Source organism: Crassostrea angulata, chromosome 4, assembly GCF_025612915.1.
Source record: "Crassostrea angulata isolate pt1a10 chromosome 4, ASM2561291v2, whole genome shotgun sequence".
Lineage (NCBI taxonomy): Eukaryota > Metazoa > Mollusca > Bivalvia > Ostreida > Ostreidae > Magallana > Magallana angulata.
The window spans coordinates 49,261,074-49,475,629 of NC_069114.1; the positions used below are offsets into that span (position 1 = coordinate 49,261,074).

The 214,556-nt window shown below is 34.1% G+C and overlaps 17 protein-coding genes across 22 annotated transcripts; 9 read left to right on the top strand and 8 right to left on the bottom strand.

Moving 5' to 3' along the window:
- The first annotated feature begins 17,312 nt into the window (after nucleotides 1–17,312).
- LOC128181456 (von Willebrand factor D and EGF domain-containing protein-like) lies at nucleotides 17,313–38,920 on the top strand. Its single transcript, XM_052849857.1, has 19 exons — nucleotides 17,313–17,460; nucleotides 18,628–18,831; nucleotides 21,543–21,707; nucleotides 22,209–22,223; nucleotides 22,445–22,713; nucleotides 22,914–23,003; nucleotides 23,121–23,525; nucleotides 23,731–23,813; nucleotides 24,681–24,747; nucleotides 25,140–25,337; nucleotides 25,941–26,149; nucleotides 26,320–26,608; nucleotides 28,036–28,209; nucleotides 28,899–29,082; nucleotides 35,523–35,713; nucleotides 35,938–36,195; nucleotides 36,562–36,676; nucleotides 36,786–36,948; nucleotides 37,255–38,920. The coding sequence occupies exons 1-19, from the start codon at nucleotides 17,400–17,402 to the stop codon at nucleotides 37,316–37,318; spliced, it is 3,204 nt and encodes a 1,067-aa protein (XP_052705817.1). The 5' UTR covers nucleotides 17,313–17,399; the 3' UTR covers nucleotides 37,319–38,920.
- A 1,724-nt stretch (nucleotides 38,921–40,644) lies between these two features.
- Nucleotides 40,645–52,200, bottom strand: LOC128181251 (ras-related protein Rab6). Of its 5 annotated transcripts, none has more exons than XM_052849585.1 (8): nucleotides 51,605–51,760; nucleotides 51,163–51,221; nucleotides 50,675–50,728; nucleotides 49,487–49,592; nucleotides 47,948–48,059; nucleotides 47,239–47,332; nucleotides 46,825–46,888; nucleotides 40,645–40,975 (listed from the first exon to the last, which is right to left on the bottom strand). In XM_052849585.1, the coding sequence occupies exons 1-8, from the start codon at nucleotides 51,660–51,662 to the stop codon at nucleotides 40,899–40,901; spliced, it is 624 nt and encodes a 207-aa protein (XP_052705545.1). In that variant the 5' UTR covers nucleotides 51,663–51,760; the 3' UTR covers nucleotides 40,645–40,898. The 5 variants fall into 5 exon arrangements, with proteins under 5 accessions (XP_052705545.1, XP_052705541.1, XP_052705544.1 ...); XM_052849581.1 differs by lacking the exon at nucleotides 51,605–51,760 and adding an exon at nucleotides 51,989–52,200 and having other exon boundaries at nucleotides 40,648–40,975; XM_052849584.1 differs by lacking the exons at nucleotides 40,645–40,975; nucleotides 51,605–51,760 and adding exons at nucleotides 41,011–41,354; nucleotides 51,989–52,200.
- Nucleotides 52,201–56,867: 4,667 nt separating this feature from the next.
- LOC128180992 (proteoglycan 4-like) lies at nucleotides 56,868–59,612 on the top strand. Its single transcript, XM_052849224.1, has 5 exons — nucleotides 56,868–57,000; nucleotides 57,231–57,336; nucleotides 57,646–57,951; nucleotides 58,921–59,292; nucleotides 59,445–59,612. Exons 2-5 carry the CDS (start codon nucleotides 57,231–57,233, stop codon nucleotides 59,603–59,605), a joined length of 945 nt encoding a protein of 314 aa, XP_052705184.1. The 5' UTR covers nucleotides 56,868–57,000; the 3' UTR covers nucleotides 59,606–59,612.
- Nucleotides 59,613–60,075: 463 nt separating this feature from the next.
- LOC128180991 (putative nuclease HARBI1) lies at nucleotides 60,076–61,720 on the bottom strand. Its single transcript, XM_052849223.1, has 2 exons — nucleotides 61,493–61,720; nucleotides 60,076–61,127 (listed from the first exon to the last, which is right to left on the bottom strand). The coding sequence occupies exons 1-2, from the start codon at nucleotides 61,606–61,608 to the stop codon at nucleotides 60,092–60,094; spliced, it is 1,152 nt and encodes a 383-aa protein (XP_052705183.1). The 5' UTR covers nucleotides 61,609–61,720; the 3' UTR covers nucleotides 60,076–60,091.
- Nucleotides 61,718–69,085, top strand: LOC128180989 (DDB1- and CUL4-associated factor 10-like). The gene is made up of 6 exons (XM_052849222.1): nucleotides 61,718–62,012; nucleotides 63,691–63,804; nucleotides 65,620–65,817; nucleotides 66,723–67,008; nucleotides 67,530–67,589; nucleotides 67,694–69,085. The coding sequence occupies exons 1-6, from the start codon at nucleotides 61,810–61,812 to the stop codon at nucleotides 68,780–68,782; spliced, it is 1,950 nt and encodes a 649-aa protein (XP_052705182.1). The 5' UTR covers nucleotides 61,718–61,809; the 3' UTR covers nucleotides 68,783–69,085.
- Nucleotides 69,086–71,757: 2,672 nt separating this feature from the next.
- On the top strand, nucleotides 71,758–79,045 carry LOC128181230 (tetraspanin-33-like). Its single transcript, XM_052849541.1, has 7 exons — nucleotides 71,758–71,958; nucleotides 75,665–75,853; nucleotides 76,021–76,215; nucleotides 77,681–77,815; nucleotides 77,934–77,987; nucleotides 78,106–78,234; nucleotides 78,625–79,045. The coding sequence occupies exons 1-7, from the start codon at nucleotides 71,854–71,856 to the stop codon at nucleotides 78,733–78,735; spliced, it is 918 nt and encodes a 305-aa protein (XP_052705501.1). The 5' UTR covers nucleotides 71,758–71,853; the 3' UTR covers nucleotides 78,736–79,045.
- Nucleotides 78,951–83,905, bottom strand: LOC128181229 (E3 ubiquitin-protein ligase RNF103-like). Its single transcript, XM_052849540.1, has 3 exons — nucleotides 83,453–83,905; nucleotides 82,592–82,838; nucleotides 78,951–81,680 (listed from the first exon to the last, which is right to left on the bottom strand). The coding sequence occupies exons 1-3, from the start codon at nucleotides 83,676–83,678 to the stop codon at nucleotides 80,264–80,266; spliced, it is 1,890 nt and encodes a 629-aa protein (XP_052705500.1). The 5' UTR covers nucleotides 83,679–83,905; the 3' UTR covers nucleotides 78,951–80,263.
- A 1,232-nt stretch (nucleotides 83,906–85,137) lies between these two features.
- Nucleotides 85,138–90,525, top strand: LOC128182312 (succinate--CoA ligase [ADP-forming] subunit beta, mitochondrial-like). The gene is made up of 10 exons (XM_052850894.1): nucleotides 85,138–85,206; nucleotides 85,533–85,689; nucleotides 85,873–85,984; nucleotides 86,172–86,331; nucleotides 87,258–87,428; nucleotides 87,658–87,757; nucleotides 88,321–88,625; nucleotides 89,194–89,314; nucleotides 89,534–89,622; nucleotides 89,973–90,525. Exons 1-10 carry the CDS (start codon nucleotides 85,138–85,140, stop codon nucleotides 90,045–90,047), a joined length of 1,359 nt encoding a protein of 452 aa, XP_052706854.1. The 3' UTR covers nucleotides 90,048–90,525.
- An 886-nt stretch (nucleotides 90,526–91,411) lies between these two features.
- Nucleotides 91,412–108,133, bottom strand: LOC128180891 (uncharacterized). Its single transcript, XM_052849074.1, has 28 exons — nucleotides 108,001–108,133; nucleotides 107,441–107,643; nucleotides 107,082–107,174; nucleotides 106,638–106,761; nucleotides 106,201–106,318; nucleotides 105,890–105,980; nucleotides 104,098–104,175; nucleotides 103,807–103,961; nucleotides 101,660–101,712; nucleotides 101,274–101,379; nucleotides 100,996–101,145; nucleotides 100,137–100,281; nucleotides 99,146–99,277; nucleotides 97,283–97,334; nucleotides 96,929–97,123; nucleotides 96,010–96,098; nucleotides 95,389–95,511; nucleotides 95,144–95,195; nucleotides 94,960–95,030; nucleotides 94,647–94,769; nucleotides 94,458–94,509; nucleotides 94,003–94,143; nucleotides 93,626–93,775; nucleotides 93,456–93,526; nucleotides 93,173–93,295; nucleotides 92,949–93,000; nucleotides 91,791–91,934; nucleotides 91,412–91,569 (listed from the first exon to the last, which is right to left on the bottom strand). Exons 1-28 carry the CDS (start codon nucleotides 108,098–108,100, stop codon nucleotides 91,469–91,471), a joined length of 3,087 nt encoding a protein of 1,028 aa, XP_052705034.1. The 5' UTR covers nucleotides 108,101–108,133; the 3' UTR covers nucleotides 91,412–91,468.
- A 1,864-nt stretch (nucleotides 108,134–109,997) lies between these two features.
- On the top strand, nucleotides 109,998–118,340 carry LOC128181336 (uncharacterized). Its single transcript, XM_052849701.1, has 3 exons — nucleotides 109,998–110,348; nucleotides 115,783–115,831; nucleotides 116,063–118,340. The coding sequence occupies exons 2-3, from the start codon at nucleotides 115,794–115,796 to the stop codon at nucleotides 116,712–116,714; spliced, it is 690 nt and encodes a 229-aa protein (XP_052705661.1). The 5' UTR covers nucleotides 109,998–110,348; nucleotides 115,783–115,793; the 3' UTR covers nucleotides 116,715–118,340.
- A 136-nt stretch (nucleotides 118,341–118,476) lies between these two features.
- LOC128181335 (uncharacterized) lies at nucleotides 118,477–128,690 on the bottom strand. The gene is made up of 10 exons (XM_052849700.1): nucleotides 128,410–128,690; nucleotides 127,738–127,953; nucleotides 127,179–127,291; nucleotides 126,888–127,065; nucleotides 125,549–125,674; nucleotides 123,480–123,647; nucleotides 120,918–121,024; nucleotides 120,732–120,822; nucleotides 119,910–120,024; nucleotides 118,477–119,083 (listed from the first exon to the last, which is right to left on the bottom strand). The coding sequence occupies exons 1-10, from the start codon at nucleotides 128,462–128,464 to the stop codon at nucleotides 118,606–118,608; spliced, it is 1,647 nt and encodes a 548-aa protein (XP_052705660.1). The 5' UTR covers nucleotides 128,465–128,690; the 3' UTR covers nucleotides 118,477–118,605.
- A 3,152-nt stretch (nucleotides 128,691–131,842) lies between these two features.
- Nucleotides 131,843–152,804, top strand: LOC128179684 (sodium/hydrogen exchanger 9-like). Its single transcript, XM_052847195.1, has 20 exons — nucleotides 131,843–132,147; nucleotides 132,624–132,841; nucleotides 132,956–133,033; nucleotides 133,563–133,639; nucleotides 133,975–134,072; nucleotides 134,446–134,551; nucleotides 134,749–134,896; nucleotides 135,279–135,384; nucleotides 135,774–135,862; nucleotides 136,437–136,550; nucleotides 137,618–137,729; nucleotides 137,998–138,151; nucleotides 138,470–138,521; nucleotides 138,693–138,707; nucleotides 139,145–139,210; nucleotides 140,180–140,221; nucleotides 142,761–142,837; nucleotides 143,419–143,527; nucleotides 144,106–144,258; nucleotides 150,486–152,804. Exons 1-20 carry the CDS (start codon nucleotides 131,883–131,885, stop codon nucleotides 150,579–150,581), a joined length of 2,175 nt encoding a protein of 724 aa, XP_052703155.1. The 5' UTR covers nucleotides 131,843–131,882; the 3' UTR covers nucleotides 150,582–152,804.
- Nucleotides 152,805–153,454: 650 nt separating this feature from the next.
- Nucleotides 153,455–157,153, top strand: LOC128179682 (neuronal acetylcholine receptor subunit alpha-6-like). The gene is made up of 2 exons (XM_052847194.1): nucleotides 153,455–154,158; nucleotides 156,138–157,153. Exons 1-2 carry the CDS (start codon nucleotides 153,826–153,828, stop codon nucleotides 157,047–157,049), a joined length of 1,245 nt encoding a protein of 414 aa, XP_052703154.1. The 5' UTR covers nucleotides 153,455–153,825; the 3' UTR covers nucleotides 157,050–157,153.
- Nucleotides 157,154–157,888: 735 nt separating this feature from the next.
- Nucleotides 157,889–162,976, top strand: LOC128179685 (neuronal acetylcholine receptor subunit alpha-3-like). The gene is made up of 2 exons (XM_052847196.1): nucleotides 157,889–159,672; nucleotides 161,842–162,976. Exons 1-2 carry the CDS (start codon nucleotides 159,340–159,342, stop codon nucleotides 162,748–162,750), a joined length of 1,242 nt encoding a protein of 413 aa, XP_052703156.1. The 5' UTR covers nucleotides 157,889–159,339; the 3' UTR covers nucleotides 162,751–162,976.
- A 6,406-nt stretch (nucleotides 162,977–169,382) lies between these two features.
- Nucleotides 169,383–170,507, bottom strand: LOC128182444 (uncharacterized). The gene has a single exon (XM_052851071.1). The coding sequence runs from the start codon at nucleotides 170,448–170,450 to the stop codon at nucleotides 169,869–169,871; it is 582 nt and encodes a 193-aa protein (XP_052707031.1). The 5' UTR covers nucleotides 170,451–170,507; the 3' UTR covers nucleotides 169,383–169,868.
- Nucleotides 170,508–175,240: 4,733 nt separating this feature from the next.
- LOC128181112 (uncharacterized) lies at nucleotides 175,241–184,477 on the bottom strand. Of its 2 annotated transcripts, XM_052849381.1 has the most exons (7): nucleotides 184,133–184,477; nucleotides 181,589–181,673; nucleotides 180,780–180,932; nucleotides 180,280–180,491; nucleotides 179,359–179,531; nucleotides 178,151–178,326; nucleotides 175,243–177,985 (listed from the first exon to the last, which is right to left on the bottom strand). In XM_052849381.1, exons 1-7 carry the CDS (start codon nucleotides 184,412–184,414, stop codon nucleotides 177,942–177,944), a joined length of 1,125 nt encoding a protein of 374 aa, XP_052705341.1. In that variant the 5' UTR covers nucleotides 184,415–184,477; the 3' UTR covers nucleotides 175,243–177,941. The 2 variants fall into 2 exon arrangements, with proteins under 2 accessions (XP_052705342.1, XP_052705341.1); XM_052849382.1 differs by lacking the exon at nucleotides 180,780–180,932 and having other exon boundaries at nucleotides 175,241–177,985.
- An 8,385-nt stretch (nucleotides 184,478–192,862) lies between these two features.
- Nucleotides 192,863–199,934, bottom strand: LOC128179571 (uncharacterized). The gene is made up of 5 exons (XM_052847012.1): nucleotides 199,760–199,934; nucleotides 198,306–198,478; nucleotides 197,616–197,803; nucleotides 197,347–197,382; nucleotides 192,863–194,867 (listed from the first exon to the last, which is right to left on the bottom strand). Exons 1-5 carry the CDS (start codon nucleotides 199,790–199,792, stop codon nucleotides 194,554–194,556), a joined length of 744 nt encoding a protein of 247 aa, XP_052702972.1. The 5' UTR covers nucleotides 199,793–199,934; the 3' UTR covers nucleotides 192,863–194,553.
- Between the last annotated feature and the right edge of the window lie 14,622 nt (nucleotides 199,935–214,556).

Genomic DNA, 214,556 nt, shown 5'->3' on the forward strand with positions numbered 1-214,556 from the left:
ATGAGTTGTACAAGATTATATTAAAAAACAAATTTCCATATATGATTCTAAGTGGGTTTTATATGAAAACTGACAATAACAAACTGTCAACCATCTTAAAAATCAATAAAACGAAAAACAATATCAAAGCAGAGCTACACGGACCTCTAAAAAGATAGGGGGTAGGATGAGGTGCTTAGGAGGAGTGAGCATCCTCTGCTGATCGGTCACACCCGCCTTATTCTCTTTGTCGTAATCGGAGGGGGGGGGTGTCTGCAGCCAATTAGGTGATTAATTATAGTCTAACAATTGTATGAAAAACGTCAGTCAGCATGCGACCCAGTGCAAGTTTTAATTGCTGAAAAGGTCGTTGTATCGACCATAGAACTGACGAAAAGATGACTTTAAACGAGACTGTTGATAGTCCTGTTTTATCAACTTGTTTGTCAGTAGCTTGTCTGACCTTAGACACTGTTCATACGAAGAGCACGCCCTTGCGTATCGAATTAAGAGGCAAAAACACCATATGCAGGTGATGAAGGTATATTGCTACATAAGTAAGCAAAGTTGACTATAGAACAATTGAAGTCATCGCGTTTATCATAAAGTTTAGTTAATTGGTTACCATCAATGTCCATTTCCAGTAAAATATCCAAATATGAAACAGATGACGCTGACTCTGTGGTATCTTTTATTTCATGTTCACTGGAATGAATGGAGTTGACGTAAGTATTGAAATAACAATTGTTGATTGATAATACGTCATCGATATACCTGAATGTTGAGTAGAAGGCTACAGCGAGTGATTTATTTTTTTCACGTACAAGTTTAGTTCTGCTTCATAAGAATACAAAAATATATCTGCCAACAATGGGGCACAATTGGTACCCATGGGAATTCCAACAGACTGTTGGAAGACATAATTTCCAAAAACTACATAGACGTTGTCTATCAGAAACTCAAGAATCTTTTTAATGTCAGCTTCAGAGTACTTGTGTGTGTAATCGGAATGGTTTTTAACAAAATAATTCTTTAGATTTCCAATGACAAGGTAAGCATTTTTACGACTTCCATTTTTAGCTCACCTGAACCGAAGGTTCAAGTGAGCTTTTCTGATCACCCGTTGTCCGTCGTCCGTCCGTCCGTCCGTCCGTCTGTCCGTCCGTCTGTAAACTTTTCACATTTTCAACTTCTTCTCAAAAACCATTGGGCCAAATTTAACCAAATTTGGTACAAAGAATCCTTATGGAAAGGGGGTTATAAATTGTTAAAATAAAGGGCACAGCCCATTTCAAAAGGGAGATAATTGCGAAACAGTAAGTTTAGGGTGCATGTCTTTAAAATTCTTCTTCTCAAGAACCACGGCACCAGAAATGCCAATATTTACACAAAAGCTTGTATATATAGTGAAGATTCTAAATTGTAAAAATGGTGACCCTCGGACCAAAACTGGGGCCCCAGGCGGGGTTCAAAGTTTAACATAGAAATACATAGGAAAATGTTTAAAAAATGTTCTTCTCAAGAACCACTGCACCAGAAATGCCAATATTTACACGAAAGCTTTTATATATAGTGAAGATTCTAAATTGTAAAAATGGTGACCCTCGGACCAAAACTGGGGCCCCAGGCGGGGTTCAAAGTTTAACATAGAACAACATATGGAAAATGTTTAAAAAATGTTCTTCTCAAGAACCACTGCACCAGAAATGCCAATATTTACACAAAAACTTGTATATATAGTGAAGATTCTAAATTGTAAAAATGGTGACCCTCGGACCAAAACTGGGGCCCCAGGCGGGGTTCAAAGTTTAACATAGAAATACATAGGAATTTTTTTTTAAAATCTTCTTCTCAAGAACCACTGCACCTGAAATGCCAATATTTACACAAAAGCTTGTATACATAGTGAAGATTCTAAATTGTAAAATTGGTGACCCTCGGACCAAGACTGGGGCCCCAGGCGGGGTTCAAAGTTTAACATAGAAATACATAGGAAAATGTTTAAAAATCTTCTTCTCAAGAACCACTGCACCAGAAATGCCAATATTTACACAAAAGCTTGTATATTTAGTGAAAATTTTAAATTGTAAAAATCGTGCCCCTCGGACCAAGACTGGGGCCCCAGGTGGGGTTCAAAGTTTAACATAGAAATACCTTAGGAAAATGTTTAAAAAATCTTCTTCCCAAGAACCACTGCACCAGAAATGCCAATATTTACACAAAAGCTTGTATGTATAATGAAGATTCTAAATTGTAGAAATCGTGACCCTCGGACCAAGACTGGGGCCCCAGGCGGGGTTCAAAGTTTAACATAGAACTACATATGAAAAATGTTTAAAAATTTTCTTCTCAAGAACCACTTCACCAAAAATGCCAATACATACACAAAAGGTTGTATACATAGTGAATATTGTAAAAATCGTGACCCCCGAACAAAAAGTGGGGCCCCAGTAGGGGTTTAGATTTTAACATATGTAGGAAAATGTTTTAAAATCTTCTTCTCAAGAACTATAGTGCAACTGTTTGGGATATTACTATGCATACATGTACATCCTTAAATAATGTAGATTCAAAAAATTGTAACTCCCGGACAATTGATGGGCACCAAGAGGGGTTCAAAATTTAAACATTTTAAAAAACATAAAGGAAAAGTATAAAAAAAATTTTCTCAAGAACTACAATGTTTTAGTTTGTGGAATTTCTATGCATGCATTCTTCGATTATGTAGATTCCTAATTGGTAAAATCGTGACCCCCGGACCAATACTGGGGCCCCAAGATGGGGTCAAAATTTATTAAAGAAATATAAAGGTAACATGTTAAAAAATCTTCTTCTCGAGAACTACAATGCTTCAATTTGTGAGATTACTATCATGCATACAACCTTGGATAATGAAGGTTTGACAGTTTTAAAATAGTGACCCCTGGACTAATACTAGAGACCCAAGATGGGTTTAAAGTTAAATGTAGAAGTACCGGTATATATGGAAAATGTTTAAAAATCTTCTTTTCGAGAACTACAATGCATCAATTTGTCAGATAACTACGTCAGCACCCTCAAATAGTGTAGATTCGAAATTATAAAAGCCGTGATCTCAATCTAATACTGGGGCCCCAAGAGGTGTTCAAAGTTTAGCATAGAAATATAGAGGGAAAATGTTGAAAAATCTTTTTCTAGGGAACTATAATGCTTCAGCTTGTGAGATAACTAGGCAAGCATCCTTAAATAATGTAGATTCCAAATAATTAAATCTTTAGCACTGGACTAATACTGTGGCCCCAAGAGGGGTTCAAAGTTTAACATAGAAAGATATATTGAAAATGTTTTTAAAAAGTTTTTCTCGAGAACTATAATGCTACAGTTTGTGAGATTACTATGCAAGGATCCTCAAATTGTGTAAACTCTAATGTAGTGGAACCAAGAGTTATCTTTCTTGTGTTCTGTACAGTCTGAGAGTTATTCCTCTTGAAGTGGAACTCTGCTATGTTCAGTTTTTCAGGTTGTGTACGTGCGGTCCCACCGCAGTGCTTCACATTTTCATTCCTATGTTACTATTTATGTTGTTCAAGCCAACCATAAACCTCGGACCATAACTGGGTCCCCAGAAAGGGGTTCAATGTTTAAAATAGAAAAAGCATATGCTACGAAATGTAATGTTACAAGGAACTGCTGTTCAGGTGAGCGATGTGGCCCATGGGCCTCTTGTTATTGAAGAAACAACTGTCGATGGTAGCGAAAAGCCGCGATTTTAATTTGTTATGAGGAATGGTTGTACACAGCGTTGAAAAATCGTACGTTTTGATGTTATTAATTTTGTTACGATTTTGTGACCTCAAAGTTTCCAATAATTCTTTAGAATTTTTAACTATCCACATCTAATTCACACCACTTCTGGGGTATATTGTTGTACAGTACTCTTGAAGTTTCTCTTTCACTACTGTAAGATTTTTAGTAAGGAGTAAAGAGAGAGATTTGGTAGAACATTACTGGAACCTGCTATATATCTTTGTTTGTAAGGACTTTTGTGATATATTCTGTGCAAGAATACCTATGATAAATGAAATGTTATATTTTTTGCTTGATTTATAAAACTAAAAAGTCTCTCTACTGCAGTAACGATATTGAGCATAAACAATATAATTAGATGTTTAATCAATCTTGTTGGAATAAGCTTCATGAAGCTTACTAAGCGGTTAGCGGTTTGTCTAATTGTGACTACAGATCACAGAAAACGGTGACTAGGGTGTACAAGTGATCAAGCGTATTTGCAAATCTGTCACTTAAGATCCATTCTTATTACTGACAAATTAAAATTTTGTGTAGACTTAGATGATGGAAGACGTCGAGTATAAAGACAAAAGAATAAACGATTCAGTGACTGCTTTGTTGCTCTATTTGATCACTTAGGTGGAATTTGTTATGGTGTGGGAGGCCATTTCTATTAAGGGTCTACTCAGTTGTACATCATCGGGAATGATTCATTTTCAGGTATCAGATGCAGAGATGAGATTTTGTTTTACCTAATCGTGAGACTATTTTGAATAGAATACATTCTAATGAATAATTAGGCCATGCCAAACAGAACAAACATTGCAAACCAGTCCTTTGAATCGGAGACTCTCAGCAAATTGGAACAGCCTTTAAAGACACCAGACATTTATCTTACTAAACATGTCTGGGATGTTTTTTCACATGTCGATGCAGCAATGGAATCTTACTACATTCAATACTCAAAAGACAATTTGTTATTCAAGATAAGGGGAGCAACACAACTATTGACATTTGTTAGATCAATTATCCTTCTTTAATTAAACAACTTGCGGAAATACTGAATATGGAAATTCACTCCAATTAAGATGGTGTCTATTATTTTCAGTCTTGTTCTTCCATTCAAGTGATCATTTATAATTCATTTTTTTACTTCACAGTAGAAACTTCAATTCCCTATAACATAACCATGATGCTCTGCAACACATCTTTTCCTCGGCATTATGGGTACGCCAGGAAAACAGGCAACCATTGAACGGTAGATGCCTGTCCTACATTTTCTGAGCATTATGGTTAGACTATAGAAACAGGCTAATCATTTACCTTAAGTTTGGGATTCGACTTTTTTAAAGGATTAAAATTCTTTCTTTGGAACAAAGCAGATTATTATCTTAACATTTAATAAAGGATTTCTATCGAAGAAAATTTAAATTTTGCTTTTCAGTTGTATACTGAAATTATTTTGATGCTCAAATCGTATTTTTTCAATGCGGTCAATAACTGTCTTTATGATTACTGAAGCAATCTCACCACATCCGGCGCCATGATCCGGTAGTGATGCGCCACCTACGGAGTGCCAATATAATTTAAAAGTTCACAGGATAAGGATTCAGTTGAAGTCTACAATACAGTATAATTTAAATCACTGCAGATAGGTAAGTTGTCAAGGTTCATTGATTTTTTGAATTAGTGGGATTTGATTGTATAACGTGTACATAATTTTTTTCAATATAAACATAATGCTTATTGAAGCTTTCCTTACGAATGAAGTTGAATTTGAAAGTAAACATTTTATTTTCATTCAATCAGCTGCAGTAGCTGTTATGTCTTGGAATGCTATGTTTGTAAACAAAACCCTCTTGTGATAACCTGCTTCCCTAACACAGCCACAATCAATACAAATTCTCAGTGAATCTTTAATGTCATTATTATTGAACAGTGACCAGTGGCTTTACTCTGTGGATTTCCGAGCGACCATCCTCCCTTTCCCTACTACCTGTATATGTACATTTATTTTTTATATCGATATTGATTACATAGTTAACACAGAATGCAGGTGGTAGAGGGAGGGAATATATGTAAGGAGAAGAGAGTCATTCTATACATCTAGTTATAAAATCATTATTATACGTGTAGTAACATACACCATACTAGTGGACATTACTACATGTAATGTTATTAGTACTGGGTAAATGGAATAAAATAAAAGCCCGGGTTTTCTTATTACACTGTGATAATTGAACAAAATCAGCTTGCTCTGTTCAGAATGATATTGTCGAAGAATTAGATAAACAAGTAAGTTCAGAATTATTGGAGATATTAAAGTAATAAGTTGGTCAAAGTAAATGGAATAAAATAAAAGCCCGGGTTTTCTTAATACACTCTAATAATTAAACAAAATCAGCTTGCTCTGTTCAGAATGATATTGTCGAAGAATTAGATAAACAAGTAAGTTCAGAATTATTGCAGATATTAAAGTAATAATTTGGTCAAAGTAAATGGAATAAAATAAAAGCCCGGGTTTTCTTATTACACTCTGATAATTGAACAAAATCAGCTTGCTCTGTTCAGAATGATATTGTCGAAGAATTAGATAAACAAGTAAGTTCAGAATTATTGCAGATATTAGAGTTATAAGTTGGTCAAAGTAAAGGAAAGATGAAGACTCAGGAGTGGACTAGATTCTGTACCTGAAAAGGTAATATGCTATTTTGTACCTGTTTCCTGGAGCAAAGATAAAGTCTCTTATAATAAAGAGCTTTGTGACATGTGGTGATAACGAACAGTGTTCAAATTCAAACGTACGATGGCTCATAATTCAATGTACTACTTAAATTCAAATTGAGTACATTTTTATGTTTGTAAATGTTGCAGTTTAAGAAATGATAGTTTTTGGTTGCTATTTAAGTGTGAAAGATGAGGTCTCCAAAGATATTTTTTACACATAAGGATTAATTCCTATATCTTTATGTATATGAAACAGCACGTGTATTTGCGAAATATAAGACTTTGTAAGTCATGAACCAATTTATAATCTTTGGTTAAGAAGTGTTGAAATATCTTTGTCAGGAAGGAAAAAAGAATGATGCTTTCATACACGTGACACCTATGTCAATGTCTTATCATTTTCTACCATAGTCCTTACATGTTTGGAGGATAATTGTGAAAGGTGTTATAAAAATCACTTTCAGGAGAACCACGAGCTTCTGAAGTGACATGAGGAAGATAAGAATATTTAGGAAGACGCGAGAATGACTTCTAAAGCTTTTGATGTATTGATTTTTGATGTTAGTTTATAAGTTATTGGGATTAACAATGACTAAAAGAACAATATTTGTGCGTAGGTTACAATGTTTCTGATTTCTGACCAGGCGGTTTGGACTTTTTAATTTGAACACTGTTCGATATCACCACATGTCGCCTTACAGGAATGGATTGGAGGTGAAGCGTTGATACAAAGCAGTTCATCATTACTACTAGAGATCAGCTTTATTTTGTTTGAACATTTCCTTCATTGAATGTATGCTAATCCATCTTTCTCAGTTTCTGTCTTAATTTGCCGATCCGAATATTCATAACATTTTGTAGAGTGAATTCAGTTCAACAAGTGCGATGTTTTTGCTGGTGAAATAAAAACTTTTTCCTTTAGCCATCTTGTCCCCTGTAATCAATACGCGATTGTTAAGATACACATTTGGTAAGATTTTGTTATGAATTCACGATTGAATGAAAATTCTGTATTGAATAATCATTTGGTAGGATTTGTTAAGAACACATTTGGTAAAATTTTGTTATGAATTCACGATTGAATGAAAATTCTGTATTGAATAATTATTTGGTAAGATTTGAATTGGAATTCTTGTTTGGTAAGATGTTTTATTGAATGTTCGATCGCTAAGTTTATATTCAGAATAAGTCTGCGAAATTAATTTTCAATTGGAAAATTGCATTTGAAAAGAAAATGATTCCTAATTGTATTAGATGGTTAAAATGTTCTTTTACAAAGATTTAAAATGTCATATTTGAAAATATCTCCGGTAATATATATTTTTTTTTAATTTTTGCATGGTTTTCTCGTAGACTCCCCCTTAATAAGAAAATGATTTTGTAAATGTTGAAACAATGATTAACGGTAATGCGTCGATTACTTTACATATATGCAACATTTACTGATGCTAGACATTCCATTCTATTTACTCAAAATTTGAGGTAAAACACATTATTATTGATAAATGATGATATATACTAAATACTTAAACTAACTTGATTTTTTTTTATCAAGTTTGTATCAGAACCACTTAATGAAATATTTGACATCACTAAAAAATAACAAAGTTTGTCAAAGTCATCTCCTTGAATATTTCTAAAATGGTTCATCTGTCATGATATTTTGTCTATAGCTCCTAGGAAATTCATGATTATAAATATCTCTGTTTACGATTTACTCCATGTACTATTATTTAAATATATGTGAATCTTTCATTTGTACACAGTAAGGAACTATTCTTCTTATTAAAATAATCCAAATTAGTCTACTTCAAATTAAAAGATATACCAGGGAAATACTGTTTACATTAAAGTTTTCGGCCCTACTCTCTTATTGACAGTCGGCAAATTTAAATTATGGTTGATTGAAAACTGCAGATCATTTCTATTTTTCTAAAGTTGTGATAGGGCAAATTGAAAACTATATGGAATATTTAAATATTGTGTATTGACAAAATCTATATGGGGTAAAATAACCTTGGATTCTTTATTTTAACATTAATGTAATTACCTTTTGTTAGTCGTTCACTGGCTGTTCTGGCTACATGGTTTGGTTCTGTTTCAATCTCAGTGGTTTTGCTCTGTGTTTTGTAGGTTCCTACACTGCTGAACCGATTGACGACTTCAGCTGGGTTCTAGTGTCTATGGGAGCTCAGTACATTACATGTATATACTTTATACCCGTACAGATTCTAGCATATGTGGGTGTTTAGAAATACTCAAGCATTCCACATAAAAGTTATTTTGTCATCTACTATACCTTTTAAGAACAAATCTATACACACAATTAAATAAATAAAAGATATAAATTGTGAACAAATAAAGCTTCAATTTCAGTTTTACAGTTTCCAAAAAAATATCAAAATTGGTTTCAGATAGCAAGTTTTTGTTTAATGCTAGACGATATGTTTACCGATGTTGCTAAGAGTGCATTCGCTTGTATTCAATGTAGATGTAAATAAGATGAAATACCTTGATTATCAGTATTTTTAAAGAAATGTTTGCCACTGATTAGGGCAACTCATATTCCCTGTTTAAACTTAACAGATCTCATTAGTGAACCTAAATACCATGCTTTGTCCCTGGGTGTCGGACCCGTTCTACGGGCCGTACTACAGAAGGTCACATACCACTATTTTTACCCCGTGCTCATTGACCACGCAAGTAGTTCCATTCTAAAAGTGTATATATTATTTCAAAAATTCCTAGGGGTACTAAATTGTCGAATTTGGTTCCTTTTATGGCATGGATGGAAAGAAGAAGGTTTGAAAAAAAATACAGACAGGAAAAAATTTAGAAAAATTATCTTTACAGGCGCAATAGAAAGGGTGTAAAGAGGCCAATGTTTACACAAATTCCAAAGTGGAAGTGAATTTTTCATGGTAGGGGTTATTTTAGGGGCCATATCTCAGTCCCCTCTCGATTGATTTTCCTGTAGTTTGGATATGTTGTTGGACTAGTGTCATTCTATAGGTATGCTGAATTTGAACTCATTTGAGCCGGTGGAATTTTTTATATGATTTATTTTTGTATAAAGGAATAAGAGGGAAAAATAATTGTGGTCTGTGTCCTATCAGGTCAAAGGTCAAAATCCACGTTTATCAACTTAAGTCTAATTTTTCGTTATTTTTCAAAGAATTAGGATGAATAATGACATTTTGTGGGGTTCTTTTTCAATTTTGGCAGAAAATATGAAAAAATAACGGTAAAAATTGTGTGGAATGGATTTGAACGGAATGTGAACAGCATGGTGTCATCAAGGAGTCAAACAGGGGACGTAAGTACTTGCAAAATGTCTAAAAACACTTTCTAATGTTAACTTTACTTATCACCCAAATCATAAAAGAATTGGTCGATTTGTCATTAAGTTATAAAGCCTTAAATATACCCCCCTCTATCTCTCTCTCTCTCTCTCTCTCTCTCTCTCTCTCTCTCTCATATTAATCATAGTACATGTAAAAGTATATGTATATTGCCTTTAATATTATTTTGATTAAATTATAAGGAGGAAAGTAGGGCTTATGTTACTTTATGATTCCTATGAATGATGACATATTTCACTGCCTAGCAGATTGCATGACAGGACATACAAGGTGGTAAAGGGGCACCTGCTGCCCCCCCCCCCCAATTAACACCATTTTGACAGAGAAATAATGTAGAAAACAACAAATGGTAAGTTGATTTTATTCATTTATTCATATTTTTCTTACAATTTAACACTTGGAATCTGATGGTGAGTATAGGCATCACACCATTTTCCTCAGTACTTTAGAATATGTAAACCTTCATGTATACATATTTATATGAGACATATACATTTTACTGGTTAGAAATAGGCATTTTAGCATCTAAATTATCAATGCTTTGCAAACTTTTATTTAAATTACTGCTTTAAAGTCTTATTATGTCAGTTTTTTCCCCTCTTTGTGTCCTAGAAATGTAACTACCAACAAATGTAGCATGTGTATGAGTTTGGTTGCTGGCATTGAACAGTGATTGCCCAAGACATATGAGGTCTGCTAGAAGCTTTACTATTTGTAATACTGTAGTAATATCTTTTTGGCACTCTCATCATTAATTTGAGTCTTGGTCATCATTGTTCATGGTAACATACCAGACATTTTCACCTCTAAATGCACAATGTATGTAGAAACCCTTGACTTTGAATGGTGAATCCTCGCTACAAAAGGTATGATCTCCTCAAGATTAATCACACCAGATAATGCTGAAAGAAGGTGATGGACTTGTAATTTCTAAAATAGTTTCTCGTTAATGTTTGTAAAAAATCCCTACTTTGGATTTTAATGTGTAGAGTTATCTCCCTGTTTTAAGAGTAGTCAGTTTTCATGAACCAAGGCTCCTTATGAATTAGGGTACATTTAAGTAATTTATTCAGTGTATATGTAATGAATGGACAAATAGAATTCATTCTAAATTCTTCTAAATTGTTAGTTTTGTTTCAAAAGGCATTTTATGCCTATCCATATCAGCCCTGTGTACTCTGAGTTAATCTACTTTGGTCAGCAAGTGCCATTTCCTGAAAATGTGTGAATGGTTCTATGTGATTATCTGCTTAATGTAAACGGATTAGCCACTGTATATTTATCAAAATACCTGATTTCTATAGCAAACTTAATGCAGAATTTTTAAAATATTTTTTCAAGCTCATAGCATGTGATTAAATGTTTCATTTTTGGCATTTTCTGAAAAATTTAGCCATATTTGGGGTATTTTTTTCAAAAATTTCCAAAAAATAGTTCCAGGTGTAAAAGAATTAAATCATCATTAGCATCATCATGTAGACATGTTAGGTTAATGAATGTAATAGATTAATGAAACTTTTGACAAGTAATTAATGTTAAATGTAGCTCTTGAAATTTGAATATTGTGTGTAACGTGCTAGATTTTGCATGTTATTTCAGCCTTCCTGGACCATATTTCAAAGGCCTATAACTCTGATGCAGAAAACACAATTCCCGCCAAATTTCACAGGGAGGTGTATTATCGGTATAAGTGTCTACCTACCAAGTTTCATCAAAATCAACGAAGAATTGTGTAATTATTAGGTCACATACCACTATTTTTACCCCGTGCTCATTGACCACGCAAGTAGTTCCATTCTAAAAGTGTATATATTATTTCAAAAATTCCTAGGGGTACTAAATTGTCGAATTTGGTTCCTTTTATGGCATGGATGGAAAGAAGAAGGTTTGAAAAAAAATACAGACAGGAAAAAATTTAGAAAAATTATCTTTACAGGCGCAATAGAAAGGGTGTAAAGAGGCCAATGTTTACACAAATTCCAAAGTGGAAGTGAATTTTTCATGGTAGGGGTTATTTTAGGGGCCATATCTCAGTCCCCTCTCGATTGATTTTCCTGTAGTTTGGATATGTTGTTGGACTAGTGTCATTCTATAGGTATGCTGAATTTGAACTCATTTGAGCCGGTGGAATTTTTTATATGATTTATTTTTGTATAAAGGAATAAGAGGGAAAAATAATTGTGGTCTGTGTCCAGAATCTGTGCAATGACTCACCAGGCACTACTTATACCAACCGTGGGCAAGTTCTACACGTGGCTGTCACAACAATTCCTCGCCCCCTCCGCACGGGACGAAGAGGTGTCTGTGTTTAGTATAGATTGGAGTGCGGAGACCCCCGCACCGGACAATCTCAGAGGGAAGAATGGAGTGATTAGTCATGGGGATCGCCCGCCCAATAACGGACACCTCAAGTCCTCCTGAAGAAACCTAGCTTTAACTGTAATTGTTGACTTGAAGTATCAAAAGTTTCAAAATATTGTTTTTTATTTAGTTAACTATTTTGTGCACAAATACAACTAAGTTTGCCTGTTTATGGACAACTCGTCACCAAAGCATAGGTTTGCTCAATCAACGATATGTTGAATCGCGGGATGACCACAATCATAGAAATTGTGTTAAAATTCACCGAATTAAAGTTTATGGTTTACATTTTTGAAGACAGTGCCAGGTTAGAATTTAATTTACAATATAAACTTTCTGACTTTGTTGCAATAAAAATCAGAAAGCACACTAAAAACAACAATTTCAAATATAATATGAAAAAATATATGTAAAATATGCAATTGTATAAATTTTGAGAATTTTATACATTACGTGAAAAGCATTAAAAGTGATCTTTTGCCGATAAATAAACGTGATAATTGCCGTTGGTTTAGTAGAGCATTATTAATTCGGCAGATTACCGTGGTGTGAGTTTGTTTATATATATATATATATATATATATATATATATATATATATATATATATATATATATATATATATATATATATATATATATATATAAATCATGATTTCGAGCTGTCAATATTATTTTAAAATTACCCATCAAAAATATTTGCATGATGGAATAAAAAACAATTTTCTTAATTTAATAATAATAGTTAAGATTATTCATACAGAAACGTTTAACACGTATAACACGTAATGCCTCAAAGACCGACATAGGGATGCTGCAAACTTGATTGTTACTAGTGAAAGAGTAATGAACAAATCATTGCGATGTACGAGGCCCGGCAGGACCGCCAACTCTACCAAAGGAAAACTGAATCAATTCGACTGTTGCTTTAAACAGGGACTTTCGTGGAATCAGACAGGAACAGTCTGAAGACAGATTACTAATTAATATTGCTGAAATAAGCTCCATGAAGCTAACTTGAAGGCAAGGCGGCTATCCGTACGTCTTATTTTTACTGCAGGTTACAGAAAACGGGAAATAGATTGTGCAAGTGAACATGCAAATTTACAAATCTGTCACTTGAGATTTATACTTATTACAGACGAATTAAAATTATGTGTAGACTTTAACAATGTCTAGATTTTGTGTTTAAAATAACAGAATGTACAATTCAGTGGCTGCTTTGTGGCTCAATGTGATCACTTGGGTAGAGGTTGTTATTGTGCGAGGAAACATTTCAATCAAGGGTGTACTGAGTTGTATGTCAAAGAATAAACCATTGATAGTTATTGGGTGAAGAAATCATAATTTTCACCCAATCGTGAGTTCATTTGCTGGGTCCATACATAAGTACAGAATACGTTCTACTGTGTGGTAAGGCCATATTACACGTACAGAGCTAACATCGTGAACCAGTGTCTTAAGGCAAAGGCTCCAAAGAAAATGTAATGCTACGTAGTCATCGAACCTTACCTATACTGAACATGTTTGGGATGTTCTACAGAGGCAGATTCAGCAACGGAATCATATTCCATTTTAGTACCCAAAATACAATCCGATCACTCAGTCAGCTTTCACGACTGATGTAGGGCTGTTATTCATATGGGGGGGGGGGGAGGGGGCACCAAGGTATTGATATTTGTTTTATCAATAATCATATTTTAGTTTAACAACTTATGCAGATACTGGATATAGTACTTCCCTCTGATAAGGAAGGTGTTCATTATTGTTAATCATGTTTTTCTATCAAAGAAATTAATTACCATTAGTCTTTTCATCGAATGTTTTGTTTCTTTCAAGAAGAAACTTTCAGATATATTTTGATAGGACACCTTTTCCAAAAAAAATTCATAAATAAAGATTTTCTCAACTCTTAATGGGGCATGGTCCCGATTTTGGTCAAATTCTATTTTTATGTTATAAATGCTTTAGAAATGCATTTCTGATGATCAAATAAAATTTGAGAGTCATTCGTAGAGTTATATAAGCAAGATACAGGGGCTGAGGGCTCACAATTCTTTGTCATGTAAACGAGGCTCGTGCCCTGTTTTTGTTTACATAGGTTTAATAAACCAGTAAAAAAATCTTTTTCCAGCTTTTTTGTCCATTTTTTAAAAATTTAATTTAAGCACAGATAAACAGTTTCTAACGTTAAACACATTTGTTTTAGGTTTAAAACTGAAATTTTTACTTCAGTGTTCAAAATGTGAACAAACATTTGTTAACATAGCGAAAAATTTGAAGCTCTGTAACTCGCTAATAACTCAACAAATGACACTCAAATTTCGGTTGCCTATTTAAAGTGCCTTTGTAAAGCATTGTATATATTAAAATCGGAAAAATAATTTTGACCAAAATCGTGACCATGCCACTTTAACTTTGTTGGTTATTTTTTTCTCTGAATCATAACTATGTAAAATATGTTTTCAAATTGATTTGAGAGAATACTGAAAACCTGCAAGGATGAAATGAAAGTCAATATCAGTTCTCCGAAAGGTTGCATTTAAAAATGGATGAATGAGACCCGCAAAATTTGCTTGTAAGCTACTTGGACAATTAGAAACACATTTCGTTGGTTAGAGTTTAAATATTACACAGTCGTTTTACTGTTTGGATGAAAGTTGATTTGAATTTTTTTTTATTTTTATTGTTTATTGACATTTGTTCTTAATACAATAGCAAAAGTACTTACTGCATAATTTTTCAACATAGATGTATAGGATCTTTAAATATAAGTAGAGAAATGCACATTTTCATACAAAGTATTCGACATAAGTCTTATAAGTAAAAAAAAAAGATATTTGAAAAAAATAAATAAAAAAATGATTCACAAAAAGGTAATGAAAAAAGGCTACAGAAATGTTAAAACATACATGTATATTTCACTTTTAGTACAGCAAGATAATGCCTATGCTAACATGAAGGGCCACAATCTACTAACTATAAGTCTCTAATGCCCCATGTTAGCAAGACAGCTACCACACCTGGTATGTTGACCTGTTGGCACCTATTTGTATAACAAAACATATATAGAAAAGATATATGAATATATATAAAATAAAAATAAATTATGTATCAATTTACCTATTATATGAATTATAAACTGCTTCTAATACGTTTTAAAAGGATTGCAAAACTCCTTTGTGACAACGATTTGTATACCTCAGAGAAAAAAATTAGTACATATTTTATATTATTACATATTTCTTGAGGTTTTTCCTCTTTGTTTTCAATTCTACAATACATTTTATACTTATATATCTTACAAGCAATCAAAGAAATCAAACTGTTAAGAAATAGTGTTTTCTCATTCTTTTCAAAATAAAAACCTATTAATACTGTTTTCCATGATACATCAAAATTTAAACATTTTTGAACAGTGTCCCATATTTGACTTACATTCTTACATCTCAGAATGAGATGCTCGTTGTTTTCCTTTACATCTTTACAAAAGACACACATATCATTTTCAACAATTTGCCATCTTTTCATCATTTCTCTATTACATAATAAATTGTTTAGTAGTCTGAAAGTTGATTTGAATTTGATACAAGGGTACAATGTGTCTGGACTTAAACTGTTCGCCTTGTATCATAAGATGATTTTTTTTACATTTAGGCTGAAATAAAAGGGTGAACCTTAATTTCGGCATTGCATTGCATCCGGGAATTAATTCTACCGGGTATGTACATGTTAATATGAAACGTTGTTTCTGTAGTTCATTTCCTACAAGATAAATAGCTCGCACCCTCTGACGTCATGAGGGTACGTTACCCTACGAATCTTGGAATACAAATCACAAATGACGAAAGTAAAAATGTTAAACAAACATTGAACGAAATATGAATCAACAATTTACCGAAACACGATGCCTTACAGATTACAATTTACAAATGGCTATGTATAATGTTCAAAGACTCAATAACAGAGTTAAACATTCAACATTACTCTATTCACATTTAACAAATAAATCATTTAGAATAGACAAATACAAATACATAGATAAAATATTGAATCATTTGGCATTTCATAGAATTTGGCATGAAGAGCATTTTTGATTAATATTAAACACTGTGCCTGATAATTATGCCAGTGCCAAGGAGGTTTTTCGCACTCACTGAGATGCAGTTTCGTAAAACTCCGTATTAACTAAATGATAGACCATTGGCTTGAAAGTATGTTGTTTTTTAGTGTGTCTCACCTGATCTGTGATATATTCACTTAAACAATATCCCATAGGAAAACAAAAAAAACCAAAGAAACAAAAAAACTTTTTTACAGGAAATATTAAAAAATACTATAGGATTTTCTAAAACATAAAACATTTATCAAAATTTCAAGCATCTGCAATGAATAGTTGCTGAGAAATCTTTGAATGAAATATAAGGCTAAAAATCAACAAAATCGTCACTCACAAGGAAATTGACGTCCCATTGATACCAATAAAAAAAAAAGGTCTCAACATATGGCATGCCTAAACAAAGAGTGTGTTTAATTTTCAAGCTCCTGCAATGAACAGTTGCTGAGAAAATGCGACAAACATTTTTATTATGGACAGACAGACAGAAGGACAGACGGACAGACAGACGGACGGACAGACAGACAGACGCAGCTAAACAGTATACATGAACCCCCTCTCCTTCGTAGCGGGGTATAATAATAAAAGTGTTTATAAACCCCTTAATTAATGTTTTAACATATAGCATGTTTGAAATTTTGATAAATGCAGCTAAGACGGGTGCAAAAATGCCACCTTGGCACAAGCATTATTATTCGTAAGAGGTATATTTAATTTTTAAACTAGGAACATGCTAAAAAGTAAAATGTATTCGAAGCTGCATTTTAACACTGCGCACCAACGATTTCATTTGAAACAAACATTTTAGAATTGCTACTTGTCATTTTGTCGAAACATTAGAACATTTAGATATCATTCTTCAATTTGTAAGAATCACGCCTAAATACGTGGTACATCTTATAAGTTTATATAAACTTATTAAATATAACTAAAGTAAAATCTGTTTGTCGGTTTCTGTTTCTTTCTGTGAGTATGTGGAACAATATTATATAATTAGTTATTTTCACGCTGCACATGCGCACGACAAGCCTGGTTTGAAGTCAGACAAACGCGGTAATGATGTCTAACAAGTTGCAGTGAAAGAAACATGGATCGTGTTTGGTGTTTGTTTTTCCTTTTTACGTGTGTAATTGTACAAAATGCACAAGGTAGGATTTCTGTTATCAATTTAGATCAACGCATTCTACCTGTTTAAGTTGTACATAATGTTTGAATCATATGCAGATTACTCCTAAAACGACGTAAAACCAGACGCATGCACTTTAAGTTTTTATGGTGTCTTCAATTTTTATGCAATGGCTGCATGTTAGTATGACTCATCGAGATCAATTATTAAAGCAGGACGATGCTCTAACATTAACATGTCCTTGACTTCAATTCGTTTATTGAAGTACCTTAAAAACAACGATTTGTAAAAATGAAAGTAGCTAACCTGATTAAAGTCAAGAGTGGATAACAGAAACTTATGATCAGAACAACGAAACAAAATACATATGTATATATGGTATCGCAAAATCACTGTCAATTAAATCAATAAATTGATCAATCAAAAAATCATAAAAAATATTAAGTTATAAAGTAAACGTTGTCGGTATGAAAACCATTAACCCCTTAGATCTAGTCCTAATTTTCATGATGTTTATAAATTACATTATCTTGCAAAGACAAGAACATGCTGTAAGTTCCGCTCCATTTAACACATCTCTGCTCGCTTTAAATCGGTGTGCAGTAACGGTGTGTTATATCAGTTTTACTCTGCGTCTTAGTTATATTCAGCTGATAGTAATGTTATACTTTTTAAAAAGTATTGCTGTTTCTGATAACAAATATTTTATTAAATATGAAAAAATGTATTGAGTATCAAAAAAGACCTTGTTAAGCAAAAAAATAATGGTTTGCAGAATCATATCTTCCAAGGTTAGGTATTGAATATTTTATTGAAAAATATTTTTAAAAAAGTCATTATCATATTGTAGGTATGTATTAATTTTAGAATTAAAACATGCTGATTGACGTTTTTCATACTAATTGTTAGACCATAAGTAATCACCTAATTGTCTACGGACTTATCCGGGGTTTTTTTCGATTACGACGAAGAGCACACGGCGAGTGTGACCGGTCAGCGGAGGATGCTTACTCCTCCTAGGCACCTGATCCTACCTCTATCTATTTGGAGGTCCGTGTTTCTCTGCTTTGAATTAGTATTTCGTTTTATGGATTTTTGATATGGTTCACAGTTTGTTATTGTCATTTTTCATGAAATCAATATCATGGTATCACATCGGTTAAAACGTGTATCTAATTATTCCAAATAGACGTGGAAGATCCCTGCAAAACGGCATACGTTTTGGAAAAAATGGATCAACGATATAAGGAGAACATCGCCACAGGTTCGATGCTGTGTGATCGTTTCCGGTTAGGGAATGGACGCTGGGTCAGGGCAGACGGACAAGACTTGTTACAGACAGAGCCCCAACCACACGAGTTATGTGGAACCCGCTACCCTATATGGATGAAAGGTAGGTCGTTCACAAAGAATTTATACATTAAGTTTATTATGATAAACAATTGGAAAGTTTTACAATGATCCATTTTCATAGTTTTAGTAATGTGTAAGATGCAGCAGTTTTCTGAACAAATTTCACATAAAACACTGCTTGGAAACTTTTTCAACATTAACTAATATTTTGCTTTGTTATTCCGGCAAATGAATTTGATAAAAACAAAGTTAAAGAATAGCTGATGTTTTTTTTTAAAAATTGGCTATTCTTAAACTTTTTTTTATCAATTACTTCGTTGCTGTAAATTTGCAAAGACCTGTAAAAAATGTAAAACATGTTACATGTAATCATTTGTTTTGGTTTTTTGTGTTTTCTTTGATTCGACTCTTGTATTGTATTTTAGTATAATAAGCAAACTGTTACTACATAGAATAATCCCAACAAATCATGGTGTTTTTAAAATTTAGCTTACGTATCACCCCTTTTCAATGGTGTTAAAGCTTATAAGATCCATCTGTATTCAAAACGTCAAAAGTTTACATTTCTTATGTATGTTGAGAATAACTTGTACAAATCATTTAAAAAGTATAATATAAAATTTAGAAACTGTCAGAATTCTTGATGACTATTAATAAAAACCCTTAGTAAGGTTTACATGCATGCGTTTAAAAATAGATACAAATATATTGAATGATATAAGAAAAATATCTGTGAGTCAGTACAGGGTAACCCGTGATATACGACAACATGTTTTAAATCTCTAATCCTTTTCGTATATCTCTCTTTTTTATCTCACTGTAGTGTAAATTGGTTCTTATATATGAAAGCTTCAATTCAAAAAAGTAGCAGTAGGATAAATAAAACCTAAAACTACTTGCACATAACAAAACAAAAGAGAAATCATAGGGATACCTGTATAACGGTCGATTTTTTTCTCCAGGTGTACTTGCAGTAAAGATAAAACTTCGTTTTCAGCAGTTTAAATCTTATTCAGTGTGAACTTCTTCTCTTTTTGACAATCGCATTTATGTTGATTTGATGTTTGTGTTTTAAGATAAAAGTAAAAATATAAAGTAAGCAATCGAACGTTTTGTCGTTACAATGGACATATTGATAGTCAGTTTTTCCCCATTATTTGTGAAATTGAAGAAAAATGATAAATGACAATCGCATCAATTACCAGCTTTTGTCTTTTACTTTACCGCTCTCTTTATTGTAAAATATACATGTATTTGTAAATTTAAAGGGGCATGGTCAAGATTTTGCTCAAAAATTATTTTTCTGATTTTAATGTTTACAATACTTCAGTAGAACATTTTCAATAGGCAACTAAAATTTGTGTGTCATTCGTTGAGTTTTTAGCGAGTTTCAGAGCTTACAATTCTTTGGTATCTTGAAGTGAAATATCTAGTTTTAGACCTAAAATGAATATGTTAAACGTTAGGAATTGTTTATATATGCTTAAAATGAATAAGAAGATAAACAAATCAGCTTGAATTTTTTTACAGGTATATCAAACCTATGTAAACAAAAGCAGGGCACGGGTCTTGTTTACATGACAAAGGATTTTGAGCTCTGTATCTTGCTTATAGCTCTACGATTAACTCTCAAATTTTATTTGATCATTAGAAATGCATTTCTAATACTTTGTAAATAATAAAAATAGAAGAAGAAAAATGACCAAAATCGTGACCATGCCCCTTTAAACATTTGAAATATTTTCGTTACAAAGGAAATATAAATACCAAGTTTGTTTTATTTCTTATTTATGAAATTAAAGGAAAATAATAAGTGATAATCCCATGACTTATAGACTTTTGTACCTTACCTTACTGTTGAAAACGTATTTAACCTCCAACTGATAAGCTCACCTGAGCCAATGACTCAAATCAACTCTTTATCCATTAAAATGTCTGTCGTCGTCGTAAACATTTCATCTTCTTCTCAAAGACCACTGGGCCTATTTCAATAAACTTGGGGCAAGCATCCTTGAGGAAAAGGTTTTTAAGTTAATTAAAAGAGAGGGCCAGTCCCCTTAAAAACAAGATAATAAGGAGAAAGTGAAAATAGACTGGGTGTTTAAAAATCTTCTCCGGAACCATTGGGCCAATTTCAACTAAACTTGGCACAACGCATCCATGTTTATAGCGTTTTCATGTTTGTTCAAATGAAGTGCAACATTTTCTTCGAAAAGGAGATAACTAGGAAAGAATGAAAAAAAGGTTTGAGGTTTTGAATATTTTTCTCCTGAACGGGGCAAATTAAAAAAAAAACTTGCCATAAAGCATCCTCTTGGAAAGGGCTTTCAATGTTTGTTGTTTTTTTCAAATGAGGGACCAGTTTTCTTTCAAATGCGCGATAATTAAGAAAAAGTGAAGATACGATGAGGAAGTATAACCATGTTCCTCTGTAGAACCAAATATCTCGTATAATTCAACTTTAACATTAATTATCTGATACATTATAGAAATCAAAATTTGTTTTAATCATTACCCCAGGGGGTCAGGAAGGGACCCTAATAGATTCAAAGTTCACAAAAGAAGTGGTAAAAAACAATCATGCTTAATCGCAAAAATCAAAAGGATATTATTAGTGAAAAAGAAAAACATATTTACACTAAATTTTAACTCCTTGAGGAATAAGTGGGAAAATGCCAGAGACTATAGGAAAAAAAATAAAAATTACAGTTAATCATTGAATTTTCAAACACTTTAGGATTTCTTTTGCAGAGCCTCCTCCAGAAACTGTTGGTGAGGAGGTTGAAAAAGAGGCGTGTGTAGTTGGATTGATGGGCACATGCGAAAAAAAGCTGCCGATCAAGATCAAGAAATGTGTCGGTTACAACGTTTATTTCCTGACTCCCCCAACAAACTGCTACAAGGCGTACTGTTTCCGTAAGCTAAAGTAGAACTTTAACCGCATTTTAAAATGTAAATGAGTTTTGACAGCTCTTTAGTTATCATATTGGTATACGTTTAGCGACAAGAGTTGGAAAAAATATGGGTAGATGTAAATTAAGGCTGCTGTAGCAATTTTAATTTGGTAATTTACCAAAATAAATAACTAATATTGATTGTCATATACGTTTCCTTTTTTTTTTTTTTGGAATCCATATATTTATTAGCAAATAATTCCAATGTATAAGATGTAGATAATTGGGAGTCATCAAATTTTAATTTAATCTCATTTCACAAGTTGCAGTATGAATTTATGAACTGTTTATAGAAAAATATTCAATGTTTAAAATCGTTGAACTGTTATGAATTTTTTATGTATAGTATTGAAGAAATGTTTGTTATGTTTTCAAAAATGATTGTTTTTTTTATAAAGTACACCCATTTATAAGAATTCAACTGACCTATTATTAATGTAATAAACGTATCCTTACATTTTAGAATATTCTACTGAAGGTAAGTGATATGAAACTTTATTTAACAAAAGCAAATAAAAATTAAGAATTCGCTTACATATATAACATACAAGCATTGAATGTTGGTCATTTCTGCAAGGATAGGCAGATAAAGTATTAATTGTAAAATGCACATAAGTCTTAATCTAAGAGAACATAACCTTTAAAATGCATATATCTGTTCAATAATCGTCATCAATTCCACTTCTATGCTGTATTTAGATGCTCCACCGACTGAGGTGATACCACAGCCAGTAGTACGTCATGATTTGGTCAGGAAAGAGGGTAGGATAGCCTATCAAGAACTACAATTCATCTGTTCCTTTCCTCCTGCACATGAGGACACCAATTTCTACTATCAGGTGGTGTGGTATATTGAAGATAAACCTGTGGTGGTGACAGAGCCTGTCAAAAAAGATTCCATAACCAAAACAAATCTAGGCCGAAGCCTTGTAGATCCAACGAAAGGATATCTGAAACTTGGAATAAATGTAACATATTTTTGTTATGCAGAATAACATCTATTCATGAATACATCAGTTCATTTAATTTTTTGCCCCTGTGTTTAACTTTACTACAAAAATGGTTATAATTGTAGGATCAACAATTTTATTTTTATAAATGGCCATTGCATTTTGAATAAAAAAATCATTAAGGGTTAAAATATATACTTAAATTTAATTGATTTTAGATAAAGTGCGCTGTGCGATTAAAACAAAAACCTGAAGGTGCTCCAGGACCTCTCTCCACGCTCAGTGAAAACTTCTTTGCTGGTATTGAAGTACGCAAAGACGTTCAGAACGAGATTTCTCTCCTATTTGAATTTGAACGTAATAAATAAAATTAGATTTTTATAATTCTTTACTGATTGTATAGATGAAACATTTTTCAATCGCAGGTCAAATCAACGAAGGTTAAAATCAAAAGAGATGAACCACGTGGTCAGATTGACGTCAAGTTAACGGTTCCGTTTGGTTGTCCCTTTATGCCAGACGGCAGTGTAGAAAACTGTGGATTGGACATCGAGATGAACGTGCCAAGAGATCCAACAAAATGTACTTCTGATGTAAAAGCCGCCAAAGCAATGGATTTGATTGGTCAAGGGAAGAACTGTGGGTTTAGAATTCTCAACATGGAATGGCAAGAGACAGTTGCTCTTCCCATTTCATTTATTGACACACCAGAATACAATTTAGTACTTCCGGATTCACCAGATGGCGCTTTTAGGATCGGAATGATAACTGGACAGAAGGAGGGAAGTCCGGAGTGGAGTGGGATCGAACTCCAGGATGTTTTTGTCCATGTATGCCATTTAAACTTTCAGCAACAGATAGCGAAAATGTTTAACTCCTGTCAAAAGTTAATTTCGCTCAAATCTACAACTTATGCATCGAATCGATCAGCTATCTATTCATCAAATTAAAATAATTGAAATGTATGATTTTATTTTGTTGTAAATAAGTGGAAAAAAACCTGATAATTAAAAAAGAATTCCTCGTTATTTTAAGATTGCTGACAGCTCCGACATCTGGCAGGGCAAAAAATGTGCCGCCGTAAACGATCCCCATATGTACACGTTCGACGGAAGGGGGTGAGTCAATTGTATTAGCAAATTTGCAATTAATTTGCCCCTCAAGTAAAAAACAAAATAAAACACACAAAACACACACACACACACACACACACACACACACACACACAAACGCGATACTATTACAATAATCCCGAAACTGACATTTGTGATTTGGTGTCTTTATATGAATAAATGCTTCTGAAACGAACATTTGCATAATAACGCCTTTATCTGAATAAAGTAGTATCGTTTGGAATGTGATATAATTCTATATTCTTACTTAATTTGTAGTTCTGAGTATCAAATGTGTCAACCGAAGTACTTGTGATATACTCGGAAAAAGTCTAGCTTTCATTATATTATAAACAAAGAGAAGCATTTGAAAAATGCCATACTAAACATAAATAAGACTTCAAAAACAAAAGCAGAAATATAATTGGTGTAATTCTCAAGGCAAGGAGTAACCCTGGATTAAATTTATTTTTAATTGCTTTGTAATTAATCTTTAAATATAATAGTTATAGAATTCTTTCCTTGACAACGTAGAAAGTTCACTTAAATGGTTAAACAGTCAGTTATGATCAGTCTGCCTAATTGTAAACGCCTGCCATTTGTGTATGAAAATGAAAACAGCAGAAAAATATTATGAATTTGAAAATAAATATAGTACTGCTCAATCCTTTGATTAAAGTCGATTGAAAGTGTTTATACGTTATTTTGTCTAAATGTGCAGGCAGTCAATTCGAAATACCCGACAAAAGAATAGTGGTGATTCAAATCAAGCACATTGTCCATTCTGTCCACACATTGATCAAATTAATTGTGTTATGATTGACATTACATCGCTGTTTATAAGAGTTACATGTACTCTAATTATATCCAAAGGTACGAAAACCAAAACGAGGGGAGATTCGTTCTGTACTGGGGAAAGAGGAAGGATTTTCCAATGGAGGTAGATAAAATCATATTAGAGCTAATGGAAGTAATCAAACTCAAACAAAAGTCTTAAATCCTCATTTATATTTAGTGAAACGCACCTTGTTAAGTGGTAACTGTTTCTGAAAACACTTTAAATACTCATGGATTTCTAGTCTTTTTTCTCTGTAATTTGTTTTAAACACGCTTTCTATCTTTTCGGTTTGTCCATCCTCTTAGACAAGGTCTAGGGATGTTTAAATTCAGGTTAATATATTTGTTATCCTAGGTACAGATTGAGACAAGAGCATGCAACAGACATCCGGGAAACCCTAGATTAGATATAAAAAAAATTATTCCATCTTTATCGTTATAAAGATTTTTAACAATGAAAGACTATTGGAGGTACTATTCTTTGTTATTCTATAGGTTCAGATTGAGACAACAGCATGTAACTCAAACAGAGGAATTCGTCGACAGCCCTACTGTGTCTGCGCTGTCGCCGTACGGGCGGGGGCGGACGTGTTCGTCATTGATCGATGTCCAAATAAACCCATACGGATTAAATACCTGTCCTGTAAAGAGAACCTTTTGGACGCTCGTAAAGAAACGGAGATGGAATACAAAGTTTGTCCATAGAATTTCTCAGATGAACATCGCCAACGTTTTACCTTATGTTTTCAATCAGTTGATTTCTTTATCAAAATTTGAAAATCAGTCGTCAGTACAGAGCTCCCCATTCGTTGTTATTAATCTCGTACTTGTTAACTAAATAAATTCCACATTTTGATGCAATTTAGCAAATGATAGTCATGGAAACAGTGCCCATTATTAACTTGCAAAATGAAAAAAAAAATTAATTGATCCCCCCCACCCCCCAAAAAAAATTATTGACCTAAAAAAATTAAATATGACAAACTTTGTTTACACATCACAGAATCGAGAAATGCATTCAACGATTGATATAACATAAGAAATTACAAAGATGAAGCATTGTTTAGCTTTAAAAATTGAAGCTTTAATCTTGTTTTGTTTTTTTCTGAACAAATCATGACCATGCTACCTTACGACAAATTTGATTAAAATAGACTAATTTCACATTGTTTGAAAGATTTTAGTGCAAAACAGAGAAGTGGGAAAATAAGCCATGCTTGAAAGGGAAAGTTAATTCTTTGAATAAATAATGAACTCAAAAACTAACATTTGTTAAGGATCTCTTTTTGTTCCTAGATATATTTCCCGAGCGGTACATACGTTCACGCGCTGTTACAGGACTACACTGGAGTACGGACAATCAACGTACACGTGTATCCGTCCAAATCTGACCACGATCGGACGGGCGGACTGTGTGGAACTCTGAACGGAAATAGAAATGATGATTTCATGGACAAGGATGGTAATTTACTGAATGGTAACGAAGAATTTAATCGATATTGGAGGTATGTCCATCTGAATATCAATTTTTTGAAAGTAAAAACTGCTTTTGCTTTTTTTTTTGGTCGTTTCACAAAAATCTGGCTACTAAAATAACCAATTTTAAAATCATGTTGAGTCAATTATGCATTTATCATTATATGCATTAATTTTTATTTTGATTCTCTGACTGTAGTCTGAAGGAGGACGAGTTTCTTGGAAACATGAACGAGGACCAGTTAAATGCTTTGCCTCGCTGGCAGAACGCTGTAATGTACTGTACGTGTCCTCACAAGCAAGTCCAAGGCGACACACCGGAAGAAGTTGGCCAGTGTACCGAAGACGCTATTGTGAAATGTGCCAAGGAGGACAACCCAGCACTCAACAAGAACAACTGTCGAATCCGATCGAAACGATCTGCTGTTAAACCGTTCTCCTTCAAAATGTTCAAGAGACAAGACATTCAATTGACAGACTTTGACGAGGTATGTGTATATTATAAAGTAAAAAGTTCTTTAACCTTAAAGTAAAAAAGAAATGTTATAAAGATACGCAATAAATCATCAAGGGAACGGTGTTTTTGCAATTACCATTTAAGGAGGATGTGCGGTCATTTTGTAAATTTGGGAATAAAATGTGAACATTTCTTGAACTGGCTTGTTTCTGTCTAAAACCGGCCAAAAATGTCAGAAGATGAAAAAGTAATAAATATGATGTCCTACATGTTGTTTTGTTTGTAAATTACGCATACAAGAAAAGAGCAATGCCTTTTTAATTACTTAGAACAGCTGTAGAACTGTGCAGCTGCAGACTTATTTTGAAGGGTTTAAAACCTGAAAGAATATATGAAAAAACGGTTGATTGGTGTCTTCTCTACAATAATTTGTTGAGAAAAAGGTTTAATCTTGCACAGTGTTGGAGTAACCTTTACCTCAAAACAGGGTACCCTATTTTTGTCAGTCGGAGTGGAATCTGTTTTTAGAACAAGAAAAATCCAGTCTATACTTAGAACTCCCGTGTTTATAGAGGCATATTGACGTTATATTGTTTCTGTCTAAAACCGGCCAAAAATGTCAGAAGAAGAAAAAGTAATAAATATGATGTCCTACATGTTGTTTTGTTTGTAAATTACGCATACAAGAAAAGAGCAATGCCTTTTTAATTACTTAGAACAGCTGTAGAACTGTGCAGCTCAGACTTATTTTGAAGGGTTTAAAACCTGAAGGAATATATGAAAAAACGGTTGATTGGTGTCTTCTCTACAATAATTTGTTGAGAAAAAGGTTTAATCTTGCACAGTGTTGGAGTAACCTTTACCTCAAAACAGGGTACCCTTTTTTTGGCAGTCGGAATGGAATCTGTTTTTAGAACAAGAAAAATCCAGTCTATACTTAGAATTCCCGTGTTTATAGAGCCATATTGACGTTATATTTTCATAAAAAAAATAAATTTAATTCAAAACAATCTGTTTTGAATGTGATATGCATATCATACCTGTTCCAAAGTTTTTTTTTTCATTTCTATAAGTAAAAATTAATTGAAGTTCTTTTTAGAAGAACGGTAGAGATCTAATAACTTTAATTAAAAAAAGGCAATCATACATTTTTCACTGAAAATTGCTCCAGAAAAGGTTGCTTATGAACTGATTAAATTAGTGTTCGGACCAGAAGTTTCTAAGATAATCTCAATGTCTAATAAGCTTTTTTGTCTCTTTTTTATATTGGATTTTTAAATTTTCCTTACTTGTTTTTAATGTTCATGGTATAAATGCTGTGTGTATTAAATTTTTAAAAGTTATTTTTAAAGTTACAATAATTTGAGTGTTTCCAAATGCTACTAAGATGCACTCAATAAATCAATGCAAGTTACATCGTTACATGAATATTACATACGATATTGCCTTTCATACTAGGTTCCAGAATACCTTTCAAGGAATAAGCGAGAAACAGAAATTATTTGGACAAAGGAAAAAGCGACAGAATTTTGTAATAACTTCATCAAAAAGTCTCAGACCTACAATGCTTGTAATGAGGTTCCTAGTGTTTCTGCAGATTTCCCCATAGAATCCTGCATCCTGGATATAGAGGTGAGTCCAATTCTTCAAAGAAACCAGGCATGGGAGACACCAACGCTAGGACTTTTACATGTTTATGGTCCCGAGGCCTATGCGTAGGATAAGAAAGTAGGTTATTTTGCTCCTGGAAACCTATGCGTAGAATAAGAAGGTAAGTTTTATTACTCCAAGAAGCATGTTCGTAAGCTACGAAGGTAGATTATATTGCTCCTGGAAACCTATGCTTGGAATAAAAAGGTAAGTTATATTACTCCTAGAAACCTATGCATAGGATAAGGAGGTAAGCTGTATTACTCCCAAAATCATGATGGAAGGTTGGTTGTTTACTTGATACAGAAGAATGGTTGAATTCCTTTTTGAAATATTTGTAATTATTGTAATACCGGTACCAAGAGGAATACATTCCTCGAAGAATCACTGGGTTTGATATTGAGTAGGTATCAACAATTTGATGATGATTGTGGATAATATTACTGAAAATTGTAAAGTTTTTATAAAAATTAAGCTAATTTATGAAAATAATAAAGGTTTGAAGAAGAATCTTCTCTCCCCTTGCATTTAAATTAAAGCATATACATTGTATCATATGTTATACATGTTTTAAAGAACGCTCGCTCGCTACTTACATAAATGTTATAGAATGTATCCTCCGCTGTTGTCTATGCGTTTTATTTTCCTTTATTTTGTTTTGTTTTGACTAGTTGACCAATTCTACAGTTTGGGCTGCAGGTAGTCGAGAGGCTTTGAGAACAACTTGTATGAAGGAACTGTCACAGAATACCACACTGAAGGAAGTTACAGAGGAAGGAAAGCCATCTATAGCCGAACAAGTGAAAAAGATTGCCTGTGTAAATGAATGCAGTGGCAACGGTGTCTGCCTTAACGGTAAATTGAGAACTACAATGATAAAATACCCTTAATCCCTTTCAAAGACCAGTCTGTTTTCCATGTTTTGATAATTAGATAATAAAATTCGCCGTAAGATAAAAAAAAAACAGTTGTACACTTTTAAGTTGATCATATATAACAAATTTTATCTTTATGGTGTTATTTTCTTTAGTACTAATGTTATGGTCTTTTGAAGCCTCTATCTGGTAATCAAAACAACACTTCAACTAATCAATAACTTCAAAGCAAAATATTTTAATGGGATTCCTAAAATTATCATATCTTAAAAGTCCTGTAATATCAAATAAAAAATTAAGCCTTTCCTCTCTTCAGCAATAAACAAAATACAAATCTTCTAAAAAAAAAATAAATAAAACTAGACACGATCTCGTTGCGAGCAACGAGGAGGTCTTCCGTCCGCTGAAGACGGAAGACCCTAATAATAAAAGACTGTCTTTGTCTAAATCTTAATTAAAAGTGTTTTTCAACTTGTACTACAGTCCAACACCCTTTTATGTTGAATATTTTAGTTAGAAAATTAGATAAAAAGGAGAGAAAGAAATAGAGAGAAATAAAAAATCTTGGCTCCGGCGAGATTGGAACACACAGCCTTTGCAGGTGTCTCAAAACATGGCTGACCCGAAATAATTCCCGAATTTGTCTTTGAATTTTGGGAGTTTCCGCACGGGAGAGGAGCTGAGTTTTTGTATGAGATGAAAAACAACGTGTAAGATGTCTGACTATTCAGGTTTGGTAACAGTGCGAGGTCATTTGAAATATTGATGCGTGTTTGTGTCTGGAGGGGGGGGGGGGTGAAAAGACCTGAGCTTAAATTTCGTCTTAAATAAATCGAAAATAGAATTTTGAGGTGTGGATCTCGGATTCGGTTAACAACAATTAGGGGAAGTCCTAAAACAATGACTGATGCATTTTACCCATGTATTTCAGTGTTGAGAATGTTTTTTCGTGTCGTTTACTATTATGTTTGACTGTTTTATTTCAGCAGGATTGATAAAATCTTTATAAATGTAGAAATAACGAAATCAGTAACACGTAAATTTATTCGGTAAAAATTTGATGACAGTAATTTCCACAGTTCTAACATTCATAAGTAGTTCACACGCTATCGTGCATACAGACTAAACGGAAAACAAGACATATACATCAACAGAAATATTACGCGGCTGCTTACATCCCTTGTACTGTGTAAATTTTAAGTCCCCGTACAGGCTATACTCGCCGTTTGATCTCAGGAATTTCTTCTTAATTGTTCAATCCGCTGCATATTTCACAGACAATAAGAATGGGGTCCGAGGTACATTTACACAAAATTTCATTAGGATTGAGTGAAGGGCTCGGGAGTTAGAATTTTTTTCTACAGTACATGTCAAGCAACTCGAATGCCCAAAAATTCATATCTCTCTTAAAAATCAACGAACAGGTCTGGTCATTAGTACAGTAATCTAGACTTGAACTAGGTTGAAAATAAAGGTTCAAGATGACTGATCCAGTAAAATCAGGCCAGGAAAACTAAATGTTTTGTGAATAGGAAGAGGCGGGGGGGGGGGGGTCGGTGCGTGTACTGTGTAAATTTAATTTCCAGGTATAGGCAATAAGCGCCGTTTAATTTAAGGAATTATGTCTTAATTGTTCAATCCGCTGCATATTTCACAGACAATAAGAATGGGGTCCGAGTTTCATTTTCACAAATTTTCATTAGGATTGAGTGAAGGGCTTGGGAGTTAGAATTTTTTTTATAGTACATGTCAAACACGACAATTGAAACTCAAATGCCAAAAACTTCATAACTCTGTTATTAATGAACGAATCGGTCTGGTAATTAGTACAGTAATCTAGAATGGTAATTAGTTAAAATTAAAGGCCCAAGATCAAAGATCAAGTAAAATCGGGCCAGAAAAACTAAATGATTTATAAATTGGGAGGGGGGGGGGGTCGGTCGTTGACTGCTATATTAAACGTAGAATATTAAATTCTAAATATCACATATTACACAATTTCTAAATAAAATACATATGTTAGAACAATATATAAGCGTTGTTTGAAAGATGTAACTATTGATTTTTTTTTTACATCTATTTATTCTTAGGCTCACACACTCATAAACGGGTGGTCAGTTTTTAAACCTTGTCGCTGTCACCCGTTCGTTTGTATAGTTACGTGTATAAACTTCGGAGGCTTTTCTTAATCCCGACAGGCAACAGATTTGTATCAGTTTATAGACATGCACAAAAAAGGAAAAAGTACACCATCTTTAATAAAAATGACTTTTTAGCGTTGACTTCCAATCAGTAAGAAGACAATCATTTAACAATGAATTTCAAATTATTTGAATCCATAGACATTATCCCCTAACTTGATATAAAATATGTATAATTTTTGGACGCCAATGTACCTTTAGCTTCTATCCAATTTACTCCACGTTACCTGTACTAGTTCTTATTCAAATGCTAAAACATTTGTACTTGAGAGAGAGAGAGAGAGAGAGAGAGAGAGAGAGAGAGAGAGAGAGAGAGATTACATAGCGTTTTATAATGTTCAGGAAATCAGTTCAGTTCAGTTTATTTTCACTCAACACCATATAATGGTACAAGAGGTACATAAGAAGAACAAACATATTTACATATATACAATATAGTTGTAAAGTTCAAGAAAGTAAGTGGGGTGAACGAACAATATGATTAATTTTTGAAATAAAGAAACACAGTTTTCTTAATGTGACATAATCGACTGAAGACATGATTTCATAAAACTTTTTGGTGTTAGGAGAAGAACAGTAATATGTATCTAAAAACTGACTTCGTAATTTACTTAATGCCTTGCATTCTAATATAACATGAAATTCATCACCAATTTTGTTACAATTACACAAATTACAATAACGTTTACTTCTTTCAACAATACCCCACCTTCCTATTTCAACCGGAAGATGATGATTTGTAGTTCTAAACTTAACTAATATTTTTCTTAATTTACTGGGTAACAAGAGTAAGTAGCGTTCACATTCAAAATTTGTTTTATAAATTCTATATATAACACCCTTAGTCGATTCCTGAATATCGTTATGCCATTTTTGTAAAAATTGATCTCTTAACCTTTGGTTAATAGTTGTCTTAATCCAACTGGAGTTATAATGGTACGATTCATGATCACACCATAAATTTGAAAGCCCACATTTATCTAAAACATTTTTTATAGAGCATAGCCATGGATTTAATATTTGTCCCTTATCAAAAAGAATACGTACATACATATATATGATTTTGCTTAACTTGTTTTCACTGCTATTGATTATGTTGGCCCAGAATGAAATCATTCTAGTAAAAATGGTTATATACAGAGGAAATCGTCCAGTTTCGCCATATACCATATAACTAGGTGTACAACTTTTCAGATTAAGTATATGTTTCAAATATTTTAAATGGACACGTTCAATAATCTCAATATTTTCATAACCCCAGACTTCGCATGCATACAATAAAACTGGTACAACGATTTTATCAAATAAATCTAATTGACACTCAATAGGTAAATTAAAAGTTCTTATCTTCCTTATAACTCCATACATTGATTTCTGTGCTTGCTCACATAGCCGTTTTTTTGCTTTAAAAAATGAGCCTGTTCTTGAGAAAATTACACCGAGATAATTAAATTCCTTAACTATTTCAATAGGTAAACCATTATATGAAAAGACATATTTGGGTTGACGACCTTTAGAAAATACAACAATTTTTGTTTTACAAATAATATGTTTTACGGTGCGACCGTTGGGGCGAGCACAGCATGTGATCAAACAATGAATTATAATAAATTAATAAAATAAAATTAACAACGTGAAATTTGAATGCCAAAAAATAAAACATACCTATTTTTCAGTAAATTTTCATTATTCATCGTTTATAAGATTTGTTATAATTTATTTATTTATATGTAGAACAATAGTTTAATCTCAGATACAATGTTGTTAAATAATAAAGATTTTAATATATAAATATTCATTGCACTGCATCTCCTCTTTTAAAGTGATTGTGATTATGATTGATTGATTGATTTCCCCCTTTTTTTTTGCAGCAGACATTTTTTCTTAAACTTACATATAAAACTTGATTCATCATAGAGCTCCCCCCATGCTAATTTTTTTTTTATTTTTGTCAATTTATACATAGAAAATCGACTTACCATGGATTTGCCCCTCCACTTAAAAAAAATAATAAATGTTTAATTTTATTTTTAATTTACGCTTAAAAATATTTGCTTATCATGTTAAAAGAACATGGTGTTGTCCCCCCCCCCCCCCCTGCGGTGAAAATAAAGAAACCATTGAACTGCTAAAGAGCTGAAGGATTAGAATTTTCATGATTTATTTTTCTTTTTGCTTGCAAAGATTTTTTGGATGAGGCTGCCATCCACCCACCCACCCCCTTTAAAAAAGGCGCTGCTACGTATAACGTTACGTTTCAGGAAATTTTATAGTGAATAAAATATTTGTGAGCATTCATCCAAATTAGTGCAATTTACAACTGTTTCCTGTATCTGAAGAAATGTCCTTATTCGTCAGCTGTTCTTTATCTTAGCCTTTGCAAGATTTTAAGAGGATTTTGGTCATTTCAGCAGATTTACAATAACTTCAATTAGAGTAATTTCCCCTTATCAGTGCTTATTGTGACGTCAAAGCTGACGTTGGTTAAGTGTCGTCTTACTCTTTAAAACTCCCCTTAGGAATAAAAGTATGCGAAGTATACTGTTTTATTTACTTAAAAAGCATGATGTTCTTAAAATTACACATCTTATAAGCTTTTCAAAGGTTTTACTTTGATTCTCGGGAGAACGTGATGTTGGAACGTGAGGTTGGAAACCATTGGTACTATGAATTGTGGGTCAAAATTTACTGACTCCGAAAAAATATATCGGATCAATGTGTAAACATTTGTGACGTCACACGATTATTTTTGATTGAAAGTGTACTGAGGTGAACTTTAGAGGTAACATTGACTGTATGTCGCTTACATCGTTATTGTTTTTACTGTCTAAATTTGTCTTGCTGATTCTCGTGAGAGTGTGAAGTGATAAAATTGCCATGTTTACAGGGAACTACTGGGACGATTAAAACGATGCATTACTGGTCCGATTTACTGACGCCAAAAAAATCCGTTGAATGAATGTGCAACTATAGTCCGAATTTTCTATTCACACACGCCTTGCCGGTAGAGCTCGCTTCGCGCCGGCGCTGCGCGCCGGCGAGCTGCGCTCGCTATTAACAGTAAGTTTCCACGTATCACAGTATCTATAGAATTCATTAAGGGCAAACTGGAAATCAATATATAAGCAACCTAGGTCAATAAACGCATGTATACATGCATGTGTGTATCTATATATGGGATTAAATACTAAGCACTCCTTTTTAAGCCGAGTAGAATTAACGTGGGTGCATTCCTAAATGTTGTGTGCATACAGTCATTGAGATGGCGGCATTTCTTTGATGCCGGCAAAGCGACCCAGCGAACTCTAATGCGGTCGAACTGCAGGGGCACTTCGGCGGCATGTCTTTGATGTCGGCGATGCGACGAGCGTCGTAATTTAGAGAGCTGCTAACAGAAAAGAGCTCTATATTTGTACTAAAAAAAGCCGGTATCTTTTTTTATATATGACAAAAATAAAACGGAAAACATTCAAATTCATCATTTTAAAGATAAACCCATTAATCAAAACACAAATGAGAGAGAAAAAAGATTCGGCACTCAGGGACTGAACCCGGGTCGCCTGGGCACAAGTCCACCACTCTAACGACTGAGCTACGCGGACCCTCGCTTCAGAACTTTGGAGTCCAAAATCTCAAGAACTCGTGGATCGATTTTAACACGAATTTCATATTCTGAAGTTTTGAGAGCGTCTCTATCGAATGAAAAAATAAATAAAATTCAAATCCAAAAAATTAAAAAAGTAAGGTTTTTCATTTCCTTCCGGTGACGACCGGAAGTGACGGCGGATGTTCGGATATGCGAAGGGCACTGCGGCCGTTCACTCTCTACCTTCTCTGAAAATTTGAAAGTCCTATCTTGAATACTTTTTGAGAAAAATTATGAACAAGCAAAAACATAAAATCTTTAATATCTCGGTACCGGAAGTGACGATAAAAAAAATCTCGTGTAATTTTCTTACAAATTTTGTCATAAATAAGATCTGAAAGTTTCACGAAAATCGGCTGAAGCATTTTTGAGAAAACGTGACAGAAAAAAAAATTAATAATAATAATAATAGAGGAAAAGAAACAAAGCAAAAACAATAAGGTCTTCCGTTTCCAACGGAAGACCTTAAAAAGGCATTTAACAGCTTTGTTAGCGAAATCACAATCAGTAATGAGTCTCCTAAAGTAATATTCGTATTTAATCAAGACAAATTTCATATTGCTTTTGTTTCAGGTACATGTGAATGCGATGAAGGTTTTGGGGCCAAGGATTGTTCTATGGACCTAAACAAACCCCCAGTAGTGTATGGGGTGAACATTGAGGAGGGTGGTCTCTGTGATAAAAGAACCTGCCAGAGGGCTCTGGTGGAAGGCTACGGGTTTCTAAACATGGATACTCTCCAGTGTTCTCTGACAGTTTTTCAGGTAAAGCATACCTAGTACAGCTTTGAGCCTAAACAGAAATTCCATTTTGAAATATTTCCTAATAAAAAAAAGGAAAGTGGAACAAAACACAAACAAATTAGATCTAACTTTTCCATGTAAAGTGGAACAAAACACAAACAAATTAGATCTAACTTTTCCATGTAAAGGTTGTTATCGTGTTGAAAAACATTGTTGAAATCGGTTGACGAAGATAATGTATATAGGTTACAGAAAACAAGACATTAGTCGGTGACGTCATGGAGTACATGGTTCAAGCTGAACACGACAGTATAGCCGAAGTGTTCTGTCCCCTGGGACCGGCCAGGAGAAGACGCTCTGTCCCCCGGGGGTTCGTTCAGGGAATCACCCTCTCCGTGGCCAACAACGGCCGTAACTTCAGCACACATCACACCATCTATGTGTTGGACGGTGTCTGTCAGGACACGGTCAATGTTTCCGGGGATATCCAGTTCACTCTCAGGGTACGCTCAGATAAAGTTTATCCCAAAAGTATAATTAATTCTTAAACGCAGGAACAATTGCCTGTGGCTCAGGATTTGTCTTCAAAGTAATTATATATAGGTTTAATTTTTGGTTTCCCAATGTCGATTGACGAACGAAAAACTTTTCTTAAATTTTTAATATTATGGAAATACTTTGAATATTTCTTTCATTATTGAGGATAGTTTTCAATAAATCAGACAATGCTTAGGAATGTTAACTAACATCAATTTTTTGAACAATTGGGAACTGTCTATTATCAAGTTGTTCAGCGTACATGAAGTTCTGGATGTTTCTGATTTCTAACTTTCAATACCACCAGTGACAAAACCTCCTATCGTTTGTAGAGAGGGCATTGTTACATCAGTAGGAAATGTTACGGCGATGGCCACATCCATGAAACCGATGAATGCATGAACTGCAATGCTGAAAAAAGTACTAGTGAATGGAGCAAAGTGGAAGGTATGACTTGTCATTTAGTACTAGTAATTAAAACTTATCAATCGAACTAAATGTTAATGAATTAAGTTTCAGATAGTTGATAACAGTTTATGATATCGTGTGATCACAGGTTGTGGCTTAGTGGTAGAGGAGTCTGATGGCAAACCGGAAGTGGAACCGGAAGAGGATAGTTTTCCGACAACCGTGGTTGTTATAGTACTAGTGTGTGTTCTAGTTCTAGCGGCTTTGATAGTAGCTTTAATACTATACAGGAAGAAGAAACACTCGGCCAGGTATTCACCAATATATTATTGAAAATATATCATAGTTTTTTATGTAAGATTGTGCATAAGGGTTCTACAAGTATAAACTACCTTTTCTTCTTGTTTCGCTTTATAGAATTTTACAAACAAAGTTTAGAACAGCCACCTCGATAATTATGATTTTATAGGCATATGATTAAAACGTCCGATTGAAGCTTTGAAAAGTGTAAAATAAAGAAAACTGCAGTACTTCTTAATAATTTCATTGCATTTACAATCCATTGGATGTGTTTAAACTTTTAATTGTTTTATGATTGTGAAATTAATATTTTACAGCCATTCCATAAAATTAGAAGATAGGGTCGCCTACAGCGAGGTAGCTACACATGAAGAGACGTGAAAGTTGGGCTGTCTGTTTGCCTGTCTGTCTGTCAGTCCGCCAGTTTAGGTTGTTTGCATGCCGTTTGTCCTGCAAACAAAGTTGGTCGAAAATAAACTGAAGCATTTTAAACGAGAAGAAATCGTCTTTATTACAAGCGATCTCTGTCATTTATTCTTTGATGTCATTTTATTTACAAAGTGAAATTGCTTTGAGCTTGTGAACGACCATTGCATCTACACATTTTTTTTTAATTGTTAAAGGCCTAAACACTGTACATAAAGTGGTTCCCGGATTTTATGACAAATAGAGTTATGTGCAAAGATGCACTGAATAATGTTTTTTTTTTAAATTGGTTATTTTTGTAATATGTATAACGCAATGTTCAAAGAAAAGATGTATTATACATGTTAATTTATAGAGCATTTCATTCTTTTCTTCCAGAAAATTGACTATATTTTTTCAAATATACATGGAGAAAAAAAAATTACCATATGATAACATATGAAATATAAATCAGTAATTTTATTTCCAAAGTTAAAAAGTAATTGCGTTTCTAGCTTTTTTTTATTTGCATGTGTATGAAAGTTGTGTAAACATTTCAGACTTTACCGTGATGTCTGTGTAAATTGTGTAAATGCGATTGTATACACCAACGTGCAATAAGTACTAGGAACCCTGAGTGGTGCCTATTTGTAGGCTTGTAATTTTTATTTTACTGAGGGGCACTTGCAATAAAAGCTTTGTCATGTTATATAATATTAGTATTAGCTGCCTCCCGGTAGATTATGTGTACCTTACAGGCTCATTTGCCAGAGAAAGGTCTATTACAGATATTGTCAAACAAGTCAAGAGTAATCTCATGCAGATTTGGCCAATGAAATGGGTATATGCGCGCGTTCACCAAATCTTCTTGAAAATTTCAGCCCAAAATCTGGTGGTTTTCTGGAATGAAAATCGGATAAATATTACAGTTAGGGGGTACTATCCCGAGATTTGGTGAAGGTATGTGTCCAAATTATTCATTTCAAGCTTAATCATTCCGATATTAGATTGTTTTTTGTTCATAAATTAATATCGTTTAATAAATGGATATTTTTAAGGAAATAAATGTTACCCTTATTTTTTAAATTCATTTCATGTGTATGACTTTCATTGGGTGTTTACAGCATACAAATGTATTTTAAGGAATTTAATTTTTCTTTGTGTTTCATTATTGTGCGTCGTTCCATAATCTGCGTGCTTACGTATGTAACATAAGGTGCTTTAATTCAGTATTTACAATATATCTTATTTTTGCCTATTTATACAACCATTTTTAAACATAAGCATGATAAATATTTTAATTATTTTTCATTACTTGCAACTCTGTATGAATTTTTCATACCTATAATGTTTAATTATCCAGAAAAAAAATATTATTTTTGTTTATTGTAACGAACTTGTGTTTCTTAGAAGTAAATTCGATTGAGGATTGGATACACTTCATTGTATGTATGTCTCACTGTAATGACAAAGCATGTCTAATGATGTTTTAATCGTCTGTTTCACTTGACTTTCATTTCTCATTTGATGCTGAGATCAATTTTGTAATATAAGAAAAATTAAAACCAACTCACAAGTGTTGTTTCTTATTGTTTGGTAGTGTCCTTAAATGACACGGGACACCTTGAGATTTTATTATTGATAAAAGTACCCCACATTCAAAATACATGTATAATCATTGTCTTAAAATTTTAAAATTGTATGTGAACAAATATGTAAAAGTATCAGGTGGTTTCGAACTTATGACTTCAGTGAAGATCATTATCTTAATCTTACATCTATTAAAAGCTATATATTTTTAAAGGTATATGTGGCGTATTTGGAGAAAAAATATACATCATGCTTCTTATAATTAGACGTTTCACAAACTCTAGGCCCGTAAAACATATTTTTTCTTTAGTTATTTGTCTCTAAACTTTGCAACACGTCTGATGAATATTAATGTGATCGGCCATTTGTAATGCCATTGCGCATGAGTGCGGGAAAACCTAGTATTGAAAACACGATGGAAGAACAGTTTGTTTACAAATTAGAATCACGTTTATCATGTCTTAAATTAGATAATTCTTATATAGATGATACCCAAAGCATCATTATTCCGTTATTCAATAATGTAGAACGATATAAATTGCTAATTATGTGTAATAAAGATGAAACACTATTTTAGCATCAACGACACGGTAAAATGAGTGAATACCCCCTTTCCCTGAGGGATGTACTGAGAGTGTTTATTTTTTCTTTATTCAAAAATTTCTCTAAACGAAAATCCACTTGTGGTTCATAATTTATAAAGTAAAGACATGGAACACATGGAGCACTAGCAAAACCCCTACAACTTCTTAATTCTTTAATTCCTATTCCATCAATCTACATGGTCTCCGATGACAATCTTCCCTTTGTTCCTATCCTTGTCAGTCTATCTCTTTTTTCTTTCTTGGCTAAATCTGTCTCAAACTTAACGGTATTACGGGTATACCTATCTTTCTCGTCGTCGCCATTGTTGTTGTGAAAGACTGAGCGTGGTATCACGTGACCGATTTAAGGCGGGGTTTATATTCAAATGCTCTATTTACCGTGGACTTATTTATTAATTTATTTATTTATAAAAATGATTTATTAATTTCTATATCTTTTTAACCCGATTGATATAAACTGCGTAATTTATTGTGAAGATATATTTTCTTATAACATATTTAAATAAATCAATCAATCAAATAATTCTAAGCATGAAAATTAAGCTACATATACCTTTAATCAAAAAGAAAGTATGTCGTAAAATGGTGGTGCCCCATGCCTCCTTAAATTAGTCCGGTTACATACTAGTAATAGTCCTTTTTTACTGATCGTAAAACGTAGCTTGTTAAATTAAATTAATTTTAAATTTTAAATTAATTTTATTAATTTTTATCAATTATTAATTAAATTAATTTTAAATTACACGTCTCGGTATTCCGCAGTATAAATCAAGTCAAATTTATCAATTTTATGTTTTCGTTTTGTTGTTGTTGGTTTTTTTTTTAATTTGGTATTGGAGAACACCAAGACAATGTTGTTAAAAGAAGTCGCGTATTGCATAAGTATTTAAATCAAAACGAAATCCAATTTAGAATAACACCATCGTCTTCCTTCTTTTGTTTGTTTGGTTTGTTTGGGTTTTTTTGTTTGTTTTTTTGGTTATTTGGTTTTTATTTTACCGTCCCTCATCTCTATTTTGAAACAATTTACCAATTCTCGTCCTCCGTTTAATTCATAATTTGTAATCACAACTAAATTTGTTCAATAAGGCAAGTTTTTACTTTCAATGATGGTCCCAGTAAGCAAACAAAATGATAATGAGTTTTCGTTTAAAACTTCACGCCAGTTAACACCGGAGTACTTTATAATACGTCGCCAATATAAGTCTTGATCGTGGTTGTTACTTAAACACCAAAGTCCGAAAGACACAATGCCAAGGAAATGATAGTGGAGTTTGCCAAGCAAAAAGAACGACGAACAGAACTATGGCCTATGATGTTACGACGGACCATGAATGAAGCAATGGGACCGCGCAGAAGCTCTAGCCGCACGTACATCCCCCGGACACAAGCTCTGACGTCCCGACCGTCCGGAGAGGCACGGCCTGTAGCTCCACATCTGACTCAAGTCAAGGATCAGTACAACAAAATCAGTGCAAGTTATAACTCGTATATTTGTTTATATAAAATGGAGAAGTAATAAAGACATCACATGATACTCGGTGTGCATATAGAAAATCAAACACACTAGCAACAAAAACTAGACATTCTTCCACTCTGCTTATAACTTTTTCTTCCATCGTTCGTCAGTTCAACAGGACACACTTATTGAACCGAAAAAACTCATGCTTTTTAAGCCTTTGGCACAGAACACAAATAAAAATGTGACCAGCTCTTGTACATGAACAGTCTGCGCACGCACTGCTTTCAGCAGGAACAGCCACTCCCTTCCGGTTCCTGTCCCACGTGGTCTATGGACGACGGAAGTAGTTCTATATCTGAAGCTGTCGTCAAGGATATCATAATAAATTTATCAATTTGTAAAAATTATTATTTGCATGCTGTTATTTTCTTCTAATCTTAAACAAGGGATTTATAACTAAACTAAATCGGCATTAAATTTATTTATAAGTCTAGCACGTTTCTTTAACAGTCATGCATTCAGTTTCATGGAAGGAAAATACGTCTTCTCTTTCATTTCCAAGCACATGAAGATTGCAAAATAACATTTTAAACATAGTTTTAAACATAAACATAACCTGGACATTCTCGGCTATTATTTCATTCATTATTTGTTAAAATCATGATATTATTTCTTTTAATGTATATGCCCCTGAGGGCCCTTGATTGGTGAATAAATGAATAAACATAATCATTCATAAGATATATTTTATTATTCTTACTCCGTCTCAGGCTGTATAAAAGGGCTAAACTGAAAAAATGTCCTCGTATGTAGTCGTGCACACGAATATTATTTTTTTTTTCTCTTTTTTTTCAAAAATTGACTGCATTAGAAGGGCAACGATCTGATTTTTTGCACAGATTATTAAATTTGTGAGAAAATGGGATAAAGGACAGAAAGTTATATACTGGGAAATATTGAATTTACGGACCTAGATAGTTCTAAATTTGTAGTAAGACAACTAGTGGGCCTACTGCGTCTAAAGTATCACCTAGGTAATACAAACTTTAAATTACAGAAGACAACACTTTTAAAAATTTCTCTTGACCTCTTTTGACCTCTTAGTAAGACAGTCGCGCGGCAAATGCTGATTAGGTTAATTAATTGATTACAACAATCTGAAACTTATATACTGATCAATCACAAACCCAAGTCTTGCTTGTTTACATTATTTTATTCCATACCTGGGTCTAGTGGTCCAGATAGAAGGAAATACCAAATTATTATGATGGATATCTGACGTTAGTTATGTGTTTATTTAATTAGCACGCGGTTAAAAAAAAACCTCATTTAATTTTTTTAGGTTGCACATAAATGTATAATACAGTGTACAAATAATTGGTTTTAGAAGATTTGGCCCATGGATGTATAAAGTTTTATGTGATGTCCCTATAAGACCATTGCAAGACCGACGTTCAGAAACAAGAGAACCATGCGAGAGCCACATCCATCACATAAGAAACAATGGCAATCTAACATACCTCTCGCCAAAACAACGTAACTTAACACATTCAACAACACAAATATGGCACTGGTTTAAATATTATTTTCATACCTCAGTTTCATTTTTCAATCATGTTCCCTCGGAAGTATGCCTGACCATTTATATGAACCATTTAAAAGCTTTGTGCCAAGTTTGGTTGAAATTAGCCCAATAGTTGTAAAGAGGACGAAAATGTAACCACAGCATCTGGTTGACCATAAGGGTTAACGACATGACTTAAATGACTTAAATTCGTTTTAAAGTTGTTTATCTATTATTTATGGAGTACTGTAGACACCTATAGGGTCCCTTTTCAGACTCCTAATAGTCATGATATGAACAAAAGTAAATCAACTACAAATAAGGAAGCTCTTGTAAAAGTTTAGACATTACAAGTTCTTTAGGTATTGAGGAATAGATTCTGAAAAGCAACGTCATTTTCATTCTTTCATTCATCTATCCTTGGAAGTGGGTCTGGTTCTATATTTGCAACGGCTTAAAATTTGTTGCCTAAGAATGTTTTGTGTCAAGTATTTTTTTTTTAAATTAGCTCATTCGATCCTGAGAACACGAAAATGTGAAAAAATACTACGCCACAACAAACAATAAATTAAATTCTAGCATTGTTAAGAAAAGAGCGACGGCGTGATGGGTCTTTGAAGTTTTGCAAATGGCCCTATCCGGACATCATAGTTTTACAATAAAATCGAGATAATTATCACAAAAATTGCCGTGGAAGCAGATTTGTGTTACAGCATGTGTATAGTTTATATAATGCATTTCTTCCTTTAAAGCTGAACACCGCTCGTAAATGGGCACTGTCCGCCATATTTCTCTTTCATCACTGCTGTCCCTACAACCCCTATATAAAGCACAGACCTCTAAACAGTTCAAAGTACTTTGCTGTAGAGGTCTCACCTGTGTGGACGTACATCTCGCCTCGCTGTGTTATTTGGTCGCGATGAAATTATCAAATTTTACGCACTTTTTTAAAGCCAGGAGAATACTAATATCAAATAATTTGGTCAATGCATTATTTCCAAACAGAGTATGCACATAGAATAAGAAATAAATGCATAAAATCGAAAGACCACGAAAGGAATACTACACGTCGACCACGAGTTTCAGGTGTGCAATCGGGTGTATCGGAATCGAAGGGTTTATATACCAGAGGCGTGTTCAGCAGAGTGAGCGCCCGCGAGCGCTCGCCAAAATTTGTGTTGCAGGTATAGGGAATTTTGGCGAGCGCTCGCGAGCACCCGCTCTGTTGAACAGGCCTCAGGTATCTGTGTGACGGTGCCTATTTACGAGCAGTGTTCAGCTTTAACTTACCGGTATCCAGGTAATTACAGGCAAGCAACAATCTGCTTTATGCATTTTTTTCGGAACTCCACAGAAAAAAGATTGAAACACGTCCTAGAATTGGGTCGAACCTGACGCAGTGTAGGAGGCTATTGACATAAATCTGATCCAATCAGAAGTATCCATCTGACCCAATATTCTTAAACATGCAGTGGTTGTAGTTATGTCAGACACTAGTAATCCTATAATAATTCCCCCTTTTATCATACAGCTGCTCTCTGTATCCCTCAAAGTGTCTCCAAAGCCGAAAAAAAATAATAAATCATGGCATTAGGTCTATCCAAAAACTAATCATGCACCACATTGGAGTTCCTATCCAGCTAAAAGCAACACACTTATACTAGGTAAGCAATTTTTTTAGTCATCCTTTAAGGTTTGTCACTCTGCACACAGTGCAGCAAGTTTGATTTTTTCCCTTATCAGTAATCACTAGTACACAGATTGTGAACATCACCATTTCCGTACTAAGCATGATTAATGTTTCCAATAAACCTCCATAGGTTTGACCCTGGGACAATGACAGAGAATGTTAACCCTGGGACAATGACAGAGAATGAATCAGAATTCACAGTTTATTGGTACCAACAAGAACTTTGATGTTATCCATCGATCATCACAATTTTACATTCTTTTTCCCTGCTGGTCACAAGTATTTAATATACAATGTACATGCTAAAATGCAATCATAAATAGCCAGATATGTAATGAAATTCATAAACACACCTTTCATGAAATAAGACTCGATGCCTGGAGCATTAATGAAGAGTTCAATGCATAGATTTGGTACATCCTTTCTTGCAATAGTAAACCATTGTACATACAGATTCATTCTCCCATCAACAAAGGCAGGCTCTGATTAATTAGTTCTCAACAACATCCCGTTAACCAACAACTTATTAGGGTTCTTAAATTAAATCATGAATAAAAAATATACAAAATTCATAACTCAATATATTACATGCTCTGCTTGTTAAAACGTTTGGGCTGTTGTATCAAAAGTGACATGCAAACTTAATGAAGCAAAATGTAAATGAATTGGTGTTCATACTTCAGGATGATGAAAACTGAACACAGGTAAATTCTTACTCACAATGCAAGCAAACAAAACTACTCATCAGGCTAGCCCTATTTCAAAGTTCATTATTCAACAAACACAGTCAAATGAAATAGGTTAATGGAATTTGATCATAATCAAAAACATGCATAAAATAAGAAATGGTTACAAACAATAGACATCAATTTTGATACAGGTGATATCATAGAGAATGTGTAGTATGTCTCTCAATACAGCACCTAATGTCTCAGTACAGTAAGTTAGCAGAATTTCGGAGGGCGTATTTATAAATAGATATAGGTGGTGGTCCTGCCCAGGGGACCTCTCCTGGGGGTCTGCTGTTTGACCTGATTGACCGTCTTCCTGTGTAGCTGTCTCCGCCTGATGTTGCCCCGCCCAACCCACTCAACACGAACACCCTCCTTCCTTGTGTTCCGGTTCAATCGGCCCGGTGTCCTTCAGTTTAACCTCCGTCACTGCGGCAAAAGGTTAAGGAAACAAAAAATAAAATAATCACACGAAAATGAAAGCAGTAAGCTTTAAAACTAAAAAACTTGACAACATTAAAAACAAAAATCTTAAACAGCCACCTCTGCATCCCCTGGAAAGGATAGCTGAACGCTTAAAACTTGAAATTTATAATTAGCTGTCAACCTAAAACTTTATATATATATCTTGAACATTGGTTTGAATAGTTCATTTTTAAATTAACATGACTTTCTTTAATGTGTTAGAATCATCCTATTTCTATTCCCTCTTTTTTTGCCTGCTTTATTTGTTTGTTGTATTTTTTTTAATGAATGGTAATTTTGTTCTTTTTCTTTTTTTCTTTTTTTTTGGGGGGGGGGGGATTTTTCATTAAAAGCAGAACAAATAGCAAAGATGTTTTAATTCCAACTTAATCAGAGAGCCTGTTGAGACCACTTAACTTGAATATCATAAAATTTCTTCCATAAAAAATATCTTATTTCATATAACAACTTCTTTCTTAACCTGCAAACAGATTTTTAGGACAGTTGCTGAAAGAATGCCTAAGAGTAATTCTATTACTCCAAATCATCTTCACTGCACCTTGTTAGGTCGAGACATAGACAGCAGGGTGGGAAGAAACATTGTACTATCATAAGCGGCTATTAATATATGACTATTGGAGGCCATGCACACATAAGTAATGCAACATCATGCCATGCAAGCATACAAACCACTGGATCATTGTTATGTGTGTACAGTCAAGACACTGGTGTTGATCAGTGTGAAGCGCCAGATACAGAGCACTAGTTGAAAAAGCATCAGAGATAACTGACCGACCATGCCCCTACTGATCGAAACCAAGCCCCCTACTGACATAGGCCACGCCCCCTTACAGCTCCCTGCTAGTTGGCTGTGATACCTAATACAGTACCCACACCTTCTACTTGTACATAGCACAGGGTCTTTAAGCATTATGCTTCATCAGCTGTTTGACGACACGTTTTGTAGCACTAGACTGGGTCCCCAATCTTCACAGTGTAACAGTTTTCAATATGTACACCATATGCGCAGCCATATTTGGTTAGAGTTTTTTTTCATTTTCAGGGGATTTTTCATAAAACTAATCTTTATATATTTATGTCATTACAAAAGAGTTAAAAACTGAATTTTAATTTCAAGAAAGTTTTAAATTTTAAAAGTGTTGACTGCAACTGCTATTCGTTGTCTTCAAAGAATTTATTACCATCATGCCAGATGTAAAGATTGGAACACAGGCAACCAAATTACTACGACCGATTCCACAAGCAGCCAAGTCCTGTACCCCTCTCTTCCACCAAATACTCTACCTACCTACGTCACCTGCATAATGACTATTGAGCATAACGAGATACATGTAAATAAAACAACAAAGGATACTCTCTCCTTTCTTTGGCTCGGTTTGTTCCATTCCAGGCAGTGCTGCGGCTACCCTCCTAAACAACTGGAAGTGAGAAAAAGCAATCAGTATCTACTATAAAAGGTGTAATGTGAAAAACCTATATCTAAAAAAAAAAAATAGTGGAAATATGACTTGGGTGGATTATCTTCTTGTGAAGAAAAGTATAACAATCATAAAGAAGTTTTCTGAAGTTAAATATTTTTTTTAAAAAGTTCTTGAATTAAAAACACATCAGAAAAGATTTTAATACAAATACCAAGTAAGCGCCCCCTTTTCACCATTTCCAAGCACCATGGGTACTTTAATATTAGGGATAATACAGTGTAGATAATCCTTTAAAAGTTAAAACTATATCAGAGAAATGCTTGCTAGCCTGTCTGAATGTGTCCTACCTGCTTGACATTGTATCCAGCCTTTGCACTTGTCTCAATGAACATGACACTCAATTCTTTTGCCTTCCTCTCTCCTTCTTCTGTTGTTATTTGCCTGAAAGGTTTCATATGAAGATCATTATTGATATTCATGACTCAACTGAATTGGGACACACACAAAAATTAGTAGGATAATTAGGATAAAAAAATAGTAGGATTATACTCTGTCCCTAGATATTCGTGCAACATATTTTCCCTAGTTATTCAATATTCATAAATTACACAGAGTTCAAAACAACTATAATACATTCACTGGAATAAAAAATCCAGATTTCTCCTTTGAAATTTCTTCATCTGGTCAATGTGATAAAAATAAACGTCATAAGAAATTTTTGCATTGCAAACAAAATGAAACAACTAGCATGAAAACATTGAAAAATTGTGCAAGGTGTTCTAGAAACTTATGAATGGAAATAATATGTTTTCCATTATAAATCTCCCTAGTAGAAATATGGGGTTTTTTTCATTATTGTCAATTTCTCTAAGTTAGAGGAGATGACATGTTAATAAAGAAATCATAGATTTTTTCCTCCGATATCTGGTTCAATTTGCACTTCTTTGACAGGCATGTTTACTTTTGTTAAAAAGATCAAAAAGTGACGAAAATGCTAACCTGGAACAGAGTATAAAACAATATAAAACTCCTTCTTTCCAAGCTGTGCCAACCTACCTTTTGTCAGACAGATCTGTTTTGTTTCCCACTAACATAATTATGACATCACTTCCTCTTTCTGTCCGAACATCATCAATCCACTTTGATGTTTGTTGAAAGGAATTTGCATCTGCAAAAAAATGATAAATAAATATTGATATTGTTATAGCCTGAGAGAGTGGGCCCTTGGTCTTTTGACATGAAAATAATACAAGTTACATTGTTAATGGGACTTGTACCATAGCTTGGCAAGTTTTCTATTGTTAAAAGTGTGGGTTATATGTACATACTCCGCCCACTATCTCAAGTAAAAACAACATCAACAAAGTTGTTTTGAAACACGTCCATAATACTCCACAGTAAGAGATTCCTCCAGATTAAAATTACCAAAACTCAACACGGATAACTGACTCGACTAACTTAGTCCATCAAATATATAATCAAAAAAAGACTCTATTCTAATATTTTCTTCCATGTGTGGACAAGAAGAAAAACGCTTGTTAGATGAAATAGGGGTATCCTGTATAAAGGTTTCATTGAAAGTCAATCACGTGATAGGAGCGTGTTTGAATTGTAAACTTGTTTTGTGGACTGAGTGAATAGCGGAAGCCAATCAGATTTGACATTTACCATTTATGGTTTCACGACATGCATATCTCAGATAGTTTTTTTTTGGCTTATTGATTGATTTTGTTCAGTATATATATGTACATGCTTTAAAAAAACATACATGTATATTATTGATACAGAGTATAATGTGATGGAAAAAACTAATTACCTTCATCAATTTAAAATTTAGTTGTTTACACAGAAGCATTGCACAATATAGGTTTCGTAATATGAAATTGTGTTAATAAGTTTAATTCTTTGAAGCAAATATCGATACTTAAGTCGGAAAATGATTAAATATGAAATAAAAATATAACAATGCGAAGTCGATCTATTCATTAGGGCTAAGAATTTAAAAAAAAAATAAAGAATACTTAACGTTTGTTGGGGATAAAAGTCATTTTGGAAATTCACAGAGTACAATGTACATATATAAAGACAAACGCATTGGCACCCTATTGTTTAGAGGCAAGTGCACTCTTGATAACTATAATAAGATATAATGAATAATCGCAAACTATGGTACAAGTAACTTACCCCATATAATATTGTTGAGTATGTGCAGATACCTGATGGGCGTTGTCTTAACGACACTCTGGAGCTACGCTCCCTATGTCATTATGACCACTTCCATCACGTATCTGCACATAACCAACAATATTATATGGGGTAACTTCTACATGAATGAACATTTTATTCATGAAACAAGCTGAAAAGGAAAGATATTTACTATCAGCTGTTGATTACTCAAGAACCAAGGGAGAAAATACTTATACACCAAACAAATATTATTCCCACTTCTGTTGCATTAGGATGAGAATTCTCATATCAGAAAAATCCTCTACTTCTTAAAGACTGAAATTACTTGGTGGAAAAACATCACACTGCTACTTTAAATTCCCTAAATGAGTTACGACATGTACTAGTAGTAGACACAATGATACGTACTTGTAATATCGTACACTACTACTGCTACAGATGAGTCCCTTATATAACTGGGTATTAAGCTTCGAAATCGCTCCTGGCCAGCTGTGTCCCAAAGTTGTAGCCGTATCTGTAAATACACAGACATTTAAAAATGAATAACAAAGAAGTCACTGCTAACAAACTGTAGTGTTCAGATTATTGCGTTCATGAACTGGGATGCCCTTGAACATTAAGACATGGAAATAATATTTCAAACAACCAGAAAACGTCCATTGGAGAGCAAAATTTTAAGGGTCTAGTTTGTACTGATTAGTTTTTAGTGCTGAAACGAATACCATAAATCAGTATTCGAATATTAGTGAGTGCTATTCGATTCGTATTCGAATATTTCTAGATGTCATTGACAAGGTATTAAGCATGTTTGATAGTTTGTATTATTAAGTGGGTGTATGTGTAGACTGCTTAAACACGTCAGTTCGAAGTTGACACTTAATGCATGAGTATCCATTGAATTATGTGCACATTTATTTTTTATGCAAACAATATTAATATACTTAATTTTTTTAACTTCCATCAACTACAATCAAAAGATTTATGACTTCTTTAATAATATACTGCAGTCCTGACTCCTGTATGAGACTGATACGTAACTTCGTAAGTCATTCCAAATATTTCCGCCATGTTTGATATAGTATTAAAAAGAAAACTAACAACGCTCATTACTCCGGAAATGTTCCGTTTATTTAAAAAAAAAAAACAAATTACATTGAAGTATCTTTTTTTAAAAAAAAATTTCAATGTACCTTTCAATATTAACACTCGGTAGCTCACACTCGTTCAAACTTTTAAGCAAATTATTTCTCCATCGTCTGATATGAATTAAAAAATCCAGGATGTTTGTCTCCATTTGATGAAAACCCTGCTTTTACTTTCAATGTAAACAAGCGTGGCGGAAGAGTCTATTACTGGGTTAAGTAATGCATGGCAATAATAGATGGCTTTGTCTTTACTTTCGTTCAGAGTAAAGTTTTCCATAGTAACAAAATAACACGATACTGCATACTTTACAGCATTTTATATGCCATTGGGTGTTAAAAACACATGATCGAATATTCCAATGCTAAATATGCATTCGAATTTTAGAAATTTACTATTCATTGGCGAATATTCGAACATTCGTTTCAGCACTAGTAGTTTTATTACACTTACAGTTCTGTCCTCTAAATACATGGTCTTTGATAAAAAGTCAATTCCTATTGTGGCCTGGAAACATATAAAAAGAAAAAAAGTTATATTACATCAATATCATACAAGATATATAAATTTTAAAAAATTTCACACCTATTTTTCAAACACTATCAAATTTTTATTGATATAAAAGTACCCTTGTTGATGCCATTTTCATTTTGATTCTATCAAAAGACATGTCAAATACATGCATTGTCTTTGAACTAAATAATGAATCTTTTAATGATGTGTCTAGAACAGAGCAGAAAGCAGCCTGCCTTATCGACCAATTCATTGATTTTCTGAGAAGCATGCATTCAATTTTTCCATCCTTTGCATTGTAGATCTATATTATGCAGCAGCCTTTTACTTGATGAAGTTGATGTGTGTATTGCTGGATATTCCACAAAATATTTTATATTGTTCATAAATGCACCTGTTTTTGTAGAAATCAGTAATTGTTACAATACCTGATAGGTGTTGTCAAAACTGTCATACATGAACCTTGTAATTAGGGAAGTCTTTCCCACTGAAAAAAGATGAATGATCAATATCAAATTGGATGATATAAACTATACTTGCATGATTCAAAGACAAATAGGGCTTCCCAACTGACATTTCACTCAACCATAATTTTATTGATTTTATTTTCATCAATTCAAAGACCAATAACATGATTCAAGACACCCAGATACTTTTCTTAAATATGTGTGTGTAAGAATCAACAAGATCGACTTCCTTCTCTTTAATTATCTAGAACTATTCAGGTAACAGCAATTTTATAAATCAGGTATTATCAATATCAAACAGCTAATGATTTCACTAACAACCCATCATCCAGTAAAAATGTTGCCCTAAGTATGGTCACTAGTCACTAGAGATTACATTTGTAACAGAAATTTGATACCTTACCTCCCATTTCACCAAAAAGAGACAATTTAAATTTGTCAATGTGATTCCAATTATTCATTTTTGACACAATAATACGACTAAAAACACACGGGATATCACAAAAGCAGTTCACTTGTTTCCTCTTTTAAAGTTTACTCATGTCTCCACGCTGGAAGCAGGCAACGGAATACACACGCGCATGACTCATATGTCTAATCATGGGTTGTTTACAATATAAAGCCAAATTCTTTCAATAAAAAATTTGAGAGAAAATCTGCCAGTTGATGCATATATTCTCCAAAATCAAAATCTGCACATTATGCAATGGAACACCCAAAGCAAGCCCTGCCTCAATGTGAGACGTAGCAGGATGCGTTTGACAAGTATATTGACAGGTTAACTTACCACTTTGTTCCCCCAAAAACACAAGCTTGAATTTCCTCAACGGGTTCCCGAATTCACCCGAAGAACTCATTTTAAAATGTTGTAAAATATAATATCACAGTCTATAGCACAGAGTTTACAAATAAATAACAAATCTCATCTGTATTACATTAATTATAATCAGTCTTGACGTAGACACGTTATACGACTGGATATTCCTCAATGCGCTTGCGTGAAAATGACGGATGGTTGTCTTAGTCTTTTCAGCGCTTTGGTTTCGATAGCGCGAAATTTTGAAATCGCTAAATTTATGCCACTGAAGAAATGTCAATTTCCATATGTTGAAAAAGATATGTTAAATAAATAGTTTAAATATACCTTATCATAATATAATTTCGAATTCGCTAAGTTCACACCACTGAAAAAAATTGTTAATTGTCCATAATGTTAACGTTATCAGTATGGCACGCCAAATTCACAAAATTAAGTTAAACATAGTTTCACAGTCGATAAACTAGGTTTATCGACTGTTAACTATAGTTTACTAACCGTAAACTATAGTTACCGACGTTAATCTATATTTCACATCTGTAAACTATAGTTAACGCGATAATCTATGTTTCACATCTGTAAACTATAGTTATATAACACTGAAAACAATCATTTGCGGTTGTTAAACATAGTTTATCTGATAAATAGGGTTTTATGATCAGTAAACTACGGTTTACAAATCTAAAGCACGCCAAATTCACATAAATTAGCAAAACATAGTTTCACAGTCGATAAACTAGGTTTATCGGCTGTTAACTATAGTTTACAGATCCTAAACTATAGTTACCGACGTTAATCTATATTTCACATCTGTAAACTATAGTTTACGAATGTAAATCTATGTTTTTCTGTCTGGAAATACACGTTAACAATAGATTTTGCTGATAAATATAGATTCACATCTGTAAACTATAGTTTACATTCGTAAACTATAGTTAAGAGTTGATAAATATAATTTCACGATTGTGAAACTATATTTATCAGATACAATTTGCATTCGTGAACTATAGTTTAGAGTTGTTCATCATAGTTTCACAATGGTGAAACTATATATATTTATCAGATAAACTATGTTTAACAATCGCAAATGATTGTACATGTTTTCAGTGTTACATGTAACTATAGTTAACAGATGTGAAACATAGATTATCGTGTTAACTATAGTTTACAGATGTGAAATATAGATTAACGTCGTAAACTATAGTTTTCGATCCGTAAACTATAGTTAACAGTCGATAAACCTAGTTTATCGACTGTGAAACTATGTTTAGCTCATTTTTGTGAATTTGTCTGATAAATGTAGTTTCACGATTTGTGAATCTATAATTAACAACTCTTAACTATAGTTTGCGATTGTAAATTATAATTAACAAATGTGAATCTAAATTTATCAGCAAAATCTATTGTTAACGTTTTTTACAGATAGATAAACTTTGATTATCATTCGTAAACTATGGTTTACATTCGTGAAATATAGTTTCACAGATGTAAACTATAGTTAACGAATCGTTAACTATAGTTTAGGATCCGTAAACTATAGTTAACAGCTGATAAACCTAGTTTATCGACTGTGAAACTATGTTCAGCTCATTTTTGTTAATTTGGTGTGCCATATGTATGGTAAAACGGAAAAACTATGTTAAAGCTGCTTGGTCCGATTTTTTTAATAATTACAGTATCAAATTTTTTTCATACAAATCATTTATCTTAGAAAGTTATGGACTTTCTTCTATTTACACTAGCAGAATCAGTCTCCTTTCAAAGTCAGAAATATTCAAGTTAAATAAAAATAATTTCTCTTTGGGCAAACGAAAAAACAAACCAAAATGTATCACGGCAATGTTTAGAAAAGGAAACTGCTTGGTTTCGTCCCCCGAATGATTGGGGTTATTCAACCCGCTTGCTATATGTATGCATCGATTGTAAAGAAAGCAGACTTTAGAAATATTAGCGAACAAAACGTACACATGTTGATTTGTAATTTGTCTGATCATTTCGACTTTATTTAAAGCGATGTCAAATTCGTAATACAACCATACCCGTCTCGTCGCCAGTGGCGAAATTTATCATGAGGCGAAATAACGCGGTACCTTTTAATGTCGTTTGTTTTTGTTATCAAATCTTGTTCTTTTTTTTCTTCATTGAAATTTGGCATAATTGACGGGTAAAACTACTGCAATGTCTATTATTATAAATATACTAAGCATAGCAGTCGTTTTAAAGCGTGCATAAAATTTGATATAAAATCGGACCAAGCAGCTTTAAGGTTTATGTAATTATGAATTCTTTTAATGATCTATGTTTGATAGGGTGTGTCAGAACCTAAATACTTGGTAAACATAATATAAAATCTTGTTTTAACTTGTCAATTTCAATAAAATATCAAGGAAATAAGTATATATATATATATATATATATATATATATATATATATATATATATATATATATATATATATATATATATATATATATATATATATATATATATATATATATATATATATATATATATATATATATATATATATATATATATACACAAATATCAGTTTTGTTAATTTTTGATTAAACTCTGTTCCAAGATATTCTCGATTCACATTTTGCTTAGTAACTCGATATTTATAAACACCTCAGGGTTCATACGATGTTCATTTAAAAGTATGAAAAATTTCCAAGATTTCTTAGTTGAAATGCCCCTGTTAGCTTATCAGGTTTATCAGGGGCCGGACCCTCCCTGATGCTACGTGATTGAAAGTTATGTCTAACTTTGCCACACTCTGCAACTCTGCAGAAGTCACATCATTTACACTACAATTAGTTCATGTGCAGATATGTCTGGAATATAGAAAAACTGAAGTCTAAAAACAAAAAGTATTTGGTTGGGAGATAATCTATATATGAGGGTAATTTTTTTTACTGAATTCATACCTTGAGTTTTGATTTTTTTTTTTTAGTAAAGGTTACGATAAAAAAATTCCGTTACATGGAAAAATTATGAACTTAAAACGAGAAAGAAGGCAATACACCTTATACTTTTAGGGAAAATAACATAGGTCTATGCAGTTTTTAAAACATTTAGGTAGTAAAAAAAATGGACCATTTATGTTGAACTCTTCCAAACCATAGAGTGGAATTTGTTACAGGGTACATTGTATTTGGAATGCATTGCACAGTTCTAAGCGTATTAGTGCCACGCTGTAAAAAAAAAAAAAAAAATTAAAATTCCAACTTTTAGGCAAACGAATATTATTTTTTTTAAAAAGTAGTCAGCATGGGATTAAATTTGATCAGCTGTCGTCAAACGTAAATAAACAACATTGCTTTGTTTCTTGTATGAATAGTGCCATCTAATAAGTGACAATATCATGATTTTTAAATACATGTATAAGAATCATTGGACATATATGTATCAGGCATGTAGCATCGTTTTTGAAAGTGTGGGGGGGGGGGGGGGACAGACTCATCCCGAAAAAATCTTGACAAGCAAAAAAAAAAAAAGGGGAAAAAAAGGTTACTTTCCAAAATGCTGAAAATCCTAAACCGTGCTGGGGGGGGGGGGGGGGGGTAGTATATTTTAAACTTCAATTTCACTGATTATTTCCTTATTTTCAATGCAAATTTTTACACGATCCCATAAAAGTGGGGGGGGGCCCTCCTGCCCCCCCCCCCCCCCCATGCTACTAGCCTGTGTATCTTTCGTTCACCCAGCCAACCCCCAACCCCCCTTCCATCTACTCACCACCGTAAATATAAAGTACCTTCCGACGCCTCAGAATTTTTATATAGTGGTCAGCGCGGATCCAGAAAAAATTACATTGGGGGGGGGGGGTTCAGGGATAATTATGTTTGCCGCTCGGGAGGGGTACAATTTGTTTCCATATTGCTACTCCTCCACAACCTCATCGAATAACCTGAAAATTATAAGTGATGAGTAGTAATATTATTACTTCCCCGTTTCTCCTTTTTTCAAATGCTGAAATAATCGAGACAGATTTTCAGGTTATCCCCCTTTACAACAGTTTTTCTATAAAGGAGATAGAAAAGTTGTTGCAACGACATTTTCCTCTAGGCGCACTTGTTTCATTAGCCGGGTCAAGCCGGATGATACTTCCGGAAGCGGGTAAGTTACTTGTTTCAAATATTTCTAAGCCGCCGGGCGATCAGAAAGTAGCCCGGATTGCCCGAAAAAAATCGAGCGGGCACATGGAAAACAACATGGCGGAAAACTGAGGTAAACGTCTTCTTGCACGTACAATATCCGTTTTATAATTGACTAAAATAGTTTTATTTTATTAACATTAACAGCTGATTAGTTGTGATACAACGGGTAATCTTTTCGGGCATTTTTTGTTTACGTTTAAACTATTAACGTTGCTTTTCTCTCTATTTTTGTGGAAGCTACATCTCAGTCTGTGTATTTTATGAACAAATAATGCAAGAAAAGAAAACTTTGAGTGCAATTAATTAATGAAATGTTTTCTTGTAATATTATAAATAATTTTCGCCTTTACATTTTGATAGATGGATGTTGAAACACGATTAAATCGTTGGAGGTGCTATATCTGTCAACAAAGAGCTCCAGTCCACTCCTTAGCTTCATTGGAATCGCAAGAAATCTCGAAAGCAACAGAAATTTATATAGACGGAGATTATAGGTGAAAATAATTAATATAATATTTTCAAAAATTAAGGAAAACAATAATTATGTAAATTAGATACAAGGTTATTAAATTATTAAAGTTAACAATTTATCCTACCGTTGAATCTCATTGGGTGATGATGTGCAAATATTTATTATTGACTATGAACAGCCTAGAGTATGGTAAACTTTGGGATATTTGTGTTTCAGGGTCTACCTGCGTTGTCCTTTGTGTAGCTCTTGTTTCCATGCAAATTGTGCTGAATACGAAATAGAACTTTTCCTCACGAAGGAACTCTCAGGAACACTGTGTGAGAAGTGTGCTTGTGCAAAAAACTAAGGTATCTTAATTGAACAGCAAATATTAATTTACTTTTCACTTTAGTAGAATAAAAATTTGTTTTGAGGCAATATAACGTTATAAAATTTAGAGAACAACAGTATTTTGTTCTAAAAAGAAATAATTTAAAGATTGTTAATTTATCCTAAATGATTAGTTAATTCCAATCTAATTTGTTCAATAGTGATACATGGTATCAAAGACACATAAAAAATGTACATATTATTTTAGATGTCTACAAGGAAACTTGTATCTGTCTCTGTGACAAGAAATGGTGTCACTACTAAAATTCCCTGTACCCAAGAAGTTGCAGACATGCTGATGTCCAAGGAAATAGGTAATATAATGTGGATGTTATGTTTCTTTGACATCTTTATATTATAACAAGAATGCATATAAGCTGATATAGCTACTGATATCCAACTTCAGAATCTTTTGTTCATATTTATCTTTTGAATTTTGAATAAAATTGCAACATATATATATATATATATATATATATATATATATATATATATATTACCGGTAACTGGATGCATGTTCATATAAATTTGCAGTTAAGGAAAATGAAGTCACCCAGATGGTGAATAATCTTTTTCCATCTTATCTTCATTTATGGGGCTGTATAGACTTTCTTTTTCAACAGATTCAAAGGTGAAAGAAATAATTGTAAATGAACTGATGTTGTCTCCATCCACACCTCCATCTACTGGAGAGACATCAATGTTGCCTAGTCCTTCAACACCACCATTGCCTGGTCCTTCAACACCATCATTGCCTGGTCCTTCAAAACCATCATTGCCTGGTCCTTCAAAACCATCATTGCCTGGTCCCCAAACACCATCATTGCCTGGTCCTTCAACACCATCATTGCCTGGTCCTTCAAAACCATCATTGCCTGGTCCCCAAACACCATCATTGCCTGGTCCTTCAGCACAGGATGAAGATACAAGTATGTGCAATCTTATTCATGTATAAAGAAATAAATTAAATCTTGGTTTAAGGTACTTCAATACACATAGACTTATACTTTTTAAGACACTATGTCACAAGATGGCGATTTAAATGTTTTTTTAAACTGTTTGTATCAATCGATTTAGATGTATATCGTCATAGCTCAGTGGTTAAAGTATCAGGCTTGTGAACCGCAGATCATGAGTTCGAATCCGCCTGGGGCTTTTGTCATGTTTACTGAATGAAATTTTTGAAAATATAATTTTTTATCCAAATTTGCAATATTTTTCGCCTATTTGACATATATACTTCTTATCCATCATGCTCTCTATCATAATCAAGTAATTTTGTGCTGATTTGAGAAACTATTTGAAGGTGTAGTGAAGAACCTTAAGTTGGCTCACTACACCTTGAAATATTTTCTCAAAACAGCAAAAAATTACTTGATTGTGTTATAGATATCATAGTGAATAAGAAGTATTATTAAAGTCAAATAGGCAAAAAATGTGCTATTTTGGATGAAAAATTACATTTTCAAAAATTTAATTCAGTAAACATTAACAAAAGCTCCAGGTAGATTTGAACTCATGATCTGCGGTTTAAAAGCCCAATACTTCAACCACTGGGCTATGACGATATACAACCCAGTCGAACGATAAAAACAGTTTAACAAAACATTTAAATCGCCATCTTGTGACGATGAAGTGTCTTAAAAAGTATAAGTCTAGGTGTAGTGAGATACCTTAACTGCTGGGTTTTTTTTTTTATACAAGATCATGTTATATTCTATAGACTGCTGTCTTACATTCAAACTAAAAATCTTAAAATTTATGTACCCAGTGTCAGTTGGAATCTACATTTTTGGCTGATTTAATAATACCTGTACATGTATGAAGACTAATGACTACCAGTAATTATCAAATGTTTTCAAGTGCATTCCGAAACATATTTTCCTTAATATTTTTAGATGAAAAGTGGGATGTGCAAAGCATAAAGCTGTTGAAAAAGTCATTTCATGATATAGAAAGGACTTCAAAACCTCTCAAGAACAAGTGGCAGAAGGTGGCGTCTGAGGTCAATAGAGTCGGAGGGTACAGTTTTTCAGCAGAAAAATGCAGACTAAAAATAAAGGGTCTTAAATCAAAATATGAACGTCAGAAGAAAAAAAACAACACTTCTGGTGAATCACCAGCTTCGGATGAAGATGATGAGGATTTCGATGTTTTTGAGAAAATACCGGATATGAAACCAAAAGCAGTTCTAGAATCTGGAACTGGAACCTCAAAAAAAAGGCCAGCTGCTGATGATTCATCTTCTGAAGAAACAGAGCCTCTACCAGGTAAATTTCCAGATATTCTATACCATCTTTAGTAAAAACATACAGTATCATGTAGTTCTCCCATACTCAATGTGAAATATTGAACAGATGAAATTGCCTTTCTATCATATCATATACTGAAAAATTTAATGTAATTATTCATTTCTATTTAGTGAAAAAGAGAGTCCATCCGAAAAGATCTGCAGAGATTTTGCAAGTCATGTTAAAAGACCTGATGGAAAAACGAGAAGAAAAAGCAGAACAAAGACATCAGGAAAAACTTGCCACTGCAAACTCCCTCATAGAAGTCCTGAAAGAGTTGGCAAAAAAATAATTTTACAGGGTCAATAATTTAAGTTAATGTACTACAGACAGTAGAAAACTTTATACATGTACTTTCTTGCCTTATGGTTAAACAATGTAATAAGCTAAGTCTTATTATAATGGTTCCAGTTTAAAATAAGTACTGTTTTTTATGCTTTTTATGATGACTGCCATCCCACTTGTAGGTCATTTGTGTACTTGTTAGAAGCAGTATGTTGCATACATCTACGTCAATTTTTCATAGTTAATCTTCATGATAACCATATCAGAACAATATGAAATCGATTACTTTTGTTTATGTTGATTATTTTATTTCTTTTTTTTTGTTGAAAATTATTTTTTATTTATGTTGACAACTTTGTTTATGTTGGTAAAATACAATAAATGATTAAAAAACAATGAAGTAGCTTCTGAAGATTTTATATACACGTAAAAAAGAGTTGTATACAATGTATATAATCAAGGTAGTCATGATCTTTTGCACAAGGTACAGTATCTACATTCTGTTTGTAATTTGTATTCTTTTAAGGGTTCCCTGGGCATCATTCTGAAGCCATGGATAAACATTTACATGCCCTTGACCATCTTCATCATCAGAATCTACATTGATAATGTCATCCAATCTGTCATTCTGTAAAATACATATATTGTGAAGTATGCATGTACAAACTACAGTTTGACACATATCCATTTCTTTTTTAATATTGAGATACTTGAGTCTTCTAAAGCGTCCTTTTAGTAATGCAAATGCACGTTCGATAACTTGTCTTTTAGAGGACAACTGCAAGTTGTAGCGTCGTTGTTGTTGGTTCAAATGGCCATTATCGCGGTAAGGCGTAAGAAGCCACTGTTTGAGGGGGTATGCTGCATCTCCTAAAATATGGTAGCGTCCATGTGCACATTTTTCGAATCCAGCTTCCCAGAGATTAGAATTTCTTAGTACTTTAGCATCATGTACCCTTCCAGGCCAACCAACATTAATATCTGTAAACAGAAGATCATTTTTACAAACACCCTGAAGTATGATGGAATGGAACTTTTTTCTGTTATAATAAGAACTGGCATTCTGTAATGGTGCTTCGATTGGTATATGGCAACCATCGATGGCTCCAATCACACCTGGAAAATTATATGCCCCCATTTCATCAAATTCTCTTGCAATGTTGGGAAAATCTGCTACATCTGGCCATTTTATACATTTGTTGAAAAAAGTATCAATCACAGCCATTATAACCTGCTTTTTGCTCTTAAGAAAACAGTGTTCACTTACACCAAAGCGGTCACTTAGTTCGCAAATAGTTTCTTGAGATGCCAGGTACCTTAAGGTCATTAGAATTTTTTTCTCCAACAGAATTTGGGGTCTTCCACCAGAAACAATACGTGTACTTAATGTTGGATGAAGAGCAAGATTTTCACATAAAAGTTCAAGAGTTTCTCTATTTACTTTAAAAAACCGTTTAAAAGAGTCTGGCAGGTAGTTTCTAATTGTTGTCTCATAGTATCTCTGAGACTTTATTCTGTCATCTCTTACACTGAAAAAAAAAAATAAAAAAATTAAATATAATAGTTTTATTAAAATTAGAATAAGAATTGCAAGATGGAGTGGATCGAATGCCCCTCCTCCATAATACGATACTTTAGGAATGCATTTCTAATGAGAAAATGAAATTTGAGAGTCAGTCGTAGAGTTATAAACAATATACAAAGCTAAAAAATCTGTTACATGTATGTAAACAAGGCTTATTGTTTTTGTTAACATAAATTCAATATAGCAGTAAATAATCATTTCAAGCTGATTTTTCAATCTTTTAGTTCGCTTTAAGCATAAATAAACAGATCCTATCGTTCATATTATGTCTAAAACTGGAATTTTAGTGATTACATTAATCTTGCGTACATTAAACTTGCTCCTGAAATGGCAAAAATATCTTCCAAATCGTCGTCTTCCTCATCACTTTCGAGAACATCATTTATAATGTGTAGGCCTATCGCTCCTACTACAATGGCAGCCATTTTCCGGCTGAAATTTTACTCGTTTCAGAAATCTTGCCGCATCAATGTGATCATGTGATAAAAGTGAACCGGCTCGTCGCCCGGATGTCTGAAACAAGTGCGCCCTCTGTTAACCATTTGCCTCACATGATGTTTAATGTTATCCTCATCTTTTTTTCACATAGACGATAATCCCAGAAACACAAATGTAAACAGGATAGTATGACGTGTAAAGATGCCAAGTTTTCTCCTTTATTCTGGCTGAAGAAGAGAGAACTTGGACACAAATTTTCCAGCTTTGAAGCCAGAAGTTTCCGTGGAGGGCTATATTCCTCATTGAAAGCTGTCCATAAATGGGACCCGCAGAAGACTGTGGATTCTACACACCACGGTGGAATATTTAACTTTGACTTCTCTCCTGATGGGTAAGATTATTCAGTCATTATTTTATGGGGTGAGTAAAGAACATGAACAGATGAATAAGCGCTTATACCTGTATACAGCTATGTACATACGAATTACATGTACTATACTGCAGGAGGACTACATAAAACTTATTCTGTCTCTCTCTCTCTCTCTCTCTCTCTCTCTCTCTCATGTAACGGGGTTTTTTTGTGCCGAAGGATAATAAACAAATGCCTGTTTGGGTTTTACAGGTTAAGACAATCGCCCAAATCAACTATATAGCCTATTTGGGATATTATCCCAAATGAAATATAAATTAAGAGTGCAAAAATTGACAATTTTTGATTGGTTAATTTTTTTTATAATTGATAAATCGGCATTAAATCATTAATGTATATGAACTGAAACAACTTTTGGTAAGCAAAATTTTCCTGTAAGCCTACAGTTTGTATGATTGATCCCCAAGAAGTTTTGGATATACTGAGGGATTAATCTCCGTAAAGGTACAGTTTCAGAAAAAGTTGTTTACCATCATTACTATCATGCTAATTTATTCAAGAAGTTAATTATACAGCATGTATAATGTACATGTAACTTGGTCTGGAATCTTCGTCAATTTCTATGCCGTGCTTTCTCTTTATCAGTTAAAAGTCGTATTTTAATGTCAAGGTTATTATGGTACTCATATTTGGAATGTAAAGAAAATGATAAAAGTCTCCACAGTTCACTGATGTCTAGGACACTAATTATTTTTAATCAGAATTGAAAGGACTATGTGCGGTATAGTCAAATATCTGCCCCCGATTTTAACCAATTTTTAAATAGTATCCTATAAAAATAAAATCTTCACAAATTATTGTATAGAGGATGCCTATAACTATAATAATGATTTTAGTCATCATTGCTCTTTCGCTGTGTATCTATGACGTCACCTAAATGGCCCAATTCCCGCAAATTTGCAAACAAATGAAAATATTCTCATTTTTGCTCTATATTTTGCATTCGGAAGTATAGAGCGCAGGTCTGCTCAAGTGCGATTTTAACATATGTTTTTCTTCAGATAGTTATACACATTATACTAAAATATGGTACTTGAGCAAGCCTGCGCTCGATGTTTCCCAGTCGAAAAACCATCGGAAAACACCCATATTTTGCTACAAAACATCAATTTATCAAAATAATGCAATATTCATGACGTCATTTCTACATTATGATGTCACTGTGGTGATAACCTTTTACACCTTTATTTCCAATATGATTTTAACTATCTTTCACCTTATTTTCAAGCTCTTTCTAAAACTTTGATTTTGGGGGGCAAAAATTGCATAAAACCGCACTTAGTCCTTTAAAACTACTATGCCTTATTGATAATCCAATTTTAATTTTAATTCACACCAATATACATGATGTATTTTAAAAAATGATAATCTTTGGTACATGTACGTATACACTTTTAAGCTTTAATTTTTGTAAGAAAAAATACACATTTCTAATATCAGAGGGATGAAACTCAGTTTTTCTAATTTCAACATTAATTTAAATGCTTGTCAAGTTTGTTAAGTCCAAAATGGAATATGTAACAGTTTCTGGCTCCTAAAAATTTTTGATGAGTGTTGAATTAAAAAAAAACCTCAAATTTTCCTTGTTTGCATGAAAGAGATGACAATGGGTTTGTTTTGACTGTTTTGTATTTGGTAGATCTTTGTTGGCAGCAGCTTGTGAAGGACAGAGCATCTTGTTGTTTGATCCCTTCAATGGCCGTCTGATCGGAGAAAAAAGCAAAGCACACACTGACTGTGTCAACATTGTTAAGTAAGGATATCTGTATTTTAGAATTACTGTATACAGGGTTATTTTCACCCCATGTAATTTTTGCCCTTTTATACAGTGGTAGCAACGTTACTGTTTACAAACGACACGCACGATTCTGATACACGAACGATCACGCATGATACACGAACGATCACAAACAATACACAGACGATCACTAAATTACTGAATTTTCACGATACACGAACAATAGCGATAAAACACGCAAACAAATGATTCTACACCATTAAACACCCAAAATCAAAATCAATTTTTAAGATTAGAATTAAGGAAACATATTGCTTTAATTTGTACCACAATATACTTGTGTTTTGTTGAAAAGCAGCATATAAATTAGCCATGCCTTGGTTTTTTGTTTACGAGCAAACATTATTATATAGAATTCAAACAGATTATTTTTTTGACTCCATAATGAATATTTACTTCTATCATATAGAAAACTAAGAATAAAAGAAATTAAGATAATGCATAAACTACACAAAATTATTTATATTACAAGTTGATATTTATGTAATCCGATTCCCTTACCCACAATTTATTTATGCGAGATACAGGTAAATTTGTTACCTGAATTTCGATTTTACACATCCCATACTTTTATAATTTACAAAACAAAATTGATTTAATTTTATCTATTCTAAATTTTAAAGCGTCTAAATACATTGAATTTCTTCCGAATGTGTATACAATGTACCAGAGATGAATGCGTATCTCATTTGAAAGAAAACTTCTGGGATAATTGTTTAGTTTTAAACGAGGAATAGGTGAGCTTGACCGCTTGCATTCAATGTGTCTCTCCTGCTAATATGATCAAAATAATGTGTCAAGATACAATAGCTGCTTGATATATGCTGGTTACAAAAGTATGCAAAACTAATTCTAGTTCCTAAAACAAAGGATTGAATGAGTTGTTGAAATACTGACTAAATGTATTTAATGACGACAGAGAGAATAGTTTCAAAGGATCAGCAATCACATATTACATAAATGTTGACATTTGTCAATGTTCTTCTAAAAAAAAAGTTTTCAATTCACACTGTTGCATTGTTTAAATAAAAACTACTTGTCGTTGTCTTTAGAATAAACCCTGGCATTCCGTAAAAGAAGTTACAAAAAGAAAAAAAACGCACGATTACGCACGGTTAAAAAACGCAAACTAATTTTCCTGATACACGCACGATCCCGCACGTTACTCGAATGATCAACCACGTTACACAAACTATTCAACACAATAAGCTTGTCAACAATAACGTTGTAACCACTGTACTTGCAAACAGTTTCGCCCCATCTTAAATTAGCCCAGACACAGTTGTTATTAAAGAAGGATACTATGAGATCTTGGAAATTTGGAATTTGCCATCTTAGATTTGCCCACTGACAATGAGGAAGTAGAGGGTGGAAATAAAACAGGGGCATATATTTTCCTCTATACAGTAGGAAGACCATACATGCTTTATTCAGATGAAGTTTTATATAATTACCGGTATGTAATTTACTGTAACACTATCAGATATACAGAAAAATATGCATTCTACATGCTTTTGAATCATTAGAAATCATGGTGGCTCAATTTTTGTGGATTTTCACCCATTCATATTCAATGCATTTAAAATGCATTCTTTATTCATAAAATGTTCAACTGAATCAACAAAATTAAATCCATACTTACCTTTATATGTGTATGAAATTGACAATTTACAGAAATTGGCTTCAATGAAATGAACACACATTACATTCATTATGTTTATTCTGTTTTTAAAAGATAACGTATAAACAAAAAATTGTTTGTGTTTGTAGGTTTCTGGACTCTAGATTATTTGCTACTTGTTCAGATGACTCGACTGTTGCACTCTGGGATGTCCGGTTCTTGAAACATAAACTGCATGAGCTTAAAGGTCACACAAACTGGGTCAAGAACATTGAGTATGACCGCAACACTGGCCTCCTTCTCACCTCAGGTTTTGATGGCAACATTTTCACCTGGGATATTAATAGGTAAAGAAAAAGATGCTGCCTGTGCCAATTCATCTCAAGCTCATTAAGAAGTAGTTTGTTAGGGGTAACATAACTTCCCTGGCCGGTCCTGTTGATGCAAATACCTGTATACAAACAAACCTACAACCTGTGTAAGAGTAAATTATTCACACAAAATGTGGGATTCTTTAGAACAAATTTCCTATAGTCTGTTGCAAAAAGATGAAGGATGGTATACAAGTGTTGGAAGATAAAAAAAAAATAGTGCTGAATTGCTTTTACCTTGTTGACAAGGAAATATATTTCCTGAATTTTCTTTTTTGGGTGCATATCAGTTTTCAATATAAAATGAAATTTGTATCATATTAAATTTTTGGCCCTTGTTAGCATTTTTGTAGTACCACATTGCTACTGTTTGCCTGCATTGTCCCTATCATGCAATGGACTGATGTCCCAACCAGGGTGGGAGTCAGTGACTCTATTCTGCTTTAGCCTTAGCACCATATAGACAAAGTATAACCTCTAACCTTATTTGCTCTAATGGCTTAAGCTATAGCTGTTTTAGCAAGAGCTTTAGTTGGGATGTTACTATCTAGTTTGAGTATCGAAACAAGATTTTAATTATTGACCTCCTTTCATCTTTTATAAGCTCAGTAATATTCATAGACAGTTAAAATTGGGGAAATATTTTCCAAGATCTGTTCTGTTGTGTTAAATTGACTCTGTTTCAACTTTAATACACAGCCCTGGATAAAGCCGGACAAGTGTCATTGCGTTCAATGTATTCATATCTATTAGGCAATGACCATACAGTTTACTATAAATAGATCCTGTCTTCATCAAATTGGAGTTTGTGACACACTGCCCAAAGTCCAAGCTCTTGTTAAGACAGCTGTATTTAATTGTCCATTAACATTTTTGTGCAGGTACACAGATACTGAGACAAAGGGCACCAAGGTCTTCACCTACAAACTGTTGATGAGATCCAAGCTGTCTCCTGACTCCTCCAAGCTTGTTGTCTCCACCCAGAATGGTTACATCATAGTTATTCACGACCTTGACCTACTGACCCTGGCAGATGACCTGAAAAATTTTCCTCCCTATGGATCTCCATCTTCGTTCCCTTTCCAGAGAAATCAGCGCCGGAACCGAGTGGAGTTGATACGGGAGTGGCCGTCAGGGGACAATGCCAGCGACATCGCCTCCCTGCAGGTTGTCAGCTTATCCTTTACTGGGACGGAATCATTGCATATATCAATCTGTACTGGGACAAAGTCATAGCATTTCTACACACTGTCATAATAACTACATGTATTACTGGGACAAAGTCATAGCATTTCTACACACTGTCATAATAACTACATGTATTACTGGGACAAAGTCATAGCATTTCTACACATTGTCATAATAACTTTTACTAGGACTTAATTATGGCTTTTCTACACATTGTTATAATAACTATTTCTGGAACTGAATCATGGCATTTCTGCACATTGTCATTTTAACCTTTACTGTTAACGTAATGTTCACTGTGGGAGAATTATAGTACATGGTACATGTATTTCTACTGTAACACATCAGATAAATCAATGATTGCATATTTAAGTACCAGCTCTGTGTGCAAACTAAATATAACGTAGGGAAATGACGTAAATGTGAATTGACCAGAACTGATGAAATCTTGTGGGTCAAGTGTTTGTTCTGGATAATTCATGGTGTTGTTTTTTTTGTAGATCCATCCACAAGGCTGGTGTGTGATGTCTAGAAATGTCAGCAGGGACAAGAAATCAGAGGTAAACAAAATCAGTTGTAGAAAATTAACAATATTGTAAATTACAAAAATAGAAATTATTTATTAAAATGTGCACAGTTTATAGAGCAAGTCCATTATTTTCAGTGGACCTGCATTCATGACCTCCAGGAGCCAATCAGGAGACGGGAATCCCAGGAGTTTTCTGTGATGCCCCACACTTCCTGTAGCCAGTCCTCGTCCACCTACACTCCTGCCTCAGCCTCAACTGCCCCCACCACGCTAGTTACCACCTCACCCTGCACCTCAACCTCCCCAGGGGCGTCCATCAGGACCCAGACGCCTCGCTCCATCATCATCAACCGCAGCTTCTCTGATGACAGTGCAATGGGCACAGTCAGTGCCCCCTCTATAGTGATCAATCCACCGACCTTCAGTGTGGAAGGACGGCAGGTATCGGACAACTCTCCACAGACCGCTAGAAGCGGGCAGTCTGCGTTAGTGATCAATTCCAACCCCTCAAGCGGATCAGACGATTTCCAGTCTTCTGTCACAATCCACATCACAACTCAAGCGGGGCCGTCCACTTCTCAGGGTGGGTGGAGGAACCTATTGACCTCATCTGAAACTTCCCCCCCGAGCTCTGTAGACTCAGACACCCACCAGGAGTGGGGGCTGAACCACCCAAGCGACCGTGAGATTGAGTCTCTTCTCCAAGATGAGTTGAGTTCTGAGTCCAGTGCTGATGACAGTGATGGTGAGTTTGTGGCTCCAGAGGTGCAGCGGAGCGAGGATAATCCCTCTGACAGACCCCGCTACCAGGATCTTGTGGCATTGATCGTCAGGTACGACGTGACGAGGGGCATTATCGATGTCAATCATAGGGTAAGACTGGGCAGTGCCTACGAGAGCCCCACTGCACGGACAACGGACAGACTCATGTATTACACGGAGGAACCTAATGTGGCTAGGGGGTTCATCAAGGAGCTGTGCTTCAGTTCAGACGGCCGCTTGATCTGTTCACCGTTTGGATTTGGCGTGCGTCTGTTGGGATTTGACCCGCTGTGTAGCGAGCTTTGTGACGTGGTGCCCAGTCAGCCAGTTAGACTGTATGAAGTAGCTAACTGTCTCTCCCACAGTAACATCGTGGTCACCTGCAAGTTCTCACCCAGACACTGCATGTTTGTGTCGGGCTGTCTGAGTGGCAAGGTCATGTTTCACCAGCCTGTTCTCTGATTCCAGAAATCTCAGCGTACTCTTTTATTTGGTTTGTTATTTAATGACTTATGAGTCTTTTTCTGAAAGCTTTTGTTAATGACTTCACACTGTAGTAATGATCCTAACGGTGTGCTTGCGACATGCATTAAAAATATTGGACATGCGCACATTGATGGTAAGTTTTTGTTGTGTAATCTTGAAGCATAATATGAAATTGAATTATATATATATATGATAAACATGCCTGGTGCTTTGTTTAGATTGTAAATGAATGAATGTTTCCACATGTGAATGAATAATATTAATAAATCTGTCATATGATACTGAGTTTTGGCAATGGCAATATGATTTAGAATACGGGTCTCTTCATGCTAGGTTTCAACTGTTTTGAATATTTCATGAACACCACGATGGACAAATCGTAGTTGATCGTGGAATATCTCTGTAATTTCAGACTTAGATGGAGTCAATGCGTCTTTGTGTGATTCATTGAGTTTAAATATGTTAAAGTCACGATATATACGTATTTCAGGTGACACAATCTCTGACGATCTAAGTCCTTGTTTAGATACGATAACATACGTTCTAATTCGAATATCTGCGTAAGATTCTCGACTGGATCTCGATCCATTCCGAACATCGCAATAACTTCCCGATTTGGGACGCATGTGTACGTGCAAATACGTCTGTATACCAGTACTTTACGATGTACATTAACTGCGAACGGATGCGCTCTGTTGCGATAGGGCATGATAATAATGGCGCTTAAATGCAACACGTTGCGCTTGGTAACGACAGAGACATATTAAAAACACGTACGTCTATGGTAACCATAGTAACGATGGAATGAAATCTGACACGATGATAACAATTAATTTCGACTGAAAATTTATTGTGTTGATCGTAGAAAATTTTTGAGTCAAAAGTTTTTCTACGATCAACACGATTGCCGCGACAGACCTCAAGATGAAGTGAGATCTGCATGATACGATAACAACGACTGATCAACGATTAACTCCGCGATTTTAATCGCGCCGCCGCGAATCGTGATAGTGAAACGTAGCATCATAATCTATAAAACACATCCCATAGTAAAAGAAGATTCCTTCCGTAGGTTTCACTAAATAGATCTTTATAATAAAGCAGGGCTTTATTTTTATATTATCGATTTCACACATGCAGGACAACCAAACAGATTGTTTTCGCATCAAAATAAATTACACAGAAGTTGATGCAAGTCAACAAATGTAAATGTATAGTGACGATATATATTTATTCTTGAATGAAGAACACATGGGGTGCGTTCAGAGTACTGCCGTTGGCAAATATATACCACTGGTAATATTTTTTACCATTGGTATGCCAGCGGTACCAATGTTTGCCGATAAAATTTACCATAGGTAGACATTTCTGCAGACGATCTAGAGCTCTGTTAGCGATGGTAACTTTTTTATGACGTCACAAAAGTGGCGGATTTTGTGTATGCATTGAAGGCAACATATTAATTTCACAGTTAACAATTCGTTTTAAGCATTGTAACATGCCAGAAGTACAGCTAAATAAAATATCTTTCCGTATACTAGTATGTAGACATGTTGTAGGTGTTTAGGGACATTGGTTGGAATATGACTTTCATCTACATGTATTTAAAGCACCCTAAACATTTATAAATTGAAAGTTTTCTAATTTTTTTTGCTTCTGGTGTAAGCTATCTGTTCGGCCTTAATATTTTTCAAGGAGGAGAATATACTGTACTCTTTAAAATAAACTTCCCTTTATGGATGTTCTAAAACCGATTAGCTATATATCGAAAGCTCTCAAACGTAGTTACCAAAAAAAACAAACCAAAACCAACAGAGCCTTTACAAAATTAGGGGTAGGGCCCTATAGATTGATTTTGGCATGAACCATAGCATTTACTTTCAAATGTGTCCTTGGACAAACGGTATTAAAATCATCGGGTGTATAGTATAGTATAGTAATCTAGATCATTCTAGGCATGTTTTTTCAAAGATCAACTCACGTTTTACAGGAGAAAAAAAAATGATTTACTGTACACAAATTATATTTCTGAATGTATCCTTTTGGTGCAAAATGATCAACGAGGCAAAAATATTGCATCTTGGTTTGATATTTTCCGCTAAATAATCATCCAGTGTAAACAATGGTACACCAAAGGTACCATTGTTAACATTGGTAAATTTCCTACTATCTGTACCCTAAAACTCGTTCAGAGTACATATGGGTCCAATGGCACAAATTGTTACCATTGGCAAACAGGTATTGGTACCACTTGAAATACTCTGAACGCACCCATGAGCAGTTTGTTTGGTCGAACGATGAATGTGGTCAGGTTTAGGGCTATCGGCCGAGACTGAGAGTATGAGGGCCCTTCCCCTACACAGTTTAGGTATCAGTTACCAAAATATGTGTCTCCCGAATATGTTTAGATATATTTGGAGATCCGTTACGAGAAGGTTTAGATATATAGAGATAGTTGAGTTAGTTTATGAACCGTTCTAAAATGTTTTGATAGTTGGGATCCCCGGGCTCTGTAGACATGATGGCGTAATCTGAAAACCATAGCTTGGAAGGTGCAAGAACTTATGGTGAAATATTTCGTAAAGTTATACACCTGTATGTTCAGATTAGTAAAGACATCCTCTTTTCTTAGAAGATTTGATTATTTGTAGAGATCCTTCCCGAAAAGGCTCAGACAGGTTGAGGTCACCGCCGTAGGGTTTTAATATTTGTAGATACGAAAGAAATTTGATTAATGATTTAAAAGATCAACTCCTATAAATTCTTATATATTTGGAGAGCTGCTCTTATAAATTTTCATATCTTTGGAGATCCGCTCCTATAAATATTTAAACATTTCGAGATCCGCTCCTGTAAATTTTCATATGTTTGGAGATCCGCCCATGTTTGTGAGATAATGGTCTCTTATCTAACGCGACAAACACTTCCCTGGATAGAGAGAGAGAGCGAACTACGTCCTGGTCTGGATACTTCACACTTTACCGGAGTGCGCACCTGACTCGATCAGAGGAGTTCAAGTTGTTTTCCGGAGATTCTAAACTTCTAACATGGATACACTAAGAAGGACTTTCCGGAGACGACATCGAAAGGATTACTCGGAAATCAACCCGATGCTGAAGTATTTCTTGTTCTTTGAAAATTTTCTTATTTGGGTAAGTGAACAGGTGCCAGATTTATCTGTGAAATTGATTTATTATGACGCGATTGGCGGATTAAATTTGTGTTTCGGAGCATTGTTATTACAGATAAGATGACAATAAAGTAAATATAAATATACAGGTAGGAAACCCAGTATCGATATCACTGATTGTGTGCACATACCTGGGTCCGGTCTACAGGTGCTTGTCGTAGTCATGTTGAAGTTTGCGTTGTCTCTGAGTTCTGCTATGGATGTATTGTATTGTACTTATATACAGTACCTTTATTTGATCGACCACGACTTTTGATTTTACTTTTATAGATCTACGTGTAGTTGTATTGAATATATACTACAAGAAAGAATTTTTGAACTACCTGGGTCTTGTCATTGGTTCCTGACCTTAAGATAAATATTGGAGTTCGACGGCTTTAAAATCAGGCTACAAGTTCTTTAAAACCTATGCAGTATACAAGACATAGGAAACTTGGAAGTCTGATGTTTGGATTGTAGTTTGAGTTGGTATGGGAGTGGGGCAGTGAGAATTCAGGGATTTTTAATAGGAGTTCTATGTTTATTAATTTAATAAGTACCAGAACTACAGAGAGACAGTAGTAAATGTGAATAAAATGCAAATTCAAATATTTTGTTTGCAAAAATACATGTACATCTACAATACAACTGGCAAAGACCTATCTAACATCGTCGAGTATTGTTTACATAATATAAATATTTATATTGTATATTTAGACGTGACATTATCATAGTCTGATAAACATTCTATACAAAATATTATCAAAATAGTTGATGTTCAATAAAGAGGTATAGCGCACTTAATACCCCGGTATACGATTTGGCCTAAATATAATAGCCATTTGCAACCATCGGACATCTTCAATATTATACAATATTTAGTTTAATATAACCAAAAAAAATGCAAATTACACAATCACCATGCTCTAAGAGTCTTAATTATCTTACACGACATCATTAAAATATTCAGGTTTTGTTAGGGATATATAGGAAAGTAGTTAGTATACGATAAAAAATTGAATATTTGATTATTTGAACCACTCTAAACCAAAGACATCCGATTAAAATTATGTTCTACAGGTATTGTAGTACACGTTTACATTGAATTAGTTTTGGTTTAACGTGGCCTTCGTACTGAAAATTAGACAAATATTTCAATTAGTGTCTTTTCTATTAAAATCAGGTACATGGCCGTATATATTAAAAATGCATCTGATGAAATTGTTAGATGCGTGGCCTAGTGGTAACGTACGAAAGACGAATAGGGCCACTTAAAAAAATATTTTTATCTCGTAATTACGAGAAAAGATCTCGTTATTACGAGTTAATTATCTCCTTATTATGAGTTAATATCTCGTTATTACGAGAAAAGATCTCGTAATTACGAGAAAAGATCTCGTAATTACGAGTTAATTATCTCGTAATTACGAGTAACGAGAAAAGATCTCGTTATTACGAGTTAATTATCTCGTAATTACGAGAAAAGATCTCGTTATTACGAGTTAACTATCTCGTTATTACGAGAAAAGATCTATTTTTAAAATGGCGCGTTTTATTATTCTATTCTTTTTATGTAAAGTGTATGAATTACTGCAATGTCTATTAATATACACTTACATGTACTTTGCATAATCATCGTTTAAAACGCATAATTTGATATAAAATCGGACCAAGCAGTTTTAAAGAAATTTCGGAAAAATTAGCAAAGCAGATTGATTAATAAATTCATTGAACTATTTGTCAATAATTAAGAAAGATACGTGTAATTTGTTTTCAGACTCCAAAATGTTAATATACAAAATCAATTACATTCGGATAAATCCTGTATATCCATATCCATGACTGAAACTATATAGTCATTAAAGTTATCTGTAACTAATAAAATTGTGTTTTTACGACTATAGGACTACCTGGTATTTACTTCAGAGTGGGATTATAATATATATAAGTTGAATAGAAAAATTACATGAAGTTCTTTCCTTTTATTAATATCAGATAAAATGTCAAACCCAATCCTTTTGATATGTAGAAATTAATGAATAATGATCGTTGTTAATTTTAAATATTTATTCAAAATTTAATCAACGTTTCTGGCATGAAAAAGATAGACTGAAAGTGTGATCCAGTCGAATCCTTTTCAGAAACGCACCATTTTATATAGATTTTTTCTCGTAATAACGAGAAAATTAACTCGTAATAACGAGAAAATTATCTCGTAATAACGAGATCTTTTCTCGTAATAACGAGATAATTAACTCGTAATAACGAGATCTTTTCTCGTTATTAAGAGATCTTTTCTCGTAATAACGAAATAATTAACTCGTAATAACGAGATCTTTTCTCGTAATTACGAGATAAAAATATTTTTTTATGTGGCCCTATTCGGCTTTCGTAGTAACGCGGGGGTCCTTTTGATTTTGTTGTCGCTGGATCGAATCCACTAAGTAGTAATTTTTTTTCATTTAAATTGAAACATGAACAGAATAGAGAAGTCAAGTTACATGTATCTATTCTTCTGGTGTTTTTTTTTTAAATTATTTTGTTTAATTCAGACTGAGTATGAGCACACCTAATATATATATAGATCTCTTCATTAACACTATACATGCACTCTATTTACACTTAGATCCATTGCATTTTGCTTGATCTTATCACGGTTCAGAATATCAACTACTGTTTTACATAGAGTTTCCCGAATTTATGGCAAATCAGTTGTTACAGACACCATTATAAAATCAGTACAGTATATCCGCGTTTCGAAAATCATATTGCGACAGCTAGGTACCTGAAGCTATTTTTAGTAACAGGTACTTTCCGTCCAAACACATATGTAGGCGAAATAATGGGAAAAGGCGCTATACCTCTTTTACAGAACTTCTCAAAACATTGCAAAATCAGTAGAGATAATTAAGCTTTGGATGTTGACCTGTTATAAGTTTTGAAAAGATATATCTAAACTTAAAAACGCTTATTTCGATATTTCTTTTATCCGTCTATTGATTGATACTTATTTCACGTTTGACGGTAGTGATAGACTTCAGCTGTTTTATAATTTTAGTAGTACTATAGGATTTATAATGTTGTACTAACATGTAACAACCAAATACGTTACATTGTTCTTGCTGCAACAAAAACGTTTGATATGTTCACCTAGAAAAAATAAACAGCATGTTGAAAAGTTTACCAGGATATGAACTTGGTTGGTCACGTGATCAAAACCTGTGAAGTCAGAAGGGCTACTCAGAACATATTGGAGACGTCTTTCTTTGTTTAAGATCTTCAAAACATGTCTTGCTTTTTACACTTTTTAATTATCAATGTTATCCAAATGTCCACCATGTTGGCACACACCATCCTAAGCATTTTAATTAAAATGTCCCAAAGAAGGTCCACTAACGTCCAACGAATGGTGAATTTATGACAAATATTTTAAAACTCCCTTTGTTATTTTCATTCTGACAATACTTTCAGAATATATTGAACAAGTTTTGAATTAAGAACCACGCGTGTTTCTCGGACTCTCTCCTTGTTTATGATAGCATCCAACAGATCTTTGTGGTCAAGAGTGGGGGGAGGGGGAACCAACAACTTCACATCGAGATCATGATTTACGAATACAAATCCATCAGAAATAAATAAAATCTGTGATAAATTTGATTGCTGATGGCTACCGTGCCCTGTCTTTCTAGCTCGTTGGTCTTGCGATGACTGCTATAGGCGCCTATGTCCTGTATATCAAGAAGAAGGTGGTTAAGGATGCGTTCGATTTCTTCCTGGACCCGTCCACACTGATGACGACAGGGGGCGCTATCATCGTCTTCATCACATTCTTTGGATGTATGGGGGCCCTGAGGGAAAATGTGTGTTTTCTTAAAACAGTAAGTACAGCAGTTTTAAGTTTAAAGAAATGTTAAATTTTAAGTTGTTTAGTTGATGAAAGTAAAATATTGCATGCGTACAAACACCGTGTACTATAAGAAATGGTATAATCGTTCTAAGACTTACAAACGCTTTGTTTATATCAAATAACTATATCTGCTTTCAGTACAACTACATTTTGGGCTTCATCTTCTTGGGAGAGATGGCGCTGATCATTCTCATCTTTGTGTTTTATTACGTCCCCGAGTCACGTGATAAGCTTGGAATTTTCCCGGAAAAAAGTTTGAGTGAGGCGATAGTGAAATATGGCGTTGAGGATGACGATGATATGGTTAACTTGATAGACAACATTCAAAAAACGGTAGGTCCCTAAGTTCCTGATCTACAACTCTCTAACAGACGTCACAACACCCCCAAAACGGCAGGCCCATAAAATCCCTGAAATTAATATTTTGATGTGACGTCAGTGACGTTTACGTGTTAATTAAGTGACGTTTTTCTTACGCCTCAAATTCCAGACTACATGTAATAAATACACGTAGGCCCATAATATTCTGGAACTTTTAAAGCGCAACAAATTTATCACATTTTGAATTTTTTTTTAAAGTTTCAATTGCAAAAAGTTCATTTAATAGTCTACATATATATACTCCCGACTTGGTTGATGTCTGCCTCATAATGATTTTAAAAGAGATATTTAATGTAGTTAAGGTCAATCAAAATTGTTTAATTCACCTCTGTTATGGATGGACTACCTTAAATAAACAGTTCCACTTACCCCAAAGCTTTGCCGATAGAAAACAAGGAATTACTTCTTGATTAGCACAATTGCAAAAGCTTGTTTTGCAACTTTTGGGAACGTTTTTGAAATTTTATTGAGGATGGATGTTGTTTGATTTAGATGTTGCTCTTTTGATTCTTTTCCCTTTTACTTAAGTCATTTTTCATATACATGTATGTACTAGGGTCGCCTGTAAAATACCCACTTCTGTACTTTACTATGTTTAATTTGTATAATCTGATGAGCTGCAACGCTTAAAGAAACAAAGAATGAGTGAATGGATTAAGTAAAAAAGCATGACTTAATTAATTGAACAGATTTTACGTTGCTCCTTCATCACTGCGCAATACGATTGCCACGCCCCTCTACTTACTTGTTCTGTACAATAAATTCCTTACTGCATATCTGTGCAATGAATTATTAAATTACTAGATCTATGCATTTAATTACTTAAGTACTAAATCTGTGCAATCAATTCCTTACGAAATCTGTACAATAAATTCATCACCAGATCTGTGCAATAAATTCCTTACTAGATCGATATAATAATTTTCTTACTAAATCTGTGCAATAAATTCCTCATTGGATCGTTAACACTGTAATCAACTCCGTACTAGATCGGTACAGTTCAATAATTTTCTTAATAGATCTGTGTAATAAATTTCTTATTAGATCTGTGTAATAAATCCCTTACTAGATCTGTGTAACAAATTCCTTACTAGATCTGTGCTATAAATTCCTTACTAAATTTGTGCAATGAATTCCTTACTAGATCTGTGTAATAAATTCGTCACTAAATCTGTGCAATAATTTCATTACTAGATTGGTACGTTTCAATAAATTCCTTACTAGATAACAATAAATTCCTTACTTAATTTGTGCAATAAATTCCTTACTAGATCTGTGTAATAAATTCCTTACTAGATCTGAGCAATAATTTCATCAGTAGATTGGTACGATTTAATAAATTCCTTACTAGATCTGAGCAATAAATTTCTTACTAGATCTGAGCAATAAATTTCTTACAGTATAACTTACTCTACAGCTTCAGTGCTGCGGCATGGACAACACCGATGACGGATACAGGGGCTGGGCTAAAAACATCTACTACAACTGTTCAGAATCAAACAACAGTCCAGAGGCATGCTCCGTGCCCCACTCCTGCTGTAAGATCAAGCCGGTGGGTGGAGAGAGAGAGAGAGAGAGAGAGAGAGAGAGAGAGAGAGAGAGAGAGAGAGAGAGAGAGAGAGAGAGAGAGAGATTACAATAATCATTTCATGATGCGTCATTGTTTACAGGGAGAGGAAATAAACATTCTTTGTGGTAGAAAAGTCATGCAGTATGATAAAAACGTAAGTATATAATGATCTTAAAAACTAAATGATTCAATACCATTATTTACCAATAAAAAATTGACAACAGATATATAGGCATTGGTACCCATTCAGAACATTTATTTACTGATTGTAGGGTAATATTATGGATGGTCCGTACATCAGTCGTATTAACAAGGAGGGATGTGTGAAGTCTCTCGGGACGTGGATTCAGACCAATGCTATGGTTCTAGGGGGCATTCTGCTGGGGATACTCCTTCCACAGGTAAACACAATATAATATAATCATAAACATAACAATTTCATAATAAAAATATACACCCCTTATACCTAATAAAACAACGTGTTTTATTAGGTATAGGATATTCGTATTTAATTAAGAAATAAACAGAAAGTTTAAACGTTCGCCGGGATACGAACTTGGTTGGTCACGTGATCAAAACCTGTGAAGTCCCAAACGGATTTGATCGCGTGACCAACCAAGTTCATATCCCAGTGATCTTTGTAAATTGCTGTTTATTAAATATTTAACTATGAGAAAAAATTATAACGTTATAAATACATGCCTGTGCTTTTAGCTGCAATTCTCGATGTTTTTCCTTAATTACTGGGCATCTAAATAAAGTGTACTTTTTGTCTGAATTTTGCATTGCAGATGTTTGTGATGTGCATGTCAAGATCTCTGAGAGACCAAATCAAGATACAGAAATCAAAATGGAACCGACCGAAACGTTACCATGACAACCGAGCTTTTGAGCGGTACTAAATCTAATTGCAATGGAACCTTGACAAGATACTTTCATGACTATTTAGAGATTTTTTCATCTCAGAATTTCAAGTCAATACAGTTATCATAAAATTTAGTTTTGACTAATATAAATACAATATTTGATTTACATTGGTTATTAGCAATATACGAAGTGTTGTGATGTTTGTTATGAAGTTTTTAATTTTTACATTTTCTTTTAGAGAGAGAGAGAGAGAGAGAGAGAGAGAGAGAGAGAGAGAGAGAGAGAGAGATGTGATTCTTCAGAATGTTTCTTTTTTATAAAAAAAATAAATACTTGTTTAGTGATGTTACTTTTTTTTTTATTTTTGTATTCATTTGATTAAATTTGTCAACAAAATCAGCCATAAAACAAGGTACAACCATATTGTAAATACTGTAGAATAATCCCCTGATCCGGTGAATTCAAACATCAATTAGCAGGAGGACAATCTGATGTAACAAATTAGTAAAAAAAACAAAAGCAAAAATAATCCCCCTTCCCAACATCATTTTCTTTGGCTAATAAACTTTAATCAGTCTTAATAAACTGGTGTTGATAAGCTTAAAATATGAGATTTTTTTTCTTTAATATGTGGATTTTTGGTGATATAAATAAAATGAAGACGCAACATTAAAAAAAAAACAACTTTTGAATAAGATGTGTAAAACATAGGTATATACTGGTTCAGAACATCTTCAACTTTCTCCCATTGTTTGGATATTAAATTCACTGTTAAAGTTACTAAAAACATACAGTTCTATATATGAAACTTATGCAAAACCTAGAGAAGGCATTACTAAATATCATAAATATTTTCTAACAGTTAAAAAAACAAAATAAATAAAAACAGGAATAAAAGAGAACAATAACTGGAGATTGAGGCAATCCTGAGTCGCACTCTAGTACTGGTCACGGAATATGCCCTTAAACTTTACACTGAATTCAAAATCAAACCAAATCAAAACAATTAAATAAAACATTTAAATTCTGTCAACAAAAAATGTAAACATAATATTACTGTAAAGTGCTAAAAATAAGATGGTTCAAGATCAAAACAATGTAATAACCCCATTCCCCGACTCCATCCCGATATCATTTATCTAACCTGGATTTAACTCCCTTTGTTGCAATATTTGTGATGTACGATTCTATTTCCTGGTTATGAAAATCATACAATGTATGTTGCTAGCAGCATAAGTCAAAACTGCTCAAAACAATATATAAATATAGTATTAAAATATATTTAGAAATCCAGATGTCAGTGTTTATAACTGAGAAAATATGATTATAACTTTTAAAGAGATCAACCCAATACAAGTAGCAATTTTCTGTTAAATAATATTCAACCAAGAGATGTTTCTTATGTTTGGTCATTCAATCTTTCCAGAGTAAAGGCTAAACTGAGATTGATTGTTCTATACATAAGGAGGATTTAATATTCGACTTCGGTTTTGTCAAAATATATATATAAACTAGAGTTACAATGTATATTAAACAACTGCAAGCATCGTTTGGTCCCAGGATCTACTCCGAGTGAACATGAACCGGCATTGCCTTGTTGGAGGGCCATCGACACACCGGACAGTAATGGTTGTCTCTCTGTAACCAGACCACGATACAGCGCTGGTGAAAGCTGTGCTTACATGGAAGCCCACACAGTAAGACACCTTCCTCGTAGTCCTCCAGACATATCACACACTGGCTACACTCCACATAGTCCCACACACACAGAGGGCGCGTCTGGGCCGGGGGACATCTCTCTGTAGTAATGTAAGACTGAGAGGGTGTGACGTTATCAGATTGTATCGGGGGATGATCTTGCTCGGTTCTGTTATTAGTTGTACTGTATGCGGGCTGTGTATTGGATCCAGCACATTCTGTACTCTGGTCCCTGATAATGTATGACCAGGTGGGCAGCAGTTTAATGTAATCAGAAGACATGTGAGCGGCCATCCACAGCGACGGAATCTCCTGTTGGTTCCACTCCAGGAACGCATTACGATCCAGGTGACTCAGGCTCCGCGGATGTAGAGGGTAGAAGAGATGCTCTAAAGTACGAAACTGTGCGAAATTCCATTCCTGGTCAGCCTCTTCCTCAGATCTCTCTTTATAGAACCACAGCCCAAGGAATAGTAAATACAGGCCCAAGGATAACTCGACCAGTAACAAATGCTGACAATAAAACTTAACATCAGCCCTAATGAACGTCATGGTATCAGTACTACCAAACAAACGAATCAACCTAAGGCCGTAGGGAACAAGATTAGCTATAAATGGAATTTGGAAAAGTGTTAAAAGCCCCATCCAAAGGAGAATCAATACAATATTGTACTTAATAGCACAGTATAGTAACATTACAATTCTCTTAACAAATGAACCTTGAATTAAACAGATTTCAAAAATAGTAAGACTATTACAGATAAAAAGTGTCAATATAAATACATCATTAAGACTCGGATATAAACATTTTAAATATGTCTCCATGGATTGAAAGGTGATGGATTCAGACGGTCTCATTCCATATTGAAAAATTTTCTCTTTTGTGATAATAAAGTATGTCAAATTTTTCTTTTCCCGAAGTATCTTCCAAGCATTACTTCTTATCAAAACTTCTTTGGAAGTCACTCCAAAACGAATTCTTCCAGGAAAGCGTACACTCAGTGCAGAGTAAAACAGCGGAACTTGTGAATGTTTGGAGACCATGATGATTCGAATTTCGGGGTCCTCTGCCTGTGTGTAGGAGATCCAGTTCCTGTTGAGTTCGCCAGGGTCGGAGATGACCAGGACCTTCCTGTTCACGGTGTCTTTGATCCAATGACTGATGCTGGCCAGGCGGTGGTTGCCGCTGTAAGTGTAGAGCTGGACTTGTGACTTGGACTGGAACTTCTGGGGTAAGCCAAGGATCAAGCGAGTGGAGTCCCAGTTTTTCATATGGCAGAACCTGCACAAAAATTTAATTACTGTAATGTAGTTTTAATCAGTCTTTAGACTACCGGTACCTCTGAATTTGTACATAAATTCCTTGTTGCTAACCATTTCATTTATTTAATACTTAAATGATTTTTAATGTTTTTAACTGATAAATACCGTATATACGTACAGTAATAACATGAATAACTAATTATGAAGATATGGTGTTCCTAAATACTTTAACATCAATGATTCATAAAATAAAGTATATACTAAATGCAGTTGGTTAAGGTAAGGTTTACGGCTCGCATTTTTTAGAGGTTGTACCAAAGTTACATACCATTTTGTTCACTATGCTAAATCTTTTTTTGTCATGAAATTCAAATGAATTTTGCCCGTCCCGTTTTATAACTACAAAAGGTCAAAGTTCATGATTTCAAATTTTCATTTTGATGAAATGTAAACAATTTCGTGAAAATATGTACATTTTATATGTGACTATTATGGGGGTTATTTATGCTTAAAATGTTAGAAAATAATATCACTATTAACATCATGATTTACTTTTATTTATTTCTGATGAACTATCTAAAAATAGAATAAAATGCAACAAAAATCTTAATTTTGGACTACTATTATGTAAACAAAACATCTTATTTGAAACCTTTCCAAGTCCACCGATTTCAGGAAAAACGTATCTTAGAATATGTGTAATCTGATGTTTCTAAGACACTATTTAAAACCATATGATGCGGATTTCGTTTTCGTGGAAATTGATTAAATGCTTGTGTCCTCTTATTTTTTCATTGAAACTAAAAAAAAACGCGAAATACAAAAAAAAATTAAATCAATTATGACGTCATATAAATTTTGAGAATAAAACTGTTAATTTTGTATTTAAATGATAATCCCACTTATCATTCCAATGTTTCAATTATATACCTGTAATCAGTCTTGCAGTGAAAATTGCCGACTCTAACCCCAAACTTTGTGACCTTGTTGATAACAGACGTCCATGTTCTTTCAGAAGGAGGCTGGAAATTCCACTGCTTAGCAATGACTCTGACCAGCCAAACACTGTCCTTGGCATCCTCCACCTGCTCCAGGAAGTGGGACCCACCTGTGAAGTTGGTGGCGGTACAGGATTCCTCCGATCCAGCATCAATCACCTCCCCCTCCGTCACCAGGCCTACAACATTAATCCAGTTTCATAAAATAGTTGGTCCATGCAAACAAGCTCTAATTCATGCCATTCAATTCCTATTTTGACCCGATACTTACAATCTACACTGTCTTTTAATTCCAGTTTTTGTGAACAAGTATTTGCAAACTCCTTAGAAAATGAAATCTTCACAAAAATAGAGAGATTCTATTACTTTTGCTCTACCATATATGTACATGCATGTTTAAAATAGGTGTTTTGATATCTAATTCTCTCTCTCCTAGAATTATTTTAACCGCATTGTCTACAAACAGATCCATTGCAAAGTTGTTTTTTTTTTACAACAACATGCATGCATATACTCTCGGTGTACTAGGGTATAACAATTTGTCACATAGAACATTGCAATATCCCTCCTTGTCTCTCTTATGACCGTTTATATTTTTCCCTGTGGGGTCCCTTCCCTCCTCTCTCCTATGACTGTGTATATTTTTCCCTGTTGGGTCCCTTCCCTCCTCTCTCCTATGACTGTGTATATTTTTACTTGTGGTGTCCTCTCCCCCCTCTCTCCTATGACCGTTTATATTTTTCCCTGTGGTGTACCCCTTCCCCCTCTCTTGATTGACTGTGTTTATATTTACCTGTGGTATCCACAAGCTCACTGAGTTCTGGTTTCTCCACTACTCCTTCATAACTGACCCCCCTCTGCTCCAAGAGTGTCTTCAGCTTCAGCACGGATAGGGTCATAGGGTCAAGCAAGCGATGTGACAAAACACCCGTCTCTATCCAGCTCACCGCCTCCAGCACACGTGCCAAGACAAAAAGCACGGCTACGTAAATCAGCAGTAAAATTAACTTAAACCACATTATATTTTTTTTCAAGATTCAGAAGAGGGGACAGAAATATGACACGTCAACTATGTTTCCTAATCTTCGGATATGGAGACATGACATCCTTTCTGTGGGTTCGAATATAGTATTTAGTAGTTAAATACTAATACACCGATTGTTTTGCTCACCAGACATCAGTAATTAAAACAAAAATGGCCAAGGAGGGGGATGGCGAAAGCTGTCAAATTTACCGGAAGTAAACAAAAGCAGTATTGTATTTCCTGAGTTGATCGCGTTTCCTAATCCCGGGATACTTGACATAGTCGCAAACAATTTTATTGTGAAAACGAAAATGTATTTATTTTACGGGATTGAGAATTTTTGTAAAGTGCAGAAAATTTTATTACTGCCAATGATGTAGCAATATCAAGAAATGACACTATAACTTACTGACTGTAAAAAAAACCCAAAAAAAACCCAAAACGAACAATGTACACTAAGCCTTTAACTATTTTCTTTGGGTGCATAGTACAGGACTACATGTACAAAAACTAAATACTATATAGCACATAAATTTCAAACGATCAGTGTACATTTTATGTAAAAAAAAAAAAAAAAAAAAAAAAAAAAAAAAAAGTCACATCATATATTTTACAATGTGAGGTATTTACCACGTGTTACACGGTTGGTAAACATATATACATGTATATATATATACGGTAAACATGTTTTACTTGGAATTTTCTCTGAAAGGTATTTATTTATTTTAGATGTACATATATTCGAACCTTATAAATGATCACATTTAGAAGAAATACGATAAAACTTTCAGAGGCAGTGCCGACATAAAACATCAAGCATTGTACAATTACATGTATTATAATGCTGTGCAAATAATTTCTCAAATATCATATTTTTCTTTTTCTTTAAAACTTTGTATGAACGGGGACGTACATGTATAAAACTAAGTTGACAATTTAATTGCCGGTTAAACACTCTTAAGAAAATATTACAAATTAAAAGCAGTATCGTTGAAAGCAAACTGAGAGTGTGTGTAAAGGGGGGAGGGGGGGGGGCTAGGCTTATCAAAATCTTGAGACTAGCAAAACAAAGTTTTTGGTTATGGTTATGTATAACTTTGCACACAAGTGTGTGTGTGTGGGGGGGGGGGGTCCAATTTCTATGAATAGTGATTGTCTAACCAAATTACTTATAACAGTATAGTGTATCCCCCCCCCCCCCCCCCCCATTTTTAAAAAAATAAAAGCATTCTGAATTTTCATTTTAACTGTTTAATATTATCATTTTAATGCTAATCAATATACTTTTATCAACTATTTCATGTTTTCATTAAGCATGTCACCCTCCCCTTTTCATTTAGATAAAAAAGGGGTGGGGGTGGGGGGTACCCCTACCTTTTTGTGGAATAAGTCGATCCGCCACCTTTTACTAAAATCCGGAAGTTACGTTTTATTTAGGAGCAACAGCAAAAAACATGGCGGCTGTTCTCTTTCGGAAAAGCAGACGGGTAGCATCGAAGCTTAGTGTAGAAAATGTCACTAAGGTATGTTATATATTTGCATTGCCATCAATATTTTTAATGATATGGCGAATTTAATTACTTGTTATTTGTGTAACAGAAGCTGCTTTATGTTAAAAGGGTTATTATCGGAATGACTTTTTGTCCTTGTTGAGATCCCGATGCCGATCTTAATAAAAACAATCTTAGAATGGTTTAATAAAATTAAAATCAAATCCACCAATTTTCAACCTCTTGAAAATTAGCCGTAATACATTTTTTTTGTTGGAAGTTCTGTAATTCTTTTTGAATCTTAAAGTTACACCCAGCAGTTTCCATGTCAGATAACTTCTGATGCTGTCTTCTTCTAGGTGCTGGGCACAAGTGGTGTCAACCATCAGGACAGGCGTCACCTGTCTTTACATGAGTACCTGAGTTTTGGACTCCTTAAAGAAGCCAAAGTACCAATCCCACGATACAAGGTCTGTGACCACACAGAGGAAGTGGAGAAGGCCGCCAGAGATTTGTGTAAGTAGTGGCAACTTATTATCATTAGTATTCACGAAACATTGCTCTAAATTACATTTAAACCTCTTTTCAAAGTCTTCATTGAATTACTTGAATATCTCCCTCCTATATGATAGTATTATCTTGATATTAGCTAGACTTACACTGTAGTGCTGAGGTATGCTGTTTTATTTATTTTTGCAGTGGAGCAGACTGGCTCCCCAGATGTGGTGATAAAGGCACAGGTTCTAGCTGGAGGGCGTGGCAAAGGGCATTTTACTAGTGGTCTCAAGGGAGGTGTCAAAATATGTTTTTCGTAAGTCATGTATTATAAAATAAACTTTCAGTAACGATTTTAATGTCAGACATTAAAACAATTATATAAAATTTCAAGGAATTTCACGTCAGAGATGAAAAAAAAAAACAACAAATGAATATAATTAGTATTTGATTTGTGTCAAATGAGATATAACATTCTGGGATATGTGTTCTTGTCTTTACAGTCCAGATGAAGCATCAGATATTGCATCCCAGATGATTGGCTCTAGGCTGATCACTAAACAAGCCCCCATGGGTAGAATCTGTAACCAGGTTATGCTTTCAGAGAGATTGTATGCCAGGCGAGAATTCTACTTTGCCTTAGCCATGGAGAGGTCATTTATGGTATGAGAATCTGAATTGCAGTAACATTTTTATTGACATCCTGAACAGTTAAAATTGCATTTACATGCTTTATTGAAACAGAAAAAAATGCTATAGAATATTGTTTGTAAAGTGTTCTTTTCATAGGTTTAGCTTTATCTATGAACATGCTTTCAACCAACTCTGGTTTTAAAAAGTGTTAAGAGTTGGACCATAGGGCATTTTCTTATATACTAGGTAATGATATGTATATATTAGAGAGGTTAAGCATTTGAAAATAAATGTCTATACATGTAAGTATGTGAAGTTACAAGTACTCTTTACAGGGTATTTTTATCCCATGTATTTTTCACATTTTTACACTTGCAAAAGGTTTTGCCCTATCTTGAATTTGCACAGACACAGTTGTAATTGACACAGAAATAATTAAAGACATTGGAATTCACTCAGTCTTAAATTTGCTCACTGACAACAAGGGCAAAGGGGCAGTAATAAAAAGGGGGCAGATATTTCCCTGTATACAGAATGTTTACAAGTACCGGTACACGTAACAAAATTTGGGTTATATTCAATGAATTATACAACATTTCCAACATGTTTACTTTCTATCACTGTTTTTGAAATAATCATATAAAAGGCTTTAAAAAATCACTACAAGTTTTTACTTCTGTGTACTTTTGATTCTACACATTTTGTACAACTTGTAGAATTATGCAGTATTCAGAAATAATGATGTTATCTGCATAAAATTATGGGATTACCCTAGTTACACGTACTTGTATACATACATCAATGCTTAACCTCTCTAACCTTGGACACCCAGTACCCTTTACAGGAAGTATTAGACAATTCCAAAATTCCAGTTTTGTACCAGCTCATCGTACATTTAGTGAAACATCATTAAATAGATAACCAGTTTAGAAATCTTTGCATGTTTTGATCCACAGGGACCAGTGATGGTTGGAAGTTCCCAGGGAGGAATGAGCATTGAGGATGTGGCCCAAGAAAACCCAACGGCCATCTTAAAGGAACCAGTAGACATCTTTGCAGGACTGACGAGACAGCAGGCTGTGAGCATGGCCGGAGAGATGGGCTTCAGTCCCGCGTGTATTGACCAGGTTTGAACATCAAAGCTCATTATTTATTAAAAGAATAATATACAGTGTGCAATGCGTATGGACATATTTTTGACATTTATATTTGTCATGTACCGCTATGTATTACAGGTTGCTGGTTGTCCAATGAATGTGTAAAAATTTTAAAATTATAAACATTTAAAGTTAATAAATTAATTTTTATTGGATAATATAATAATTACAGTATATATACATATGGCTTGTGTTACAGGCAGCAGATATTTTCCTTAGACTCTACCATGATATTTTCCTCAAACATGATGCTACAATGATAGAAATAAATCCAATGTCAGAATCTAACGATGGAACAGGTACCTGTCTTCTTCTTCTGATTGTGTTATACGTTATCTTCTACACACATGTACCTAATATTTCAAAATGATATTATATTTTCTGATGTACATAAGTTTTATAAGTATATATTCACTTTACCATTCTAGTGATGTAAATTATGTTTTCACTCAGTCATTAACAGGTATAATCTTACCTCTGCCCTTAGGCAGATAAGGGGCTTCTTGGGCTGATACAGTGTATTAAATATGACATGAATGTTAATTTATAGTATTTTAACATAAAGTCAAACTTCGTTATCTTGAACTAGATGGGACTGTTTAAAAACTTAAAGATATCTGAGTATTCAAGATATCGAGGGTATAATACTTTAAAAATAAGTGGTAGGGACTTACAAATCACTTCAACATATCCATTGTTTTCAAGATATCAGTGTTTCACTTTGAAATATGGAAGTTCAACTATATTTAGGTGACGTAAATGAAATGATCCAAATTAAAGAAATAAATGATGACTCAATGCGTATCATGTTTATTTTAGTGTCTGATGTAATATGTACTAATTGCCAGAATGTATATTGCAGTATACTGCATGGACTGTAAGATCAACATTGACGACAATGCATCATTCAGGCAGAAACAGATCTTCCAGCTTCGTGATTGGTCACAAGAAGATCCTCGGGAAGAGAGGGCTGCAATGGCCGATCTGAATTATATCGGACTGGACGGGAACATCGGTTGTCTTGTTAACGGGGCTGGCTTAGCCATGGCCACTATGGACATTATTAAATTGCATGGAGGGAGCCCGGCCAATTTCTTAGATGTTGGAGGCGGAGCAACAGCCAAGCAAGTGATGGAGGCCTTCAGGCTCATCACCTCAGACCCTAATGTAACTCACAATTTACTTTCTTCTTTTCTTCAAATGTGAATTAGAATCAAAAGAAGTTTAACTACTATTTGTAGGGGTTTTACAAAGTCATTGTTGCACTACAAATTTGTAATGAAAAATACAGAAAAGATATAGAAGATTTGTGTTGAAGTAATTAGTTTGGAAAAGCAAACAGGAAGGTTGAACCTACAAACTTCTTACATGATGGAATATAATGTCTTTAATTATCTTCCTAATTAACCTCTTTCTGTAATAAAGTATCCAAATCGACAACTACACATATTCTAACATAAAAGGTAAATTTTAAGATAAATCAAAACTAAAGGTTTTCAGAGTTATTTAAGAGTTAACTTAATTTTGCAGAGGGATAGACAAATTTATTTATTTCATGTATATGAAATACAGATGTAACTGACAACATTTTCTTGTCAGTCATTTATTTCTAAATGTTAAATGCCTTCCTAACATAGTTTGGAAAATTCATTTCAAATGATTAATGAATAGAGGAACTTGATATTTTATGTGACAATTTTTTATACATCTCTATCAATTTGGGTATTTTTTTTAGGTGCAAGCAATTTTAGTAAATATTTTTGGAGGCATAATGAGGTGTGATGTTATTGCTCAAGGCATCATAGCTGCTGCAGAAGAACTGCACTTAAAAGTTCCCATAATGGTGCGACTTCAAGGTACAGTATCAAGTGCTCAAAATAGTATCTAAGTATACCTCTAGTTTCATTTAGATCAAGGTTTCTTTAATATGCCAACTGATTTTTGCCTAGTGATCCAGTAATTCAAACCATTAAAAGTGTATAGAGAGAAAGTTATGAAGTTATTTGTCAAAGAAACTCATTGATGTCTTACCCTATCAATAAGAATGTTTAATATGAAGCATGAAATATCTGCAGGAACAAAAGTAGAGGATGCCAAGGCTTTAATGGCTGCCAGTAGTCTCAAGATAATGGCTGATGATAACCTGGATGCAGCTGCTGCAACAGTAAGCTTGTTTATTCATCAGAATAGTGTAGTTTATATACACTGTTTTAGCCTTTATTGGAAGGTTTTTACCAAGATGGAAATATATTTTTTTATTATAATCAGCTGAATTGAGAAATTTTTCATTTTTGGAATATCAAATACTATGTCAACATGTTCTATAGTTGTCATTTATGCATTTGCATGTACACACTACATAAATGTAGTCATGTACTTTCATATGGGTACCGGTAGCTTAAGAATTTGATATTGATTCCATAGTCTTAAAAGTGTGTGAACTGTTTATTAAATAATTGTAAAAATGTTAGGTGTTTAAAAAAGTTTTTGCATGTCAATTCTTGATGATTGCAGGTGGTGCGACTCTCCAGGATTGTGGGCCTTGCCAAAGAAGCCAACATTGCTGTGAATTTTGAACTACCACTCTAGGATGTCTTTTATCAAAGTTGTTACAGTTAAATATCAAATGATTATATATACAAAATACAAAAGAAACAAACTGTGCAAGTGAACTGTCTTATTTAAACTTAAAAACTCTTGCTTGCATTTAATTGATCTATTCTACAGAATCTCCATTTCTTGAAGCATAAAATATGGGCAAAATATTGATATTGAGAAATTGCTTAGAATAACAATCTGCCAAATTCATTAATCTTTCCAGCTACATTTTAACATCCTCATTAAGTTATATTGTCCAAGTGCAGCATAATAATCCACCATAGCTTGGCTGTCCAGTCAGTCACCTAGGACTTCTTGCATGCTGCAGTGGTTAAAACCAAGTGCTTTTTTAGACTCAAAGGAACAATATTTTGTTATTTATTACTACTATATGCAGTCATTTGTATTGAAATGTTTTGCATATTTGATGTGTTAGGTTTATAAAATAATAAAAAAGTTAAAAATAAAAGTGCTTTTCTTTTAAAAAAGCGAAATGAATGTTATGCTCTTTTTGTACACACTGGTGTAAGAAGGAGCAATGCATCAGTAATTGGTTGCTATGGATACCAGCTGACATAAGTGTGACTGTGAAAAAAATTAACTATCATGGTCAACAGAAATATCATTTTGAAAAAGCCGATACCTATGGCTCTGGTAACAAAACTTTTATATGCAATTTTTACTGCTAAAATTCAGTTTTATTTGATATCAATTTGTACATATCTGGTCTTTCATAACAAGTAGTATTAAAAGTATCCTGCCAGTAACATGTACATATTTGAATGGGGGCATGAAAAATTCTTTAAAAAATTAAAATCTGGTTTTAAATATGAAAATGCCTATTATTGCATCATTTCCATTCGTCTGCACTCAAGCGTTTTGGAGGTGAACGGCTGGTGCGAACTTAAAAAGATTTCATAAAGTTATTGATCAACTTTTCTAAAACCACAAAACAATCTAAAAAGGTTGAAACGCTTTAAAAACTCGTTTTTGAGGGGCTAAATTTGATTGAAATTATCACCATGACCATCTATTACTCCTATTACCATAGCAACATGGCCGTTTTTTACACCTAACGTGTTACCAAAGGGATTATAAAACCACACTTTACTAGCATCAACATAATAACATTCATTATGATACTATGGAATTTTCAAAACAATTTTAGAAATATTCCCTTTTATACGATCTCTGTTGATCTTTGAACGTATTTTGTTGGTTTGCAGTAGCTTACTTGTGAATGAATTCAATTTTTTTGACGGAATTGTATGTATAAAATCATATTTGCACTCGTCACCGAAATACGGTTTGTCCCAGCTCATTTAAAAGCTGCTGACTAAATCAAACATTGTACATGCAATAGAAAATAAAGATATTTATTGAAACAAGTATTTGTAAAAAAAAACATGAGATTAAGCACAGGTTTTACAACACAGGACGTTTCTGGAATGATCGTCGTACGTAGAACATTTGGACCTCTCACAGGAACTCGTGTGGTCGCCATACTCACAACCTACCGACAACAATACACACAGATAAACATCTACTACTGACTGAGTAAACCAATAATTATGTACAAGTAAATTATGATTCAGCCATTTATTTTAAAAAGCATTTAATCATGTTAACAAAAAATAGAGAATTTCTGTGATGATCAGGCCTAAGTAAAGGTTTGATCTTAAGTTAACCAAACAGTTAAATTGGTTGACTATACAGGATGTAAGGAGTGATTACCCTTGTTGTTGGGGGCGTGGACTCTGTTACACATATCGCAGCACTCGTCCTTCTGACTGGTGTAACACACGTAGGAGTTCTTGTAGGAGCCGTCAGCCTTCTTGGTGGAGCACCAGCTATGTAGGTCTCCAGCAACACAGGAGTCTGAACGACATGACAAGTATTCTAATATAGGCCGCCATGGTCAACAACATGACCTATATACACGAATTTAGGTCGCCATTGTCAACAACATGACCTATATACACAAGTATAGGCTGCCAGTCAACAACATGACCTATATACACTAGTAAAGGCCGCCATAGTCAACAACATGACCTATATACACAAGTATAGGCCGCCATAGTCCACAACATGACCTTTATACACGAGTATAGACCGCAATTGTCAACAAAATGACCTATACACGAGTATAGGCCGCAATTGTCAACAACATGACCTATTTACGAGTATAGGCCGTCAATGTCAACAACATGACCTTTCTACGAGTATAAGCCGACATTGTCAACAACATGACCTATTTACGAATATAAGCCGTCATTGTCAAGAAAAGAACAATGCAGTATACGAGTATAGGCCGCCACTGTTAACAATATGACCGGTATACGAGTATAGGCAGCCATTTTGAACATTATGACCAGTAAATGAGTATAGTTTGTTGCCAACAATATGACCAGTATATGAGTATATACCGTCTTTGGCAATAACATGATCAGTATATACGAGCATAAGCCGCAATTGTCAACAACATTGCTTATATATGAGCATAAGCCGCCAATGTTAGCAACCTGACCAGTATACGAGTATATGCCGCCATTGTCAACAACCTGACCAGTTTATACGAGCATTAAGCCGCCATTGTCAACAACATGACCAGTATAAACGACTATAAGCCGCCATTGTCAACAAAATGAACAATATACGCGTATAAGCCGCCATTGTCAACAACCTGACCAGTTTATACGAGCATAAGCCGCCATTGTCAAGAACATGACTAGTATATACGAGTATAAGCCTCCAATGTCAACAACATGACCAGTATAAACGACTATAAGCCGCCATTGTCAACAACAAAGCCATTTTACGAGTATAACCTCCCTTTCCATTACTGGTCAGTATGAGTTGTAATTGTTCTATGTGAACTGGTCTAGTACTCACTTGGAATGTTTGGGGCGTTATCGTCATGGACACATGTTGCATTCAAACACCACTTTGTTGGAAAGAGAAAGAGATGCTGTTTTATAGTTAACATAAAACAATCTTATTTCATATTTCAAGGAGTTCTACATATTTAAAGATGCATTTATGGATACATCTTTTGATATTGATGTTGAATGTTGGGATAAAAATAAACCTCTGACTGTTCTGCGATCGCTACCCACCTTTTTGGGACCACAGGGCGTTCTGTCCGCTGCGATGACTCCGTGACACGTCTTCCCAGAAGCATCAGCACAATACATGGTTCCACAGAGAGGCTCAAAGGAAGCGGCGTAATCGTCTACTCTCTGCAGAAATACAGTTCTAAGTTATCGACCCTTATAAGCGGCAAAGCAGCTTAATTAATATACACAGCATGTACAGGTAGTTTACAGTTACTTGTTTACTCTGTCGTGTAAAATCAAACAGGCAAACAAAGTGAAGGTGATAATGTAAAGATCCCCTTACCTTACAGAAGGATGAGCTAGATCCAAATAGAACATGACACTGCTCATCTAATGATGGGGGTCTTGACTTTCCTTGAACACACAACGAAAGAAACAAAATAAAAACAGTTTAATCCTTTAGAAAATCACCCGTATAGATCTACCATTATAAGCTGTGGTGATGTACGATACCCGGAAGTGAGGAGGCGACGTTGTAGCAGGACTGACAACATCTCTCTCGGACGGACGGCTCGTAACACTGCTGGGGGGACGGGGTCACCAGCTGGTCACAGGACAGATGGTAGCGCGTGTACGAAAGTTCATCTCCATATCGACAATCCGCTGCAAAAAAAGATCAGTTTTAATTCTTGTGTTAGTTCAGCAGCGGTAGGTGTTTATTTAAACTTACGATCTGACAAAAATGAACCCATGGTATTGCTGCTGTAATTTTGGCGTCCTTCTTAAGATACAGTCTTAGGTATGCCAAGTAAGCAATTTGTACAGGAAAGTACCTACTATATATCCGGTACATACTTCTAGGAATTGTACCTGTGTAAAGTTGAACTAACCTGGCATGGACATGTTGGCGTACTTCTGACAGGTGTAACAACACACGTTCTCATTGTTACCGAATGTACATTTATAGGCGGTGTCCCGCCCAAGAATGTTAGCTGGGCACCAAGTACTTTTGTCAACAAAGAGGCAGTCGTCTAGAGAACGACAAGAAAAGAAAAGAATCAAAATGGTTCTAGAGAACGACAGGAAGAGAATTGAAATGATTTTTATAGCTTTCTGAACAGTAAAGGGCTTGGAACACATGTTACCGAAAGTTCAATATCATAAAGGCAAGATTAAGGTTATAAGTTAGTTTTGCAAATAAGAAACCGATCGCACGTACTAGTTGCATTTTCACTACGAGTGAAAGTAAAAGTACCTGTAATGTTCAATAAAATACATGACTTTGTTTTTATTTTGTGAGTACATTGTATTTTGCCCGCCTGATCTGGAATGTTGTCTGTCTTACCTGGCAGGTCCAGTCCGTGATCGCTATGGACACACTCCCCGCCCTGACAAACCTGTACCGTAAAACAATGTAAGTACATGCATATATTCTCCTGTACGCGCTGTATTTTATTATAATGATTATGCATGATCCAATACGTCGGGAAACTTAAAGCATTCTGTATATGATTTGATAATGAACACCACCCACCATTTTCGTACCACACGGCGTTCCATCTAACGCCATGATGGAATGACACAGTTTTTGTTCAGGTATTATGCAGTAAAGGGATTTACATATCTCGTGATAATTGGTAGAGTATGTATCTGTTCTCTGAAAAGTTATTTGAAGAAAAAAATTAAGGTCAAAACTCATATTAAATCTATTAAAACGTATAAAATAAAGAAGTTTTTCATATCATTATTCTTTTACTTGAACTTTCGGTCTTCAGGTTGGGACTTAATTAATTATATATTCTCTGCTTGTACGGCAGAAAAATGCTCAGTTTTTCGCTCGTACATACCCCGCAGAATTTGCCATGCGCGCCGTATGAATCTTGGCACTGCTGCTGAGGACTGGGAACATGCCTGTAATCTGGCGGGAAAAACAAATGTTCAACACCAGTAGGAATTTGTCATATTATTTACTCGAGTCTGATCAATGAATCTGGTTCTTCTTACAAAATTTTCGTATGTTTCAAATTTTACCTGTAGGAAGTAGAGCTCTTGGATCGTCCATGCATGCGCCATTTACACACCACTTTAACAGGAACAAGTGATATAAGTAATATAAAGTGATATCATGCTTTACTTTATTCATACTATCATATATTAGTAAAGTAATGTTTGATAAAGACGAACGAAGGGTTATAAAATTAAATGATCACTGCATTAATGTTTTCATTATACATGTATCTTCTATAAATACGGCACAGCCACTGTCTGTTACCTACCTTGTTATAAGAACACCTGGTACCGTCCTGGGGCACCAGGTAATGACAGAGATCATCTATCGGCAGGTAACATCGCAGCTGGGTACAGAAAAGGTCAGTCTCATTGTCACCGTACACCTTTCTCTATGAAACCAATAAAACGGACCAGTTGAAAAAAACAAACCATGGTTTGAAAGAATATTGCAGACTGTGTGATCGATTGACAATCGCTTTCTACAAGTTAGAGACATTTCAAACAAAATACTGTTAACCAACTTTTATTCGCGTGCAAGAAATTTTCGCGAGAGCCTCAATATCACGAATACTTCTCCCCGGGAACCAGTATTTACTAGTACCTTAAAGTTGTAATAAAAAGGGCAGGTATGGATAAGGCTTGTTTGCGAAAATAAGTCACCGCGAACCATTTCATCTCCAGTTAATCGCGAAATAAAGTCGTCGCGAATAATAGTTGGTTTACAGTATCCAAAACTAAAGAACTCCTTTTAGTCACTCGTGTTGTGTAAGTACGTGAATCTGTATCGGCTTTGTTTACTAACCAACAAACACTTTATTTCGGATTTCTTTAAAGGCCAAGCTACTTGAACCTTACTATATTGGTTTGCTAGTGACTGCCAGACCTACCCCACAGTAATAGGACGAGCTCCCGAGAGTCTGTTTACACTGAGCGTCCTCCGGAAGTACGGCATTGTATACAGATTCTGGCAGGACACCTGAAACCAACACAAATTCGGCCAAGTAATAGTATTGTACATCACTAGCAACAAAACTATGACAATTGCACTGATATTCCTATTACCAGTACATTAGTATGTCGTACACGGTCATTAATTTCCTCTATCAACTGATAAACGTGTTTTTATCAATATACAAATGTATATCTGAGTTAAAGTTACAGCAACATCAACACCATGATTCCAATGATTTGGACCTAATGTAAGCACACCCAAGGTCATAACACCAACTAACTTAACAATTTCAGTGAAACCAGAATTAAATTTGGTGTACCAATGAATAAAAAAACAGGAGTACACCAGAATGGTTCCAAACGTTAGGATACCAATATTTGAGGTAAGCCTTACCGTTATTGTACCAATATTTGAGGTAAGCCTTACCGTTAGTGTACCAATATTTGAGGTAAGCCTTACCGTTAGTGTACCAATATTTGAGGTAAGCCTTACCGTTATTGTACCAATATTTGAGGTGAGCCTTACCGTTAGGATACCAATACTTGAGGTAAGCCTTACCGTTAGTGTACCAATATTTGAGGTAAGCCTTACCGTTAGTGTACCAATATTTGAGGTAAGCCTTACCGTAAGTGTACCAATATTTGAGGTAAGCCTTATAGTTAGTTTACCAATATTTGAGGTAAGCCTTACCGTTAGTGTACCAATATTTGAGGTAAGCCTTACCGTTAGTGTACCAATATTTGAGGTAAGCCTTACCGTAAGTGTACCAATATTTGAGGTAAGCCTTATAATTAGTATGCCAATATTTGAGGTAAGCCTTACCGTTAGTGTACAATATTTGAGGTAAGCCTTACCGTTAGTGTACTCTGGTACATTGCTACAACTTTGGCAACATGAGTATCTTATTTCTGGAATGTAACACTGCTCGGGTCTGGCTTGTATGTAAGCCATACAGGATGACGTGAAGTGAAAGGAATGGAGTTCTGGAGAATCCTCGTAGTAATAAAGTCTTAGCCATTTATCGGGGACCTCGCCTTGGGGACAACTATCTGAAACGAAGACAATGCGCCATTTCTTCAGAAGCTGTTTGATTTTAACGTACATGTATAATGGCATTTGTTTCCCTTATTAACCCCCCCCCCCCCAAAAAAAAAAAAACAACAGCAAAAAATCCCCCCCAAAAACCCGAAGGATTCTAAAAACGTTACCAGAACTATGCGTCAAAGTCGGTTGATGAATACACGCCCCTGCCATGCACCACTACAAAAATAAAAAAAAAGTGGGTGAATGCACGCTTTTGCAGAATACTTGTTAAAAATATGAATCGACAATGAGAGAATACACCGCCCTGCCACACACCACTACAAAAATAAACAGAAAGTGGGTGAATGCACGCCCCCTGCAAGATGCCTGTTAAAAAAATAAATCGACAATGAGAGGATGGGCACGTCCCTTTCATACACCATGCACGACAAAGGTAAAAAGAAAGTGAACATTAAAAGCAAAGAAATTGTTGTTGTTGTTGCATATACATGTATGAACATTGTATGTATGTTCAGTTGTATTAAATCCTATCAGACATAGGTATATGATTGGTGATTCCTACAGGCGCGGATCTAAAAAGGGTGGGGGTAGGGGGTCCGGATGCCCCTGGGAAAATTCATATTTATCAAAATTGGCAAAAATAGGCCTCTGAACCCCTCCCCCCCCCCCCCCCCCCCCCGTCCTTGGAATACCCCTCCCCTGGAAAAAATTCTGAATGCGCAATTCTTTAAAACATACGTATAAGATATTGCTGTTAAAAAATGAAAAATTAAGATCTGAGGTAAGGGTATAAGTCAAGATTAGGTAATTTGGTCAAAACGTAGTGATGTCTAAAAGATATGAACGTCTTTGCAAGTTATGTCTAAATATAAGGAGGGTATGTCTGATAAGGTTTTGACGTCTACGTAAACCTTATGTAAAAACATCCAGGTAAGTTGATAAAATGTGGTCTATGGAAGCAATGATGATGAAGAAATAAATTAAATCGGATTCTGTCTTAAAAAAAATTCACTGAATTTTCCCTAGCTTAGCAAATAAAACTGTTTCCCGCTATGCCAAAAAACCCTCTAAAATACAAAAGGCTCCTTCGATATTCGAATCTCAAATGAGCCTTTTGTATTTAAGAGGGTTTTTTTGGGACAAAGCCCTACTGGGCTTTCCTAGATAGGAGTGATATCCGTGTAATTCAGTAATGCTTGGGTAAGGTAGGACTAAATATTTCGGTAAATAAGTAAGTATCAGAGTAGATATCAATCTCCAGAATATGAAGTAATGCCCTTATTAGGATGGTGTCACTATGTCTTTTATGGCATAAAAGAAATGTATTGATAAGCTACAGTTTAATAAAAAAAAAAGTGAAACCATGTTTGGTTAGTCAAAACACTGGACCAGGTGATATATGATTAATAAATTACGTCCCTTGACTGTCATGATGGATCGTTCTATCTGAAAAACGGATACTGTTATTATATTGGTATTGATTCCTATCTGAATTAAACATGATTTTATTCTCCGTCAACTCTAGCTGTTTAAAAAGCAACTCTTATCGACTAACAGAATATCTTAATTTCCTTGGATATCAAGTGCATTTGGAATTGATTACGAATTGATAAGAGCATTGATTCATCGGTTTTCTCCGCGTCAACATATAGGGCAAACAGACCCAGAGAGACCGCAGGCTATGTAACGGTGTTTGTATATCATAACTAACACTGGAGTCAAATATTGATGCTTGTCTTGAGTGTTCTATTAGGAAATATTTTTTTTACATATGTAAACAAGACATCTGAACTAATTGATTCTAAGGAAGATTAGGCAATGTAATATTGAAAAATAAAAAAAAAATAATTCAATTGATAGAATCGTTTACTATTTGTTGGAATACAGATTTAAATGCAGTAACCAAATTATATTTTTTTCGGTCAATTTCAGGTGCATGCAAAATGGCCTTTACTATTATGTATAGTTATTGCCATATAAAGAATTACTATTTTATTTACAGGAACCCCCACCATTTGGTTCGATACCTTTTGGTGCCCACATGTTGTTCCGTCCCCGGGCACGGCGTACCGATTGAACTCCTCATGGTTGACCGGATCGTAACAGACCATTTGTAGACAGAACGCCGTCTGGTAGGCCCCGGTGAAGTTAAAATCATCCTGCAATTGTTAGTTAAATGGAGAGAATTTATCATCAATTGTTGTCTATTAATAAGTTGACAGCAACGATACAGAATACAGTATTATACTCTTAACAAAAACTTCTTAAGAGACTGATAAATATGACAATTTGAAAGAAAACTGTGAAATAAAATTATATGAAATTTTCAACATTTCGTAACCGTCTTCTCAACAATATCACAGAAGAAATAAAACAACACAAATTGAAATCAGTTAACCGTGACAATACTTCAAAACAAGAAATCGGTGTTTTTCAACAAGTTTTTCATATAAATGGCAACTTTTTGCGATCGACATCACATTGTAGTCTTTAGTAAAAGTCTCAAAAGAAAAACACTTTTAAAAAGTGCAGAATGATCATTAGGAAAAAGAATGTTAGAGTCTGAGTTGTTCTAACGATAGCTTTTACTCACTCCTGATCTGCTGTTCGTTTTGACCTCGATTATTTTTTTTATATTTTTCAGACCGTATAAAAAATTATTTTAACATAGTTTTTCAATGCTATAAGTATATTATTATTTCAATCGACCAACAACAAAGCCTCGAAGAAAATTCAACCAATCCGGAAGTGTTCATGTTATCCAGTGAAGACCTAGGTCTTGGGTCGCAACCATACGTCAAGATTGTTACTTGAGAGTTAGATGGAAATGAGTCACCCCAATGGCAAGGGAAACAAACGCATTTATTTTATATTATAAGTTCTCTCATCGTCGGAAGTAAAAGATCACCCGTGGGTATCCGACGATGAAGTACTCTATAATGGGTGAACACTTCGAACTTTGATTCAGTATAAATGAACCAGTGGAGAGATAAGAGGAATCTGTTGAGAGAGTCTCACCCTTTCCATGAAAGAGTCGTGGCCGAGGTAGATCTGGCACTGCTGGTCGGCGGAGTAGATCTGTCCGTACAAATCGTGCTCGTGTACGGTCAGGGACGGGTCCACGGCGTGGTTCTCCTGGGTCAGCAGACAGTTCTTGTGGGTTCTGTCAGTATAATGTTGTAATGAATAGAAAGATCGGGGATACAAAACTTAAGACGAACTTACACTTGATCTCAATATCACTTTTCTACTTTTTTTACCTTTGTAAAAGTGACTTAAAGACCAAAATTTTAATAATCCCTTTGCCTGGTACCAAATAACCAAAAATTCAGTTACAGTTTGCAAGAGTAAAGGGGTGACAATTACACGGGGCAAAAATAACCCTGACACAGTATTTATATTCTCTTGTACACGATGTATTACATTCAAAAATTGATAATGATCCTGTATTTCCACTTAACAGTACTCTACCGCTGTAATATTTCTCAATTTTTTTTATCTGACAGAGTTTCTGATGCTTCTGTCAAACATTGACGGTACGTTCTATAATAATGTTCATTACTCACGTACGTCTTATAACGTTTGATAGTTGAAATACTTAATGAGTTTGAATATTTCCTTTATATATTTTACATCGTTGGTCGATAAGGATTAATTCGCTATGGTTAATGTTAACGTCTATACAGGTGTATAAAGATGTTAGCAATAGATTGCGTAGACTATGGTACCGATTTCTTACCGTGACACAATTGAAATTGACAGAGATATAATGAAGTAAAGCTAAGTAATTATAGTATTCTTTCTAGCTTCATAAGAAAGAGATGACATGAGATATAAGTGAAGGACTTAGGTCATAACCTGAGTTTCTGTATTCTACCTGTCTAGTTTGTGCAGCAAAGTTTTTATATAGGACTCGGAACAAGAGGAGAACTGCCAGATATTGGATGTATTTCTAGCGGAAGTGGAATTCATCACGTGACCATCCTCGGGACAAGTATTGTTTTCACCATCATGTTCGCATCCAAAACTGCAAAGCAACAAAATTATTATTAAATATTCGACACCAAATAAATAATGTCTAACTACATAAATCATCCCAGAAAGGAACAAGTATTGTTGCAAAATTATAGTTTTTTTGAGAAGTAAAGAAAATACCTGTGTCCGAGTTCGTGAGCAATGGTGAAGGCGGGAGTGAAGTCAAACTGTGAGGAGACGACGGACTGGGACCTTCTCCCACACATCGCTGACAGAGAGGCGATACCTGAAACCAGGGAAGGAACCCACGGCCTTAATACATGTACGTAAAGCTGATCTCTCCTTGATTTTCAAGAGATCTAGGAAACTCAGTTTCGTATCTTTACGAAGTTTACAGCAGAAACATATAATTATATAAATATATTACAGCTGAATGTGATACATGTATCTGATCCATTTCTATATTTTATGTGAAAAGTTTTCATAATGATAAACAATGTAATAGTTTCTATCTGTACATTGTATAGTGTGCGTAGTACTTAGTGTAAAGAAAATCGACCGTTTACCTAAAATGTTCGTGTAGTTATTCTTTCCAATGGTGCTGTCTTTCATTTTATATCTGTAAAAAGAAAAAAGTTTATCTATCAATTCTGAGCTTTTCATCATATAAGTTTCAAAGATAGCAAAAGAAATATATTTTGGTTTTGAATGAAGCCTTTCAATTTTCATGTAGTTTATATTTGTTTTCTTGAAGACCTTTCTCTTGTGCAAAGTGTTGTAAGTTACCCGATGAGGAAATGACGTGGTTATTATAATATTAGAACCATTTTAACAAGACCTTGGACTTTCAGTAGGAAGTCTAATTCTTGCGTCAAAACAAGTTAAAAATGACGCGGATTCAAGCGAAATATGCACCGATTGCGTAGTCTTAGCTCAAAAGCCAGACAAATTTGGTTGATTTCAAAGAGCCATGGCTGAGAGGCCGACACTGAAATAGACAGGCCTACGTCACATTGCTGTTTAACACAACTACTCAAAGTCCAACCTAATGTTAAAATGGTTCTAATTTTATGTTAGTTATTGGATGAGGAGCATGGCGTAATTGTTGTCATATTAATCATATGTCATTTACACTGTGAGGAGTATGGCGTAATTATTAAGTTTATAAAATGGTAGTTACCAGAGGAGTAGCATAGCCTGGTTATTAATAAATAAATCATATGATAGTAAACCCAATGAGGAAGGTGGCGTGCTTGTTATCATATCAATTATTTGCTAGCCACCCAAAGAGGAGCAAGACATGTTTGTTATAATATTAATTATATGTTGGTTACCCAATGAGGAGCATGGCTTGGTTGTTAATACATTATTTTTTTTTTGCTACCAGGTGAGTAGCATGGTGTAATTGCTTTTATATTGATTATACATATATGTTAGTTACTATGTGAGAATAATGGCGTTTATTATTATATTAACTATATGTTGGTTACCTTGTTCGGAGCATGGCGTGGTTGTTGTTATAATTATCATACGTTACTTGCCCTGTGAGGAGCATGGCGTGGTTGTTGTTATAATTATCATACGTTACTTGCCCTGTGAGGAGCAGTGCGTGGTTGTTGTTATAATTATCATATGTAACTTGCCCTGTGAGGAGCATGGCGTGGTTGTTGTTATAATGATCATACGTTACTTGCCCTGTGAGGAGCATGGCGTGGTTGTTGTTGTAATTATTATATAATTCTTGCCCAGTGAGGAGCATGGCGTGGTTGTTGTTATAATGATCATACGTTACTTGCCCTGTGAGGAGCATGGTGTGGTTGTTGTTATAATTATCATATGTTACTTGCCCTGTGAGGAGCAGTGCGTGGTTGTTGTTATAATTATCATATGTTACTTGCCCTGTGAGGGGCATGGCGTGGTTGTTGTTATAATGATCATATGTTACTTGCCCTGTGAGGAGCATGGCGTGGTTGTTGTTATAATGATCATGTGTTACTTGCCCTGTGAGGAGCATGGCGTGGTTGTTGTTGTAATTATTATATAATACTTGCCCAGTGAGGAGCATGGCGTGGTTGTTGTTATAATTATCATACGTTACTTGCCCTGTGAGGAGCATGGCGTGGTTGTTGTTATAATTATCATATAATACTTGCCCTGTGAGGAGCATGGTGGGGTTGCTGTTATAATTATCATATAATACTTGCCCTGTGAGGAGCATGGCGTGGTTGTTGTTGTAATTATCATATAATACTTGCCCTGTGAGGAGCATGGTGGGGTTGCTGTTATAATTATCATATAATACTTGCCCTGTGAGGAGCATGGCGTGGTTGTTGTTGTAATTATAATATAATACTTGCCCTGTGAGGAGCATGGCGTGTTTGTTGTTGTAATTATCATATAATACTTGCCCTGTGAGGAGCATGGTGGGGTTGCTATTATAATTATCATATAATACTTGCCCTGTGAGGAGCATGGCGTGGTTGTTGTTGTAATTATCATATAATACTTGCCCTGTGAGGAGCATGGCGTGGTTGTTGTTGTAATTATCATATAATACTTGCCCTGTGAGGAGCATGGCGTGGTTGCTGTTGTAATTATCATATTATACTTGCCCTGTGAGGAGCATGGCGTGGTTGTTGTTGTAATTATTATCAATACTTGCCCTGTGAGGAGCATGACGTGGTTGTTGTTACAATAATCATACGTTACTTGCCCTGTGAGGAGCATGGCGTGGTCGTGCGGAGGCAGGCCTTTGTGGTGGACCACGTAATCATGGAATTTATCCAAGACAACAGACGCATTGGCGATATCTGGGAACTCCGTGGAATTTAACAAACTTGTTTCTGTCCATGGTGATGCAGTTTTTTGCTGTAACAGCGTCATAGTAATCACTTCGGATTTTTTTCTTATTGATTTAAGCTAATTCATAATTAATAAACCAAAATTGTGTCTAATTTATTATACATATATCAATTAAATACATGCATGTCTTTAGTAATATTACCTTAGCAACAACAATTCCCACGGGTTTTAAAACAAGGTGTATTCCACCGCTAACCAGGTTTCTGTATGGGATATTTGTCTATAACAGAAAAAATACATTTAATTATGATTTATGTGAATCGAATCGTAGAAATTATGTCATATATCATCTAGGGCTGTGAACTTCAGCGAGGCGGGTCTGCATGTATACCGGTTTTTCCCCCATAGTAGCTTTTCCCCCCGGAAAACCTACTATATAGTAGCCTTTCCCCCCGGGGGTAAAAGCTACTATATAGTAGCTTTTCCCCCATAGTAGGGTTTCTACCTCACGTTTTTGGTTCAGATTTAAAAAAAAAAATTATGGAAATCCAGTAAGGATTAAAATCAATGTGTCTACACTCCCATGTTGCATACATGTATATCTGCATTCATTTGTACAGGTTAAGTTTCGTTTTGCCGATTTATTATTTTTATAGACAATGCTGAAAGTTGAACATGTGTGTAATGGAATTACACCTAGAACTTAATTTAGGACAAATAGTATAAAATATTTAGGTAATTGAATCGTATATCTTGATTTATATGGCATCGTTTTCAAAATTGTATATTTATAAATCACGTTGCAAAATTAAAAGTGGAATAATTAGCAAATAGTGAGTGACAATATAAACATAAAGTTAGTTCAAGCTCCATTTCACATTTTCCAAAGTAACCAGCAAAGATACCGACATTGTTCTGGTTGTGAAGACATTTCATTGTTTTTTAAAATGTTTACATCATAATACAATGTATCTCGCGTTTCGTAGAAATGTGCTTAAAAATATGAATATGCGTAACTTTAAAACGAAATGGTAAACACTAACTTTACACATGCTTTTAATACATAATTAAAATACCCCTCACCCATGATTTAGAACCCCATCAATCAAAGTAAAACTAAAACATTTCAGTTTCTCATCATATCATTGCATCCTGTCTCCCGTTTGATATTTAGAAGAAGAAATATATAATTGTTTTTAAGATCGTCAATTCTAACGGTATTAATTTAAAATTGATAGCCTTTTGGAAATAGGGAGTAATACATTTCCACTTTTTATTCCCTTCCTCTACAAAATTAAGTCAAGATTGGACAGTTAGTTCCCTGGGAGTAGCTTATACATTGATGGTAATACATTGGAAAATTAAAGTTCCAAACCGGCGTATTTTCACTCAAATGTGTTCTCACGTGTTCATAACGCCGAAGTCAAAACTGTAGATAAGCATCGATTAGATGAAAAAGATTCGAGGTATTCCAAAATCCGTGTAAAAGGTGTTCCAAAAAGGTGGGAGAACAGGTGAAATAAACGATGATGACGCATGAATGTTATGAAAGCGCATGCCTTAGTTCATATTTGGGGTTGAAAAACCATGTATTTTATTCTATGTATTAATAAATGCCATAATTATCCTTTTCTGTGAGAAATTAATATCATATCAGTTATTGCAAATTATTTTCACGAATGGTCCGCAATAAACATGGCCGGAAAGTGAAAATGGGGGAAGATCCACTATATAGCAGGTTTTCCGTGGGGGTAATCTGGCTATAAAAAGGGGGAAAGCCCACTATAAAGTCAGCTTTCCGTGGGGGAAAAACTGCTATATAGCCATTTTTCCGGGGGGAAGAACTGCTATATAGCCATTTTTCCGGGGGGAAAGATGGCTAGGGGGAAAAGGCACTGTATTGTTATGCTTTTCTGTAAATTTAAGACAAACATGTATATACATTTATCTCAAATTTCTTTACAAATATACATGTATGTATATATACATCCTACCGTGTCAAACAGGAGAGAGATGTACTCGCTGAGGAAAGACGAGACACCAGAGGTTGTTCCGTGCGTGAAGTCTGTTTCATTTGCAACGAGGCTGAAAGGATGAAGTGGAAAAAAAATTGTAAAATCAAAGTTACGTTAATATATATATATATATATATATATATATATATATATATATATATATATATATATATATATATATATTAACAGTCTCAAACTCTTTTTTAAAGTATTTGGACCGTGTTAGCGGTCTTCAACAGTCATGTTTATTAAACATAGCTAAAAATTTAAATAAATACTTATAGTAATACCTGCTATAGAACTTGTAATCCACCACCACCAGGATCTCGGCCGTCTGGAGGGGTAGGGTGGCGGATCCCTGGGGAGCGGCTCTTCTGTACGTCTCGTGGGAGGAAGCGAACCTCTTATCTTTGAAAAGAGTCCACAATATTTGATATTACAGGTGTGCGCAGTGCATCGATTACTTTCTTGTAGATACATTTACATGTCGCAGTAACAACGGAACATACTGTAAAGCCATTAAAAGTGGGCATTGTTTTCAGACTTTTTGGTGGAAGGTTAAGTACATCACTAAATGTCCTGTATAAACTAGCATGAATTGGTGGACACAAATCAGAAATGCGTTGACTTTAATGGATAATTATCACCAACCAGCACTAAACACCATATAGTCTTTTCTCTAAAGACTCTCCAATTTGATATGAAAATTCAAATTTAGTCAACATACCTGTGATATCATACTTCAGATTTGACTTATAGTGCAAGTTTCGAGGAATAGCAATTCTGTGGTCCTCTCTTCCAGGCAGTGGATGCAAGATCACATGACTCATTTCTCGAAATGTATACCCTGTCTGAAAGAATAAAATAAAATTTAACTGGTTGAACTTTTTCATAAGATTTACCGATGCAACATAATGCTTGCATAACCAACTAACACTTAGTCTTGCTCTTTATACAACCTTTGTTTGCATTCACACACATAGTTTCTCACATTAACAGTTAAAAAGGTAAATTAATTATAAAACTCAAATATAAGAAGTATACAGAGTTTTTTTAGAGTTCATGATTTTGTGAACTGCAATTCATACTTTCCTAGTTTATTTAGAGAAGAACGCACGTTGCCAATTTGTTTAAAAAAAGAATAACTAATGATTAAAATTAAGGAACTCACTAGAGTATAATGTTCACCAGAATTGGTTTTGACTTTTGAGACTTTAAATGATGCAGTGCCATCCTGGTTTTGGTAGAAGTCTGTTGGATCTTTCTAGAGGTAGAAGTGAATTCACTCAGGTAAAAGAATGTAATGAATAAATATAAATCAATACGAAAATAAATTTGTTAATCCCCTACAGTAAATATTAGTTTTCTGATTTTTTTTTTATTAATGATGCTGTTTAAAGTACTTTTTTTCAATTGGTGTATATTAGAATGTATGGGACAAAATGGTGTGACCCTATTTGTCTCCATTAATGACTTCCTTTTGGGTTACCAAATGTCAGATAAGAATTCTGTGTCAGATTCTGTTCTGACCTTGGCTTCAAGGTCGTGTCTTGTTTCCTGTTCAACTTTCTGGTCATTGAACGAGTACACAGGAACCTGGTATCTGTGAGGACTATTACGGATGAGGTCCAGCTTGACCTCCTCGCCTCGGTGGTGGAAGCTACACTGCAGGTGATGGGGCATCCCATGGTTTGTGAATATAGATGACGGTAAACAATCGACTCTAGAAAATTCTGGAAGAGAAAAAAATCAAACAAAGGGGTCGTCTGCAATTGTTTTACTTTTTAATAAATATTAGATAAATAACTTCAGCTTTGAATTGATTTTTATACAAAAAAAGATCAGTTGGTTGTTCTTTTTGGTTGTGTATTTTCTACTTTTTGCCGTTGATTTTACAATTACAATTGATTTTCTGAAAAAAAATTGAAAGAATATTAAAATTTGGCCGTCCAGTTGTGTCAATTTGTTTGACTACTCACTCGGTATTCTATATGCATAGACTAACGAGCAAAACATAAGCCAAACTGGGTTTTGTATGGATTCAGAGATTAAACTGATTATGCTGTTTCAATTTTTTAAAATGCACAAACCTTCGTACTCCACCTCGGTTACGTGTTTCTGTAATACCTCTGACAAATCAAGACCCTGTGTCAAAGGGGCCAGTAAAAATATACAGAGACACCAAACCATGGCCAGACTACCTGCTTTGATTTCCCTGTAGTATTCTTGAAGTATCACGTGACTTTATCTATCACAGATAACAGTTATCTTGCAGAACTTCCTCCCAAAAAAGACCAAACTCGGGACATAAATTAAGGTTGATTCAGGTTTCTTCGTTAAAATAGAATTTCATAAAAACCAACGTCATTTTTAAAATTGACTAAAGACCAATTCTATGTAAGAATCAAAATTCAGTGGCTACGCATAGTCACGGATTTTCTTCATACTTGACAATTTGATAGACATTGGTGAGTATAAAAGCCTAACACCATTTGTTTGTTGCTATGTGGTCCCGTTGCCATGGTAACCGAGGGTAAAGATGTAAAAATGCCATTTTAATGCTTATTTAAGAACATACTGTGAGTAATGTGCCGAACTTGGGGTTTCCAGGGTAGAATATATAATTATTAAAAATAGTTATCATTTTTCAAAAGAAAAGATATACTTTCATTTTGTCAATTATTTCTGTGTTCTCATGCATAAAATGACAATAGTAAGTATCTGCTCCCTATCGAGAAAGCTTTTCTCCTAGGCTAGCGACCAAAGGTTGTCATCTTATACCGTCAATGCCGGGAGGAGTGTGGTCCTCACCGCTGGCTGCTGCACGGAGTGACCTACTGCTGAGACCAACTCTTTTGATGAAGTAATTAATCACCAGCTCTGGCGATAAATTGTTTACAAAAATCAATGGCTGGGTCCTGCCGTTCCTTATGTATCATTTTTTCAGGTTGGTTGGTGCCATTGAAAACACCAGATATGCTTTGATCAACCTTGTTCAGTCAAACGTAGAGTAGATATTGGAAAGTGCACACCCATGGCAGACCGTATCTCGTATAAATATATATTAATTTAAGATAGCAGCAATGTTACTGAAAATCAAATATGATACAGGAGGACATTTCCTACATCTACAAGTTGTTATATTTGTATTTCTCACAAAATTGAGCAGTATTTTTTTTTCTATGTACAAATTGTAATTTATAAAGAAAAAAAACAATTTATCGATGTTTCGCCAATTTGATGCACTTTAGGAATTTTTTAAGAGGTGAATGTTTAGACAAGTATTCAGTAAATCCTTTCGAAGATCCGGAGAAGAATTGACACAGGCAAATGAATCTGGAACTAATTGTCTGTAGTAAATATATTTTAACACCCTAGTGCTTGTTCTATGTGATTAATGACATCTGTTCTACCAGTAATGAAGAGAAAATCGATGTGTGCAACATTAAATATCTAAATCTCTGTTGATCCCATTGAAAGGACACCCAGTGTGATATAAATTGTATAATGTGTGTTTTATGAGAAAAAAGCTAACCAACAATCAATCTCTCTCTCTCTCTCTCTCTCTCTCTCTCTCTCTCTCTCTCTCTCTCTCTCTCTCTCTCTCTCTCTCTCTCTGAGAGAAGATATTCACTAATTTGAAGATACTTTTTGATTGTTTATATAGAATGTGTATTTTTAATTTGAACTAGATGCATTTCTGAGAAAAATATAACGAAGATGTGATTTTAGAATTACAATAAGCAAAAAATCAGAAGCGGAAAAGGAGAAAACGATAAAGCCCAAACCGTTTTCAGGATAGCTATCAGGCAGCAGGCTGCTACGTCTATGTAATCAATAGTTCGGCGGTGATGCAACCAGCACCAATAGACTATCCCATTCTCTGCAAGTTGATGTAACTGACACGAGCTCTTTTTTATCATTGATTGCTTTCGATGTCATTGTGTCTTTCATTACAACTCACTTCTCTACTGGAGGAACCATTAGTAAAATTATAAATCTAAGCTTGGAATCAACATACATGTAGTGTGCACACCTACAAGACTATTTCCTCATCCTACTAGCTATGTATAATTGTTCACCAATTATCTCCCCTCCTCCCTGCTCTTCAACACAGACAAATGATATTATTATAATCAAAGTGGATTCACTGCAATGTTTTAAAAAAATATTTGTTTTATTTACGTTTACCAAACTGCTGCTATGTTTTGAACGGATTAATATCAAGGAATCTAACTGGGCTGTGACAAACATGAAAAATTGATAGATCGAATTATTTAAAAGCAATTATCGCAACAGAGGTAACCAGATCGATATTGAACCGAATAAGCATTGGAGGTTTCAAAACGACAAATTACACCGGCGTCGCAGGTATTTCAGGAAGACTGGGGTAAAAAAAAAGGTAGATTTATTTGACGGGTCCCAGTCATCCAGTCAGGTAAGTCGTTATCAATTTTACAGAGGGGAATCATTTACAAAATCAGATGATATAAAACGATATCTGTATGAGGCGAGGAGCAATTTTTGTGGATTGTGTCAGATTTACCCATCTACAGAAGGTTTTTTTTAAAATTCTGAATATGAATATTGTTAAATTAAACGTCGTGATGGTTTTTCTTTAACAATATTTTTATAAAGACATTTATAGTCGCGGATAGATTCGTTATTTTAAGAACTTAATGGCGTTTGAATTTCACAAAAATATTCGAACCAAAAACGTAGTGAAATTGCCCAATGGGGATGTTTTCTTAAACGGAGCAAATGTTCAAATGAAATCCATAGCCCAGTGGATGATGGTGGCAATGAAATCCACATTATTTTGGAAAATGGATGACAATTAAATCCACAATTAAGGGATTTCAATTAAATGAAGCCGGGTGGGTGAAGGGGCACAATAAAATGAAAAAGCTGTTTGATTAACGGTACTACATTGTACAATGTAGACTATGGATGATAGTTCCAAACAATTCAACATAGGGAGGGGAAACTGGTAGATGAGAGGTACATTCACCAATGGAATCTAAACGATCCTGTTCGTGAGATATGAATACACTGTTTGTTTCTAAGATATATTTTATACAGACCCAGTCATTGTATTTAAAAAAGTTCACCGTCAACAGAAAAAAATTGGATATATGATTTCTGAATTAAATAAGCAAGTTTGCTGGTAAAATTAATCAAGTGGGCGTTGACCATCTGTTAGATGTGTTTACTGAGACGTAATACAGACATTTGAGTTTTTGATGAAATAATAATACTTCTCTATGCAAATATAATAGATTTCCATATTTACCTATTTTTCTAAGGCAGTCCTTTTCGTTCTATTGTGTCACACCACACCGATTCTCGGGAAATATTTTGAAATGAAATGTACCATTACATGTATTTACTTGTATCCTAAAAAAATGAAAATACATGTATACATCTAAAAATACTTTTTATCCATACGAAATGCTGGTCATGCCAATTTTCTTGTCGACATTAATATTAACATATCAACTTAATATCAGAAAGAAACGAAGCGTCTAGTGACTTTTAAAGAAATAATATACTTTTATTGGTCGAACTTTAAAAATGTCAGAAAGACATTAGGAATACAATTCCCACATTAGTCAGTGAAGTAAACTAGTGCTTTGTCGGACACTTTTGAAAATAATGGCGGACGATTTCCCATGACTTCTTTACAAGAACAGCGCACCATGAACATGTAGAATTGAAGTTCATATATTTTTTCATGGCAGAAAACCAGGCGCCATTGCATCCATTGAACTAATTCATCTACTGACCGGGGTTTTAGACCACTATTTCATCAATCTATATATTTGAACGAGATGTTTATTAAATGTTAAAACTGGTTGCTATAAGAAAAAGAGTATTGATTAAAGGGACCTAGAAACAATTTGGGGTCAATATCTAAAATATTAATCTATTTTTAATTTTTTGGAATAATTAATATAGGTATTTTTAATGCTTTGTCAAAATTTGAAAGTCAAACGTTGAGTTGTAAGCAATATACATGTACGGGGTTTGACATTCTTTGTTTCGTAAACAAAGCTCGAGCCTTGTTATTGTTTACATGTGTGGTTTATTAGTATAGGAGTCAAATAAATGTTGATTTCTTCTGTTGGTAATGTTATTTATGAACACATTGGATCAGTTTACTTTGTTTGCCACGAGTCATTATGTCAAAGAAAATGGTAATTCCATACTTTACATTATTTGTAAACAAATATGAGACTCGAGCTTTGTTTATACAACAATGAATTCTTACCTCTGTATCTCTCTTATAACTTGACTTCTAACATTCAAAGTTTGGTCAACCATTCAAAATGCGCAATTTAAACATTTTATACATAAAAATTAGAAAATAAAATGTTGATCTAAAATCGTGTCTAAGTCCCTTTAATTGAATGATTGATAAGGTAATTGTTTTGTCTGTACAAGAGATAAATTAACTAAAAATAGATGCATATTTGAAGAAAGTTTACATATGTACGCGATGTTGAGTCTATACAGTGATTGTAGTCTAATTATAGCCCCCCCCCCCCCCCCTTTCCCAAACGTTCACACGAAAATATGACAATATACGAGCTCTGAACCATTGGAGGCTACTACTCAAATTTGTTTATTGACTTTAAACAACATAAAAATATACATGTATGTAAACGAGTTAAAAGAAAAAGTTGAAATCAAGAGATAGATTTGAAAATAAGCATTTTGTATTACATACTACAAGTTAATATAACTGATAGTTCATACTTACTCGTTTTAACTAGTTTTGATGCTTTACATTTTTTGGTGTGTACCGGTGAATCTGTTGATTTCACAGATAAACACGAGCATTTCTAAAGTATCCAAAATGACATTTAACTTTCTTTGTTTTTTCTTATATTATTTTGGTTGTTTTCGATTTCATTGGTGAAAGGTTTTTGTTTTCTTTTTTTTTTATTTGAACATATTATATCATGCAAATATTTATTTACATAAATGGATTAGGCAGCAGACAATGCCTATAATGTAAGCTTTCTCGTAAGATGCAAGGTAATACAAATAAAGTGCAGAATATTAATGACAAATAAAATAATACACTTTTTATGATATAATGTGATGTAGCATAAAATATATACTCAGATGGGAAAAACAAGATTGGCAAAAACCGGTTTGAGGAAAAAAGAAAGAGAGTAAAAATTCAAAATAATCAAGAACTTAAACAGTACTGTTACAGCATAGGTATAATCTACTTTTGCGTACATGTATTAGATATATAGCTAAAGTTAAAGTAATTTTAGTTAGATAAATCTCTTAGATTTTGCAATATAGTTATGAACTGATTTAAATAGTACAGCATTTTCATCATATGAAATTTTATCAACTCCAAATAACTATATATCTAGAGTTATTAATTTTAGTAAGTCTAACATTGATATCTGATTTAAAAACATCATCATATTAAGGACATTCAAAGAAAAAATGATATGCATTTTCAGTATGATAGCCACAATTTTCGCAGATTGAATTTTCACGAATAGAATCATCAAAAAGTTCTCTCCATTTAAAAATACTAGCATTGTTTCTTAATTGAAAACGTATAATATTTTCTCTGCGATTCCAAAAATTAAAAAGAGACTTCTGATGTCCAAAGGGAGTTCAATGCCCAGCTTAATAGTAGAGGGTATACATGTTTTAAGTAAGAAGTAGTTCTGGCTTGGTGAAAGCTGGATTTTCAGGAGTTTACAGATCAATACGCGTCATTTGTTAACTGAATCTCGATCGTATAAAGAATTTTTCTGGAGGCTGGGCACTGACTTGTGGCATCAGCAAGTCAGGCAGGTATTGGGCACTGACTCGTGACCTCAGCAAGCCAGGCAGGTATTGGGCACTGACTCGTGACATCAGCAAGTCAGGCAGGTATTGGATTGTTGCTGTTCTGTGTTTCTGCTGGTGAAGCGGATATTTCACCTTTTTATCAGTTGGCTTGGTCCAGATACCAATATTTGCAAAAAATAATGAATTTATCAAAATATTTCATTTTGTAAAAATGATAGGTTGTAATGTAGATCAACGAAAAAGTGTATTTTCTGATTATGTTCTTAACGATGTAGTGCTTAACTTTCAACAATGGTATTGTGAAATTATATAATTTGTCAGCGTGTTTATTCCCTCAAACATACACAAACCGTACATTTCCATGAATTTTATGGAAATATATCAGAATCATCAATTATAAAAAAGGTCCTTAGTTTGCGCAGAGAATTGACATTGAGTTGTTAGTTTCCGCGAACGGTTTTTCAGTGTTCGTGCTGCATCAATGGGTCCCACTGGCGGAATCAATATATACCTATCGAGCTCTTGGGAAGACGAGATCATTTACTGATGCCGGTGTTTTAAATGACAGGTGTTAATTATTTAACATGTTGGATTTTTAATAATTGTTACAGATATATCCATCATCAGGTGTGTTGTCAGTAACCATGTAATGAATCTCAATATATCGAACTGAGATCACTCACCGGCTTGCATGCAGTGTATCTGCAGCACAGGTTGACAAACATTTGGGTAAAACGGTCTGTTTTCAATCAATTATTTATAACACAATCCTAGGCCTCATAAATTGACGTAGATTAAGTTAACATTTTACACTTGATGTATTTTGGCAGATTTATAGCAAAAATTATGTTATTCATAGGAAAATTAAATTTTTTTGCTTCCATATATTAACCCAATCAGATTAAAGGTTACGATAGAAAACAATCCTATAGACTTGTAGTCGACACATTTCATTTGTTCAGTGATAAAAAGGAAGCTATATATCCTCTAATGATTTTTGGTTCAACCATTGAACGGCTCTCTGGCGGTTCATGCAGTTATGATGGTAGCACAAATGTCATTCCGTTTGGATGTAAAGAAATGCATCAAGTCTATCATGTCGCATCAATCTACTAGCATTTCACGTCCTTCTTTGTATGTTGTGTGGTATTAATCATTAAAATGGACTTTGTTTTAATAAGACTGGGTAATCAACGGATCTACCTCAAAGTTTTAAGCATGATTTCTTTAACCTTAAACTATAATTGAGTAAATAAAAAATCTAAGTACTTTAGCGGTAAAAGGACTATATATGATAAGGGCCTAAAATGGCCCCCTAAAATGAACATCATCATTTTACTATCATTCTTTGTTTTCTTAATACAGCTATGTATGTGATGTGTTTACATAATATTCATTTTGGTTCAAGTGCCCACAATTTAGAAATATGACATTGTAAAGACAACCTTTTCCCGCCATTTTTGCATTTTTAACGTAAAACAGCTTGTTTTCAAGCAGTTTTTCCTTCCGAAAACATAGAGCGCATTCTTGAACAAATAAAATATTTTAATCAGAGATGTATCTAGCCAAGACTAATAAGTGACAAAAATTTTTTCCTTGTTCAAGCATGCGCTCTATATTTCCCATTCGTAAATATATAAGAAAAATGTCAATTTTTAGCCGATTTTGATTGAATTATAGAAATGGCGTCACTTCTGATGTCATATACTGCTAGGGAGTGCAAATAAATCAAATAAATAGATGAAAAATATATTTTATATCAACTCTTCTAAAAAATTAGTTAACATTTTATTGTACCCGAAACGCTTAAAAAATGGCGAATTATGGGGGCCAAATTTAACTCTTATCGTATATAGTTCTTTGAATATTTTTCGATATTTTATTCAAAGCTCTTCTTCTGAATGAGATTGATATAAATTAAAAATGGCAACGACCATTCAGCCCCCTTAAACAGTTTCAAAGTATTTCAACGACCATCCATTCTTCTTAATAAATGTCCACTACCAAGCCACCTCGTACTGAATGGTTGATGTTTTATTTTTTAGGACTTGTTGCTATGGCATCGGTGACGACAGACAACGTGACCAACTCACCGTAAGTGAACATTAACAATATATATATATTTTTTTAATTACCCAGTATTATCTGTCAGTTTACAATTATTTTTCTTAAAATATAATCTAAATGACAAAATAATTTCCCATGCTTTTGAAATGAGTCTCTTTATTCATAACAAAATAGCTCGTACTTATATGTTTTCCAAATGAATCTGCATGTATTCATGTATTTGTTTACCACGATAATAATGTACTTTCTTTGTACCAGGTCAAACGGCAGCTTGGTGGGTCCGGCGACACCAGTCGACAACTCACTATGGGGACAGATAGAGCAATTCTATTCCGACAAAAACAACATGGCCATGTACCTGGTCCTTCCGCTAATTGTTCTTGTATACGGCGGATGCAGTTTGATATTTTGCATCTACAAATGCATGGGATATTGTAAAAAGTCTAAGCGAAGGAAAGACCGCCAACTTCTAATCAAAGAAAACCGAAGGAGAAGTATCGTTACACAGCGCCAAGTGGATAACCGCCCCCGCTCGACAGCAAGCATCCACCCTGAAATAACCCAGACCACCGAACAGAAAACCAGGACTACCCCACTACCATGGGAGGTTCCTGATAATTCGGAGACAAAGGTGAAGCAAATGGACGCAAGGTCTAAACATGGAAACACAATGCCCCAGAAAGGACCGAAAACGCACACCGGTAAAACCCCACCACCACCGTACCAAGAAGTAGAGGACGTTATTTATTTAAGCGGCCCGAAACAGCCGGGTTATCCGACTTCCGGTTACCAGCCGAAGAAACAGGAGTACTCTCCCCTGGAACTTACCAAACAACTTCTGAGGATCGGAGACGAAGAGAAAAACCTGATGAGAGGTCGGAAGAAACGTCTTGTGTTTACTACAGATTGAACCCGAACAGCTAATAACACGAAAATATGAATAAATGTGATATGTACAAAGATTCCTAAAGAAAACAATGAAATGTTATTTTGTATTAATCATTCAACGTCTATTTATAATCTCTTAAGGATATACAACCCTCAGCAATGTCCCATAACTCATTCAATCCGTCAGGTTAATACTTACAGTGAAATCATCATGTTTGATCATTTGGAGATATACTTCTGTACAATCAACAAATTTTGCGCGGTTCAAATGTTCGTGATTTTCGTGACAAACACGAATCTGGATCCCTAAAAACTTTGCAAGCGCAAGCGGCATGCACAAAAGTCATCTGTTCTACAAGGAAAAAACCTTTCCTGAGTATTTATTCTGCTATTGATCTCTTGCCATCTACATGTATAAGGGAGAATACCTTAAATAAATTTACCATTTTTAAAATTATTACCATAAATTCCAAGATTTTGGTCAACTTAAATAACCTCAAACAGATAACTTTAAGAAAAATTGTAATTGACAAGCAGCATGAAGCAATCCTGTGATTATTTCTGTGTTGTCACATTTTTATTTCTTGTCATATTATTCATTTGTAAATATTTACCATGCTCTATTCTTGTTATTCAGCTTGTCAGGGGAAGTACATGCGATAAATGATAATAAGTGATAACCACTTTCTCAATTTACCATTTATTACATGAAAATATCGTTTGTTTGTAAATCTTCTGGAGACATTTCGCAGTTTCGTCAACTTTAAAGAACTTATAAGTTATGAAAATAATTTATGTTTAAAAGCGGCAGTAAGTTTTCCTTTAATTGATGTCTCCGGAAACATGAGGATAAATGCTAAACACAAATTGTGATATTCCTGTAACAAAATCAACAAACCTGAAACTAACTGTTCTGGCTTTTTAACTTAATAACTACCCTCACGATGCATGACGTCAAAGTCACTAATTCCTTAACTCAAAGTAAAAAAGATGTAAATATTATATGAGCTTTAGCAAATGAAATTGTGACATTGACGGTGAAATTGCCACATTTCCGCTGCGCTCGAAGTTCACCGTCGTCATATTTCGATCGTTAAATCAAAGAAGTTTCCGGGCGTTGTTTACAAAACCAGAGCAGTCGAATTGATTTATACCCGTGTTTTTTTAATATTGAAAACTCGTCTTATCCTTTATTTCAAGATACATATAAACTCTGTAATATACTCTTCACATCTCCGTTACCGTGTTTGACAATTTCTCCTATATAGTTTTTAGATCACAGATCCTGGCTGGAATGCAGTCTAGTCTTCTCAAGTGAAGAATCCTCTAATTTTCCATTAGTGATAACGATTTCAAAAGAGAATAATAAATCATTAATACATGACAGTCTATATTTGGTACAGCAAAAGGGAGGAGAGGATTTGAGAGACATCGCAGTAGAGGTAGTTATCTTTGTAAAAGTTACCTCCCTTGGCAGAAGGCCGTTGGATTATTGTCAAGCATGTTTTCACATAAAGATCATACATCATCATATTCTTTTTATCGTGTTACTATAATTGTATTCATGTAACTAGATGTGATACAATGTTCGTAATCTTGATTTATCTTTGATCTTGGTACTGTTGTTTTAATAAAACAATTATTTTATCATTGGTTTTGACATTTTTAACAGAAAAAATATCATAAATGTCCAAATCCCTTGTAATATTTGTTAAGATGTATTTCACATAATGAATATGATCTTTTTAAAAGAAAAAAGGAAAGTCAACATTTATTCATACAACTTTATCATAACAAACAGAATCATTCCTCTCTCTCTCTCTCTCTCTCTCTCTCTCTCTCTCTCTCTCTCTCTCTCTCTCTCTCTCTCTCTCTCTCTGGGTTTAAAACCATTACCATAAGAAAGACGATAACTAGTTTACCCCATACATGTTGTAATTATTGTCAGAATTTTCAACAAAAGAATCACTATGGAGATGGTTGTATATTTCCGGGTCCTCATTACCGCTACACCCTCCTACGTCATACTCGTTCTCACTCAGTAATTCATTTGATGAGCCTTCTCTGAGATGATTATAAATATCTTCGCCATTCCGACCATTCCCACCACTGACGTCATACATGTTATTTTCGGATTCATCGCTCCGGTCGGTTTTCGTCCGGAGATGGTGGTAAATATTTTGGTTGTCTGATTTTGAACCTTCGCCTCTTCCATTCGTTGGTCCTTTGCTTTCAATGTGATCGTATGTGTCTCGGTCTGAATATCCTTGACCTCGGTGGTTTAAATCTTTAAGGTTAAGGTCATTTGTAGTGTTTTGCCTCTGTGTCGTTGCGTCGCCACCGTTAGGTACAGAATTGTCAGTTCTTTTTCTGTTCCTCTTACTTCTTAATCTAATATAAAATATTACATAATGGTTAAGTCACGGCCATCTTGATATCAAGTCTTATTCATCACATGCATTCAGCGACGATAAAATACTAGTAAAACTATACGGATATATTTAAATACTGTATACAGGGAAATGTTCGCCCCGTTTAATTTTTGCTTCTTCGCCCTCGTTGTGAGCGGGCGAATTTAAAACTGGGCGAATTCCTATGTCTCAAAAAATTACCCTGTATACAGTAGGTTAGCGTATCACCAAAAACTATCATTACGCAACCGAATGCGCTATCTATGATGAATCAAAGTATTGATAATGAAATCTGGTCTACGTTATGTGTACGTGCACACATTTTGTTTTTGGTTTTTTTAACAAGCATGATAATTTCATTACAACACAGGCACGTAGCATCAGGGGGGGCCAGGGGGGGGCTGCCCCCCCCCACTTTTTCTAGCAGCAACAAATTTTTTTAAATCTACATATAAAAAATTGGATTATCATTGAGTTGGCCCCCCCACTTTTTTGGGAGTATGTAAAAAAATGATATGAAAATAAGGAAATGATGAGTGAAATTGAAGTTATATTATATACTACCCTCCCCCCCCCCCCCCCCCCCCCCCCACGGATTAGGATTCGGAAGATTTTGAATTATTTTTTTTGCTTGTCAACATTTTTTGGATGAGTCTGGCCCCCCCACTTTCAAAAACGATGCTACGTGCCTGCAACAGTATTATTTACACTTGCTAACCGCTTTTCAGTACTTTGAATTTTATCATATTGTACACGCACGTCCTTCCTCTATAGTTGCACATGGGCGGGGTGGGGAAATGTCTCACCTGACACAGGTAACGACAGAAATCACCAGCAGCAGAATCACTACAGCGCCACCTATCGCAGCAAACAGCACCAATAGCAAGGGAAAGTCATCTTCTGGGGTTTTTACTGCCGAAACTAGATTATTTCTTGTTTTAGTACACGAGAAAAAATGCCTTATGAGTTATATGAAGAAGGTAAAAGAGTGAAGGATAAAAAAACCCATTAACCCCATTTGATTGATAGTGTCCTTTTCCGCAGAAACCGAAAACTCTGATTTATTTTTTAGAAAAGTATAGTTAACTGTAACTATTGAGAAGAGATAGTTGGGAATCTGTTGTACTGTAATGTGGTGAAAAGTTCAGGCAACGCCATTACCAGCGACATTTTTTTTTATCATCAGAAAGCTCGCTTGAAAATGAGTTCTAAACCAGCCTGAGCAGCAAGGAATCTTCTTTGAGTGTGACTATAGTCACCCAAGTTACCGTTTTATACACCTTTCCACGATTTTTAACGAAAATACACATACATGTACCTGTTACACACGAGCTAAAACAAATTTCTTACGGGAATTTATAATGGGGAAAATATGACATTAATTAAGTCACTTTGAAGTTGTCGGAGCACCTCGCACAATTTTTCTCAACGTTTCCGTCTGAGTACTTTCATCTCCCTTGCAAAGCATAATTTTTATATTTGCCTGACAAGCTAGAGCGGTGTTTTAAAATAATAAATTCTTGATTTTTAAAGTACTGAATTATCATAGTTTGGGCCGGAGGTACAGAATTTATAAATATCAAATAATTTAAGAAAATGTGCTGCATGAATATCTTGAGTACACATACTTATCTCCCTTGTTGATTGATCAGAGGTTGTTGCCGCTGTTTCTAGGTATATTGTCTGGAGCGTGGTTGTTGGTGTGTCTGAAGCGGGGACCTAAAGAAACAACAAAAGAGCGGATAGTCATAACCAGGGTTCATTACTCGAGATAATGCAGTTTTACAACAAATATCAATATAAAAAGTGTTTACCTTACAGGGGACCAGTTTTTTGACGCTTTGGCAATCTGTTTGAAATTCACAACTTCCGGAAGTGTTACAGCTTTGACATTTTTGAACCGAGTTGAATTCGACGTCGCCTATGTTAAAAAAAAGATGAAGTCTTATTTTAGACAAAAATGTAAAAGAAAACAGCAGTGGTCATATAATGAAAAAGGTGTAAGCAAAGTAAAACTGGTTATTGTAGTGAATTGGAACCTGTCCCATTGAAAATTTAGAGCTGAGTCGGAACGGACGGGTTTTCTATAAGTTATAAAGGAATGCAACGGATAGAAAAGCCAAGTATTCTGATAATGGTGTTTTAGGCTTGATGGTCGTGATCATTTTTAGACCTTTCTGATCTCCTTCAGAGAAAGATTTCTGTATAAAGAAATAGGGATATATTCAATTTTCTAAACTACCATGTTTTTTTGTAATATACATATAGCTTAAAGCGTATTTAAAAGAAAATTACAAGGGCCTGGTTTATAATAAGTGACTTACCTCTACCTCTGTTTATAATTCGTGCCTTACTTCCATCGCTCCGTTAATTTTTAGTGTCTCACCTCTATCGCTCTCTTTATAGTGCAATACCTCTTTCACTTTTAAAATGTTTCTGTTTAGTGCCTTATCTCTACCGCTCCATTTATAAATAAATGTATTTCATTACTCCTGTCTCATCGTTTAAATATTAAATGCATTACCCCTGTCGCTTCGTTTATAATTAGTGCCATACCTCTACCACACTATTCATATTAAACGCCTTACCCTGCCGCTTGTTTATATATCTTTGTCTTACCCCTGTCACTCGTTTATACATCTTTGTTTTACCCCTGTCGCTCATTTATACATCTTTGTCTTACCCCTGTCACTCGTTTATACATCTTTGTCTTACTCCTGTCACTCGTTTATACATCTCTGTCTTACCCCTGTCGCTCGTTTATACATCTTTGTCTTACCCCTGTCACTCGTTTATACATCTTTGTTTTACCCCTGTCGCTCATTTATACATCTTTGTCTTACCCCTGTCACTCGTTTATACATCTTTGTTTTACCCCTGTCACTCATTTATACATCTTTGTCTTACCCCTGTCGCTCGTTTATACATTTTGTCTTACCCCTGTCTGTCGTTTATACATCTTTGTCTTACCCCTGTCGCTCGTATAAACATCTTTGCCTTACCCCTGTCGCTCGTTTATACATCTTTGTCTTACCCCTGTCGCTCGTTTATACATTTTGTCTTACCCCTGTCTGTCGTTTATACATCTTTGTCTTACCCCTGTCGCTCGTTTATACATCTTTGTCTTACCCCTGTCGCTCGTTTATCATCTTTGTCTTACCCCGGTCGCTCGTTTATACATCTCTGCCTTACCCCTGTCGCTCGTTTATACATCTTTGTCTTACCCATGTCGCTCGTTTAAATATCTTTGTCTTACCCCTGTCGCTCGTTTATACATCTTTGTCTTACCCCTGTCGCTCGTTTATACATCTTTGTCTTACCCCTGTCGCTCGTTTATACATCTTTGTCTTTCCTCTGTCGCTCGTATATGCATCTTTGCCTTACCCCTGTTGCTCGTTTATACATCTTTGTCTTACCCCTGTCGCTCGTTTATACATTTTGTCTTACCCCTGTCTGTCGTTTATACATCTTTGTCTTACCCCTGTCGCTCGTTTATACATCTTTGTCTTACCCCTGTCGCTCGTTTATACATCTTTGTCTTACCCCGGTCGCTCGTTTATACATCTCTGCCTTACCCCTGTCGCTCGTTTATACATCTTTGTCTTACCCATGTCGCTCGTTTAAATATCTTTGCCTTACCCCTGTCGCTCGTTTATACATCTTTGTCTTACCCCTGTCGCTCGTTTATACATCTTTGTCTTACCCCTGTCGCTCGTTTATACATCTTTGTCTTACCCCTGCCACTCGTTTATACATCTTTGCCTTACCCCTGTCGCTCGTTTATACATCTTTGTCTTACCCCTGCCACTCGTTTATACATCTTTGTCTTACCCCTGTCGCTCGTTTTTACATCTTTGTCTTACTCCTGTCGCTCGTTTATACACCTTTGTCTTACCCATGTCGCTCGTTTAAATATCTTTGCCTTACCCCTGTCGCTCGTTTATACATCTTTGTCTTACCCCTGTCGCTCGTTTATACATCTTTGTCTTACCCCTGTTGCTCGTTTATACATCTTTGTCTTACCCCTGCCACTCGTTTATACATCTTTGCCTTACCCCTGTCGCTCGTTTATACATCTTTGTCTTACCCCTGTCGCTCGTTTAAACATCTTTGTCTTACCCCTGTAGCTCGTTTTTACATCTTTGTCTTACTCCTGTCGCTCGTTTTTACATCTTTGTCTTACTCCTGTCGCTCGTTTATACACCTTTGTCTTACCCATGTCGCTCGTTTATACATCTTTGTCTTACCCCCTGTCGCTCGTTTAAATATCTTTGCCTTACCCCTGTCGCTCGTTTATACATCTTTGTCTTACCCCTGTTGCTCGTTTATACATCTTTGTCTTACCCCTGTCGCTCGTTTATACATCTTTGTCTTACCCCTGTCGCTCCGTGTATAGTTCTGCCTCTTTAGTCCAACCCAGTAACTTGTTCTTGCCATGCGGGGTGTTTGTACAAATGTTGAACACCATGATATTTGAGTGACATAGAGAGAAGAGACGGTCAAACAGCTCTCATAGGCTTGGTCCCAGGTACTGCGACTCGTTTCTGTTGAAACGATAATCAAATTATAGACATTGAAATAATGAAATTAGTCTGAATGTTTCGGATGTATTAAAATAAATTTAAAACATTATAATATACCCATTAGATGGGTACGTAATTTTTTCTGCAATGCTAGCTACCTTCATAGCCCGAATGAAGCACTAAAAAAACACCATTTACTGTTTATATTTTCAGTAAAACACGCTTATAATGAAGTCCCAGGGACGGACAATTTTACTTCGTTATTCGTTATATCCGTCAAGTATTCAACATGTAACAGAGTCTTGGGGAATGAAATTCACTTCGCTGTAAGCGTCAATTCATTATAAGCGTGTTTGTTATAACCGTGTTTTACTGTACATCTATCTTTTAATCATTTATTCATAAAAAAGAGAGTAAAGGTAAGTACATCATTATTATTGTTAATTTGAATGTAACACATTAGGAACAGCAAACATACGCAGATCAAGAAATTTTTATTTTCCAGGAAGGAGGTCCGACGGTAATTTAAATTATTTGCCGCGGAGGGGGGGGGGGGGGGGGCATGGGCCCGAGGCATATGGCATATTTTTGATAATTTTATAATAATATAATTTAAAGAAATTTCAATTTTGCAGGGGAGGGGGGTCCGGACACAGTGAGTACTTCACTTAAAACAAGAGGCCCATGGGCCACATCGCTAACCTGAGGAACAATAGGTATGATAAAATCAGCTTAATGGAGTCATAATACAAACTATCGGGACAATGTACAATAATACATGTAGATCCTGTATAAATAAAATCCATTTTCCCCCCTGGATATTCTTATGGTTATAATCATTAGTCCCTTTTCTAACAAGATGATTTTATAGTCATATCACATGTTGAGTATTGAAGTTCTCAAAAGATCCTTAACGATTGTTTATACGTGTATATGGGATATAAAGCTACATCAAACCATGAACTTTCTTCTGAGGCCAAAGTCTTAACAATTATAAAGAAATATCTGGCTGATTAGTTTCTGAGAAGAAGATTTTTAAGATTTACCCTATATATTCCTATGTAAAACTTTAACACTCACCCCCCCCCCCCCCCCAAATGTGGACCCATCCTACCTCCGGAGGTCTTGATTTTCACAACTTTGAATCTACACTACCTGAGGATGCTTCCACACAAGTTTCAGCTTTCCTGGCTGATTAGTTTTTGAGAAAAAGATTTCTAAAGATTTACTCTGTATATTCCTTTGTAAAACTTCAATCCCCCATTGTGGCCACACCCTACCCCGGGGGTCATGATTTTCACATCTTTGAATTTAAACTACTTGAAGATGCTATCACACAAGTTTCAGCTTTCCTGGCTGATTAATTTATGAAAAGAAGATTTTTAAAGATTTACTCTATATATATTCCTATGTAAAACTTCGACCCCCCATTGTGGCCCCACCTACCCCCATGGGTCTTGATTTTTACAACTTTGAATTTACACTACTTGAAGATGCTACCACACAAGTTTCAGCTTTCCTGGCTTAATGGTTCTTAAGAAGAAGATTTTAGAAATTTTCTCAAATATTTTCATTTATTTCCAATTATCCCCCCTTGAAAAGGGTGTGGCTCTTAATTTTCACAACTTTGAATCCCCTTTGCCTTAAGATGATTTGTGCCAATTTTTGGTTGAAATTGGCCCAGTAGTTCTTTAGAAGATGTTGAAAAAGTGAAAAGTTCACGGACGGACAAACGGACGGACGGACGACAGACAAAATGTAATCAGAAAAGCCTACTTGAGCTTTCAGCTCAGGTGAGCTAAAAATCCACCACATGCAGTGATCTTCTCTTAATAAGTTATTACCGGAATATCAAATAGTACCAATTAAGAAATGTTGAAGTAAGACTGAATTCCTTCGCAATACAAATGAAGGAAACTAACCAGTTGATTGTTCACAATTATATGGGAGGTTTGCCTGACAGTCATAGCCCTGGACTGTCGGAGAACCTGACGTAGAACTGCATCTTGCCGTGGCACAGTGCCCGTCTGTTTCGCTGACGGTCACACCTTAAAAAATAAGGTGGGTAGTTATTAATTTACTTCAAACCTATTGTTGCGAAAAAAATCTAAGCAGATTTAAATATTCAAGATATAAAAGAATGTGTTCAAAACAAGAATGTCAATCCTTCAAAATCACGATATCTTTTTTTCAATTATTTTTATTTTTTTTATTACGTAAGCACAGAAATGTGTGTTTTTATCATGAGTTGTAAACATAATGATAATGATATAAAACATTTCAATATAACCAAATTATGTTTAAAAACGCAGCAATCTGATTCATAATTTGGTGTAATTAAGAAGTTTCCAAGGCAACAACCTTTGAATTTTATTTTCCCGATAATAGATTTTAAAAAATTTACACATAGAGAATAAATCCAATTTTTATTTTACCTTTGATAGCTTACATATACCTTTATAAAGAAGTATTACCATACCATCGATTTATAACTCTTAAATATGTTAAATATATGGAATAGGTTGATTTTATCTGGCGTATGCTTGTCAAAACCTCCAAATACTGTCATTTTTAGAGCTTCAATGCATTTTTTTTATTGAGAGGGTCTTAGTTCCATATTTTTGTCATAGTCATATAAGGTTAAAGGAATCAAACCGATTTCAATCAACATGAACGTGGAGAGATGACCCACTATACTTTAAATATAATTATCATTTTGTATTGCAACAATTGAACGTGTTAGAAAAATAACACAAGTCCGTAAATTCGTGGTTGAAGTCACATATAGCATTTACCAATGGATTTTTTGTGACTGAAATGGCTCAGTGGTTAGGGGATCAGGCATTAGGTAACTTTATAGAGCTAGGGTTTTTAGGTTGTGGGTTCGATACCACTTAAACTTAATTTTTTTTTCTTATCGCTTGTTAAAATATTCAAAACTGAATATAGTTAGAAATTGTGCTTTCGTAAACATCTATTATGACATTATCAAGTATATTTAGTTGAATAAAAATTGAAATTGTATTTTACGACTAAACAAAATGGGCATCTGCGCTATCTTGTTCCCCCATCTTCTTTATATAAAGGTTTAAATTAGCTTAGTTTTGTCACATTACCATGCACCTTTGGTTACCATAACTACGGATTCCATAAAAAACAAATTTATTTGCCTTACTTCTATTTATATCAATCGTCGTGAATGTTCGCAATATAATTAAAATTACAGCATAATTAAAGAATGCACAGTAGTGTGCTCCTAACCTTGTAATACGTATTCTAGATCCCCGTACAGACTTGCAATGTCATAGTCAATTTGTTTTCCTCCGCAGGTATTTGGTGTCTCTGAATTATCACACTGCTTCCAACTTGACGCTCTGTTCGAGTATATAGTGAAGGCTTGATTATTGCTGTCAGGTATGCAAAGACAAGTCGAACCATTCTGAGAAAAAAAGAAGAAAAACGAAAAAGAACAATGTGGTTAATAACTCGATGAATATTTTTTAATAAGACTCGCTTGTTGAATGTGTAGGTAAATTATAGTAAACCACGTACCGTTATTGCATACAATGACGTTCGACATAACTCTTGGCAAGCGCCTGGAGACGAGATATCCATCTCAAAAGTAACTCCAGCGACATTCCTTATACTGCTATCGCGAACCCATCCTTATAAAAAATATATACCTAGTAACCGTAACTTCTGTGTAAAATAGTATAGCACAAGAACGAAGATATAAAACTATATCCCTCAAATGAGACACGATAGAGACTGTCATTTGTTAATTAAAAGTATCGATATCGCTCTTTAGTGTACATAAAGTAAATTCAAAGAATTTCAGCAATTATGAGGAGGCGTTTTCCGCTTCTTTGTCTCGCTTTTGGTTTTACAACAATGCTTCAGTATAAGTTTGTAATGCAAAATCAATCAGCTAATAGAATTTATTTATATTTGAAGCGTAAGGTGACCAAACCCAATTGTTTCTCTTACTTATTTGGTAACTCTTGACTTAAATTCTGTATAACTTTTAGTATACATTTTTTTTTACATTTATTTATATACTATACATGTCTTTGGAGTTAAACAAGTTCTACTGAGATGTATCCTTAAATACCAATGGCGCCCAACCAATCCGACTGGTACTGGTGCATCCCGGTCCACAACTCCTGTTCTGATTGGTCGCCGTTAAACATCGTGTTCCAGTCCACAGACTCGGCTTCCTCCTGGGTGAGCAGTGAACCGTTTCTGTCGTGACACTCTCTGTGTCCATCCCCCCAGGACTGGCTCTGGTCCAGTATAATAACCTCGGTGTCCGCCCCCTCACATTCAACTACAAAGTCCGAACTCATAGAATTTCTACTTACTTGTACAAAACCAATATGTCTGTCTGCTTGAGTGGTTTTCAAAACTCGATATCGACCATTTGATTTAGTATTTGAGGATAGAAAACGTCTAATAATAATTGGAAATGTGTATGTACGTATATCATGACTTAATCTTCGTTCTCCTACATGTATGCCAGTGATATAGTATGCTTTGTTCCAACTAAAATGTTCATGTCATTTACGTCTACGATTGTTTACAAAATAACACTACATGCATGGAATTCAGATATATAAAAACTATTAAATCTAAATTGCATTTTAATTAAATTTATTCTAATCTACTGCTGAATGAAATTTGAAATTTTTTTTGTGATAAAGCCGTTATATCAATAAACGGTACAGATGTTTTATTTACCGATTTTTACCTGAGAGAGAGAGAGAGAGAGAGAGAGAGAGCTCACCCCAACTACAGAGCCTCGCTACCAAGCTCAGTAAAACAATCACTTCTTTTTCCATGGCTGCTCGGTGGACATCGTACTATAGACATGTACAAATTGTCGTGTTCAATATGACAAGTGTAAACGGAAGGTGACTGATGTCCGCAGACCTCTGACCCGGCCAGCCATTCTTTACGGCCTGTTTTTAAAATTCAGGGAAAACAAAGTGCGTTCATCCGTGATTTCCCATTAAGAACATAAACAAGTAATTACATTTGAAACTGTCGCCTACCCGGCTGTTCCCTGGTTCATTGTCTGGTCATCTTTAACCAGGAAGTCCGTACTACAAATCAAGGGTTTGTTTAGGCCGTAGACACTAGACTCAAATGTAAAATGTGAAACTGGGAAACATGCTATTTATTAACTATTTGTATTCCTGTCATCAAATGTCACTCTTTCCTCTTGGATTTAACTATGCACAGAATGCACAAATAAACTAACAAACCCAAACAAGAATATAATAATAATAATATTAATAATAATAATAATTTTTATAGCGCCCTGTATGATAAAATTATCACTCTAAGGCGCTTTACATAAAATGGACATTACAAAACATAGAATGCATAGTTATAAAACAAAAGAAGAAGTAAATAATATAGGACGACAGATTACAATCATCTATGGTAAAAAAAAGTTTGCGCATACATGAATATATATCTTAAAAATTAATCAAAAGCCAGTTTATCAAAATAAGTTTTCAATTGTTTTTAAAACATTGAACAACAACAACAACAAAAACGAACAAGAAAGCAAAAATTTAGGCAGTAGATTTCTGTGAAATACATTTAGTCTATGCATTCACATCTTTTAAAGAGCATTTCAAATCAAAGTCAATAATATACAGTTTGAATGGTGTTTAGCGGTTCTCTCGATTTAGCGTACGCGTAAACTTGCGACTTTCCTCCAAAATTCTACTTGAAATACACAGCAAAATAGAGCTTTGTAGCATGTCAAACGTTGCAATATTTTATCTTTTCCATTTGTATTTATATAAATATTCATTTTTTATTTTTGTTTAATTTTTTATTTGTTTTGTATAATTTTCCAATTGCATTCTATAATTTCCATTTGCATTGTATCAATTTAATTTGTATTGTATTTGAATTTGAAGTAAATTGTTCACTGTAATTTCCCATATATACGTATACAAAATTTTTAATTCGTATACATGTGTAAATATTTCATCAACAAAATATTGTAGATGGTGCTCTGTTCATTTGTGAAAAATCCACTAAGGAACAGATTCAATTGCACATAAAATATGTAATATGTAATCACCCCCCACTCCCACTCTACCCAAAACAAAACAAAATGATGACCAGTGTCTGTTAAAGGCGCTCAACCCTAACAAAACATTGAATGCGGAAGTTGGAACTGAAGTAATAGTTTAAGAATATTATCATCTAAAAAATAAACATTAGGGTACTTTTTGCGCTGACATTCTTAAAAATCATACCTTGTTTGGCAAACACAACTAACGTACATGTATAGTTTTTACATCGTGTTTGTAAGCATTTGCAATTTATGTTACGTATACAATGATCTCCATGATATAATTCATTTCCCTTTCTGACATAGCCTAATACTAGAGATCCTTCACGAAGAAGTAAATTTGCTGTATACATATTCCAAAGGTAAAAAGAGGAAAGAAAAGAATATGTTCCAATCGAAACAGTTGATGTCCTATCAGGAGAGCACAAACCTCACGAGTTCTTAATGGTAAATTGTTGACCTGACTGGACAAGGTTAAACATAATTATGTAGTTTATTTACAGGTATCAAGGATCAATTATTAGCCGTTTCAAAAATACACCAGGGACACCGATTTGATAGAGTGTAATTTACGGATCAAACGTGTCGAGAAAAGAAAACTTTTTACTCCATTACGAGTGACCGACTAAGAAACTGTTAGTCGATGAACTATGTGATCGAGTGATAGATATGGCACATAGTTTCACAGTCGATAAACTAGGTTTATCAGCTGTTAACTATAGTTTACGGATCCTAAACTAGAGTTAACGATTCGTTAACTATAGTTTACATCTGTGAAACTATATTTCACGAATGTAAACTATGGTTTACGAATGATAATCATAGTTTATCTATCTGTAAAAAACGTTAACAATAGATTTTGCTGATAAATATAGATTCACATTTGTTAAATATAATTTACAATCGTAAAATATAGTTAAGAGTTGTTAATTATAGTTTCACAAATCGTGAAACTACATTATCAGACAAATTCACAAAATTGAGCTAAACATACATGTAGTTTCACAGTCAATAAACTAGGTTTATCGACTATTAATTATAGTTAGCGGATCAAAAACTATAGTTACCGACGTTAATCTAAATTTCACGTCTGTAAACTATAGTTAACGCAATAATCTCGTATGTTTTACATCGGTTAACTATAGTTAACACTGAAAACAATCATTTGCGATTGTTAAACATAGTTTATCTGATAAATATAGTTTCACCATTGTGAAACTATGATTAAAAACTCCAAACTATAGTTCACGAATGCAAATCGTATCTGATAAATATAGTTTCACAATCGTGAAACTATATTGATCAACTCTAAACTATAGTTTACGAATGTAAACTATAGTTTACAGATGTAAATCTATATTTATCAGCAAAATCTTTTGTAAACGTGTATTTCCAGACAGATTTACAGATGTGAAATATAGATTAACGTCGGTAACTATAGTTTAGGATCCGTAAACTATAGTTAACAGCCGATAAACCTAGTGTATCGACTGTGAAACTATGTTTTGCTAATTCATGTGAATTTGGCGTGCTTTAGATTTGTTAACCGTAGTTTACTGACCATAAAACCCTATTTATCAGATAAACTATGTTTAACAACCGCAGGTGATTGCTTTAAGTGTTAACTATAGTTTACAGAACTATAGTTTACGATCTGTAAACTATAGTTAACAATCGATAAACCTAGTTTATCGACTGTGAAACTATGTTTAGCTAATTTTTGTGAATTTGGCTTGCCATAGATAATCGAGCAATCGAGTTCCCGTTGACATCTCTAGTTCTTACTTAATATAATGATTAATCTGTTGAAATGGTTAAGTTTGGCTTGTTTTTTTTCAAAATCAAGTTCATTTTTGTAAAATAAAATAAACCCACTGTGTAAGCAAGCACATAAATCCACGTTCGGATGTATTAGGACAATAACGTCCAATATTAGAATTTCATTTTGCCTCCCTCTGTAGGATGTCATGTTTCAGTCAATAAGAACGTTATATCTCATTATAAAAAAGACACATTTTGTTCTAAAAAAAAATACGATGTAAGAATAAACTTGTGCCAGTATATTCTTGTTGCCCAATGCATACAACGTACGATTGAACTACAAACCGGCGGTCGATTCCATGAACGACCTAACAAATACAAAAAGGGGCAGATCCGCAAAAATGGCTGTCAAAGCAAAGTTGTTGTGTTGGATATCATTTTTATGTTGCGTTTTAATACAGCCCTTTACTATGGCGAATGCTCCTGCACATTTAGAGCCAGCTATCGAAAAAGAAGAAGAGAAACAGGTGATACAAACGCATAAAATTGACAGTTCCACCATTTTGATGTTACTCGGGCTGCTTCTGCTCACTATCCTGACGATATGGTTCTTCAAGTTTCGCCGTTTCCGATTTGTACACGAGTCAGGACTATCGATGATTTACGGTAATATTAATATTTGGAAGAATGTGAATTGTTGCTTTGTTGCTGGCGAACGTCTTGCTAAGTTTATGGGCATTGATCAATACTGTATTCATGGTCATATGACTGTGTTTATAAATATTGCGAAACGCTATGAAAAGACATATTTCATGTTTAATCATGAGATTTTAAATCTAGACTGAGTATTGGGTATCATTCACTTAAACACTGTTTGCTGCATCTTACAAATATTGGTATATTTTATTTGATCGACATGAAAGCAAAATCCCCATGTAACCTGGTAACTTAGCTAACTTAACAATGAAGGGGAAACAAGGCAGATGAATTCACCTGGCCTGATAAAAACTTCTTTGAACATTGTGCAGATTTCCCAATCAAATTTCTGCTCATTGTACACATTGTCTATGGAGCTTGGTATGCAAGTTGCATTTATAGCCGCTCTCTGAGCTCGCTATAAATTAAAATATATATTTTTCCAGGAATGATAGTTGGGATTATAATTAAATATGGCAGTTTTCAACCAAGCACAAAACCTCCCCATGTGGAGATCATCAACACAGGGAATAATACGTACCCAGATGATCAGGCCCCAGAATCTGTGCTGCTGTCAGTGAGGAACAAGTCGACGACTATCAAGTACAACATCTGGGGCGAAGTGACGGAAGAGAACAAGGCCCTGTCACAACTTGTAATGGCTGTAAGTCACCAATAATGCTTCAGAATCTTGAAGTCGCACTGGATGTTACATACAAAAACAGTAACGTAGGGTCCTACAGGGCTAAAATTATTTAAAACTTTTTTTCTCTTTCAGGTGACATTTGATCCAGAGCTATTTTTCAATGTTCTACTCCCATTCATTATATTTGAAGCTGGCTATAGCATGAAGAGGGTAAGTTATTCATTTGATTTAATTTGATGCATCTTAATGTGTAAGTTTCCCCATAAAATACAGGGATGCTTCTTCATGCTGAGCACTTTTATTTAGCAATGAATTAAATCTGAAAAGCCAGCCAAGTTCTTCACCACATGAAACAAGTTTCAGCATTTTCTTTGAAAAAAGAACCCCCTCAAAACTTGTTTAAGAGAGCCAATAATTTGGTAATTCATTTTACTCCAGATTATGAGAACAGACATGAATCAACAGTAAAGAATACTTTATATTCAAGTCATTTATCTCTAACACATTTCTTCTGTTGAGACACAAGTAAGGATAGGTCATTTTTTTTTTTTTTTTTAGATTTATAGATATTAAATTCTTTTGATTGGGCTGTAAATAATTTTGCAGATATTTTTATAAAAAAGAATATTGGACTGAAATTTTCACATTGGGTTTAAAATATGATGTTTATGACGAGTGTCATTCACAGACTATCTTTGCAATACAAGTACATAAAAAACAAGCTGTTCTCCCTTTGCAGAGACATTTCTTCAGAAATCTAGGATCCATCATGGCCTTCGCATTCATTGGTACAACGATTTCCTGTGTTGTGGTGGGGTGAGTAACTGAACAACTGAGTATATCCACTTATAAACAATCTCGAACTTACAGAAGAGAAGGATTTCATTCATTTTTGACTGTACATTGTCAGTAAAAAAGATTGTGCATTTTCCCATACAATACATTGTATGTTCGTGCATTTTAGTTGTTAGTTTTAATATTTAAGAAGATCATTTTGAATAGATTTTACAACTTTTTTGAAATTCATAGGGGGATCTCATTTATAAATAATTTTCTATTAAGAGGTATCATGTGAAGTTAGTTTCACAACTTTTCTTACTATAAGGTAATATCATACGTGTTTATGGTAATTTTCACAACTTCTTTTGTAGAGGATTCATGTTTGGTGTTACACGTCTGATGAATCTGACCTCTTTCTCGTTGAATGATTGTTTCTTTTTTGGAGCTATAATCTCAGCCACAGATCCAGGTAACTAAGAGAAGAAACTCAAACAAATAGCTTAGTAATAATCCAAAAGATGTTTCTATTTGAAATAAAAACATGGAAAAGAAAGTTGCTGGTTTGCTGATTACATAAATCTTTTCTCATCCATGCCTTAATGTGGGAAATTTTTTTTGTTTTCTTTTAAATTATTTGGTTTTTAGGATTCAAAGAAACCTTTGTTAAAACATAGAAAGATTGAATCCTATGAGTCTTTAAATTAGTCCAAAAGCATATTCTAGTATATTTCACTCTAGATTCAAGTTATTGAAATGTCCATGTTTTAATGCATATTTATACAATGTATTTTTATACAAATTATTTAAGGATAATAATTTTTTTCTGAATTGTTTTGTTTCAGTTACTGTACTGGCCATTTTTAGTGATTTAAAAGTGGATGTAGATTTGTTTGCTTTCATTTTTGGGGAGAGTGTGTTGAATGATGCTGTAGCCATAGTTCTTTCAGGGTGAGTAAACTAAAACGCAGAAAAAAAGTTAGTAAGATTAAAAGTTACAAAGACATAATATACATGACATTGTGTATAAAGTGTGTGTGTATGATATGGCTTATATTTGTAAATGAAACAACCATGGCTTTCACAATGACCATACATGTACCTAGCTATCTTCTCAACAACTTATATGGATGTTGTCTTTAATTTAGAGCTGTAGAAACTTATGGGTCCTCGGCATCCCAATCTGAATCCCAGGGTTTCAGTGTTCATGCCTTTTTCTCGTCGCTTGGAAACTTTGTTGGAATATTTGCTGGGGCATTCGCCATTGGGTCTTTGATTGGATGTGCTACAGCGATCATATCCTTCAGGCAGCAGTTAAAGAATTATTAAGTTAAAGAAATTAATATTTATATTATATAATAATATATTCAGAAATATGTTATCTGAAAAGAAATAATGATATCAATTTTATAAATTAAACTGGTATTTTAGAAATTTGAGAAATATATTTAATGTTGGTTATCATGAGCTCATGCCATAGCTTTTAATTTTGGCTCACTTTAATGATATTGATTTTGATAACTATGAGCTAAGTTTGTTACCTGGTGAAGTGTAGCTCAAGCTCCAGTAAGATTGATGGTCCTCAGTAGAGCCAACAATTGTAATTTGTTGTGTGCTTGTTCAAGCAACAAGTAATTACCAGTGTTGCTGTAGTCTTGTTGATCCTTGACTTTCCTACTTGACTAAATTCACCAAGATCCGGGATTTCCCTCTGCTGGAGACAGCCATGTTTTTCCTGATGTCCTACATGTCTTTCCAAGCATGTGAAGCAGCAGGACTCACAGGTAAAAAGAATCACCTTGACCAAGAAAGCAGTCTAATAAAACTAAGACAGGATCAGATCAGTTTGTAAAACAGCACTAGCCATCGTCTCTCTAAAAGTTTCAGTACAATACCATTTAGAATTATATGTAATGTACTGTATATGGGGAAATTTCAGATCAGCAGAAATATTGGGCTTTGTACTTTAAACCTTAAAAACATTATACTTATGAAAAGTCTACCAGCTTTCAGGATTTTTAAATAGTTATGTTATATTTTAAAATGATTTCAGTTATTAAAATAAGTTGAACATTTCAGTTCTGAATTTACCTAGTTTTTATGAAACATGTATTAATCATGTGCCTTTTTGTATTGTCTGCCTCTGCTAAATAAAATTTTCTTTTGTTTGCAGGCATTGTAGCGGTGCTGTTCTGTGGGATTACACAAGCTCACTACACGTATAATAACCTGTCTGTGGAATCCAAACTCAGGACGAAGCAGGTGGGTGTGGTACTCCACTGATACAGTAAAAATAATGCACCCATTTGATTTCTGATAAAAGAAAAAAAACAACAGTAACTGTAGCATCGTTAATTATAGATAGACTTTGTGAAACCTTTCAAAATTGATGTTTTTTGGGGTAGGAAGTTTAATTCGTAAGTGGAGGGATTGTCAGAGAAGACAATGGCAAAATTTATGATAATTAAAGATTTTTGAAACTTTTGAAAACTGAGGTACATAATTACAAAAGATGTATTTTCTTCTGTATTAATGTAAAAACAATGCAGGGTTTATGAGATCTTCAGATATTTATAGTGATTCAATTTTTGAGCAGCCAAACAAAAAGATGTGTTTGCTGTACAATGTTTGTCCTTTTGTGTTTAATTAATCTATAAATTAAAATTAGAACTTCCATCTGCTCCCCAGTTCTGATACGTCATGTGGAAGATCAGGGAGGCTCGAGCGGATGGAAGTTCTGATTTTAATTAGATTTGTGTTTCATTAGATTGACATGAGCTTAATGTATTATTAATGAGAAGCCTTATTAGTCCCTAAGTTGGTTTTTATCTTACAGTTGTTTGAGCTGATGAATTTCCTGGCAGAAAACTTTGTGTTCCTTTACATTGGAGTAGCTGTCTTCACATTTCATTCGCAGAAGTGGAACCCTCTTTTCATATTAGCAGCTCTCGTATCCTTTTGCCACACAAGTCATAAATGTTTTTTGCCTGGGTTTTGTCATACTCCAATAAATTATTCCAGTTATCATAGGTTTATCAAATCATTTATAAAGGATTGCTGTTACCGTACAAACCCTGTAATAATAGTGAATAACGGAACAATTTCAGTATTCTGTTTTCTGTAAGTAGAGGAAAAAAATCTAATTTTAAACACTCTCTATCGCATCAAAGGAAAACTAATGTCTTTTAAGTGGGTAAATAACAGAAAAGTATCACTGTGAATAGTCTCCCTTCACTGCATACACCAGGGCTGCGTTCAAGATCGTAGCAGCTATCCTAGCCGCTAGGTTGTAGATATCTAGGTCTATTGAACGGACTGCTAGGTTAGCTGCTAGGTCCCAGATTTGAATTTGGAAATATTCAACGAAAGACTAATTACATCGACATAATTTGATAATCTCAAGCGGAAATATACATGTTAAAATTCATTATAACTTAAGGGACGAACAAAATATCATTAAATAAATAGATTTCATGTTTGTTACAAAGTGGTAACTAAGGTGGCCATCTTGAATTTCATACTTAGCATAAAATATTTAGGCTACGAATGTCTGTAGCGGCTAGGCTAGCTTACCATTCAACTACGTAGCCCTATGTAGCAGCTACGATCTTGAACGCAGCCCAGATGTATAATTCCTGTTGTACGTGTCACTTCCTGTATCGTAGCCATAATGGAAAAGCAGACATTTTCATGGGGGTGAAATTTTTCTCATCTTTGATCTGAGATGGTTCCTTATAGAGTTAAATTCTTGTATTGAAATAGCCGTATTTTATAAGACAATACCGGATGTACATTTTATTTGAGATTAATTTTTTTGTTAATTGTTAACAATGAATTAAACAATTGGATTTAATCAACAAATAGTTCTGCTTTCACAGTATTTTTTTTAAAGTAATATGTAGAGTATACCCTTGTACAGTTCTTTATGTATACAGATTATGTCATATGTCAATATATGTAAATATATGTCAAGGGATCATTAAAATCAGCTGAAAAATTGCCCTTAACTTTATGAAGATATCTATTTTCATTGCAAGATTTTTCAACATTTATCCTTTGTCATTGTTATTGAATTTGGGAAGGAAAAACAAAATCACCCGCCCATTCATGCATATGATGATGTTCTCGGGTGAGTAGTCTTAAACTCACATTCTATGTAATTGAATAATTTCATGCCAGAGTAAACATAAATAAATGATCTTTAAAACTTTTATTTAAAAGCATTTACAGTAAATTTGTGATCAAGTCAAAAAAATTCTTTCCAAGTGCTTTAGTATTGACCATAGGTGTGTTGACACCTGTATTTGTACAGCATGTCACACATTCAGTTCTTGTCATGCCTCTATTATACACCATGTATTCAGTACACACATAATATAGATGCTTTATTTACGTAGGACTTAGAGGAGCCATAGCTTTCGCTCTGGCCATCCGGAACACGTCTACAGAGTCTCGCCAGCTGATGGTGTCCGCCACCATGATGATTGTGATTATCACTGTGATACTAGGGGGTGGTCTCACAACCCCAATGCTGGGATGGCTACAGATTAGGTCAGATTTAGAACTTATGTAAATTGGGATCATCAAGGAAATACGATGGGGGGGGGGGGGGGGGGGGGGTGGTCTCACAATCCCAATGCTTGGATGGCTACAAATCAGGTCAGATTTAGAATTTATGTAAATTGAGATCATCAAGGTAATACTGGGGGGTGGGGGTGGGGGTAGGGGGGTCTCACAACCCCAATGCTTGGATGGCTACAGGTCAGGTCTTAGTTTGTAAATTGCAATCATCAAAGAGAGACTGGTCTGATATAGATTTTAATTGTTTGATAATTTATGTTGTATTTAGTCCTTATGTCTGTGTTACAGAGTTGGGGTGGAGGAAGAGAAAGAGATGACAAGCTTTGCTGGTCCCGCGGGGGTAAGTTCTTTACCCTGTCATCTTATTTCTGACTTTGTTACACCAGTATGGTATTTTTAATTCTCTTCATGGGTGTCTGTACATGTGTGAATCACAGATGATACATCTCCATTGATGATTCTGATTGTTATCAAATTGGTCTTTTTTTATTTATTAATGCACCTCAAACAGCAGGATAATGACAAAGTTAGTATACAATTTTATTGTCGTACAAGAAAACACAGAATTCACCATTTTATTTTATGCCTAATCTGATACAGAAAATTTCAAATCACAATTTAATTAAAACCTTAAATGGATCTTCTTTCCCTCTTTTTTGTACTTTAGATTTTAAAATGATCCCAAAGCTTTCATTCATTATCCATATCTTGATCAAGCACATATCATTTGGCAGAGCTTAGCTATAGAGGTCATCTATTGCTCTTATTTTCAGTTCTCTACAATACCTCTTTTACAATCAGTAAATATCTAGTTCATATATTTCCTTGGTAAGCCAATAGTCATATGTATATAAATCATGTACTCTGTGGGGTAAACCCTTGGTTAATCTCTCTCAGACTTCTATGCATTAAATGTGTAAGTAATGCATGGACTGATGTGCGTTATTTTTTGCTGGGATGTAGAAAGGAAAATGGCAGCGACAGTACAGTACGATGGAGAACATGCGCGACGACGCTCAGCCACAGATGGTTTGTTCGCTCGCCTTATTGACATCTTGTGTCACTGTGCTCTCTGATACTTGTTTTTATCCTCTTTTGTTTCTGTTTGATAAAGAAAGGTGGATTTGTTTTCAGATAGATATATCTCATTGATCCAATATGATCTAAAACTGAAGAATATTTCATTCTAAAGCAATCCTCAAATTGTTAATATGATGGTTGATATTAAACCCATGAGACATTCATTTTTGAAACCAAATCCATGATTCATATTTAGCATGTACATGTACATTATGACCTATATTTTTAAGAAGCATGATATTTATAGCTGTATGACCTAGAATTATTCAGCATGACTTAGCTTCCTGGTTGAGGATGTGCTTGTTAAGTAGAAGAGATTCCCCTACATTATGTGGTCATGTGTTTATATCTATTAAATAATACATACATTAAGTTTTTAGCTGTTATCAGCCATTCCATGGTGGGATTTTTTGTTTTTCTTTCAAACTCTTAGCTTTTTGACTGGAGTTTTTAATCGATCACCAGTGAATCAAATTTAAACCTTTTGTAAAAAACAGAGTCTATTGATTGTTCTGTCAAATGAGTAACATTTGAAATATTACACTTTAGCTTGTTTTGAATATAATCCAAAATTAAAGTGAATGAATTTATAAAGATTTCCTTCTGAATAATTATTCTATAATTCTTTAATAATCTCCTTGGTAACCATTTGATAGTTGATGCTAAGCAACCAGTGAATAAATATCTCCTGGTGTGCTCTGGATGTCTGCTGCCTGTAGATTGGGTTCTATAAAGTACTAACAGACTCTACTGTAATGCCAATTATATATTATTTTATTTTATTATTCAGATCATTATTTAACAAACACACATATTTGAAAAGACAGTTGACAAGCTCGCCTAGATTTGATTGAACTTGCTCTGTCCATGTAACAAACCCTCCAACTCTTGTCATCACTTACTGTTTTGTTTTTCTAGCAAGAAGAGAGCACTTCACATCAAGTTGTACCTTTGTTAAAGGTATTCTTTGAATCCAACTAGACTCTGTACACACTGACCCTGGGGGTTTTCTTTTGTGGGTCTGGTCAACTGACTGGATGACTTGTGGGTGACATCTCTGTCTCTCAGCACTGGTCTCAGTTTTGATGTATGTAGCCTCCCCTAACCCATTGTCAGTAACATCTTGTCCTTCTTTTTTCTTTTTGGCAGTTAATCCTTTATCTAATTTTGTTTTTTTTCAGCTTTTCACCAGTCTTCAGTTTTATTTAAATTTCTGATCCAGTTTTCTATCATACCAAGTGTCATTATCTAGTTAAGAGGCATATTGAAAAAAACCCACACAATTTTCTCTTAATTTTAAACAATTTTTTTGTATGGTCAGATGTCAGTCAAGGTCAGCTGATGAAGGTCAAGTTCATGAACTATAATTTATCCAACTGTCTGACCTTAACCCAGGTTGATTAATAATCAGTGGGCAATGTACTATACTGTGTAGTTTTCTTTTGTTTGTCATTGGAGTTTTATTGTCTAATTTTATCAATTTTATTATTTCATCACTAAAAATCTTGCCTAATAGCTTATTCTGACTTGATTTAACAGACATGCATATTTGTGTCATTTTGATTATGCAGTATGTTAGGAAAGAGTTGCCAAAAAATAAAACAAGGGAGACAAAATAAAAACTATAACAAAACTTTTGGACAATACATGTATGTACAGTGTTTAGTCTATATCTTTAAATTAACAATAAATGATGCCAGAAATCTCAGAATACAAATCTACATTTAAGTGAATTTTATGTTCCTGTGAATAATACATTATCTTAATTTGAGGAAAATGCAAACAAAAAACTAAACAATTATGCCACAAGAAGTCTTACTATGGAATGGTGAAGGTTTTTGATTTGATCTTGATGATCTTGTCTTCAAGTTGTGTCTTGATTTCGCAAGGTCATCAAAATTTATCCAGTAGATATAAACACTGACCAGATTAATGGTTACGAACAATGATATTTTGTTAATTTTTTTATATTATAAAGAAACTTTTTAATTTAATCAGGGGTAGAATATCTTTGGTTTGCTTCTCCTTTTCTTTGCAAAGTATTGTCACACTATTACTCAGATCACAGACTAATTTGACTAATTTTTAGCTACACTATAGGCATGCTGGTTTTTATTCCTCTATACCTGTAAGTACATTTATCATATTAACTACTGTGGTTTCATCAGTATTCAGTTAACATTGATTTTTGTGGATTTTGTTGGATTTAATTTATGAATTAGAAATCAACAGAACATCAACATATAAAATGAAATGTAACAACAGATTTTTTTTAAAACCATTGTCAAAAAATTTGGACTTTACTATCTCTCAAACTGTAAAAAGACAAAATCCATGAAATTCAATGTCCATGAATATTGTTGACACCCCAGTATCAGCACACTTTCCCACCCCCTCCTTATTTCACCATTTTTTTGCAGTAATTTGATAACCCAAGCCAGAATTACAACAACACAAATATTTGCAGGAATTTTCTACACTGTTTTCTGATGATGATTATAAAGAATTTTTTTCTGAGATGTTTTCACTGCATCAATATTCCATTTTAACGGAATAGTTTTCTGCTAACCACCAACAACTAACCATATCTAACCCTAACACCCCCTTCCCCCCCCTCCCCCCCCCCCCCCACACACACGCAAACACACACAAACACACACACACAATACATCCAACCTAATACTAAAAGAGTCAATTGTCGGTTATGTATATTAATGTGAGACTCGGTCACCCCTGTCACACCCTGAATAGATAAAGCTTCTGGTTGTGGTGTGTATTCAATGCTTCTGGTACTTTTATAGATGATTGTGTATGAAAGTAGTGAATATCTGTTAATCTCTTTGATACTCAAAACTAAAATTTAGTTAATATACTCTCAATTAAAAAGCAACTGGAAGCTGTATTAGTAAATATAATGATGATGTCATTTAGGTTTTGAGGTACTGGTAGTTCAAGACATATCTATATATTGAAATGAGTGTTAAGTTTGCTATTAAGTTTCATTCGTTTGTTCAATTCTTTGACTGTTGTACTAGGGTGTTTTCTAATTTTTTTCTGTTTGTCAATCTGTACATTTTCATTGTTTCTTTTGATTTCAAGAGATATTTTCATGTAAAAAGTAAAAGTTATTAATGTAGAACTAAGATGATATAAAAAAAAATTGAGGAGAAATTAAAAATAATGACCCGTCTATGAAAAATATCCATTTTTATGATATGTTTATGGTTTAGTAATATCCAGCCATGGTGTAGCCATATTTGATCCCTACAAGTGTTTAATCTGTTAAGTTGTGCAATAGCTATTTACCGTTCAGATATACCAGTACATTATCAAAATATATCTTACAAGCTTTCATTCAAATCCTAAAAACCACGTAACAGTAGACTGATGAATATTTGAAATGTCTTTGCACCAGTCTTGTTGGTGAAAAATGTACTATATAAACAAACAAAAAAATACAAGAAATGTGTTTATATGGGTCAATTTCAATCTTGAATAGGGAAGTGGTCAGGAATCGGAACAGAGAAAGAGAGACAAAGCCTACCTGGTGGGCAAGTGGCACAACTTTGATGTCAGGTAAATATTTATAAAAGTCAACTTTGATGTCAGGTAAATGTTTATAAAAGTCAACTTTGATGTCGGGTAAATGTTTATAAAAGTCAACTTTGATGACAGGTAAACATTTATAGAAGTCAGTTCTGATGTCAAGTTGACATTATATAGAAGGCAAGTTTGATGTCAGGTTAATCACTTTGTAAAGACAAGTTTGATGTCAGGTTAATCACTTTATAAAGGCAAGTTTGATGTCAGGTTAATCACTTTATAAAGGCAAGTTTGATGTCAAGTTAATCACTTTGTAAAGACAAGTTTGATGTTAGGTTAATCACTTTATAAAGGCAAGTTTGATGTCAGGTTAATCACTTTATAGGAAGCAGGTTTGATGTCAAGTTAATTACTTTATAGGAAGCAAGTTTGATGTCAAATTAATCACTTTGTAAAACACAAGGTCTTTGTCAAGTTAAAACTTTATTGACAACATGTTTGATGAAAGTTAACCATTTTATAGAGGACAGTTTTCATGTTATGTAAATACTTTATAGTAGGCAGGTAAATACTATGAATAGGTGAACAGTAGATGTGTTATTTCTTGATTTCAGGATACTGAAGCCGTTATTGACCCACAGTCGTCCCACACTGATGGAGACCCTGCCAGCGTGCTGTCTACCCATCACCAGGTTACTGACCACGGAGGAACAGCTCCTGGAGGTACTTTACTCGGTCTACAGTCTACTCATAGAGGTCCTCACAAGCTGGGGAAGTGGGATCAACTTTTATCTATTCCATCTTGATAAAAAGATTCCTAAGATACTCGAGATATCATTATAATTATCTTTATTTATTGTGCGTCTCTTTGGAGTGTTATCATTGAATCTTTGGTAAAAAGATTTTTCATTCATTCTTAAAAAATTGGCAAGAAGTTACAACGGTTTTTATTTTAATACACATAGTTTGATTTCAGAGTTTATTAAATTGCCATATACTTTGTTTATATAGAGCCATGTGGCAATGCACTTTGATAAAATTACAAGATAACAGTTCACTTTCTGTATCCTCTTTAGCAGAGAAAATATCTAAAACAAAAAGTGGTTACCGACCAAAGGTCTGAGGCATCACCATTTTTATCATAACAGTATTCCTATTTGCTATCTTATTTTTTTATTCTCTGTTGTATTCAATTCTATTCCTATGTAATTCCCATTGTTCATTTACTACATAAAATTAATGCAATATACTTGGGAAAGTTTAATAGAAATGCACTAAGTAGATGATGTGTTGGTACACAGGGTAGATCCCACATTGAGGAGGACTCCGACACAGACATGATTATTGACCATAGAGAGCTGTCCATTGGGGAGGGGACCAGTAACAATACCAGTGCTGCCTCCACCCCACAACCAGGCTTTCAGCAAGTCGAGATTCACAATCCAACCAATCAGGTAAAGCCTCACATTCAAATCACCCAATCAGATTAAAGTAGGTCAACCAAATGAACCAATAAATTAACTGTATTAACAGTCAAATGTAAATTTAGAAAACATGACTGATCCAATTCTAACAAATGAAGAAACAATTCAGTTGGTTATTACTGCATAAACATGTGTGGAATGTATTTTAACAAACTGAAGTAGTGAAAGCAGTAGATTTAAAGTAACTTAAAGCTTGGTTAAATCAATCAGGTGAAATCAAATTGTTTTGCTTCGAATCTGAAATCAAATATCTCTAGACATTTCAAATATGTAAATAAGTGGAACTGTATTTTCTTTAAGCATGTTTATCCTTTTTTTGTCAGCTTCTATGATTTGATTACCTGGTTTAGATCAACTTTCCAGTAGCATTGTATGCTTTATTAGACATTGTATGTTACTTGTTAAATTATTGTTGTTACTATGTTTCAAATGCATGTTGTTTTTTATCACATGTTTGATATACCAGTGGGTACAACATATTATTAAAAAAGTGAAATTTTTTTTTTAGCCCCCGCATAAATTGATTTTTCAAGAAGGAATGAAAACGTGATGAAAAGAATCTTCCATCATTTGTGTTTGATGTTTGATGTTTAATTCTTTTTTTTTTGGAAGGGGGGGGGGGGGGGGGTGTGACATTTAAAAATTAATATACTTGATTGTCTGTCAATCTGTCTGTTGCATGTCCCACATTTGAATTGGACTATAACTTTTCAACAACAACAAAAAATAGATGTTAAATATTTTAATATTCAGCCTATTACACATGTTGCATATGAACTGATTGTGTGTTACTAAGCTTTTATCAATTTTTAGACATAAATTTTCAAGGTTTTCACTATTGAAGTTAACAGATTTTAAAATTGAAAAAGCTTTTGCTTAAAGGACAATTTGCCACAAATCAACAATCTTGAAACTTTGAAATTTATGAGATCCACAAATTATTATCAAATTTGAATGCTCACGAAATACATGTATTAAGAAAATGACAGTTTAGTGCCCACCCCATCAGAAAACTCTATGTAAATCGATCGCAATAATTATATGATCACAAATAATGGAAGGTGATTTATATATTAACAATACTAAATGTTGTTGTCATGTACTACCAATTTTGTAGATAACCCCACAAACACAACCAGCTGATTAAATGAACTAGAGCTTGAACAGCCCCGTGTATGTCCAGTTCTTGTCTTTAAGTTTGAGCACAAAACAGACTGCATGGAATTCAGTATCATAATTTTTAATTTAATTTTTTGTATTAATTAGAATTTTTCAGTCTGACAGTTTATTGTTGGGGACTTATTTTAAAGCTTAGCAAGGAAGCATGCTTGTGCACACCTCTTTGCAACTAATGCTGTTCATGCCTCACCAATGCTGCATTTAAAAGCATGGCAGGTCAGCTGGAGGTGTTGAATGCTGCACCCTGTCTCTGGTTTCCAAGCATTGTAAGGCTGTGACCTCTGATCTTACAACATACCATGATAAATGCCTGAATTGTTGAAACATTTGTGACAATATTTGTTTTACTGGATGGAATTGTGAAAAAGTGGGGATGAAGCACTTCACAATCTGTATAAAATGAATGATACTTTATTTAAAAGAATAATACAATGATTACAGTGTTGAATTTATCTGAGTTTTTTTGGCGCAGTGCTGAAAACACAGATCTTGGATAATCCTCCTATAGCTACCATTTATTTAGATAGAAGACCATTTTACTACAATTAAGAAAATGCATTAACATAAATTGCAAAGATACTATAATAAGGTTATAAACAATTTTTATTTGGAAGAGTTTTATTGTATTCCAATTATTTTTCAAAGCTTCTTCAAACATTTTTCAAAAAACCCCAAAAACCTGTCCGGCACACTACAGCTGTAGTAATACATATACTGTATTTAGGATTGATCTTAGTATCTTTTTTGAAAAACTTGGTGTCTAGATACAAAAACATCAGTGTTAGCAGCTTTGGCACCCTTGGAAACCAGAAACAGATGAGAATCAAAAGGAAAGTTCTGGTATTCTTTTATTGGATTTCAGTTGATATGATAATGTACTCACATTCTTTCTTTTTTTGGAGGTGGATATTTCTCCAATAGACCTTCACAATAATAAATCCTCGCCCTCAAGTGATGACCGACCTTTAACCCCATGATCTTGACCCGCTTCAATATCTTCTCTGAAAAACTACAAAAATGCATTGCAAGTAAGAATCTCTGAAGGAATTGTGTGCATCAATTCAAGATAAGGTAGTTTCAGACGCACTAACAAAAGATTACTAGCTTATAGCCAGGTTGTCAGAACCAAAGTAACCTCCCAAGCTTGTCCTGTGGTGTGATCAGGAATCATGTTAATGCTTGAAATGGGTTGTTGCCTGGTTATGTTGCTTGTTGTGTCTGTGAACAAATGATTCGTATTGTCAAACCTGATTTTTGAGGGTCCTTGCTCTTTTTCATGTAACTGGATATGAATGGGGTCCTGTTTTATAATCAATTCATTATTTACCTGGATTTGAAAGGGGCCCAGTTGAGTTTTATCTACCTGGCTTTGAAAGGGAACTTGCTCAGATTTAAAATTGACCTAACTTTGGGTTAAGGAACAATTGCTGTGGGCTGGTGTCCAATGATGTCTCTAACTTTGAATTTGAATTAAAATTATTTGGTTTTTATTTATCTTAATAAACAAAGGACTATATGTGATATGGACCTAATTTGGCCCTCTAAAATGAACATCATCAATTTACTGTAACTCTTTGTTTCCTTTGTAAAGTTCTTTTATAATTATCGTTTTGATTCAAATGGCCTAATTTTGAAATATGACATCAAAAAGTTAATCTTTTCTCGGCGTTCTTTCTTTTTTTTTTGCATAAAACTGCTTGTTTTGAAATGGATTTTCTTTCAGAAAACATTGAGCCATTCCTTGAACAAACAAAATATTTTAATCAAAGATGAACTGTGGAATCATTAGAATTCATGTTGGCATAATTTTTGTGGAATTCATGGGTAGCCCTCCCCCACGAATTTACATCCTCGACAAAAAACAAACTTTGAGTTCGGTTTCGTACTGCTACTGAAAACAGACATCCACAAAATTACATCCTCACATACAAGCAAAAAACCCACAATCCATGAAAATTGGCCCCCACAAATATAAATGATTCCACATTATCCATCAAAGACTTAAAAGTGACAAAAAGTTTTTCTTGTTCAAAGTGTCGCTCTATATTTCCCATTCAAAAAGTAAAAAAAATTGTCTATTTTTGACTGATATTGACTAAATTACAAAAATAATGTCACTTCTGACATCATATACTGCCAGTGAGTGCAAACAAATAGGTGAAAAACATATTATGTCAGCTATTCTAAAAAATGATATAACAATTTAATGTACTTTAAAAAATTGTGATTTATAGAGGCCAAATTTGACTCATATCATTTTATGTAGTTATTTCCATGAAAGCAATCAATAAAGTACAAGTTGTTCCCTTCTCCTGAGTTTGCAGTTTTCTTGTCATTCAATTTTATTAATTTTTTTTGTAGAATTGAAATTTTATCAAGTCTCCCTGAATTTTGATTGAATGTTTGATTTGACTTTACTGAGGCATCTAAGCAAAACTTGTAGGTCTTTAGGGAGGAAATAAGTTGGTTCTCATTAGAAAGTAACCTCAGGCTGGTAGTTTGTTGTGGAACTAGTGGTGTAAGAATAGAAAAAATAACAAAAATCCTGATTTAGGTCAAAGTTCAAATCGCAGGTCAAGTAATGGGGCATAGATGATCCTTCTTCATTTGAGGTAAAGTTGGCTGCTTTTTATTTAGCTGATTAGGTAGACATATATTGTATTGAGAAAAAAGTCCTCCTTTGCCTGCATTTCTTTTTTTCAGTGATTGTTATGCACATTCTTGTATGCCTTTGTCACTCTATCATATCTAGCATGTTGTCACATTCTTGTAATCTTGTACATAGATTAATTATCTTATAAAAATATGTGTTAGCTGTCATATACTTGTGTATTAATTCTATCATTAACCTGTTATGTAATTAGTTGTAGGGAATTGATAATGCATTGTAACACTTTAATGCTTGCTTGTAATATTTGATTTATTTAACTTATTTTCAGTTCCAAGAAAGAGTCTAACAAAAGGTATTTAGTTCAGACACTCACATTACACACTTAACCCTTTCTGATCCAAGAATCCATTCATTGTTGTTATGGTTATTACCCAAATAGTTTAATTTGATCTATCAAAATTATCCTTAAATACAATGTAGTAAGAAACAAAAAGAAAAACCAGTAGTCTAAGACTTAACGTAAAAACTGCTGACAAACAAATATTGATGATACAGACAATACTGAGCAATCTTTTTTCTACCAAGATGGCATCTAAGCTTTGCACAAATGCAAGAAATAACAATGTTTCTTTGCACTTAACAACCCCGAAAAATACACGAAGATTTTTGGGAAAAAAATCAAGCTCACCGCAAGCAAAAAATGCAACTCTATTCAAACAATTACAAGTAAATTCCTTGAAGACAACAAATAAAACTTGTACAAAAAAACACCTTATACCTGTGGCATACACAGTAAAACTGTACAAACAACTCTACACCACTGCAAAATGGCAAATGCAATTCTTTGGCCAATTCATCATAATGAATTGATCGCTATTACAACCATCGTCGGAACCCACGGGTTTTCTATCCGTTACACTGTTGAAAGCAGTGTAACGGATAGAAAACCCGTGGGTTCCGACGATGTATTACAACAGGAAACATCACAAATGGCAAATACAACTCATTTTTAAACATAATTTCTTGCAGACAACAGTTTTAGTACAATTTTGCTCCAACAAATATAAGCTGCTCTATATACACTGGTGACCACTACTAACACAAGATAAAAAGGATCACACAATAAGGACAACATAATACAGCCAGGGCATTAAACAGTAGACAACAAAAATAACACACTGAAGTAAGCATATAGAACACAGCCCTGTTCACACAACACCTTGTGTCACATTAAATCAGTAGACAACAAAAATAACACACTGAAGTTAGCATATAGAACACAGCCCTGTTCACACAACACTTTGTGTCCCATTAAAACAGTAGACAACAAAAATAACACACTTAAGTTAGCATATAGAACACAGCCCTGTTCTCACAACACCTTGTGTCACATTAAAACAGTTGGCTGTTAACTTCTCTCCTCTCTGATATTACTCAAACACTTTACACATATTTCTACAGGTTAAGTAATATAATATATAGAGCTAATGCAGAACTGCACAAACAAAAACATTTCCAGAAAGAAGTGGCTTTTGATGCATCCTGTATATGAATATTACAAGTACTGCCAGCAAGGCATCATGACATTTAGGAATCGGCTGATATATCTATGATTAAGTTTTTCATCATAGGGAAAATATTTACTGTTACAGAGATAGGGAAGGTTAACACATCATGAAGAACTCTCTTTGATGATATGGTTATGAGCAATAAGGGATCTCTTGTGTAGACAATTTTCTGTCCTGTTTCAATTGAGGTCCTCACGACAATAAATGGTTTTTAGAAACTATCTCCATGCACTGCCATTTAATTACAATACACTTCCACCATGCACCATTGGAGCAAAAGTCATTTAATGACAGACATCTCAAATAGGTTGTCACTGCAATTAAGGAATCCATATAGTATATGGAAACCATCTGGTTTTTTATTACTCTAGATGGATAGCTATTGAATTCATTCCTAGAAATTGATTTCTACTGATGCATTCGCATAGAAATTAAAACACTGTTTTTATTCTATATAGAACGATAACAAGTAAACCTGCCAGTGCATCTAAACAACTTACACTATAAAAACAGTTTCTGGGCTTTTAGCCCACAATGAAAGTTGTGATCATCAAATCTATTTGGCAGAAGCATTTATTTCCCATGTGATTTATTTCTGTAATTTCTGTGATTATGTTTGGATCAAACTAGATGCCATGAGTTTTCTCAGAACAGCAATCTTTTTTCATTCTTAATTAAATTTACTTCTTCTGTGCAATGAAAAGATGTAGATATAGTGACCATTCAACATTTAAATTTATTTTGGTTATCAGGTTACAATTCATTAAAGGAATCTTAATTATCAGATGATCTTTACTTTAGATTCATTTAGTCATGCACTTTTTATTGTTTCATATTAGACATTTCAACTTGAAGTAAACTTTGACTCTGGAGGAGCCCTCCAACCCAAGAACATGTGTATCAATATCCCTGGCCCCCCTGGTGACCGCGTGTGATACTAAGGGAAAGAACCTTTGTTTGGAATCGCTATGCACCTAGTGGACCGCCATCTGTGTACATTTAGAAGATATATGTTCATAATGTTGTGTTATGAATGAGTGAGAGCCATACTATATGTAGAGTAATTAACAAAATATCTTAAAAACCACATACATTTAATGAACAAAAGCAGCTATTGATGTGCAAAGCGAATTTGTTTGAATTTGTCCATTCCATATTGTTTTTGTGATGAATTTTCATGCACTGCCATTATGCTCAGATTGATAGGAGGTGACTATAATCAAAGAATAGATTGATAACCTTACATACACAAACACACCCTCTCCAATACCCACTCACACTAAATACCCACCTGTGTCATTTAAATATACTTGATTGTGATAATCTGTGAGATTGAGAGGCTTCATTTAGGATTGTGATAATCTAAGAGAATGGGATATAATCTGAAAGATTGAATATTGTTAGTGAAGTCTGTGTACATGCATAATTTTGATTAATCTATTTAGTTTTGCTTAATATATACAGGTTACTTTCTCTTGTGGTTACAACAATGTATTTAATACACCTGGCGATGACTCTCAGGGATCAACTATTTTCTGGGAGCCATTGTTGGGAAACATTTGAGATTTTATTTTTAGCTCACCTGAACTGAAGGTTAAAGTAAGCTTTTCTGATTACCTGTTGTCCATTGTCTGTCTGTCGGTCTTGTCTTTCTGTCTGTGCATCTATCTGTAAACTTTTCACATTTATAATTTCCTCTAGAACCACTTGGCCAAATTTAATCAAAGTTGGTGTGAATCATCCTTATGGGAAGGGAATTCTAAATTGTTTAAATAAAGGGTAAAATTATTTTTCAAAGGAAGATAGGTTCAAAACAGTGAAAACAGGTTGTATGTCCTCAAAAAAAATTTTCTTCTCAAGAACCATTTCACCAGAATCTTCAATATTTAAACCAAAGCTTGTGAACATTTCAAATAGTTAAAATTGTGACACCCAGATTAATACTGGGGCCCCAAATGGAGTTCAAAGATTAAATTGAAACATAGTGAAATGCTTTTAAAACACTTCTCAAGAACTATAATTTGTGAGATTACTCAGCAATTATTCTCAAATAATGAGGATTCTAATTGTTAAAATCATGACCCCTAGACTAATAATGGGCCCCAAGAGGGGTTTAAAGTTTAGCATTGAAATATTTGAGGAAAATGTATTAAAAATGTTTTCATGTGAGCGATGTGGGTCATGGGTATTTATTTTCATGATTTGGTGAGAATGTTAGACATTATACAGTGCGAGTTACTTACAAGTCAGCTTATATTAATTGTAGCATTTCTGTCAAAATATGCCAAACTTACTTCGATGTATAAACCTCCAGTTTTGATTGGTGGTATTGTGAGTACCTTTGTTACCTGCTTTAATTATGTTATAGTCCTACTAGTATTCATTTGGGGATTCCTTGTAATTTATTCATTGATGGAAGGGCTGCACGATATGGCTGTCAGATTAGAATCAATATCAAATGATATGAATGGAATTGTATCAATTTGATTAACATCCATTAATATGTTCTAGACCATGCATTATAGCACACTAGAACTTTGATTAATTATGTCTGTTTTTATTTAAGACACAGGTTTTGCTAAACACAAACCAATTCTACAGCTGCACGTTTCTGTTATGAATGTTAGGAGTTTTAAAGCTGTTATTACTGTGAATCTCTTTTCATAATTCATAATCTTTTAGCAGTCTCCTTTTTTATTTGTTGATTGTTTTATTCAAGAAAGATCTGAGAGAAAGAAGTTTTAATTTACAAATACTGAATCAAACTTGGATGTTGATGTTTTCTATTGCTCATGTCCCATTAAATATTTTTTCTTCTATATTTGTCAAGGATAAAAGACACAAATGAAACACACCATTCATTATGTGATAGATTTTTTTCTATCCCTTTGCTTTGTAAACAAGGACAAAGTCTGGAGATTGTTAAACTTTCAAATATATTTACTCATTGACAGGAAAAAATACTCTCATTCAAATTACAAACATCTCAGTCTAAACCTTTAATTGATTAGATAAACAGGTATTGCAAAACGACACAACAAACAAAGGGAAATCTCTCATTGTATGCAATATCATGAACAATATTTGCCGTTGTTACAAGTCGGCAAATATGTTTAATAATTAAGATAGAAAGATTTCTCCTCCCAACGGAGATATATACATAACATTTTTTCGATAAAAGTGCTTTTAAGGATTTCTTGATGTGATTTTATGGTTACAAATATGTGTGTTCGAGTTATTATTTTTATTTATTAGAAAATATTCGTATACATGTTTATGTCCCATTTTAATTGTGTGTGAATGTTATGGATGCATTGTTTAAACAAGTGTATCAATTAGATACACCAGGCGCATTCATAAATGCACCTGGGCATATTATAAGATTTTTTGTTAATAAATTTTAACTGCAAAAGTGTTTGTTTTTTTTTTTTGGTTTCATTTATATCATAAATTATAATCTTGAAAGCAGGGGCGAATATACTATATGGTTTAGGACTTGTTATTTAGAACCTAGCCAATTCATGAGATTGAAATCTATGTGCTTTTGTGTGTTAAATGAAACAGTCCGGATTTATAAACAACTCGACCTTACCCTAACCTGACAGGTCTGCGAGAAGTTATTTAATTGTCTAATTTGAATTCTACCCATATCAAGTTATCACCATCAATGAGTTGGAAAACTTCATTGTTAACATTTAAAAAGTATGATTATGTGGGAAATATCAAGATGTATAGACCTTCCTAACAATTACTCCAGTGGGGGTTGCTCGCTGTATTTGGATATTGTAATGGATTTCCAAATGTTATTAAGTGTTCCATTCTTGGCTTTAGAGTTCATTGGATGAGCTTACTGCCCGTATCCGATACTGCCCTCAGACAGGGGGCGTAGTTCACTCGAGATTGATTTCTATAAATGTTTGTTTTATGGTTCACAAATTATACGACACCTGCCTTTACGTTAGGGTAAATGGTTGTTTATCACGGCTCTTAAAACTTAATATAAATGCCCATTGTTTTCGCTCGGTATTAATAAGCTTAAAAGGTGGTGACTTGATAATAATAATATTTGTAATCAAGAAACGTAGGACATGTCTCTGTTATAGAGGAATGAGGGTACTGGAGAAGACAAAACAGTGGACTTAAACGAAACAACCATACAACTTTAACCATGTTAACGTGATGAATGTTCCGTGCGTAACTTATCCGAAAATGAAATTTTTCGTTACTTGTTTCATTATTTGGATCTGTTCTGTGAATTCACAAACTAACGAGAATCTTAAGACACTCCAAGGCGATCTTTTCGCCTCCTACTCTTCCAAGATTCGCCCTGTGATTAACCAGCTAGAACCTCTCCAGTTAGACGTCAGCTTCTACCTCAGCAGCGTTAATGAGGTCAACGAGGTCAAGGAGAAAATGGTTACCACGGGTTACCTGGAGTTGTCATGGACGGACGAGCTGTTGAAATGGACGCCCGCCGACTATAACAACACCGACACAATATTTGTTCCGCAGGTAACGATCTATTCTCTAATTTAAAGAAATTTTTTGCAACAGACATCTACGCCTTTGAAATCTTTAATATGTTAGAACTTCCTTCGGAATCATAATAAGAAAATTCAGTAGTTTAGCGTTGTATCTATCTATCTATCTATCTATCTATCTATCTATCTATCTATCTATCTATCTATCTATCTACTGTAATTCGTTTTAATTCCGATTTCTCAGATGTTTTTTTTTTAATTTCACGGTGCAAGAAAACAAATTTTAATCAGTTTATTTGAATTTGCATAAATTTATTTGAAATTCTATCTTCACTATGGGTTTAATTTTACGGGAAAATGATAAATCGCGAGCATAGCAAAATTAAAACCAATCGTTATTATCTATCTGTCTGTCTGTCCGTCTACCTATCTATCTATCTATCATCTATCTGTCTGTCTGTCTGTCTGTCCGTCCGTCCGTCCGTCCGTCCATCTATCTATCTATCTATCTATCTATCTATCTATCTATCTATCTATCTATCTATCTATCTATCTATCTATCTATCTATCTATCTATCTAAATTATAATATAGCAACTTTTTAAGATATGAATGTACTGAGGCATTGGATTATTTAAAGATCCTTCGTGTGTTAATGAGTTGGTAGTTCTAAATATTTTCTTTTCTATTTGATTAAATCCCCTTCACATTTTTAGATTACTTTTCTTCCTAATCCGTTAACAAATCTATACCCAGCTAAAAAAAATTAAATACCAATAACATGTGAAAGAGACATAGAATTTAAAAGGAATACATGACAAAGATGCATCAGCAGAATAGAAAATCTAACCCTGTATAACTGTTAGGTCGTATCTTAATCTTTAAAGCCATAAATGAAATGGAACAATTTATCGTCTTGATGACAAAATCTGTTCGCCTAATTCAAAGGTATATTCCACTTAATATTGCCCTAAAGGCTAATGTCGTGACAAGGTTATACACTGATACTCTTGTTTGTCCGTCTGTCACGTGATATAACAAGGTTACACACTGTTACTCTTGTGATATGGTTGGTTCATTTTTTTTTGACAAATTCGATGTTAATTTCCTGTTTAACTTAGCTTATTTTGTGTGCTCACATTAGGGCGGGGTATACCTAGTGAGCATTGGCTCACCTGCAGATATTTTGCTTTGATACAGTGATTTAAGGTCAGACGACACGTTCCTCGAGAATTTTTTTTGTATCTCCTCGTAATAAAGAGTTCCAATAAAATTTTTTAATTTTATAATTACTTTAAAAATGGTCAAAATTTACTTGTATTTGGTTATATGTCTAGATGGTCGAGTGGTTAGAACCGTGACCGCTCTAGCGGTTCTAGAGGTCGTGAGTTCAAGGCCCCGCCCCGGCGATGATATAGTTCTATTATAGTGAATTTTGCTGTGCTGTAGATGTATTTATTTTTATATCAGCAATTCAAGTGTATTTTCAAGAAGATTATGTAGGAAATTGCATACACTAGTATTTTGCAGAAATGCCTGGTAAGGTACCCTTTTTTGCAAGAAAGCTTGTCAAAGTAGTTGTAAACCATTAATAAATTCCTGGAAAAAGTTATCTAACATTGAGGAACGTGTCGTCTGACCTTAAGGCGGGTAATAAATTCAACTGGTTGAGAAGAACAATTGTGTACCATAGATAATCATTCTTTAGTTTGAACAAAACATAAATCTTCTAGTCCTTTCTCTATTTTATTGTCTAGAAATCTACAATTATGCATTTAATATAGTGAACGCACGCGCTTAGAGTAGTTACTTTAATTGGCTCTTTGTAGTCTTTGGGTGGTGGTGGTGGTAATCCAATCTTTCATCTATGTAGATATTTTGCAAACTTTAATTTTCATTTTATTTAAATATTTTATTTTTTTCATATTTATTATTATATTTTATAATAATATTATTATTATTATTTATTATATTTTATTATATATATTTCATTTAAATTTTTATTTTGTAGAATGATATTTGGAAGCCCGATCTCGTTTTAAAGAACGGGTTCAAGAAGTTTGAAGAGCTTGGCGGTAGTTTCTACTATCTGTATATCGATTACGAAGGCTTCGTTGTTTGGATGCCTTTTAGTGTTTTCGAATCTCGATGTTCCATGAATATTTTTAATTTTCCGTTTGACATCCAGTCATGTGACATCAAGTTCGTTACCTGGAGCCATTTTGCTGAACAGATCGAGATAACGAAATCGTCAAAAGGGATAAACTTCTATGAATATGAGGAGAATGCCGTCTGGGATATTTTGGACACAACGTCCGAGATCAAAAAGGAAGGGAGAGAATCGGAAGTAAAGTTTACTTTTAAACTGCGTCGAAAGTCGCAGTATTACGTGATGAATATCATTCTACCCGTCATTTTCCTGGGTTATCTGAATATCCTGGTGTTTGTAATCCCGGCCGACGCAGGAGAGAAGATGTCCTTCTCCGTGACTGTGTTCCTGTCCTTCGCCGTCTTCCTGACCATCATCTCTACCTTGTTGCCGACCAGTTCTGAAAATATTCCCGTCCTTGCTATGTACCTTGTGATACAGCTGGTAAATGGAGTCTTTGCCCTTGTCATCACCGCATTCCAACTTCGCTTACGTCATAGAGACGACAGTGAAGAGGTTTCGGGTATATGGGTGAAGGCCATTCGGTTGCAACAAAAACTGAGGTGCAAAAAGATGAATACCGTGAAAGGAAAACCCTTCGATTCAAATTCAAACATTGATGATCTTAAATCCAAACCTAAAACAGATGAAATCCTGGATGTGACGTTTGGTTGGAATCACGTGGCATCAACCATTGATTTCTTTGCTTTCTGGTCTTTTCTCATTACAAACATCATCATCACTATTGCAATGTTCAGTGTGGCGGCATCGTAACCACATTTTTTGTATTTTCTCTATAACTATAAAAATACTTTTAATACTATTATCATGATGTCATGCTATCCCTTTAAAAGAAAAAGTAAAAATATCCCCAAATATCCATTCTTTAATCGTTTTTTATTTAACTTAGCTATTAAGATCCTTGAACTGATCTAAAATGGAAAACAGTCACGTTGCACATGATTTATAAATCATACATGTAGACAAACAATATTTGTATTGACTAACAAAAATATATGAAGATTTTAAAACCTTTTTTTTCAAAATCAAGCATGCACATAAAACAATTGTCAGTCGCCAGAAAAAAACGTCTTTTATATAATAATATCTTTCTGAACGGACATTGATTTTTCAGCACATATTCATTTACGGTAACAGTGAACTGTTCGAACTTTAAACTGGTTTGGTATATTCTGATTTAAAAGATTGTTAGTTGTTTAATATGTAAGAAAAATCAGTACACATGTATGCAAATTTTTATGTTGATATGATTTTTTAACCAACTCAAATGCGCATGTTTTAGGGGTCTCATCCATTTTGAAGAAAAGACACTATCCTGTATTGTTTATTAATTGAGCAAAATTGTTAAAAAAGACGTGACTGGTTATTATAAATTGGTAAATTATATTTAAAATATCATAATATTAAACTTATAATTAGCATGTTGAATGTCCCATTTAAGTAGAAAAGATTTAAAAAAAAAAAAAAAATTTCCAGTTTGCTAATATTTTTCACTAAAAACGAAGGTTTTAACACAAATTTCTTGTTTTTTGCAGCTACATTTAATTATTAGGCCCTTACATGTAGGTGTTGCAATGTTGCATTGCGAGTAGATTGTCTTAACCACTTACTATGATAGTCAGCCCACTCATCCTTCCCGGATATCCGACCAATGAACGTTGGACTTAAAGGCCTGCATAATGAATTCCGTAAATTGAATCATACATAGATAGAGCTTTTTATCAATGTGTAAATAGAAGTCAATGGTGAAACAACGTACATTTTTTTTATATAAAAAACTCTTGGCTTTTTTATTTTACCTGTAATTAACATACATTGGGGTCTGCAATCGCGGCCTTTCCGGCAGGCTCGGAAAAACACCTCGAATGTATTACCTAGGCGTCCATGACAACCCCCCTTTTTATAAAACTTGAAATAAATGCAACACATTTTACGATCTGTCGAGATGTAAGCTAGACTTTATTAAAGTAAATGATATACCATAAAATATAACACAGAAACGACTAATAAAGCTGATTCTTATTTTAATGGGAAGCGACTCCATTTTGTATAAAATTCTAACATCCGGTAATGTTAATACATTCGAGGTGTTTTTCCGAGTCTGCCGGAAAGACCCGAGAAGTTGCGATTGTGGGGTGGCATCAAATCAAAATACGAATTATGACCACGTGGTTACTCTCGATTTATGACCGCCATGATCCCTATTACCTTATATTGTTTACATTTCTCCACATCTAATTTTAAAAAAAATCATTTCATTTGAATATATGTTGGTCAGAATGCAGCGTGCATCGCTCTTCTGTTGAATTTGCATATTTTATGACAAGTGAGAAATTTTGATTTAATAGGAAACAGAAACTCTATATGTACACTGTTTTAGCGCTATGTTTTAGAACTTGTGGCCAAATGTTTTGATTTTTGTCTCAGTAATGTTTCCATTGGAATTCAATATATTTTATTCTAATCTTATCGTCATAATACATTAGAGCATTATCATAACATGTTTAGAGGACATGGTCTAAATATATACCATTTATGTAGTACTTGGAGTATGAATATTTTATCATTAACCTAAACTCTTGTGCCGGGAAGTTAATTAATTCAAAACCAATGTAAAAACAAACCAATGCCCTTAAAATGTCTTGAATTGGATATACCTTAGATATCTTCAGATAAAAACGAAATGACTATAGACATATTGGCCATAGCAAAAAAGACACAGTAAGGTCAAAACTGCTATACACCAACAACAATGATTTTAAGAAGCTTTCCAGTCTTATTGACACAAAGGTTTGAACGATGGAAAGCTTATAGTTCCCTGTCCTTATTACACAGATACATCCTTCTGTTAACGAATATACGTAGTACAAACATTTTATTGATATGTATTAGCAAAGAAGATTTTCTTACCGGATCTATTGTCGCTGTGCATTAAACGTTTGTAAACATGTCAATTAGACAGGATTTCGAAAAGTGAAATCTTTTCACATAACTATCTTACATAGATAAACCACGTTTGTGCAGTTCCGTACTGACCGTCATCATGAAGACTACAAATCATTTGTGGTTGAAATTAGGAATAACTGTGTGTTTTGCATGTTTTGTGATCAATCCCGTGACGTCACAAACCAGTAATGATTTGAAGAATCTGGTCGACACTCTGTTTGACTCTTATTCCTCAAAAGTTCGCCCTGTGGTAAATCAGCAACATCCTCTCCAACTTGACGTCAGCTTCTACGTCAGTAGCGTTAATGAGGTTAACGAGGTCGATGAAAAAATGGTTACCACGGGTTACCTGGAGTTGTCATGGACGGACGAACTGTTGAAATGGACGCCCGCCGACTATAACAACACTGACACAATATTTGTTCCGCAGGTACGTCAAGTATAAAACGAAAATTATATCATGTCAGATAATATAGTTATAATCTTCAATCATGTAGTTAAAGGTTCTTTTTATGATTCATTCATCTATATAATCATATCTTGATACAATTTTCAAACAGAAAATGCCAATTTTGTTCTCCAACAACCGTCAATTAATTTCGATGCCCATAGATATATCATTATTAACTCTCTCGCTGCAATGGCGAAAAAAAAAATAGAATTGAAATGCTTCAAAAAATTATGATGTTATATCGCAGGTAAAACTGCAACGTATGTTTAACATATGTTTCGAGTAACATACGTTTAACATACGTTACCAGTGAACCTGTTTGTTTTATTAAAATTGTGAGGTTAAAAATACTTGAACACTTAAATATTTATTAGTAGTAGATTTAGATTTTTCATGGCTCCGATGATTACATTTAAATTTAAAAGTGTTCATTTCCACTGATGTCAAGTTCATATCGTTTTTGTTAAGACAGTATGCCTACTGGAATCGCGCTCCATCTAGTAGCTCCTTACAAGACTATGTTCATATCTGCCATCAAATTAAAAGGAAAATGTTTCTACGGCATTAAAAAAGAAAAAGAAAACCTATTGCAATCAAAATAACATTAATTTGAGTGATAAAAGCATGGTTTTTTAGAGCATCTACAGAGCTTATAAAACCTAGATAAGTTATAGATTTTTACATAACATAATGATGACTATCAGACCAAGTCCAAAGTTACTCATGTTGCTTTAATTTGGTTTTTTTATACTAACACCATTACAGAAAAGGCAAGGCATTGCAAATAGGGTTCTACATTGAAAGAATTTAGTCCCTTTCGGACAGGTTTGGGAATCTCCGTATTGATTACATTTTGGATTAAAGTCGTATTGTTGAGAAGACATCCCCATATCGTCTACATGCTTTTTGTTTTGATAAAATTCATACGAAAACAATTCCTTTAATCGTTAAAGTGCAATTTCATTATATTTGTAATATCCCGTGCTTAAACTAGAATAAAAGATATATAAAACGTAAGTGTGAATGGTAGACAATGCGACGAAGATCCTATAATGCCAGTTCTTACAGGGACATGGTCACGATTTTGGTCAAATTCTTTTTTATGTTTTTATTATTTACAATGCTTTAGAAATGCATTTCTAATGATCATATAAAATTTGAGAGTCATTCTTAGAGTTAAAGGCAAGATACAGGGCTCACAATTCTTTGTCATGTAAACAAGGCTCGTGCCCTGTTTTTGTTTAAATAGGGTCAATATACCAGTGAAAAATATTTTTCTAGCTTATTTGTCTATCTTTTCATTTATTTTAAGCATAGATAAACAGTTTCTAACGTTTAACTCATTCGTTTTAGGTTTAAAACTGAAATTTTTACTTTAACGTTTAAAATATAAACAAACTCTTTGTTTGCATAGCGAAGAATTTCAGGCTCCGTAACTCGCATATAACTCAACAAATGACACTCAAATTTCGGTTGCCTTTTAAAAATGCCTTGCTGAAGCATTGTAAATAAATCGGAAAAATAATTTTTGACCAAAATCGTGACCATGCCCCTTGAAAGTCCAGTAAGTCAATTACAGGCCAACGATACCAGTCGAGATACACGCATAAGAAATTACAAAATGATTTCTTTTTTAATATAAAGGCCGTTTGTATTATGTTTTAAAACCTTTATGCGAATTTCCATTCGGAAACAAGGCTTCGAATTCTCTGGTGGGTGACTTAACACAAGAACGCATTGTCCTATGCAAGGTTAACAAAAAGGAGTTACTTTTAATATGAAAGCTATAAAAGTTATATAAGTTATACTTTAATTAAATATAAGTTAACTATAAATATAGATAAACTTTATAGATAGTTAATATTAGATTTAAAATGTTCTCGTTTACATAGCATTGTAAACTGAAATAGCCTGTGGATGTATACCCAATATTTTGTTTTAAATTCAGATTAAACAACCGTAGTTAATAATGTTATGGTTATAGAATTTGTTATAAGCCTTTTTGATTTGATGTGCATTTCAACCTTGGCAGCTTTTTGATACCGTCTTTTTTAAAAGAGCAATTGCATTTATAAAGGTTTGAACTGAGCAATATCATATGAAATAAAACTAAAGAGTTTGTATTACAATATGGTAGTTTATTTGTAGAATGACATTTGGAAGCCCGATCTCGTTTTAAAGAACGGGTTTAAAAAATTTGAAGAGCTTGGCGGCAAGTTCTACTACCTGTCTATCGTTCATGTAGGCGGTGTTATATGGCTGCCTTTTGATGTGTTCGAAACTCGCTGCTCCATGGACATCACCAAATTCCCTTTCGACACCCAATCATGTGACATCAAGTTTATCACATGGAGCCACACCGTGGACCAAATTGAAATCTCAAAATCTACAAATGGGATCCAGTTCTATAATTATGAAGAAAACGGAGTATGGAAAATTGTAGATACATCTTCGATGATAAAAAAAGACCAATCAGAATCTGAAATCGATTTTACGATCAAACTACAGCGGAAGCCTTTGTATTACGTGATGAATATCATTCTACCCGTTATTTTTCTGGGTTATCTGAACATTCTGGTATTTGTAATCCCAGTAGATGCTGGAGAAAAAATGTCGTTCTCTGTGACAGTATTTCTGTCTTTTGCAGTATTTCTGACTATCATATCTGCATTGTTACCAACTAGTTCTACCAGCATACCAATTTTAGCTATTTATCTGGTAATTCAACTTGTATATGGAGTATTGGCCCTTATAATATCAGCTTTTCAGCTCCGCTTACGTCACAGAGACGAGACTGAGGAAGTTCATGCATTCTGGGTAAAAGCTATAAAGTTACAGCAAAGGCTACGGTGTAAAAAGTACAGTCAAGTCGAAAATCTAAACAACAATGACGAGAAAGAAGGTAAAGAAGCCGTGCGTAATAATTACGTTGCTCCTGCTGAAACGTTTGGTTGGAACCAGGTTGCATCTTCCATTGATTTCTTCGCATTCTGGTTTTTCTCCATCACAAACTCACTGATATCGATAGTCATGTTTGCAATGGCAGCAAACATGTAAATGGCAATGGCTTAAAAAATTTAATATGATAGTATATTCTCGCTTACTTCTTTTTAAATACTCATCAATTCTCTTCAACTTGTTACAAAACTAATAATTTATAGCTCATTGAACCAACTATTATGCAACCACATGGTTACAAGGTTTACGTCAGATTTGTGTGCTATATTTAAAGGTTGTTTATAATCATGTTCCGTACATAAATTTTCTTATATTATGCACTGTTTTTGTATTGTTATTTTTTTAAGCTGCTTGGTTCGATTTTATATCAAATTCTGTAAACGCTTTTAAACGAGATGGTTATGCTAAGTATGTGTATGATAAAACTATTGCAGTAGTTTTCCTTAAACCATATTTCAATGAAAAGAATGATGTACAAAATTTGTTTTAAAAACAAACCACACAGGAGAGTACCGCGTTATTTCGCCTCATATTATAATTTGCCCCCGACGTAGAGGCAGCTATGGTTGTATTACTACTTTGGCTATAAATAAGGGTCATAATGTTTTGGCAAATTAAAAAAAACATGTTTGCATTTTGTTGACTAATAATTCTGAAGCTTGCTTAGTTTACAATCGATAAATAACATGCGAGTTGAATAAACCTAATCATTCGGGAGATACGCCTTTTTAAATGTTATTTACAAATTTGCGTCATGCTGGATTGCTAATAAGTTAAAGTTATATAATGATAAAGTAATTAGCAGAGATCAAACTTGGCTCCTTATTGAAAGATTCATAGGTGAAAATCATCAGATTAGTATATGATCTTATGAACTATACTAAAATGAAGAATGCATATATTTCAGTTATACTTTTTGTAAAGGCCTTTAACTGTATACCATGGAATCTTTTCTTTCATACACTCGACCTTATTTCGGAAATTTAATAAACGATTTGATACAAATCTTTTATAATATATAAAAGGGCATTATTTAGAATGGAATAATATCAGATTATTTTTTTTACCTACAAAGAAGGTACAGACAGACAGGTTGATCAATATCACCCTACCTATTCTTGCTCTGTGCAGAAATATTAGGAACAATAATTAGAAACAATAAAAACATTAAAGGCATAAAAATTGGATATACTAAAGATAGAAATTTCACAAAACGCAGATGACACATCTTTATCTAAAAATTGATCACCAGAAAAATTAGATTCTAAAAGAACTAGATTCTTTTTTTTTGCTGATACATCAGGACTAAATATAAACTTTGCTAAGACTAAGATGGTAGTTAATAGTCATAAAATCACTTATCATTCCAAAACTCACGTTATCAAATCTAAGTAAAGAACTTTAAAAGATAATCATACTTATATCTTTGGGGAGGCAAAATATACAAAGTAATAAAACAAACTATTAAAAAAGAAACTTCGCGAAAAACAACTTCATCATACAAGGAGGAGTTACTGTAACAAATATCCTTCGCAACATCCCCTTCAAGGCTATTTAGTAGTTTGAGTAAAGGTTACATCGAACAAGGTACTTGACAAAATCTGAGTGGAAACAAACCATCTCTCTTGGCTGGTTCTCGTGCTATTTAAAACCACTTTCGCCACCTTGGTTCCATATTTCTACAAGGAAACGTTTACTTGTTTTCAAACGCTTTTAAATGGAAAAGAATAATCCATTTAGGGGAAACACCAAAAGTCTTTAAGCAATATAAAACAAAATTCGTGATATTTAAGATGCTGTGAAATATTTTTTTTTATAATGAAATATTAAATTTCTATAATGTTACCGCATCAAAGTTAGCAATTACAAATAATTCAATAATGTTATTTTGTATGTCTCTGTTTTCATTAACAAGCTTTTAAAATAATCTGTGATCATTTTTAATTGGTTTTAGCCTCGTTGTACAATTTAATTTAACAATGTTATCATTTTTATATGTATTCCATGATGTTTGCTCTTGTTGTTTGTGCCCTTCAAAGTGGGTTCAAATCATCAATGAATTTCAACTTGTATATAAAAAGTAAAAAATTGGGAAAACTCTACTAAGAGGATGGCTGTACTAAACGTTTCATGATAAAAATGATACCACTTTTCTGTAGAATGACGATAAAGGCTTATCAAATCGAAAAAAATTTGTATGGTTATTCATTAACTTGATTTTTATTTTTAAAACTAATTACATACAAGTGTAATGTATTGTTAGAACACCCTTTTGATTCTAAAACACTATCATAAACAAAGAGAGGCAACTGTATTGTAATGAAAAACATTAAAGTTACCAACATCGATCGACCGAGACTTGCTGAATGCAATCAAAACAGGCGAAGGCGTAAACTGTAAACAACAGTAAATATTACAATATTATAGAGACTATTTCACAAATAGTAAAAAAATATACTGAAAAACTTAAATCTATAGGTGGGTCATTATTCTACAGGGGTCACTTTTCTTCATGTAGAGTGTGCTCATTTTTATGAAAATGACACTTATTCTTCAGGCAAAAGGATAACCGAGGGGTCATTATTCTACGTCGAAAAATGACCATTATTCTACGGGGGTCATTATTCTACGTTAAACCGGCGTATACGGCCAAGATTATACTCACTTTAAAGTTACCGAGCGATCTCTCAGCGATGTCCAGTTGGTCGTACACAGTGGAGACCGGGTGGTAAAGGTACAAAACTCGTTCTTTACGTTCTCATTGGTTTCTTCGCTCGTGGTTAGCAATAAACGTCAAAGTCAAAATCACGTTGTCTTTATCTAAGCCTCGTTCTGTGCACGTCAGTATTCGGAAATCGTCCATCACCATCTAAAGCTATGTATGGACTTCCACGCATTGGAAATTTCGCTGCAGAAACTCATGATCACGGACGAGAAGTGATGGAGTTCATTGTCAATTACTTTTACATGGATGATGGCCCTACAGAACAAGAAGCTATTGAGTTCATTTCTAAACACAAGTTGCGCTGAAAATAAATGGGAATCTAAGACCTTGCATCAAACAGCTGAGCAGTAATGAATGCATGAGACCCTCAAGACCTAACCAGTAATATAGTGAGTTAGATTTTGATCAGAACACACCTACCATGCGTATCCTAGGCCTTTTGTGGGACTAGAAAACAGACAACTTAAGATTCAGCATCTCTGATGAAATCAAACCTGTGATACGAGAATTCTCTCCACAGTCAAAAGCTTCTACGACCAATTGGGGCTCTCATCTCCTGTAACCATTGCTGAAAAAATTATCATCAGGACAATTGTTGCGTCTAGTTTGGACTAGGACGATCAGCTACATACACAAATATTAAGAGAATGGACAACTTGGAAATCAACACTCCATTCATTCAAAAATTTGTAGATATCACAGGTCATGGTACCTCATCTCAATGACGCCAAATCTTGAGAACTGTTGATCTTCTGCGATGCCTCTGAGCTTTCCATTACAGCTATTTGTTACCTTAAATGGGCATGGTTACGATTTTGGTAAAAAATTATTTTTTCGATTTAAATGTTATTTGTTGAGTTATAATCGTGTTACAGAGCTTAAAATTCTTCGCTATGTAAACAAAGCTTTTGTTTTTATTTTGAATGTTGAAGTGAAAATTCTAGTTTTAAACACAAAATGAATGTGTTGATCGTTAGAAACTGTTCATTCATGCTTAAAATGAATAAGAGGATAGACAAATCAGCTTGAAAAAGACTTTTACTGATATATTGAACCTATGTAAACAAAAACAGGACGCGTGCCTTGTTTACATGATGAAGAATTGAAAGCTCTGTAACTCGCATATAACTCAACAAATGACACTCAAATTTCATTTGATCATTGGAAACGCATTTATAAAGCAATGTAAATAATAAAAACTGAATTTTTTTTTTAGCAAAATCGTGACCATGTCCCTTTAAAGTTACCTGTGTAGTGGAGGCAGCATAAGTATGGTCGCATATTTGTCAATCCTTTTCCTATTTGATGAGAGCTTCAATCCACTACTTAAGGTGGTATGGGACACTTCCATGATTTATCGAAATAAACCATAAAATTAAGTTTAATTTTATAAATAATTTTATTGATAAATAAATATTTTCTTTAACAGTTTTGACCCCCAACAACGTAGTACAGTGGGTTAGAGCGTTCACTACGGATCTGTAAGTCATGAGTTTGAATCCCGTTTTTTTTTTACCTTTCCAAAAGTTTTCAAATCGTATTTTTTATTAAATATTGTAAAATGTGAAATTCTAAACCGGTAAAAGTATTTTAATTTTAATGCTCTTTAATCCACAATAATATCGAAAGATGTCCCATACCACCTTAAGTCTTCCTTATTGTAATAATTGCTGTAATTTTTCAGTGTTGAATCATTTGTTTGAAGTATACTTATAGATTGAAATTTATTATACAGATTGACCATTCTATAAAGAATTACTAGTACACGCAATAATGGCCTTTAAGCTCATAAATAGGCAACGTCACACAGGCACCTCGTGATTTCGTTACACCCGATTGCACACCTGAAATTCGTGGCGGACGTGTTGAATTTCTTTCGTGGTCTTTGGATTTATTTTGCATTTCTTATTCTATATGCATATTCTGTTTGTATATAATGCATTCACCAATTTATTTAGATCACGGTCCAGTAATCCGAAGGTTCATAAGTCAGAAGGTCCACTAGTCCGAATGTTTATTAGTCTGAAGGCCTATAAGTTACTGCTTAGATAATACCATTTTTGAAAAATTTTCTTAGTAAATCCTTTTCTACTTTAAAATGCTTCGAAATAAAAACAAAGTATTTAATACGTTACGGATATGATAGGATATTATATCCTAACTTTGATCGGATACCTTAAAAATACTAGTAGTAACACCCATCAAAGACAAGAAGCCTGTGAGTTTTCCCTCTTTAATTGATATATTGATTGTTCAAATCTTTATTCAATTGCAAAAACTGCTTTCTTTTAACTCTTTTAACCACAATAACTTGGTTTTAAACAATTTTTAATACAATGATACACACACACAACAATAAACTGGACTTATTAGATAGATACACTATTGTCAATTGTTTTTACACTGTTGAAGTTGGTAGCTCTTTCTCTCTCCAACCATAGGATGAAAAATTTCTAAACAGAGTAAAGAATGGTATAGAGTCTTACTTATCTTCAAACGTTTTACAAATAACGATTAAATTCTAGTAGCCTGTTGAGGAAAGGGTTGTAAAACTTGAATAATTTTTTTCTGTTGCACTGTCTCATAACACTTTTAAAAATGACACACTTTGAACTGTCCGTATTTCAATGGCTTGTTAGCGGTACTCCGGCTCTTTGATAGGTTGTTTATGCACAGAGATACTGGCTCTTAATGTAGTCCCTCTCTCGCTGATATCACAACCATCACATATAATACACTAACTGTAGATTCAATTTTTGGATGGTCATGACATGTCTTATATTACCAATAAGTAACCGTTCACATAGGTACATACAATAAGAAAAACATTTCAAATCATAAATATGAAGAATAGGGTGAATAATAGGATAGTAGTATATTGTGATACATTGAAAAAAAGTTTGTTCAACTTCCAGTGATCATATACACAATTTATATTGATATATACAATGGAAAAGATCATAAGAGTGGCTAAGAATGTAACAATTTTTAGACAAAATCAAATAAGAAACTAAAAAAATAGAACAGTAATTAAATGTGGTTTTTCGTTCATAAATCAAATGAAATGCCTCCTATGAATTAAGGTAGCAAAACAAGGTAAATACGCATTAACATTTTAAACTTTCTAGATCAATTATGGATGTTTGTTTCACCTACAATATCTTGTATTCTCCTCATTCTCCTTTGTGTAGCAGCTTGTATTCTGTGTAAAGGATACTGTGTGTTAAGTGACTGTTGGTATGAGTATAGAGCAGCCTGGAGGTTCCCTGTGATCTGTTGACAGATTCCCAGGATCTCCCAGGAGATGTCTCTGTCTAGTAAAGAAACATTCAGTCCCTGATCATTGTGGACTAGGACCTGTAACTCATTTAGAGCTGCTTGTGATAATGTTGTATCAATGTGTCTGTAACACAAGAACTCTAGGAAGGGTAACATTACAAACACTGGAATGAATAATAAACACACTGTATTCTCTAGAGCAGATTGTTGTTCTGGTATTAGTTCACTGATATAACAGATTCTGTTGTAAAAACTGATATCCCTTGCTACAGCATGTCTCATTTTTGTAGACCAGGACTGTCCCCTTAAAGCCTCAGTGTACCTCTCTTTGTCTACATTATCATTACACATCAGATATGGCCGAGCTAACATGACCTTTGTCATCTCTAAAACAAATAAAGCTTTCCTGTATCTGAGTGTCTTGTAATAATATATAGCAATGTACAACATGTCAGAAACATACCCGAACTTAACTGCTAATTTCAGCAAGCGACATGACATCTTGTCTGCAATATACATCTGTTTATTGACACCTGTGTAAGTGAACATGTTTGGAATTATAAAGGCAGTGCTCTGAAGAATAATGACTGCAAGTCTTTGTAATGTTATAACTTGACATGTGTAACTTGACATAACTTTTCCAATGTGTGTATGGCTTTGGTAACTTCAAAAAGGTGTTTTGGGAAAAAAAAGGTATAAAAGTTTCATCAAAAAGTTCTAGATCAAGGTCAACTTCGGTCAAAATGAGTCTTTCATTTGTATGAACAAAACGTCTCGGATTATATAAGACATCAATGATGTAGGACCTGATAGAGGAACTCTGTAACAGACAAGCCAGACCTTTGCTGTACAATTCATGTAACTGTAAAAACAATCTGTTTTGTGCTGAGCCATAAACCTTTGTTAGAAACAGGTTGTTTTGTGGGATGAAAAAGTTTGGGCAAACTCCACAATGCACCCATTTAAGGAGGAGTTTAAAGCAGACCCAGAAACCGGCCAGGAGATTTTGTGGACACCAAGGATGTAGTGTGTTTTGTTGTATTGCCCAGAAAACTGTTGTCTTCATGTGATAGGAACACAATAGTTTACAGGTTTCTTCTGATTGTTGATCTATAACTTCTTTTAAAAATAGTTTTAACAATCCATGTGTCAAAAACTGACAGTGGTTCATTGAGTGCACAAGTTTGTATTCTGCCTGAGAAAAAGATATTCTTCACTCTTCATTTTCATGGATACCTAGTGGGTGTCCTATTGCTACAAAGTGGCATCCGTTTCTAACAATATCATGAACAACCTCAGGACCAGGCCATGTTTGACATCTATCTACCCATGAAGAGACAGAGGGAGGCCAAAAGTCACAAGCAAAACAGTGGGCATGGTCATATTCTGTTGCTCCTATTACACCACTACTACAGGGTCCATGTTCAGTAGAATCAGAAAATATTGATAAAAAAGTTAACTGTCTGTATTTAGAACTAGATATGTAGAGACTCTTATTCATTCTGACAAATGCTAAGCACATGACTCTGCTTATATATGGTGTCAGAAACTTAAGTAAAGTGAATCCTGGTGGACTCTCAGAACTGTCAGAGAGAATCAAGGCTGTATTGGCTGTGTTGTAATACTCAGACTGAGACATGTCCATGATCACCCGGTGGTTGTTTGGCCAAAACATCCAGTCCGTATCTGATCCATTCAGTTTGAATCCCTCTCTCCGACTTCCACTAAACATCTGAATTATATTGAACCCATCTTTAGGTGTCACTCGTCTCATTACCATCTCCCTGATGTCCATTGCCTCCCTCCTTAAGGCAACTTGTTGTGAGGTCCCCACTATCTCACACAATGTAACAAACACCGTCTCCGACATGTGCTGCATTCCCTCACATCTGTCAATTTTGAATAATAGTATACTGAAAACTCCCTTTAATTTTGTTTCTTTATCAAATTTTATACATGTAGGCTACTCATTAATCCATATATGGCAAAGAAAATATGGCAAGAAATATATCAAAAAGGCAATTTATGCCTATTTAAGAACCATGTTAAGCTTTAAGGAATTTACATAGTTTTTTAAAGATATTAAGTTATGTAGTGTTTTGTAAATTGTTATTTCATTTGTTTTAATAGCATGACGGCATTGTTTTCTACACAATAAAATCTGAAACTGTGCGACTTTTGTTGTGCGTGCTAAGCTATCTGCCTGCACCAGGCAGAATAAATGATAAGGTTATTATGGATGCTTTGATGTACAAAGTTTACAAATGTTAAAAGTAAAATCTTTCAAGAACACAAATTTTATATGGTAAAACTACAAAAGGTCCGTCTGAAATCAAAGTCCCTTTGACGAGAACGTATTTTTAGAATTACGTTAATGATTTATTTCTAATTAAACGAATATTTGATTTAAATCTTATTGTAAATTGGATACTTTTAAACAAATAGAGTTGCGTAGGTATGGTGATTTTCTGAAAAACTGATCAAATATTAAGCACGACTCCTCAACCGATATTTTAACATGGCCTTAATTGTATTTATGTAGAAACTAAGAAATTGTGTGTCATGATTCTATATCAAATAATATAAAATAATAACATTTCCAAAAGAATGCTGCAACATGTGGGTTTAAAAACAATTTTGATGCCAATAGGGTTAAATTTATTGATGAAAAATTATAGTTGTAAAGCATAATTGACTATTATTTATTTGCTATACTTGTACTGTACCAGTTATCGACTAAGACCAGTTATCGGCTAAACTGAGAGTTCGGGTTTATAGCACGCGACAATCCAAGATTTTTTAATTCAGTCGTCTTTTTTGAATAAAGAAAAGTAAGTTTGCTTGAAAACTTTCTTGAATATGTTTTTTTTAAATGAGCTTAACGATCATTGTTTACCGCTGATTTTACATCTTTGCACTTTCAGCAGTAGGGGAAGTGACGTAATAAGTTAAAAATAGAATATTACCTCTTTGTGATACGTTATTATATCCCTTCTTTGATTTGACATATAAAATCAATACATTTAACATGTATAAACAAAAGGAATTCACGAATTTCCGAGAAATTCGTAGCGCAATTGAACGCCTGATTGCACAATTATGTATTGAATAGTATACGATTTGGTGTATTACCGTATGATAATAAACGAATTATTTTATGAGTTTTGTTTATAATGTATCATGACCCCGAATACTTTAGTCTGACCTAACAAAGGGGCATAATTCAAACTTCATTTAGCAGAGTATAAAATCAACATGAACACAGATTTTTACTATGTTATTATCACGAAGCCGATAACTGGTACAGTAAATCGTAAAATCTCGGCAAATTCGGGGCGTGCTTAAAAGCACAATACAAGATGTTTTGGGTTCTAAATAATGATATAAACTAACAGATTGATAAATAAGGAGTTCACTTTGTAAAGTATGTCAAGTTTTATCCAAAACTATCAAGAAATAAGGAATTACCAAAAGAAAACGTTAAATTTTAGCCGATAACCGGTACAGTGCCAGTATAGTTTTTATTTAAGTTTTAAGATTCAAATGGAGTCACACTTGGATATCTACTTTAATGCTTGAAAAATACTGTACTTATATTTTAATTTCAGCATAAATGCATCTTTGTAATATCTTCTGCAAAGATAGACAGATATGGGAAGAAAGTCTAGTGCGATTTCTACCTACACTGGAGAGTAGGTAAATGAAGAATAAAGATATAAAGGCTTGACTTTGTAATTACGTGTCTTGAAACTTTACAATAATATCGACTATTCATTAATTGCTTTAAGGTAGACTCGATATCATTAACATTACAGGCACGTTTACTACACGCACAATACGATGAATCATCGCGTTGCTTGCGATAAAAAGCAAGATATTGTCCTTAATAGTAGAAACAGCGAAGGGTTAAACATTTCTATTATTAAAAATATGTGATTAAAAACGTTTTCTTTCATCTTGAAACGTAAATTTGTTTCATAATTTAACGTAAAAAACAGTTGTTGACGCTGAAGAATAATAAAGAAATTTAAAAAGTCAACACCAGAATATAATTAGAGTTGTAAGCATCCTTTTGTTATTGTACCATATTTACATTCCCCATATATTTTGCATGTAAAGCTACTGCAGATATAGCACCATAACACAAACAGGGTACTAAAAGGTAAAAACACGAGTTTTAATTGTGACGTCACAAACGTTGAACGCTGATAAAAACAACGTCACAAGCGAAAATCAAAGATCACGCTTGTGGCTGTTACTGTGGCTCTTCCATTAATTTGAACTTACCCACAGGATAATACAGTAATTTGAGGTATAATTCGCATTTGCGTCCAAGGCAAGAAGGTAAAAAAAAAACGTAAATATAAGCATTAAATCCTTATTTTTTGAAAGATATAGTCTCATAACTGCAACGGTGTATGCAAACAAATTTTCATAACGCGCTAACGCGCGTTATTCAATTTATATGCTCACACCGTTGCAGTTATGAGACTTTATCTTTTAAAAAATAAGGATTCAATGCTTAATTGTTATCTACTCTCGAGAGAAATAAATCCTAACACATTCTTTTAGTGTTGTCGTTGCTCAAGATTTTGTATTCAATATATTACAATGAAGTCTGTCCTTGCTTTGATTTTAAATTGTAACAATCGAATAATTATAATTAGACATAGAGTTATGTCAATTCTTCAATCTTTATATTTAAAAACCTGCTTCTTCCAAAAAAATTAAATGATTTTCAAAGATTTTTATATACAGAGAAAAATGTTCATATGCAAGCTTAATTGTATGGTTTACTAAATATACAACGCAAACTATATACTAGTATATATTCTAATATAAATAACTTTTTAGAAATAATTTGTTAAGCCAACTATAAATGACTTCTTATTCAACTTCACCATTCCTGATCTCTTCAGCTGCACACAAGTCCCTTTCCGCTGTTCCCCCTATTTTCTGTCTATGGTTCTTGCTTTTGCTGATGTCTGTATATATTAGTTCCTCTTTTGTATTTCTATACGTTGATTTTGGTTGGTCTAGTTTCCTCCTTCCTTTCGTGTGTCTATGCAACAGTACAAATTTTGATATTTTTTCTGTCGTCCTTATTCAATGACCTCCTTCAGTTTGGGTAGAATGACCCAAGGGTGAGTTGTATAGCATGCTGGTGCGTTCCTGAATATTTTTTTTAGTAAATATTCCTTTATAATATATTTCTGGATCTCAAGATCCATAAAGTTTCAATGAAATGTGCAGTTGCTTTAATATTTGTTTTCATAACTTCTAAGATGATTTTGTCTGTTTTTAATTTTGCCATTCAGTTTCTGATATCTTTGATTTAAAGCGCATTTTTTAAAACTAATTATTGTTTAACATCATCAAGAATATTTTCATATCCATTTTATATCAGCATTTTCATTCATCGAATTTATTGCATATCAATTTAAGCATTTTTATTCATTATATTGGAAAGTTTGTACAAATTTATTGGGATTTTACGTACGTCATTTTTATAGACACAGTAATGACGTCTACAACTTCACCTTCTGTTAAAAATAAAACATTTTTTGAGACAAACAGCTAAAACTGAAGAATAACAGGTTTAATTCTTACTTAATATCTTTTAAGTTTTAAATAGGAAATATACTTTAAAAGATATTTCTATATATATTTATTTGATATATAGCATAGATCAAGTTAGTACTCACCCTGTTCAAAGTTACAATGTGTTGTTTCGGGACAGTAAAAATACTGCTTGGTTCTTGTTTGTTTCCATTGATATATTTTGGCATATTTCATTATAATTCTTAGAAGCTAAGAAAAACTCCAATTTTGGCCTAAACTTTGCTATATCTCAAATTTTTGTAATGTGACCCCCTACTTGTTACACTTTTAAATGAGACATTCAATGTATGTCTATTTGTATGCAAAGTTTTGGAAAGAAGACATGACTATAATTTTTTTGATATGCGTTATCATATGATTACTCCAAAATTTTGTAACATCTGTTATTGTGTTCATTATATACTGGCCTTTGAAGCCACTAGTAAAGCAAGAATTTTTAAACTTTGACTTAGATTTTACTTTTATAGTCACTACTTGTGTTCAACTTCATACTGTATCAAAATCATAACTAAATATTATTTTAAACTATAAATATTTGTTTGATTTCTTCAAATTATCAATTTCCATGTCAAATTTTAGCAAAGATTTCAGGAAAATTATTATTTCTGTTTTGGGCCATATATTTCCAAAAAATGGCTTGTTACATGGGTCAGATAAAAAATAAAAGAACGTTTTAGGTCCCATCTTTATATCCAAGTTGATTTCGGATGATTAACATTACTATTATTTGAGGTGCCAACCTCCTTAAGCAGATATCAATTCACATTCAAGGATTTTCAATCAGTCGCAGCATAACGCAATGATTGAGCTTTTTATAAATATGTTCAGAGAACAGAAAAGGGATATCAATTTATATTATAAAAAGCACAATGTCCTTGATAAGAATAAAACAGCAAAGGGTTAAATATTTATTTAAACAATTATTATTAAAAATGTGATTTTAACCCTTTTTTCATCTTGAAACGTAAAGTTATTTCACGATTTAACGTAAAAAAACATAGATATTTACGCTGAGGAATAATAAAGAAATTTAAAAAGTCAACACCAGGATATAATCAGAGTTGAAAGCACCCCTTTGTTATTGTACCTTGTACTCTACTAAAACATAACACATTCTCCGAGTGTTATCGTTGCCGAAGATTCTGTATACAATGCACAAATATATCACAATGAAGTCTGCCCTTGCTTTGATTTTAACCCGTAACAATCGAATAATTATAATTCGACACACAACTATCTAGTAAATTCTTTAATCTTTTATATTTAAAATTATGCTTCTTCAAAAAAAAATCTCAAACGATTTTAAAAGAACTTTATATACAGAAAAAGGAATGTTCTAATGTATTGTTTACAGAAAATACGACGTAAACTACATACTAGTATACAATTTAACAAATACATAAATTAAACAAGTGAAAAGCTGTCAATGTGACAGCAAACCGGGTTTTCTTTTATGTAAACTGTATCCATAATCCATGTCAACCCTTATCCAGTGAAATGGAGTACCCTACATGTATATGCAACATTTTGCCAAAAAATGACTAAGTTCAAAAGCTGGTATTTTTTGCATAAATTATTGGAAATCAAAATCCTAGCAATATGCACATTTCTGATATATGTACAATTGATCTGCAAAAGAACAACTTCCTATCTTGAGAACTGTAGGAGGAGTTATCCGTACAATGAGGGTTCCCAATATGCAATATTTTGCCAAAAAATGACTAAGTTCAAAAGCTGGCATTTTTTCGATAAATTATCGGAAATCATAATCCTAGCAATATGCACATTTCTGATATATGTAAAATTGATCTGCAAAAGAACAACTTCCTATCTTGAGAACTGAAAGAGGAGTTATCCGTACAATGAGGGTTCCCAATATGCAATATTTTGCCAAAAAATGACTAAGTTCAAAAGCTAGTATTTTTTCGATAAATTATCGGAAATCATAATCCTAGCAATATGCACACCTCTGATATATTTACAATTGATCTGCAAAAGAACAACTTTCTATCTTGAAAACTGTAGGAGGAGTTATCCGTACAATGAGGGTACCCTTTTGGCAGCCGCCCATCCGCCCACCCATCCGCCAGCCATTTTCACCATTTTAATAACCGGATTTTTCCGTTGGAAAACCCGGTTAAAAAAATGGATTTCCAAAATAATAAGTTAAGCCAATCATAAAATTTTAATGAGTTCTTATTCAACTTCACCATTCTTTACTCTATGCAAGTCCCTATTTGCTGTCCTCACCATCCTCTGTCTCGGGTTTTTGCTTTTGCCGATGTCTGTATATATTTGTTTCTCTTGTGTTTTTCAATACGTTGTTTTGGTCGGTCTATTTTCCTCCTTTCTTCAGTGTGTCTTTGCAGCAGTAAAAGTCTTGGTATCTCCTGTCGTCCTTATTCAATGCTCTTCTTCAAGTTGGGGAGAATGTCCTTACGGTTAGTTGTATAGCATGCTGCTGCTTTGCTAAATATTTTTTTATCTAACCTTTCTTTTAAAATCTCTTCCTGGATCTCAAGATCCACGAAGTTACAATGGAATGCGCATTTGCTTTAATTATTTTTTATATATTCTAAGATAAATTTATATGTTTTTATTTTCTTCATATAGTTTCTGATATTGCTGATTTAAAGCGCATTTCTTGAACCTAATTATTGTCTAAGGACGACGAACCTAATTCAGCTTGCGCAAATATATCGTGCACCCAAAAAGAGCAATTGTTACGAACATCAAGTTCTCAATAATACGTTACAATCACTAAAATACAATGAAAATTGCTTATGAAGCAATATTTATCTGTTCTACGTCGCCAATCATCTACGTCATCGTATTACACATTTTATATAGACACTACGTCTGAACTTGCTATTTTTAAAACATGATAAAATCCATTTTTCAACATTAGTCAACACTAATAGATTTCTTTAGAAGATGTCACAGTACTGTTGTGAGTTTGATATTAACTCAAATTATTTATTACCATCTACAAAGATTAGTTTTCAGAGTTTGAACAAAACATTTACATTCTGATCCGCCTCGATCCTCATATTTAAAACAGCGTTAAACCTTTTTTGAGCTTAAGGTTTGAACTATTTAATCCAAAACAAATGTAAAGCACACAGCAATAGTTGATTTGTTTCATAAATCAACCTCGAATTAAAGTACATAACCTTTTTCTTAGACTTTGAACAGTATTTTTCATGCAAACTTGACAAAAATAACAAAACATCGCATTTGGCATGTGCCCCCGTAAAAACAAAGTCAGTGACATTATCATTTTTACATGAAATTAATTCAAAATCATCTTACAAGTATCATATTTCAATTTGGATAGAAAATCCATTTTAGAATTTTAAAAAAATTATTTCTCCTCTCACAAAAATACCTTTCCCATTATGTTTTACTGAAGTAATGCAACAAATTTTTGACATGGTCTCTACTAAAAATCTAATTCGATCTTCATGTTATTTTTTTTTATTGATTTCGATAGATCTTTAGTAACCCTAACTCATTTAAAATATTCATAAAAATCACTATTGTAAAAATGAATTGGGTCCGCCGTCGTCCTTAATAACATCCAAATTTAAAATAATTGCACATCCGTTTTATATCACTATTTTCATTCATTACATTGGAAAATTTGTAAAAATTTAGTTGGATTTTACGTCATCTTTATAGACACTGTCATGACGTCAGCAACTTGATCTATGTTAAAAATAGAACATTTTTGAGATGGATAGATAAACTTGAAAACAAATAGGCTTATTGTTTACTCAATAATCTTTAGGTTTTAAAAAGGGAATACACTCCAACAAATACTTACATGTATATATTTATTAAATAAATAGAATAGATCAAATTAGTACTCACGTGCACCCTGGTCAAATTTACACTGTGTTGTTTCGGGACAATAAAAATACTGCTTGGTGCTTGTTTGCTCTCGGGGACAAAGCTTTCCTGGTTCAGCATATGATGATGACATCCAAAATATGTCATTCGGACAACCCCCATAACTTTTCCATATTTGAAAGTTTCTCCATTGTCCCCTGTAGATATACATTAAAAACGTCCTTTGTATGTGTTCTTTGACATAATTATTGATGTAATACCTCTAGTTAATTTGTTTTTGATGAGTCCTTACTTAACAAAGATGCAGTTACTGACAAAGAATTTAGGCTTTGTAATTCCCTTAAGGGAAAATTATTTTTTAATGTTACTGAGGGGGCTGTACATTACTCAGTCTGCATGATGACGACATCCAAAACAGATAATTTGGGCAACCGCCCTTGTTTTTACATATTTGAAAGTTTCTCCATTCTCCTCTTAAAGGTGCATTTTCTTCAAAAGTTGTCACCATCTTGTAACTTTAAATTTTTTACGAATTTGAATTTTCAAACAGTTGTCTAAAAATATTCAAATAACATGCTGCAATATATATTTGATTTAAATGCTACAATTAGACAATGAACGTAGAGCATGCGTAGTTTGCAACGCATGAAACTTGTTCCGAGAAAGCGCGGCAGGAGAAAGATATATTACAGGTATTACCAAATTAGCTTATACGACCAGTGACCCGTCTTTTAGCAGTTCTTTTACGCTGTACGCAATTTAGTGCTCTATTGCAAAAATGTATCGTCCAGAAAAAACTCTCTTAAATTAAAATGATTTTTACAAATTTATGTCAATACCGTCTCATTTCTATACCTTCGCTTACTGCATATAGGCACAGAGGAACATTTTTAACATTTTCCAAAACCAAATAATATTTCATACGTTCGTTTTCGACATTTTGTTTAGATTTTAGATGCCTTCTTAAAAAGCAATTTATTTAGGCACTATTTTTTAATTTGAATTTATCTATAATACAAATTTTTTTTATTTGTAAACGGGGATTTTTAGTTTAATGTGTTTGTACTGAGATGACGCTATATTATCTTCATATACCAATCTGTTGACGCTCCTTAAGACTGCAATCGAAACCTACGTAACTGCTTGTGTATGAAGAAATGATACTTCGTGAATAACATTTTTTTCGAACTTTAATGTATAAGTAGAAGTCAATATAACAAATATCTTACGCATCAACATCTCCTTCAAGGCTGAAATAATTGTACGTTTGATTGGGGGTGACATCGGACCAGCTACTGGACAAGATCTTACTGGGAGAGAACCAGCTCTCTTGGCTGGTACCCGTCCCATTAAACACAACTTCCGCCACTTTTGTCCCATTTTTGTACAGGGATACGTTTACCTGTTTTTATTAAAAAGAATTAAATAACTGCACATGGTAGTTTACAGTGATTTCTGTTTACGAATATTTCCACAATATATACATACGTAACAATAAAGAAATAAAATTGTTATTTTCTTTCTCGTATATCATTCTATAGATGAAATTGATGCAATAAGTGAAGAAGACAATAGTCTTAATTATGTAACATGATTAGTAAAATGATATTTGCTCTTGCTGTGTATCCTCTTTAAAGTGTGTGACGCATCAATACGTTTCAACTCATAAATATAAGTTAAATAAATTTGGAAAACATTACTATAAGGATGGCTGAAGCTGAACGTTTTCGTGATAAAAATAATTCATCGTTCAAAACTTTTGAGTCGAATGAAAGTCAATCAAAATAATTTTATCCGAGATATAAGGACTTCACTTTTTGCATTTTTAATGTGCAAAAGCAATTGGACCGTAAATCAGATATCTATCCACATGTGATTTTGGGATTTTGTCAAAATAATTGATATCGGCTTTTTCTTAATTTGTAACTTAAAAGAACGTGTCTACTTCATCGCAATCACTGCATGATTCATTAATTTGACTTTCAGTTTTAAAATAAATCACACATTAGTGTAACGTATCTTTAGAACACCCTTTTGATACACATCATCATAGACAAGAAGAGGCTATTGTATTGCAATGAAAAACATTAAAGCTACCAACGTCGATGTTTAGTGCATTTTAGAAGGTCAAGATTATATATAGTACTCACTTTAAAGTTACCAAGTGACTGCCACCGATCGATGAGCGATGTTCGGTAGTTGGTCGTACAGAGTGGAGACTTTGTGATAGAGGTACAATACTCGTCATTTACGTTCTCGTTTGTTTCATCGCTCGTACCGTTAGAAATAAACGACAGATAGTCAGAGTCAGTTCCCCCACTCTGGCCCCTGTAGATCAAAATCCAGCCGTCCTCTTCTTTATCTAAATTAGTAAAATGAAATCATATTAAATATTATTTAATAAACTGTTAAACTGCTTTTGTTACAAAGCAATTTTTAAAATGTATTACAAGTAACTACATTTGAAATGAAAAAGAAAATTAAGTATGTAATCTTTCTTTCTATGCAACAAACAATTTTAAGCATGAAAAGAATCTATTTATCGAATAAATAAAGAAAAACATACCAGTAAGATGACTGGTTTTATATAATAATATTTTAGGAATGCAACTCTTACACATTGCAATCCAATCATTTATTTCTTACTTACAACATCTAAAGTCAGTGGCGTTTTTATCCAAGCCTGTCTCTGTGCACGTCAGTGAAGTTATGTAATTGTAGCCTGTTTCACACTGCATAGATTCCCAAGACATAAGTTGTCCGCCATTAAATTTAGCATTTTTTATTCTAGGCATATTACAACCTAATAAGAAAATGCTATCATTACTCTTCAAGGATTTTATTACTTTTTTCATCTGTGTTTAACAAAATCTAAAGCATAATAAAATACGACTACCTGAGAGTAACATAATCAAAGAAGCCTATGTTGTAAGGACATTAACAACATCAACACAAAGTTTCCTTTTGGAATGAATTATTAAATAAACTAGATACTAACGTTAAAGTAATACCGAGCAGGTTGTGTGTAATGAAATTTATCCTGAAAATAAATATTTACCATTTTTTTTAAAAACCTTGATAAGCCAGAAAACAATTATTGGCGAGTACACATTATCACAACACAATTATTCCATTACTTACACTTTCAAATCAAAACTCGAAATTGTAATCTCTGCAATTATCATTAATTATTTTTGCACGAATATAAAAAGTATAGCTAGTATTTCAATATTAAAATTCGATTTTGCATGAATATAAAAAGTATACCTAATATTTTAAAACGAAAATTCAGTTCTTTAAGACTTTGCTACCACTTTCAAAATAACTATGTCTTAAAATTAAGAAAAAAAATTTAGGATAATTGACAAATATTTTTTAAAAAATAGTCTGTCTGTCTGTCTGTCTGTCTGTCTGTCTGTCTGTCTGTCTCTCTTTCTCTCAAAACAAAACTATTGTTACCTTGGAAAATACAGGATGGTCCAGACTTTGTGACGACACATTTTTTCCTGCTTGAGCACTGAATGTCTCCACAGACCGAACTGTTCTGAAATCAAAGTTTCATAAATGAACAATTAGAGGTCTTTCCACCCTAATATTTTAATAAGTTGCTAGATTGCTAAAAAAAAATTACAAAATATTCTCATACCTATAATTCATATTGTACTATAAAATGGGAAAACCTCAAACCCACAAGTGATTTTTAAAGATTTTTTTTCAAGTCATTTAGGAATTCCATGTTGACTATATACAAAACTGAACCAAGTGAATATTCTTTACAAAGGCATATAAACAGAAAACCTAACAATAGAAGAGCGTGTTTGGAGGCTAGCTATCTTTGTATAATATGAATTGGTTGACTGTAAAACAAGTTCAACTTGAGTAACCACATGACTTGTTGTGATACCTGACCCAACTGAATACCTTTTTGCGCAATCCAGCAAGCTTTTGAAACCCTTAATATAATTCTGCTTTTCAAAAAATATGAAAATTCATAAATTAACAGATTTTCAAATGACCTTGAACTTTTACCATATGTCATTTTGTTCGGCCAAGGTAGACGCTCCCATACGAAGTAGTCCAAAGTCTTTATGGTAAGTAATAAAAAAGTTGGAAGTGGTTTTACCAAAGTTTCAATACTTTCAGGGGCAATTACTGCTAGATGGGGGCCTCAGATCTTTTCGAAATGAAAAATTGGAAAATCCTCTATTTGTACTAAAGAGATTGCTAAAAGTTCCACGTCTCTATCTCTTATGGTTTCAGAGGAGTATATCGATAACAAGCATTTAGTATTATAGAGGCAATAACTCTGTAAATATTCAAAGGTGAGAGTCAAGGCGCTATATTTTAAAATGTCTTACGATGTCCTACTACATCCATAAAAAAGTTTTTCTCTAGCACCCTAAAAAGAGATCTAAACACTTGTTAATTAACAGATTTCCAAATGACCTTGACCTTTGACCTTTATGTCAATTTGTTTGACCAAGGTAGACGCTTCCATACCAATTGGTCCAAAGTCTCTATGATAAGTAATAGAAATTGGAGGTGATTGTTTTGATGGTTTCAGAGGAGTAGCGATAACAAGCATTTTCTTCTCGAAAGGCAATTACTCTGTAAGATCTGGGAGCGACACAGGGTCAATTGGTACCATAACGTTTAATGAGCAATTACATAAAGTTTAAACTGTTTGGATAACTCTAATAACAAAAAAAATGACACCGAGGTAAGAAGAAGAAGAAGAAGAAGAAGAAGAAGATACATAAAGAAAACAAGAGGTCTTTCACCTGAAAGGTGAAAAGACCTAATAAATGACATATCAAGTGCCTTAATTTACTTAGTTGTAGGTACTTGTAATATTATATAAGTTGTTGACTTTTGTTTGTCTTTTTTAAGGGGGGGGGGGGTGGGTGGGTGGGTTTTTTGTTTCTCTTTTTTGTTGTTGTTCAGAGATGAAAACAATCATACGAATTACAATTTACATGTATGTAAGATATTTAATATTGCAGTTTTAAAGATACCAAACAGTCGTAAACCTAGTTAGCCTCAAACGCATTGTAACAGCAGAGAAAGTACTTAATTTGCAATCAAAAGGTCCCTAGAGTCTTGTTTTCTTAATCAAATCAACGTTGATCTAAAAACAAATGAGTATTGAATAACATGAATTAGTTCTCGTAGATATGGATTGGAAAATAGATAATTTGTTTTGGATGAAATCATTGTCAACGAACTAAAATCACCCTCTTTTCTACCCCCCCCCCCCCTACTCCAAATAAAACCCCCAAGAAAATGTACAGCAAGATGATTGGTCATTTGCAACCATAGAAATCTGAATTGTTCTCGAAACATTAAAAACAAAACATTTCAAAGGAAATCGAAACTCTAGGTCCAGTGATCGCAAAGGTAATAAAATCATACATACAATTTAGAGTTTTCTAAATATACTCCAACTGAAGTACATTTGCATTATATCATTTTATTACTTTATGTGCATATTTTAATACCTTTTTGCAAATATATTGTTTTTATTCCTTTCAGAGTTAATTCCTGTTATTTGTGTTTCTAAGAATAATTTTACCATAATAATATTTATGATAAGATCTTTGATAAATTAAATGCTAGCGATTGATAGTTAATATTGACCTTATCTTAAATAAATCTAGAATTGGTAAATCTATATTGGATTGGAAACACACGTGGGTATTCAAAGTAGGTGAATTATTGATAATGTTGAATGACCAAGTCCTTATTGACTGCAATGCATTGCTTTTGAAATGGAATAGTTATGGATGGGAAGAATGGTAACTAGCTATAGATTAAACTCCTGTAATATACAATATTGACGCAATATCTACAAACAGACAATTTGAATGAATAAAGGAAATGCTAATTATGTGATATGGTCATTTAATATTTTGTAAGATTTGATTTATCATTAAATTGTCTTTAAATTACTAATATATCTTAAAGTAAATTTTTTCTATTATGCTCTAATATGCATGTTCTTACCACAGAGGTTAAGATCTCTATGTAGGTACTCCCCTCTCTGTCTAAGATAGCTTCCGGTTTGTCAGTGGCACTGTCTGTATTCAAATCACAACTAAGATGTACCCGGTTATAGTTCGCAGACTTACATCGCCCGGGGTAAGATTGACACTCCTTGACACACATCTGTTTACCCATTTTATCAAGACTCGCGAATGTAAAACCTGACAGATACTTGCCATAAAACTCGGAGGATGATCTCGCAAGGCTGAAAAGCAACGCGAATAGATATGATTTAAGGAACATTTTAGACCATCGTCACCAGAGCCACTGTGGAGTAACTGATAAACTTTAATTTCCGACCGCTTACTGCTGGCTTATATTACCATTCTTCCAACAGACGTATCGACCCAATCAGAAACATTATTGCATCATTAGACCAATGAACACCGAAGAGTACTTGCAATGCTTTGTTTGTATTAATAATCAGGGGATATAAAATAACAAAAGGTGATGCTCTAATGATGCAGTCCTGGCATTCAATATATGGCGTACTTCAATCAACAACTTTAAGGACTAATAATCATTAAGGTATTCTGTATCCAACGGAAAACCTGATTGTTTTGGTACTGTTTCTGATTTTTAAGGTTTTCCGTCTACAACAGGAGACTTTATTGTTATTGTAGGTTTCTTATTCTTCTTCTTAATAAGGTATTCCCTATCTTCATACTATCTTATCTAATTGTTTGTTATTGTTTTTTGACTGGTCTTAACCAGGGAACCATTCCTGGGATTAAAAAATAAGCGCGGGTGCTAATTTTAAAGGAGATAAAAAAAAACCACAAGATGTCTGGCCGTTTAATTTTTGTACTAATACGTGGTCATTTGAATTTTTGATGAGTATTTTCTAAATGGGGGAGGATGAAAACACAAAGGCTTGATTCTGTGGTTTTTGCCACTTAAGGAGGGAATTGGTTTTTTTTTAAAGTTTTCAATTTACAATTTCTTTCTAAAGTTGCGTGTCATTAGTAAAAATATATATTATTTAAAAAATTAATATTGTGAAGACACCTAAGCGATCTCATTAACTAAAAACGTTAAGCTTTTAAAATGTAACGGGCGGTTGCCCAATGTTATACAGTACTGTATATAGTCCCGAATTAAGCACAGAAATCGATTCTAGTTTTATAACCGTTTATTAAGATATTACAACAATACTTGCACAGCGTAACAATAACAGTGCTTACTGTTCAAATGTTTTCCACCCCACTCTCTCAAATCCTGCTTCTCAACAATATATGGACATACCAAACAACGTCGGGCTACCCCGGGCCGGGACGTACTGTGACGTCATACTTAACGAATGACGTTAATTATACAACGAATGCGACAACTTGATATACGTGAACAATATTACTATAATAACAATATGCACACTAATACACATAAACATATGCTGATTAAATACAATTCAATTACTGAAATATTAATTAATACACATAAAATAAACAAGTCTACCGCCACACTCCCCCCTTCCCAAGACCTAATGTACTATGTACATTAGTCTCAATTATCAAACATCAAATGTGCATACGATAAAGAACTGAACAAGTATCAATAATACATAAGAATACTTACATATCATAATAAGCAACACGACATTTTCATATATTACAACATATAAGATATGAATGGATACACACATGTCAAATCACAAAGTAAACAATATGAAAATTATCAAAGTTCACAAATTAAAGTTAATGAAATTAAGCACATTTATAAATTGTCTCACGTTCACGGTTCGGGGAAGAGTTCCTCACGCTCAAGTAATTCAGTAATTTTCCTCTTCAATGCGCGGTTTTCGCTCTCTAGTTCGCGGAGGGACGATCCAGGTCGCTGTAGTCGTTCCAAGCGCTCCTTAGCTAACAGACGCACACGAGCAATTCTGTCAATCTGGTTACCCAGTTTTACAATATACATCTGGAGTGAGTTCTCACTTGAAGGTATGGGCGGTATAGCAAAATCGTCGTCACAATATGAATAAGTCTGCGTTGATTTAGACTGTGGTTTGTGTAAATAATCGTCAAGGGAAATTTTCTTCGAGTCGGTCTGCGTTGATACACTTGCAAGTTCCATCGTAGAGAGAAGAGGGGCTGCCATCAAAGAAGAAGGTTCCAACGTCAGAGAAGGTTCCAACGGCAACGAAGACGGGTCCAACGACGACGAAGACTGTTCCAACAAGGAAGAAGACGGGTCCAACTCGGGAGAGGACGTCTGCACCGAGGGAGAAGATGGCTCCAACGAGGAAGAAGATGGCTCCAACGAGGAAGAAGATGGCTCCAACGAAGAGGACGGCTCAATCAACGGGGGAGGAATGACCACAGTCCCGGGAGCAACATTCGCCATCGAGGGGAATCCAGGCAGGGAAAGGACGCCGGCTGTCGGGAAGGTCTCTGCACGGCGGAAGTTGTATTTCAGAAGTCCGGGGTCGATAAAATTGGTGGCCCTCACCATCTGGCTGGTTGCCTTAGCGATAGTCAAACCGAGGATGGAAGGATTCGTCTCTTTATGTGTAAACTTAAGGTGGCTTTTCATGTCCGATTTCCTCCTGACCAGTGCCTTACATCCTTGGTGAGGGCACGCCCACTTCTGTACCTCACGAACATGACGTTCTTCCCAATGGCGCTGGAATTTCGCCCTCGATGGGAAGGTCCCTTGAAAGTTGCAATCTGCAACAGGGCATCCCATGTTGGCAACATAGCCAAACTCCTCTACCTCCAAGTTGAAGATGCTTTCTTCGAAGTTGAAATCATCATCGGCCATGATGTCTAGTACGTCTATACATGCATTAGGTACAACGTCCATGAATGAACTTGACATAATTCCTGACAAAAAAAATAAACTGTTAAGTTCATAAACTCTACAAAACACCAACCTATATCCTCAAGAACAAGACCTTTCTCTAGTCTTATGTTCAAGTGAATGTAATTCACTAAGTTTCTCACAACAAATAAAACCAAGCATAAACAAAATCGCTCAATATATCAACATTCGCAAACATGTACAGATACAGTCGATACACAACCGAAAGCACTAGCCCATGGTTTTAAACTATATATATGTATGCATGTATCATGTACGAATAATATCCACCATAACTCACTTCATATGAGTGTAAAAACAATATATTAAAACAATTTATGTCATAAAGTTCACACGTCTTATTCATGTACCTACATGTATGTTCACGGACCTATATATAAATGAGTATTCATTACACTCTAATTCTCTCGATGGAAATTACAACACCAACAACAAGACTAATTTCTTTACTGAATCGCTTTAAATTTCAATATTTAACGTAGTTTATTATATTTATGGACTGAAAATAATTTTGGGTTTGAGGCGTCTGCCTCTTCTACTGAATTGCGGTGATTTGGGTCTGGGTTCAACCCTATCATCACTTTCCTCCTCATACTCATTTCTATCATAATTAAAATCCACCCCCTGTCCCTCACCTGACTCTAATTTCTGATTGAGTAACTTTAAATGGTCAACATGTACTATTTTTAGTTTCCCGTCACTGCATCTTTTTATTTCATAAGTTATATCTGATAATTTTCTGACAACCTCGTAAGGCCCTGTCCATCCTAAACCAAGTATTTGGTTTGCTTCAGGTGGATACCAGCAAGGCACTAATGTTTTTGGTTCGAATGACCTAATCTTTAATTTAGTGTCGTAGTAACGCTTTTGTTTCTGAAAACTACTCTGTAAATTTTCATGCGCGAAGTCAAATGCATTTTGCATTGCTTCTTTTAACCATTCGACGTATTTTACGGGACATTCTATAGGGGCGTTATTAGGGTGAGTCGGTGACCCTGTGATTATGTCGATAGGGAGTGAAGTCTCCCTTCCTAGCATTAGAATATTTGGGGTACACTTAGTATTTTCTTGTACTGAGGCTCGGTATGCCATAGTTAATAACGGTAAATGTTCATCCCAATCATCTTTATAATCATTGACGAACATCGCCAACATTTGTTGTAGAGTTCTGTTAAAGCGCTCTATCATCCCGTCTGATTGGGGATGAAAGGGCGTTGTCCTGGATTTTTCAATTTCAAAAATGTCACACATTCGTTTAAAAAGATTTGACTCGAATTCGCGCCCTTGGTCTGTATGAATTCTTAAAGGCGAGCCATATCGGCATATAAATTCACATACTAATTTGTCAGCGACAGTCTGTGCCGTGTGGTCTGGAAGAGGATAGGCCTCTGTCCACTTCGTAAAATAATCTCCGACCACCATAATATATTGATTGCCCTTATCAGTTATAGGGAGAGGACCCATTATATCTATTGCGACGCATTGTAAGGGTCGGTACACTGGTTCGCGTTTCATGGGCGACTTGCCCAACCCTGGACCGGGTTTCCTACGCTGACATGGAACGCAGGTCTGACACCAGCGAGATACATCGCTTGTCATCCCTGGCCAATAGTACCTAGCCCTAACTTTACCTAAGGTCTTCTCTCGACCTAAATGTCCAGCTGACTTTGCATCGTGTAATTGATTTAAAATTTCTGTTCTAAGGACTTTAGGCACAACTGTTTGTAAATATGTCAAACCGTTCTCGTTTTTCCATACTCTACTTAAAATGTCATTTTCCAGTTTTAACAGCTGTCGTTCTCGTATAAGCGCTGTCATTTCAATGCTAGTACTTTTAAGCTTTGATATATCTGTACCATTTTTCAAACACTCTCGAATTTCACATATAGATTTGTCATTAGTCTGGGCTTCTATCATACTTTGATTACTCCAGTGAGGTAACCAATTTGGTTCATGTTGATTTATTAGACCGTGTTCTGTAGAGTGAGACGACTGGTCAGCATCTTGTGCTGATGTCTCTTTGTTCGAACTATCCTGCGAATCTACGGCAGTAACGATCGCAGAGCAAACTTGCTCTTTCCCACATTGTTTGCACTCCGCACGTAAACATCTGCGTCGCGGTCTACGCGACAACGCATCCGCATTACCATGCGAAACTCCTTTGCGGTGTTCGATACGAAAATCATAAGTATCGAGTAATGAGAGCCATCTTGCTACTATACCTTCCGGTTCTTTGAAATTTTTGAGCCAAATTAAAGACGAATGATCTGTCCGGATAAGAAAGTTTTTACCGCTAAGATAGTTTCTGAAATACTTTACAAACGTTATAACTGCAAGCAGTTCTCTGTAAGTTGTGCAATAACTCCGTTGAGAACGAGAAAGAGTCTTGCTAGCATAAGCGATGACTCGTTCCTCGCCATCTTGAATTTGTGACAAGACCGCGCCGATTCCGAAATTACTCGCGTCTGTGTCTAGCACAAATTGACCGACACGTGTGGGATAAGACAAGATGGGTGCGGAAATTAAAGCTTCTTTCAGCCTTTGAAATGCTACATCGCATTCATCGGTCCAGGAAAATTTTCTGTTTTTCTGAGTAAGTTGCGTTAATGGAAAGGCTATAGTTGAAAAGTTTTGAATAAATTTTCTATAGTATGACGCAAGACCCATAAAACTCCGAACGTCGGTAACAGATTCGGGCTGCGGCCAGTCGTCGACTGCCTTGATTTTCTCTTCATCGCATTTTATTCCGTCAACTGACACAATGTGTCCCAAATATCGAACTTCATCTTGAAAAAATGTACACTTTTTGGGTTTTAATTTTAACTTAGCACTTTTGAATCTGTCAAAAACTAGTTTCAAGTTGTCTAAAGTTTCTGTAAATGTTTTACCAAATACAATCACGTCGTCAAGATAAACGAGACAACGTTCCCATTGTAACCCGTTTAGAACAAGTTCCATTAGCCGTTCGAACGTTTTAGGACTGTTGGCCAATCCGAAGGGCATAACGCGAAATTGGTACAGCCCACGGTGAGTCGCAAAAGCCGTTTTAGGCTTATCCTCCTCGGACATTTTCACTTGGAAAAATCCTTGAGCGAGGTCTAAAGTACAGTAGTATTGAGCACCTGAAAGTGAGTCTAATGAATCATCGATTCTCGGTAAAGGATAGCTATCTTTAATTGTTTTTAAATTCAATTTTCTATAGTCGACGCAAAATCGAGTGCTATTATCCTTTTTCTTAACCAATACAATGGGCGCTGCCCATGGTGATTCACTTGGCTCAATGATGTGTAAGCCTTCCGTCTTACGGATCCAATTGCGGGTCAGCTCAAACTTAGTGATGACAAGTCCAGTATTTCTTTCTCAAGCGGTTTTATTAAGCGTGATCGTATAGTTACAATTACATCAGCTAATAGCAGCCCAAATCAGGAGTCTGCTCAATCTCATTTCAATAAGCGGAATCTATCTAAATCTATATCTCTCTTAATCTGTTCAACATCATTTTACATGGGTATATATAACATTTTACTTATGATGGACAGTTCTGACTAGTTTTGCCCATTTACGACGATCATGAGTGAACATTTAGTGTTCAAAATTAAGATTAATATTTTATTTCTAAATAAAGTAACAAAACCGTCAAAACTGCCAATCAAAATGTCTGAATTAATTGTACGCGAGCGCACGAGTTTTCCGATTCAAACTCATTGGTTAAGGCCAAGTCAAAATTTTTGAACTTCAAAACACCTTTGCCGGTATCAAAAGTAACATGATTACGAGCTAAAAAGTCTAATCCGAGAATTCCTTCAAGATTTCCTAAATCAGCTACCATAACCGTTTGACTGAATTCTTCATTCTCGATACATAAATTCATAGTACAGCGACCTAACACGGTCATAGGTTCTCCGTCAGCGGTCGTCAAAATTGACGATTCATTCTCCAGTTCAACATTTCTCAAGGAATCAAACATTTGCTTCGACAGCAAAGTAACTGCGGAACCCGTATCTACGAGCATTTTAATATCTGAGTTTCCTATTGAAACTTTTATAAACCAGCAGTGTTGAGAAATAGCAGCTAATCTGAAACTATTAGTATTTGGCCTTACATTTTTATCAAAATTTGCAACACAATTGTTTGTCTGAGCTGAGCCTGTGGCCTCCATCTCAGCCCGTTCTAGTTTAAATTAGCATGCTCCTTGGACTGTTGTGTCCTTGGAGTCCTGACTGACTCTTTTCTCGCGTAATTTGAATTTTTCTTAGGACAATTACGGCTGATATGACCTTCTTCATTGCAATTAAAACAAATAAACTTTTGAGAGTCTCTAGTTTTAATTTGCGAACGCGTGTGATTTCTCTGTTCGGTTTTCTCTACCTGACGGGGTCTTTCCGGTTTATTTAATAAATTGTTTAGAGATTCTTTGACATCTCTCATCGAATCCTCTAACCTATCAAGTCTAGATGTCTCGACGTTTGAATGACATGGGGTTTTCTGAATATCCTTTTCAGAATTTCCTGTGTTTGTCAAGGCCATAACATTTGAATGTACGGGCTCATTCGGTTTACGTAGTACATTGTACGAACCTTCAAAAGCTTCAAATTCTACAGCTAACGATATAGCTCGATCCAGCGTGCTCGGATGTGCAAACTGAATGTGTCTCTTGATATCTTGATTTCCTAACCCAGAAATATACTGCTCAACGATCAAACTCTCTCTCATTTCTATAGGTATAGATGGAAATGCGCGACTCGCTAAACGCTTAAGCGCATATCCATATTCAACTACCGATTCTTCGCGATTGCGACGTCTATTTCTAAATTCACAGCGATATGCTGTAACCCGTTCAGGTGGACAGAATCTCTGCATTAATACGGACTTTAAAGCTGCTTGGTCCGATTTTATATCAAATTTAATGCACGCTTTTAAACGATGGCTATGCTTAGTATATGTATAATAATAGACATTGCAGTAGTTTTCCCAGTCAATTAAGCCAAATTTCAATGAAGAAAAATACGTACAAAATCTGCTAACGAAACAAACGACATTAAAAGGTACCGCGTTATTTCGCCTCATGTTAAATTTCACCCCTGACGACGAGACGGGTATGGTTGTATTACGAATTGACATCGCTTTAAATAAAGGTCGAAATGATCAGACAAATGATCAGACAAATTACAAATAAACATGTGTACGTTTTGTTCGCCAATATTTCTAAAGTCTGCTTTCTTTACAATCGACGCATAGCATGCGGGTTGAATAACCCCAATCATTCAGGGGACGAAACCATGCGGTTTCCTTCTCTAAACATTCCCGTGATGCATTTTGGTTTGTTTTTTCGTTTGCCCAAAGAGAAATTATTTTTATTTACTTTGAATATTTCTAACTTTGAAAGGAGATTGATTCTGCTGGTGTAAATAGGAGAAAGTCCATAACTTTTGAAGATAAATGATTTGTATGAACAAAATTTTGATACTGTAATTACGAAAAAATCGGACCAAGCAGCTTTAATGTCTCGTACTGACATAAAATTTCTCTGGGTAATTCTCCTAACACGCGCTGAGCTACGCCTCGTAGACTCATAGCAAGCTGAAGCGCTTTTTCATGATCATTCCATTCATTCCACTGAGCCACTTGCTCAAAATGACATACATAATCATTCCATTCAACTTTATTTCCATCAAAAGTGTCCGGTTCTTTCGGTTTCCTATTTATAAGCTTTGTACTTTTCTGTACATTTGTAGCTTTTTCTCCAAAGTTTGTACCTTCTAAGTCATTGTAAAAAGCATGCATGTCAAAATCATCATTTGCCCCATTTGGGCCTCTCTGAGTCACGTGATTTGTTAAAGTTGACGGCGCGACATTTTTAGAATCGAGGGGAGGATTTATGTTTCTTCCAAAATATTTTGGATTATGTGTGAATGTTTCAACTATATCAGGAGTATTCATTCTCCTATATGATACACGTTGTCTTGAATCACACGATAATTCTTCATTCCTATCGAAACAGTGGAGAGGACTTTGTTGTGAACGTGAAAACAAACCTGATTCAACATGAACTTGTGTATCTGGAAAGGGGTACGGATCGTGTTTCTGTGATGAATGATCAGCGACCGACCTACAATTTCTGTGTCGCGGACACGTACAAGTGATAAATTCACTTTCTGATTTTGAAAGACATCGATCATTGTTTTGATAAGATTTTGGTCTAACGACTGAGTTATCGTTCTTTCCAAGACTGTCAAGAGGCGGATCAAACGTTCCATTAAATAAGCGCTCGGACTCGTATTCGGTCTCTGAACAGTCAATGTCTAGGGGTAAGTTCTGAGCTTTCTTACTAACTGCTTTGTTACATATATGTCTACATTCGCCGTTATTCTCGAAAGATCTGTTCTGATCTAAGGGAGCGGACTTATCGTCTGTTGTCAATAATGGCGGAGATCCGCGCATCAAGAAACTTGGTGTGAAAAATTTCACAAACCCGTTAAAACCACTGGACAAGTTATGTAAAAATGATTCATTCGAAGCCATTGGCTTTAGTTTTTTTCCTTTGTAACAAACTATACAAAACAAACAGTTAAAACCAGAATCAATATCCCGCGGACGAAGCCCCCAAAAATGTAACGGGCGGTTGCCCAATGTTATACAGTACTGTATATAGTCCCGAATTAAGCACAGGAATCGATTCTAGTTTTATAACCGTTTATTAAGATATTACAACAATACTTGCACAGCGTAACAATAACAGTGCTTACTGTTCAAATGTTTTCCACCCCACTCTCTCAAATCCTGCTTCTCAACAATATATGGACATACAAAACAACGTCGGGCTACCCCGGGCCGGGACGTACTGTGACGTCATACTTAACGAATGACGTTAATTATACAACGAATGCGACAACTTGATATACGTGAACAATATTACTATAATAACAATATGCACACTAATACACATAAACATATGCTGATTAAATACAATTCAATTACTGAAATATTAATTAATACACATAAAATAAACAAGTCTACCGCCACAAAATGTTAAACTAGTTTTAAAGTAAAGCGAATCAACGTCTTTGGAGGATTAGTACTAGTGTTCCTCTTAAAAGAATGATTGACATGTGATACCAGTTATCAAAGTGAAATATTTGTTCATGTTTTACTTACACGTACAACATTCAAAAAATATAATAAATATATGAATAGACGACGAAGTGTACTTTTGAGCGAAATTCTTTTGCATGTAAAAAAGGAAAATATTATTTAAACCATCATATAACTGTATAAATGTTTACATCTCTATATAAAACAAATAAAATATTGCTCCTTGATTATAAAACTATCAATTAAATATTTACATGGTGCTGTCACTGTATAGTTAACAAAATAGTTCAAAGCGTGATGTGTGCGCAAATACGGAAGTTTGCCGTATCTCTCATACACCGTAAATGCACTCAGTCATAGCAGATCACAAAAGAACGAATCCTACGGCACGTGATGAACTTTGCTATAGTAAATACGTCCAGCAATAATACAATAACACAACTGTAACTGCAACTAGATATTCACTCATTTCATTTTGTCACATTGTTTTGACCTGTTTTCTTTGAAACTCCTTTCAAAGCATGGTTAATAAATATATGGATATCGGGAAATAAGATCAGAGCAGACAAGACAGAAATAAGACCAACTCCAAAAACAAATCCAATGGCACGTGATGTCATTCGTTCATCTTCTGCGCATGTTTTACTGCGGAGATACTGTGACGTAGTGTTCACTGATATTGTTAAATTTGCTTTGATTTCGTTTATCCTCTGCTGAATTTCCTCTGTCTCGTTGTTCAACAGATATTCCTTACCAAGTAAAGATGATGATGATCTGCAAATTCCTGTAAAGACTTACATTGTATATTTTATTGTACTTTAATTTATGATCATAAACATGGTGAACAACATCAAATGTTTCGCTCTTAGTAAATGCTCCAGTGTCTTGGTTTAATGCAATCTATTTAACTACAATCACTTATGCTTAATTATGATAACAATGGACTAAGGGGATATACATATCTAAAATCGTCTGAACAGTCTGATATGCATTACTTATCCACGCGTAATGCTTGGGTTCATTTAATTCTAGAGAGCTTGTGAGAGTCTAGCACCCTTTCAATATCCAGTCATGTACTCTTATTAACTTTAAGTTATTTAACAAAACTATTGATTTCAGTCTAGGATTAGTTGTGGCAAAATTTCAGGAAAGGGTCCATAACTACTAGTATATTTTTTGTTTTGTTTTAATGTTTTCCCTTTGGGGCAAATTGTTTCGACTCCATTAAGAAGCTTTAATAATTACATGTATATGTACAACTTATGGTGTCCGGATAGGGCCATTTGCATTAGCGAGACATCGCGTTCAGGTAAACGAGACATCGCGCTAACACACAACACGCCGTCGCGCTAACGCAACTTTGCATATCACGCCGTTGCGCTAACACACAACACGCCGTCGCGCTAACGCAACTTTGCACAACATGCCGTCGCGCTAACACACAACACGCCGTCGCGCTAACGCAACTTTGCACAACACGCGGTCGCGCTAACACACAACACGCCGTCGCGCTAACGCAACTTTGCACAACACGCCGTCGCGCTAACACACAACACGCCGTCGCGCTAACGCAACTTTGCACAACACGCCGTTGCGCTAACACACAACACGCCGTCGCGCTAACACAACTTTGCACAACACGCCGTCGCGCTAACACACAACACGCCGTCGCGCTAACACAACTTTGCACAACACGCCGTCGCGCTAACGCAACTTTGCAAGTTTCACAGTCTAATAGGAAGTCGTGTCCGGAAATATCAGACTGCGCATGCTTAAATATGTAGGCATGCACGCAAGCATGGATGAAAAATAAATAAAATGTACTTTGAAATATATATATTATTTTCATTTATTATCAATGCATATGAATAAAAATAAAGTTACTAGTGTGTCACTGTATAAGGATATGAATTATTATAAAATCTACCAATTGATACATTTACCTTAAATATTTAATAAAATTCATTAAATCAACAATAATATATTCATGACACATAGGCGTCGGAACCGGTGGGGGGGGGGGGGGGCCCTCTTTTTTTTTTGATAAGTTATACCTAACCATTAGGAACATAGCAGAATAAAGGGTTCAGCCCCCCCCCCCCCCACACTTTTTATCGCAGGAAACATAATTGTTCCGTAACGTACGTTTGAAATATTTAGAAGTTGGAGTAAAAGGCATAACCCCCACCCCCACGGATTAGGATTTTCATGATTTTGGGAATTAGGTTTTTCTCTCTCAATATTTCTGAGGATCAGTCTAGCCCCCCACTTTCAATTTGCTTCCGACGCCAGTGTGACATGTTATATACCTGTAATTTTACATTTTAAAATTTCTTTGCTTTGGTAATATACAGAGCACCTAATATGAATTTGTGACATGTACATGTTATAAATATATCATTGCTAAATTAATTAATTACATCAAATATTTAAGCTAAATATATCAATTGGTAGATTTATTAATAATTTATATGCACTCTAGCATATCCTTATACAGTGACATACTAGTAACTATATTTTTAGTCATATGTATTGATAATAATTGAAAATAATATATGTACATATGTATTTCAAAGTACATTTTATTTATTTTTCATCCATGCTTGCGTGCATGCCTACATATCTAAGCATGCGCAGTCTGATATTTCCGGACACGACTTCCTACTAGACTGTGAAACTTGCAAAGTTGCGTTAGCGCGACGGCGTGTTGTGCAAAGTTGCGTTAGCGCGACGGCGTGTTGTGTGTTAGCGCGACGGCGTGTTATGCAAAGTTGCGTTAGCGCGACGGCGTGTTGTGTGTTAGCGCGACGGCGTGTTGTGCAAAGTTGCGTTAGCGCGACGGCGTGTTGTGCAAAGTTGCGTTAGCGCGACGGCGTGTTGTGTGTTAGCGCGACGGCGTGTTATGCAAAGTTGCGTTAGCGCGACGGCGTGTTGTGTGTTAGCGCGATGTCTCGTTTACCTGAACGCGATGTCGCGCTAACGCAAATGGCCCTATCCGGACACCATAACAACTGATCATTAAATTGATTGGATTTGATTTAATTTATATCATGGGATTTCTCTGGATGAGCCATAGTACTCATGTGCCCGTTAAGACACATGGGGCATCTTGTTCTTTTATTCATCCATGTTCTTATTTTTGGCTCAAATTGTTGAAAAGTGAAGTATTCTTTCCTCGGTTTGATAATAGTTTATTACTGTCATATTCAATTTTATATTTAAAAAAAAAAGGTGTTGTTGTTTCACGTTAATGATGTACTTGCCTCTTTTTACAAATACTGCCATGAAATCAGCAGTCTCTGAAAAAAAAAGTTTAACAACCCTAGTGAGATGATCACTTTTATTTTATTGTTAGTATCTTAACTTACACGATCTCACATTTTATCTTGCATCTTCAAAAAGTTCACCTTGTTGTTTAAAACCTACTAGAAATTAATAATGCTGATAAATATTTAATGAGGTTTAGAAGATCTTGATTATAAATATTGTTCAGCCCATTCTTACTGCAGACGAAGTCTTATCAAGCACTTACGTCCAGGCATCAACGAATATGATGATGTATTAACGTAATAAACAGCGGTTGTAGGTAGTGTTTCATATGAACAAGGCCCTAGTCCATCAACAACATGCGTCCAGCCTAGATCTTTTAAACATTGGTAATAACCCTGGTTAACGTAAAAATGTCGATGCACCGGAGAAGTCTTAGAGCTCACTGTATCGCTGAAGAAAATACAAGAGACCTAAGTGTAATGATATATAACAGCAAATACAAAATTGAGAAAATGTATTGTGCTGAAATTTTTGCCCAAAAGATGTTATAATGTGTTATCTCCTAAATGACAGGCATAACATGAATATCAACAGATTTCGTTTCTACACTGTTTATGGTGGCTCACTACACCTTTAAAGATATTCTCAAATATGCAGTAAATTACTTGATTATGATAGAACAGTAGATAAGAAGTATATAAGGGCAACAGGCGAAACAATGTGCACATTTTTTTAAAGTTATATTTTCACAAATCTAATTCAGCAAATGTAAACAAAAGAATTCAAAGTTTAAGTTTACAAGACCAATATTTGAACCACTGAGCTACGATGATATTCAATCAGATCGATTAATACCAACAAATTATAACACATTTAAATTGCCATCTTGTGACGTAGTGTTTTAAAAAGTATAAATCTAGTTGTAGTGAGGTACTGGACAAAGTAATTTTACCCCTCGAGACTAAAATACTCTCCAAAAATGCCTGTTGCATTTCCAAACGCCGTGATATCATAGCTGGTCTCCAACAATCGATATCGACTGAACCATCCAGTTTTGTTGGCCCCTACTGCGTCAAAAACAAAGTACTGAGCTTCAACGCCTCCGAAGTAGTAGGATACCCTTATCTGAAATCCAGAAGGTATTATGAAATTATAAACACCGTCTACATTCACCTTATGTGTTTTATGAAGAAATAAAATTTTACGCTGAATATAAATTCAATAGCAAAGCAAATATCATTAAATACTTCCAGCCCTTGAATTAAAAACGAATACAAATGTTAACTAGACACGATCTCGTTGCGAGCAACGAGTGGGTCTTCCGTCCGATTTTTGAATATATTAGATTAAACTTATCACTTCAAATATTAAATCGTAGATCTAAGCGAAAAAATAGTAAAAAAAAAAATTGCGGCAATCGGGGCTTGAACCCGGGTCACCTGGGCCATGTCCACGACTCTATCGACTGAGTTACTCAGACTCTCGCTTCAGAACTTTGACGCTTAATTTCTCGAGAATGCCTGAATTACCTGAAAGCACCTTGTTGCGAGCAACAAGTGGGTCTTTCGTTTGATTTTGAATTGATAGGGTTCAATTAAACTGTTGACATTTGGTACGATTTACTATCATATTGACTTTCTTTTAAACTAATTTTTCAACCTACACTGCGAAATGCAGATTTCCGGAAAACGTCATTTTTAAACTTCAATATCTCTGCAATGCGTTGTCCGATTTTAAAACGGTTTTTAGTTTTGTATTCAGTACAAAAATGTCAACAAAACGCATATGCTTTCAAATTCCAAAAATCGAAATATTAGAATCACTTCCGGTGACGACCGGAAGTGACGGACGACCTGCTCATATTAAAATTTGATAAGTTTAAAACATATTCTGATGGAAAAAAAATTGTAGATTATTTGATTTAAAAAAATTTTAAAACACAATTTTCCAAAAATGCTGTTTGAGCGGACCGGAAGTGACGGACGATCGTAGTTTTACCTGATCGGCCCTAGAAATTCAAAAATCTATCATTCCTGAAACTTTCAATTTTCTATCTTTAATCGTTTTTGCGAAAAAGGGAGGACAGGATCACTTTTAAAAAAAAGAAAAACGAATATAACGGCCGACCGGAAGTGACGTCATCAACAAAAATGTACATGATAAAAGACCTTGATATTTTGTATTATTCGTGAAATTTTCATAAAAATCCATTGTAGCATATTTGAGATATTTGAGTTTTAAGAAAAATGTTAAGAAAAAAAAGAATAATAATAGTGAAAAATAGAGAAAAAGAAACCTAACAAAAACAATAGGGTCTTCCGTTGGAAACGGAAGACCCTAATTTCCTGAAATCCGTCAGAGTTTTTTAATTCAACCCTAACGGAATTAATCATAATGATAAATAACCTTAGTGACGCCGTTTGAATGCATATTGTCCATGACATCAGATTTGTAATGATCCAAAACCTGATTCGTCAGTTGCTGGGCTGCCAAGTTGTTTATATTGCGTGTGCCATTATTTATGAATAAATCATAAGCTCCAAATGGTCCGCCAGTCACAACTTTGAAAACTAATTCCCACCATGCATGAACGTTTCCTAAAATTGAAAAGATTAGAATGATAACATTTTGTTATCTAAATTGGAACACTTAAAGAAGTTTGTAAAAATTCCTTTAATAATTAAGGTGTTCAATGACAAGCGCTAGGAATTTTTGAAATACTTGATGAGTTAGGTTTACTGGGCTCGAAACGACAAACACATCATCTCCACGTAACATTTTTATCGACAATATGTTGACTTGTCATCGTAGTATTCGTGTATTACAAGTAGTTGTTTGTCGATGAGAATTGCCACTGTATCATGCGGTTTTTAATTTTTGAAGTATGGTTAAAAGTCACGTCGCATGTAGCCTCTCTCACAAGGTCATCTTCGCTAGCCAAGGGTTTTCGGTCCACTTTGCTCCCCATAAACCCTTGGCGGATTTCATTACGAAAACTCGGTGATGTGGTGGCGCTATCTAGCGAGCAATTTGAGTTGCGCCCCTTGCATATTTACATTTTAATCGAATTAAACAACAGGTAATATACACACTACGGCATTAATACAACTTGAAAACATGTTGACTACCGAATATCGGAACATAATTAACGATGCTATTAGATACGAATTAAGTTATAACCTAGGGAAAGCACGGAATGTTTTATTCATGGTGTTTTGTAAGGACCTGTACCAGGAGTGAAAAAGTCGCCGATTTATATGAAAGCTTTCATGCCATAAAATCAGGAATCGTTGTCGTGAATATTGCGGACCAAAGAAATTAAAAAAAAACAGAGCTCACTGAACCTTTAAAAGCAATAACCATAAGCAGGGACGTATATACTAACGGGATAGGCAACTTCTACATTCGCCATGTTTACTTCCCATGCTATCACGCGAGCCTTGACAAGTTTGTAGAACTATGGTCAATCCAAGTAAAATATATAGGTTTTTAAAACGACCTGGTTAGATCATCGTTGGGGAGGCACTGTACTCGAGAACTTGTGTCTCAATTTGTTAAAAGCACCGAATGTTTTACCAAAGATCACGCATGTGTTTTCTTTTAAAGTTTATATTTACAAGCATTGCGATTGGATCAGCTACTCGCAGCTGCAGCCAATCATAAAACAGATCTTGTCACCGAGTTCTCGTAATGAAATCCGCCAAGGGTTTATGGGGAGCAAAGTGGACCGAAAACCCTTGGCTAGCGAAGATGTCACAAGGTATAAACAGTAACATATTGCGTGGAGCAGTTTGACGGGACAGTTTTATGCTAAGACTTTCGAAATAAGTTTATAATAGTATTTGAAACCGTTTTTTTTACAAACAATATTAAGGACATTGTTTACTAAGGGTTTGAGTTCTCAAATCCGGATTGTTAAAAACTTCAATGTCATGAGTGAAATTTGTTTTAAACACAAACAGTATTTATGAAATAAATTATTATTGATATAAAACTCGCTATTTTTACTATATTATGGAATTATGCTCAAACAAAGTTTGACTTTTAGCAAAACAGTGGAAATTCGGTCTAAATTTTTCAGATTTTGTTTTCCATTGAAATTTCGCATTTTTTTGTTTGTTTTTTTATCTTGCTTTTTCGTTAAAATAACGTATGGCACATTCTAAAAACATATTGAGAAATGCTTAAAAATGATAAAAGACACCATATCTTAAAAATTTTGATCATTGACCTCATATTAAGTTTATACTAGCAGAGAAAGATCAATATACTATGAACGTTTTAGCATTATCATCATTCAGTTTTTTGTTATATTGAATTTAAAATTGGTAGGGATTTGAAAACTGATAGAGGACATTTGGACTTACATATCTATAAAAATGTGAATTAAAATTTAATGCTTTGTATCTACATGTATTTAACGTCACTGCATTTCATAAACTGTATTTCATTTGTTAAAGAGTTTATCAATTAATTTTATTTTCACAATTAAGAAAATCTCAATCATAGTATAAATTTTTTGGAACTTTTCTTAAATTTCCAAAAAAATATTCAATGGCCATTAACTCAAATATAGGTCATTGACCTACTTTTTTGAAAGGGAAGATTCACATTTGCATGTAAGGTCTATAACACACATTAGTTGGTTTTTCATTATCATCAGTGGATTGTTTATTTTATTATAAGTAAACGTCATCCCTAACACTACAGATAGCCCTGTAAACATTACAAGCCATGTTGAAAACTGGACAGACTTCTACAAACATTATAAATACATACTTCACACACTTGTATTGCAACTGTATATAGTTTGTATTTCCAATTTGTGTTTAGAAAACCTACTTCTGGAACTGGCATAACAATTTTTACGCAACTATATGCATTAAACCTTTATAAAATGGCGCATAAAAATTCAAGTAATAGTTAGATCATATTTAGTAAAATTTTCAGGATTAAATTATAATCCAATATAAGGAGATGTAATTGAGTTTGAAAGTTTAATGAAAGGATATATAAAAACTGTGTTCCATATATGTAACCGTTCTTGGTAGAATAAATGAAAACACCAAGACAAAATTAATATATATATTCTGATCGTTGCGTTGTTTTAATCGTTTCATTTTAAAACAATGCATTAAACTCATAAGCGACCAAAACTATACTAACATTATAGACATCACAAATATGTACAACATGCATTTACGTATAGGTCATTCATATGTCTTTACATTTAATCGCATTACAAGATAAATATCGATTTTATGATATATAACATTTTGAACGATTAGAATCTGTATTTTAATATATAGATTATATCAACGCTTTTTCCAATAATGAATTTCAATTTCTAAATAATGCTATCACATATATTTAATATGTTTTTTAAAGAGTCAAATAAAATTAAATAACGATTAAGATACACCTTCTTAATCACTAAAATTTTATTTAAAATTACCATTCATATATATTTCATTGAGTGATCTAAAGTTCTGCGCCAATCCGTATTATACCTCACGCACTTTTAACTGGTCTTAAAATGTTTTGTTATCAATGGTCTTCTAAAATTAGCCTTACAACCAATTTTATAATCTAAATTTACCCTCGCAGATATTTGAGCAATATAAAGATTTAGTATTTAGTTATCTGTTCTAGCAGGACTGCCATCTCTCTCTCTCTCTCTCTCTCTCTATCTCTCTCTCTCTCTCTGTTTCTCCTGTTATTTATGCATCAGTGGAACAGAAAGCCAGCATGCCAAAGTAATAAGATACGAAATGGAGGGGACCAAGAGGCCAAAAGCGTAGTAGAGAGATTGGAAATAACAACCATGGTTCACACCTACAGATGGTGTATAAGAAGTACAAAACCTAGTGACGACGGCGCCAACCTTGCTATTTAGTAATACAGCGCCGAGAACCTTTGATAGCATAGTCATTTCACAAGTCACCGTCCCTTAGGTGAAGAAATTTACCTATATAGAAAGCAGAATTCCGTTTTAATCATGTATTATTTTCAGTCTTGTTCTTTTGGATCACACTTTCAATTCTTTAATTAGACAAAAACTATTCAGAGCAACATGTACATTGATTTTGACTACATAACTTGAAAAGATTCTCTTTTTTTTTGGCGTCCACACCCCAATATTAATCCTTTTTAATCCGCACATTGTCATCATAACTTCTCAAATTGTTTCCTTGCATACTGATGTTAAAACATTTTACATAAGGTGATAATCAGAATAAGGAATATAGACGACACTTGGCTTACTGGCCGCTTTCCTAAGATCTCATTATATTTTTAGTAGTCGCCCTTTAAAATTACGTACCGTTGATGTGTCTGCAGTGGAATAAATTGCGCCTGTTGTGTTACAGAAACCGACCACATCCAAATATAAGAATTCAATGCCTATTTTAAATATTTTAGCTCATCTGAGCATCTCTGATCTTATTTTATTCGTAGTCCGTCTGTCTGTCTATATTTATTCCCATTTTCAAACTTTTCTCAAGAACTACTGGGCCAATTTCAACCAAACTTGGCACAAAGCACCCTAAGGCAAAGGGTATTCAAAGACCAATTGGTCAGGAAAGCCGTAACTTTTGTGCAAACATCCCCATGTAGTGTAGATTCAACGTTGTGAAAATCATGACCCCGGGGTAGGATGGGGCACAATGGGGGTCGAATTAATTTATAGGAATGTATAGTGTTAATCTTTAAAAATCTTATTCTGAGAATCTAATCAGCCAATAAAGCCAAAACTTGTGTAGAAGCATCCTCATGAAGTGTAGATTATAATTTGTGAAAAGCATGACCCCCGGGGATAGGGTGGGACCACAGTGGATGGTTACATGAAACTTTTACATAGAAAATTATAGAGTAAATCTTTAAAAATCTTATTCCCAGAAACTTATGTAAAAGCATCCTCCAGTAGTGTAGTTTCAAAGTTGTGAAAATTAAAACCCCCAGGGGTAGGATGGGGGCACAATGGACGGACAAACTTTTACATAGGAATATATAGTGTTAATCTTTAAAAATCTTATTCTCAGAAACTTGTATGGAAGCATCCTCATATAGAGTAGATTCAAGTTTGTTCAAATTACGATCCCTGGGAGGGGGGGGGGTAGTTTTGGGCCAAGTGGGGCGGGGTCAATTTTTTTCATTGGAATATATCGAGATAAATATTTATCATCTACTTTTTAGAAACTAATTAGCCAGGGAAAGCTGAAACTTGTGTGGAAGCATCTTCAGGTAGGGTAGATTTAAGTTTGTTCATATCTTGATTCCCGAGGGTAAGGTGGGGTAAAAACGTGTGGGTGTAGGACAAAATTTACATAGGAATGTTAAGAAGAAAACCTTTAAAAAATCTTTTTCTAAAAACCATTTGCCTTAAAAAGCTTTAACTTAACTGAAAGCAACCTCAGATAATGTAGATTTAAATTCTTTCAAATTAAAATCTTGAGAAGTAAGATATGGCCACATAAGGAATCCAACTTTACAAAAGAGAATTTTTTAGTTATTTACAAAATCTGAAATTGTTATGATATATGGTTTTACTTATATGCAAGCATTTTGACTAATTGCGTTGGCCCCTGGACTATTCTTGGGCCTCACAGGGGGTTCAGAGTTTGATATAGGTTTATATTCCATATATAAACAGTTGTTTAGGGTCTTTTTGAGAACTGCAATAGTTAACAGGTGATATGACTATAAAAATATCTTGTTAGAAAAGGGACTTGATTATAAACATAAGAATATACAGGGTGAAAAATATTAAAATTGTTTTTTATTTATACAGGATATACATGTATTATACTACATTGTCCAGATATGTATTATGGATTTATGACTCCATAAAGCTGATTTTATCATACTTATTGTTCCTCAGACAAGCGATATGGCCAATGAGCCTCTTGTTTAACACTTGCTTTTTTGTCCACAAACTTGAAATACACCTCAAAATCATCATTGCATTATTCTGAGTAAATTTAAATTAATGGAAAAAACACCGTAATAGCCACAGGCGTGAACGTTTCTGTACCCTGTGCATTTTTAAATGCAAAATTTATAAAATGAAAGTTTAGTGTTATTTCATTGGTTGAATAATTATTTCACCCCTGATTAGAAATTGTTCTTTAATTCGCCTTAGACAGCTATATCTAAATTCGTTTTCATTCAACACAACGATGTTCATTCTACAAATTATCACAGTTTCAGTTTTGATAAAGGTTTTTACTGTCTATGTTCCGATTTAATAAGGTTAGTTGGATTATAATATTCATGCATAATGAAAACAAATTTATCTGCACCAAAATGAGCAAAATGATAAATTAATCTTACCCATAATCAGACACAGAACAATTTTGACCATCATTTTTTCTTGCATACCTAACGATTTTAAATGGTAGGGTACTAATACAGAGTTCAAACATGAACAAAGATAGTTTTTTACTACCCCTCATCTTTTGTGTTGAAGTTTTTGCACGCGATTTCAACATGATCCGATCGATTTTGATAAAGCTTTCAGATATAATAGATATTGATTTGTACTTTATGTACATATTGTTTATTTAAATGACGTCATTTCCGTTTTAAATTATGTTAACATTATCAATTGTTAGAGGACCGGTTTGCCGTAGAAACGTCTAAAATGTAAAGAATATTGATTTTAATCTTTCAAGGATTGTGGACAGAAGATTGTAAATCTGTCATTAGGCATTCATATTTGTCTTGCTCAAAAAGCAACGATGCTCGCTCAGAACTAAAAATTGAGATTTAAGAAATGGTAACAGAGTGAAAGAGGTTAAACTATATCTTTCAAAAACCTATGAAGCAAATACATTTTTGGTCGCCCGCTTGGGAACCGCTCACAAGCGGTGCATAGGTATGACTCACTGAAGATGAGGCCTCAGGTACACCATAATCTATAGCTCTTTTTTGTTACTTTCAATGTTTCATAAAGCTTGTTCTGTATTAAAATCACAGTACATCTATATTATTTTGATTAAGTGAATTTCAAACAATGAATAATAATTTTTGAGATGTGGAATAGTACAAATGATTAAAAAATTAAAAAAATGTATAACTTAAATCTTTCTTTATTTTTCTTGAAGATGATGTAAATACTACATGTAAACAAAACACGATTAGTTTCATCAATTGTTCTGAGCCCAGGGACAAGTACAATATTAACATCTTTCCACAGATTGGTAAATAGAGATAAGATTCGGCTATGAAAGCATATGTCTGCCTCATACCTCAAAGACCGCCTGGTTAAATCTCTCAAAGTCGCACATCATGATCAAAGTGTTGCACAACAGATTTTAACAATTCATGGAAACCGCCTTACCATTACTTAAATTTATCATAAAGTCAATATGAAATACATGATTGTTCTCCGACGCCCGACCATCCCTCGATGTATCTGCTAACAGCTTTTCCCGCATAGGTAACCCCAACCCTGAAAACTGGCTGTAATCTTTTCCTTTACACCGAGGGTAAAAACCACTTTATCATTTATGAAGTAGGCGTTCCCCAAACGCTTTTATGTGAGATTTAAAAAAATATTTCTAGAAAGTCAGTCGGGTTTAAACCTCATTTTCTTTTTTAGGCTAGTGTTGCATATTATTTTGATACATCTGTACACGTTAAAGTGCCTGACCCGATTTATCATTTTAAATAGGCAAAATTATTGATTGTAATGCAAAGATCTAAACTGCATTATATCAATTGTACAAGGTATGAAATATTATGGAGTCATGAATAATTGTGTTTTAATTTGTAAGTAAAAATGCTTTTAGAATCTTGCATTAGAATCCTATAAGAATTGAATATGATGTAGTCTGCTGGTCTGTATGTGCAATATTTTTCGGCCCCTATATATGTTCTGGAAAATTATCGGAAGTACCTACTCTGCCTTGGTATTCTTAATAATTTTAATCGCCTTTTAACTTGCCATTTTAGTATAGAAACAATTAAAAAATCTATGAAGAGTAAGGGGTGATTTTCAGTTTTTGATTTTCATTGATTAAATACCATCCCTGTTTTCAATGTGTTCAAAGCCATAAGAAAACATGACTATACATGTACCTGGAAAGATCTTATATGCATGAATTGTTACGAAACATTGTCATACAATGCTGGATTGAATTTTCTATTTGTTAAAACATATCATTTTTACACCTTGTTGCAGAAAAAAGGGCAGAATATAGCTCAGATCATCATTCAGAGAATGATTGCATAAAATGTCACATTTCATCCTTTTTAGACACAGTTAGTTGTGGGGTGTTCGAAACCCATTCTTATCTTGACACATAATAAGTAGGAAATAAAATTATTCAATAGCTTGGTTTTGTTGCTCAAAGAAAGTTTTTAGATATATCATTTTACCTTTGGCATACGTAGTCCAATGGGAAAGTATAAGGTACATGTATCAGGTCATCGTAAAACATTTTTACTTATTGCGTTGGCCCTGGACTATTCCTGGGTCTTACAAGGGGTTCAGAGTTTGATATTGGTTTATATTCCATATATAAACAGATGTTTAGGATATTTTTGAGAACTGCATTGGTTAACAGGTGATATGACTATAAAATCATCCAGTTAGAAAAGGGGCTTGATTATAAACATAAGAATAAACAGGGTGAAAAAAATTATTTTTTATTAAATTTTTTATTATATGTATACAGGTTATACATGTATTATGCTACATTGTCCAGATATGTATTGTGGATTTATGACTCCATTAAGCTGATTTTATCATACTTATTGTTCCTCAGGCAAGCGATATGGCCAATGAGCCTCTTGTTTAACACTTGCTTTTTTGTCCACAAACTGAAATACAGCTCAAAATCATCATTGCGTTATTCTGAGTAAATTTAAATTAATGGAAACACCACCGTAATAGCCACAGGCGTGAACGTTTCTGTACCCTGTGCATTTTTAAATGCAAAATTTATAAAATGAAAGTTTAGCGTTATGTAATTGGTTGAATAATTATTTCACTCTTTATAAGAAATTGTTCTTTAATTCGCCTTAGACAGCTATATGTAAATTCGTTTTCATGCAACACTATGATGTTCATCCTACAAATTATCACAGTTTCAGTTTTGATAAAGGTTTTTACTGTCTATGTTCCAATTTAATAAGGTAAGTTGGATTTTAATATTCATGCATAATGAAAACAAATTTATCTGCACCAAAATGAGCAAAATAATAAATTAATCTTACCGATAATCAGACACAGAACAATTTTGAACTTCATTTTTTCTCGCCTACCTAAACTATTTGAAACGATAGGGTACTAGAGTTCAAAAATGAACAACGATAGTTTTAAACAACCACTCATCTTTTGTGTTGAAGTATTTGTACGGGATTTCTACACGATCCGATCGATTTTGATAAAGCTTTCAGATATAATAAATATTGATTTGTACTTTATGTACATATTGTTTATTTTAATTACTTCATTTCCGTTTCAAAATGTACATATTGTTTATTTTAATTACGTCATTTCCGTTTCAAAATATGTTAACATTATCAATTGTTAGAGGGACGGCTTGTCGTAGAAACATCTAAATGGTAAAAAATATTGATTTTAATCTTTCAAGGATTGTGGACAATAGATTGCAAATCATTCATTAGGCATTCATATTTGTCTTGCTCAAAAAAGCGACGAAGCTCGCTCAGAACTGAAAATTGAGATTTAAAAAATGGAAACAGAGTGAAAGAGGTTAAACTATATCTTTCAATATTTCTATGAAGCAAGCGCATTTTTGGTCGTGGGAATTACTTAAAGAAATGTAAAAGAATTTCCCATTAAATTTGCGAAAACTGACCAAAAGAATTTAAACAAAAAATAAAGACAATAGAACATGAAATAGGTGAATTAGAAAAAGACCAAGATGACAGTTTCAATTACAAAAAATTAAAACATTAGAAGCAGAATTAGATTCCTTGTACGATAATAAAGCTAAAGGAGCACAAATCAGGTCTAAAATCAATTGGATAGAAAAAAAGAGAAAACTACTAAGAATTCTGGACCTACAAAACCATAACCAGGCGTCAAATGTAATTAAAGAAATAAAATCAAATGAGGGATTGAAAATAAATAAAACGAATGTAATATTGGGTAAATGCATATGTTTTATCAAACTCTTTATACAAGTAGAAATAATCCAAGTGAAAATATTAATGCATATCTGTAGGAAATAAGCGAAAACATACGCTGAATAACGATGATAGAAACTTATTAGATAGTTTTCCCTCTTATGAAGAATGTAGAGAGGCAGTAAATAACATGAAAAAAGAAAAAAACATCTGGTTAAGGTGGCTTACCTAGTGAGTTTTATCAATGTTTTTTGGACGTAATCGGTCCTTTTTTCTTTTTACAAAGCTCTTAAAAAATATTTTCAAAGCGGTGATATATCATATTCTTAAAAACTTTCTGTGATATCTTTAATTTACAAAAAAAGATTAAAAGGATATTTTATAAAATTACCGACCAATTAGTTTAACAAATTCATACAATAAAATCATTGCTTTCATTTTTGCGAAAAGATTACAAAATATATTAACTGAACTAATTAGCGAACAACAAACTGCATACATTAAAGCATATGCGTCGGAACCGGGGGGCTAGGGGGGCTTAGCCCCCCCCCCCCCCCCCCCCACTTTTTTTGCAAAGTTATACCTAAGCAATAGGAACATAGCAAGAAAGAGGGTTCAGGCCCCCCCCCCCCCCCCACTTTTTCTCACAGGAAAAATTATTGTTCCTAAATTTATGTTGAAAGATTGAGAAGTTGGATTTAGAAGCATACTAGCCCCCCCCCCCCCCCCCCCCCCCCCCCCCCCCCCCCCCCCCCCCCCACGGATTAGGAATTTCAAGAATTTGGGAAGAAAAAAAAATTGGGTAATAAGGTTTTTTTCTTTTGGAGGTATAGGTATACTGCTCCCCCCCCCCCTCCCCCCCCCCCCCCCCCCCCCCCCGGATTAGGATTTCCATGATTTTGGGAATTACTTTTTTCTCAATATTTCTGAGGATTAGTCTAGCACCCCCACTTTCAATTTGCTTCCGACGCAAGTATAAAGGGCGGTATATCGGAGAAAACGCTCGATTAATTGTAGATGTTTTTGAATACTGTGAAACAGAAATTTTATTGACATAATACTTTTCTTAGACCTCGAAAAGGCATTCGATTCAGTGGAATTTCTTGTTGAGGGTTCTAGAAAAATTTAATATTTGCAATTACTTCATAAAATGGGCCAATATAATTTATTCCAATCCAATATTTAAGATGAAAAATAAAGTTTGGCTTTCAAAAACATGCACAATGACTCGCGGAATTAGACAGTGTTGTCCGCTCTCTGCCTTGCTATATCTTTTTGTTGCTGAAATTCTAGCTATTAGGATAAACTGTAATCAGAACATAAAAGGAATAACAAAAAACAGCAACGAAATAAAAAAACATGTAACCTGCAGAAGATCTACGTATAGTCTTAAGAGATGATATGTCAATGAAACATGCTTTAGAGGTGCTAAACGAAGTTTGTAAACACGCTGGATCTAACATATATATAAACAAAACAGAATGTATTCTTTTTGGAACTCTACAAAATCTGTATGATGAGCTCTATGGCATTAATTACAAACAAAGCAGTAAGATGTCTGGGAATCTTCATTGCTCACGATAAAGTAAAATGTTCTATAAACAACTGGGTGAACATTTATCATGATATTGAAAAGCTTTTTAAATCTTGGAAAAGAAGAAAACTAACTTTATTTCGTAAAACATGAATAGTTAAAACACACTTCCTTTATCTAAACTTACATACGTTGCTTCAATACCTAATTCTCCTAAAAATGACTTAATAAAAAACTAATTGCTTTATCTATGATTTTATTGGGGATAAAACCGAAAGAATTAAACGCAATACTTAAATAGGTAGTGTATTAAACGGTGGATTGGCGGTTGTTGATATAAATTGTAAAGTAAAGGCATTAAAAACCTCATGGGTTCTTTGACTTTTAAAAAACAAAAACATTTTGTACAAAATTTTAGATGTGAATTACGCTTTACAATTTTCAGAAAAAAGATAGAAAATATGCAAAAAGTGTGAAAATCACCAATGTTTTATCAACAAGTGTTATGCTCATTCAATGAATGTTAGCCTAAAAACCTATAAAAATGTTTCATCACATAAAATTGTACAACAACCAATATGGAACAACTGCAATTTTTTGGTGAAGGGAAATTTCCTATTTTTTGATAAATTGGATTACATGTGAAACTCTATTTGTAAACGACTTGTTAAATGAGGGAAGTAATTTCAAGTCTCTTGCAGACTTCAAAGACTGTATAAAGAATAAATCAAAGTGGATATCTAAATTTAAAATTCTTTTCTCTGTTTTCAAGCCAATACGTAGAAAATTTGATTTTTTTAAATTGTAAGATCACTTATATGCAAAACAATAATTATTTCAATTTTTATTCAGGTTATGAGAATGTATTAGGGCAAAGATGTTGTTTTTACTATAAGAATTTAGTAAATAAAAAATTTACCAAACCTTGTTATCAGACTGTTTTACAAAAGGGGTATAATATTGAGTCTGTTGATTGGAAATATATTTACAAATGTAAATTATTAGATATTTTTAATAAACATCTAGCAGAATATAATTACAAAGTATTGAATAATATTCTTTGTAACAGTATTTTTTTTTAGTAAAAAGAATAAAGAAATCCATAGTCAATGTAAAATATACCAGAGGAATGAAAATACAAAACATCTTATTTTTGAATGTGATGATGTATTTGAAATATGGAATGCTTTAAATGTTGACCTTAAAATTGATATAAGGTGGAAACGTACTTTTAGGTGTTTTTTTAATGAACAAAATTGGAAAATCGTTACATTGAATACCCTCATTTCATTTGTAGCATACAGAATTTATAAATATAAAATGTATTGTTGAGTACATTCCTTCAAAGAAACAAATTACATTATTTAGAACCATGTAAAGGTATCTACTGTATTCTATGCTTCTTTTTGAAAAAGTCTCAATATATTCATACGCAGACTATAGAATTTTCCAAACTTTTGTAAAATCAATTTAGAGAATCTGCTTCCATATGTATATTCTATATTTCGTTGATGTTATCTCTGTTTGTTTATTTGATGTAAAACTAATATTATGATTAAAACTATTTTTTTTTTTAAACTTTGAATTGTTTCATTACTTTGTTTTGACAAGTTGATAGCTTTATGTAGATTGTCGTGCTGCGTTCATATTTAAGCTCAATACATGACAATCCACAAGAGATAAAGACCTCAACTAATTTTTCTAATTAAGTCTTTCGTATGTGAAAACTTAATGTACATTGAAATCCAGTTGAAGTAAAAATGCTTGTTATAGGCTTTATTCACAATGACAATCTCCTCGCTAAAAACCTACATAATGTCACTAAGCTTCCTAGTGGGTCTGTTTGTATCCTTCGCGGGAAATTCGTACATGTTTGACTAGTTCACCACTGGAACCAGTCCACTACAGAAACCAAGATAGCCACATTACCAGTAAGATGTTACACCACATTAATAAAAAGTCTCATCCATACAAATTTATTAACGGTAATTAGGCTGCAAAAGTAACCTGAACAATGAAAAAATGACAATAAAAACCGTGAGCCATCTCAAAAATCCATAAAACGAAATACAAATTCAAAGCAGAACAACACGGACCTCCAAATAGATAGAGGTAGGAGCAGGTGCCTAGGAGGAGTGACATCCTCTGCTGACCGGTTACACCCGCCGCGTGCTCCTTGTCACAATTGGGCATGTAAAAATCGAGGTAAATGTCAAAATCGGGAAAATGTCATTAAAGCGAAAACCCCATTTCTTTGGAGGTAGGATCAGGTGCCTAGGAAGAGTTCGCATCCTCTGCTGACCGGTCACACCCGCCGTGTGCTCTTTGTCGTTATCGGGGAAAATCGGAAAAGTCCGTAGACAATTAGGTGATTTATTATGGTCTAACAATTAGTATAGAAAACGTCAGTCAGCATGCGACCCAGTGGAAAATTGTATTTGCTGACAATGTCGTTGTATCGACCATAGGACTTACGAAAAGATGACTTCAAACCAGACTGTTGATCGTCCTGTTTTATCAACTTGTTTGTCAGTAGCTTGCTTCGTCTTAGAAACTGTTCATGCGAGGAGCATGCTCTTGTGTATCGAATCAACTAAGAGACAAAAACACCATATGCAGGTCATACATAAATAATGAAAGTTGACTATAAAAAATTGAAGTCATTGCGTTTATTATAAAGTTTTGCTGTTAAGTTACCATGAATGTCCATGTCCAGTAAAATATCCAAATATGAATCATATGACGCAGGCTCTGTGGTATCTTTTATTTCAAGTTCACGTGGATATATTGAGTCGACGTAAGTATGGAAATAACAATTGTTAATTGATAATACGTCGTCGATATACCTGAATGTTGAGTTGAAGGCCACAGCGAATGATTTATTCTTTTCGCGTACAAGTTTTTGAATAAATTCTTCTTCATAAGAATACAAAAAAAGATCTACTAACAATGGGGAACAATTGGTACCCATGGGAATTCCAACAAATTGTTGGAAGACTTGATTTCCGAAAACTACATACACAGGATGAATGACCATCTTTAAGTCCTCCTTAAAGATAGCTTAAAGGTGTTTAAAGGTAGCTTAAAGACGATCTTTAAGCCACCTTTAAGCTACCTTTAAGCTATATGTATTGCTTAAAGGTGGCTTAAAGAAAGCTTAAAGATGGCTTAAAGGCAGCTTAAAGACTATCTTTAAGCCACCTTTAAGCCACCTTTAAGGACAACTTATAGGTCCTTAATGTCCAAACTTCTTTAAGCCACCTTTAAGCCACCTTTAAGCTACCTTTAAGCCACCTTTAAGCCACCTTTAAGCCATTAAAAAAATTTAATTCAATATTGTGCTTAATTTCCAACAAAATGTATTAACTTTATGAAAGAAAAGGTATTAAAACGGTTTTTGTTCTAGAAAGAAAAAAGAAAAAAAAAACCAAAAAAAACGGCCGCGGTGAGAATTGAACCCGGGACCCTTAGTTTACTAGCATAACCACACATCCACTGCGCCACGGCAACTTACATATTTATGAGTGTTTTTATATCCTATATATCAGTGGATATTGAATCGCTGTATTG

Excerpts from the sequence above, each read along its gene's own strand:
- LOC128181456 (XM_052849857.1), top strand. The coding sequence starts at position 17,400 with ATGGATCGTGTTTGGTGTTTGTTTTTCCTTTTTACGTGTGTAATTGTA. Across the intron at positions 29,083-35,522 it reads CAACGGTGTCTGCCTTAACG|GTACATGTGAATGCGATGAA; the intron begins GTAAATTGAGAA and ends CTTTTGTTTCAG. Across the intron at positions 36,949-37,254 it reads AAGAAGAAACACTCGGCCAG|CCATTCCATAAAATTAGAAG; the intron begins GTATTCACCAAT and ends AATATTTTACAG.
- LOC128181251 (XM_052849581.1), bottom strand. The coding sequence starts at position 52,058 with ATGAGTTCTTCGGGTGAATTCGGGAACCCGTTGAGGAAATTCAAGCTT. Across the intron at positions 50,729-51,162 it reads GTTTTGACAACACCTATCAG|GCCACAATAGGAATTGACTT; the intron begins GTATTGTAACAA and ends ATATGTTTCCAG. Across the intron at positions 46,889-47,238 it reads CTGGATACAATGTCAAGCAG|TTGTTTAGGAGGGTAGCCGC; the intron begins GTAGGACACATT and ends TCTCACTTCCAG.
- LOC128180992 (XM_052849224.1), top strand. The coding sequence starts at position 57,231 with ATGTCTACAAGGAAACTTGTATCTGTCTCTGTGACAAGAAATGGTGTC. Across the intron at positions 57,337-57,645 it reads GCTGATGTCCAAGGAAATAG|ATTCAAAGGTGAAAGAAATA; the intron begins GTAATATAATGT and ends CTTTTTCAACAG. Across the intron at positions 57,952-58,920 it reads AGCACAGGATGAAGATACAA|ATGAAAAGTGGGATGTGCAA; the intron begins GTATGTGCAATC and ends TAATATTTTTAG.
- LOC128180991 (XM_052849223.1), bottom strand. The coding sequence starts at position 61,608 with ATGGCTGCCATTGTAGTAGGAGCGATAGGCCTACACATTATAAATGAT. Across the intron at positions 61,128-61,492 it reads ATTTCAGGAGCAAGTTTAAT|TGTAAGAGATGACAGAATAA; the intron begins GTACGCAAGATT and ends TTTTTTTTTCAG.
- LOC128180989 (XM_052849222.1), top strand. The coding sequence starts at position 61,810 with ATGACGTGTAAAGATGCCAAGTTTTCTCCTTTATTCTGGCTGAAGAAG. Across the intron at positions 63,805-65,619 it reads GACTGTGTCAACATTGTTAA|GTTTCTGGACTCTAGATTAT; the intron begins GTAAGGATATCT and ends TTGTGTTTGTAG. Across the intron at positions 65,818-66,722 it reads TTCACCTGGGATATTAATAG|GTACACAGATACTGAGACAA; the intron begins GTAAAGAAAAAG and ends ATTTTTGTGCAG.
- LOC128181230 (XM_052849541.1), top strand. The coding sequence starts at position 71,854 with ATGGATACACTAAGAAGGACTTTCCGGAGACGACATCGAAAGGATTAC. Across the intron at positions 71,959-75,664 it reads TTGAAAATTTTCTTATTTGG|CTCGTTGGTCTTGCGATGAC; the intron begins GTAAGTGAACAG and ends CTGTCTTTCTAG. Across the intron at positions 75,854-76,020 it reads ATGTGTGTTTTCTTAAAACA|TACAACTACATTTTGGGCTT; the intron begins GTAAGTACAGCA and ends ATCTGCTTTCAG.
- LOC128181229 (XM_052849540.1), bottom strand. The coding sequence starts at position 83,678 with ATGTGGTTTAAGTTAATTTTACTGCTGATTTACGTAGCCGTGCTTTTT. Across the intron at positions 82,839-83,452 it reads TGAGCTTGTGGATACCACAG|GCCTGGTGACGGAGGGGGAG; the intron begins GTAAATATAAAC and ends TTAATGTTGTAG. Across the intron at positions 81,681-82,591 it reads CACTGCAAGACTGATTACAG|GTTCTGCCATATGAAAAACT; the intron begins GTATATAATTGA and ends ATTTTTGTGCAG.
- LOC128182312 (XM_052850894.1), top strand. The coding sequence starts at position 85,138 with ATGGCGGCTGTTCTCTTTCGGAAAAGCAGACGGGTAGCATCGAAGCTT. Across the intron at positions 85,207-85,532 it reads GTGTAGAAAATGTCACTAAG|GTGCTGGGCACAAGTGGTGT; the intron begins GTATGTTATATA and ends GTCTTCTTCTAG. Across the intron at positions 88,626-89,193 it reads TCATCACCTCAGACCCTAAT|GTGCAAGCAATTTTAGTAAA; the intron begins GTAACTCACAAT and ends TATTTTTTTTAG.
- LOC128180891 (XM_052849074.1), bottom strand. The coding sequence starts at position 108,100 with ATGGTTTGGTGTCTCTGTATATTTTTACTGGCCCCTTTGACACAGGGT. Across the intron at positions 95,512-96,009 it reads GCTCGTCCTATTACTGTGGG|AGAAAGGTGTACGGTGACAA; the intron begins GTAGGTCTGGCA and ends TTGGTTTCATAG. Across the intron at positions 94,770-94,959 it reads CGCATGGCAAATTCTGCGGG|AGAACAGATACATACTCTAC; the intron begins GTATGTACGAGC and ends ATAACTTTTCAG.
- LOC128181336 (XM_052849701.1), top strand. The coding sequence starts at position 115,794 with ATGGCATCGGTGACGACAGACAACGTGACCAACTCACC. Across the intron at positions 115,832-116,062 it reads GACAACGTGACCAACTCACC|GTCAAACGGCAGCTTGGTGG; the intron begins GTAAGTGAACAT and ends TCTTTGTACCAG.
- LOC128181335 (XM_052849700.1), bottom strand. The coding sequence starts at position 128,464 with ATGGAAAAAGAAGTGATTGTTTTACTGAGCTTGGTAGCGAGGCTCTGT. Across the intron at positions 127,954-128,409 it reads AGCGAGGCTCTGTAGTTGGG|TTGAATGTGAGGGGGCGGAC; the intron begins GTGAGCTCTCTC and ends CGGACTTTGTAG. Across the intron at positions 120,823-120,917 it reads AAAAACTGGTCCCCTGTAAG|GTCCCCGCTTCAGACACACC; the intron begins GTAAACACTTTT and ends TTGTTTCTTTAG.
- LOC128179684 (XM_052847195.1), top strand. The coding sequence starts at position 131,883 with ATGGCTGTCAAAGCAAAGTTGTTGTGTTGGATATCATTTTTATGTTGC. Across the intron at positions 135,863-136,436 it reads CCAAACTCAGGACGAAGCAG|TTGTTTGAGCTGATGAATTT; the intron begins GTGGGTGTGGTA and ends TTTATCTTACAG. Across the intron at positions 140,222-142,760 it reads AAGTTGTACCTTTGTTAAAG|GGAAGTGGTCAGGAATCGGA; the intron begins GTATTCTTTGAA and ends AATCTTGAATAG.
- LOC128179682 (XM_052847194.1), top strand. The coding sequence starts at position 153,826 with ATGAATGTTCCGTGCGTAACTTATCCGAAAATGAAATTTTTCGTTACT. Across the intron at positions 154,159-156,137 it reads ACACAATATTTGTTCCGCAG|AATGATATTTGGAAGCCCGA; the intron begins GTAACGATCTAT and ends TTTATTTTGTAG.
- LOC128179685 (XM_052847196.1), top strand. The coding sequence starts at position 159,340 with ATGAAGACTACAAATCATTTGTGGTTGAAATTAGGAATAACTGTGTGT. Across the intron at positions 159,673-161,841 it reads ACACAATATTTGTTCCGCAG|AATGACATTTGGAAGCCCGA; the intron begins GTACGTCAAGTA and ends GTTTATTTGTAG.
- LOC128182444 (XM_052851071.1), bottom strand. The coding sequence starts at position 170,450 with ATGGACATCAGGGAGATGGTAATGAGACGAGTGACACCTAAAGATGGG.
- LOC128181112 (XM_052849381.1), bottom strand. The coding sequence starts at position 184,414 with ATGTTCCTTAAATCATATCTATTCGCGTTGCTTTTCAGCCTTGCGAGA. Across the intron at positions 180,933-181,588 it reads ACCATCCTGTATTTTCCAAG|GTTGTAATATGCCTAGAATA; the intron begins GTAACAATAGTT and ends TTTTCTTATTAG. Across the intron at positions 178,327-179,358 it reads CTTGAAGGAGATGTTGATGC|GGGACAATGGAGAAACTTTC; the intron begins GTAAGATATTTG and ends GTATATCTACAG.
- LOC128179571 (XM_052847012.1), bottom strand. The coding sequence starts at position 199,792 with ATGGACAATATGCATTCAAACGGCGTCACTAAG. Across the intron at positions 198,479-199,759 it reads ATTCAAACGGCGTCACTAAG|ATAAGGGTATCCTACTACTT; the intron begins GTTATTTATCAT and ends TCTGGATTTCAG. Across the intron at positions 194,868-197,346 it reads GGCAGTATTTGTAAAAAGAG|GAATTTGCAGATCATCATCA; the intron begins GCAAGTACATCA and ends AAGTCTTTACAG.